Source organism: Aspergillus alliaceus (genome assembly GCF_009176365.1).
Source record: "Aspergillus alliaceus strain CBS 536.65 unplaced genomic scaffold BDW43scaffold_9, whole genome shotgun sequence".
NCBI lineage: Eukaryota > Fungi > Ascomycota > Eurotiomycetes > Eurotiales > Aspergillaceae > Aspergillus > Aspergillus alliaceus.
The window spans coordinates 415,263-667,302 of NW_022474692.1; the positions used below are offsets into that span (position 1 = coordinate 415,263).

At 48.1% G+C, this 252,040-nt stretch overlaps 89 protein-coding genes and 1 non-coding gene across 90 annotated transcripts in view; 39 read left to right on the plus strand and 51 right to left on the minus strand.

The window, feature by feature from the left end:
* Positions 1–679: 679 nt before the first annotated feature.
* Positions 680–2,661, minus strand: BDW43DRAFT_298356 (Zn(II)2Cys6 transcription factor; the record flags this gene model as incomplete). Its single annotated transcript, XM_032044541.1, has 3 exons — positions 680–1,553; positions 1,608–2,213; positions 2,264–2,661. The coding sequence occupies 3 exons, from the start codon at positions 2,659–2,661 to the stop codon at positions 680–682; spliced, it is 1,878 nt and encodes a 625-aa protein (XP_031903097.1).
* A 1,037-nt stretch (positions 2,662–3,698) lies between these two features.
* BDW43DRAFT_267983 (putative C6 transcription factor) lies at positions 3,699–7,397 on the plus strand. Its single transcript, XM_032041066.1, has 6 exons — positions 3,699–4,431; positions 4,506–5,004; positions 5,093–5,855; positions 5,909–7,127; positions 7,186–7,215; positions 7,277–7,397. Exons 1-4 carry the CDS (start codon positions 4,285–4,287, stop codon positions 6,969–6,971), a joined length of 2,472 nt encoding a protein of 823 aa, XP_031903098.1. The 5' UTR covers positions 3,699–4,284; the 3' UTR covers positions 6,972–7,127; positions 7,186–7,215; positions 7,277–7,397.
* A 634-nt stretch (positions 7,398–8,031) lies between these two features.
* On the plus strand, positions 8,032–10,392 carry BDW43DRAFT_298358 (uncharacterized protein; the record flags this gene model as incomplete). The annotated part of the gene is made up of 4 exons (XM_032044542.1): positions 8,032–8,683; positions 8,797–9,434; positions 9,486–9,543; positions 10,262–10,392. The coding sequence occupies 4 exons, from the start codon at positions 8,032–8,034 to the stop codon at positions 10,390–10,392; spliced, it is 1,479 nt and encodes a 492-aa protein (XP_031903099.1).
* A 2,181-nt stretch (positions 10,393–12,573) lies between these two features.
* On the plus strand, positions 12,574–14,289 carry BDW43DRAFT_323985 (major facilitator superfamily domain-containing protein; the record flags this gene model as incomplete). Its single annotated transcript, XM_032049857.1, has 5 exons — positions 12,574–12,821; positions 12,884–13,294; positions 13,346–13,393; positions 13,444–13,919; positions 14,015–14,289. 5 exons carry the CDS (start codon positions 12,574–12,576, stop codon positions 14,287–14,289), a joined length of 1,458 nt encoding a protein of 485 aa, XP_031903100.1.
* Positions 14,290–14,872: 583 nt separating this feature from the next.
* On the plus strand, positions 14,873–16,362 carry BDW43DRAFT_323986 (uncharacterized protein; the record flags this gene model as incomplete). Its single annotated transcript, XM_032049858.1, has 1 exon — positions 14,873–16,362. The coding sequence occupies exon 1, from the start codon at positions 14,923–14,925 to the stop codon at positions 16,360–16,362; it is 1,440 nt and encodes a 479-aa protein (XP_031903101.1). The 5' UTR covers positions 14,873–14,922.
* A 4,401-nt stretch (positions 16,363–20,763) lies between these two features.
* Positions 20,764–21,726, minus strand: BDW43DRAFT_308529 (uncharacterized protein; the record flags this gene model as incomplete). The annotated part of the gene is made up of 4 exons (XM_032046523.1): positions 20,764–20,906; positions 20,981–21,159; positions 21,185–21,511; positions 21,560–21,726. The coding sequence occupies 4 exons, from the start codon at positions 21,724–21,726 to the stop codon at positions 20,764–20,766; spliced, it is 816 nt and encodes a 271-aa protein (XP_031903102.1).
* Positions 21,727–22,988: 1,262 nt separating this feature from the next.
* On the plus strand, positions 22,989–24,056 carry BDW43DRAFT_308530 (uncharacterized protein; the record flags this gene model as incomplete). The annotated part of the gene is made up of 2 exons (XM_032046524.1): positions 22,989–23,729; positions 23,805–24,056. 2 exons carry the CDS (start codon positions 22,989–22,991, stop codon positions 24,054–24,056), a joined length of 993 nt encoding a protein of 330 aa, XP_031903103.1.
* A 242-nt stretch (positions 24,057–24,298) lies between these two features.
* BDW43DRAFT_267990 (translation initiation factor eIF2B subunit gamma) lies at positions 24,299–26,479 on the minus strand. The gene is made up of 7 exons (XM_032041067.1): positions 26,122–26,479; positions 26,000–26,054; positions 24,853–25,931; positions 24,725–24,801; positions 24,617–24,675; positions 24,519–24,559; positions 24,299–24,465 (listed from the first exon to the last, which is right to left on the minus strand). The coding sequence occupies exons 1-7, from the start codon at positions 26,245–26,247 to the stop codon at positions 24,352–24,354; spliced, it is 1,551 nt and encodes a 516-aa protein (XP_031903104.1). The 5' UTR covers positions 26,248–26,479; the 3' UTR covers positions 24,299–24,351.
* Positions 26,480–29,664: 3,185 nt separating this feature from the next.
* Positions 29,665–32,953, minus strand: BDW43DRAFT_308532 (uncharacterized protein; the record flags this gene model as incomplete). The annotated part of the gene is made up of 6 exons (XM_032046525.1): positions 29,665–30,141; positions 30,196–30,322; positions 30,392–30,588; positions 31,734–32,150; positions 32,199–32,515; positions 32,569–32,953. 6 exons carry the CDS (start codon positions 32,951–32,953, stop codon positions 29,665–29,667), a joined length of 1,920 nt encoding a protein of 639 aa, XP_031903105.1.
* Positions 32,954–38,726: 5,773 nt separating this feature from the next.
* On the minus strand, positions 38,727–39,853 carry BDW43DRAFT_308535 (terpene synthase family protein; the record flags this gene model as incomplete). The annotated part of the gene is made up of 3 exons (XM_032046526.1): positions 38,727–39,144; positions 39,231–39,504; positions 39,583–39,853. 3 exons carry the CDS (start codon positions 39,851–39,853, stop codon positions 38,727–38,729), a joined length of 963 nt encoding a protein of 320 aa, XP_031903106.1.
* A 183-nt stretch (positions 39,854–40,036) lies between these two features.
* On the plus strand, positions 40,037–42,080 carry BDW43DRAFT_251477 (cytochrome P450). Its single transcript, XM_032039815.1, has 3 exons — positions 40,037–40,460; positions 40,515–41,285; positions 41,363–42,080. The coding sequence occupies exons 1-3, from the start codon at positions 40,219–40,221 to the stop codon at positions 42,033–42,035; spliced, it is 1,686 nt and encodes a 561-aa protein (XP_031903107.1). The 5' UTR covers positions 40,037–40,218; the 3' UTR covers positions 42,036–42,080.
* Positions 42,080–43,314, minus strand: BDW43DRAFT_251456 (oxidoreductase, short-chain dehydrogenase/reductase family). The gene is made up of 2 exons (XM_032039814.1): positions 43,043–43,314; positions 42,080–42,972 (listed from the first exon to the last, which is right to left on the minus strand). Exons 1-2 carry the CDS (start codon positions 43,113–43,115, stop codon positions 42,125–42,127), a joined length of 921 nt encoding a protein of 306 aa, XP_031903108.1. The 5' UTR covers positions 43,116–43,314; the 3' UTR covers positions 42,080–42,124.
* Positions 43,315–43,554: 240 nt separating this feature from the next.
* BDW43DRAFT_308538 (uncharacterized protein) lies at positions 43,555–45,250 on the minus strand (the record flags this gene model as incomplete). The annotated part of the gene is made up of 5 exons (XM_032046527.1): positions 43,555–43,826; positions 43,881–44,092; positions 44,155–44,731; positions 44,770–45,009; positions 45,064–45,250. 5 exons carry the CDS (start codon positions 45,248–45,250, stop codon positions 43,555–43,557), a joined length of 1,488 nt encoding a protein of 495 aa, XP_031903109.1.
* A 330-nt stretch (positions 45,251–45,580) lies between these two features.
* On the minus strand, positions 45,581–45,907 carry BDW43DRAFT_308539 (cytochrome P450; the record flags this gene model as incomplete). Its single annotated transcript, XM_032046528.1, has 2 exons — positions 45,581–45,752; positions 45,807–45,907. 2 exons carry the CDS (start codon positions 45,905–45,907, stop codon positions 45,581–45,583), a joined length of 273 nt encoding a protein of 90 aa, XP_031903110.1.
* A 267-nt stretch (positions 45,908–46,174) lies between these two features.
* BDW43DRAFT_308540 (DUF4202 domain-containing protein) lies at positions 46,175–46,762 on the plus strand (the record flags this gene model as incomplete). The annotated part of the gene is made up of 1 exon (XM_032046529.1): positions 46,175–46,762. One exon carries the CDS (start codon positions 46,175–46,177, stop codon positions 46,760–46,762), a length of 588 nt encoding a protein of 195 aa, XP_031903111.1.
* Positions 46,763–46,776: 14 nt separating this feature from the next.
* BDW43DRAFT_268019 (VIT1/CCC1 transporter family protein) lies at positions 46,777–48,210 on the minus strand. The gene is made up of 3 exons (XM_032041068.1): positions 47,937–48,210; positions 47,551–47,875; positions 46,777–47,479 (listed from the first exon to the last, which is right to left on the minus strand). Exons 1-3 carry the CDS (start codon positions 48,001–48,003, stop codon positions 46,981–46,983), a joined length of 891 nt encoding a protein of 296 aa, XP_031903112.1. The 5' UTR covers positions 48,004–48,210; the 3' UTR covers positions 46,777–46,980.
* Positions 48,211–48,529: 319 nt separating this feature from the next.
* On the minus strand, positions 48,530–50,400 carry BDW43DRAFT_268021 (uncharacterized protein). The gene is made up of 3 exons (XM_032041069.1): positions 49,976–50,400; positions 49,651–49,894; positions 48,530–49,598 (listed from the first exon to the last, which is right to left on the minus strand). Exons 2-3 carry the CDS (start codon positions 49,764–49,766, stop codon positions 49,163–49,165), a joined length of 552 nt encoding a protein of 183 aa, XP_031903113.1. The 5' UTR covers positions 49,767–49,894; positions 49,976–50,400; the 3' UTR covers positions 48,530–49,162.
* A 3,090-nt stretch (positions 50,401–53,490) lies between these two features.
* BDW43DRAFT_268023 (uncharacterized protein) lies at positions 53,491–54,860 on the minus strand. The gene has a single exon (XM_032041070.1). The coding sequence runs from the start codon at positions 54,514–54,516 to the stop codon at positions 54,124–54,126; it is 393 nt and encodes a 130-aa protein (XP_031903114.1). The 5' UTR covers positions 54,517–54,860; the 3' UTR covers positions 53,491–54,123.
* Positions 54,861–55,165: 305 nt separating this feature from the next.
* BDW43DRAFT_251609 (guanine nucleotide exchange factor VPS9) lies at positions 55,166–58,174 on the minus strand. Its single transcript, XM_032039816.1, has 5 exons — positions 56,533–58,174; positions 56,404–56,481; positions 56,171–56,346; positions 55,473–56,113; positions 55,166–55,408 (listed from the first exon to the last, which is right to left on the minus strand). The coding sequence occupies exons 1-5, from the start codon at positions 57,914–57,916 to the stop codon at positions 55,363–55,365; spliced, it is 2,325 nt and encodes a 774-aa protein (XP_031903115.1). The 5' UTR covers positions 57,917–58,174; the 3' UTR covers positions 55,166–55,362.
* Position 58,175: 1 nt separating this feature from the next.
* On the plus strand, positions 58,176–60,555 carry BDW43DRAFT_251634 (asparagine synthetase domain-containing protein). The gene is made up of 2 exons (XM_032039817.1): positions 58,176–59,053; positions 59,107–60,555. The coding sequence occupies exons 1-2, from the start codon at positions 58,331–58,333 to the stop codon at positions 60,151–60,153; spliced, it is 1,770 nt and encodes a 589-aa protein (XP_031903116.1). The 5' UTR covers positions 58,176–58,330; the 3' UTR covers positions 60,154–60,555.
* Positions 60,556–61,209: 654 nt separating this feature from the next.
* Positions 61,210–62,534, minus strand: cpcA (amino acid starvation-responsive transcription factor GCN4). The gene is made up of 2 exons (XM_032039818.1): positions 62,129–62,534; positions 61,210–62,071 (listed from the first exon to the last, which is right to left on the minus strand). The coding sequence occupies exons 1-2, from the start codon at positions 62,151–62,153 to the stop codon at positions 61,353–61,355; spliced, it is 744 nt and encodes a 247-aa protein (XP_031903117.1). The 5' UTR covers positions 62,154–62,534; the 3' UTR covers positions 61,210–61,352.
* Positions 62,535–66,718: 4,184 nt separating this feature from the next.
* Positions 66,719–68,566, minus strand: BDW43DRAFT_308547 (uncharacterized protein; the record flags this gene model as incomplete). Its single annotated transcript, XM_032046530.1, has 5 exons — positions 66,719–67,398; positions 67,451–67,726; positions 67,780–67,981; positions 68,035–68,233; positions 68,295–68,566. The coding sequence occupies 5 exons, from the start codon at positions 68,564–68,566 to the stop codon at positions 66,719–66,721; spliced, it is 1,629 nt and encodes a 542-aa protein (XP_031903118.1).
* A 4,108-nt stretch (positions 68,567–72,674) lies between these two features.
* BDW43DRAFT_298372 (sulfate transporter family protein) lies at positions 72,675–76,163 on the minus strand (the record flags this gene model as incomplete). Its single annotated transcript, XM_032044543.1, has 6 exons — positions 72,675–72,699; positions 72,756–73,933; positions 73,983–74,216; positions 74,267–74,466; positions 74,514–75,857; positions 75,929–76,163. The coding sequence occupies 6 exons, from the start codon at positions 76,161–76,163 to the stop codon at positions 72,675–72,677; spliced, it is 3,216 nt and encodes a 1,071-aa protein (XP_031903119.1).
* Positions 76,164–76,688: 525 nt separating this feature from the next.
* Positions 76,689–77,639, plus strand: BDW43DRAFT_268038 (uncharacterized protein). Its single transcript, XM_032041071.1, has 2 exons — positions 76,689–76,820; positions 76,888–77,639. The coding sequence occupies exons 1-2, from the start codon at positions 76,752–76,754 to the stop codon at positions 77,224–77,226; spliced, it is 408 nt and encodes a 135-aa protein (XP_031903120.1). The 5' UTR covers positions 76,689–76,751; the 3' UTR covers positions 77,227–77,639.
* Positions 77,640–78,520: 881 nt separating this feature from the next.
* Positions 78,521–80,720, plus strand: BDW43DRAFT_252000 (uncharacterized protein). Its single transcript, XM_032039821.1, has 3 exons — positions 78,521–79,180; positions 79,234–79,545; positions 79,613–80,720. Exons 1-3 carry the CDS (start codon positions 78,781–78,783, stop codon positions 80,401–80,403), a joined length of 1,503 nt encoding a protein of 500 aa, XP_031903121.1. The 5' UTR covers positions 78,521–78,780; the 3' UTR covers positions 80,404–80,720.
* BDW43DRAFT_251923 (DNA replication protein PSF1) lies at positions 80,534–81,723 on the minus strand. Its single transcript, XM_032039820.1, has 3 exons — positions 81,478–81,723; positions 80,874–81,406; positions 80,534–80,758 (listed from the first exon to the last, which is right to left on the minus strand). Exons 1-3 carry the CDS (start codon positions 81,502–81,504, stop codon positions 80,665–80,667), a joined length of 654 nt encoding a protein of 217 aa, XP_031903122.1. The 5' UTR covers positions 81,505–81,723; the 3' UTR covers positions 80,534–80,664.
* Positions 81,724–84,394, minus strand: BDW43DRAFT_323994 (HMG-box domain-containing protein). Its single transcript, XM_032049859.1, has 4 exons — positions 83,964–84,394; positions 83,850–83,909; positions 82,613–83,779; positions 81,724–82,501 (listed from the first exon to the last, which is right to left on the minus strand). The coding sequence occupies exons 1-4, from the start codon at positions 84,114–84,116 to the stop codon at positions 82,406–82,408; spliced, it is 1,476 nt and encodes a 491-aa protein (XP_031903123.1). The 5' UTR covers positions 84,117–84,394; the 3' UTR covers positions 81,724–82,405.
* On the minus strand, positions 84,313–84,851 carry BDW43DRAFT_251920 (uncharacterized protein). Its single transcript, XM_032039819.1, has one exon. The coding sequence runs from the start codon at positions 84,777–84,779 to the stop codon at positions 84,510–84,512; it is 270 nt and encodes an 89-aa protein (XP_031903124.1). The 5' UTR covers positions 84,780–84,851; the 3' UTR covers positions 84,313–84,509.
* A 119-nt stretch (positions 84,852–84,970) lies between these two features.
* On the minus strand, positions 84,971–86,215 carry BDW43DRAFT_268050 (uncharacterized protein). The gene is made up of 2 exons (XM_032041072.1): positions 86,071–86,215; positions 84,971–86,013 (listed from the first exon to the last, which is right to left on the minus strand). The coding sequence occupies exon 2, from the start codon at positions 85,624–85,626 to the stop codon at positions 85,318–85,320; it is 309 nt and encodes a 102-aa protein (XP_031903125.1). The 5' UTR covers positions 85,627–86,013; positions 86,071–86,215; the 3' UTR covers positions 84,971–85,317.
* An 8,806-nt stretch (positions 86,216–95,021) lies between these two features.
* Positions 95,022–98,180, minus strand: BDW43DRAFT_252065 (putative PHD finger domain protein). Its single transcript, XM_032039823.1, has 5 exons — positions 97,782–98,180; positions 97,574–97,671; positions 97,289–97,508; positions 96,384–97,235; positions 95,022–96,328 (listed from the first exon to the last, which is right to left on the minus strand). Exons 1-5 carry the CDS (start codon positions 97,950–97,952, stop codon positions 95,144–95,146), a joined length of 2,526 nt encoding a protein of 841 aa, XP_031903126.1. The 5' UTR covers positions 97,953–98,180; the 3' UTR covers positions 95,022–95,143.
* A 766-nt stretch (positions 98,181–98,946) lies between these two features.
* Positions 98,947–100,344, minus strand: BDW43DRAFT_298377 (Rcd1-like cell differentiation family protein; the record flags this gene model as incomplete). The annotated part of the gene is made up of 4 exons (XM_032044544.1): positions 98,947–99,124; positions 99,201–99,576; positions 99,637–99,792; positions 99,867–100,344. The coding sequence occupies 4 exons, from the start codon at positions 100,342–100,344 to the stop codon at positions 98,947–98,949; spliced, it is 1,188 nt and encodes a 395-aa protein (XP_031903127.1).
* Positions 100,345–100,682: 338 nt separating this feature from the next.
* BDW43DRAFT_268067 (uncharacterized protein) lies at positions 100,683–101,471 on the minus strand. Its single transcript, XM_032041073.1, has one exon. It carries the CDS (start codon positions 101,144–101,146, stop codon positions 100,874–100,876), a length of 273 nt encoding a protein of 90 aa, XP_031903128.1. The 5' UTR covers positions 101,147–101,471; the 3' UTR covers positions 100,683–100,873.
* Positions 101,390–102,804, minus strand: BDW43DRAFT_252114 (uncharacterized protein). The gene has a single exon (XM_032039824.1). It carries the CDS (start codon positions 102,695–102,697, stop codon positions 101,633–101,635), a length of 1,065 nt encoding a protein of 354 aa, XP_031903129.1. The 5' UTR covers positions 102,698–102,804; the 3' UTR covers positions 101,390–101,632.
* Positions 102,805–103,525: 721 nt separating this feature from the next.
* BDW43DRAFT_268073 (uncharacterized protein) lies at positions 103,526–105,307 on the minus strand. The gene is made up of 2 exons (XM_032041074.1): positions 105,205–105,307; positions 103,526–105,092 (listed from the first exon to the last, which is right to left on the minus strand). Exon 2 carries the CDS (start codon positions 104,943–104,945, stop codon positions 104,199–104,201), a length of 747 nt encoding a protein of 248 aa, XP_031903130.1. The 5' UTR covers positions 104,946–105,092; positions 105,205–105,307; the 3' UTR covers positions 103,526–104,198.
* Positions 105,077–107,386, minus strand: BDW43DRAFT_324002 (kinase-like domain-containing protein; the record flags this gene model as incomplete). The annotated part of the gene is made up of 7 exons (XM_032049860.1): positions 105,077–105,415; positions 106,241–106,328; positions 106,528–106,694; positions 106,774–106,829; positions 106,927–107,047; positions 107,127–107,265; positions 107,322–107,386. The coding sequence occupies 7 exons, from the start codon at positions 107,384–107,386 to the stop codon at positions 105,215–105,217; spliced, it is 837 nt and encodes a 278-aa protein (XP_031903131.1). The 3' UTR covers positions 105,077–105,214.
* An 820-nt stretch (positions 107,387–108,206) lies between these two features.
* Positions 108,207–110,441, plus strand: BDW43DRAFT_298381 (uncharacterized protein; the record flags this gene model as incomplete). The annotated part of the gene is made up of 7 exons (XM_032044545.1): positions 108,207–108,221; positions 108,812–108,919; positions 109,045–109,455; positions 109,644–109,773; positions 109,811–109,940; positions 110,016–110,256; positions 110,295–110,441. The coding sequence occupies 7 exons, from the start codon at positions 108,207–108,209 to the stop codon at positions 110,439–110,441; spliced, it is 1,182 nt and encodes a 393-aa protein (XP_031903132.1).
* A 325-nt stretch (positions 110,442–110,766) lies between these two features.
* BDW43DRAFT_t55 lies at positions 110,767–110,837 on the plus strand. The gene has a single exon. It is a non-coding gene; the product is annotated as a tRNA-Gly (tRNA).
* A 35-nt stretch (positions 110,838–110,872) lies between these two features.
* On the plus strand, positions 110,873–112,467 carry BDW43DRAFT_268077 (isopenicillin N synthase family dioxygenase). Its single transcript, XM_032041075.1, has 3 exons — positions 110,873–111,514; positions 111,601–112,039; positions 112,098–112,467. The coding sequence occupies exons 1-3, from the start codon at positions 111,149–111,151 to the stop codon at positions 112,325–112,327; spliced, it is 1,035 nt and encodes a 344-aa protein (XP_031903133.1). The 5' UTR covers positions 110,873–111,148; the 3' UTR covers positions 112,328–112,467.
* A 123-nt stretch (positions 112,468–112,590) lies between these two features.
* Positions 112,591–113,869, plus strand: BDW43DRAFT_268079 (putative prefoldin subunit 1). Its single transcript, XM_032041076.1, has 3 exons — positions 112,591–112,837; positions 112,902–113,068; positions 113,164–113,869. Exons 1-3 carry the CDS (start codon positions 112,808–112,810, stop codon positions 113,330–113,332), a joined length of 366 nt encoding a protein of 121 aa, XP_031903134.1. The 5' UTR covers positions 112,591–112,807; the 3' UTR covers positions 113,333–113,869.
* A 1,685-nt stretch (positions 113,870–115,554) lies between these two features.
* Positions 115,555–117,728, plus strand: BDW43DRAFT_268080 (uncharacterized protein). Its single transcript, XM_032041077.1, has 2 exons — positions 115,555–117,522; positions 117,580–117,728. Exons 1-2 carry the CDS (start codon positions 116,032–116,034, stop codon positions 117,679–117,681), a joined length of 1,593 nt encoding a protein of 530 aa, XP_031903135.1. The 5' UTR covers positions 115,555–116,031; the 3' UTR covers positions 117,682–117,728.
* Positions 117,729–118,140: 412 nt separating this feature from the next.
* BDW43DRAFT_252203 (putative mitochondrial carrier protein) lies at positions 118,141–119,433 on the minus strand. Its single transcript, XM_032039825.1, has 2 exons — positions 119,257–119,433; positions 118,141–119,146 (listed from the first exon to the last, which is right to left on the minus strand). Exons 1-2 carry the CDS (start codon positions 119,312–119,314, stop codon positions 118,224–118,226), a joined length of 981 nt encoding a protein of 326 aa, XP_031903136.1. The 5' UTR covers positions 119,315–119,433; the 3' UTR covers positions 118,141–118,223.
* A 1,038-nt stretch (positions 119,434–120,471) lies between these two features.
* BDW43DRAFT_298384 (ceramidase) lies at positions 120,472–121,692 on the plus strand (the record flags this gene model as incomplete). Its single annotated transcript, XM_032044546.1, has 4 exons — positions 120,472–120,567; positions 120,640–120,799; positions 120,906–121,422; positions 121,509–121,692. The coding sequence occupies 4 exons, from the start codon at positions 120,472–120,474 to the stop codon at positions 121,690–121,692; spliced, it is 957 nt and encodes a 318-aa protein (XP_031903137.1).
* Positions 121,693–121,720: 28 nt separating this feature from the next.
* On the minus strand, positions 121,721–123,654 carry BDW43DRAFT_252233 (putative toxin biosynthesis protein). The gene is made up of 4 exons (XM_032039826.1): positions 123,270–123,654; positions 123,059–123,197; positions 122,867–122,975; positions 121,721–122,807 (listed from the first exon to the last, which is right to left on the minus strand). The coding sequence occupies exons 1-4, from the start codon at positions 123,474–123,476 to the stop codon at positions 121,934–121,936; spliced, it is 1,329 nt and encodes a 442-aa protein (XP_031903138.1). The 5' UTR covers positions 123,477–123,654; the 3' UTR covers positions 121,721–121,933.
* A 481-nt stretch (positions 123,655–124,135) lies between these two features.
* On the plus strand, positions 124,136–127,462 carry BDW43DRAFT_268092 (BRCT domain-containing protein). The gene is made up of 5 exons (XM_032041078.1): positions 124,136–124,290; positions 124,357–124,793; positions 124,858–126,238; positions 126,302–127,274; positions 127,336–127,462. Exons 1-4 carry the CDS (start codon positions 124,198–124,200, stop codon positions 126,947–126,949), a joined length of 2,559 nt encoding a protein of 852 aa, XP_031903139.1. The 5' UTR covers positions 124,136–124,197; the 3' UTR covers positions 126,950–127,274; positions 127,336–127,462.
* On the minus strand, positions 126,975–127,983 carry BDW43DRAFT_252258 (ESCRT-II subunit protein VPS25). The gene is made up of 4 exons (XM_032039827.1): positions 127,942–127,983; positions 127,461–127,877; positions 127,336–127,411; positions 126,975–127,274 (listed from the first exon to the last, which is right to left on the minus strand). The coding sequence occupies exons 2-4, from the start codon at positions 127,836–127,838 to the stop codon at positions 127,162–127,164; spliced, it is 567 nt and encodes a 188-aa protein (XP_031903140.1). The 5' UTR covers positions 127,839–127,877; positions 127,942–127,983; the 3' UTR covers positions 126,975–127,161.
* A 555-nt stretch (positions 127,984–128,538) lies between these two features.
* BDW43DRAFT_252282 (mitochondrial carrier domain-containing protein) lies at positions 128,539–130,188 on the plus strand. Its single transcript, XM_032039828.1, has 4 exons — positions 128,539–129,053; positions 129,117–129,536; positions 129,598–129,950; positions 130,006–130,188. The coding sequence occupies exons 1-4, from the start codon at positions 128,938–128,940 to the stop codon at positions 130,035–130,037; spliced, it is 921 nt and encodes a 306-aa protein (XP_031903141.1). The 5' UTR covers positions 128,539–128,937; the 3' UTR covers positions 130,038–130,188.
* A 1,198-nt stretch (positions 130,189–131,386) lies between these two features.
* trm8 (tRNA (guanine46-N7)-methyltransferase) lies at positions 131,387–132,714 on the plus strand. The gene is made up of 3 exons (XM_032039830.1): positions 131,387–131,623; positions 131,691–131,878; positions 131,982–132,714. Exons 1-3 carry the CDS (start codon positions 131,463–131,465, stop codon positions 132,617–132,619), a joined length of 987 nt encoding a protein of 328 aa, XP_031903142.1. The 5' UTR covers positions 131,387–131,462; the 3' UTR covers positions 132,620–132,714.
* Position 132,715: 1 nt separating this feature from the next.
* Positions 132,716–135,941, minus strand: BDW43DRAFT_252309 (LIM domain protein). Its single transcript, XM_032039829.1, has 3 exons — positions 135,497–135,941; positions 133,416–135,370; positions 132,716–133,351 (listed from the first exon to the last, which is right to left on the minus strand). Exons 1-3 carry the CDS (start codon positions 135,588–135,590, stop codon positions 133,031–133,033), a joined length of 2,370 nt encoding a protein of 789 aa, XP_031903143.1. The 5' UTR covers positions 135,591–135,941; the 3' UTR covers positions 132,716–133,030.
* A 614-nt stretch (positions 135,942–136,555) lies between these two features.
* BDW43DRAFT_252324 (MCT family MFS transporter) lies at positions 136,556–138,373 on the plus strand. The gene is made up of 2 exons (XM_032039832.1): positions 136,556–136,904; positions 136,963–138,373. The coding sequence occupies exons 1-2, from the start codon at positions 136,650–136,652 to the stop codon at positions 138,274–138,276; spliced, it is 1,569 nt and encodes a 522-aa protein (XP_031903144.1). The 5' UTR covers positions 136,556–136,649; the 3' UTR covers positions 138,277–138,373.
* A 1-nt stretch (position 138,374) lies between these two features.
* Positions 138,375–141,712, minus strand: BDW43DRAFT_252319 (exosome catalytic subunit DIS3). The gene is made up of 2 exons (XM_032039831.1): positions 141,433–141,712; positions 138,375–141,375 (listed from the first exon to the last, which is right to left on the minus strand). Exons 1-2 carry the CDS (start codon positions 141,626–141,628, stop codon positions 138,473–138,475), a joined length of 3,099 nt encoding a protein of 1,032 aa, XP_031903145.1. The 5' UTR covers positions 141,629–141,712; the 3' UTR covers positions 138,375–138,472.
* A 138-nt stretch (positions 141,713–141,850) lies between these two features.
* BDW43DRAFT_268122 (carbon-nitrogen hydrolase family protein) lies at positions 141,851–143,112 on the plus strand. Its single transcript, XM_032041079.1, has 5 exons — positions 141,851–141,936; positions 142,006–142,098; positions 142,149–142,432; positions 142,496–142,574; positions 142,645–143,112. Exons 1-5 carry the CDS (start codon positions 141,925–141,927, stop codon positions 142,999–143,001), a joined length of 825 nt encoding a protein of 274 aa, XP_031903146.1. The 5' UTR covers positions 141,851–141,924; the 3' UTR covers positions 143,002–143,112.
* BDW43DRAFT_268128 (uncharacterized protein) lies at positions 143,113–144,068 on the minus strand. Its single transcript, XM_032041080.1, has 2 exons — positions 143,576–144,068; positions 143,113–143,460 (listed from the first exon to the last, which is right to left on the minus strand). Exons 1-2 carry the CDS (start codon positions 143,833–143,835, stop codon positions 143,373–143,375), a joined length of 348 nt encoding a protein of 115 aa, XP_031903147.1. The 5' UTR covers positions 143,836–144,068; the 3' UTR covers positions 143,113–143,372.
* A 4,710-nt stretch (positions 144,069–148,778) lies between these two features.
* BDW43DRAFT_268132 (bifunctional ATP-dependent DNA helicase/ssDNA endodeoxyribonuclease DNA2) lies at positions 148,779–149,830 on the plus strand (the record flags this gene model as incomplete). Its single annotated transcript, XM_032041081.1, has 1 exon — positions 148,779–149,830. The coding sequence occupies one exon, from the start codon at positions 148,782–148,784 to the stop codon at positions 149,718–149,720; it is 939 nt and encodes a 312-aa protein (XP_031903148.1). The 3' UTR covers positions 149,721–149,830.
* Positions 149,831–149,848: 18 nt separating this feature from the next.
* BDW43DRAFT_268136 (ribonuclease P protein subunit p40) lies at positions 149,849–151,830 on the minus strand. Its single transcript, XM_032041082.1, has 8 exons — positions 151,790–151,830; positions 151,479–151,716; positions 151,264–151,408; positions 151,112–151,174; positions 150,948–151,049; positions 150,744–150,890; positions 150,345–150,681; positions 149,849–150,279 (listed from the first exon to the last, which is right to left on the minus strand). Exons 2-8 carry the CDS (start codon positions 151,620–151,622, stop codon positions 150,060–150,062), a joined length of 1,158 nt encoding a protein of 385 aa, XP_031903149.1. The 5' UTR covers positions 151,623–151,716; positions 151,790–151,830; the 3' UTR covers positions 149,849–150,059.
* A 491-nt stretch (positions 151,831–152,321) lies between these two features.
* On the plus strand, positions 152,322–153,939 carry BDW43DRAFT_268138 (WD repeat-containing protein). The gene is made up of 3 exons (XM_032041083.1): positions 152,322–152,669; positions 152,757–153,069; positions 153,148–153,939. The coding sequence occupies exons 1-3, from the start codon at positions 152,557–152,559 to the stop codon at positions 153,832–153,834; spliced, it is 1,113 nt and encodes a 370-aa protein (XP_031903150.1). The 5' UTR covers positions 152,322–152,556; the 3' UTR covers positions 153,835–153,939.
* Positions 153,940–154,211: 272 nt separating this feature from the next.
* Positions 154,212–158,097, minus strand: BDW43DRAFT_268140 (putative importin 11). Its single transcript, XM_032041084.1, has 7 exons — positions 157,724–158,097; positions 157,555–157,655; positions 157,355–157,492; positions 156,283–157,298; positions 155,756–156,228; positions 155,513–155,701; positions 154,212–155,454 (listed from the first exon to the last, which is right to left on the minus strand). The coding sequence occupies exons 1-7, from the start codon at positions 157,886–157,888 to the stop codon at positions 154,402–154,404; spliced, it is 3,135 nt and encodes a 1,044-aa protein (XP_031903151.1). The 5' UTR covers positions 157,889–158,097; the 3' UTR covers positions 154,212–154,401.
* A 473-nt stretch (positions 158,098–158,570) lies between these two features.
* On the plus strand, positions 158,571–159,051 carry BDW43DRAFT_308576 (uncharacterized protein; the record flags this gene model as incomplete). Its single annotated transcript, XM_032046531.1, has 3 exons — positions 158,571–158,667; positions 158,720–158,864; positions 158,919–159,051. 3 exons carry the CDS (start codon positions 158,571–158,573, stop codon positions 159,049–159,051), a joined length of 375 nt encoding a protein of 124 aa, XP_031903152.1.
* Positions 159,052–159,621: 570 nt separating this feature from the next.
* On the plus strand, positions 159,622–161,654 carry BDW43DRAFT_268144 (aldehyde dehydrogenase domain-containing protein). The gene is made up of 4 exons (XM_032041085.1): positions 159,622–159,960; positions 160,030–160,099; positions 160,171–160,604; positions 160,667–161,654. The coding sequence occupies exons 1-4, from the start codon at positions 159,886–159,888 to the stop codon at positions 161,549–161,551; spliced, it is 1,464 nt and encodes a 487-aa protein (XP_031903153.1). The 5' UTR covers positions 159,622–159,885; the 3' UTR covers positions 161,552–161,654.
* On the minus strand, positions 161,655–164,022 carry BDW43DRAFT_268147 (acid phosphatase PHOa). The gene is made up of 3 exons (XM_032041086.1): positions 163,186–164,022; positions 163,070–163,131; positions 161,655–163,011 (listed from the first exon to the last, which is right to left on the minus strand). Exons 1-3 carry the CDS (start codon positions 163,366–163,368, stop codon positions 161,922–161,924), a joined length of 1,335 nt encoding a protein of 444 aa, XP_031903154.1. The 5' UTR covers positions 163,369–164,022; the 3' UTR covers positions 161,655–161,921.
* A 1,051-nt stretch (positions 164,023–165,073) lies between these two features.
* On the plus strand, positions 165,074–166,792 carry BDW43DRAFT_268148 (pex2/pex10/pex12 family protein). The gene is made up of 3 exons (XM_032041087.1): positions 165,074–165,434; positions 165,499–165,762; positions 165,813–166,792. Exons 1-3 carry the CDS (start codon positions 165,126–165,128, stop codon positions 166,647–166,649), a joined length of 1,410 nt encoding a protein of 469 aa, XP_031903155.1. The 5' UTR covers positions 165,074–165,125; the 3' UTR covers positions 166,650–166,792.
* A 381-nt stretch (positions 166,793–167,173) lies between these two features.
* Positions 167,174–169,346, plus strand: ilv3B (putative mitochondrial dihydroxy acid dehydratase; the record flags this gene model as incomplete). The annotated part of the gene is made up of 3 exons (XM_032049861.1): positions 167,174–167,552; positions 167,620–167,833; positions 167,893–169,346. Exons 1-3 carry the CDS (start codon positions 167,394–167,396, stop codon positions 169,344–169,346), a joined length of 1,827 nt encoding a protein of 608 aa, XP_031903156.1. The 5' UTR covers positions 167,174–167,393.
* An 824-nt stretch (positions 169,347–170,170) lies between these two features.
* Positions 170,171–173,069, plus strand: BDW43DRAFT_252491 (RNA 5'-triphosphatase domain-containing protein). The gene is made up of 2 exons (XM_032039833.1): positions 170,171–171,047; positions 171,102–173,069. Exons 1-2 carry the CDS (start codon positions 170,603–170,605, stop codon positions 172,877–172,879), a joined length of 2,223 nt encoding a protein of 740 aa, XP_031903157.1. The 5' UTR covers positions 170,171–170,602; the 3' UTR covers positions 172,880–173,069.
* Positions 173,070–173,418: 349 nt separating this feature from the next.
* Positions 173,419–174,874, plus strand: BDW43DRAFT_268155 (40S ribosomal protein eS19). The gene is made up of 4 exons (XM_032041088.1): positions 173,419–173,556; positions 173,938–174,001; positions 174,064–174,124; positions 174,184–174,874. The coding sequence occupies exons 1-4, from the start codon at positions 173,527–173,529 to the stop codon at positions 174,470–174,472; spliced, it is 444 nt and encodes a 147-aa protein (XP_031903158.1). The 5' UTR covers positions 173,419–173,526; the 3' UTR covers positions 174,473–174,874.
* Positions 174,875–174,877: 3 nt separating this feature from the next.
* On the minus strand, positions 174,878–175,608 carry BDW43DRAFT_268157 (uncharacterized protein). The gene is made up of 3 exons (XM_032041089.1): positions 175,385–175,608; positions 175,067–175,284; positions 174,878–174,999 (listed from the first exon to the last, which is right to left on the minus strand). Exons 1-3 carry the CDS (start codon positions 175,563–175,565, stop codon positions 174,973–174,975), a joined length of 426 nt encoding a protein of 141 aa, XP_031903159.1. The 5' UTR covers positions 175,566–175,608; the 3' UTR covers positions 174,878–174,972.
* A 289-nt stretch (positions 175,609–175,897) lies between these two features.
* BDW43DRAFT_268160 (CAIB/BAIF family enzyme) lies at positions 175,898–178,184 on the minus strand. Its single transcript, XM_032041090.1, has 5 exons — positions 177,974–178,184; positions 177,443–177,802; positions 177,097–177,395; positions 176,524–177,024; positions 175,898–176,469 (listed from the first exon to the last, which is right to left on the minus strand). The coding sequence occupies exons 2-5, from the start codon at positions 177,798–177,800 to the stop codon at positions 175,939–175,941; spliced, it is 1,689 nt and encodes a 562-aa protein (XP_031903160.1). The 5' UTR covers positions 177,801–177,802; positions 177,974–178,184; the 3' UTR covers positions 175,898–175,938.
* Positions 178,185–179,020: 836 nt separating this feature from the next.
* Positions 179,021–180,332, minus strand: BDW43DRAFT_268164 (uncharacterized protein). The gene is made up of 4 exons (XM_032041091.1): positions 180,023–180,332; positions 179,785–179,913; positions 179,420–179,669; positions 179,021–179,328 (listed from the first exon to the last, which is right to left on the minus strand). The coding sequence occupies exons 1-3, from the start codon at positions 180,299–180,301 to the stop codon at positions 179,505–179,507; spliced, it is 573 nt and encodes a 190-aa protein (XP_031903161.1). The 5' UTR covers positions 180,302–180,332; the 3' UTR covers positions 179,021–179,328; positions 179,420–179,504.
* An 869-nt stretch (positions 180,333–181,201) lies between these two features.
* On the plus strand, positions 181,202–182,757 carry BDW43DRAFT_252703 (uncharacterized protein). The gene is made up of 2 exons (XM_032039836.1): positions 181,202–181,256; positions 181,469–182,757. The coding sequence occupies exon 2, from the start codon at positions 181,522–181,524 to the stop codon at positions 182,653–182,655; it is 1,134 nt and encodes a 377-aa protein (XP_031903162.1). The 5' UTR covers positions 181,202–181,256; positions 181,469–181,521; the 3' UTR covers positions 182,656–182,757.
* Positions 182,758–183,360: 603 nt separating this feature from the next.
* On the minus strand, positions 183,361–184,801 carry BDW43DRAFT_252687 (uncharacterized protein). Its single transcript, XM_032039835.1, has one exon. It carries the CDS (start codon positions 184,471–184,473, stop codon positions 183,661–183,663), a length of 813 nt encoding a protein of 270 aa, XP_031903163.1. The 5' UTR covers positions 184,474–184,801; the 3' UTR covers positions 183,361–183,660.
* On the minus strand, positions 184,701–185,922 carry BDW43DRAFT_252612 (putative mitochondrial ADP,ATP carrier protein (Ant)). The gene is made up of 2 exons (XM_032039834.1): positions 185,548–185,922; positions 184,701–185,491 (listed from the first exon to the last, which is right to left on the minus strand). Exons 1-2 carry the CDS (start codon positions 185,785–185,787, stop codon positions 184,928–184,930), a joined length of 804 nt encoding a protein of 267 aa, XP_031903164.1. The 5' UTR covers positions 185,788–185,922; the 3' UTR covers positions 184,701–184,927.
* Positions 185,923–188,282: 2,360 nt separating this feature from the next.
* BDW43DRAFT_268177 (KRI1 family protein) lies at positions 188,283–190,344 on the minus strand. The gene is made up of 2 exons (XM_032041092.1): positions 190,129–190,344; positions 188,283–190,066 (listed from the first exon to the last, which is right to left on the minus strand). The coding sequence occupies exons 1-2, from the start codon at positions 190,295–190,297 to the stop codon at positions 188,406–188,408; spliced, it is 1,830 nt and encodes a 609-aa protein (XP_031903165.1). The 5' UTR covers positions 190,298–190,344; the 3' UTR covers positions 188,283–188,405.
* Positions 190,345–190,545: 201 nt separating this feature from the next.
* BDW43DRAFT_252848 (putative transcription factor SipA3) lies at positions 190,546–195,338 on the plus strand. Its single transcript, XM_032039837.1, has 6 exons — positions 190,546–190,773; positions 190,844–191,207; positions 191,263–193,747; positions 193,801–193,887; positions 193,946–194,167; positions 194,218–195,338. Exons 1-6 carry the CDS (start codon positions 190,718–190,720, stop codon positions 195,192–195,194), a joined length of 4,191 nt encoding a protein of 1,396 aa, XP_031903166.1. The 5' UTR covers positions 190,546–190,717; the 3' UTR covers positions 195,195–195,338.
* Positions 195,338–196,479, minus strand: BDW43DRAFT_252864 (uncharacterized protein). The gene has a single exon (XM_032039838.1). It carries the CDS (start codon positions 196,115–196,117, stop codon positions 195,482–195,484), a length of 636 nt encoding a protein of 211 aa, XP_031903167.1. The 5' UTR covers positions 196,118–196,479; the 3' UTR covers positions 195,338–195,481.
* An 18-nt stretch (positions 196,480–196,497) lies between these two features.
* Positions 196,498–198,034, plus strand: BDW43DRAFT_268180 (UDP-galactose transporter HUT1). The gene is made up of 2 exons (XM_032041093.1): positions 196,498–196,865; positions 196,919–198,034. The coding sequence occupies exons 1-2, from the start codon at positions 196,639–196,641 to the stop codon at positions 197,982–197,984; spliced, it is 1,293 nt and encodes a 430-aa protein (XP_031903168.1). The 5' UTR covers positions 196,498–196,638; the 3' UTR covers positions 197,985–198,034.
* A 16-nt stretch (positions 198,035–198,050) lies between these two features.
* BDW43DRAFT_268182 (peptidylprolyl isomerase) lies at positions 198,051–198,953 on the minus strand. The gene is made up of 3 exons (XM_032041094.1): positions 198,684–198,953; positions 198,411–198,513; positions 198,051–198,280 (listed from the first exon to the last, which is right to left on the minus strand). Exons 1-3 carry the CDS (start codon positions 198,786–198,788, stop codon positions 198,126–198,128), a joined length of 363 nt encoding a protein of 120 aa, XP_031903169.1. The 5' UTR covers positions 198,789–198,953; the 3' UTR covers positions 198,051–198,125.
* A 130-nt stretch (positions 198,954–199,083) lies between these two features.
* BDW43DRAFT_252931 (uncharacterized protein) lies at positions 199,084–200,114 on the plus strand. Its single transcript, XM_032039839.1, has 2 exons — positions 199,084–199,366; positions 199,478–200,114. Exons 1-2 carry the CDS (start codon positions 199,262–199,264, stop codon positions 200,081–200,083), a joined length of 711 nt encoding a protein of 236 aa, XP_031903170.1. The 5' UTR covers positions 199,084–199,261; the 3' UTR covers positions 200,084–200,114.
* Positions 200,115–200,145: 31 nt separating this feature from the next.
* BDW43DRAFT_298414 (putative 3-oxo-5-alpha-steroid 4-dehydrogenase) lies at positions 200,146–201,307 on the minus strand (the record flags this gene model as incomplete). The annotated part of the gene is made up of 3 exons (XM_032044547.1): positions 200,146–200,546; positions 200,612–201,080; positions 201,209–201,307. 3 exons carry the CDS (start codon positions 201,305–201,307, stop codon positions 200,146–200,148), a joined length of 969 nt encoding a protein of 322 aa, XP_031903171.1.
* Positions 201,308–202,778: 1,471 nt separating this feature from the next.
* On the plus strand, positions 202,779–207,584 carry BDW43DRAFT_268189 (putative histone deacetylase complex subunit (Hos4)). Its single transcript, XM_032041095.1, has 2 exons — positions 202,779–206,923; positions 206,986–207,584. The coding sequence occupies exons 1-2, from the start codon at positions 203,438–203,440 to the stop codon at positions 207,214–207,216; spliced, it is 3,717 nt and encodes a 1,238-aa protein (XP_031903172.1). The 5' UTR covers positions 202,779–203,437; the 3' UTR covers positions 207,217–207,584.
* Positions 207,585–208,614, plus strand: BDW43DRAFT_268193 (40S ribosomal protein eS12). Its single transcript, XM_032041096.1, has 3 exons — positions 207,585–207,666; positions 207,873–208,197; positions 208,278–208,614. Exons 1-3 carry the CDS (start codon positions 207,664–207,666, stop codon positions 208,400–208,402), a joined length of 453 nt encoding a protein of 150 aa, XP_031903173.1. The 5' UTR covers positions 207,585–207,663; the 3' UTR covers positions 208,403–208,614.
* BDW43DRAFT_268195 (GID4/VID24 family protein) lies at positions 208,582–210,925 on the minus strand. The gene is made up of 2 exons (XM_032041097.1): positions 209,085–210,925; positions 208,582–209,026 (listed from the first exon to the last, which is right to left on the minus strand). Exons 1-2 carry the CDS (start codon positions 210,689–210,691, stop codon positions 208,834–208,836), a joined length of 1,800 nt encoding a protein of 599 aa, XP_031903174.1. The 5' UTR covers positions 210,692–210,925; the 3' UTR covers positions 208,582–208,833.
* A 583-nt stretch (positions 210,926–211,508) lies between these two features.
* On the minus strand, positions 211,509–211,829 carry BDW43DRAFT_268198 (uncharacterized protein). Its single transcript, XM_032041098.1, has 2 exons — positions 211,688–211,829; positions 211,509–211,633 (listed from the first exon to the last, which is right to left on the minus strand). The coding sequence occupies exons 1-2, from the start codon at positions 211,791–211,793 to the stop codon at positions 211,584–211,586; spliced, it is 156 nt and encodes a 51-aa protein (XP_031903175.1). The 5' UTR covers positions 211,794–211,829; the 3' UTR covers positions 211,509–211,583.
* Positions 211,830–211,849: 20 nt separating this feature from the next.
* Positions 211,850–213,314, plus strand: BDW43DRAFT_253225 (enolase C-terminal domain-like protein). The gene is made up of 2 exons (XM_032039840.1): positions 211,850–212,175; positions 212,225–213,314. Exons 1-2 carry the CDS (start codon positions 212,000–212,002, stop codon positions 213,198–213,200), a joined length of 1,152 nt encoding a protein of 383 aa, XP_031903176.1. The 5' UTR covers positions 211,850–211,999; the 3' UTR covers positions 213,201–213,314.
* BDW43DRAFT_324012 (uridine-cytidine N-ribohydrolase) lies at positions 213,315–214,819 on the minus strand (the record flags this gene model as incomplete). Its single annotated transcript, XM_032049862.1, has 4 exons — positions 213,315–213,974; positions 214,045–214,361; positions 214,442–214,656; positions 214,764–214,819. 4 exons carry the CDS (start codon positions 214,817–214,819, stop codon positions 213,429–213,431), a joined length of 1,134 nt encoding a protein of 377 aa, XP_031903177.1. The 3' UTR covers positions 213,315–213,428.
* A 358-nt stretch (positions 214,820–215,177) lies between these two features.
* BDW43DRAFT_308599 (PXA domain-containing protein) lies at positions 215,178–218,853 on the plus strand (the record flags this gene model as incomplete). Its single annotated transcript, XM_032046532.1, has 3 exons — positions 215,178–215,688; positions 215,767–216,574; positions 218,160–218,853. The coding sequence occupies 3 exons, from the start codon at positions 215,178–215,180 to the stop codon at positions 218,851–218,853; spliced, it is 2,013 nt and encodes a 670-aa protein (XP_031903178.1).
* A 10,607-nt stretch (positions 218,854–229,460) lies between these two features.
* BDW43DRAFT_253295 (GTP-binding protein RBG1) lies at positions 229,461–231,617 on the minus strand. The gene is made up of 10 exons (XM_032039842.1): positions 231,288–231,617; positions 231,174–231,194; positions 231,069–231,111; positions 230,935–231,012; positions 230,833–230,869; positions 230,709–230,779; positions 230,306–230,643; positions 229,878–230,234; positions 229,686–229,806; positions 229,461–229,623 (listed from the first exon to the last, which is right to left on the minus strand). The coding sequence occupies exons 1-10, from the start codon at positions 231,306–231,308 to the stop codon at positions 229,604–229,606; spliced, it is 1,107 nt and encodes a 368-aa protein (XP_031903179.1). The 5' UTR covers positions 231,309–231,617; the 3' UTR covers positions 229,461–229,603.
* A 103-nt stretch (positions 231,618–231,720) lies between these two features.
* BDW43DRAFT_253341 (putative cysteine dioxygenase Cdo1) lies at positions 231,721–233,103 on the plus strand. The gene is made up of 5 exons (XM_032039843.1): positions 231,721–232,178; positions 232,324–232,395; positions 232,482–232,619; positions 232,675–232,732; positions 232,821–233,103. Exons 1-5 carry the CDS (start codon positions 231,927–231,929, stop codon positions 232,952–232,954), a joined length of 654 nt encoding a protein of 217 aa, XP_031903180.1. The 5' UTR covers positions 231,721–231,926; the 3' UTR covers positions 232,955–233,103.
* A 296-nt stretch (positions 233,104–233,399) lies between these two features.
* Positions 233,400–241,054, minus strand: BDW43DRAFT_298423 (putative capsule-associated protein CAP1; the record flags this gene model as incomplete). Its single annotated transcript, XM_032044548.1, has 7 exons — positions 233,400–233,519; positions 233,569–234,241; positions 234,297–234,934; positions 235,002–235,589; positions 236,615–237,415; positions 237,473–237,951; positions 239,371–241,054. 7 exons carry the CDS (start codon positions 241,052–241,054, stop codon positions 233,400–233,402), a joined length of 4,983 nt encoding a protein of 1,660 aa, XP_031903181.1.
* A 2,572-nt stretch (positions 241,055–243,626) lies between these two features.
* On the minus strand, positions 243,627–244,950 carry BDW43DRAFT_268249 (putative metalloreductase Fre8; the record flags this gene model as incomplete). The annotated part of the gene is made up of 2 exons (XM_032041099.1): positions 244,541–244,950; positions 243,627–244,410 (listed from the first exon to the last, which is right to left on the minus strand). Coding segments are annotated over exons 1-2 (859 nt in total), but the record flags the coding sequence as incomplete, so codon positions are not given.
* A 119-nt stretch (positions 244,951–245,069) lies between these two features.
* On the minus strand, positions 245,070–248,208 carry BDW43DRAFT_268251 (protein phosphatase 2A structural subunit TPD3). Its single transcript, XM_032041100.1, has 10 exons — positions 247,982–248,208; positions 247,581–247,830; positions 247,400–247,505; positions 247,179–247,330; positions 246,635–247,126; positions 246,458–246,572; positions 246,261–246,405; positions 246,100–246,200; positions 245,714–246,051; positions 245,070–245,658 (listed from the first exon to the last, which is right to left on the minus strand). Exons 2-10 carry the CDS (start codon positions 247,641–247,643, stop codon positions 245,320–245,322), a joined length of 1,851 nt encoding a protein of 616 aa, XP_031903183.1. The 5' UTR covers positions 247,644–247,830; positions 247,982–248,208; the 3' UTR covers positions 245,070–245,319.
* A 134-nt stretch (positions 248,209–248,342) lies between these two features.
* BDW43DRAFT_268254 (phenylalanine--tRNA ligase subunit beta) lies at positions 248,343–251,134 on the plus strand. The gene is made up of 9 exons (XM_032041101.1): positions 248,343–248,564; positions 248,627–248,667; positions 248,727–248,746; positions 248,805–248,881; positions 248,946–249,075; positions 249,136–249,402; positions 249,456–249,697; positions 249,757–250,562; positions 250,622–251,134. The coding sequence occupies exons 1-9, from the start codon at positions 248,512–248,514 to the stop codon at positions 250,783–250,785; spliced, it is 1,800 nt and encodes a 599-aa protein (XP_031903184.1). The 5' UTR covers positions 248,343–248,511; the 3' UTR covers positions 250,786–251,134.
* The window catches only part of BDW43DRAFT_268258 (40S ribosomal protein uS3), a 1,524-nt gene continuing 592 nt past the window's right edge, over positions 251,109–252,040 (minus strand). Inside the window, exons 2-3 of the mRNA XM_032041102.1 lie at positions 251,843–252,040; positions 251,109–251,685 (exon numbers count right to left, since the gene is read on the minus strand). The exon at positions 251,843–252,040 is cut by the window's right edge and continues 116 nt beyond it. Of these exons, the coding sequence (XP_031903185.1) occupies positions 251,353–251,685; positions 251,843–252,040 (531 nt within the window). The 3' untranslated portion in view covers positions 251,109–251,352. The remainder of the gene's footprint in view (positions 251,686–251,842) is intronic.

Consider the following 252,040-nt stretch of genomic DNA (forward strand, 5'->3'; position numbering starts at 1 on the left):
CGAATTAGCATACCCGTGTAAACTCTCGGGGTACTGTGTCTACAGGAAAAGAACAGTGTACTAATAGTACCCTCGGTAAGGCAAAACAAGAATTTGCCCAAGGCTTCATAACTATAGCCATGCCTTATGTGTGGAGCACATCGGATCTATGGGTCTCACAGTAGAATTAGCACTTTGTACGGTAGACACTACCTGGGTAATTTGATTGATTGGGAATAGATTTCAGGGCACCCACCCACACCCTCACTCACTCACAAAAGAGACTGGGAGAAACGAGGAAAAGACAAATGGACTAAGGCGGGAGGAGACAACCATGAGGCCCATATATTCTTGACGTGGAAACATACCGCGACGGTACGCAGGTCAGCTGGGGTTTAGGAGCCCGAACTTCACACAAGGGCTAGTCCAGTTTCACCTGCTACAGCTTGCCAATTCTGTGGCCTTTAGTAACAAGTCGCTGGGGGTAAAAACAACAAGAAGAACGAAATAGAAACAAGAATGGTTATATTAATCTGGGGTTGCAATTCTGGTTCCGGCATTGGAGCTTCCACGATACGCAAAGGGCTCAACGCTAACTGGAATATAGGAAATCGCAATTTCAAAACCAACCCCGTCAAACCAGTAACCTTTATTCAGTGCTCAGTAGCTAACGGGGATGGTGTAAGTTTTGATTGGACCTTCACTGGGCATTATGATTAAAATGCCCAAGGTTAATGTCAGAGTATACAGTTCCCCCGCCTGGTAATATTGTGCATGGGCCAGCCATATAAGCCCCAGGGCCTGGATGGTAGGCAATCGGGGTGTTCACTAGTTGCTTCCAAACAGATGCTGCGTCCTGTTGAAATCCTTCGAGAAGACTGTTGAGTTCCCACTTTCCCGCACCATACTGCAGAATGGTGTCGATGTGATCAAGGCATTCAATAGCACGACCATGGCAGTCGACACCATTACAGACCTCCAACATGGGCGGTTTAGGAATGTCATGGAATAAGGAAGGAAGCGCAGGTACTGACGGGCTCAGGACGAGCTTATAATTGCGCCGTAGGATATCCACAAGCCGCCGGCTAACTTGATACATCCGTTGGATATCAAGAGATGATACCAGCGGCAGCCAAGTGCGCGTCTCCAAGATACGATGAAGCTCAGTAGTGTATTGTATGCTGCGATCAAACAGTAGAACAATCCCGTAATCGCATAGCCTAGAATATTCCTGCGTAGGTGAGAGTATCATAATTGTTGTATATAGCAGTTCTAGTTTATAGAGAACGGGGAAATAGTTCGGCACATTCTTGGGCGTATTATCGAACCATTCCCGAGCTCTCGAGCATAATACCCACGTCGACTCCGATGATAAGCCATTTGTACAGAAGTACTTCGCCTGATAGGATGAGGACAGAATCTCCCGAATTTCGACTATATCCCACGCAGGCTTGGAACTGTGCAAGAAAATATGACCTTTTCCTGTCATCGTAGTTCCCGATGTGGATGGCAAGGCGACATTGACAGAGTCATCTGATAAAGAGAAAGTCCTCTCTAAAGCAGTGCTCACACCCCTATCACGAAAAAGTTAACTACCTGAAGATTACTAATGGCAGTGAAGAACAAACCTGTCCAGACAATAAACACAGTGGAATACACGCCGGCGCATATCCAACTGTTCATCGGCCGGCAGGACCTCCGCAGGGGGGTCCTGATGTAAGCCTAAATCCACCAAAGCCCTGGCGGCCATTCCGATAAGGTACCACATGCGAAAATGTTTAGGGTCAAATAGAGAGTACTGAGCAAGCAGTAGTATGGCCTGGATGCCCAGAATGGATCCTGGACGGAGGACATCTTCGGCAGATGGCAAAGCCCCCGAAATTAAAGAGAGCGCCCTCTGATGACTACTATCGCCGGTTTGAAGCGACATCGATGCAGAAGCGATTGCTAACACCAAACGCAGAAACCAATGATCACTAGGCTTGGCAAAGCGTCCCCCGGCTTGGTAAACAGTGTCCACAGAGGTCCAGAAATTGGTCTCGCTAAAAAACGGCATTTGGGTGAACAAATTATCAAAGTAATGTTGCAGAAGTGGTGTGATCTCATGGCGTGCTGGCAGTGGCTGCGGTGATAGCTTCGGAATTGGCTCTGCAACTGAAAGAGATAAGAGTAGGTTCGCAAATGAGGTATCAGATTGAATCCCATGAAAGTCTCTAGAGGTAGCGTTGACGGAGCTAGTTATATCGTCAGCAAAGACATTTGTGGAGGAACAAGAACCACCGACAGAAAGCCAAAGTCACCAACCAAGTCATCAATATCAGACACCTCCTTTCGATGAGCCTGTCCGACAGTTCCTGCAGATGACATCGATGTTATTGAGCTCTCCCGGATGAAACCTGTTTCATCAACGGATAATGACTCTTTATGGCGACGGAGGTCTGCGATTCTCCGTTCAAGCCTTTCGCAGTAACCTTCTAGCGAAGCAACATAGCTCCTTTCTTTCCCTCTTGCAAATTCATCACTTGCACCAGAACAAGTACTCGCCTTCCCGACTCGCTCACAGGCGGAACAAGCAGGAAGCTTACCGTCACATTTGATCTTGGCTGTCCGACATCTCGAGCATGCTGCCACTGGCCGGCTGACCTTAAGCAATGGCTTATCCAGAAACGAAACACTAGACATCATCATGGTGCATATTACCTGATAGTCAAGTCAGCTATATCTCAACCTCCCAGCAGGTTGTATTCATTTTTGGCAACGCAGGTGCGATTACAATGTACGGTGGAAATGACTACCTACATGAATCAAGAACTAAGGGAAAGTCACAACTATAAAATCCATATACAGAGGGTATCTCATAAGTTATCTTCCATAAGCGGATCAGCATAAAGCGAATCTGCCATATGAAGACATCAGTCAAACAGTCTGAAACAAGGGGTATAGTGAATGTAGACTAGGCACAGCATACCTTATGCGGAGATGAGCCACCGACACAAGTGAAAAATAATAGGAAGTCGGTCGGCTCTAATTTTCAAATTGTCAAGTCAAAAAGCTTCTAAGGGTTAATAATGCATGTACGGAGTAGATGGAGGAGGAATGGGGGAGATCAATTGGAGGGGAGCATCAGGCAAGGCGGGTAGGTATTGTGGCCAACTGAAGGGTAACGTAAGGAGCAGTCACGTAACTAAATACAGTAAAATAGAGTATTGTTAGGTACGGGACCTTAGGTAATGGAAGATAAAAGTAAAGACGTTACTGGTAAAGCGATTAAACTACCATTGGCAAACTCCCCCTCTAACTTCTTAGTACTATTTTCACCCCACCTTTTCTTTTTTCCTCTCTTTTCCCCCACCAGACCAAGCAATGGAATATCCAACATACGATCTCGTAACGGAGGGATATCAGAGCTTCAACATGCCTTCTATCCCTATGAAGCATATTTTTCAAGAGAATCTATGCAAGTACTATACTCCATAAAATTTTTAAACCAGACATCTATTGCATTGCAGATTCCATTAAATCGAACGCCCAAATGCCGCATTCTTCAATCATGGTTGGGTTGTAACTCCGGATAGCTGAACTCCTTGTAATAATACAACAATAGATAAAGAATTACCGGTAATTGTGTGCTTTTTGCCGTTCCTGCTATCCGAATGGGAAAAAGAAAGGAAACCACAACAATGAAAGATATTGATTGACTTGATAATATAATCACTCTTCTCATTGAATGCATCCGCAAGCAATCATGCTAAATCTCTAAGCAAGCATTCCTCGTGTTCAGCGCCCTAAATTATTTTCTGGGTCCTTATTCCTTACTGGTCATTGTCGCGTTCCGTAGTCCGTCATTCATGAATCCATTTAGCGCGCTTGTCGATCAGAGCGGGACTGGACCGAGGTTTCGCCTCTCAGTCCACTACCTCCTAGCCTCCTATTAACAGCATGGGCCACTTTGGATTTTAAATCTGGATGGAGTAGCATATCAAACCGCAAACTAGCCAGAGGGGCGAATCAGAAAACTTTGGTCTTTCCGAATACCACGCCCTTCCAACGATACTGTCGCGTACACGCTCCCTCGCAGCTAGACCACGTTGGAACGGATCCTGAATATGTCGAACGACTTGTTTCCCCGGACCTTTTGCCTTTGTTTCACAAACTTTTGCGCTTCGAGATTGGTCTGAATTGTCCTGTCGCGTGCACAGACTCAGTCTCATGTGATCGCATGGAATGTTGGCTTCGATAGTCTTTACTCAATAGCAAGCAACCTCTGGTCGGCCTAGTTGGGGACTGTTCGGCCCGTTACCAACCATGGCGACACAGCTAAACCCGTCATATTCAAAGCCACAGTTCTCAAATCCCTGGAGGAGTCCCTCATCGAAAGCGTCCAGTCAATCTGATGATATTCCCGATGGTCGAATTGCACACACATTGACCGCCTGTACTAGGTGCAGACAAGTATGTTCACCTGTTCTCTCCCTCTCTCTCTTGCTCTATCTAAGGTAGGGATGGTCATACTAAGTCAAATGCAGCGTAAATCTAGGTGTGACCCCGGTATACCAAGATGCTCTCCTTGTGAACGCAGCAATGCAAAATGCGTGTACTTCGATTCCGCCCGAAAGTGTGCCATACCAAGGACATACATCGTTTCACTACGTGAGAAAGCTCGTATGTTGGAGAGGGAACTGGAACAAGCCGAAAAGGAATTCCAGCATGCAGCAGATGCAGAATTAATGGTTCGCGGAGCTGGTCGCATTCGATTCAAAGAAAATGACGAGGCAAGATTCTTAGGCCCTTCGAGTGGTATTGCGATTACTCGCCTGGTTATGGAGATGGCCAAACAGAATACGGACTCGAAGAGCATCAAAGACGTTGTGCCCGAATTGACGGCACAGGAAATTAAGCAAGCGTTTGAGCAAGAAAGTTCTAAACCAACTTCCAAAGTTTACCCTATAATTAGCTCGAACCCACAACCCAACCTCCCAGCGAAATATGTCACTTACAGACTTGTTGATGTGTTCGTGGTCAAAGGTATTACATTGTCCGCTAGACTTCTTTATTCCCTTCCCCGTTAACTTTCCTATACCAATTGCGTGGTTGCGCGCTGACACTCCCCTAGCGCAAGCGATGCTCCCAACACTACATGAGCCTACTTTCCGCCAGGAGGTTGAAGATGTATTCAATGGATCTAACGATCCCTGCAAGAATTTTCAGCTACGAATGGTGATTGCCATTAGTATGCAAAAGATGAGTACTGCTTACGCAGGATTGGCCGACAGTTATTACTTAGCCGCGCTACCCTTTCTAGAAGCATCTCTGAGACGAATGGATCTGAAAGCTTTGCAATGTCTTGTTTTGATAGGCCAGTATTCTTTATTAACGCCGACAAGAACCGCTGCGTACTGGGTTGTCGGAATAGCCGTCAAATTATGTCAAGACCTAGGCCTCACTGACGAAACTACAATTACGAAGTCGACTAGTGGGGAGATGTTGAATCCTTTGGAGATAGACATGCGAAGGAGGCTCTTTTGGATTGTCACTTCGATGGAATTTGGCCTATCTCATAGCCTAGGACGGCCTAGTTGCTATTCTGTCAGCCACGACCATATCAAGGTCAATTTTTTCGAGCAGATAGATGATAAGTTCATCACATCGGACGGAATCCTTCCAGGAGGAAAACCTATCTTACCCAAGTGTATTGCGATACATTTCTTTAAGATGCGGCTGCTACAGTTGGAGATCAGACGGGTTCTTTATCTGAATAAGCGGGATGCTCCTGTTGACGATCAAGATCCATGGTTCCAGCAAATGCTCAATAAACTTGATTATTGGGTAGCCTCGTGTCCCAAAAACGACGGTGGGAGCGGCTTGAGTGAAAAGTGGTAAGTATATTGTATCCTGGATTTTCTTAGCTCGTCTACTTATAATATCACAGGTTCCACGGCAGACGCAATACGATGATTGTCTTCATGTATCGGCCCTCTCCTCAGGTACCTGAGCCTTCGGTCAGCGCTGCGCAGAAATGCTATGAGGCGTCCGTGTTTAACGTGGCAATGCAAAGAGAGCAAATTGCGACTAAATCAGTCGATTTGACCTGGATCTTTACTCAATCCTTGTTCATGGCTCTGAATACTATCCTTTGGTCTCTATCATATCCAGAAATTCGAAGGGAGCATCCCATCGATGAAGTCAAACGCCATCTTGACGTAGCATTAGACGCTATCGTCCTTGCTGCAGAGAGGTGGCCGGGTGTTGCATCAGCCCTACTCCTATACAAGAGCCTCGTGGCGGCGTGTCTCAAAGCATACAATACCGATGAATCCTTCGTTGTCCAATCTCCGTCTAGCCACACAACACCAGCGTCCTCGCAGGATGTTGCGACGCCGCCATCTATCTCCAGCCCTGCAAGCACCACAGCGTCATTCCATTCGCAGAATGTGCGGGGGATCAACACCTCCATCCCGGACAGTTTGTCTTCTGGCACATTGTCAAGAGGCCACTCCGCAGATCCGGCGTTCCCATTCCCAACCACGTCGCCTTTATCGGAACCGCTGAAAGTGGCTTCATATCCGCTGTGGGACCATCAAGTCCAGCCACGGCAGCTTAACTCGAGCGCAACACCGACCCCATATACCGCCTCTTCATTCACCCCACCGACTGTCGCTTGTTCGGATGGACGGTTCGACCCGGCGACACCTTACAATCAGTTTCCCTCGATCGTTCCTGGTTTACAAGGATGGGATCCCGATTTTACGCTTGCCTCCACGACTGCGAGCCACCTTGCGTATGTGGAGGCGGCCGTTGATCCCATGGACTGGATGGACTCTATTGGGAATCAGTATTCTCAATATTTCAATGGAGCGTACCCTACTCCATCGTGGCGCGAGAGAACGCTTAGTCAGCAAGAGCAGATCGAACTGATGGCGAAGTTGGAAGAAAACATTCCCGATGTGTCGGCGCAACTTGTGCGGGAGTCTGCGACATTTTACCAGTCTTGATCTTTGGTTTGGGGTGCATTGTTCACCCTTGCTATCGCGAGAGTCCTTGTGGTTCTTTCAACGCAGCGATGTTTGTTTTGAATACGTGAATCTAGATATACCCATAGGCGATTATTCAAAAAAGGGTTATGAGATATGTGCACTCGGTGTTTGGAGCTAATTTTGGTTGGTTTTCGTCACCTAGGTGATATACTATTATGATAGGGAGGGATACAGGTCTACCGGACTACTTTTTTGGAGTCGCCCTTATGGCCATGAATCAGTTTAATATTTCCACGACGTGGGCAAAATCCGTCATGATATTACCTCTCACTTATCCGTAGATGAGGCGAATTAGGTGGGTGGATCACTGGCACTAGGCAGTGGCTGGGGTTTCTAAGTTTTGTAAGGAAATCACCCCCAAGATCTAGGTAGTGTGATCTCTCCATCTATATCTGCAAAAAAAAAAAAAAGAAAGAAAGAAAGAAAGAAAAGAAAGCCTTAATTTTGGCACAATGATTGGGACAGGGCAGAAAAAGGTGAAGAGAAAAAAGTGAATGGCATCATTGTGAAGTACAAAGCGTGGATTTCATACAATGCGCCACCAATGAACAATCGGAAAATTGTGGAAAGCGTACTGACGGGTTCTGTAACTTACAAGCGTTGAAAAAGGGCTAGATCACGTGCACTCCCGGCCTCTTGCCGTCATCCAACATCTCAAAGCCCATCCGTTTCTCCTCCAGTGCGGACCAAAGGGCCATCGCTCTCTCCACGATCGCCGACTTTCGCCTTCCACTCTTTTATTTTGCTCATCGAAATACTGACTCGATAGCAACCTAGTAGCGCTCAGAACTGGATCATTGGAATGTGTGGATATTAGACGGCTGTGGAACGTCCTGCTCGCCCGCCTGAGCGAATCTCGACCGGCGTGATTTCCAGCCCACCCCCTCATAGCCCTGGTCCACTTTGATCTGCCCTGAAGTCGAGAGTCTGCGATATAGTCCTCGTCTTGAGGCCGCAAGACTCAGAGCTGCTCAGGCTTTGATCAATCTTCTCTCACCGAACCTTCACTCGGGACTCCATGTCCGATCGCGCCTCCTCGGCGTCATTCCGACTAGGACCTCCTTCGCCATCGTCTCCAGCCGCTGGGTCTCTGAAAGCGGACCATCCTCCATATATCTCATCCGAACATACTCCGCAGACCCCGACATCTCCTCCGTTGATGTCGGTAAGCGCTCAGAGCTATGCCTCCAATTTCGCATCCTCGCAAACATCACCCGGTCAGGCAACGTTACAACCTGCAAACCTCTCCTCCCCGCCTTCTTCCGTGCCGATGTCTACCCAAGCCTCACAACAGCCAACAGTAGGTACAACGAATTCGTTTCCGACGCCAGCTAGCAGTGTGAGTGGCCACTTCACGGGGGCAACGCCTGTCGATGATAGCGAACATACAGAAAAGTCGTTTGGGCAGGAAATGGGAGCGATATCTACAGCAGACATGAATGCACCCATGCAACAAGCAGAGCACAGGCGAACAGATCATGAGCGGCAGTCGGAAGGGCCGAGAGCGCAAACCGGAGTCCGCGATTTTGGGAACATGGGCGGCCAGGACATGCTGGATCATGGCGGTGCCATGGATATCGATAAGGACATGGCGGCTCCATCTAACCATGACTCAGGTCTAGAATCGCTGCAGAAAGAGTTTACGTCGGCCTTTCATCTTTGCAAAAGTTGTAAGAGCTCCCCAATACCAATCCTTGGTGCGGCTGTTGCCGTTTCATAATGCACTCTGGTTCATTTCTTCTTGGATTGAGATTTGTTAACACTGTGCTATGAAAATATACAGCCCATATTGCGACTGGTCCGGACCCGTCCTATGATCTTGTCTCCTTATACGGGCTTGGTCCGGTTGCGAAATCGGTTGCAAGGATGGATCCAGTAACGGGGGAGAAGATCAACAGACTTAGGAAGTCCTACGAAGGGAAATTGAAGGGTCTAGGCCTAGCAGGGAGGAATAAACCTGTGAAACATGACCCAAATACTCCCGGCGGGCTGAGGCACATGACGTTGTGGCCGGAAGAAGAGTGGCAAAACCAGAAAGTGTTCGGGAAGGAAATCAAGGTTGCTGATATCGATTCCGCGCTGCATAATCTCCAGATGAAAGCCATGAAAATGGAGCCGGGCACAGTCCAGAACAACGATTACTGGGAAGATATCCTAGGTCACGAAAAGCAGTCGAAACATGCCAGCACTGGGGATATTAGCAAAAAGACCGCGACACCTTCCAACGGCACTCGAGCGCCTAGCCAACCGAATGGAACACCTACTACAGCCGAATCGGAACGGATCCGGCCCAGTCGGGGGCGTAAGAGGCATTATGATGACAACAGCTTTGTTGGTTACGGTGAAGGCTACGCAGATGACGATGATGATGGCGCATTCTATTCCAATAGCGAAGGGATTAGCAAGAAGAAACGGAAGAAGGTACGGGATCTGTTTCTAGAGTGATCTACCTTAATTAACATTGGCCCCAAGGATCATGTGTCGAAGATTGCAACTCCTCTACCCGAAAGAGGTGGAAGCTACGGGGTCGGTATGTATGGCATTGGGGCCAGATAACCGGTGAAAACTTGACAAACCAAAAGCAAGTTGCGCTTTGCCCTGCTTTTCCTTCCTTTTTCCCTTTCTCTTTTTTGATTTTGATTTGCTTTCCCCTTCCTTTTTATTCCGCATCTCTACGTGCATAGGTTTCAGGTTCAAAAATGGGGGCCAGGTCTTGGATCTACTGGTATGATATGATAGATCCGGCCGTGACAGTTGTCCTCACCTATTATTCTCCGTACATTTTTGCATCATGGTGCTGGATATACCCGGCTTTCTCAATTGGGTGGCGTTTCGGGGAGCAATAATCGTTCGGAACAGGTTTGTCATTTGCATCTCTTGGAAGGCAAGAGATCCACAGCTTAATGTTCATGTTCAAATGCGTTTGCTTGTTGACTATTTGATCTGATCCCGTTGGATTTCGCCTTGTTTCTTTTTCGTCTTTTGCCGATGGACTAAGGTTGTGATTTTTTCCGTCAGTCATATTAAAGATGGCATGGTTTGATATTCGCCTAGTGGGCGACAGAGTCCGACTGTATTTCTTTCGTCTGTTGAATCTTCGGACAGTGAATGTTTATTAGCAGTACAGGCAATAGGCATCGAGGATGCCGTGATATACTACTAGATGGGTAGGAATGATACCTATGAAACAGAATCGAATGTAGTTTACCACCTGAGCCCTTGTATAACTTCAGTTCTCGGTCCAACAGAGTCGCTTATAATGGTAATCCACCAATCAAGCTCCAAACCTCAATTACACTGCCGTCAAACCTCCCCATTGACACTCTTCACTTGGCGCAACTGGCGCTCGTCTCGACTCTCACTAGCAGGATCTAAATAAGCTGGCAACCCGCAAACCATCAGTTCATATATTCTCCCTACCATCGGTTTGACATAGTCGCATACTCACGCTTCTCACCAAAGACGGTTGTTCGGATCCCACGTCTATTTCCCTTATATCTGCCGGGAATCACTCGATGAACAGTACATCTATAATCAATAGCGTAAGCACCCTCCAACAGTGCCATCAACCCATCACGAGAGTTCATACCGATTATCCCACATAGCAACGCTCCCAACCGCCCACTTCCACCTTACATAGTGATCATCAGCGGCATGGATATGATGCGTCAGGAAATCCAAAAGCTTGTCTACAGTGCAGACTACGTCAGCATCCGTCGCAGTGTACAACCAACGAGCAAGTATTGGTCTTGAAAAAGGCAGAAATGTGTACCCGACTCTAATTTCTTGAGCTCTGCGAATCCGGTCACGAACCCGGTGTTCACGTTGAGGGCTTTCAATCCGGTGACGGGGTGCGTTCGGACGGCGGGGTGGTGGGTGTCGATGGGGGACCGGTTTGGACCGACGCCCCAGAGGTCCAGGATGGTGTCATCTGTTTTGGATCTTTGTTAGGACGATTTTGGTTGATTGTGGGTAGGGGGCGGACGGACATTGGAGTCTGGAAGTGTGGACGGCGTGGAGACTGTCGAGGAAAATCCTGTATGCTTTGCTGAGGGCATCGTACAGGCCGTATTGGGAGACCTGGTCGTTCTCTGGGTTAGGGTGAAGGGCTTAGAGTGGTCGTGGTGGTTCAATGAACGTACCCAGGCTGTGTCGCCTCCGACGTCTGGGTGTTCTTCCATTCGTAGGAGCGAGTATGATGGTGCTAAAAGGGGGGTCAGTACATGGTGCTTCAAGCATGCTAATAGGACAAGACGTACGATTAACCTCGAAGGAGGTATCTGCGTGGAATTCGCCGCTTGGCTTTTGCAGTGTTAATTGAGTTGTCTTGGATAAACGTTGCACGTGTGGTCTTACCCAGGGGGTGTAGTTGGCGATTTCGCGATGATCCTCACGGCTGCCGTGGATATTCACGAACTATCGAATTTATTAGAAAAGGCCGATCATATGGCTCACCCTGGCTCACTTTCTGATCCTGGGTTCTTGTTAGTCCTAAATGAAGTGCCCTATTTGGATACTATTTCGGTTCTTACCTTCTGCGCAGGATGCTTATCGAGGACCCCTGTACGAGGCAAATATCAGCAACGGAGAATCGTCACTGTCGGAACCCATTGCCTACCGTAATGCTGGAATAACTCCACCTGATTTTCCGTCGTCAAGCCCTGATCCCTGAAGAAAACCACTCCCCTCTCAGTCACCAAAAGAGCCAACTCATCCAGCTGTTGCTCATCCAGCTGGGACAGCTGCACATTTTCGAGGAGAGTGCCGATTGACTCGGTTAAATCTACGGGCTTTGCGACAGAAAATAGAGCCTTCTTTTCAGGGTCTGCAAAGAATGCCCGGTCTCTTGGCGGAATGAAGGCTTCACGGATGGGCTCCGGAGGGACATGCTGATTGATCTTGGGGTTGAAGCTGGGGTGGAGTGTGATAGGGAAACCCGAATCAGGGGAGATGTGCTTGCGTGATTCCAGGTGGGCCATGATTGGATAAACGGATGATGTTTAGGGCGGGGTAGTAATGGAACATTAGAGGTTTCAGCAGTGGGTTTATATTCTGGTTTGCATGGGGCTCATTCTATAAATGCTACAAAGGCGGGAGGAGAACACTTACTAAGAACGTTCAACAACCGATTTATAGCATTACATTCCTTATTTATACAGTTATCGCTAGAGATTTTACTTGACCAACCATGCTAGAATGGTAGCAATATCGACTTTCAATGGCACAATTGATAAATGCCACTAATAAATGGCGTCAATACCGCCGACCATGACATTAGCCCTAACATCCATGATCAACATCGTTGAAGCCGACCATTTTTACCCGAATGGGAAATTCCTTCCATCATCACTCTAGATATCTCTGGATTTATCGCAATGATACCATAGAGCTATGAGATCGCTCTATCATACCCCATTCACTCTCCGCAATTGGAGAGGTGTCGCCGTGACTTATGTCAGGCTTTGACTGTTGCTCAATTTAACCTCTATGTCGTTGCTGACTTCTCCGAAGCCCTAGCTTACCTGACTTTTACATCCGCGGTGTAGGGCAGGACCATACTATGAGCACATCAAAAGAATTTACCCAAAATGCAACTCGAGAACTGTCTGAAGGTGAAGAGGTTACCCTCAAGGGTCGTGACGGACCATGGATTCAATTCCTAACATGGGCGGGATGGTATACGAAGGACATGGACCATCTGGAGAAGCGACTGGTACTGAAATTGGACGTGTTAATCCTCACATTTGGCTGCCTTTCGTTCTTCACCAAATACCTAGACCAGCAAGCCATAACGAATGCCTACGTATCGTAAGCCAACAAGATAAAAAATATTTTCTGACAAATTGACAAAGGCTAACCCCAGAAAATAGAGGAATGAGAGAAGATGTTGGACTCGTCGGGAACGAGCTCAATTACATTACGGCCGTATTCTGGGCAGCATACTGCGCATCTATGATTCCGGCATGTTACTATCTGACCCGAAACCGAATCAATATTGTTCTGCCTACATTGGAAGCCGGATGGGGTCTGTTCACGTTCGGATGTGCATGGGCACAGAATCCGGGCACCATCTACGCGATGCGGGTTCTCATTGGAATCTGTGAATCGTGTTCCTTTACTGGTGTGATCTATGTCATTGGGTCCTGGTATAAACCTGAAGAAATCGGTCGCCGGGTATCTTTGTTTTTCATCGCATCGCCTTTGGGGACAATGTTCGCTGGTTATCTTCAGGCGGCGGCATATACAAACCTGGATAATGCGCATGGACTAGCGGGGTGGAGGTAACCATCTTTTTGATATAGCTGTAAGCATCAAGGCTAATAAGCTTACAGATGGCTCTTCATCGTCTGCACCATCATCACAATACCCATATGTATATTGTACGCCAGGCCTTACCAACTATCTCGAAGATAACACTAACCGTACACAGAGGATACATAGCTTTCCTTGATGTCCCCCACCGTACAAAACCACGCTTCTTAACCCAGAAAGAGCACGAACTTGCCAATTCTCGCTTGGTAGGCCTCACAGCCCCGAGCCAGATGAAAGTCTCCCGCGACATATTCAAGCGTGTTCTCGGCCGATGGCATTGGTATGTCTTCGTTACTCAATGGATACTCATTGACCAGAATTTCCTGGCTTCCTCCACACCTTTTAGTCTCTACCTCAAGGAAAAGTCAGATACTTATTCTGTCATGAGAATAAATACCCTTCCGACGATCGCAACGGCAGTTTCCATTGTGGCTGCCTTGATCGCTGGGACGGCGGTGGACAAGAAAAGGAATTTCTGGCTTCCTTCTGTTATCACTACAATCCCAGTTCTAGTGGGCCTCATCATGCTTGTTGTTTGGGATATAGGTGAGGCTGGGCGATTGGCGGGCTTTATTCTTACTGGAGCTGAGGGTGGTGAGTAACCGAATCCCCTTGCATATTCACACTCGCCTCCCTCTCGTTCCCTACTCATCTTTTTGCAATTCAATCGCTCTAATAAAATTATTTAGCAATGAGCCCTCTCACAATGAGCTGGGCAACAGTGACAATGGCCAACGATGCCGAGGAGCGTGCAGTCGTGACGGCCAGCATGAATGCTCTCGGTCAGGCCATGTCTGCGTGGACACAATTACTGCAGTATCCGGCCGTCGAAGCTCCGAACTTCAGAAGAGGATTTATTTCGAATCTAGCAACCACTGTGGCACAACTGGTGGTGGTTACGCTTATATTATTGCTCACTCGCTGGGATGCCCGGAGGACAAGAGGGTCAAGAGCTTCAATATGAGGCATTCATGCAAACTATCTGTAATACCTGTCTCATGAGATACTAGGCTCTCTGCATTATCCCCATTACACTAACTATGGCTTTGCCCTATTCAAAAGACACCTACACAAGCAAAAGAGAGAAAGAATGACGGTGTTTCGAAGCTTGGGTTCCGAGGTCTATGTGCGAGTAGGTAAGTAATACTTTATGTACACAACAGGAAAATAAATAATACGAATCCTTCCTCCCGTTAAATAAGCTAGCTAAACGCAATTGACCAGTCATATCTCCCAACTGTATGCTGAATTGCCGATATCAGTTCTCCTCCACATCTGCAATGCTCATACTAAGCGCGAATCACGTCAGGCTAACAACACACGGAAAGCCCCAATCACTTTGAAGACAGATATCTCAACAAATTGAGTAACAGCAATTCAATTATTTTAGTTCCAATGTCGAATATATGGGGTAACTTCACGCAAGGAACGGTGAGAACTAATGTGGTGGTGTCACTGGAGTATAAATAAAAACAATACAGCAGTTTGCGGATCAGTATATGATTACACTCTGCTTTAGTTCATTTTTATTATTAGGGAATTCTGAATTACATTCCTCTTATTGAACTTAAAAAAATATATATTGAATAGCTTCGCAATGAGTCCCCGATACAGCAGCGTAGCAGTCATTGGCACCGGTCCATCTGGTATCTCTGCCGTCAAGGCCTTGAACGATGAAAAGATCTTCGACGCAATCCGCGTTTTCGAACGACGAGATCTTGCCGGAGGGCTCTGGCACTACGATCCAGTCCCTGATCTCTTTCCCACATCTAGTGCCTCAAAAGTGAGACAAATCAAGATTCCCTCCAAGCTGCCAGCGTTTACACCCCCGGTACCCGAAGACACAACCGCGCGGACAGGCATCTACGACACCCTCGACAGCAATGTCGGCGCCGCAGCCATGGCTTTCACTCACACCTCGCTCCCGAAAATCAACTCCGCCCTATCAATTAGACAATATGGGAAGTCGAATCCCTCCCGTCCGTTCCGGGTCGTGTCTGCATATCTTGCAGACCTCCTCCAGGAATATCTCCATCTTGTCTCCTTCAACACAACAGTCGAGAAAGTTGAGAAGAACGGCGAAAAGTGGACCGTGACTCTTCGTAGATCAGGCCAGCTTCCCGACAATCAACCAGCAGAATACTGGTGGCAAGAACATTTCGACGCGGTGATAATCGCTTCGGGGCATTACAACGTCCCCTTCGTCCCTGAAATCGCAGGTCTAGACCAAGCGTCGAACACTCACCCAACAACATTCGAACATTCCAAGGCCTTCCGCGCAGCCGACGACTACGTCGACAAAACAGTCGTCGTAGTCGGAGGAAGCGTATCCGCCGCCGATCTGGTCGCAGATCTACACGCCATCGTCAAGGGACCCTTATACCTCTCCCAACGAGGCAAGAACGAAGCCATGCAAGCCGCCTGGGATCTCCCCAACGTCGAAGGAAAGCCAACAATCCAACGCATTGAGACAACAGGATCCGGGGTTAATGTGATTTTCGCCGACGGAAGCGTCGTCGAGAACGTGGATAAGGTCATCTTCGCCACAGGATTTCATCTCGCGTATCCCTTCCTTCGGCCCAATCCCACCACGCCCAACAATCGCGTAGCCGGCTTCTACCAGCATGTGTTCAAGATCGGGGATCCGTCGCTGGCGCTGGTGGGTCAGGTGCGCGCGGCGATTAGTTTCCGGGTTTATGAGTATCAGGCTGTCGCTGTGGCGCGGTATTTCGCTGGGCGGAATGCGAAGCCCTTGCCTAGTGCGCAGGTGCAGGATCTGTGGGAGATCGAGCGGTTGAAGTATAAGGGCCCAAGTTCTCTGTTTCATGAGATTAAGCCTGATTTTAAGGAGTATTTTGATTTCCTTCGTGATTTGGCGGGCCCCCCTGCGCCGGAGACGAGTGCTTACGAGCTGCCGCCGTGGGAGGACGAGTGGGCTGAGCAGGGATTCGGGGTCTTGGGCTTGAAGGACAAGTATTGGAAATCTTTGAAGGCTGCTGCTGTGGAGGCTGCAGGGCAAGCGAGGGCTAGATTATAAATAGTTAGTATAAATAGTGAAGCTGTATTGAACAAGGGTATGTAAGCATCTAACGTTATTAATGCGAAACTTAATTCTAGATCATGTTTCATATCAGGATTTATTGACACGTGTTTCATTGGTCGTCTTAATTTCGGGGGTCTTCCCCTTCTACGGAAGTAGTGTCAATCGTACGCCGCGAGCCACCGATGAGCCTTTCGTTCTGATCGCTTCTCGGAACCCAGTGATGAAGGATATACCCCTGAGACGAGATCAGATTGCCCGAGATCGGGAGATTTTCTGCTTTGAAATGGAGGCCGCCGGGACTGGTGGATCAGCTGCCATGTCTGATAAATTCGAGGCATTTGTGACTACTATGTTTCTCATAAACATAAGCAGTGGCAAGCTTACGCATTATTGACGGCGACAGCGTATGCAGAATTTCTATTATCCGTTGTTTCTGTGACTTGTAAGGGAACACAAATGCGCAGTATGTGATTCGCTCCGGTCTCTCTGATACCGGTCTGCTAACTCACTGATAGGGGCTGGATTTACTGAGAAGGAGAAAAAAGAAATGTTTGCGGAATCTCTTCGTCACCGATCCTACTGCAGACAAAAATGCGCTGAAGCGTAGGAAAGGAAGTCCTGCTCCCGGCACATGTGAGTGGTTCATCGAGAACAGCTGAACTGAAGAGATGGCTCTGTTTGCATGCAGAGGTTGCTGAGGGTACCTCGAACATTCTATGGCTCTACGGTAATCCAGGAACTGGGAAGTCAACTATGGCAATCACGATTGCAGAACGTCTATCATCTCAACCTACCTTTGCCGGGGCGAGCAAGATTCTCATCTACTCCTTTTGTGACTCTAGTTCTGTGACTCTAGCGCCGAGACTCGGCGAACTGTCAATGCTATATTACGGGGCCTCCTATTTCAGCTAGTCAAACAGCGCCCACAACGGATAAGGTTTATACTTCCTACATACAAAGAACGAGAACAGAGGGTATTTGATTCCTTTGACGGGCTGTGGATGATACTGATGTACATGGGGCATGATGCGGCAAATGGAGAAGTTTACTGTATAGTTGATGCCTTGGATGATGGTGACCCCGAATCTCAGGATATTCTATTGACTCAAACCAGTCAAACCTTCAGTAACAGTAATCTCAGGAGGGCGAGCCCAAGCATCCATTGCACATTGCAGCCAGAGGGGCATTCCGTGTTCCTAAAGCATTTCGCGTTGCTCGACGGATATTCCAGATTGGAATTCGCAGGTGCCACAAAGTATGTCACATCAAACGCTGCTAGGTTTCAATCGAGTAACGGAGTGGCACCATTGGAAGGAAGAATTAGTAGAAGGAGGAAAACTTGATATGATAGCTCTGTTCTTGGAGAATAGAGAGACAAGAATGGCGGTGACTGAGCGTATACTTATCGCTGCAGCAGATAATAAGCAGAGTAGTGAAAAGTCCTGGAACTACTCCTAAATCGACAAGAAGGAAAGCCTATCCAGATCACTCGGGACATGCTTATTGCTGCACTAGGCAACCGACAGAAAGGAGATCAAATATTGAAACTACTTCTGGATCTACAACAAACCTGTGTCCAGATTACCAAAGACATGGTTAATACTGCCGCTCGCCTTCGACTAATGGTGAAAAAAGAATGGAATTGCTTCTGACCCGCTGTAGACAACTGATCTATATCACCGCCAAAGCAGCGGTAAGACTCAGTCAAGGTTTTAATACGAACAAAATCAAGGTCCTTTTGAACTGGCAGGGAGCGCAGGTCCAGATGGCTGACAGTGGATGATCGCTGTAGCTGATAATCTGGCAGATGAAGAAGGCAAAATCCAGATCGCAAACACCATAGCTGCAGAGAGTGATAAAGAAATATAAACAGTACTGCTAGACCGACAAAGATACCCGATTGAGGTCACTGAAAATACGTTCAAAGCTGCGGCAAGAACACCTCACGACCATACAGAGGGTTGGAACAATTTCCAGGAATCACAGGCGAGGGGTTTGGTACCAATTCCATTGATCACGGACGAGGGCCCAGCGCACCCGAATACCGCTACGGTTTACTTCCATAAAAGAACAGTGAGGCTTCTTCTAGGTTGGGCTGACCATCGACACTGGAAATCTTTCAGAGACTTGGGCACCATGGCTAATGAGAACTTAATATTCCCCGCTGTTGCTCTTGGATCTCTTAAGGTGATGGAGCTGGAGGAGTTGAGAAAGGGGCACGAATTCTGCAACTTAGAGGAAAGGGAGGGATACATCCCTTTATCTTATGCCGCCCATCATGGTTATTATGATGTAGTCAAGATGCTGTTGGACAAAGGAGCTCTGCCTGATCCTCGCAGAAGCTCTGCGTGGCCGGCTTAGGCAATAGTCTCTAAACGTAGCCACAAAGATGCCTCCCTACTCATCTATCTTGCTCGTCGCAAGGTATTGGACTAATGGAGGGATGGAGACGTCAGACGCTCTTCTATAGGGTGATCAAACAACCAAGAATGATCAGAATAATGAACAAGAAAGTAGCAGAAACACGCCTAGACTGGTTTAAGGGTCGAGTCTAGTTCACTAAGAACGTAGCCGATCAAGTGGGAAAGAACTGATGGCTCTTCCTGTACTCCGTAGACGGTGGATGACAGATCACAGACAACATCAGTATGTCTCACGTTGTACTCTGATTTGACCCGATGAGGAAGCCAAGATGATAGACTAAAGTTTTGGTGGAGACATGACCACCTCATTCGCTGTGGCTTCGAGGTTTGACGCTGTCCAACCATACATCCAGCCCTAAAACATAATTCTGAGCCATGCAAGCCTAGAGAGCCTTCTTTTCCAAAGGACGGAGTATCCTACAGCATCTCCATGTTCCGATCCGTATCTGACTCTCCATCTCTGGTCCCTCTCTATTACCATCACCAGGCACATAAGCCGTTGGACCAAGATATCTTGCCAGAACACGCAGACTCACCACGTTAGAAAACACAGTCAACTCTCAGGCACGTGGGGCACAAAATGCCACCGATAATCCATCTAGTCCGACAGCAGAGGTACGATCACCTCGGGCCTTTCTGTAGATAAGGCCATTTGAGGCATGTTCATAGGTACCACAGGGGCTACACAACCTCGGTCAAGCATACTGGTCTCTCATCGACCCTCCCCTGACGGACAAAGGCAGAGATCAGTGCCTCCAACTGCGAAATAACTTTCACTTTCATTCGAACGTCGAGCTGGTTGTTTCCTCTCCCTTGTGTCATGCCGTACATTCGGCGCTGGAGGGCTTTCTTCCGGTTTTACAATTCCGACAAGGACAGAAATTAATCCTGCTTCCGGATCTACAAGAGATTAGCGATTTTCCATGCGATATAGGGTGTGACGTTGAGAATTTGAAAGAAAAGCTGGAGGGGTTGGATGTCTTGATTGTCTATAGCCATGTTGACGACTCATGGACTAGCAAAATGAGTCGATTCCTGGCCCTCATTCTGTACTTGATCAATTGCTTACTGTGTAGGAAATATAGTGGTTCACTAAGACTGACCGGGCCTTTTGCTATAGGATGGCAGATACAAACCTACGATCAAGGCGATTTGAGAGCGCTCCCATGCCGTCAGGCGTTGGTTGAGCAATAGGGAAGAGAAGGACATCGTTGTTGTCAGTCATGGTGAATTTTTACACTTCTTGACTAAGGATTAGGAAGATAGCTATATTGAGGAAGGTCTGTCCTGGTTCCACTTTCGTGGCAGGTGTGAAGGCTGACGTATTCTCGTGGGATAGCAACTGGCTGGACGAATGTAGAGTACCGCACGTATGAGCTCCAGATAAAGTGCAAATCTGACCTCGACGCTCCCTCCAGTTGCATCGGTAATATCTCAATGATTGAGACGGCCGAATCTCGTCAGTGACGTGGCAAGACAGGGCCAGTCCGGACATTGGAGGAGCAAGGGGAATTACATATCAAGGCACTGGAGGTATGGGAACAACAAGGGTACTTGCTGGGTGCGAATGATAGAGATAGATCCAATGGTGGGAGAAATCTCTGATTGAATATGCATCTGTGTATTTAAACCCCATTTAAGATTAGTATAGAAAGAATGCTCATAGCGTTGAACGGTGACTGCGTTTAAATGAAACTGCTGCCTATTCCAAGCCTGAAACTCCTCGCAACCTATCACTTGTCATCTCACCTTGACAAAATACCATTCTATATTATTTATACATTGTGTCAAAAGGCTCTGAGAGATGATCAAGGCAAGAGATAGGAAAGATGATATACAGGCTTTTGGGACAGGCCACAGCAAAGCTTGGGTTGAAAGCCGTGAGACAAAATTGACAGGTCTCTCAAAGGTATATCTGCATGCACGTTCAAGGGAACAATGTGTACACCCAGGCTGCAGTACTGTTCTTACGCTAGTCAAGAACTCGCGTGTAACGACCAGCAGCCCCAGCATCATCGGTGCTCATGGTAGTGACTGTTTCGCTGTTGGTCACTGTCTGAGAACCAAAGTCGAAGCAAGCCTTAAACCATTCTCGCTGCAGAACGCGTAGAGGGTCTTGGAGCCCATGTCGCAGAAGAGGCTCTCCCCAGCATGTGCGAAATCGGGTCCCGAGCAGGTATCTGACTCACCGAGACTTTTGGCCGAGTGGTGCTTTGAGTCGCTGATAATGAGGTCAGAATCTGCCCAGGCAGGACGGCGCTTTTGCTGACGGGCGCGAACAGGGGCGTCTCGCTTATTCTTTACGTAGTACTTGATCGTGTTAGGATCTTCCTCGTCTCGTACTCCGAAGTCAATTCCGTTACACTTCCTCTGTGGGTCAGTGCTGTTCTCACCCGGTCGATGGTTGATCACCGTCCGCATTGATCCAGAAGCAATTAGGTAGGTGATCCTGTTCACTATTGTTATACATGTTGCTGGCGAACCAGTTGGCGCCACATTCTTTACCATAGTCTCCAGAGACGGCATATTGATTACCACCCCGATCGTCGCTCCATGTAGTAGTCACCCAGGCAACGCAGATAGCATCACTGTTGGTAGAGAAGAGGGTGTATACACCCTGGCTACCGTGGTCTATTGATATTTCGCTAAGATTTCCATTGTTAACATGGTCAGGATCGGCCTTCATGCCCACAAAGCTTCCCAAATCGTTCCAGATTCGTCTAGTTCGGCCAGTTAGAATGAAGTATCTGGAATGAAAGTCCACGTACACGTCGGGGAGGTCACCCCCAGCATCTGTGGTGCCACCGGTCCCATCAAGGGTAACGGCAACCTTGATGATCGAGACTGAAGTTGAGCTTTCGCCGAAGTTATCAATGCCAAATCCGACAATGGTCAGGGCGCCTGAGATGACACCGATAGCATCAACCAGAGACATCGTGGTAGGCCAGATGAGGACAAAAGGATAGAGAACTTGGTCAATGCGAAGGGATTGCGAGTCCTGAATGCGAAAAGAGAACATTATGGTGCGGAATCGACTGGTCTTATATAGACGACGAGGTAGGATCGACCCTCCTTCCGTCTATCTCCTCGGTCATCTGTATACTGTCGCGATGCAACTAGATGCTCATTTGGCCCCCTTTCTGTCAATCCAAGAACGACCATAAAGTGAATGTCTTGGGGGCCAACGTATTTGACGTCATATTGTCCAAATTGTCTGTATGTTTCAAGCAACAGGAAATTGGACGCCCAGATACCATGCAACTAAGCAGTAAACACGAACTGCGATTCCGCTCTTGCGTTCTTGGCGACACTGAGAAGGATTCAACTGTCAGGTCTGGCATCTACATCATTCCGGCCGAATGGACCTAGCCTTTGGTGCCATGATATCGAACTGTGTTGTACATTAAACTGGGTTCGTTGCGGCCTCGCTCGGGAGCTTAACACAACAATTTACTACACAATCCAGCTTCTGATAGGCTCCAGTGGAGGGGTGTTCATTCAAGCTCCAACATTGGAATCAACTCTGGGGGTAGCAAACATCAGGTAGAATCCCCAGTGGATCCAGAGTCAGCAACAACCTGAAGACTCCATCCGGAGCGAACTGCAGTTTGCCGATTGCGTCTTCACTAACCGCTTTCTGACCATGTGATGGCCTTTTAAGAGCATCATGCCATAAATTTCTTGATTTAATGACTCGCTTCTCTATGAGAGCGGTGCGATCAGATATTCACTAGCTAGGGTGAATCAAGGAAGTCGCCTGAAGGAGCAAACCAGCCGAATCATGGAGACTGCGTTCGGCACTTGTGTTGTATCTAATACTCATTAGCGTACCTATATATCTTTAAGTGCCTGATCCGAACAATACCCGATGCTACGTATGAGGTCAGCCGAGGACGGTGAGACTCTGTCCGATTTGGCCTCCGCGGCACTCCGCCGCCATCCACTACCCGAACGGGTGCCGCCAAGATATTCCGCTGCAGCTAAGTATCTAGGGTAGAGATGGGGCCAAAATAACTGTTGCCCTTGATGTCATCTATGTGCCGGATCCTGGGTGTAGAAAGATGTTGTATATTAAAAGCAGCTAGCTAGTAGCGTGGTATATACAATCCTTCTAACATCAGAATCTACACCCATCTTTACCCTCCTGACATACACATAAACCCTACACTCAATTCCCTTCAATACCTTATAAGCATCATGGTCTACCTCAAACCCACCGCAGTTGCCCTATTTCTCGCCCTGGCCACCTCTACCCTTGCCGACGACAAGCTCCCAAACGACCTCGTAGGCTGCAACGAAGTCTCATGCACCAAGCACAACGCACATGACCGCTGCATCGTCGGCGACCACAGCTTTCTAGGCATCGGATTAGCCCGAATCCCAGATGTCCCCTCTTCCCTCGAGGGCCTATCCCTCATCAAAGGCGTCAACGTAACAACAGGTCTAAACGGTAAAGACAACGTCAAGCAAACCCGCCCCTTCAGATCAGTCTATTACCTCGGCGCCCCCTCAAAACTTAAAACCAAAGACCTAGCCGGCTGCGCCGTCATCTTCAACGACCCGCCATCCAAACGGTTTGACGGCCCCGAAGTCCACGGCCGAGACCCCAGCGGCGAAGACCGCAACAGTACCGACACCCGCGCGGCGCACGGGACCTGCCCAGATGTCATTGAGCAGAAATGCATCGACAAGCTCACGGAGCGCGCGAGCAACGGGGTCTATAATGGTAAGGGTGACGCCTGTGCAGCACTAGAGCGCGAGTTGAAGAAGAGGTCTTTCGACGAGTGTCATGATTTAGGGGGGAATGGGCGCGGGTTGGGAAATTTCACGGTGACCTCTTTTGGGAATTTAACGGCGGTCTCGAATTCCTCGTCGCCGTGCTGGCCTATTTTGCCTAAGTCGGATAATTTGGCGGAGATTACTGTTCAGACTGCCTTTGTATGTGCTATTTCGTGGATACGCTGTCGAATGACGTTTGTTCTGCTGTTGCTAACATTGCGTTCTGTGTTATAGGGGAACTATTCGGCCAATGCCCTCACTCAACAAGCTTATAAGGTCACGCCCGTATTGACTGTGTTCTATTCCGATGGCAATAGAAGCTTGGTGGATCGGGCCTCTTCTCAGATGACTTGTCTCAAGATCGTCACTGACGAAAATCCGAATGATGCTCCGGATGGATCTGACAGTTCGGCACCAGGGCTCAAGGGCAGCTGGTTTGTTGCTGGTATGGCTGTGCTTATGACGGTCATTCTTGCGGGGTTGTAGATACAAGAAGGGTTGTTCTCTTTCTCTTTCTCGATAGAACTTGCATAGTCTACATTGAGCGGAATAGTATACCATCAGTTATCGTTATCCCATATTGCTGGCGTCTGATCATAACCTTCCATAGTAATAGTAGCCCTGTCCCTGCAAAACAATCAGCTTCACAGATATGAGGCAATATTACAGTAACCCCCATAGGTAGATTAGAGACTTTCTTTTGAAGGATGTGGTAGAGGGTTCCCAGACTAGCTTCTGAGCCTCAAGATATCATTTTTATTGTGTTCATGTTCTCATCATTCTACATATCCATATCGTCCTCATCGACCTCATCGAGACCCTCAAAGCTCATAAATTGCTCATTCTTAGCGTCGGTGTCCTTCTCAACCACAACGCCATCTTGGACCTCACAGTCCTAGGAAATTTGGTCAGTAGTAGATCCAATTTCTTAGCATAATTCGCACGCACCTTAAGAACAGAATCTTGTCCGACCTGACTGTATCTACCGACTGAAGCCTTGTCAGTACCTCGACCACTGTTCTCTTTTAGGATTGTGAACGACTTACCGATACATCCTGTGAGAACACACTTTGGCCCGATGACCGCGTTGTCCATAATTACACATCTGGTTCAAGTTAGAGATTGAGCTGTTTTCGGATATAAATAGAGCTTACCTCGTCAAGCGAGCGCCGCTGCAAATTTTTGCATTAGACGAAACGCACGATTCTTTTATGACGCACCGTTCCTCCACCTTTCAAGACATTAGCTCACTGTGCGCCAAACGGAAGACTGGGTCTTTTACCGTCACGTTAGATCCTAGTAAACAATCGCCTTTCGTGACAATAGACTTCGCGGCAATTCCTTCAGGGGTAGCAATCTTCGAGGCATGGCTGAATGGCGAAGCAGCAGTACGGCCAACCTCTTCAATAGACTCGAGCTTGGCGAGACGCAATGACATCGCTAACACCAGGGCGGCACTGTCCACACGCCGAATCAATTGCTTAGACGGCTTCGTCATGTATGCTAAAATCGGCGGTACTTCCACTGAGGATTGGCCTTTGAGGGAAGACTTTGCGCTCCGGGCCTCGGAACCCTGGGAGTGGGTGGTGATCATGCCCTGAAGATCGATCTCGTCCTCCAATAAATCGCCGTCGTTGCTTCCATGTTCCTCTTGACTCTCATTCCGTCCGCCCAATATCTCATTCATTCCGAGCTTTTCACCTAGCCCACGCTGCCACTCCGCCTTCGCCCAATATCCAATCAAGTCTTCACTGACGGATTCGAACCGCTCCTGGTGCTGGGCAAATGATCGGACCCACTTCGGCAGAATGTATAGATGTGCGTCTCGGTAGCTGGTCAACATTTTGACCGAGGCATGCTTCTCAACCAATGTATGACGGAGCAAAAAGCTCTTATCGTTCTCTATCTGCTCTTTCAAGGTATCCATCGGCATGGACATAACTAGTTTTGAGAGCTCATATCGTGAGACGGCAGGAACCTTATCTTGCTCAAGAGAAGTAATCGTCATAAAATCTGTTGGCTCTTTCTTGATCTCGTCTTTAATGCCTTTTGCAGGATAGAACACGGATAAGCCTCCTTGAGCAGATGAGCCCAACTCGCCCTGTGAGACTAACCATGCCTCAAGTAAATGTTCGCCGGGGATATCGCACAATAAATCGCAGCTTAGGAGCAAGAAATTAGATTGTATGCAAGCTTGTACCTCTGGTAGACGAAGGAGTTCTGCTGTTCCTGTCGTCATTTTGAGATCCTTCGGGGCTATAACGGTGGGCGAGGGTGAAGGGAGCGAGGTAAGGAAAGGATTCTGTTGTAGGGCGGCCTTGAGAGAAGTAAGAGCGGAGGGAGGTGTAATCAATGTGATATCTGAACAGTGAGTAATTATTCAAAGACCGCAAAACACAATGGCCTGGAGGCGCGCTGCCTCTACTCACCGGTTATTCCTGCGCGCTTGCACCAATCCAACGGGTAGTACACCATCGGCCTTAACTGAACATCAATTGATCTTAGTGACTTCTTGTTATCGGAGCAGGCTCTGGCATTCACAAACACATACTGCGATAGGGATTAAACATTTTGGATTCTCTTCCGGATTAGAGGAAATTGTATTCAAGCTTTCACCGGGACCACAGAGAATCAGAGCTTGGAAGCCACTGCTTGGGACTGGCGTTGCATGGACCATTTTGCTCTTCGGGTTGTTTATATACACGAGCCCCGCGGGCAATGGTGGGGTGGAAAAATTAGGATAAATTCGGCCTAGGCAGCTCGGGGAAGGCGTTTCAGCGTGGCTTTCGTGGTCAGAAAAATATTGGCAGAGCTGTATGACAAGACACTGCAATTATCCGTGATTCTCTCGCCGCAGCAATGAGAATGTCGCCCGAGAAACGTGGCTTGTGATTCCGCTCGCGATAAACTGCGGAAGTTTTTCCCTTGAAAAAGCTGCACGTGACATGAGGTGAGTCAGGTCCCTGCAAAATAAAGCCTACAATCATATCACCCGACAGAGCTCACCGCCCTGGGATCCGCAGAAGGAAGCCATGTCTCAGCAATGATGCCTCAGGCTAAACATCCCGCGGTGGAAATATATGTACATACTCTGGAGTATACCAGGGCTGATATTCGTTTCTACCATATACTATATACAAGCCAACTGCGATAAAAGTTAGATGGGTAATATAGCACTTTCTAAAATAGTAATGTTTATTCTAGGGATGTGTTAGTTGGATGAGACGCTAAACCATAATAGGATGGTGATATACAGTGTATTGCTAATACTGTATATTGGCCGGCCTCTCGATGGCTTTGAAGCTTTTGAGCTTTCCTATTTAGGAAGGATCTTCTAGTATGTAGGATTATTTCCTGCGTGAGTGCCTGCCTGAGCAACTTGCTGCCAGAGGGCTTGTTCAGTCCGCTCAAAGCCTGAGATCCCTCGATTTCTAGAACCTCTAGGCCTCCCAGGCGCCCGTATAACCAGCGGTTCTAGTAGATGAGGCCATTCAATTGATAGATCTGGATCTAGAATAGATAGATCAATCGGTTCAGGCAGATCATCCCGTAATATTAGCCACTGAGAATGGAAGGTTGAGATAGGCAGCGACTCCCTAGATACGCGATAATGTAGGATGATATGAATATAAGGGACCCCTAATGTTTTAGTAGTAATTCCTGTACAATGTTCAATCAGGCTTTTCTGGGCCTATTGGTAGATAGTGCTTTTGTATGCTAAGCGCGATATTCAGCGCGTAGGTTGAAATATGATGAACAACGTTGTGAAATAGTGGTTCAGCCCGTAGATCACTAGATGCCTGAATACGCTCATCTGTAAGTGCTTGCTCAATCTGAAGGTGATGGTTGATGATCGTACGCTCAATTGATCTGACCATAACTAGTAGATCGCCTAAAGAGCTTTGGAGATCTCGTTTAATTCGCCAGTGAGATCCCTCACTACGAGATGTAGCTAGCTGAGGAATATACATAGGTGTTTGTATAGCAGCGGACAAGAGCCCTTTCTGTTTAATTATAAAGCCATTCAGATTCTATATAAAGTAAAAGCTGTTGTCAAGGGTATCTACTATTCAGGGTAGAGGGCCTATCAACTAGGTAAGGATACGTAAGCTAAAGGAAAGGGAAAGATCAAAAGCAGGCGGTAGATACTATTCAGACAGGAGACTGATTCTTGACCTTCTATTACTACTGACGATTTGCTAATTTATAGCTGGAAGGCTCTCCGCCTAAAGGATTCTGAATCCCCCTCGAAAACCAAACCGTCGTATGTCCTGATGTTCCTCATCGGTGGCCGATTGTCTATGCACCTGGGTCAGGGTATCTTGTACAGTCATCAGGCTCATCAGGCCGAATCGCTATACGATCTGAGACAGCTAGAGTCCCTTACAGGACAGGCTTATGCCAGGGTCTTCTAGAAGTATATAAACCAGTGAGTCCAGTGTCATATCTAAGCGGCATTTCTTGGACTACCTTCAGAGAATATATTAATAAATATCCTTAGCTATTAAAGTTATTATATTAATCCTTGTACACCGGTTTATTTTTGTTGTGATCTCAGGGGAAAGATGGGCTGAATGAGGCTGTATCAGCTATACGTACGTAGCCTACTGAGGACCGGATGCCATTCTGATAGATACTCAATTCTATGGACGACTGTATCAACTATCTTGAGCGCTTCTTCTTCTCTCTTGGCTACTAATAGGTAAAGCCTTCAGGGGCTAAAGGAGTTGGTGATCCGGCCAAGCCGCTAGGCGATCACGTGTATCCTATAGATTCATATCATACATAAAGAGCTTCTAAAATACAATACGCTAAGTATAATGTCCATATCTACAATGAATAAGAGGTATAATTGAGATACTGTCTCTAGAAGTGTCGAGTATTCTATACCCTCGAATGACACATATATTTAAGAGACTATTTATACAGCACGTAGGCTATTATTTATGTATACCTTCGACGTATAATCAGGGTATACCTACAACCCCGACAAGTATGAAAATAGATAATTGCATTATTTGTCCAGCAGTACAGTGATTCTCGAAATTGATCTGACCTACAAACACATATCAATTGTTTGTCGGCCCCACTGCCAAGACCTTAGTGCCCTTTAGTTATTGAGCTGTTTTTAGTACACTGTATATTATACTGTATCCACTACTTTGGATCTTACAGAACCTAACTAGTTAACTATTTCATGTGGTAGTTTAGTCAGCCAAGTCACCTGTCAAGCGGTCATCTAGTTCCTAATCAATCATACTAATCACAAATACAAAATGGGCAGAATTATAGTTCCCCGCACCCTCCTCCTTGCCCTTTCCCAATGTATAGCTCCCAAGGTCCCCTCGCATATTTTGAGCTGTGTGCTATGTAATAAGGGCGTCAGTAATCTAGGTCAACGTGTCCTTTTATCCAGTATCAGCTAATGAAGAACCGTCGGTTTTATGACACACCGAGCGCCTTGCCAATACAACCCTCTACAGCATATCACGAGGTCTATCAGGATCATTCTTTTCTTCTAAGGATGACTTATAGCCTTAAAGTTATTAGTCCTGATGATCAACCAATGGGACCGTAATTCGCAGTATACCCCAACACTAGGGTAAATTCGGCCGTACACGTTACACTGTATACCATAAGCCCTATGCCAGATCCTACCTCCCGCTAAACACAGCCTGATTATCTAGAAGGTAGAGTGGGTAGAGTAGACAGTGTAAAGGCGGTGGGTAGGTAGGCAGTGCGTGGCCTTAGTGATGATTGCCTAAAGCAGTGTCAGCATTGGTTGAAATTTACTCTCGCCATTGATATGTACATAAGGGATCAGGAATATCCCTAAGTTATAGAAAGGCTTTGCCGTGCTTTTATCCGGTGCTTAAAGCTCATGAGTTTCAACTTAGGAATTTGGAGAATATCCCATTGAACCAAGATGTATCTGAATAGCAACAGAGTATCAACGACAATAACAGTACATGCCAAAATGATACTTTTTGGACATTCCAACTGCTTAGGTTCGGTAAGGTACAGTATTAGAATAGGATAGGTAGATGGAGCTGTTGCGAGGGATGTGGGATTCCAAACTGTATGATATATGGAGTTAGAACCTGTCTTTTCCGTGTATATACATCAGGAGGTCATATGTCAACATATTCAACTCCTTGAACACAAACTGTGCTTCTTCACGGTCCAGTAACTCAGAATGGTCATAAAGCACTGCTATCACGGCATCCTTCAGTCCTCGATCAGTCTCTATTGTAGATGTGTAGGCCTGCTTTGCCGCCTCAAGGAAATCATTGACATCCCATTGCTCTCTAGCCGTTGCTTTAAACTTTTGAAGTGCAAGAGCCTTAAGGCTACTGATGAGATACTTTTCTCCAAGGCAGTAGACCTTAGCATGGATTGTTAAGGAGGAATGCGCCTGTGGTACCTCAAAGATCTCTAACCTAGGGTTCTGACTATCCATTCCATTTTCTTGTGAGAATACATTGTAATCGAGGTGGTAAAAGTAGTTAATCATGATATCAACGATTTGAGGATCATCTTCTTGAAGGCTTATTGTTCCCTCATGTCCCTCCTAATCAAAGAATGTTAAAACATAGCGGTGATAGATCTAGACAATTTTACCTACCTTAAAATCTCCGCGCAGGGCTGTACTAAAGAAGCTAGACCGGGGGCACACGATGGCCCTGTGTACACGATAATCCTTCTTGTTGGAGGAGATAGTGAGATCAGAATACTGTCCACTGGAGTAGAGCCTGGTCAGAATATCATTAGTATCTTAAGCGTTACCTAGGCAAATTAACAACACGGGGTAAGTGATCTACATTTTAAAGGAGTCCAATAATTCCCTCGAAGGTCCTTCCATACCGAACGAATCTTGAGGTGTTCCTCTAGTGGGTGTCTGCAGTGCCGTCTGGCTGTTCTGTGCTTCGGGGAAAAGTTCAGGGAAGGCACGCTGTGCGGAGTATGGATTGATGAAGATATTCTCGCTTAATAGAGATTTCAAGATTCCAACCAGGTGCTGATTCAAAATGAGAGCAATTGGGCTATACTCTTCAACAACAGCTCGAATCGCCTTTTGCTTCCGTATATTATACCTACCGCGGGAAGAAAATACCCGACGCCATTGAAGGTACACACTTTTCCTCTGCTCCTTAGAATACTCCATTCATGTACTCTGTATGATCCAATTCACAGTGTCACCACCTACAGCGGTTGTGACAGCGTGGCAGAGCATGGAGAGATCATGTGATTATAAGATCATTTGACCCGCAAACTCTCTTCGGCGAGCCGCTTAGCGACCAAGGAGCGTACTACTCACCACTCTCACTCCTCTCCATAGCCGTATTCTAATACTGCGTCTAATACTGCGTCTAATGGCCTAGATTGAGATGTTCTTCCATCCATTACAAGCTGACGCCACGCCATGGGTCCTATTTCGCGCCGTCGCGCGTAGCACTGACCAATGCTACTTACATGCACGAAGGACTTCCGGGGGTCCGCCATCACTGCAAGAATTTGATGATCATTTGTCTTGGCGGGAGAAACCCACACCGTTCATATCCTTCGGCAATTGGAGGCGGGCTATGGCGCAAAGGAGACATCTGGAAAATAAGGGGGCAAGGGATATTGTTGTGATTGCTGTTTGGACAAAGGGATTGGCAAGCGTGTACAGTGCAGAGGAGGTTGCATGTAGGCTTGGGTACTCTGACATAGGGCTAGATCCTAAAAGAATGCTACAGCCTCACCGTGATGAATACCTTGTTGAAGGCCGCATTCGGGCTGATGAATATCGTATTCTCGCTGTTTTCGAGGGTGGTGGGCCTGAACGTAATGTCGTTTTCGAATGCCCTTTTATTTATCAGGCATCCACGACAATTCCGAACGGATTTTTCCCTGGAGTAAGATCGAGCAACGCCCTGGAGGATATCGAAGACGAAATATACTATCATTCAGGAGTTCGCAACGATATGAAGCGGGATGTGCTTGTGCAAGCAATCACTGGATGGCATCAATTTTTTCCAATCATTCACTACGAGTTGCAGAATTAATGTGAAACAGTCTCATTTGTGGCTCACAAGTTGAAAGAAACAATCAAAAACAGATGACTTTATCTCGTTAGAAAACAGCCAATTGACTTATCCAGCCATCAAATCGTAATCTCACTATATCACCCAAATTGGTTGACCCATCTGCTTCCACCGTCACCTGTTCCAAGTCTCGAACAATCTTCTCTATATATTCGCCCGCGCCACTGAGTTTCAAAATATGTGCGATGGCACGGTGGATGCTGAGAAGCCGAGGAGATGGCAGATTAATCGTATCGTTAGGGCTCCGTGTTAAGGCGCGAGTGACAGGGAAGAAAGGGTCGCTTAGAAAACCGCTCTCGACGGAGTAAATCTTATATTCATGAGGTCTGTCCGTGGATTCAAAATATATTTGGAATTCACCAAAGAGCCGGTGGTTCTCAAGCGTTAATGTGAGAGCGTTGGATGGGCTGTCGATGTTGGGGCCATCAATGAGGTGAGTGATACCAGGGTCAAACATATCTAAAATCCGGAGTACACTCCTCTTTGAATCGGTCTTAAGCCCAGTTAGTGAAGTCCTAGACACGCGAGGGTATATCCATACCAGATCCCCATCTGCAGAAGCAACCTTTGTTAGGCAATGAGGCAGTATATGGGCGACTTCCAGATACTGGAAGTTATCACGTGGTTCGGTCTCGAGGAGCTTTCCATTGTCATCTTCACACTTTTCGTTGTTAGCAAGTCGTCTTCTAGCTTCGGTTATGTCAAATTTCCGAGATACAACGCATCGATGGCGATCGCGGATGAGGCAGTCGCGTCTCAAAAACGATATGCGCTGTTTGGTGCCAACGGCGGTCGATGCTTGTATTGCGGACAGGGTGGTAGGCGTTGGCTGCGGTGTCTTAACGGACGAGGCTCTGACTAGATCGCTTGAGTTAGAGAGTCATAGAAAGGAGGAGACATGACAAATATACGCGGAAGGAAGAACTGCGTAACCATGTAGTCTGCAAACGCTTCAAGAGCATTCATCACATCGCTTCGCGGAGCTGGCTCTCGAGAAACGATATCCTCGAAGTACGATAAGGCCAACGTAATGTTTGACGTTAGGTCAGTCAAGTTTTCATGAAGATATGTCAAAAAAAAAGATAAGAATGTGTCTTTTGCAATGATATGATCAAGCGTAGTGCATATTAATTTCGCAGGCTTATAGCCCCTTTCCGTTGCTCGGTCGAGTCCATAGTCCTTGATGAATATATCAAGGAGCCTCTTCGCGGAATAAGATTGTTGTGGAGTGAGTGAGAAGGGTTCTGAAAAATCCAGGACTCCCTCAAGCGATGATTGATGCCTGTGCGACGACATTGACGCCTGCAGAGACAGAGACCTGGAGGTTCACGGTTGATCGTGATATGCCACGTGATATTACATAACTATATGTCGGACTAATGAACGGGCCGCGACAACGTAGTTCCCTCTAAACCCCAACGTGGCTTCTCATGCTTCCTATCGCGGAGCCACGCTTAACGTCAAATAAAGATGCCAGCAAACCTGAAAGCCCCACAACTTGAAATGATTCATCATATGATTCAGAGTAAATCACTGAACAGGTCTGAAATCGCGTTTGCCGCTAACTGTAGCAAACAAGCCGTAACTTACATTCGTCGCAACCTGGAGGTGTTCGGAAATGTCAGAGCTCCCCGGAACGGCGTCGGACGCCCGCGTAGTATCACCCAGCCCATGCTTGAAGCCCTCTGTGAGCACTTGAAAGAAAAACCGACTCTATATCAGGATGAGATGGCAGTCTTTTTGTGGGATGAGTTTGGAAAGCATGTTACCGTACAGAGCATAAGCAGAGCACTAGCATCTGTGGGATGGTCGAAAAAGGCAGCTCGGCAGATCGCCAGGGAGCAAAATGTAGACCTACGAGATTACTACCTGCACCGCCTATCTCGTTATTCATCATATCAACTGGTCTACGTGGATGAGTCGGGTTGCGATAAGAGAGCAGGTTTTCGGCGAACCGGCTGGTCCCCTCTTGGTGTAACACCAGTCCAGATTTCCAAGTTTCACCGAGATCAACGCTATCAAATTTTGCCCGCCTATACTCAAAAGGGTGTCCTCTTGTCACGAGTGTTTCAGGGCTCAACTGATGCAGCCGTTTTTGAGGATTTCATCGAGCAACTTCTTCAGCACTGTAACAAATGGCCGGAACCAAAGTCCATAATTATTATGGACAATGCATCCTTTCACCGCACTAAGCGAATTGAACAAATGTGCCTAGATGCGGAAGTTGAAGTGATGTTTCTGCCCCCTTACTCCCCGGATTTAAACCCTATTGAGGAGTTCTTCGCTGAGCTGAAACAATTCATCAAGCGGAGGTGGATTGAGTATGAAGAAAACCCAGGTCAAGGTTTCAATGCGTTTCTCGAATGGTGTGTTAGTGCTGTTGGTTCCAGAGTACAGAGTGCCGAAGGCCACTTTCGGCATGCAGGTGTCATGATTGAAGAATATAAATAGCGTACTCCGAATGCATAAATCACATTAAGTACAAAAGCAGAGAAAGAGTCAAAACAAAACCAATTATTCACATGTCTTAGCAATAGACGATTTTCATCCATTCACATTACAATTATAGTTGTTTGCCCAGTATCTAATATCCTTGACGAATCGGCGCGCAATGCCCCATTTCACACCCCGATCCTTGAAATACCCAGGGTCATTCAGTTCATCAATCTGGTCCAGATCTAATCCATCATCTAGAGCCACGTCACACGCTTTTTGAAACTCCACTTTCCACGACTCATTCCCAACTTGTGATTGGTGCCAGTCACAATATGCTTGAACGTTGGCATCACGAAGGCCTGCTATATTAAGCCGCGAAGCCTTCGCTGAATAAGTAGACGTGCTCTCCGGGGCAGGTGGTGATGATGACATAGCCTGCTGCGGGGTCTGTGCTGGCAGGACATTGGTGATGGTGATTGGGGGGTATGTTGACTCTGATGTAACGCGATTATGATTCTTTTGCCCTTCAAGGCGCCGCCTCTCGGCCCTATAGATCTGTTCACGGATCATGCCAGGTACATCTTCATGGGACTCTAATCTCTTTCCACTTTTCACATATCTGACTAGGCTCAAAAGTTCATCTCTGTAGAGCTTATAGTGTTTTTTCCCGTAGGGGTCCTGCCAGCAGTGCGGCCCTAATTCACATGATCCAGGACAGCGCATTACCTCATAGACATGCTTCCAGGCCGCAGGTTCTCCAGTCAATGCCTCCTCTTCGTTGACCTCCCGGTCAAGATTTTGAAGCATGCCTTGAGTGGCAGAAGAAGTACCCCGCTTTTCAGTCGTTCTGTGTCTGGTTGTGGAGCCTTGGCTGTCTTCTACTACATAATTAAACGATATTATGAGTTTTATTCTCTTGCCAGCGAGAAAGTGATGACCCCAGTCAAGCAGGTGTTTCTCTATATCGGGCCAATCAATGTCAGTCTTGGGGAACTGCCGAGTAACTTTTTCGAGCCGAGGAACTGACACCACAACAGATGTGTCATCTGATGCAATATTTTTGTGGGGGTATTTCCGGCATAACTTTTCCCTTAACTTCGGCAGGAGGAAAAGCCTCCAATAGAATCCAGGGGCAAGAACCAGATCCTGTTCTGTATCTTCGACCACCGTCCTATTGTTGAGCTTAACTTTCCATTCGATCCAATAGTGAATACAGGTTGGTGGATTCTCGTCATACGCCCGCCCCTCGACCCAATCACCAAATTGTAGGAGCGGAAGCTTATCTGTTTGCGAGGCGCTCAGCTGGGAAGCGGAGTATTCGACAGGATTCGGAGGGTTGGAGTTAAGACTAAGGTGGGAAGGCGAGGAGGGCGAATAACCAAAGTTACCGGGGGTTGGTGCGTACTGTGGCGACTCGTTCCATTGCCACGGCATAACTTGGTACATACCATCATCATAATTAGGGCTGGACGAGTTTGACCTCATCTCTTCAAGCAGTACAGAGCTCCTGCGGTTAGTAATATTTGGTCAACTCTCGCCTTACACCCTACGCTGCCACGGCAGCTGTTGTTTGCCGGCAAACAACAGCCGCGGGCGAAGAACGGATATTTGGTAGATGCAACTATCCACAGTTGTCTTATATTGCCACATCAGACAATATAAGATGTACTACACGTCTATTGACGGTGATGCGTGGCGAAGCAGAGATATCCAGGATTCCTGAAAGGGAGGTTGATGCTATCCGCCCGGAACCAGGAACAGGCGGTTCCTTTGGGTCTCGTCAGATCACGGTGGTGGGGTTCCATGGTTTTCTATGGAGATCCGTGGTTGTGCACCATTTTTAGCCCTATGCAAGCTTACATAATTAACTATGTGAAGCATAAGTGACCCTACCATCTTCCTAATGGCCAAAAGCGAGGAGCTTTTACCCAGAAGACACCGGGCTCAGCCACTGCCGAGCGCACCAGGATGGAGATAGTTCTTTCTCCTGTCAATCTGCCGCCTCTAATTGTAGATCATTACATCAGTTGTTTGGAGTTATTCTTGAGCCACCTTGAAATGAGGTACTGTGTATATCACCCATATTGAGATTAGTAAGGCAGTTTAGTGAAAATACTGTACACATAAATCAAAAGATCTCTCTCTTTTTTTTTTTTATTTTTTATTTTTTATTTATATATATATATATATATAATATACTGTACAGTATCAAAGGAAAATTACAACTGCCCTCAGTTAAAGCAGTTCGCTCCAATAATATAATTGCGCTAAGTTCTTGGCAGGGGCGCCGACAAACAATTGATATGTGTTTGTAGGTCAGACCGATTTCGAGAATCACTGTATCGCTGTATTTTCGGATTCCGAAAATAACCAAGCGATCAAGAGATGGGACTAAGCCAGAAATGGAACATAATTCGTGTTCCCTGGATATCTCTTGCTCTCACAAGAGTTAGGAGCCAGCTTCAATCTGTTTTGGCCATATTTTTTCTACTAGGCATCGGCAACCCATCAAATAGTAAATAGGCTCTACATGTGTCGTTTTCCTTTCCGATTTACTAGGCAGCATGGCTTCGATAGACTTACACCTAGAATATGAGGACCTGTGAAAGCAACGCCGAAAATGACCGCTACTGAGGCCATAAACGGCCGCATTTCCACCTGTAAGTTCCCTCAGCGAGCCGCCGCTTTAGCACTCAAGCACGTGCTACACGCCACTGTTCTGCACCCGCCAAGCACTGTTTAGTCACCGTCCTGAGGTGCCAACCCTCAGCGAGCATCCGCTCCGTTTCAACTCACAACAAGAAGCGACGCCGACAATGGCCTCCTCTGCAGCCAGATCCAGCTCCCTCAAATTCAATGAGATTGCCCATGTACTGTATAAAATGGCATCTATCCTCACTCCTTCCTTCCCCCCCCCCCCCGGCACTTTTGGCATCTACCTGTCTGTATATAGCTAGTCTCAGGTACCTGCCAAATGCACTTTGTATTCTTAGAGTTACTCGCTCCTAAGTAGGAAGAATCTACTGGAATGATTGGCGACCCGCTGGGATATTAGTCTCTAGTGCCATGTAGCGCAAGCAAATACAAATACTCAGGTTTCGGGACCAGGTGGATAGAGTTCTAGCAAACCGGAGAAGTAAGCGGTAATCAAAGCTATAAGCGCAGATTGGACTACTGTTTAAAGAAGATACTCATCCTACCTGGCCTAAGAGGACATTAGCATTCGAAATTTAGACACAAGTGTGCCCATCGGCAGTACTGATGTCTGCGAAGGCGAAGGAGCCCGTGCTTCACACCCATAGCACTCATAGCCTTGCCCTCACAGCAGAGGTGCTGAGGGAGAGGGAAGAGCTTTATTCAACTCAACACTGGGCCATGAGTTACATTAGGACATCTCAACAGCTACCAATTATAACGGTCTTCTGGGTAACCAATCATAATTCGCTGTGGCCGAAGGAGGCGCTGGCCCTATTATAGATTCCTCAGCGCTGAGGGCAACATTATGACCACCTCGACCACTAGGATCTAAACGCCGTAGTCGTGGGTTTACCGCTGCGGGAGCGCAGGAGCCGCGGCCATAGTTACCTAGGACCATGCACTATTCAGGTTTGTAAAAAGTAAAGGGAATTACTTGTGGAGATGGACGTATAATAAACGCTATGCGCGTCAGTCTTCTCACTCGATGATTTCACCAGAGCAAGCTCTTTGAACAGCAGACATATCTTTCTCCAGTCCAAGTACCATCCTCAACTCCCAGCGCTTTTCCAGGTCCATTATTGCTTGCAAAAATCATGCTTGGATATGATGTGTGAGGTCCTAACATCCTCCAGCGGGACAGGTGTCCCTTACAGTTAAACACATCACCAGGATCATGCAATCCGGGGTCGTCGAGTTCGTCATGGGTAAAAACCGAAGACGGTTTTCAATACATGCCGCATTAGCTGGTGTTTTCCCAAAGGAGATATTTCAGCCTCCCATCAATGGGCAGATCAATGAAGTCGTCTTTGGTCGTTGCTGCGAATTCGTCTATTCTGGTGATTACTCCGTTCCGTTGCTAACTGCCTATCCGTGCGGGGATGATGGCGACCAAACCAGCGACAGCCAGGTGCTGTCTCGGGGATCTGCCAGACGATGGGATCCTATGAACCACCGAGGAAATCTTTTCCATCCCACAACACTACCCGATATATGTGCTTTCACAGCCGGTGTTGAATATCATGGTGACACTCTGCCAAGAACATGGGTCCGTGCGATTATTTAGAGGAGCAGTTCACCTGCCCCTCGGTGAGAATAAGAACAACTTCTTACCTGTTAACCCTATTCAGCAGTGTTCGACAGGTTATGAGCCCGGCTCGCTCACGAACACTCCAGAACTCCATTCTGAAAGGGGGGCCCATTTCACTTCTCTAAATTATTCGTGATTAGCTGAATCATTAACATTGCCTAGGGACAACGAACTTAAGTCGACATGAGGTGGACGGGAGGCTGAAGAAGAAATGATCAGATTGTCGATCATCCAGTGCCACAAACTGCGTTTACACCATAGAGGAATTCGCTTCGCTCGTATTGTACGCAGGACGACCTATAATGAAAGAAAAGGATTGGATCCCGAAATAGGAACAAAAGACACAATCTAGTCAACTACCACGCTATACCGCAACGTTGTCTGACTCCACAGCTCATTGCCACTCATCTGATATTCGAGTCCCTCTACGTACGCCGCCAGTCTAGGGGCTTCTAGACCCTCGGCACTCAGCCGTGCAACGAGCAACTGGTGGCGGAGCTCCCGTTCACGACACATAACGAAAAGGACCCGTTTTGCAGCCTCTGCAGTCACGTCTGCCTCCTGGGCCAGGATCTGCACCGAGGTGCAAAGCACCCCTCCTTCGCTATGGGCCGTCTTGGAGGTGTAGAGCTCCTTCTCATAGCTGTAGATGTCGTTCACAACGGAGAGATGTTTTGAGCAGTTGGCGTCGATCTCCCGCACGCGCTGAAGCTCGGAGGCAGACAGCTTGAGCCCCATGGAGAAGCGCATGAGAGCGGAAAGGAGCCTACAGAAATAGTTCAGATCGTCGTTTCGCACCAACGGAGGTCAAGTGCTGCGCATTCATCAAGGAGAGGCTCGACTCAGACATACTCTTTGCCCACATCACGCTCATGATACTCGAGGTAACCGCCCAACCCCATCGGCCGGGCTCGGGTGCGGTCTGTCTGTGCCCGCATGAACAGGAACACCGGCTCCAGGATCTCGTCTGCCATCACGCGATCGTGGACGCGCATGCTCTCCCACAGATCGTAGATGATGTATTCCACGGGAATGGACCGATCCGGAAGGACATCGCCGCGCGATATCGGGATGAGCTTCTCGTTGTACGCGGAACCTTCCTCGAACGACATATATTCCAGCAGATCTAGACACTGTCAGGGGGGTTCAGAAACTCGATGGTTGTGACAGAACTCCATCCAAGAACTGCGGAACTGCGTCTTACCATCAATCAAGAACAACACCGTCAGCAGACGGCAGGCAAAATGGATGCGGTCATCCAGCGCCTTCGGAAAGTACAAGCAGGTTACCCGCGAAAACCCTGCCGCTACAAACTTTTTGCGGGCCTTCTCATTGGGGAAGTTCCAGTGCTGGAGGAAGTAGTTGTCCACTTCCTTGGATACCTCCTCCACCAGCGGATGGCAGAGAGGTTGGAAAGTTGAGGGGGGTGGCTTGAGAGAGCTAGAGGCTCCATTCGTGCCATTAGGTTTCTTCATGTTTGAGGTGGATGTAATGGGATTCGCTTCTGGTTGTGTTTTAGTATGAGAAAGAGGGAACTGACTTGGAAGAAGCTGGCAGACTGAATGACATTCTACAGGGCGTTGAGGATCAATGCCAACTGACTGTATATCAGACCCAACGATCTGACATCCAAGACTCCGGAGAGATGCCCTTTTGGGATGTTTCGGACGGACCAGTTTAGTGTAAAGCCCGGTCTTATTCCGCAATAGGACAACAGCAGCAAGCTGACCAGCAAATGGACGAGACTTATCGACGAATCACTCCGACAGCCTTGCATAAATAGGCACATACATTTACAACAGGACTCACGACAGGCTGAAGCAATCATCAGGGACACGAAATGATCAGGGAAGTGTCAATGCTCGCGGCCAAGTCCATCCAGCAATACTGGTATGCGTACTTCGGTGCGCTCCTAGTGACCTCGCTCATTTGCAACTATCTCTTCACGACGGTGCAGTCAATCTACGCTTTACACAGCTCTCGAGTTGGACGCGCTCCTCCCATCCTGCCATATACCATCCCATTTCTGGGACACTCCTTTTCCTTTCTCCAAGACACAGGGGCCTTTGTGCACAGCGTGAGGTCTGCTCCCTCCACGCCCTTCCACATGGATCGCTGCTAAATCATCCACACCAGAAAACGATATGGCAATAGTCTCCCCGTCCAGGTCGTCTTGGGACCTATCCGCGGATATTTCGTGTCTGGCCCGGACGCCGTACGCACGCTGCTCCGAGCTCCCCGAAACCTATCTCCGAAGCCCTTCATTGCGTTGGCGATGGAGAATATGTTTGGCACTCCGAGCCATGCCATGCATCTTTATCGCAACGACAACTCAGGAATCGACCCTACTCCACTGCCGGGGACGCACGTTCCACCTGAGCAGAGGGTCTACTTCCACCAACACCAGTCCGCCCATCGGTTCCTGACGGGGCAGGCTTTGCGCCGAATGACCGAGCGGTTCATGCGTTTACTCAGTGAGGAGATCAACGATGATACCCGGATTGGCGGGGAATGGGTGCAGCTGCCGGATCTCATTTACTTCTGGAAGAGTCGCATCTTCCACGCGGCGGTCAAGGCGCTGTGTGGGCCCTACCTGCTGTCCCTGACCCCTTCATTTGAAGAGGACTTCTGGGAATACGTCGATGAGATGCCGACGCTGATGAAGAGCATGCCCCGCTGGATGGTGCCCAAGGCGTATGGCGCCCGCGACCGTGTCTTTGCAGCAGTGAAAACATGGCATCGCTTTGCCCGTGCGCATTCCGACTACCGCCAGAATAGCCCTGAAGACCCCGACTGGGATGGGTACTGGGGTTCTTCCTGGCTCAAGGTGCGACAGCAATTCGGCCGAGACACAGGGTGTATGGATGACGACGCGCTGGCAGCCGAAGACATTGCCCTACTGGTTGCGTAAGTCGAATGCGTCAAGAACCCCCTCGGAAAGACAGAATAGACTATCTAACTCGGAAATTTGGGAGCAATTATAGTGCCAATGCCAATGCCATTCTCAGTGCCGTCTGGCTCGCTCTGCATATCTACAGCGACGCGGACCTAAACCAGCGCCTGCAGCCCGAGTTCGACTGGGCCATCATCCACGATGCTGCACAAGATGGTCCGCTGCAATTCGATCTCACTAAATTGATCTCCTCCCCTCTCCTGCAGTCGGTTTACTCTGAAGTTCTCCGGATGCGCATCGCCCTCATTTTGAACCGGACTCCCACGCAGTCCGATGTCCGGTTGGGACCGTGGCAGCTAGACAAAAGCCGGTTTATTGTACTCTCAACCCAGGTTGCAGCTCACGACGAGGCGGTCTGGGGGCCAGACCGGACGCAAAAAGGCAAATACCCTTTGAGCCAGTTCTGGGCTGAGCGGTTCCTCGTGCCGAACGAAGACAGCCAGGGGGGCGTGACCTTCTCGCAGGATGGACTGTCCGGAGGGTTCATCCCCTTCGGAGGTGGCCCTTTTATGTGCCCTGGACGGCACTTTGCCAAACAGGAGATTATAGGAAGTATAGCTGTGTTCAAGGCATACTATGACGTAGAGATTGTGGACCGGCCGGCAGGATGGTTGCCCTCTGCCGACAAAAAATTCTATGGCGTCGGTGCCATGCCCCCCGGGGAGACCATTCCGTTCCGCATTCGGCGGAAGCAGAGCTGTTGACTTGTCAATCCATGATGGTGAGATAGGAGTTGGAAGGAACAAGATGGACGCATTGAATTCACTCCCTCGTCTGTAGAATAGAAACTGCACTAATGGACGTAGTCTGCCAACGCCTTGTCCGTCCACTCCCACAGCTGCTTCGCCAGCGCGTCATCTTTCGAGACCTTATCCAACTTGGACGACAGGATCCCGACGGGCTCGTAGAACTTCCCGTTCTTCAGGTTCTCCTTGGGCGTGGTGGAAGCCCACAGCTGGTTGTACGCGCCCTCCTCCGGTTTCATCAGCTTCCCCATATTCGTCACATAGACAAACGCGCGGTTCGCCCAGCCCAGATTCTCCACCAACCCTGTACCAACGACGCCGGGATGGACGGACACGGACGTGATGGACGGATAGCGACGGGCCAGCTCGCGCGCATACAGGATATTGGCCAACTTGCTCTGGCCGTAGCGGATCCAGCCCCCAAACGCACTGAAGTTTTGCTCACTCTTCAGGTCCGAGAAGACAATTCCTGCGCCCGGGTGCATGCGGAACCCCAACGAGGTGAGGATGACGACGCGCACATCGGCACCCGGGAGTGCGGCCGTCTGCTGCAGGAGCGGCAGACACTTCTGGATTAACAGCGCATGGCCCAGATGGTTCGTTCCGAATTGGACCTCGTAGCCGTCCTTCGTCTTGCCCGGCGGCACCGCCATGATCCCGGCATTGCACATGAGCAGGTCGAGGCGGGATTCCTGGGCCAGGATGGCCTCGGCCGCCTTCTTGACCGAGTCGAGGGAGGCCAGATCACAGGCCAGAAACGATACCTTGGTCCCTGATTTCTGCGCCTGTTGGATCATGGCGTCGGCACTCTTCGCATTCCGGCCGCTGATATAGATGTGCGCAGGAGAGTGCTTGGCGAGGTGGATGGCCGCTGCTGCTCCGAGACCGGCCGTTCCTAGGCGTTGTCAATAATCAAGCACCAATAAGGTACGAATACCTCCGGGTAAGATTCATAAGGGACAGACCGCCAGTGATCAGGATGACCTTGCCCAAGAGGTTGGGGATGTCCTTCTCCGGGGTGAACGAGACGCCAGCCATGATGCGTAGGATGAAGCTGCCTTGACAACAGCGAAATGGGGAGTGACGATTGTTGTAAAGTCGACAGATGATATGGAATTCAGGCCATTATTAGGGGAAATGAACACTCGCGATGCCGTCCTTTGTTCGCCGAAAGAGGAAAGTCACCGAACACTTGAGTTGTCCCGACCCCGATCGGCAGTCTACCAGGGGGTTTATGTTCATCCGCAGGCCGAGTAAGGCAATTTAAAGCGACATCTACCATATGAGTCAAGTCTAAGACGACAAAAAAAGCAAACAAGGATGTCCTGGACCCATGTAAGCACCAGGCGCCTCTATCACACTTTACTTGTATTGCTTTTCACGCTACCCCTAATCCGTGAAATTGTACTTCGCTAGTATCTGCGACACCCCATCATCATGGAACATACACTATATAATACATCCCGTATTTTCCCGCTCATTGGAGGAGAAATCCATGTGCTAGGAGGTTGTGGAACACGCCATCGCGATCGTATTCCCGCTGGATGGCTTGTAGGCGTTTCAGACGGCTTCCGTTGCCATAGCTGCGGAATGGCGTCTGTCCAACCCCTGCATCGTTGAGACACAGGAAAGAATGGACTAGACCCAGAGCTGCTGTCTGCTGCCTGATAGAATTGGCTGCGTTACGGGAGAAGTCGCGGACCGCGGCGTCATCCGCGGCGTTGAACCAGGTGCTGGACATGAGGCCGGCTGGGCGACTGAGTGAGCGGCTTGCAAAGGGTTCGTATTAAGGTCATGGCTTACCGATGAATGGAGCATCGTTGGGATCCAAATCCATGGCATCAACCCCCCAGAGCCTTGGCGGCTTCAATCCATGCTTTGGAGATGGGCTGGAAGCTGAAGCTGATCGACAGGTCAGTGACATGCTGTAGGGTCGCGCGTGCCTGATCAAAGACTGTGTGATTGACGATGCTAATGGCCCGCGGATCCGCCTTGAAGCTGATGGTCCAAAACTGCTGTCTATCAAGTGGCTCTGTATTAGCCGAGCCGGTCAATGCAAGCGCAACATGGCACGTACCGTTTATCTTTGGCGGCGTAGGCAGGGGTATTCAAAGCAGTAGGGAGATATGTCCATGGCCCAACACCAGATTCGTTCAAGAGAGTCGGTCCATCAATGGCAGTGAAATTTTTGAACGCCTTCGGTTCGTTAACGGCATCGGCGTAGAACTTCAGGCTGATCACTTCAGAGACTCCATCGGACGGAGTCAAGGCGATCATCGGCATGATGGCAGCCTTGACATCCTCAGCACCGCCGCCCGAGGCTAGATATGCGTTCAAGGCATCAAGCCAGGGTAGAGTGGACGCGGAGGTCCATATCTTGCCGCTATAGAAGGCGTCGCCCAAGGGTATGGTCTTCATGTCAAATCGAGTGACAATACCGAAGTAGTTGGAGCCACCCTTCAGAGCCCAGAAAAGGACCGGGTGGGATGCGGCATTGACCTGCACAATAGAGCTGTCTGGCAGCACAACTTCATATTGCACAACGGAATTGGCTCCCCAGCCAACCTGACTGCTGAAGTACCCAATGCCACCGCCGAGGAGCAGCCCTCCAACGCCCACCTGCCGTAACGACCCCCGTTGACGGCCCGGCCGTACTGCGCGACGTAGTCGAAGACATCCTACCAGATGTGACCCGGTCCGATTTGCACGACGGACAGATCCTCGCTAAGCTGTCGGTGTTTAAGGTCGTGCAGGGAAATCATTACACCGTGGTCAATAGATGCAGCTCCGGGGACAGGCATGTGTCCAGCACCGATTACCGAGAATGGGGCCCGCGTCATCTTGATGATCCGCAGCGCGTGGGAAACATCCTCGGCGTCCTGGGGCAGGAATACACATGACGGAGACAGCAAACAGGTCTGCGACCAGGGAACTGTAGACGATGTTAAGATGGCACCCCTGTCCTGGACCGGATGATGTCACTTACGATGACTTTGATTGGCATAGATCGCGGTATCAGAAGAGAAGAGGAGTGAGGGGAACGCAGAAGACAGCTGTCTACATGCAGCTGGACCCCCGGCCTGTGCCGCTGACTGGATATCAGCACCCTGGACGATCTCCGGAAACAGGGGAATAGCCAAGAAGGATAGCAAAGAATGATGATGCAGGTGCATGATCACTGAATTGCAGAATTAGATGAATAGAGACAGTGAATGGAGGATGAGATGATGTGAAATACAACTTGCTCATATACAACCTCTAGATATATAAATACATGGCGTCCCTTCATCTCCCATGCGAGCATGCCATGAAAAAATTGCAGGAATCTGCCTCGCTCGCTTACATTGCCTGATGTTGGAACGCCAGGCTGCATTTTTCGTGACCGGGGGGATACATTGGGCCGTCGCTCGTATTCTGTAATGGGAAATTGGGCGGATGATATATGTATTAGGAAAGAAACCGAGCCATATTTAGCAACAGCTGCCTGAAGGATCTGCTGCGAGCTACTGCGAGCCCTTGCTAAGCCTAGGGCGAAAAACTACATGAACTGGGGCCTTCCACCACATGATATGGCAATGCGAATCGTTTTCCCAGTCCAGATTCTGGTCCACGAGCTCCAGGTCATAGGTATAGAGGACCTTCGCCAGGATGGACGACATCTCCACGAATGCGAAGCTGGGAATAGTATTAGCATGTATCAAATATGAATCATTCAGAGTGACTACCCACTTACGACCAACACAGGCGCGTAGGCCTAGTGAAAACGGCTGACTGGCTTCCTTCACATCGGTACAGTTGGGGTCGATCCAACGTTCAGGTTTGAACTGCATGGGATCATGGAAGTATTTGGGATCGTGGGTGACCGTCCACGCGCTTGTATATACCTCGGTCTGGTTATAGCATCGTGAGCAAGTGGCAAAAACCAATCAAGTTCATGTGGGGCATCAAAGCTTAGATTTGACCAAATCTACTGCAGCGGGACCGAAAACCAACCAATCCCCAAAGACTCATTTCTTATCACTTCAGTTCAGTCCCATCAAACACTCCTTTCTTTACATTATCGCGTACTTACACCTACACAACCATTGGAACCCAAAATGGACAAATACACCAAAGCCGTCACCCTAATCGACGCCGCGCACGCCCAAGACCCCAAAATCATCACCCCTCCCAACGACCCCACCCCAATCCCCTATGAACTCCACTACGCCAACAAAATGACCAGATACCTCTCCCTCCGCTGCCCCTCCGCACCCGAAACCCTCCGTCTCGCCATCCGCGCCCAACACCTCAAGCGCTGGGAGATCCCACGGTCCTCGTACCCCATGACTAAACTCGGGTACCATTCCTGGCGTAGCAGCCTGCAGAAGCGGCAGGCAGAGATCGCGGAGGGAATGTGTTTGGAAGCCGGGTATTCGGTGGAGGACGCGGGGAGAGTTGCGGCGTTGATGCGCAAGGAGGGGTTGAAGAGTGATGCGGAGACGCAGGTGTTGGAGGATGTGGCTTGCTTGGTGTTTTTGGATGATCAGTTTGAGGAGTTTGAGAAGGGGTATGAGGAGGAGAAGGTGTTGGGGATTCTAAGAAAGACGTGGGCGAAGATGTCGGGGGAGGGGAGGGAGCTGGCATTAAAGATTGAGATGTCGGAGCGGGCGAGGGCGTTGGTTGGGAAGGCTTTAGAAGGTTAGATAGGGTGATCTTGTTTTGTCTATAATGGGATTCTTTTTTTTTTTTTTTTATTGTTTACCATGGGCTTTGTTGTGGACATGAAGATCATTAGTTTGTGGTATTAGTTCGTTATGAATCTATTCGATCCGAGTACCTTCGTTATGTTTTCCCATCCTGAACGCCTGTCGCTGTCTATCCTGTACATAGGAAAAAGAAATAAGTGAGATGTCCCAGACACTTAGGCTCCAAACAATCTCAACAGAGCAATAGCAGCTCCTGCCGCTACACCACCGACAAAACACATCTGCACTCCACCCTTGATGCCAGCAGCAATGTTATCTCTCCCCTTCCACCCACGCACCACACACGTCTTAACATATCCAAACGCCAACAGCGTAACCGCCATAACCCCAATACTATAGTAAAGGGCCACGATAACCCGATCGAAGATAAAATACGGGATAAGCGGAATAAACCCGCCGACAAAATACCCAAGCGCGAGCGTAATAGCCGAAGTCCAGGCCTGGTTACAATCCGGCTCGGACTCTTTATGATGAAAGGAGATGAGGAAGTCAAGGAGGCGGTCGTCAGAGGCGTGTAGGGAGGCATTAATCTGCGCGATAGCATCTTCGGGAAGAGCATAGGCGGAGAATATCTCGTGGACGATAGAAGAGGTTTCGGTAGGAGAGGTCTCGATGAGTTCTTTTGTTTCGCGGACTGTTGTTTCGTACGATTCTCTGTTTAGCGTCTCCGTTAGTATTTCGTTGTAGTATAGTCTAGTATATAGTTTAGGAAAGGTGAGCATTACGCTTCGCTCTTCGCCCCGACATATCCGCCCAGTCCCATTGATATCGCCCCGGCTGCAAGCTCGGCTAGTCCGCCCAGTACGACTACTTTTGTGTTTCCGAATGCAGAGAGACCTGCGCTAAGCGCAAATGGCACTGTCAGTCCGTCGGAGAGGCCTAGGATGGCGTCTGATACGATGCGGGGGTTGATGCGCGATCGTGAGCTGCTGGTGCTTCCTGATTCTGATGTGGGGGAGGGAGCGCGGAATGTACTGTAGGATCGTTGGGATTCGAGGTCATCTTGGTCGCTGTGTAGTGTTCTTTCATCTGCTGAGAGTAGGGGCTTTCCTGGTAGCTGTTAGTTTTATATTTCTTTTGTTATCCCTGTATTTGACTGTGCTGGGCGTACCGTATTTGCTGGTGGCACGCTGGTCTTTGCCCGGGAATAGGATTTGTTTGACGAAGAGGAGAGCCATGGCGAGTGATGGGTGGAAACAGTTGGATGGGAAGAAGGTAGAAGTGTCAGATGCTTTTTTTGTACTCGGAAATGTAAAATTAAATTTAATGTTGCATTAAAAAGGAAGAAAATAAGCAACAGTGGCAGTGACGTCAGATCAATGGCCCAATCTAGACTTTCCGCTATTTGCAAAGATTCAGCAACAGCTTGACGTCTTACGAAGAAGATGAATCGTTTGAATGGCAAAAACAGGTGGTCAAGAAATTTCCTTTCTCTCGCGTCTAGCTCTTCCATATTTATAACTATCCCTTAGTAGAAATCTTTCTCCGGAGTACATTCTTCTCGTTCAAAACACACGGATCCAGTTCCCCAGTATACCGACCAATCACATTCCCCCGAATAGTCAGCGCTCGAAGATCTTTTCTCTCACGTAGGTTGGACTGTGCGACGCCAGTCCATGATCGCGAATGGAATCATTCTGATTGGCGCGACCTCTTGGTTGATTACAATTAGAGGGGATGTGAGTGGTGGATGAATGGAGGAAGGTTCTCTGGCTGCAGACCACCGAGTCAGTCTATAGCCTATGAATGTCGGTTTGCCGTCGGACTCGGACTTATTATTCAATACACCGAGATGCGATCATTAGGCACACAGTAGTTCGCGGCCTCTTAGTCGACGTATCCCTGTCAAGCTTCGAAGGCACGTTTTGGTCGGACTTAACCAGACTCGGACAATTCGACCGGCTTCGGAGATATGTCCGAATCCAAGGATCTTTGCATCATTGAACAACTGTCAACTAGGCACACACTATTATTCAACAGCAACCTTTGATCAGACATAACTCTGTCGGATCCGAAAGCTTCTGGATTATTCGCGCTTACCAAGCTCAGTACGTTGTCGGAGACATTGCTTGAATATGCCGAAATTTAGGGATGATCGCAACTATTAAGCTCGGTCACGTTTAGTCAGAGCCCTAACATGACGTCGCCCTCTGCCGGTCGAACTACATGAGGTATCAGGAAGAATAATGATATCTCTAAAGAATGAAGGTCATGCCAATCCGACGTAAGAGTGCATTAATATATGACTATGGATGAGATATATGTCACAATATATTGATCATAAAGAATTATCTCCCTTTTATGGGGCGAGGCTGGTAAGAACAGATACAAAGCATCTCACAGCGCAATAGCAAGACCAAGGATACCAGCAGCACCGGCCAAGCCAGCCGCAATAGCACCGGTAGGAGCAGCACCAGCCTCCGAGGTAGAGGTTTTGGAGGCAGAGTCAGAACCACCGGTAGCAGTCGCCTTGGGTCCGCTAGTGACAGTGGAGTCACCAGTCTTCTGCGCACCAGTGGCCTTCGCATCGGTCTGGTACGCGGTCGAGATGTAGGTCTTGACATCACCAGGGAGGCTCTTGTACCAGTCGGGATAGTGGCCGGCACTGATCTCACTGAACATGGAAGAGCGAGAAGAAGGGTTGGAGAGACCCTCAAGGTAAGACGCGGGGACGGCGGTCATGATCACCGACATGATGGAGGGGGGAGGCGCCTTGAATGAGGGCATGTTGGTGGGCATGCTGAAGTCGGTGGGAATATCAGTTTGGGTAGCACTGTTGCGGGTTAGTGTCTGTTCTGGACATCTGATCGGACATCATCACTTACAGGCTGTCAAGCTGGTCAATGTAGGACTGGTAGCTGTCCGAGTCCGCTGGCTGGGCTTCAGGAGCAGCCAGGGCCGTGGCAGCCAGGAAAAGGAAGGGAAGAGTCTTGAAATGCATTGTTTCTAGGGTGCAAGGAGCGTTGAAAAAAAGGAAAATATATTATGAACAGTATCTTGCTTTGAGCAAAGAATAATGTATGTTCAATCAACTGGAATATATGAAAGGAGTGAATGAATTTTAAAAGCCTAAAGATCACCCTCTCAATAGTGAGTGTCCGATATGGCTTATATACCTATGGGGTATCATAGTGGGACTGTGGAACGCACGCTGCTGTGCAATTTCAGCCCTCATGTGGCTTTTCCAGAAGTAGTATCTCTCTCGCACTATGGGTCTCTAACGAGTGGTGATCAACACGATTCTAGGGACTACTGCTCGTGTTTAGACTCCAGATTATCATCGCTAATACCTGTCTCAATCCGAGCCCTCTAAATCTAGCAGAAGACTTTTCAAGGTGCGCGGCACAGGGACCAAAGAAAATCCGCCCAGGAGATGCTATTCCGCGGATCGATGCAGATCCACCGCCAAAAGGGGCTGGCGTAGTGGGATGAGGCTCAGTTTCTCGTATTAGGGAAATGAAGGTTCTAGGGTTTCGGATTTTCAGTGGACATATAAACTCTCGTCGAGACTAGCCCATTGGGACTAGATCGCATCAGGAGGAAACAAGAACATTGGGTCTATAGCTGTTCGCGTTAAACCCAATAGGAGGTAGAAAGAAAGTTGGGAGTCTCTCACATTTTATTTAGTAACAACCCCTAATTTTGTCGTGGTTTAATCACCACTTGGCAGAGTCGCGAGCCAATAGCACCATCGACTATGGAGAATACGAGGTACCACTCGGACCACACTTCAACTTTACTCTCTTTCTTCTCTTTACATACAGAAATGTTTTTTCAATTAAGATTATTAGAATAAACTTTCTCATTCGGTGGTGTGTCTCTGTTTTTCTTTTTTTACCCTACCCCCTTTCTTCTTGTCACTCATCTCATATGTTCTTCATCCATACTTCGTACTCCTTAGCACCAAAGGCTAACCCTCTAAATGCATAATAGGTACACACTACCACAGAAGGACTACGCGCACTAAGGTACCTATATGTGAGTGCTCTACCTGCAGTCTTCATCTAATATTCCAAAAAAAGGACAATGCCACCAGCACCAACCACAATTGTTACCCACATGCGGGGGGGGGGTTCAGTGTTGGGAGTATGTAAGCACCCGCATTTCCGCTCAACCCTATATACTACTGGTAGTACGGAGTAGTAAATCAAATCAGTGTAAGGACAATCGAGTGCCTTCGGATAAGTTTCTTTGATGGCTTGTAGCCCTTCGCTACGATTGATTCCACGTAAATCCCCCAATTCGTAGTAGGAAAACGCACCTTCTGATTCTCACCAACCTCGTCATCTTTTAGGATGTTGGTTATGGACAATATGCTATGGGTAGCTATTTTAGCAAAGCTATCTTTTACTTTATACAAGCTCGCAGGCAATCCGCCATAACGCAGTCGGGGATATATAAGTATCATACCAAGGAATCTTTCACCGGCCTAAAGTATAGCCACAAAGATGACAGGGCATTCCTCTACAGTAACATGGCGTGGGTTTACCAAATTCTACATTGGCTCCAGTTAGGTGGACACAATAGACCTCCAGAGTGACCGAATCTGTGGCGGATACGTCCCAACCTTTCACTAAACACATTATATAGCTGGGTGTTAGGTATAGACCGCCGCGTGAGGCTTGTCGAGTGTCAGTCGAACTTTTGAGTAAATTGACGACAAATCTGCTTATGAGGGTGGAACGAACATGAAGCTTCTGCAAGAGACGCCGAGACCGGTATATTGCCGACCTGACTACTACTACAGGAATGCTTAACAGACCTGATGATGCTCTCTCACAAAGCCCAGTTGCCTTTATTAGGTCCTTCAGCAGGGATCAACAGCATGCGAGCCAGTCTCACATTTAACGAATTATTAGCGCAGTTTAAATTGGCGAGTAATCGAGTCGACAAGCGCATTGGGTAAAGCTTATGAATGTATTCCGCGAGCATGTCTAAGACCTTATCTTGGGGTTTTACTTCGGGCTTATAATGTAATACAAAATTACATGTCTCTGAAGTATAATATCTTGTCTGACAGGTTCTGGACCCTGAAGAATCACTTGAAACAGGTGCACTCTCAACAATTAAATAACAGATCATCTAAAGGATGTACGTCCAAATGATCAGGTTAAGTAAACTTTTCGTTGTCCAATACCAAACTGCAGCTATGACGAGAGGGATTTCGGGGAGAGCAGCCGCATTTTTATAATCTGAAACCACCTTAAAGATGCACCGCCAGCGTTGAATGATATTAGCCCAGCGAGCCTTCTTAGATTCGATTGTGAGGCGGGTTGCTGGTTTGGTATCACAGAATATGGGCGATTGTACTAGTGATAATTACCCACAGGTACACAATATTGTAAAAGCCTCCCGTAGCATCGCGTTTAGCAGAGATGATGGTTTTACTTTAGGGCACGATCAGAAAGAAGAGAAGGGGCTTTTTTATCCGTACTGTTAACGAGGCACACATCTGGAGCTCTTGAATTTGTCGGTTCTTCGTGTTCCTGTTTTCATTGCATCCATAAATCCGGTTTAATCAAACAATTAAAGCCTGAAAGCCGAATGTCAGAATATACCGCTTTTCTCGTAAACCACCTGTACGCACCCCGCAAGTTTATATACGCAATTTTGAAACAACGCGGTCGAGAAGGGATTGAGATACTGTGTGTACACCACCAAGGCTATACTAAAGAAGAATTGTAATCCCAATCCTACAGCAGACTCGAATATTTTTAAGACAATTGGAAGCGCTCTTTTAGGTGCCAGCAGCAGATTACCGCACCCCTGCCTCTCCAGGCAGAACTGTTCAATGTGCCCCTGAGAACTTTTCATTGTATGGAAAACCGCATCTTGCCGATTTGCGTCGGATACCAGTTGTGGTGTTTATATCGAGTTTGCATCCTTTGAGCTTACGGCCTGAGGGGCACTGCCGGATTTAGTACAACTCTGACAATAATAGGTATAATCTCAGGAGGCCACTTACCGCATATTGATCCTTACACTTCGCGCCAAACTCACTTCTGTCAGGAAGCCAAACCCTTTTATATTCAATCCTTTTGCAGTCCTGCATCGACCTTTATAGCATAACTTTAGATAGTTAATGACCAATTGTGATCCTCTTGTGGTATGTTTGACTTACGCCACTGAGAGTTGTGACGTATGCCATCTGCGGCCCGGTACTTGATGGACTCCGCTACCGCTGCTGTTGCTGTTGCTGCTGTTGCCATGGTTGCCGCTGTTGCTGAGAAGGGTCTACCACTCGAGAAGGGGTTAACGCTGGTCCGGACACTTCTGTAGTCGGCTGCTTGTGAATGGTGGGTGATTCCACACTGGGATGCTTGGATTGCCTGGTTTTAGGGTTCACGTCACGTTTGGCTCTAGCAATGGCCACGACCCATCCCTTGGATTGGTATTAATATCGGCAGGTTTTGCGGCTACATGACTGACAGAAAGTAGGAGATGAATGACCACATAGTAGAAGAGGTTCTTCATGATAACGGTACGGAATAATTGAGTAAAGTGGAGATTTACTCGGTAGACCAAGTGCGGTAGTCAAAAAGGTCTTTATGTACGATACGCAGTATTAACGGACCCTTAATTAATTATGAGTTTCTTTGAAGGTGGATACTGGGCACAGCTTCTTTGTACCTTTTTGCCCGGTGGGCCATCGGGCACAGATTTTATTTGATTTTTTTCCTCAATTCCATGCGCATTGAAGATGATGGCTCTTTCTTTTAAGGGGTGTGTTTATTTCCTATATGTCAGACTAGGGATGATTGTGGGAGAAGATCTCGGTGCATGTTGTGTCTGGTTCCAAATTGTGGCCCATCAGCACACCCAAACGGGTCGGAAACTGCGCCTTTTGGACATCTATCCCACTCCCGACGACTGATAGAGAAAGCAAGCCGTGGAGGCTCAAGGGAGTAAACAAATGACATTGATTGACACATCAAGAAGTTTCCAGCAGAAAGTCAGCATGACAGTCTAAGGATTGTATTGAATACGCCCATGAAAATTACCTGGTATCGCAGGCACCTGAATAGGTGTTTTGCGAAATCATGTGGATGGTTGGATACTATATAGTGGTAATCAGGCTCGAGATTCCCACCTAAATATGCCTTCTTGATAGGTCTATAGGATCACCAACCTGATCGTTTTGACATCATATCTTATGATCATTCTATAGATGCGGGGCTCTTTTATATATACGGCTGGGATACTCGAACAACAACTGTGGCACTGTAACAGTCCAATATGCCTTCATAACTCCTATTCATAATAATATATACATCCATATATGCTTGTGATACAGTCGATTAAGCACCTCCTTCTCTCTTCGCATACTCCTCCTCCATCCTCTCTTCGTACAAGCGATCCGCCTCCTCCTTACTCAGAGGCGCCTCATTCGACGTAGAATAGCCGGGTGCCGTGACGGTATCACCGGATGCAGTCCCGAGGACGCGATCGCCGCCATTGTTTGTGGATGATAGGGTGTCAAGCGACGCCTGGCCAGCGGTGCTAGTGGTGGGTTTCGTTTGGTCTTGGTCGCTGTTGTAGACAGGGATAGGCATTTTGGTGATAATGATAAGTGTTGATTGATGATTAAAAAGGTTAAATAAAGTACGGGGGTAGGAGAAGAATGATGCTGGGTAAAAGGGAAGTGAAGATATTGATAGCTGAGGAAAGTTGGGTGGGGTGATGTTGTTCATATATTAAAGGTAAGATAGACGAACATTGTGGCAATAGCGCATGACGTCACCGATAAAGGGCGCCCAGGGGGAATGTCATGTGGGTACGACGATTAATAGTAAAAAGCCAAGAGCTACTTAAACCGGAGCTTCAATAGTTCTAAGACCGGGAATATGTCTACATGGTACCTCTTCTCCAACCTCAAGCATATATAGCCCAAGCACTGATGAAAAGGGGATCTCTCGATGAGAGAAGAGTGCCAAAGAATACGCCTGTCAATGACCCGAAGGCCGTTGAACGGATTGTTCCGCCGCGCTGTGCAATGCAGGGACCAATTCGTGGTGGACCGCCTTCTTGATCGCAGCCACCCAAACAAGGTAAGTATGAAGAAAAGAAAGAAAAAAAATTCCAAAAGATGGACGGGGGAGCAAGCCTTTAAAGGATGGGTGGAGTCACATGAAAACACGCTAGTGTAAGCGAGGCTGTGGTGCGTGATATGATTGGTCACCTGTGCAACGGAGTGTTGGACACCTCAGGTGTCTGTCTGTCCTGATCACATGTGCTGTTTGTTTTTTAGAGGTGATCCCGTAATATTGGTTCAATTTACAAGCACTGTCTTTAGCACATATCAACCTAAATTTATATGGAAATAATCTACTAGAACAATAATCTTCATAATAAATATATTGAAGCCACCGCTGTCTACAGCAAGTTATGACCATCCTTTAATACATGTAGGTGCCGTATTTGAGGCACGCAATAGGTACATGAACAGCTACTGCTACATAGTTATCATGAAGAAGAAAAGTGCAAGGGCAATGCACCACTCTAGTAATTATGCTACTACCGATTAGCCCCGCCCAAGTTCACTCGGCACTCAGAGCAAGACATGCGTCTACTGCTAGACCAACCCTGTAAGACTATGTAAGCTACCTTCTTTTCACATCTGGATTGGAGTAGTAGAAAAGAAACTTACCTCCCCTCCTTCATCTTAACAACATCATCAATCACGTCGCGGTCTAGGTTAGGGAACATGTTCGACAGTGTCTCTACAACAGTGTTGTGCTCAACACGATGTATCCTCCGTGCTTCCGCATCCTCAGCACTAGCCTGACGGGCAGCAGCATCCTGAGCATCATAAGCCCTCGTACGCCGTGGCTGCGATGGATTACGAGGCTTTTCGCCGGACGGTCGCTCCTCGCCACTATTACGAGGAGGCTGGTAAACATTCGGATTAAGCCGTGGCGAAGGGCTGACCGGCGAAGCCGTCGCTGGTTGCGCCTGCCGTTCTTCCGGAGAGTCTGGTTCGTCCGAGAAGATTCTCCCAATGGTAGATAGCGGCTTCTGGATAGTTCGCAAAAGCCCTGTTACTGGTGCTGAGTCTTCATCACTAGATTGCGTTGGCCCTTTCCGGCCCCGCGGCACATCTACCGAAGATCGTGGTGTAGATTGCGCCGGTTGGCTCGAACCCTCTGTCGACTTCGGCCCTAGCGTATCCGATTCGCGATTCTGTTGGGCGATAGCCGAGACGGCGGCTTCAACGTTTCGCTCAAACTCTTCGTCGTCCACAGTCAAGCTCGTACGGTCCAGCGTCTCAATGAAATGAATGGCTCCAGACTATATCTCGGTTAGTTACCCAAGCCAGTCAGCCAGATTGTGGATTGTATGCTTTACCAGAGAGGACAAGTAGTATCCAGCCTCGCCTCCAAGCTTATCTTGATTACGGAAGCGAAGGATATATTGAATGTTAGAGATCAAATGCTCCGGATTGGCATGCAGCACCACATAGATTAGAAGTGGCACAAATGAGTCGGCCGACGTATCGGATGACTTTGAATTCCTTAGTAGGCCTTGTAGTATTCTTAGTATTCCATGTCCATACCTATCATTACCAGGTAATCACTCACCGAAGATGACCTTACAGCAGTTCAGGATGCAGATAACCTTATCGCGGGGTGCCCGGTAGGTACCAATCTTCAAAAGTTCTATCATTAACGTCAGAAGTGCTTGAATAGCTAGGGCGAATATTCGCTTACCTTGTTGGGCAAGAGTTAAGAAGCGACGGCCATGCGAGCTCACTGGTGGTATGTCAAGATGTGACTCACGTACCCAACTATAGATCCGGATCTTCTGGGCCAGCACTTCATCTCGCTCAATATCTTCCTGGTGCTGGCCGCGTCTCCAAGGACCATGAAGTCTCTCCATTTCTCTTCGTTTACTCCGGCTTGTACTTCTTGGGATGGTGGGTGGGGAAGGAATGGCTGGAGAGAACGTTTGAGAATATAGCCTGTTCATGACGAGTTTCTCCATTCCTTCTTTGGCGTTATCGAACTCCCCGTCCGAAACGTCACGCCAAACTTCACACATTGCCATTTTATTGGTGATAAAAGCCAAGAAGTCACTGATGATCTTAACTTGCTCATGAACCATCCACTGCCGTTTTCCGAATTCATGGAGAAAAGAGCGTAGGAACTTGGCCACCGGGTCGGCAGTGCGATGTCGCAGCTGCTCTAGAAATCGATGAAAATCGAAAGGTTGATCAGGCTCTGGTTCTGGCGGGGGAGGTAAAGTGGAAGTGGAAGAGCGCCGTGTTAGTGCCGGCTCTTCTATAACAGATCTCCTTTGCCCGCTCTTAGAGTTTGATACTGGTTGTTTCTCGAAAGAAGAAGTTGTCGCTCCTGCTTGAACATTGGAAGCCTGAGAACTCTCTCCTGCCACCTTTGACTGATCAAGGCTTGATTGCCGAGGGGGGAAGTGGCTTTGGCCACCAAAGAATTGCTCGGCTAACTCCAGTCGAGGTGACATGATCTGCTCTTCACTTTCGCCACGCGCATGATCCTGGAACTGATCCATGATGCTTTGAATCTCCGATTGGGAAACGTCATCTCGGTCACCCCCGCCATTATCAACCTTCTTTCCTCGCTCAGGTACTTCCGGTAATTCCTTCTCAGTCCATTCCGAAGATGTCTTTGTTGGTGATTGTGAAGAAAGCGCGGCTCGAGGTTTTGAGTTGTTGAGGTATGCATCGTCTTTCTCCGGCGGGGGAGGGGGCCGATCGGAGTTTGGAGATGATACACGATCCGAAGTTGTTGTGGAAATCGACAATCCCTTTAACTGGCCGGAGAGCGAATCTTGCTGGACAGGTGTTGTACTCGGCGGTTCGACAGCTGAAGGTGTGGGTATTGATTGGGGGGGCCCTGTCGCTACGCCTTGTGGTGTATTCTGCATATCTTTTTCCATACCGCTCTGCTTCATATCCTTGGCCTCACTTGGAATAGGTCCATTCTGCAACTCTGCGACTGGCTCGGAACTCGCTGATGTTACCTGTTGTTCTAATAGTTGCCCCTCATCGTGAGAATTCGATGAGATATCCCCTTGTCCACTGGGAGCTGGGGAATCCGAGGGTCCTGTGGCAGACATATGCTACCCGCATACACACTAATAATTAAATAAGAGGAATCGCTGAAGTAACGGCAATTTAGAAAAGAGCATAGGGCATCATGAGAGAATCATCCAAATCGAGGCGGGCTTCTGGGATGTCAAGGATCAGGGTAACAGATGTCTAGATAGCGGGTGTAGCGGAACGCGGCGGAAATAGTCTTACAGCAGCCAGTGACGTTAAGAAGCCGATCCCGAAGGTGGATTTCCGAAGACGCACTTGTGGTAGTTGTCAGAATATCATCCCAAGTGTTGAGTGAGAGTATGAGTATAACATAACTGGACCCGCACGTCACCGCCGGGGTCTCGGTTCTCCCGATATCCGGCGCGATTTCATTCATTTCTACTTACTTCACCTGGACCTTCTATGAGAAACACAACCACCTCAATGCTACCATGTGTGGCATCTTTTTCTCCTTGAGCGCATCCCAGCCCGTGCTGCCTAACGAGGAGACTTGCTGTTTATTGCGCAAACGAGGTCCCGATAGTTTCCAAGTTCATCAAGTTCAGCGGAATGCCAACACAAACCAGACAAGGACCGTACGGACTTTCCTTACCTTTGTGTCGACAGTTCTGTCGATAAGAGGTGACCATATCGTCATCCAGCCTCTTGTGGACACCGTCACTCAATCTGTATTTTGCTGGAATGGTGATGCCTGGAAGGTAGCAGGGGAACCCATTCGAGGTAATGATACCCAACTGATCTTTAATTTACTACTGCAAGCTGTGAGGCCACCGTACGACTCAGAACCGTCAAATGCCATTGATGATGCAGGTTCTGTTCAGAGAATTATCGATGTTATCAGTAGCATCTCCGGGCCGTTTTCCTTTGTGTTCTATGATGCTGTAAATGCGAAACTGTACTTCAGCAGGGACTGTCTTGGGAGACGGTCCCTGCTTCAAGGCCTCGATGAAACCGGGGCTCTGAAGATCTGCAGTATCTGTGACGGGACATCTTCCACCCACTTCGAAGAAGTTGCCACAACGGGAGTGCACATGGTTGATTTGACACAAACTGTCTTTCAAGATTCGCCCACATCCGATATTAGTACTACTCATTTCAATCCTAGCAGCTTACAAACACTACCATGGGAGGACATAGATTCTCCTGGCCATCTGGTACGTGTGTCCTTCTGACCATCGTCTTAAGATCCAGACTCATAGAAGTGCAGAAAACCCCTATTCCTCCCATGAATAGGTCCATTCCGCAGGACATTCCCCCTCAACTAAGTGTTGAGTCTCCTTGTGTGAATGACCTTGAGCAAAGGCTGCGTACATCGCTTACACTCAGAGTTCATAATGTGCGAGAACCCCCTAGTTTCACTACGGAAAGCAATGCAAAGGTTGCCGTGCTGTTCTCTGGGGGCCTTGATTGTACTATACTCGCTCGACTTTCGCATGAACTTCTTCCGAGCGACGAGTCAATCGACTTGCTCAACGTCGCTTTCGAAAATCCACGTGTAGCAGCTGCAATGAGCAAAGAAGCGAAAACAGGCTTAGTGTATGAAAACTGTCCTGACCGCATCACTGGCCGCGCAGCATTTGCAGAACTTCGGACCGTCTGTCCCGACCGCAACTGGCGCTTTGTCGCAATCGATATACCTTACGTGGAGACGGTTGCACATCGTGACACGGTGAAACGTTTGATGAGACCGCACAATACCGAAATGGACTTATCTATTGCATGTGCATTGTACTTCGCCTCACGTGGACAAGGCCAAGCACTTGACAGCCAGCAAGGCTCCACCGAACCAAAACCATATACGACGCCGGCAAGAATACTCTTATCCGGCCTTGGAGCCGATGAGCTCTTTGCTGGATACGGGCGACATGGCATAGCCTACTTGCGCAGTGGGTTCGAGGGACTCATCGACGAGATTGACCTTGACGTCAGCCGTCTCGGGAAGCGCAACCTCGGCCGCGACAACCGAGTAATAGCACACTGGGGCCGCGAAGCTCGGTTCCCATATCTAGACGAAAACTTCGTCTCCTGGGCTGTGCAAGCCCCGGTCTGGGAGAAATGCGGATTCGGCCTCCCCGATCCCAACCCGGAGGGATCAAGCGCCGGCATCGACCCAGAAAAGAGAGCCCTCCGCCTAGTAGCCCTGAAACTAGGCATGTCGAACGTGGCGCGAGAAAAGAAACGCGCCATCCAATTCGGCTCTCGAACAGCAAAGATGGAAAAAGGTAGAGTAAAAGGCACCGATGCCCTCAGCTAAAAAAAACCTCTGCAACTTTCGACACTCCTTGTCCGTCCTCTCTCCCTTGAACAAAACATACAATCTCTCCCCCCAAACAACCACCAAAATTAAACCCAGCAGTGATGATAAACCCATGGATCAGATACTTCTGAGCCCATCCCCCACCTAGCCTCAAACCCCCTTTACTACCATTCATCCAGCATCGGGCGACATACGATTTCCTTTGATCGCAGACTACTCATCCAGCCCACCAGTTTCCGAACTCACACTCAGCCATTGTGCACAGAAAGACACCGCCATCTTATTATTGTTGTACCCTCTGCGCTGGCCGTCAGAGGGAGGGCTAGGGCAATAATGGGACTGGAAGGTTCTACCTGTGCTACATAAAATGGCAATGGGCGGGTTATGGGAACAGGTTTGTGGCTAGGGGGGGGTGTGTCTTGTGAATTAAAGGGATTGTGTGTCGGTTTGCTCTTTGTATGGCTCTGGATGGTAGATTCGAATGGATTTTGAAGGAAAGAGGGGTAGGACCGTGAAGTTTTAAAAGGCAAGTCTGAGCTGGGTTCTTGTTTCATATTCATATTCTACATAGATTATAGACGGGATTATCCTATGTAGATTTTCTTCTGCATTTCATATGTATATTTTCGAACGATAAGGAAACGGGTCTAAGAATTCTAGATGATCTATGTCAGGGTACGAAGAATTTACAAAAGGAAATTTTGATGAGCAATATTGATATATTCAGTAGACAATCTAATACACGGAACAGCACCTGCATTAAAGAATCCAATGAAGAGATCAAAACAGCCGAAGAAGAATTAGTAGCCACGAGTCAATCCTGCTGCACAGGAGACATCAGAACCGGCTATGTCGGAAAAAAAAAAAAACGAAACAGCAACCAAAGCCCGATAAGTAAACAGGGGCAATGAGCAAAACGTGTATAGCCAAAAGCGGCGAGAAGTAGAGATAAGACAAAGCAAGCGGTCGGAACGTGCGAGCACGAGACCATGTGGTAATTGACAATAGAAACTTTTAACCTGCCGGAAGTCACTAGACCAGCAGCCGGTTGAAAAGGCGCTGAGCGCTTCCAGCATCTGGGTTGACGAGAGGCTCGAAGCCCCCGCCCTCCGCAGAAACCCATTCAAAACAGAGCTAGCAGAAACGGCACGATACATCGCGTAGAAAAAAAAAAAAGAACCGGCTTTTAATATCCTTTAGACCTTGTTCTGAGCCAGGGCCTTCCAATACTGCTCATTTCGTTGAGACTCTTCGAGCATTTTCTCCAACTCATCGATCCGGCGCTGCATCTGGTCCTGACGCTCCAGCTTACGGGCACGCGACTTGCGAGCCGCCTCAGTGTTACGAGCGCGCTTCATGGCCACTGGATCACAGTTGTCATACTTGATCGGAGGCAGAGGCTTCCGTTGGCGCGCATTGACGCCAGCAACTGTGGAGGGCTTGGATACTGAGCGCGTGGAGGCGGGAGAGGGAGCACGGGACGATGTGGAACGGACGGCTGGGGATGTCGGGAAAGTGTCAGCCTTGGGCTGAGACAACGCCGCAGCGAGATCCAGGGTGGTGGAGTCCAGACCCAGGGAGAAGCCATCCTGAGAAGGGAAGAGAGAGTCCCATTCTTCGACTCCAGGACCCAGCTCCATGTCCGTAGCGAACATGGGGGATGTATCTTGGCTAAAGTATCCAGGAGACTCGAAGGAGGGGGTGCTCAGATCGGTGAAAGAGGCCGACGGCGGAGCGGACGCATCCACGAACAGATCCTTCGGCGAGACGGTCCCCGAGGGGATCTCCGCCAGAGAGTCAGGACCTGACATTACGCCGGCGGTCATCTGCTGAGGGGAGAGCATGGTCGGTTCCGTGGTCGGAACGAAGTCGTCTCCAAAGCGGTCCGACTGCAGATCAAAGAGATCAGGGAGATCTACCGGCACATTAATCAGTGCTCCTCGAGACTGATCGCAGCGCAGGGCAAGCTCACCTTGAGCAATATTGGGGGTAGACATTATGCGACGGTGATTAATCTGGCTTTGTTGCCGTTTCTGATAGGGGTAGTTGAGAGGACTGTTGAATAGGGGAACGGGCGGGCGATTGGAATAAGCAGAATTCGGAGCAGAATTCGGAGCAACGGACGCGGCTTGGTGACGCAAGAGGTGCTGCCTGGTGGAGGGACTAAACCGATGAGACGAAGACAGATGGAACCCGGTAGACTGCGAGGCAAGTCTGGTCAAACGAGGAACCTGTACTGGCGAGGCTGAGAGCTGCTGCTGCTGAAGTTGCTGCTGCAAGCTAAGAGGGGATCGTCGAGAAAGGCGCGCAAGGCGGACCAGAGATGGATGAGACGCGGGGTATCTAGGGGTTGTGTTCAAGGGTGCTGGAGCACGTGAATCCCTGGAGGGATATAGCACAAAGTCCTCTGGTAGGGAGCTGGCACTGTTGTTGTCGTTGGGATTCAGATTCTGAGCCGTGGGCTGCGAGGGCGGGGGTGGAGGGAGCCATTTTGACTGTTGGTTATCCGTGGTGAACGACGTAAAGTCGAACGTAGAAATGTTGTTGGGGGAAGAACTTGAGCTACCCGAGATGGTGCTAAAGTTCAGAGGTCCTGGGACAGGAGACTCTGAGGATTGAAAGGAAGATATATTGGTAAAAGACGAAGTCCGTTGAGGATCTATGATGTCTGTCTCACGAGAGAAAGACGGATTCTTTCCTTGGGAAAGATTTAGAAAGAGGCCATTTTGGAACGCTTCTTGATATTCTAGGTTTTGTTCAATGTATGGCTGTATGGTGACGACGTTGGCAGTATGGATGGGATATAATGAGGAAAAGAAGGATGTGGTTGGAAAGAAAGATGTTGGAGGGAAGAAAAAAAAATTGGAAAAGAGAGGCGCAAGGCAACGACGGGAAATCAGGCACTTCTTAAACGCAGTGTGTGCGCCCTTCTTCCGACAAGGGACCAATCGCCGTTGACTGGCGCCCCGCCTGTCGCTCTAACCTCATCGGAGATAGCCCCATAGTAGCCGCGGTCAGCATGTGTGAGTCATAGAGAGTGAGCCTCCCTGATTGGCCCGCAGGACTCCTGCAGTGGATGCCCGGTTGTCCCAGGCACCTGCGGTGCCTGGGGCCGGTACGAGGAAAATACCTGCTGGCCACGCAAAAAATGCACAGTAGGCGGAAGTCACTTGTAGGTTTCGCAGCGGGTACCGACCCTCGTAATCGGCTCAACTTCTCCACCGCTTCCTAAGTAGCAATTTCCTACTATATCAACCTAGTGCTACAATAGTCTAAGCGTCAAGTCGCAGGATGATGTGGATGATGAAACCGGTTCGCGTCCAGTCTTGCTTACATCCATTGTCCAATCAGCGTCTCCCCTAGGAGGCTAGGCATCGACGAGTTGATCTCGCATCCTTTCACAGCCTCTCTCCAAGTCTGTCTCGGGGTCTGCATTGGGATGCCGCCAGATGGAGACCATTCCTATTCAAATGGGCTGAGCCGCACTTGTTGCAGGTGCAGATGCCAGAAGTATATGAGCAGGTTTAGTGGAATTCTCTCTCACCATCTGAATGGTGAGTGAGGGGAGGGGATCTTGAGGGGATTAATAATGTACGTGGAGATCACTTTCCCTTTTTCTCTCCCCGCTGGTCGAAGGGCGTGAAACTCTATCAGGCCCCCCAATTCAGGCTTCCGTCTCAGCCTTTTTTTCTATTTCATTATGTTTTTATTTAGATTTTTTTTTCCCTAGCCTGTCCTTCCTCCTCCGTATTCCTCTTTGAGAATGCACGATCAGAGCCAAATAGTAATACACTCATCCGTCGACAAGAAATCCCCTATCATAAAAAGCCACACTAGCTAGAAATAGTCCCCATTCCACGAAAACGATCATCCCCGAAATTGGAGAAAAGTAAAAGCGACCCTCCCAATGTTTCGAGAAAAAGAAGAAAGCAAAAAAAAAAAAAAGAAAAGAAAAGAAAAATAAAAATAAAAAGGGAAAACCCCTCTAAAATCGCTTGTTCTGCAACGCCTCCAAAAATCAGCCCTAACCAGAATCTCGGAGTATCCCAATCTACTCCGAGCAAAAGCAAGGCAACCTAGTTGAGTTCACTGTTCACCGACGTTGCAATTCTAATAGATTAATTACTTCCCTCCGTATAATCCAATTTTAAATCATTCTGCTATTTACTACAAACGCCGAGAGAGAAGAGAAGGGGGGGTGGCTGACCTGACCATGTGTCGGGTCTCAGATAAGAATATTCAATATTTACGCTAAGTCGAGCCGAGTTACTCGCTCGTCGCGCCGAAGAGTTCGACTGTTTGGTACGGGATTTTTTTTTATGTCGGAAGGAGTCCGGGCGTATCCGCCGGACTAGCGAGAAATTTGCGGGTGTCTGGACTGGTTTTTGCTTGTGATTTTTAATCGATGCTAGAGGGGGGATGCGGTCATCATTGAGTGAATCTAACTCTTATTTCATGATAGATCTAGCATACTAGTAGTTAGTAAGCCCAGATATAGATGGAGCCTGGTCAGTCATCTGATGTAGCGGATCAGAAACTTGAAGATTCCAGGTCATGTGCTCCTTGCCTTATTATTGATATCAGTATTGAGTATTGCAATGTATTCGTGCCTCACTCATTGTAAATGTTGAATTTGTGTTTTGCGTTTGCGTATGGGTGGTAGGTATAACAAAGTGAACTTCGTATATATATATATACTGGATTTTATACTTCGAGATGTAGCAGCTATCTAATTAATATGTTTAAACATGGAGTCGAATTCATATCTGTAGGACCAATGTAGGTTGTACATAAATACTCATACTTGTACATCACCCATCATAAACGTCTTTGATATATCTCTCATCACTCCATTGCTCTCTATTCAACGACCTCTAGGCAACATCACATATACCCATAATACTTGGATATGAGACACTCTCTCAAAGACACAACAAAAAGACAAAAACGCCGTGTGGCCTAGTCCAAGGTTCTGGACACCTGTGCGATATATGTATATAGTCCAAGCCCCTGAGGGAGCCACTGACAACATACTACCTGCAGCACGTCTGCCCCCAAAATAGATCTGCAGATATCCGTGCTCGCTCGTCAGGTGCGTACATATAATGCGAACACGAGCCAAAAAGAATACGAAGTACCAGTCGTATTGTTGAATGTACTGAGGCGCAAGGTTAGACTTTCAGCCAACGTTGGTTTATGGTCAAGGGAAAAGCGAAGAATTCCTCTTATACGACTAGACACACTTCCCCTAAGAAAGATTCCTGGGTACTAAGTCGTATATACTGCTAGAGTACTATCTTATCTTAGACCGCAGCAGAGTTATATACAGCTAGCTCTACCGCAATACCCAGCAGCATATCATTGATTCGAATAGGGTAGAGTCAAGAGGCGTATATTTGTAACTAGTGGGCATTACCTCTGCGAAGATCATTGACAATTTGGTTCATAGTCATACAACATTGGGATCCTCAAGCTAATACTAAAAAGGCTCTACTCCGCAGGGAAGAGTGGAGGAGAGCATTGACTGCACCAAGGTACTCACCGTGCACGACACTATTGAAAGAACATGGACATGTTTGTAAGCTAACACTCAACTATGAAGGAGGTAATATAGGAAGCATGGGATCTATTGCGAAAGGGAACTAAGTCGGATTATTGGAATGTGGATCAGTTGCCTGAGGACCTTTGGAATGGACCAAGTCATCCATTCCAAGACACAGATTTACAGTGCCAAATACGGATGCTGACCCTAATGTTCAATAAATTAAGGTACACCCCGAATCCTAGTCTGCATTCTCATGTCAGGGTTAGTGAAAAGACGCAGATCCGTGGAATGGAGCTCGAATCGGAAGTGTTCCACGATCACCCACTCGCTGGACGCGGACCTGTTTGGGATGGCAAAGTGCTTAAACGATACGTAGATCAATTACAGGGAACAGCCGATACAAAGACAATTATGGATTCTATTAGCTATTACCTATGATGCTGTGAGCTTGTACATGACGCATGCACGCGCCATGTAACCAGCCGGGCCCATGTCATTAGACGATTCAGTCAATTGGCGCAATGCGAGTCAGCACTGGCACGGACCATCCTTCCTCCCTATAGGGTATCAAAGTACAAGCATCAAACGGTTAAGGCAAGCAGACTAAACCAACTAAGAAAAACACAAACAGCAGTGGTATCAATCTAGTTTGGACGGCGCACAACATGAACGCACGCAAGGCCAAATTAGGGATCCTCGCGGAAACGGATATCATAAAGGAATGGAATGTGACCCAGACGCGAAACGAACATCGGAGCCGGAAATGACCGCCAAAGCAGCAGAGGGTATCATTGACACTCAATTTGGCAAGATCCTCGCTGCGAAGCAAGGTACCAAAGCAGTGACACTGGAATCAACACAAAATGATAACAATCAACAATTACTAATAATTCGTTCTTTTCCTTTTTTGATTATGCGACTGGAAGTACTCATCGCTGGCGGGTAGGAACACTAAACATGTACTCCATACTGATCCCACCAGTTCTCATACTCAATGACACGTCCTGGAGGAGCACTTCATGCAGCAGCCTGGACGGGGGCGGAGGTGGAAGAGACGTTGGCGGGCTTAGCCTCCTCAGTGGTGGTGGAAGGCTCGGCGGGCTTAGACTCCTCAGCGGACTCGGGAACGGTGGCCTCCTTGGGGGCACCCTCAGCCTTGCCTTCGGTCTCAGTGGAAGCCTCCTTGGGCTCCGACTTCACAGCCTTGCTGGGCTTGCGGAAGAGACCGCCCAACTTGTTGGGCTTGGGCTTGGACTCGCCCTCGGCCTCGTTGTCAGAGTCGCCCTTCTTCTTGCCGAAGTTGCCGAAGAAAGAGGTGCGACGCTTGTCCTTGGGAGTCTCAGCGGCAGGGGAAGCGGGGGCAGCGACATCCTTAGCAGCCTCGGCCTCAGCGGGGGCAGTCACAGCCTCAGGCTCAATGGGCTTCACAGCAGCCTCCTCAACAGGGTTGTCGAGCTGAGGAGCAGTGCTGGCAACGGCGGAGGGCTCAGTAGGGGCGGTGGCCTCCTTTTCAGATTTCTCGTGAGAAGGGCTGGTGACCTTCTGGAAGAAGTTGCCGAAGCGGGAAGTGCGCTTGGCCTTCTTCTCCTCCTTCTTTTCCTCCTTCCTTTCTTCTTCCTTCTTCTCTTCCTTTTCCTCCTTGGGTTCGGTGGGCTCGGCAGGAGCAGCGGCGGCGGCGGCAGAAGCAGCAGCAGGAGCTTTAGTCAAGTTAGCTTGGGATAATCAAAGTCGCGTAACCCCGGTACTTACCCTCAGCAGCCTCGGCAACGGCGGGAGCTTCAGTGGCCTCGGGGGCGGCCTCAGCAGACTTAGACTCCTCGGTCTTGTCCGCTTCCTTCTTCTCCTCAGTCTCTTCCTTCTTGCCCAGGAGAGTTCCGAAAATGCTGGCGCGCTTGCGAGACTGGGAACGGCTCTTGGCCTTGTTGTCCTTGTTCTCCTCGGCGGGGGCAGCCTCCTCCTTGGCCTCTTCCTTGGCCTCAACGGGCTTCTCAGCGGCCTTCTTAGGCTCGGCGACGGCAGGTCCGCCTATTGGATATTAGACTCTTACAGTAGCCACCTTACGAATTATATATACTTACTCAGCTTCTCAAGCTCAGCCTTGTAGCCCTCGCTGGAGGTGATAGCCTCCTTCTCAGCCTTGGCATCGGCAATCTTGGCCTCAAGGGCAGCGACCCAGCTGTCACGCTCGGCGGTGCTAGCAGCCTGGAAGGTGTGCTTGTGGCCGTTCACCTTGAAGATGAACTCGCTGGAACCCTCCTTGGTGACATCCGTGACATCGGCCTGTTAAAAATGTCAGTATTCTACATCCCTTCTAGACCGAGTAATATACTGACCAGGCTGAAGATGCCGGTAGGAGTGTTCTTGTCCTCGGCGCGCTTGGTGAAGAACAGAAGACCCTTGCCGGTCTGGCTAGCCCAGGCAGCAATGGGGTTGGCAACAGCGGGCTTCTCGTTCTGGTGGAAAGCAGAGAGCTGTTTGGCCTCGACAGCGTCATCGCTGAAGTAGAAGAAGCGCTTGGAGAAGCGCAGACCCCTAGAGTGCACGTGGTTAGTTTACCTTGGATGGGAGATGCACTGTGACATGCGGCGCTTACTTGACGAGACCGGGGGCCTTGTGACCGAGCACGCCCTCTGATGCGGGGGTCACCTCTTCCTTAGCCTCCTCCTTGGGCTCTTCAGCAGGAGCCTTGTCCTTCTTGTCCTCGGTGGCAGTGGGAGTGGCCTCAGCGTTCTCAGTGGGGATTTCCTTGGGAGCCTCCGCAGCCGGGTTCTCAGTCGCGGTGGTCTCAACGGGAGTTTCAGCGGCAGGCGCAACGGCAGGAGCGGCGACAGGGGTCTCCTCAACAGGTTTCTGGACGTCAGACATGTCGTCGGTAATGATTAGGTGGTAATTATAATAGTAGAGATGAGATTAAAAGTTGTTAATGGAAGCTGCAGTAGCTTCGTAATAAAGAGTCCGGTCCTGTAGGGTATCTTAAGGGGTATCTCAACAGAAAACAAGAGCTATCAAAGCACGAGGCTTGAAGAGCTCGGGTATCACAATGAAGGGTAAAGGGTTTGGGGGAAGAAGAGAACAAAGTGGTTTGCTCTGGGATTAAGCGCAGAAGCAGAATGGAATGGAGAGAGAAGAGAGGAAGAAAAAGAAAGAGGAGAAGGAAAAAGGACAAAGAAGGAGAAGGGGCGAAAGGAGGGAGAAAATAATGAAAGGGTGTGGGCAGAATCCCCAGAAAGGGAAAGGAGCTGCAGGGCGGCCAACAAGGGAAAAAAAATACAGTACAGTCAAGAGAGTGAGAGAGAAGTAAAAGAAGTTGGTGGGGCTTTGAGTGTTTACACGGAGGAAGTAAAAAAGAAATATTAAAAAATAAAATATTTAATTTTGATTTGCTTCCACTTAATTTCTGTTTTCAATTCAGTAATAAATTTACTTTTTGTTCACTTCTCTTTCTTCCTTGTATCCAATGGTCTGTTCAGAATCAGGGGTTGCCCCATCGGATGCGATGTACTCGAGTATCAGGTGCTCTTCATCCGGACAACACTTCTGCAGGTGACGAGGAATGATGAAGAGGTACCATCGGTTGATTCCCGGGAAGCCCATCTCGGACTGAACAGCTTGATAGGTAGATCCAAGAATGAGTGACAAGTATACATATCTTGGTATCTCTCTTTTCTTGGGTGCAGTACTCCAAAAGTACAACGGAGTATGTGCGTCCTGAAGGTACTTCCTCCTATGATGGCAAATTTGCCGGTTTGAGTCTAGAATCAGAAACTAAATTCCGCCAAGTTGAAAAAATTTCTTAATGGGAGAATAAAGATAGACATGAACTAGCAACCCCCCTATAGTTCTGGAGGTCCAAAAAGGAGATGAGACTCGGGGACCTGAGCGACACTATGACAGCTAGCTTGAAGTGTAGAGTAGTAGCTTCTCCCCCTACCGGTCCTGCAGCTTAACGGGTAGTAGCCCTAATTAACTACCGATCGCTTCTTCTCATTCTCCCTCCAGAAGAAGTTGACGTGCGAAAATTTCTCCCATCTTAGTGCAAGTTCGTTCTGGAAAGAAAGGGAAAAGAACATCTTAACACCAACCATCGAACCATAACCCAAGGTCCAATGTTTTGGATCATGTCATCTGCTCACCGCGTTGTGGGACCTCCAGCCACCCATTCGGAAGTTGAACCATGGATAGAGTCTCCTTTCTAGATCAACCTGAGTGGGTTACTGGTGGTTGAACCGTGTTACTTTGAGTCATATGGTCCGTGTTTCTCTCATGATAGAGAGAGATACTTGAAAACAAAAGTAAGAAGAAAAAAAATTAGAAAAAGAAAAATACATCCTTCGGCCACAACACCCTCAACAAATAATTGCTTTTTGACTCCCATACCAATCAATACATTTGTGTCAATCGCACGACGGAAATTTATCCTGCCTTCCTTGATTTCAAGTATGTATGGGTAGTATGTACCTATTTTCCCCCCTGCAATGCAACGGTCCTATAAAAATCTCCCAACTTTACATCCCTGAATAAAACAAGAAAAAAAAAAAAATACAAAAAAGGACCAGACCACCACAGGTCATAGTCATACATAGACCTAAACAGGATCCACCAAATGATCTCGATTATCAGAAAATTTCCCACAAACAAGCTAACCAAGTAAACCAATTCCGCGTTCCACTTTAGTCGACTTAGCTTAGTTTAGCTTCCCAAAATTAACCTAATTATGTACCATCCCATCCTGACCCTAGTTCTGGTTTCCCGTGGACTGAAATGCCATGACGTTCATAATACATATACCTAATATGCTACCACCCAGCACTTACCAACCAACCAACCATGCGCCAGTTCAACCCTTAACCAGTGTTCATTCACCCTGAAGCGCCTAACCCGGAAGGAGGCAACACAGTTGAATTCAACATACTCAAAAGAAGACCTAGTAAAAGAAAGTATATTTGGCCACGCGACTCGACATCTCATCCCCAACCCCGTGACCGGATCGCATATCCAATGAAGAGAAAAGGACCCCCTCCTTCACCAGGTTTGACTGGTGATGGAACGATAAGAGGCTAAGTTGACGCCAATCGCAGAAGAATTGGAACCAGGTCCAATCCATTCGCAATGGAACTAAATACTAACACGGAGGACTCCTGTCCATCCAACCATTACATGTGGAGAGAAGCGAAAAGGAAGCCAAAGGAAGTTAAAAAAAGAAAAAGGGAAAAGGGAACAGATCCTCTTGAACGTAGAACCCCTATCACGGTATTCCTTTTTCAACTTTTATTTTTCCTTTTTATTTTCTTCCTTTTATTTTTATTTTATCTGTTTCTCGGGATTTAGTGTTTGGTCTAGTTTCTAGCGAGAGAAGAGAAAAACAAAAGAAGAAAAAAAACTGAAATTGGACGGCCGATGATTATTTACCTATAAATTAAAATCGACAGCCAGCTTTAGGAAAAAATGGTTCGTTAGCATCGTCTTGTAGGCGCTACGGTGGGTAACATAGTCAAGAACCCCCACTCGGTGCGGTACTATTGTCGCGCAGGAATGTTTGTCGCAGCCCTATCAATGCATTTTTCTTTTGGCTCCCTTCGGCTGGTGTCAAGCCATCCCTGCAGGAGGGAGGATCGATGTCGCTTTTCGCGAGAGGGGGAAACGCATAGTACGTAGTATGAGTTTGTCACTGATTTTCTTCAGCGACATACATATATACATGTACAATAGTCACATATGTAAGTTTTCCTCGTCGTTTGCCTTCACAAAATAACTAATAAATAAATAAGTACCTTACTTAAATTGAATTTTGTGGCGACCAGATAAAACCATCTATATTAAATAGAAAGGGAAAAAAAAAAAAAAAAAAAAAAAAAACTTTCTAACCCCCTACTCCCTTCAGAGTAGTACTACCCAAGCTCAGCTTCGAAGCTAAGAAGTCAAGGTACCTCTGGGTAACTTGGTACTTAGTAATAGGGAACTAAGTTAACTTAGTTTCCTACTAGTCTCATCCACTGCCCCCTTTTCTATTATGGACCGTTTCGAGCCCAACGGACGATACCAATCCAGCCAATCAGGCCACTGTCGATCTGATGATCGTTGTCCTTGGCCCGTGTCTATCCTGGTCCATTGAACAAGGACGAGGGTCGCTCATGTTCTCCCAGGTTCCGAACGTGTCTATGACCGTTGAAGGGAGTCGATGCCTGACCGGTGGATTAGTCGCGTTTCAGCTTGTATCAGACATTGATTGTTTGGAAATGAATCAAGTCTTGGGAGGTTTTTTTTTTTTTTTTTTTTTTCCTCTTTGGGTCGTTGGGTATATGGTTGTGGTTCTCTTAAGATTATGATAGTAAAGCATAGATGGGTGGGGGAAATGGCGTACTCCGCATGAGAACGGAGTCGAATTCATTAGGTATATGTGCTGTGCCTTTGTGATTCCGATATTGTCCGGAAGGTCGGCTTAGGTTATATCATAAATGGTCATCCTTATACCGATTTCCATAGAATCTGATATCAAGATTGCGCCATTCCCTATGTATTGCCTGTTCGGAATGCCTATCTTAGTAACTCCTTCTTTCCCTGCTAATAAAGACTTCCCCGCAGCCTGGATGGACCTCATTTCAGCCACTCAATGGTTTGAAACAAATCCAGAAGATTTTACACTATGGTTCTATCTATCCCTTACAGGTGGGCTCAACGCAGTGTCAGGTTTACGACCTGTCTAAAATTTGGGTGATCTGACACAATCATTAGCCGGTAGGTCTACGGAAGTCACGAGTTTGCCTTATCGTGTCAGCTATCATGTGCAGGCTGCATGATTTGCATCATCGCCAGAGGAGCACGTGTTCCGCAGTAGTCTTTGATTATGTATATCACATATGCAAAATGCTCAAATATAACGCTCAAAGTTTCACCAACCAGATGCTGTATAATGCCACAAATTTGTACACCTGACCTACCCAAGCATGCTCAGAGAAACAGTACGATGCCACCATTAAGCCGCCATAGTAAGAACATAACTAAACCCGGTTAGTGTTGCCGAAAACCAGTGCCGAATAAGGCGGAAATCACTTACGAAGTAATGCTATCCATGCGTTCAGTGGTCAGCTTCAGACTGACTGTCAGCAGTTCCCGGGCAATTTCGGGTTCTTGCTCCCTTAGATCTCGCCATTTGGCCGTAGACAAACACCATGCGACGCAGTCTTGCTCCGCCTTAACCGTTGCCGTTCGTCGGGTTTCGCTGAAGAATGGCAATTCTCCGCACGGCCGTCCGGCGACAATCAGCTCGAAATACCGCCCTTGCGGCAGCTCATATTCCGCACGCAGCATCCCGGATTCAAGCAAATAGAAGGCGTTGGGCACGTCGCCCTCTTGGAACAATACAGTGCCCGCTGCGTAGGTGTCACGGACAAAATAGGCACAGGCCCGGAACCAGAAATCCTCGTTCCGCAAAGTTAATCCTTGGAATGTCTGGAGTAAAAGGGGCAAAGGCTGTCGCATGGCAGCCCATGCTGCTGGGGCTACCACGGCTGTCTCATCTTCGCACAGAGTCGTAGTGGCTGCCTGCTGGAGATACCTATGACGAGGAGAGCTCACTATACTGTCATGGAGATGCTGTTGGCCTTGCGATCCGGGTACCTCTAGGAATGCCGAGGACATATCCTTTCTCTTGAGCAACGCTTCACGGTGGCTGTAGAAGACTTTTAGATAGTCATTCTCGCAGAACTCAAGCGCAGAGTTGAAGTCCTCGAAAATCTGCACGTCATTTTCGGACTCGAACAACCCCACATTCTGAAGGCTCCTGCCAACCTCCCCTTCCATATTCAATCCAGAAATAGTCATGAGCACGTTCCGCTTCCGCAGAATGCGATTGATACGTGTGAAGGCCTCGGCGGCAGAGAAATCAATGCCGTACACGCGCGAGAAATCCAGAATAATGAATCGAATAGGACGCTTGTTAAACGCTTCCTCTTCAATCAAACCCCGCATTGTATTCTCAACGTTAACAATGGTTCCGAAAAATAGATAACCCCCAAGTTTGATAATGAGTGTCTGTTGTCCTGCTTCTCTCAAGAACCGCTGTTGAATCGGAGGCCGGCGGACAGTTGAGCCAGCAGTCTTGCCGGAAAACGTCGCCCTAATCGCAGATTTGCGAGATGTCTGAACGACGAAACTCAGGCACGCTAGGATGATACCGACGAAAATGCCCACGACAAAGTCCCAAGCGCCCATGGTAACGACAATTATGACGACCTGCCAAGTTAGTTTACAGAACGGAATAGAAATTATAGATAGCGCCTACTGTTAGATATTCGTGTCTGTGCAATTTCCCCCAGGTATCAACTAGCGCTTCTTCCATCAATTCGATACCGAGTAAGAAAATGAGTGCTCCCACAACCATGACTGGAATGAAACCGACTATTACTGGCCCAACGAGGAGGATTCCCAGAGTAGCAGTAGCAAGCATGACACCTGCCAAGCGTGAATTTCCACCGCTGTCGATAAAAAGTAAACTGTTGGTGTATACAAGGTAATTCTATGGGGGTTAAGCATGTGATAAACACTGTAAAGGGGCAAAAAACATACCTGTATGCTGCCAACACATCCTGACAGAGCATTGGTCACTCCATGTGCCATAAGCTCACGGTCAACATTCAGATTATCTTCGCCAGTCGATATGCCCAACGCTGGAACGTTGATGGGAACGTGAAGGACCCCAAAGAATGTAAGCGCAAACATCGCCGGTATAGTATCAATAAAGGCAGCCCAGTCGACGGCAGCGAAGTCTGACATCGTCAGAAATACAGGATCAAATGGTTGTGGCCGTACTCACCATAAAGTGTATAGAAATGCCACCATGGGTTATTAGATGATGGCGCTTCGAACACCCACCCACTTTCCCGTAGAGTATCCATAGGCACACTGGCACTCAATTTGGCGATATAGAAAAGGATAGCAACGGCAATAAAGTAGCCACCAACCAGAAAATTAGACCGTACAAAACGCTTCAAAACAAGGAGACCGATTGCAAGTAGCAAGGGTATTATCCAAAGGGCAACAGTGTCTGAATGGAAAAGTTTCTCCAGAGTAGGGATGGTATATTCGAGCGATCCCGGTAGTCGAGCGGAAACCTCAACACCCGTCTGCAGGAGAAAGAACCCCACACCACCGATACACCCAATCAAGATATGTCTAGGGAAGAATCCAATGAGGGATCCTAATTTACAAGTTCCCATCAAGAAGAATACCAACCCGGTCAGGACAGAACTGACTGAAAATGCTAGGATTGTTGTTGCGATGACAGACCTTGGGTTATCCTGGCCCACACGTGCCAGGATTGTGAAGGCCATCTGATGGAAAAAGGGAACAACTTCGATCATCTCACTCCCAATCCCACCGCGGAAGATTGATCCCCCACATGAGAAGACCAGCTGGGCGATGATAGTACTAACGTAGAACATGGAAATGCCGTCGGACCCAAGATTAGAGAAAATTGGCTCCCCAAGTGGAAACAAAATCATTCCATAGGATAGAGCATCAAGGATGTTGAGCAAAAGGCCGAGGAATACCGAAGGCAGTAGACTAACAGGACGGACGACACCTTGTTCCCAGACTGCCCGCCCATTCCATGATTTTGGATGCACTAACCCTTGAAGGCAAACCGTACAACTCGAGAACGCTTGATGGAATGCACTCGGGTTGCGCTCCCTTATAGTCTCTTGACTCTCAACGTCCTCGGCAACCCCGTAACTACGGAGACGCTTTGTCTGCGGTGACTTGGGCAGTAGGGACGTCTGATCGGTAATAGGAGCTTCACGTATGTCGGACGACGCGCCTGAACTCCCCACGGAAGCTCCACATTCACCCAGTCCATTCTGGTCTATAGCGCTATTCCGACCATCGGCACCGTCCAGAGAGTCAGAAGGGTTGCGGATCATCTCCGTCAAGGCCGACGAACCAGCGGTAGGGCCGACGGAAGGTTCGGTGTCTAAAACTGGGACTACAGTATCGGTGGGCGACGAAGAGAGGTCTATATTTTGGATCGGGTGAAAGATATCGAGTGACGGTGGTAGCGTATTCCGTTCCTGGGGAAGTGAGCTTCCATTGAGGGACAAAGCATAAGATGCCAGTTCAGCGGTTTGCTCTCGAAGACCTTGAGACGAATAAGGAGCGGGATCTTTAAATCACCAGTCAATAACACTCTCCAATGGAGCCATTGTGGTTATGGGGAAGCTTCCTGTTTCACACCTGCTGTACTGTTGAACGATCGATGGTAGAAAGAACGACTTGGCGTTCTGTGGCTTGTCCCGCCAGATACAAGGGGCTCGATCCCCAAAGGTGTTCTCGGAGGACTACCATTATTGGCCTGCTCGACAGGGGCCTCAATCACATCTGGAGCCTCATCATCGACGAATAGAGAGCGGCGGAGAGGCAGTCCGGATACGCGAGAATCGCTCCGGCCTCGTGGGCGGAAGACACCCATCGTCGTCGTCAGAGTCGCGTAAGTGTCGTCAATGCAAGTGGGCTGAAACGATCGATACTCCTGTCAGACCAGGAATCCCCGCAGTCTTCGAAACCTTTTTCTTTGGTTGTGGGAGGGCGGGCCCAAACACTGGGTGAGGAGAAGAAGTGACCCTAGATGACGCAAGTGTCAATCAGACCACAGGCGCAATTGACATTGTTTAGGTTACCGGGGATGTGGGAAAAGTAAATGGAAGAAGACATCTGAAGAACAAAGTGTCATTCACCCACGAGTAGTAATAGATCCGAGGGGAAACATGGACAGGAACCCGGAGGGGTGGAACTTGGCTCTTGTTATCGGCATTGACTAAGAAAAGTTCTTATCACGGTGGACTTATCGCCGGGTCCATTTGGGGTTTAGCGTGGGAACTATCTGAGAAGGGGATAGTGCAATGGGGCCCTGATAGAACATTATGTAATGATTGGTGATAGCTGGCTGTCATCGATTGATTTATTTGGAGCTTTGATTCTTTTTCATATCTATCAATCGAAGAGTGAACCCAAGCTTCAGATAATGTGGAACCCAGGTTACATATGATAGGTTACCCCCATGGGTCTGTGCTTCTTTTCCTCCGAAGCTTCATGCATCTACCGACTTAGCTGCTCTCCATGCCCATCCGTTGAGTAACCAATTCCCTACCAATTACATGATTGATATGGCCCACTAACCATTGGCCAGCTTTTAGCTGCAGCATATTACGTTGACTTGCACTACTATCTTCTTGAGAATCAAGCTACGGCCGGGGAGCAAGCGATACTCTCCATCGACCATTCACCCCTTACCTCTAGGGTCCCAAGAAGCCTTCTTCCAAGTTGATTTACATCAATTGAATGTCGGTCCAATTTTCCAATGCATGTTGTATAAATATGTAATGGCCGTAATTTGCGTGCTCAGTTTCATTTCTGTTCACCGTGGCCAAGTTGAAAAGGCTGTGGTGCTTGAGCTAGCACTCCACCTCTATATCCCCAAGACAGGTGACCTGAGGGAGTGTTCGTCTAAAACACTGAACCCACAGATCCATTAGCTATCATGTCGAATCACCTTGGGGGCCATCTCCTCGCCACTTCAAATGTGAAGCTTGGCAGAAGGGAGCTCGAGCATCTATTGAACATGGTTCTGGAAATATCAACATATCACATGTAGATAACCAGCGCAAATCAGATAAGCTAGGGTAGTCTATGACTTGACATGGGACCGTTGCCTTCATCGTAAAGGTTACGAAGAGCATCGCGACAATCTAATCCGACTATCAAGTGATATAATTAGGCCCCGTACTTCCCTCGTTACGTTCTATTGCCAAATTAAGGATCTTGCAGGACCCCATGATTATATGGCAACGTTACTGCCCAGTGATCATTGGCTCTCAACTGCTATAGTTTACAAAGACATATCTTGAACCAGACTTGACCCAAACATCGGAGGTTAAAAGCCCTGATCTGTGCCAATGACTGATCTTACCTTCCCAGCCAAATAGCTTTATGACGATATTATCGGCTGCCGAAAGACGATGACAAGGATACTGGAGCTGTGACCCTGGCTAGCTCCTGGGTTCTATGGTGGTTGATACCAGTAGTAGACGCTTGGCTGTGTGAGGGACGCGTCGAATGAGATGGAAGGGAAGTATCTGATGAAGCAATCAACACGCATGGTACCGTTCAAACCAAACCATCTCTGGTATTCTGCCATCGGTTCGTAAACTGCTTTCTTCCGATAGGCAAGACCTTACTGCCTTCAGTTCGAAAAAGTTAGAATATTGATACATGACTTGTTCATATAATCTCGTTGAACTGTTCATAATCAAGAAGCTCCTTTTGCGGTCGGCCTGCTTCTCAGGTTGAATACTATCGTCTTGAACTAAGTCCTTTCGCTCAAACGACGCGTTCCTCATGATATGTTACAGCATAGCCAGAGTGTTCTGATAAGTGTGTAACCAATCAGGCATGGTATATTTTGACTTGTGCGGGTCTTATTCTAACCTTACTGAGACGCCTTCATAGGCTCTATACTCGTAGCCCCAGTGTTCGCTATTCGCCACATCGTCGTTGTAAGCGTAGTATTATCATCGCCGGCTACATCGAGATGCTTTTCACAGCGACCCATCTCAATTCCGCCTAGGACCATTGGCTTTTCAACAATCATGCAATGAGGATGACTGTTGGCCAGTGTCTGAAAATGGAAGTTTAGGGCAAGTGGGTCTCGGAGTTAAGAGCCGGAGAAAGAAGTGGATAAAGCCAACTACATTCAGTACTCAGTTCAATTCAGGGAAAATCAGTCGAACCAAGCTCTGAATCAATATTGCCGAATATTCCTCGATACCATAGCCATGGGGCCATATGGTCTCGCCCTTGTAGAACGTCTCACTGTTGCTTATCATCTCCACATTGAAGGTCCCCCGCAAAGGGCCGAATGAGTAATGAAAGACTCTTCACGGCCGATCCGAAGGGCCGAAGGCCGAACAAGGCGCATACTTATACATCACAGTTGATATACGATTGACCACCAATTGAATAGGATCATTGAAACCAACTTTTCAATACCGAGCGATCCACATTTGACACTCTCTAGGATAGAAACCAACATGGCCGGCTCAATCCTCCTAAAAAACGGCACACTTCTTCTCCACGACGCTAATGACGTTGTGCATGCATCGAAAGAAGATCTTCTTATCGAGAACTCGAAAATCACTAAAATCGCCCAAAACATCGACCCACCATCTGACACCAGGGTCATAGACTGCACGGACAAGATCGTTTCGCCGGGCTTCATCGACACCCACCACCATGTATGGCAGACCAGTCTCAAAGCCACGCACCCAAACCACACTCTCTTCGATTACTTCCCCACCGGTAACTTCGCCAGTTCATTCCTATCGGCCGACGACACCTTCTGGGGCCAACTGTCAGGCGCACTGGAATGTCTCGACAGCGGCACAACAACCGTAGTGGACCATGCCCACATCAACTACTCCCCAGAGCATTGTAAGCCACCCACCAACCCAACCAGATACACCACGACCCTAACACGAAAACAGCCAAAGAAGCCATCCGCGCAACCATCTCCTCCGGCATCAGGTCCATCTTTGCATACTGCCCCACCCCCCGGGTAGCGCAATGGACACCCACATTCGAGCTCTCACCAGACCTCCTCGCCCCATGGGTAATGGAAACGTTCGACCAACTGGCCATCCTGAATCCCTTCGGCCCTTCCGGCCGAGTCCGCCTCGGCTTCGCCTTCGACGGGCTCTACCTCCCCGGCGAAGTACTGAAGGAAGTCTACGGACGAGTCCGGCATGCAGGGGCGCAGCTAATCACATCGCATTCCGTCTACGGTGTCGCATTCGGAGGTACGTACCCCCAACCAACCCCCAACTCCAAAATACAATAGCATACTAAACACAACCCACAACCCAGCCCCAAACTCCCTATCAGCAGCGACTAACCTGGACGCCCACGACCTCCTCGGCCCGGACATCCTCCTCTCCCACAACACCAATCCCCAACCCGGCCACACGCAACTAATCCGCGCCAAAGGCGCTAAGATCTCCAGCACGCCTGTCACAGAGCTCCAAATGGGTCACGGTAACCCCATCTGCCTGGACCCCGACTACCAGTCTATCTCATCGCTAGGCATCGACTGCCACAGCGTCTGCACGGCGTACATCCCAACGCAGATGTCGACGGTGCTGCAGTGGGCGCGGGCGCGACGGCACGAGGAATTCGAAGCGCACAGCAAGTGGGCGAAGGATGTGGGGAGCAGCGTGAGTGATGTGTTTAATTTGGGGACGATCCAGGGCGCTCGATGTATCGGGATGGAGAGTGAGATTGGGAGCTTAGCGACGGGGAAGAAGGCAGATGTTGTGATTTATGATGGTAGTTCGCCGGGGATGCTGGTTGCTGCGGATCGGGATCCGGTTGCGGCGATTGTACTGCATAGCTCGATTCGGGATATCGAGACTGTTATTGTTGATGGGGTTGTGAGGAAGGAAGGGGGCAAGTTGAAGGATGTATTCGTGGTTCCGGATATTGAGGGTAAGGAGAAGAAGGGGGAGAGGGTACGGTGGGGAGAGGTGGCGAGGCGCGTTAGGGAATTGGGGGCGCTTATGGATGAAAAGAAGAAGGCGATGGTTGATGAGGAGGCGGCGAGGGTTGCTGTTATGAAGGGGTTTCATCTCAATGTCGCTGCTTGGGCTGATGAGATTTGATGTATGATATAGCACGGTCATAGTATGTAGCCATCACTTTGTTCAAAGTAAAAAATGATAATATTATACGTCTGTCAATACTTAAGACCTTGAAGTCCCAGGGCATCAGCAATAACTACTCCTTGAGCGTATGTTCAATCATAGAGAAACAGAAACAAACGTCGCACAACGCCCATATTTTAGTCTCTCTATCCAATGGGTATCACAAGCACAAAAACCGCACTTTTTCAAACCAAGCAGTCCAATAAAAGCAACATGCGCTTAACTCAACCTCTCTAGAAAACCCTGCGCAATCAATCGCTCCACATCCCCCTGCCTCACATACAACTGACTATTCTTCGTCAAATTGATAACCCTATCCAAAAGTTAGCACCAAACCACCAAACTACCACAACACCAACCACAACCCAAGAAACACACACACACACACACACACACACAAACAAGCACAAGAAAAGTAGTGAACGTACCCATACTCCGTCTGTATCTCCCCCGCATCCTTCAAAACCCTAACATCAATAAACAAATCCCTAGGTGGCTCCAAACCCCCGGTAAGATCCACATCCGTCCACTGCCCCTTATAAGCCGCCAACATATCACTATACTGACGAAAATACTCCTCCTCTTCCGGACTCAGCGAGCTATGGTTCCCGCTCTGTGAGCTCGCCACGTGCTGTCCGCTGCCGGGACCATCCTCGGCGGCGGGGGGAAGCTGCTGCTCGAGGACGTCGATGCCGGTCCAGCAGAGTTCCTCGAGTTTCTCGGTGCGCACGCGGTGGTAGGCGAGGAGGCAGCGTTTGTTGCGGCGCATGCAGAGGTGGTCGACGAGAAGGGCGCACGCGATTGCGGGTTGTTGGGAGGGGTTGAAGGAGCCTGAAAAGGGGGCGAGGAGGTGGTTGACGTCGCGGTCGAGGTCGCGGACTTCGCGGGCGACGGCGCGGACGAGTTCGGTTTGGTAGGGAGGAAGGTGGGCGAGCGATTGGGTGCGTTTGGCGTGTTGGACCTTGGGTTGTTTGTTAGTAGAGTAAAGGGGGGGAGGAGAGGAGAGGAGGATGTGTTGCGGGGGTGAGGTACGAGTTTGTTGCCGAGTTCGCCGTACATGGCGGTGGTCGTTTAGGGTGTCGTGAGGTTGTGAGATTGGTTATATGAGGTTATGTATGGTTGTAGATGATGCTGGTGGATGCTGGTTGTTGGTGGATGGGTGTCTTGGAGCGATGTACGGTTCACAATGGTCGTGGGGAGCGTAGGTTGTACACCGCGCGTATTTTGCCGATTTCGCGATTGAGGTAAGCTCTTCTCGTACGCTTTGGAGACTAAAGTATAAAATTGATGAGTAGAAAATGACAGCCCACTTGCGGCGTTATCTCCGACACGGGTCCACGTGATGCCTCTTTATTTCGCGTCCGCCAAGACTTTTCTCATCTATACAATTGCAATCGACATGAAGCATTCTTAAAGGAAAGATATTGAAATAGAGAAGGATGGCAATTGAGATGCTTTTGACGAGGCCTGTCATCGCCATAATACTTTGCTGTTGATATGAAAACTAAACGTTTGAATATCGCAAAACCTCTCTATATACCATCATTACTTATGATATGCTCTAATCGTTCGCTCCCAAGACACCTACGTACCCCTCTCCCTAGGCCAATCCTTGACGCGCATTTAAGCCCAAAAGAACCTGATCCCACTGGGATCACTCCACTAAAGCAATGCCAAGACAACGACCACTACGCATTCTCAGAAGCACGGATTGTATTTATGAGATGATGCATTGGTATCTCTGAATCACAAGTGTTGCCGCAACTCTAGGGAGTAAACGAATGACAAGAAGCTATCATACAAGCTCGGAACCCAACAGTTTGCCTCCCTTGGGAATCAATATCAGTAAGATTAAGAAAGTAGCTTAATAACAAACAAATGAAACCACCATCGCCCGGATCATTCAGATTTGTACGCCTCGAAACTCCGATATCACAAATGTTCAATTTCAAACAGGGGGTCAACCCGAGAACAAAAGACGACGTACATCTCCACCAAGAAGTTCGTTTAGCTCGTCGCTTTCGTCAAAGTCCATCACAGGTTTCAAAATAAATATCTGTCATCCCTAATAGGTAACCGGTTGAGTATTGATCCAATGTTCAAACTCTGTACTGGACGTATCCATATTCCCTTCATGGCCGGACTCCCATCCTTCGCGGCTATCCACCATCGGCTGCATACCTGGTGTGAAAGCCGCACCGGCTACATAAGGTACCGTGGCCGGCGGCAGCGAGGAGGCAGCAACGTAACCGGTGTTAGCATGCGACTCTTGCCACATAGGATGGTAGTGAGAGTTGCTGTAGGCCTGGTTTCCTCCGTTGGTATTCGAAGAGTTGCCCTGGAATCCGAGTAGTTGTGGGTCTAACTGTCCGTCGGCACCGGCTCCTGGCGCAGAGACAGAGGTCTGGGGCTGAAGAAGCTCATGATGAGCTGCCCCTGGTAGGCCAGCTAAGGCGGTTGAGGACGAATACTGAAGATCCTGCATGTCAACTCTGTTGAAGCGCATATCTTCTAAACGGGAGCCCATTAGACTATGATGGATTGACTGTTGGAGGTACTGGGTAGGCTCTGGAGGGGAGGGGGGCAGCATGCCAGGAGCCGGCCGGCCGGGATTGGTTGTCTGCCAGGAAGAACTGAGGTAACCAGCAGGCATACCGTGCTCCATGAAGCCCAGAGGAGTTGAGTCACGGCTGGCCCATCCGCTTTCCATCTCCGAAGTGCTCATGGTACGGGGCGTCTGGCCCAAGCCAGGACTGGAATCAGGTGTGTTATCCAGGCGGCTGTTGCGACGATCATCCCCCCTTCTATGATCTTTCTTTGGCGAGAACCTGTATCCGGGATGCGCCTTCACATGGTTCTTCTTTTCGATGTTTGCCAGGACTTCAAATTTATCCCGAATCTCTCTTGGCTCCATCTTCCAGCTGTGGCCAACAGCTACGGACACCACTTGGTGGTTGTTCTGTCCCAGCCACTTCTTGGTTCTCTCGGTGTATGCTGACCGGTAGAGCATGAAAGAATTCATGGGCCTAGCCACCTTGCCATTCCTTTTGGCGACCTCCTGGCGGCGGACCCCAATGGGTCGATGCACCCAACTTTCCATGTCTCTGATGGGAACATGTGTCAGATGCTTGGTCAATTCACTCAACGGGCCGGGTAATGAGGGGCCGTCTCTGGCGTGTAGTGTTTTAGTTTTACGACCTCCAGCTCCTCTCCCGCTCCTGGCCTTGGAGCGATTGGCAGGTTTCTGGGGCCATGTAGATGATGTCCGGTCTGGGCGATGACACTCATCCGAGGTGGATGGTGGTGTGTTGGCCTGCATATTGTGGGCTACCATCTGTGTCGGAATTAGCTCAAGAACAGATCGATTTCCAGTCATAAAGAGAAGGAATCAGTACAGTACTTACCGGCTGTTGCATGTAGCCGTTGGGAAGAAACCGCACGGGGTTCGACGACGACTCAAAAGCCTGGTTTAAGTCAGCGTGGCGGAACGAGCGGTCAGTCTAACTCCTGATGCTTACCACGGCCTGCTGTGTATGGTCCATGGGAATACCGGCTCCTAGTAGGCCGTCGTGTGCGTACAATGGGTGGATGATTCCGCAGCCTTCCCGGTGAGGTTCAGGAGTGGGATGCCCGTCTGAGTGAGGCGGAGAAGGCAGTTGGCCGCGAACCATGCTCGCTGTGACCACGCTGATGTTGTTTTTGAGGGCAGAGAAAAATGTTAATCCCTTAGACCTGAAACAGGAAAGATATGAAGCCACTTTGCGAGGGGAAGTCTACGACAGAACCAGATATCTCGTTCCTGGTCTGTCCGATGTTGGAATACTTTGGTCGTGAAGCTGTCTTCCAGACCAGTAGTGGGGTAGATGGGAAGCTGTTGGATACGAAAAGAACAGCCTCCTGAAGGAGGTTGCAAGAGTTATGGAAGGTTGAGAGCGTATTGAATGAATCAGTAGGGGAATTGGAGTTTCCTTGGCAGTATGCCCAGCATCTGAGGGGTGTCGCCGTTCAATGGACCGCAAGGGAGATCCTAAGGAGGACGAAAGCAAAGGGACAGCGCAGTCCTTTTATCGATCAACCAGTGGGGTCGGCTGTGGAAAGAAAAAGGGGGGAACGATCCAAGACAAAAGAACAGAATCGAGAGAGTAATGGAGGAAGAGGAGGGAGAGAAAGGTTATGTGAAGAGAGGACGCAAGAAGCCACCAAGGCAAGAGTGGATTGAATGCGATGATGGGCTTTACCGTATGAAGATCTGCAGAGGAGGACCGCACGATATAAGTAAAAGATAGGACGGGGTAAGAGCGGCAAGTTAAGGGAAAGATATCAGCAGGACGCATGATGTTGCAGAGAGCCGTTCTGGATGGTGGTCCCTGCTAACCATAGGTCATGACCGGCGGCTGAAACCCAAGGCAAGCTAAATTGGAAAAAATGAATAATTATAAATATAAAATAAAATAAAATAATAGTATGAACTAAGTAATAATAAAAAAACAAAAAAAAGACGCAGAATAGTTACTGTACGCGGTGGGCGGCCGCAGTGTTAGTCTAATTTTTCTTTTTTTCCCCCATTTTTATTTATTCTTTGATTATTATTGATTGAAATATTAATAAAATAGTATTTCTCACTCTCAATCTCCAGATTGCCCTCTTGGAGTGACGGTGCGGTCTTTGTTCCAGTATGTCGGGTCTGAGGAGACATAGGTGCAGGTGATTTGTTGATACATGGCTTTTTTTTGTTATTATTATTATTTCACATTTTCTTATTTTTTTTTCTTTACCCTGGCCTCTCTCTTTTCTTGATATTTTTTATTTACATTATTCTGCTGAAAGAAGAGTTTATTGGATCAAATTATCGATCATGTTGGTTCCTCACCCTCAAAAAAAGGATGGTTTCTTTTTTATGTGCACGTTTCTCTCACAGGTCTCCCCTTCTTTATATTGTCCCCTGAAAAAAAAGACACCAGTGTTTCCAAGACGGCCCCTTCTGCTCTTTGCTTCCTTTGTGCCAATTTCAGCATCCATGAAATTGTATCTGAGATCTTGCAATGGTTGAAAGAGATGTAGATGTTGCAGACTTGCCTTCCGGGTGCGGGTGAAGGGGACGTCGACCAGGGAGATTGTTTCAGAACTAGACAACGCATCTACTAGATGTAATAATAGCTGTGTGGAGGGTGGGCTGGCCATTAGAGTTTGCTGCCACTCCAACGTCCAGGCATTGTTGCACAGAAATCGTCTTTTTGCCCTTCAGAATCAGGATATTCATTACCTAACTATAGTCGTAAGATCCTCCTACAACCTCTCCTCTCTGCGCCGTACGCCGTTCTCGACGCTGCCTGTGATTCCGGAAATCTCCCCGAGCGATGGCTGCGGTCTAGGCAGCTAGGGTAGACCTATCAGCAGTATAGAGTCGGAGCCCGTAGGCGAGTGAATTGACCAACGGAATTGAATTGGTCCATGGCAGCACGGGAATTCGGTCAATTTGGAATACCCCAGTCGATGGGTGCCCTCGTCAAATCAGGAAAGCGAGAGATCCACTAGTTCCTCCTTCATGTTTATATCTCTCTGCTGTCTCTAATTTCACACTTGTCAGATTCTCCACTGGTAGGGATACGAAGAAATCTGACAGACCAGTCTGGAACTACTCCCGATCCTCTCAAAGGCATTCATTTTTGCCTCTCCTTCCCCGTTAGAACCTAGAGAGGGATAGAGAGTGTGTAAGAGGAAGTAGAGTATCAGAGGCCGATATAGGAGTTCCATGGAAGACCAATTTACCGAAAAAATATATACAGTAGCAACATGGGATAGTCCCTTCATCCCCATCTGGTAAAGGCAGCTCGTGGAAAGTAAATCGTGGGAATACAAACCACGGGACTCACGTAATCCTTCCCGCACGTTGTGTGTGTGTATCCACCAGAAGTAAATTTGTACAGAGGAGTCGTAGATAAGAGTGATGCAGTATTGGTTTCCCCACAGCATAACCAGTAGATCATCGCTAGTAAGAACCTTAGTTGACCGGACTTGCTATCACAGGGATGGGCATCGACGATGGGCACGGCTAGGGGAGAGCTTGATAGGGGAAAGATCTGTTGGGCGGGATCGGGTACTGGCAGTTCCATGTTTGAAGTGGTTCCAAACAGAACCAAACGGGGTTTACTGTCTGGTCTCTGTCTCTTGTCTCTCGTTTCTTACCTCTTGACGCTTTCTCCTCGAGGTAAGAATGAATCAGTGAAGGTGAATTATGGATATGTTATTTCCTGGGCTTATAGAAGAAAAAGATCTCCATCTCATTCTAAATACTCTACCTCTCTCTCGCTCGATGGGTCTCGATCTAGGAAATGGGCAGCTATAGTACTAACAAAAAGATGATATTGATACCTTGGTTGAGATCCCTGACACTGATTCAGCTCACTTTAGCTTAATTTAACTTCTTACCGATTTAGACCTGGTTGTCTGTGTGGTCGAGAATCGAAAACCCTTCCCCCCCCTCAACCCCCCAAATTGAGTTTCCAGTAGAAGTAATATGGAATGTAATGAAGCCTCGACGCTTGACGTACCTCAGGATGGGAAAAGTACGGGATAGTAGTATGATCACATAGAACAACAACAACGCCACACGATCGTTCATTGGACGTACCGTTGGCCGGGCTGAAGTATCCGGTTTCTTAAGACAAAGCAGATCATTGGAGCCTTCCACTAGCGCACTGTCGCATCCAAATCGCCCCACCGTGTACTAAATAGTAATTACACTTAGCGCGGGCCACTTATGTTACCATTTCCAGGTTAGCGTGGCCTTTATCTATGATCAACAGTCTGAGATTCCCCCTGAGGCTTGGGTCAGAGAGAAATGACAGCTTTCCACCCAGCTTGCATAGTATGTGCATATTCTTGGCCGTGAATGTTGGTTGGTTGCCATTTTCCCACCGTGGATGAATGAGGGAAAACGCCTCCATGGGCGTTCCTGACCTTTGGATACTTTTCGGTCACGTGTGGGCAGGGGTCAAGGGGCAAGGGCAAGTTCCCATGTTGGTGTTGGATCTAACTAATGATGATATTGCTTTTGATCCTTCGCGCTGGTAAATTGGGCCCAACCTCGATGAACAGTTGCCTGTGGCGAATGGAGTCATACAAGTGTCGTACCAATTTACAGAGTGATATTTCAATTACAACGCCCGCTAGTGCTCCCGCATGTACACATACACACACACACGTACACACACGCACTGTCTCTCTCTCTCTCTGTCGCGCGCCCCTTCGAGAATCTTTTCAGAGTGGTATGTCGGTCGCTATTTTTGACTACACCCATGCAGATAATACTGACCGTCCACTGCTAGATCCATCCGTAATTGAACTCCAATTCATAGAGATCCTGGCTGGATTCGAGCGAGGCGCAAAGTAACCAAACTTACTTGGTGCCCTACGATGATCTACCGCCGTCAGGCGGGAGGATTGACTTTGGCGGAGGGGAATGGCTTGCGCAGGAACTTCAGGGGCTCGAGTTGGTTTTCTTTGTTCCTCCGGTGTGATCTTATGGTCCGTCGAAGCCATAGAAGTCCAATGGAAGCCGTGTTGGCGTCCATGGAAACGTTGAATTACCTTATCGGTGTCGGTGAGTTCCTATAGTATATGCACGCAATCGAGCTTTGCGGACGGCTGCTGGGGTGGAATTACGATCCCAACGAGCCCACGATTTGAATCTATCCATTCCTAGCTCGATCATGGGCCCTCCCAGTGGCACTGCGGGTGCTTGATTATCAACCGGAGCAACACAACGTCGCCTCAAAAACGGGCTGCGTAACCCTGACCTATCACCTTCTCTGTCGCAATGATGTTACTTGCAGCTTTTCGAAATGACCGCAAAGGATTTACTGCAGGGATGCCCTGAAGCACTAACTCTTCTCCAGGAGAGCCGCCTCGGGGTCGATCTTCTGGAAAATTACCTGATTTGCGCCAAGAAACCAACCTTTCCGAATCCGTAGAGGCTTTATCTCGGGCCTTTCTCTCTGTCTCTCTTTCTTGTCCCTTGTTGGATTTTGTGCCCTGTCCAGAGTGGGCTAGGCTCGTGTTTCAAACGCCCCAGGACTGAACTTCGAGTCTGGTGACTGGGACCGAGGCTTACTATTTTCACTGACCTTGACGGCAGTGTTCCACTCAAAGATTAGAGGCCCTCTTAAGTTTCTGCGATATAACGTCTCGAGTTGCCGGATCCGGCGGGCGTTGTATCTAATAATATCCACGCTACTCTCTGCTTTCTGCATCTCTTTATCTGCCTCACGCATGTTTCATAACTTCTTCATGCGTGTTATTTATTGTCAGTTTATTTATGGACATGACAATAGCCAACAAAAAAGAACATGGAGCACGCGAGAATGTGAGAACATGGAGAGTTGAAAGAACCATGCGTGGTGGTGCGGGCGCGAATGGTAAGGCCGTTCTCGACGGTACGGTTACTGCCTCCGGACGTCAACCTCCCGTCCTCACCGTGGACTCTCAAATCCACGTGGGGATGTGGGAGAAATTAAAAGTACTCAGAGAGCAATGAGCACTCTCTGAGCAAGCTAGTGGCGCACTCTCTTTAGGAAATAATGACACATGGGATTGAAACCGTCAAATCTTCTCTCGCAACGATGGATCGACTGCTTCTTAGTGCCTCATCGGACTTGGGATGGAACTGGAGGGGCTCCCACTTGCGAGTCCGTACTTTCCCTCCCACGTCTCTCACACGGTGACTCAATTTCAGCCTGTTGGTTGGTAGAATCTGGCTCTGTCATTGGTGATCATCTCACGATGGAAAGTCATGCAACTGTCAAGATCCATCCCAGATTATAGAAACATATCTATAATTGCTGTGTCACCGGACAATACCACGACGTAGCTATACTGTCAACCCCTTTCCGAAGCTCGACAACGAAACGTGGTGCAAACATAAGGATTGTTGGTCAAATGTCCACGATACCTGCATTCGATGCACACTGCGCTAAACTCGGCTGCAGACCTCTGTATGTTGGAGGCTATTTCGAACGAGCTCTACCTAAGAGTTGGTGAGAGGACGCATAGTACCTAAACCACTTGAACGTGGGACAAGTAATAACCAAACCGGGAATCTGGCGGTGATTGGCTGATAGTGAACTTACACAGCAGGATAGGTGAGGTCGACGCGAACAGATTGGCTTCCGAGGCAAAGGATATTGGCCGACTCAGTTGAGTGAACTGATATGCAGTGCCACTTGTCAAGCAGGAAGTCGGGCGTCCCTGATAGTCTAACTCGAAATGTCGCACGGGAGAGAAAGGGTTTGGTTCGTAGGATCAACACCCCGCGCCCCCAAACTTCAGTAGTGATATGATATGTGGTTCCGCACGGCAGTGTCCAACAGCTTGACTTCTGCATGAGGTCACTGGTGCAAATGAGCATGCCTCGCGTGGGGCATTTTCCGACTAAACTTGGACCGTTAGGTATAGAGTCCGTGACGGAAAACAGGTATCCACGTTACTAGTCAAGCGCAGTCCGAACGCTAAGTTTGAAGGTGTAGTTATGATTAGACCGTCAAGTAACACAGAACATATACACCACAGTCCACGGGCCTCTACTCGGACATCATGTCGCACAGAGGGGAGCATTCATCAAGAGGATGTACCAATCCGTATAGTCTGGGGAATGTCTGAGTTGAGTTGACTGTCACCTGATTCGATACAGACACGCCCAGGCCAGTTATCCCTATATAGATCAGACCCTAATCAACAAAGTCTAGACCTAGCCAAAAGATGTGAGCACTGAGCACTGACGCAGGGATTGGCCCACGGTTGAACACTGGAACCGGCGGGTCTCATTCCCTGCTGGTATCCCCGATTACGGTCCACTTGCCCGAACTTTTTTGAGCCCTCTAGAGCGAGATACCCTATGGGACTCTAGGCAAGTAACCTCGACCTCAGGTGAGGTGGATTAGCTCTGATTAGGTAACATCCTTGTCGACCATATCGATCACCTGCCCTTGGAATCTCCATCGACAGTGGTTTGATTGGACTCCATGCACGATATAGCACGCCGATACGCTCTGTGAATGGCGAGCGCTTATCCCTTCCTGCTATTGGCCTGACTGTCGTCTACGGCGTTTACCGATTGGCCATTGGGCCTTTGACCACGGATCCACCGGTAGTACCGTCCTTGCTACTAGTATTGGATATGTTCAACCCAGTCGAAAGTATGAAAATAGAGTCCGTTCAACCAGAGTAGTACGTGTTTGAAAGCACCTCGCTCGCGGAATAGCGACTGTTCCAATATTTGCTGCCTACCCTAACTAGCATAGGAGGAGAAATCACCCCTCCTCCTCCCCGGCGAGTGTACTGTACGCAGGACCAAGGATGCTTCCAGTGGAAATTGACGCCTGGACCGGGACGGGCAGATAAGAAAGCCAAGCCCTGGAAAGATTGCTTCCTCTTGACTAGCTTTGCGTTGCTATCTGACCCCATGTGCTCCGCCGGCCATGCCCGGGGCCGGTTACATCGAACACATACCAAATCCCCACCCAGTACAAGTAGCTGACGCTATGTCTTGAGGCCTAGGAGAGGTCGGAGATGGGACTCTATTTGGTTCAATTTGCTTTCGCCTGTGCCCCGCGGCTATTGCGGAGAGTATTAGTCCAGCTCCCTCACAAACTGAGTATGCGATGTGCGGATCACAGCGGCAACCCTTTTTTTTTTCAAATTACAAGTTGTTCTCTACAGAGGGGCCATGGGAATATGTTGGTCAACAGTGCACAGTAGTTCCTAGGCAAGTAGCTTGTCAGGGCCATTAAGTTACCTGCATACCATTCTTTGTAAGAACCCAAGGCTTGAACTATTCCATTATAGCGAATGCTAATATGCCGGGAATTGGACTTCTAGATCAATAGCCATGTCAAGGAACTCATCTTGTCCCTACCTAGCTATAGGACGATAAACATATTAGTGTCATATAAATTACCATGGCCAACAATTACCCCTTTGAGCAGGACTTGAGAGAGACAGAGAGGGAGAAAAGCAACCAATGGGACCTATCCATTCAGGAATTGCAGGCCCTCACGACAAACGACCCCCTGAGTGGCCGGATCAAATCGGGTTCCATACTTTAAAATATCGACCTAGACCAATGACCAATCTCCAAAAAGAGCGGACCAAGCGGGTTCTGTCACCGATAATCGCGGGAACACTAAAATTAAATTAAGCAACGTGACAGCATCTGTGCCCCCGTTAAACGGTGTGAAAAAAAAAATAAATAAAAATAAACATGACAGCTCACCTGTCACGGGGCGCTGATTAGTCTCCCATATCTGGTACGATACCGTGTAATCGACATTTCCCACTTCATCAATAGTAAAACATAGTATATTGACTTCATGGGAGGGCTCCTCGTAACGGTGATCCATATACAAAGACAGGGAGAGAAGATGGAGGCTCCACTCCCCTCAACATCAGCTGGATATATGACGTTACCCAACCCAGTCGGAGTTCTAACTCCGGGAGAATAGAGTCAAGATACTCTTAAGACTTAGACATCCGGTGAAAACCTTAGACAGACTCAGGCCATCCGAAAGTAATCCTTATCCATATCGTGGCTCCTTACCCATACGGAAGTCCACCCGTGGTATTACGGGCTAACTTACTATAGGATTTAAAATACTTTTTTCCAGGATAGCCCAGTATACGTGCATCTCTTGCGTTTGATCTTGTTTTTCTACCTAATTTTTTTTTCTTTTTTTTCTTTTTTTTCTTTCCCTTTTTTTTTTTTTTTAAAAAAAAAAATCCCTCTGGTCTCTGTTCCCGCGCCCCTAGACGCTCTATACATCATCTCCCAACACTAGAAAAATCGATATATACATGTAGAAAGAAAGAAGAAAAGAAAACTCTATGAGAAGGATCACGCCAAGTCTTAAATTCTCTTCTTAAATGACAAGTCCGCGGAAATACTCTTCCTTAATTTTAAGTATCAAGGGCCAGAGATCTAACTGGTAGAAACTTTGCGATAGTCCAGATACGACGACTCACTGCATGTTAAAAAAAAATAAAAGCAAATCGAAGCTCCCCCACTTGAACTACGTAAGTGGCAATACATACTATACAGTCTACCAGGGGTGGTTCCTTAAGTCATCCGATATTTCGATCCCCGAACTCGGAACCAACAATTAGGCATCAAAGTCCCGAAGGATCGTGATCCATATCAGGAACGAGGGGCACGCTGCGATCAAGCATCGTAGTTCAAAAGTCCGATTGTAAATCTCATCCCCCATTGCTACTGTTCCCATGGAACATACACCCATAAATTGAGAAATAGTAGCCGAACACGCCCGTGAGCACGCCCCAAAAGTAGCCCTATAAAAAAAAAGAAACGCCATGAAGAAATAGAAACCTGAATATGAACATGAACATCGGGGTCGGCGAAAAAGATTTCCGATACCCGATCGTATCTACTAAGTAGCAGGAGTACTACCTCCTATACTATAACTACTACTACTATTACTACCCTGTACTTCTCGAATAATTAGAGTTCACAGCGCTGATTCAGTGGTTGCGTTCAAATACGGCCAATCGTGGTTGTTCCTGGTCTCCGGATTTGCCCTTTCCAGGTAAGCGTCTGGCTAATTCCAAATAGTACTAGTGAGGTAATGTACCCCAGCTCCACTAAGTAGTAGTTAAGTTAGTAGCAAAGTATGGATCCTCTTCTCCCTACTACTAGCCTCGAACTGTCACTGAGAGAACAACATGCTATACTGCCTATTAGATCCATACTTCCATTTTTCCTTTCCTACTAACTCTAGAAGTCTAGATAGACACCTCCTGGACAACTAGTAACCCACAACCCACCAAGACACCGAACACCCCAACCTCCACTGATCATCATGACCCGGACTCCCCTCCCCGTACGGAGTACTCCGTACATTGACATCTGTACCCTACCTTCGGTACTTAGTCTCCGTAGTCCAGGTCAGGTCATGCCATCTAACTACAATCTAGCATCTGGTTTCTCCTAAAGTATACAGCGTACTAAAGCCTGCAATGTACATACAATTCTGGGTCATACTCCGTCCCCGTCCCCATGATTGGGCAGCCCTAATGCAAGGATATCAGCTATTGTTCTCCGGGCCCCACTGGAGGGCAAAGGCTCCATGTTGCAAGGACTGGGGGAACTTTGGAAGTCTAAGTACTTAGGTACGGTACGCTTAGAGTCGGCGGTCCCTGACTCGTGTCATTATGTCTAGTGTTGTCTCCACGCGTGGTCTTTTTTTTTTTTTTTTTTAATCGATTATTAAGCTTTCGGGATTTGAACTGGGGGTTTCGGTCTATGGAATTTTTTTGGGTACGCACGGTACATACTTGCATGCATATGGTATTGCGATTGGGATTTGGATTTGGAAAAATGTCTTAATTGGGTTGTGTGGTTTTCGATTGTTGTTTGTTTTTCTCGTGTTTTTCACTTGGGAGACTGTTTTGTTGGGAGGTTTGTTTGAACGATGGAGAGATTGAGTCGATCCCTGTGTCCTATATCTATCTGTGTTTGCTAGGAGTGATCCATCTTGTTTGTATGTACATACATGCATGTTTGTTGATGCGGGCGTTCCGTTTGCATGCGCAACTATCCAATCCAATCTAAATCAATTCACGACAATCAATTGATTTCAACAGACAGGGCAGATCGGATCGGTAAGGCCCCGAGTATGTACATACGGAGCTGTGAACGAGCTTCGCAATCTCGATCCAGGAATATTCAAGGGGTTGGGATGCCTGATGCAAGGTGTGTATACTGGCGTATTAGAGGGCGGCATATGCCGGCGCTAAACATGGACATGGGTTATCACAATGTGATTGATACTTCACTTCCCATTCAAATTTTCTCCCCAATCTAAATCTACCTGGATCCTCGCTATTGTATCCCAATCAAGTCGGAAGCCAGTGTACAAAAGTTTTTTTTCTCTTTTCGTTCTTAGTATTCTACTAATCTATAGTAGTTCTAATATCGTCCAAATTATTTCTTCCCCGGAGAGATTTATCTGCCCATGTCCGCTCCCTTTTTTTCCCCTGAATAGAATCCATCCCTTCTATGAGCCTCACATAGCTAAACGCCCATCCATCCTCCCTATTGTATTCAAGAATAACTTTTTTTCAACAAAGAAAGGGATAGCTCCGTTTCCAACCCGTTATGCAAGTATTAAAACCTCCGTAGAAAGTGTAAAATAAATAGACCATCAACCCATGGAAGATGCAAACCAGGGGGGTCCAACTGAAGACGAGGAGGCGTAAATACCGTTCCAGGAAAATACAAAAAGATAAAGCAATCCTGAAGAACTCGTGGCGATCTCAAAGGTGTAAATGTCACGAGTAATGTCCTGCAGCATACTATCGATACAGTATATTCATGAATATTTTGTACGCTGTTGATGCTGACCTCATTTGCTGGGGATATATTATCCGGTCTCACGACATTCGCCATCACAGCAAAATACCTGCGCTGACCGTGTAACACTGCCCACCACGATCCAGTAGATTTCACAACCCAAAATCGACGTCAATCGATGTGACTGAGCCTTCCTCGGTCAACCTAGAAAGGGTATGTGTTAGATTTAGGAATCCAAAAATGGTCAATATACCTCAGCAATTAGGTCAATTCGAGAGTTAACAAGTTATTGCGAAGGTAGAGGAGCGTCTACACATAACGGCTAAATCCAATGCTCTATTACTCCTCCGTCTTCGGGCCGGGCGAGGATTGAAACGATGATTCAGGTCTTTGTGACAGTGCAGATGGCCCTAGAGGCGGGATGCGGTTTAGGGACGGAGACGACATCGCCGAATGTTGCCTGTTGGGAGCGTGAGACTGGGCATGAAGCATCATAGCATTTTCACGCTGTCTGCGCTCTTCTTGCTCTGGTGTCATACACTTTACTGGTGGTGGAATGGGCGCATCGGGAGAACTTCGCCCCATCAACTTGGGACTCGGCTCAAGTCTCTGGATGGGAGGTAAAACTGGTGCACCCGCTACACCCCCAGAAGTAACAGGGCGAGGTGATTGCTTAGTTGGACTGATGCCTGATAGCGCAACACCGCAATGCGAACTTTGCGGGGGCGACGACTGGCTAGCATTGGGTGTAGCTGCAAGGGACGGGTGCCCTCCATGGATCGAAGAGAAGGAAGCATAGTGTCCACTGTCCCGGCGCGGAGCCTGGTGTGGCCGGTAAGGCGTCCATGGGGCTGCGTTGTCTGATGATGGCACAGGGGGGAACCCAGCAAGGGGACCAACGTCGCGATTGCCCTGAGTAGGAGACATCGAGGGACGGTTCTGGATAGGCGAGGGAAGAGTTGGACTTTGAGTGGCGTGGGAGGATGACGGCCGTTGCGAGTGGAATGAATGGAAAGAGCCGCCGTTAAAGGAGACACGACCATTGGGTGGTAGGTGCATTGCTTGTTGGATTGATGGTAACTTCAGGGGTGCTTCCCTAGAGGGTGAATAACCATTGGCACCCTTAGATGGAGAGAAGAGAGCTCGAGGACTGCCGAAAGACGCGGCATGGGCAGACTGTGGCCGGCGCTCGGGTGACATAGGAATAGGCTGAGGTGCATTGCGAGGAGGCAGTGATTGTTGCGTTACAGGTTTAGATGGTAACCCGTTCAGCGGCAGTGTAAATGGCACAGAAGTGGCTGTGGCCTGGACGTCCTTGCTCTCCTGATCAGAAGACGGTGAAGAACCAACCCGGAACTTCAATGGCGGGATCTTTGGCATCATTGCCTCCTTTTCTCGCCGCGTACAATCTTTGCAGACGAAATGGAAATCTTCTCGCTCGGCTTCCTGCTGCCGAATCCCAAGACACTTGCTGTGCTGCCACACATTGCACTTCTCGCATGCAACGCTATGTGAGCCATCATCCTATCCAGGGTTAGCAAAGCTATCCTAGAACATATTACGGCGTAAAGTAGCATACCAGGTTTTCTCCATGCGTACCGCATCCCGAACAATCGAAGACCCATTCATCTTCCTGGGAAAGATCCTCCAGATTCTTCCTCTGCTTTTCCAGTTCAGATTTCAACTGTCTTTCGGAGATTCTGCTTTCACCCCGTTCGAGTTTCTTTTGCTCCTCTGCTATCCGCTCTAGCTCACTTTCGTGTAGGATGCGCTTGCGTTCCCGCTCCTTGATACGTTGTTCACGAGTCATGATGCGCGTCCGTCTGTCTGATTCCATCTTCTTTATTCTCTCTTCTTCTTTGAGAGCCGCCGCTAGCTCTTCCTCGCGCTTTTGTGCTGCTTCGGCAGCTTCCCGCTCTTGTCGCTCTTTTTCAGCCTTTCCGGCAATTCGGCTTGACCGTTTGGCACCAGCCAGCAGCTGCAAGTTCATGAGCTCCTTTTCACGCTTGGCCTTCTGTCGCTCCTGCGCCTCCTCTTCTTTCTCAATCACAGGCAGCACTTGCTCCTCAACGCGGTCCCTCAAGATCTTCTCGTCCGGGTCCTTCGATTTCCGAATTGAGTCCAGAAACTGCCGATAGTCTTCTAGTGTGATGGCAATGCATTCCCACTTCATTCTCTTGAAAGGATCTTCCGGAACATCTCCATTGATATCCTCATGGCCCCCATCCGAGGACTCCTCAGCCGCAGCCGCTTCCGAGACCTTTCTTCGTTTCGACGCTCTCACAGCGCGGGCGCTTTTTCTTTTTGTCTTCGACTTGGCAGCCTTCGGAGGGGGAAGGGGAATCGGAGGATCAGTGCGACGGTAAAGCCGGTTATCGTCCAGAATATAATAGTAGCGCCCTTCGCGATCATACCCTAATTCCTCAATGCGCTGGTAGGGTATCAGTAACATGTGAGGCACAATCCCGTTTCGAGCATACTCACCCATTGTGTTTGGTCCGCCTCCTTTTGCTCTGGCATCTTATCGCGGATGCGATCCGGATTCCAAAATGTCCATACGGTCAGCTGGTGAAGGACACGAAGCTTCAAGAATATGTCAAAATCGGAGAACCTGTTCGGAACCTCATCATAGCCGAACGGGTTAGGGAGATGAGGCGCTTTAGCATTGTACTGGCGTCGCGTGTATTCATCGAAGTTATCGAACCTGAAAGTAACGTCCTATGTGAGTACTTCACGTGGTGTAAAGGAGTAAGAGGTCCGTTCACGTACGTGAGACCCCGATGCGACGAAACCCATTTAAGCAAGCAGAGTCCAATTTCCAGAAGCTTTTCGGAAGAACCAGGTTTTAGGCATTCGTTCTCCAGATCCTGAGAGACAGCGCGAAGGGAAGATATTAGCTTCTACCGCACGCGACAAACAAAGTGAAGGAAGGAGGAAAGGGCTATTTTATAGATGCGAGCATGGAAGGAATGCATACTTCAATTCCAAAATCCTCATCAATCTTCATAGGTTTTCCAAACATGGCAATATACTGCATGAGGTTTGCAAACTCCCAGGAATTTCGCAGTCGGTGCAGCAAACCAGGCTCTTCAGGTGGCTGCTCCGGAGCAGTGTCCACCTCGGAACGGGTGCGCTTTCGCGATACCATGTCGGCGGTTCGAGCGCATGAACGGCGCCTTAGCGCAAGATCAAATACCAAAAACCACGGTTTCACAGCTCAGTGGTGTTTGTTTTCTGTGGGGACAAGAATCACGGTGTGTATACACGCGAGAAAAATTATAGGGGGGTTCAGGCTCAATCGGAACAAATTACTGAGAAGTAGTGGCGGAACACAGGGCGGGACTTGGGCGTGTCTGCGAGATTGGAGATGAGCTCACGGGGGCGCGTCGAGACCCTCGGCCCGTCAGGTGATTTTTAGCGAGCTCTCTGATAAAAGGGTCCTTTTATTTAATATGTTCGCCACGTAAGGAGCCTGGCTATTTACTTTACTGAAGCTCCCCTGCAATCAAACATCTTGCAACAATATAGACCAAATATATGCAAGGTAACCTTCTACCTGATTAATGGCAATAAGAATCAGAAAATAAAAACAAAAAAGAAGAAAAGAAAATAGCGAAAAGTGAACCATGCTTCAGGATTTGCAGACCAGAACATCACTCAACCGCCCGTACATACAATCCCAACGCATGAAACAAAACCTAGATTCTGGTATCTCGCTCAAAGAGAGTCTATCTCATTCAGATGGAAAATGAGGAAAGGGATCGTAGCAAAATGCACAGAAAAGATAGCGCCATCCATATCCACGCCACCGCACAAGCCTATATCATTATGACCGAAATGGGATAAAGGAGGAAAATCGCAGACCCATGAGGAAGACAAGAAAAAGAAAAAAAGCAAAAAAAAGGAAAAGAAGGAAAAAATAGCAAACTTTGTTACATAGTGGTCACAGAAAAATCCCCAACCCCCAATGTTCCGGTGCTCCTCTCCCAGTCTTTTTTCTTTCTTCTTGGTTATACCGTTATTTTTGCCATTTCACAAATTTGCGCCGTATGACCCAGATTCGCCTTAGACCGTCCCATGCATATCGTAAGGTTGTCAAATATACCAAGTAAATCAAAACGGAAGCAATGCTTTTCGACTTTTTACATAGCAACACCTGGGGCGCCGTCGGACACGTTATCGGAAAGGTTGATCAGAAGCTGTGCAAGACAACGTTTTGTGGCTGCATCATCGCGGAGGACAGAGGAGAAGGTGGCGTCTCGCAAAGGCTCGGGAAGGCACTGCCGCAAGGCCTCCCGCGCTCTGCTATTATCGCTCAGGCTGCAAATGGTCAGGAAACGCTCATAACTGCAAGGTATGGGCCGGTCAGGGGGCCAGACATGGCCTTGAAACTTACCGAAGGAAGCAGCGCACAACGTGCTTAAGAAGCCTTACGGTCTGCTGCTCCACGAGTTGAGTGACCATATTACTTAGAACCGTCCCCACAGCATAAAACCTTTCATATGTCGCACAGATATACGCAAGACCTATGTCATCTAGTAATATTTTTTGCACAATAAAGATAGCGACTGTTTTGCTCAGTTCGGAGCCCGTTTCCATGATACGGAGACAGAGCGGAATAATCTCGGTGGTGAGAAGGAAGTTGATGACATCCGAAGAGTCGTTCTTGACTAACGCTCCGATCACACCGAGAGAGGTGAGGCGAAGGTACTCGAACGGGCGAGATTTTGAGGTAGTGTTGAGAAAAGGATAGAGAAAAAGTGGAATATGAGCTGGAAGAGCATTTTCGGTCAGCCAGCAGGGAGTGGAGACAAAGACGGACTGTTACATACCGTTTAAAAATAGTGTACGAGTCTCATTGTGAGAGGCGACACATTGTAGCAGAGCCAGTGCGTTACAAACTCGATTTGAAGCCGCCGCAGTCAACTGAGAAGGGTTCAACAAGGGATATACAGAAATGATCTCCTGGAGCAGAGCAGTCATAACACCTGCGATAACAGTATTGTTAGTATCCAAGAGCCGACAAGTCGCACACTCAGAGTGGGGTCCGAAGAGTTCATACCGAATGAGTGCCAAATGACAAGCGCCAACTCAGGAACCTGCTCTCGCTTTTTACTTAGTTCCATGAGAGCAGCCTCTCTGCGATTCGGGTCAAGAAGCTCAGCAACCCAAATAAAAACCTTGCGGTTCTCATCACTGATCCCACCATCCATCACCGATACTGCGCCTGAGAGAGCGCCATCCCCACTCAACCCTCCAGCACCCGCACCCTGTGCTGGGTTTCCAGTACCAGGGTTGCCGGCCATAGCGATGCGATTATAGTGCTGTTGTTGAGCTGCGGCGGCAGCCGCGGCGGCGGCCTGCACTTGGGCATGCTGTTGGGCCACCAAGGAAGAATGCTGTTGCTGGGCCTGGTGCGGGTGGTGCTGGGCTTGATGGTGCTGTTGCTGCTGCTGTTGCTGCTGATGTTGCAGCCAGGATGGATCAGCAGGGTATTGATGCTGATGGGAGAAAACGTGTTGGGTCTGCGTCTGGAGCATGACGGGCTGGTGAAGGATCGGGGACTCGTAATCCTCAGGAGTGCAGTGGTGACACCTCGAGCGACCGGAGGCAGAGATACAAGGAATGAGACGTCGAGGGGAAAGGTTTTCGATGTCAGGAAATTGATCCCGAATTTAAATTCATGAATAACAAATTTCTGTAGTTGTTGTTTGCTTTGAGGGGTGAACGTAAGAGTGTGCGATTTGGCGTTGTTGAAGAATGAAGTGTGAGCGATGTGGATGGAGAAGTCGAGGAAGTTCCGGACTACGGGAGGCGGGGAGAACGCAAGTTCCGGCCGTGCATTAACTTGACTTAAAAACCCGGTGCGCGCGGCCCGCTTTCACCATATCTCAATTGAATCACTCGATCTTCTTCTCTCATTCTTGCCTTTCGAAGTCGTTTGGCCTTCATAGTGGCGTTCGGACCCTTTTCAAGACAATCTCACTTTTATAGGGCTTACTTTTCTTCGTTTTCGCTTCAAGTTAAGGTGAAACAGCCTACCTCTTATTGATCATCTTACTAGCCGCCTTACACGTTAACACGGATTGTCGCACGAGTTCTTCCGGCAGGTGCACGAGTATTATTGGTCTTGAGCAGTCGAATGACGAATGCGAGGTTGCCTCGAGACGTTGCTAGACTCGACAGTACTATTACTATACTACGCCACCATCCACAGTACAGGAAGTATATGCAATCCTCGACCCTCTTAAGTCTTTTTGTGTCAAAGGCCTGGACCTGCGTTTGTATCTTTTGGTCTGAGCTCAATATACTCCGACACCAGCGCCTCCATGCAATAGACATGTCCACATGATTTTAAGCAAGATTCTTTATTGCTCGGTATTTCTAGCTAGATGACACTAATTGTCACTGCGTTGTTTCGTATTTACATCGTTCTTTTTGTTAAACCCGTCAGATTATACCCGGAATGAGAAAGGGAAAAAAAGGTCATTATAACATGAAAAACATAGCTCGTCATCATACATACCAGTGTCCAAAAACAAATAAAAGTATCGCACTCGAGGCAGACCAAACATGGTGATACAAACAACATACAAAATGCCAACCAGCGCCATATATGCTCGACTAAAAATCAACCGTGGCGAAAAAAAAAAAAAAAAAAAAAAAAAATTTGGGATCATTAACGAAGTTGTGGTCTTGAAAATCTCGTTGATTCATTGTGTCATTTCATCAATCATGATCGTCCTGAGCGTGCGCGAGATCTCCTGGATTGCCTCGTGTCCCTCGTCCGCCGAGTATCTCTTGTCCGTCTATCCGAACTTGCACTACCTATAAAGCAGTCAGTAAGGACGGTGTAAGAGTCCGTGCAAAAAGAAGGAGACACATACTTGCGCTCGTGTAATAATCGGAGTAGTAGTATGAGCTCGGGTAAGTGTAGTCGCTCTTCTCGTCATCGCGGTCTCTGCGCCTCTTCAGTCCCAGACACAGAGCAAGCGCGCCCAACATAATCCCAAGTGTCGCCAAACCGCCCCATTTCTTCTTTTCTCTAGGGGCAGGCGCTGGCCCCGACGGACGGGAGCCAAACCAAGTACGCCGCTCGGGCGGCGGTGCACCGTGCGCATGATGGGAATACCGGTCTTCCACATATGTCGTTTCCTTTCTTCGCCTTCTCCCACCGAGACCCAGGCAGGCAAACAAGGCTTCTAGGGCACCGCGGCAACACAGGCAAGCACAAAGAAGCAGGAGAAGAAAGACACCAGCGATGGTTCCGATGACGATACCTGCGATTGCGCCACCACTTAGCCCTCCATTGTCTGGCGCCTTTTCTCCAATCAGTGTGGCACCATCGGTGCCAACAGGAGCGACAAAGCCCTGTGTAGTTGTCGCGGAAGCAGTCGCCGTGATAGTAGATGCACTTGTGCCTCGTACGGGAGGTGTAGCGGTAGCGGTGGCCCAGATTGAAGAGCTCCCGAGCACACATTGGTTGTTGGTACAGACATAGGCTGCACCACAGCAGGTCTTTCCGCAAATAGTTTCGCCAAGTTCGGCCTTGCAACTCCCTGAGCCGCCTCCAACGGCCGTCGTCTGTCCTACATAGCTGCTCCATGTAGAAGTAACTGTCGACACGTCTGTTTCCGTGGTGACGAAGGTTGTTGTAAAGTACTGCCAGCTGCCGCCGGAAGAGGCATCTGCACAGACTGCCTGACCATTACTACTGGTGCTGCACGTCTGGCCAGACGTGCAGCAGAGTTGGCCATAATACCCACAGGGATTTTCGCAGCGCTTTTCGAGGTTGGCTTCATCAAGTTCCAACGGGGAAGCAGAAGAGTGCTGGGCTTGCGCCAGTAGGGTCAGTATGGATACCACTGAATGTAGTATGCGAGAATTGTGCATAGTGAACGGAGATATCTATGATGGGGTTCACGAGCAGACTGTCAACCTTGATCTCCCTCTCCAGACCCGAGAACCACGAGCGATGTCAATACTGGCCACCCCGGAGTAAGTATGTATGGGTCAGTATCGATAAGAGCTTCATAAAACGAAGGATAACAACAATTCTTCAATCTTTGTAATCACGTCAGAAAGAATGTTCAAGCCTCACAAGCAGCTACAGTAGAAATTTGGAGAGAGGGAAAAAAAAGAAAAGAAAAAAAACAGAAAAGAGAATGAGGGGGTTAAGGATGAGGGGGGTAAGGTAATCCTGGTGAGGAAGAGACGGTAAGTGACCGTCAGCTTTGCTTTGAAGCCCTGTTTTCCCAGCCTCCCTGTATACTTCAGTACCCAACCCAACCACCAGGATTTTCTACACTAAACACAAGCAACAGCCAATCGCCTTGAAAAGAGATCTTAAGATTAAGGCTAAATCATTGATAGAGATTTTCTATTTTTTTTCCCCCTTCAATGTGAAAGAGGAGGTTGGGGAACCTTTTTTGGTCTTTGATCTTATCATCACATCGCATTGGATGCCCCTCGCTGGTGCTACAGTCTTGTAGCTGGAGAAACGAAATCAATCATTATCCTTGTGGACCACTTTTTGCCTTCCGTCCCTGACATCAGTTTCATACTAATTCCGCATTGTTACCAGCATACAGTACATACGATGAAACCTGGCCTCAATCCCCTGTTGAGTAATTCGAGTCGGTGTGCAAAAGAAGTTTCTTCCCCACTACCATTCGACAGATCTAGACTATAGTACCGAGCATAGATTCATACCTTAGGTATGGATTCCAGACGGGAACATTTCGTAACGAGCTAGAAGAGTAGATGACTCCATCTGTACCTGTGTGTTGTCCCGTCCCGCTTTAGTGTCTTGCCAACAAAGCGGATGAATCAGGCACAACGCACCCCCTTGGAAGGTTTATCTGATGCCGTCCACACTGGTCCAGACTAGCCTTTTTACTGGCCTAGTTTTACATGCATGGAATCAGCGCTCGCCGAGCGTACGTTAGACGTATCTTGAAGTGATGGGTGCTATTTATTCCACTGAAGCGGTGTGGTGGCTGCTCCTCCGTACCTTTGTACATGTTTCAGTACCTGGTACAAGACTTCATCCGGTTTCTTTCCGGTCATCGAACTATCCGAGTTGGGATCTTGTGTCCCCTAATCCTAGGTAGATATGTACATACACAGACGCCAAAGAACAGTAGATTTACATCTTAGCATAGCCCCCGAACATAACATCATTGAATCACCCTGTCATCCCTCCTGAAACCAAAGCATACCAGCTCATTCATGTAGCAGTGGGGCCTACATGCAGTATGTGCGCGAAAGTCATCCCGTTCGTTCAACTTCCAGGAGATCATTCTGTTGTAACATATAGAAGAAAAAGGAACAAAAAAATTTATTTTCGTATCGCATATCCACCATGAAGAAAACGTAATAGCGTCAACGTTGATCAGATAAACATACCAGCCACGCCAATGACCATGCCAAAGATGAGGTCCTCCAGGCTAGAGGTTCGTCCTGGGGGAGCCCCGTTCATGTCCCCGGTGCCAGTAGCATGCGTGTCGCAATATCCCAGATTGAGGCCATGGCAGGCGTCTAGGCTCAAGCTAGAACAGGTAGAAATAGCCCCAGCTGCTCCGCCGCCAGCGCGGGTTACCCCTCCACCTTCACCTGCCACGGTGACTGCGTAGCCTCCTCCGAGGCTTGAGAGACAGCCCGTATACTCACTTTGACACAAGGAGTAGTAAGAAGAGCATACAGCGGCGTTAGGGAACGTTGTCGGAACGTAGACAAACGGATAAGCGCCTGGCATTGTCGAGCCAGTAATAGTCGCGCCGTTTGGCCCCGAAGTGGTCAGAGAAGCTGTGGCGGTTCCCGGGAATCTAAAGCTGGTCGAGCTAGGAGAGCGATCTCCAGTGAGACTGCCTGTACATTTTGCTCCAGTCGGACAACAGGCGATATTGTCGGCGGCGTCGCGAGAACAGATGGAACCTTGTCTGCAGCAAACGTCGGATTTACCCATGTTGGTGCATGGGTCGTACCCAGCCGGACAGTTGTCAGCCCGCTTTAATATCCGTAGGATTTCATATGCTCTCTTGTTTGCTTCTGCGGCTTGTGGAGGAGAAAATGGTAGCGTCTCTATCGATATTACGGTCGAGGCAAAGAATGCGGCCGAGATCCACCCAGACACCTTCATTCTAGAGGCCAAGGGCTAGAGTCCGCCCACCAGATTGTATATCAAACCCCAATAGCGGTTTTGGGTTCGGGACTCAATCGGAATTCTTGATGGGGTGGTCAAATCGATTAATGTTGGGTGCTGTGTTGAATGCGACAGCAGAAAAGTCTATGCAGTGCGGTCAACAAACTACTCAAAGCGGCAAGTGTGTGTTAGTAGGCGGTTGTAGGACTCCGAGGCCAGGTCAACGAAATGGCAATAGTATGAGAGTACAACTTACCAGCTAACTTTCACTTCCAAATATCTTCGAGAATGGTCCACCACAGTACCGGTGACCGGAGGAGGGTGGATGATGTATTCTGCATCGGGCTGTGGGCTGTACAGTTAGGCGCAATCTCCACCAGGATCCCTGCCACAGCAACCGCGTGTCCACCATTGTCCAACCACCTGCTCCAACTATTAATATAGACCTTTGATGTCAACGTGCGTCGCTTTACGAAATACATTTACTGCAGCCTTAAAAATAAAATAAAAAAAGAGAAGGAGAAAGAAATGGAAAAGAAAAGTTACATCAGCAAGTAACATTGTTAGTCCAATGATTAACGAGTTGAAATCCCTCTCTTCTAAAACCTTAGACAATGTATGTTCACTTTTCCTTTTACTGGATTATTTCGAATACGTTTTTTCCCCCGCTCGTTCATTTCTGGGAAGCAATCGTAGCTACAGAAGGTACTATTGTTGGTCTAGTGACTGAAATTTATGCCTAATACGTTTCTGCTCATTCCAAATACGAACTGATATAAAGATTTATATCCAGAGCCTTCCCAGCAGGCGGCCCGGAAGGACCATGATTTTCCATCCAAACGCCACGCACAACAATGACATTCTCTCCGTAATCTAGACCACTTTAGAACTCCACATCGTGGTCCCATATGCGATCCGGCCTCCATCGGATCTTCCGTCTACTACAAACATGTTCGTCTTTTCGAACAAGATGGATCCCTCACAGTACTGCCGCTTTCACGAAGACAACACGTGAGTATGCACCTTGATCATACGCACGACAACTTGAAGGGCGGTGAATAGTCTCTACCTTTAAATCTCATACAGGTACTTTTTGCATTGCCCTTCTAGAACGTGCCCGAAATCCTGACTGCAATTTCGTACGGTGCTTGCCAATTCAGTGCAAGCGTGGCCAGGCTATACCGTCTGATAAAAGTGTGAGTATCTACACGATTGAAGCTAGAACAGTTCAATGCGAAACAGGGAAATCCGATTCACACTTCTATATAACGAAAAAAATTGTGGCGACATACGCTACTAAAAATTAATGTCGGAGGTGTAGCATTGCGCTGAACGAGTATTTCGCTTCCTGTCTGGCTTTCCACTATAACAGGTTCCTCTCTTGTCATATCCAGGTTTTGTCTTAGCCAATAGGGATAACTATCTAATGTTCCTTTGTGTGTGTCTCTATGCTGCTGCGCAGGAAATTCATCGCATATCTATGTTTGCCCTCACAAAGGCTGCTTGAATCGGAGCCAACACGTTCAATCACTAAAACTCCATACCGTTGGAAAGCAGAAATTCTTAGAGTTCGCTGTACTTATTCCATGAGCCTTCGGAGGGTACCGTGAAAGAGGGACATTCCAGAACCAATGTGCGTAGCTCTGGTATTGTGATCCTTTTGTTGGGATCGCATTCAAAGATACGGTTCAAGGCGGGAATAACCTCGTCGGATAGAGGTAGGATTGTCTTGAGGAAGTATGGGTCCTTCCGATAAATTCGGAAAGTGCTACTTATCATCAGCCGAAGCGCGCTTCCATAGATTGCGGCCACAAGTCAGGTTGACTAGAATAACACCTAGGCTCCAGTCATCACTAGGAGCCGATTCGTAGAATGATCCTTCTTCACTGTTTGTCTGTTAGCATTCTCTACAAGGCAATTAAGAGACGAGTTAGCATTGTGATGGCCATTTTCATTGAAGAGGCAAACAACAACTTACCTGGAAATATGTAAAAATAAGAGGCACGGCCAAAGTCTGACGAGCAGGTGTTGGTAGTAGCAAGACCAAAATCCATGTGTTTAACAGTTATCCCTTGATCTGTAACTAGACAGTTTTCGGGCTGAGATCGCGATGGTATACACCAAAATGGAATGGCAGAACTGAACAGCATCCAAGGTCTGGAGGAATACTCACTAAACCAAAGATTCAATGCCCACGTATATTTTCTTCACGACGATGTTATCAAATAAGTGACCTTCGGGACAAAGCTCCGTACCAATGAATGAACAATCGTCCGAACCTATTATTTTAATCAAAGAAACAACATTGGGGTGTTGTCTAGCTAAATGATTATCTCATTTTGCTGAAATGAGAGTTGGGGTGAATCTAGGCACCTCTTGTCGAGAGCTTTGATTGTATAGAGGTCATCAGTATAGATGTCTACCGCAGTAGTAATCATGCTTTACGTACCAAGACCCAAGATGTTGATCAGTATTAGTTGGTTGCCGATAAGCACACCCAGGCGGCTTTCCGGGATGCTAAGATCATCGCGAGGTTCTCCTTTTTCCGAGACTGTTACCTATTTAGTACTTTCCTCTGCAGCGACATCATCTTCATCAGTATCGACTCCAGTATGGGTTTGCTCTCGAATGCCTGGAAGTTTCTCAGACCAAGCTTCCCATAAGACACTATACTCTCCAATGATGACCGGTCTGAACTGTTGGATACAACTTCAGCCCGGCGAGATAGCGCACCGTCCAGTTTAAAGTCATCTTTACTGTCGGCGGATCGGAGTAGCGAGAAGCATAAAATGCACCGGAGATGATATGCGATATGCCCCTGGCTGGCATCCGAAGCCAGGCAGATGGGATAGTCGTGCTTATGTCTCTGTTGGCCCCGAGCGTCAGCAGTTACTCATAGATTGATGCTTCATGGGCCATCCAGTCGTTAAGGGTGTCGTATTGCTGGTCGGGCTCTCTGCAGCCTTCGAATGTGTAAACGTAAGGGCGTGGATTGCGGAATATATGTGTTCTAGATTAGGTAAATCTGCATATCACTGGCGGTAAAGGTGAATACTGACTCCCACGTTTTCTTAGTGCTGGTTTTACGCCGGCATATCATAAATCAGTATGAGCAATCGAATTCTTTGGCTTGAAGAGCAATCGTGGGTGGTGGCGGGATCGAAGCAGTATCACCTCCTTTCTCGGCTAAAACAAGAGATGTCCTCGTCGATATGATGGAAGAATCATCCCCTAAATTAATTTCAGTGGGGTTCTGCCATGTGGCCGTGGAAGGTATGGATGGCGCAGATCGAGGCCCAGAGGCAGTGGGACCACGCTTCATCTCAATAATATGATCCTGTTGGAGGTTCAACTTCCTTCTAGCTGGTTAGGAATATGTCTCATATTTATGCTTGCGTTTTCTCTAGTATCGAAATTTCTGCCTCCGGCGAGCACTCGAGGTGATGGTCGAATGATGCATATACGTCAATGAGGTTTACCCCAATCTCTGGATCCATTTAACTAAGATTCAGAGCCTTGGAAATACCAGTCTGCATCGCTGGGTTTTGGATTTTGAATGAAGGGTGGTAGAGCCTATCCATAGTCGTAGTGTTGTTCGTGAAACATGCTCTAGTAGGTGGTTCATCTCTGTATGAAGAGAAGTCTTCCTCTTCAGGGTCATCGTCGTGGATTAGCTCCTCAGTGCCCCATTTCTCATCCGAATTCTTTCTCTCCTCACTCAAAGCCTCTCGTACTGTGAGTTCGTCAATCTGGTAGCCTATAGAGAGCAGGCATCAACGCAAATTGTGACAATCTTTTATTAATTTTTCCTTGAGTCAGATCTCTATATCCCGCTTTGCGCCACACATTGAGAAGAGGGGTAGATCAATGACCTGATCCGCCAACCCAATTCAGCTCTCTTACAAGACCCCGAAATTGCTAATGCTGTCCATGGCTATCTGGGCGATGGGTATGTGCCATACCAACGAGCTGTAGCCCAGTGACAGCATATTCTGGTAGATCTGGCATCTAATCTCAATGGTATATCCTCTAAAGCGCAGGTACTCCCACATACCTGTCTCAGGCGAAATTCAAAGGCTTACCGTCTTTCTACCAGGGAAATCTGTTAGCGCTTATCCAGAAAGGCCCCATAGAGAATGGCCAATATGAATCCACGAAGAATATAATGTTCATCTTGCAAAAGAATAAGCTCGAAAAGCTGATCAGGTATCTAAATGAGACCACTGCTACACTGCGCAGAATCCGGGAGGCTAGCGTAGCAAAAGCAGATATTAGTGTCCAACCAACATCAAGGACTATTTCACGCCTGGCCTCGAGCCTCCATACTATTCGTATTTATGCAAGCACCTCATACTCAGCAGTCTCGGCTGGATATATGGTAAGCTGTCACCCACAACATGAGACGGGGTCCTTTCTTCATAGCCGGCCAGCGCTTCTGGAGAGGAAGAAACATGTTGGCCTCAAAAACGCATCTGTAGCGTTTACAGTGGAGTTTGCACCTAGCGAAGTCAAAAGCGTGTTGATAGCAGGCACAAAACGGACGTGAAAATGTAGGAGGATGAATTGGAAAGTTGCTATACAAGATGAGCTAGCCTAGCCATCGGGTGCCTATTTATGCTTTTCTCTTCACTCTATTCCTAAAGCTGACATGTACGTCCAATTATTAGCGTTAAGTCCAAAATGCAACAAACTAAGGTGGTTATCAATTTTCCAACTGAAAGACTTGATCCTCCGATGAAATTAGGCGACCTCTGTCTCTCAATAACCCAGGCGAGGGATCATAAAATCTTTCTCGACATATATCTTTCTCGGAGCGGAAGACTTTGTTACTATCATAGAACCCCATTGCGCAGCCCTTGAAGATGCTAATAATGAGAAAGGGAATACTATCTCACTAAAGCAAGTCCTTCAGAGCATGGGGCAACGGGATCAATCCTCACATATCCAGTGGACTCTCAACCAGCGCTTAGCTCTTTCATTTAACATCGCGTCGTCAATTATGCAGCTGCATGCCACTCTATGGATTTAGCTTCCGCTTACTGGAACAGCGCTATTTTTTACGCGCAGTGATAAGTCACTTATGCACAGAGGAGGAGACCAACATATGGATATGCCCCAGCCTTTTATCCGTCAGACATCTGATTACGGTGCTAAAGATTCAGCACCAGGTGTTTATAATCCGAAACGATCGATGCTTGAGCTTGGTATTAGACTTTTGGAATTATGGCACCCCAAAACATTCGAGACATATGCCGCTGAGGGAGGCTGGGATGTCCAAAGTGACTTCGGTAGTCGATATGATGTCGCAGTAAATGGCTTTACTTTAATATGGCCCATATTATCCAGCGTTATCTGGAGGTGGTTACGAGATGCGTTGAGTGTACGTTCGCGATAAGCTGTGCAACGCCTACTTGGGGTGATATTGCGTTCAGGAAATCTGTATGCGAATATATTTTGAAGCCACTTTTGGAGAACTGTCCCTCTAATTCCTGATGATTACCGAGAGAACACCTTTTGAGTTAGAATAGAGGCTGTACAGCTTTCTGAGACTTTTGCGTATGAAAGGTTGGATTAAAGAAACGACCTAATGGGTACATCTTCTATTGGGTATGGATGCCCAAGTAGCTGGGAACTGTACTTCATTCCGTAAGAGCCTTGAGTGATGTCGGAGAGACTGATATATGTACCATCTCGTTAAACTAGTTTCCACTACAGACAAGGCGTTTGTCCTGAGTTAATGGATTTTTCAGGGATGTGGAGGATATTTTTATAATAGTTCTGATATATAAAGGTGATAAGAACCATTATATTATATCAAGCATTAGTGGTGTAGCGGTAACATTGTTGCCTTCCAAGCAATAGCTCTGGGTTCGACTCCCAGCTAATGCATCTAGTTTTTTTTTTCTTTTTCACCTGGAGCCTCAGCTCGATAAGTTATCCCTTTTCTTTTCTTTTTCTTTTTATACCCAGAAAATAAAAAAAGATAGGTATCTGTGCACAAACCAGAGCATGCAACATAGTCTTCTAGGTCGCAGGATATAGGACATGTGACTGAGGGGAATGTCATCATGTTAACATCTACACTATTACAGTTTTTCACTATCTATAAACTGACCGCACCACAATTGTCCATCTACTGAAATTGGTGTAAATCAAAACTTAATTATTGCATATATTAAACCCACAGTTTTCAAGCCAATATGCCTGCACAAGATGGTTCAGCCTCTATGGCAATCCCGATAGTGGATTTCTCGTCTTGGAAGAACACCCAAGACCAAGGTGCCAGGTTACGAATGGCACAAGAACTTGTCAGAGCTTTCCAAACCGTGGGTTTTGTCTATATTATCAACCACTCCCTCCCGGAGTCTGTCCTGGATGAAGCATTCCATTGGACCAAGCGCCTTTTCAATCTCCCTGAAGAGGAGAAAATGAAAGCACCCCATCCAGAAGGTTGGGCGGTGCACCGGGGCTATTCATGGCCGGGATTGGAGAAAGTCTCCCAGACGATGCACAATGAAAGTGATGAGGAGACAAGAAGGAAGTTACGAGAGATACCAGACGTCAAAGTATGCTCAAACCCATCTAACAATGAATACCGTATTCATATGTTAAAGAAAGGAGAAGGCAAGAGCTGTATCTTATAGCATTATAGGAAGTATATGATATTGGGAGCGACGAGCACACTGATCAGCCTAACCAATGGATCCCCGACGAGACGCTCCCAGGCTTTAGGGCTTTTATGACTAAATTCTATTGGGAGTGCTGGGGCGTCGGTGAGGAGCTGTTCCGCGCTCTAGCCGTTGGGCTGGGTCTAGAGGACGAGTCTTACCTTGTCAAGAAACATTCGGGCCATGGCAATCAGCTACGTCTGTTACATTACTTGCCAGTCCCAGCTGAGGATCTTGAGAAAGAGCGGACAGCCCGGTGTCCAGCACATACTGACTGGAGCTCGCTGACCATGCTATTCCAAGACGATTGCGGGGGCCTGGAGGTTGAAGACGTCTCTCGGCCAGGTAAATTCGTCCCCGCAACCCCTATCAAGAATGCCATTGTGGTGAACGTTGGTGATCTTTTGCAGATGTGGAGTAATGGTTAGTATCCTTTTCCCTTTCATAGCTATCACGACTATGATAGATCTAATTCATATAGACCGACTCAAGTCCACAAACCATAGGGTCAGAATGCCCCCACTCGCTGATCGCTATGAGGGTCCAAATCGGATGACGCGCGAGCGGTTCTCGATTCCCTATTTCATATCTCCAGACCCGTCTTCTGTAATTGAATGCATTCCCTCGTGCATGAGCGAAGAAGAGCCCGCCAAGTACAAGCCAATTACACAGGCGGAGTATAACAAGATGCGAGCTTCTATGATGTACTGAATATATGCGAGTCGCGATCCCTCAGTACTGGACCACTATTTCTCTTTTCTTTTGTCCTTATCAAAAGATTACCAGTCAGTTCTGTTGACATAAGGGCATCAGTCATATTGTACATTCAGCAGCAGTTGCTTGGAAGTGTACGTAGCCAGTAAAATAACATTATCAATATAAGCCCTAAGCCCTACACGATATCCGTATTAGGCAATAAAACTCCCGCCGATCGGATAGCGGAGTCAAGCTCAACTTTAGCTCTGGCCGCCGATAAGTTCACCCCCAAGGCTCCAACATCTCTATACAACAACAAAGGTTCCAAACCCTCACCAAGCCGGCCAGAAACGTAACCTTCACACCTCACCGAATCTGCTAACGCCCAATAAACAACTATACCTACAATCAGACGTGTCCTAAACGTCCCGCGACCGCGCTTTACACCCCTCACCACACCCCTCATACCTAATACAACTCCTCCATCGCATCAAAATGTCTCTCCCCAACGAAGCTTTACAAAAGGTACATAATATACCCCGCTACACCAACCAACCAAATACCGAAGCTAACAACCAATTGAAACCAGCTCCTCAACGAACTCGAAAGCCGCATCATCACCTCGCAACAACAAATTGGCCTGACCAAGGCCCAAATGACTACAAAACAGAAAGCTATCAGATTGCTAGACTTGACGTCTAGTGAGATGAGCTCGTTGCCCAAGGATACGCGCATCTATGAGGGTGTAGGGAAGATGTGAGTGTTCACGATACCATACCTGCTTTTTGCTAGGACCCGGCATTGAAATCGAGAGACGTGGCGCTGACATTTTTTTCGCGATGCTATTATAGGTTTGTGGGCGTTCCGATGTCAACGGTTGATAAGCGACTTGTGGCTGAGAAGGCAGAGCTTAGGTCGGAGGTGTCGGGGCTGGAAAAGAAGTTGAGTTCGCTGGAGTTGACGCACAAGAATAGTATGGAGCATTATGAGCGGTTTGTGAAGTCTGGGGGTAAGGCTTGATCTGGGGGTGGGGTTGAGCTGGGATTTTGGCGCGGGTCCTGGCTTTGAGGTTATTTGATAATACACCCTGAATATGGGGATTGGTGGGATATAGGAAGAAGGGGGTTTGGGAACATGGAGCGCTTATTATCAGGGCCTGAGTGTGTTGTTCGACTTTAAGTACGAGGTATGCCGTTACACATGCTGTGATGCTGCTGTGCGGAAACCACTCAGCGCTTGGATATGCGAGAGTATTCAGGTAACGTACGGTGCTTTGGCTGTGATACATACTGGCTGGACCAGTCGCTGGCGTATCGGCTACTCCAATGCCTGGCGAGTGCTATTGGTTGGTTGTTGGTGTTGATCCAGGGAGTTAAAGCTTGGCCTACTACTAGTAGTATGTTCAAGTTCTTGTTTCATTGATTGCCCGCAGATGCGATCACCAGGATAAAAAACATTACACTACTCTAATCGATCTTTGTCTCGATTGTTCTTTTGTATCTTGTGTTGTATATGAGTTCCTGGGTTGGGGGAGTCTTCTTTCATCTGCCACTGAATGACCTTGAATTCGAATTTAATAACCGTAACGATGGGGCACTGAGCATTCGCACTAGAGGACATAAAAGTCATCTCACATATAGATACGACTGTTTGTAGAGAGAGACCCAGAAATACTATATACGTGATCCCCAAGTCACATGCACGACCACATCACAGGCCTTCTATCCCCATCATGTGATTAGCAAGATGACTTAAGATCCTCACCAAAAAAAAAGTCCGGTACTGGCATATCACGAAGTAAGTAAAGAAAGCCATGACTAGGATGATAGCATTCGGGATGTCCGCCGACACGTCCCATGGTATCTCAAGTGTCACCTCAGGAACTCTATCTGCAGGAGATATGCGGGCTGTACTGTACATCAACTGTCCTCGCATCTCGAGTATTTAGGGTTAGTTAAGACTCCTGCTAAAACTGAAAGAGAAATAAGCTTTTTTTCCCCTATCTCTTTCTAAAGAAGGAAGAGTAAGGGAAAAAAGAGAGAGAGAGTAAGAGGATATGGTACATGCATACGCACGGGGCTAGTCACATATAAACTCAATCAAAAACTCCGCATAGATGTACTGTAAGACAAATGACAGCCATTTAGCACATTCCAACTTAGAATAACACCAAAACATAAAATAAAGATCTCAAATACCTCTAGCTCCCCATGCTGTATGGCAGGTTTCTATATCAAGACAATGGTAGTAACCCCAGCTCTACCGATAAAAGCGTGACAAGGCTGCATTCATTCCGGACAGCATGATGGTGCTTGCGGGATGTACTGTACAATTTATACTGTAAATGCATCATGCAAAGCAAACAAAATAGTTATTATATATCTACATATTAGGTATAGTTATGCATACATACCTAAGCAGGTACAAGCCTACATCAGTAGGATATTAATCAACAGTGTCCAAGAATAAAGAAAACCCTAACGCCTACCCAATCCCCTCACTAGCACCAAAGAAGTACTTAAGTGACCCACCCACCCGATACAAGGCTGACTTTCTCGACGTCATGTGTATCAGGCAGCAAATCCAACAGATCAGCATGACTCCTCGAATTAAAGCAATGTGAAAGAAAGAGCGAAGGCAAACATAAATCTACAAACCACATCCATTTGTCACGCACGATAGTATCTATCAGGAGATCGATCGAAGATAAAATCGAGAATGAATGGATGATCAAAGTTAGCTCTGGCTCCGCGGGATTAACCGCCTTATTTTCCTTGGTTGAGGACCGTTGTAATCATTCGTTCCTGGTTATCTACATAGACTAGTTTGATAAGGCGTGTCAAAGGGACCACAGACCTTGTTTCACATAGCCGCTGGGCTGCAGAATTGCTGGTCAGGTTGCCTCAGGCTACGCTAGACTAACTTAGGGCTGTAGAAGAGCGCCGAGGGAAAGGCCACTGGGTATCATTGATAGTCTGGGTCAGGTAGGTAGGGGGAATTAACTAGAAGTAGTTGTCGTAGTAAAAGGCTTCAGATAATTTTGGCATTTCTATAGATATCTAGAAGTCCCAATCCTTCCGTTTCCCTTGAGGTTCAATACCAGTAGGTAACCAGTCAGTGGCCACCCGATGATAAATGATCGCCGCTCAGCCTGACGCCAAAAGCCCAAGACAGTCCAATGAGTGAATGATTCCTGCCCAGCAATACTAAATCACGACACAACTTAACTCAAGGAATCCTTTCTTGTCCCCCACTTTTCAGCTGGACCGCGTTTACGAGGCACGGGGGCTGGTCTCGTTTTCTTTCCTTTTTTTCCTCTCTTTTCCACTGAGGCTCTCCATATTTCTCGTCTCTTCTCGGCTTTGTTCTCTTACTTTTTAGAGCTTTGGGATCTTACCCCTCCTTGTTTCTTTTCTTTTTCTTTTTTTTCCCCCCCTTCCCTTGCTCTTTTTTTTTTCCCCTTTTCTCTTAGGGTTTCTCACACTATCGATTGTTTCCTTGGACCTTGTGTTTGCCAAGTGATATTCTACTGCTTCTTACACTACGTCACTTTCTTGTGTCTCCCCTGGAGTCAAAAATCACCCCGCTTCATCCCAGCTGTCATCTTAGTCTGAGAAAGAACAAACACAATCCCCCCAAATTGATTCCACCGAAACGAGAAAAAAGAAAGGAAGAAGAGGGTAACACAAACAAAGCACAAATACAATACTTCCCCCAAAATGCCACGCCACCACATCGTCCCCTGGACCGATTCCGAGTCCGACTACTCAGAATCGGACTATTCTATGGAAAACGGCCGCCGACGGACCTCCTTCAGGAGGCGCTCCGTCTCCCGTCATCGCTACGGCGATGATCGTCGCTTTAGCCCCGATCGCCGCTTCAACCCCGACCGCGCCAGTAACGCCTATCTCAGCCCCGTCGTGCAAGATGTGCACATCCACCGGTCCGCGTCCACGGGCGCCCGGCGACGACGGTCTCGCGAGCGTGCCCCGCAGCCCCCAGCTGTCATCGTCGACATCAAGAATGACTCGAGGAACAAGGGTTCCAACAGAAGTGCCAACAGGGCCCGCAAGGACCAGCACCAGGAGACGTACATTGACCCCTATGAGTCGGAGGACGAGACCCTCCTGCGGGCTCATCGACGGCCTCGGGCCAGCACCGCCAGTTCTCCGCGGGAGGCTTCGCCACGGCAGCAGCGGGATTATGAGCTGGTGATTGATCAACGGCTGCTGGAGAAGAATGATCATCGACAGGATCTGGAGCTGTTGAGACAGCAGCAGGAGATTGAGCGCTTAGAGCGTGAGTTGGCGCGTCATCGCCTTGAGGCTCGGGATGTACGAGACTCCCGCGAGGTTCGGATCATGAAGGAAGAAGAGGACTTGTACGAAGAGGAGATCAGCGAGCGACTAAGACGACTTGAGAGGTACGAGAAGAACCAGCGTCTAGAGGATGAACAGCGGCAAGCGGAGCATCGTTGGAAGCTGCGTCAATATGAGGAAGCCCAGCGCCATGCTAGGGAGGAAGACGGCGTTAAATCGAGATTGCGAGAGGAGAAGCTCAAAGAGCTACGGCACAAGATTGAGGAGGAGGAGGAGCAGCGAAAAGCGGAACATCGTTACAAGCTGCGCCAGTTCGAGGAAGCCCAACGCAGGGCCAGGGAGGATGAAGACGTCAAGTCAAAGCTCCGTGAGGAGAAGCTTAAGGACCTCCAGCGCAGAATAGACGAGGAAGAGGAGCGTGAGAAGCTCAAAGAGAAAATGCGCCAGGAGAAGCTCAAAGAACTTCAGCGCAAGATAGAGGAGGAGGAAGAGCGCGAGCGAATCAAGAAAGAGATCCGGGATGAGGAGGCGAGAGCTCTACTTGCGAAACAGGAAAAGGATCGTAAAGAAGCTATGATGAAAGCAGCAGCCATCGAAGAATGGAAGTTAAACGAGGAACGGCGAGCAAATGCCGAGAGACTGGCGGCGCAGAAACGCGATGAAGAATTTAGGAATCGACTGAGAGTTGAATTCGGGTATACGGAAGAAGAAATTGAGGAGATAATCACCAAGAAGAAGAAGGGAGAGAAAGAAAAGAACAAAGGGGAGGACAAGGAGAAGGAGAAGGAGAAGGAAAAGGAGAAAAAGAAGAAGGGAAAGGAAAAGAAGGAGGAGAAAGAGAGTGACAATGAAGAGGAGAGGGAAGAACATCGCCGGACGACCTGGATCAAGGTATGCCGCCGAACTGCGAATGCTTCCGTGTCGTACCCAACTAATATCATTGTTTAGGTCCACCGCAAACATCTCCTACCTGACACCCTGATGGCCTATCAATTGCCCTGGGACTGGGATGACGTGAGTACTCCGAAAACCTTGACCTTTCCGAGGTAAGCAATGCTGACTTACCGTCAACAGCGCGATAGCAACTACATTATCATCAAACAGTGGATCTCAGAAGACTTCCAGGAAGAGCTCTTCGATCACACGCGGCGACTTCGCGAGGGTAAACTCATTACCCAGACTTCCAACACCTTGACCGAGCTGAAGGTCAATGACAAGAAGAAAGATAAGCTGTATCTGGTACGGAAGAAGAGCCCCAGTAGGCGGGCATGGATCTTTACTTGATCAACTGATCGAATTGTTTTGTGAAACACAAATGATACCTCTTTCTGATTTTTTGCGGCTTTGGATTTGTCCATACCGGCATTTTTGGTTGTTCGTAAATTTGCTTCTATATTGGACCTGCGATGTTCCATGTTGATGTTCATTTTATTTTGTCGTGAGTTGGGATTCTGATGATATGATCGCACCTATATATGATACAATGATGATGATTGCCACGATATATACCCAAACTCCTTTATGATCCAAGCCAAACTCCCAAGCAAATGCCCAAGTAAAAAGAAGAAGCAGATTACTGGTTATACAAGCACTTAGTCTTTTGCTGCCCAGTGCTTCTCCGCGCGGAGAATCAACTCCTCATATACGGTCCAGGCGAGTGCTGAGCTTAGTGCCTTTCTGGCAATACGCAGCCCCAGGCCACCAAACAGACTCCGTACGCCATCTTCGTGAATCATCATCTTAACCGCTCGCATCATGTTTCCGTACTTGTTCGGCATAAGCTGCAGTCGAGTCTTGACCGCATCAAACGGGTTCGTAATCGCAGTAGCAAGACCAGCGGCTAAAGCTCCCGAGACAAAGTTAATTGACGAGGATGATTTTAGTGACTGGTCACCGGCTTTCGACTCAGCTAACGACGCTAAACGCCGCTTCAATTGCTCATAGAAAAGAACGTAGAGCCCTGCGTACGGAGCATCTCGTGCGGCGGTTGCCCCAAACCCAGCAAAGAGTCCTCGCACGCCTTCTGTGCGAAGGATATCACGCCCTGCGCTATACAGACTGCCATATGAGTAATAGCTCGACTCATAGCGTACTTTAAGCACGGTGACAGGCATCATCACGAATCCCGCCGCAACACGAGCGGCCGCCCCTGTGGCAAGATTGGCTGAGTTCGAGAGCTTTGGAAGAGCAGACGAAGACGGTGCGGCTTGGCCGTTTCCGTTAGTGCTAGATACAGCGATTGGGACTGCGGTATGCGCTAAAGCTTGTCGTAAGGCATTGAGGCTTGTGAAATATAGCGCTGAGCCGAAGCCTGTGCGGAGTGCTGAGGGAAGGGTTCCGCGCCATAGGCCGCGAATGGGATTCGGAGATGAGACGATGGCTTTTATGGTCGGTAGAAGAGCGGCATTCTGGGACTGTTGGACTCGGGTCTTGAGTAGATCTGCTGGCTGTAGGAGAATTGCAGAGCTGAGGCCGGAACAAAGGCCAGCGGCGAAATGGAAAGTAGTTTTTGACGCTACCCGCAGGTTAGCCAGGGCCAAATGGGTTTAGGAGCGACTTAAAAGGGAAAAAAATAATAATAGCAATTCCTCTGATGGGTAAAAAAAGTTCTGCAAAAGGACATACTTGTAGTGGCGGAAGTATTTTTCACCTGCGGCACTGCATAGGCAGGGCTGTTCGACATTGCGCGTATACTTACAGGCCCAACCTGAAAAGTTCGCGAGTGGAAGTTTATATGCGCTTAGAGAATTGATCAAAAAGCGAGTATCAGAGCCGATTTAATTCATCCGCAATGGACACCGCTATTTCGTATATGGCGAGTATCTTGCGAGAGACCGGAATACGGTCACAATCACGTAAGTAGCGACAGAGACGGCATCTCAAGAAAGGCGGAGAAAGATGGAAAACGAAGGATTGGACAGGTCAAACCTGAGATCTCCTCCTCAGATCAGGTACGATGTGAGGTTCCAGAAAGTATTTTTCCTCTCGAATAATCACGGATGGTGAAGTCATCATAGCTCCGTTCCGGTCGCATTGTGATTGGCCGGAGACAGCCACGGGCGGCCACACGCTGTGTACTTCCGGTACCTCCATACCGTATAAGTTTGGTGCGATGAAATGTACTGGTACAACATGGATACAATACAACAGCTTAGGTTATTCCAAACGGTATTTGCGTTCCTGGAACATGAGGTATTTCGTTGGTGTGTACTAACTAATCTCCTCCGCATGCAGTCAGCCACGAAACATTACGACTCCACCTATAAATGAGATGGCCTACCCATGGATGGACCGAGGTATACGTGCTGGTCCTGCCAATTGAAAGATAGTTTCCAGTTGACGAAACACAATTTTCAAACAGAGTCTGTGTCTTAATGACTTTTCACTGGATTTACCTTAATGAGATATCAAATAGCAAAACTTCGTTTACCGTCGCATAAACCTATAACTGCAGTTGTGTAAGTGAGTGTCAGCGGGTCGACCGCATGCATCCTCCCAAGGCAAAATTACAAGTGTGTATGGAATTCTCGGTAGTGTGCGGAGGTACAGGCTGACCAATCGGCTCTCTGAAAACCGGGATTGACAGCGATAGATGCTTACTTAGTACCATGTCGACGTCACGGGTTTGGATGAACCAAACGGGTGTTGAGTTAATTTAGAAAGGAACTCTTGCTGCGGGCGAACGCCAGTCGACGCCTCTTCCTTTGTACATCCCTTTTCTATTTCCTCCCTGCCTTGTACTCTACCTGAGATGCACTCTTTCTTATAACTCCTTTAATCTCCTGTCAGTACAGAGATTGGCAACTGTCCGCGACCAGCCGGAGTTTGTCTCTGCCCGCAATGCCTGTGTGGCCTGCCCTACCCTTCATTCCATATCCGCCTTCTAAGGCTGGGTATTGGAGCCCCGTCACGTCGACCTTGAATTGGTGTGAGGAGGTGCGCAACCCATTTTTTCATATATTTTCTATTTATATACCTTTTCCTCCCAACTAATAGCCTCTAACATAGGATTACTATGCGACTATCTACTCCGCCGAAATTGTCAACGCTCTCACAAACCTCTTGTTTATGTGGCTTGGTGTCAAAGGGCTCCGCAGCTGTAGGCGCCATGGACATGATACGATTTTTCAAGTGGCGTATTACGGTTATCTCGTGGTCGGAACGGGGAGTTTCTTGTTCCATTCGACTTTGAAATGCAAGTGATATATATCTATACCCATTCTGCGAGGGGCTATCTACGGCGTGGACTTGACTAACTGAAATTTCTTGTACAGACCCCATGCAGCTCATCGATGAACTTTCCATGATCTACACTACATGTTTGATGTGCTATGCGTCCTTCTCTTACTCGAGATCGACCAGCATCCGTATCTTCCTAGCCATTGCCCTGACCGGTCTGGCCGTCTTCATTACTCTGTATTACCACTACCTTCAGGACCCCGTATTTCACCAGAACGCATACGCTCTGTTGACCATTGTTGTCGTCCTGCGGAGTATGTATACCATGGAGGTAACCCTTCGTCCGAAATGGCGACACTCCACCGAGGGGGACCGGTTAGCGCGCGAAAGGCGCGGGCTGCCTGTTCTTTCCAAAGAACAACAGCACTACGAGAATGAGCGGGATGTGAGGATTCTGAAGACCATGTGGTTTATGGTTATATACGGGCTGAGCATGTTCCTTGGTGGCTTCTTTATCTGGAACTTGGATAACCACTTTTGCACTAAGATCCGCGGATGGCGCCGGGTAGTAGGGCTTCCGTGGGGTCTTTTCCTTGAAGGTCATGGGTGGTGGTATGCTCTCATTTATCTTTCATCCTTCTTGCTTTACTGCGGCTCATTGCCTTTAGAACGCTCGCTAACATTGTTCTGCTATTAAGGCACGTTATGACTGGCATTGGTGCATATCTCTATATAATCTGGGGCATTTGGCTACGTCACTGCTTGAACAAACGACAGGAGGAATATCGCTTGTGGTGGCCGCATTTTTGGAACTTCCCTGAAATCCTCCGTAGTAGCTTCAAAGACAAGAGAGAAAACGGCGCGGTCAAGAAATCGAACTAAACTAGTGCGGCTTCTTACTAATCCTATTTATATTCCAGCTACGTTTTGAGCGAGCGCCGTGGCCAGAAGGCGCGGTGGCCGAGCTGTTATCCTAGGATCGATGTTCTTTGATTATTCGTTATAGACATTAGTTTTAGCCTGACCAAGACCTTACCATAGAGGACAGCATGAGGTAAATGAAGATCGTATTATATCTCACAGTAACTTCTATAAGCGATATGTCGAATCTGCGGTTGTTCTATCATAGTTTTGGCTTGGAAGGACCCTTAGCCCTCACTGGGGCTGGGACGTGCTCCTTCCAGCGCGAATCAATCGTGATTTTCTCGAGTTTCGATTTTCGACTCCACTGCTCGCGGAAAGCCTGGTCTTCCTCTCGCCACCGCTGCAGTTCCTGACCCAACCATTTGCTGGCCGCTTCGCCGCATTGAGTGGGTGCTTCCTGAGCAAGAAGATGTCCGAATTCCTCAAGATAGACGTCGCGCACTCTACCAGCAGCTACCCCGCCGCTACCACCCACCCCTACACCGGTGTTGGCCAGCTTATCAGCCATCATCGCGGGATGACACATGTCGGATTTGCCGCCGAATATGTACAGAACGCTAGGTCGGAGGTGTGGGATTTCTCCGAATATACGCGATGGCTCAGGGCGGTAGAATGGAAAGGATCCCTCATGGTTGGGGTCGAGGTCGGGATGAGTCACTCGATTTAGCGGTACATCTTTGCCCGGGGGCCCATCGTAGTTGGGACGTGAGAAGGTGAACACTTCCTGGTGAAGGGGTGTTGTTAGGGTGACAGGTTGTTCGCCTTCCTTGGATGCTTCGTTGGGAAGTTGATGGACAGCTGTGGGAAGCTCCCGCAGGCCGTATTGAATCCAGAGGTCGAGAACGCGGGGGTCCCAGGCTTGGTAGAACGGACTTCGTTTAAAACTATCCGCAGCAGCCTTGCGGGAAGGCCAAAGGTCACGTCGATAAGTGGATAGTTGGGTGGTTTTGGTTATGACCATTTTTCCATTGTCGCTCGATAAGGGATCTAATTGTGTCGTTTGGCGTTGGATTACAGGATCTAGTAGAACAAGCGTATGGATGAGCCGAGGATGCATCAGGCATAGTTTCGCACTGTGGTGGTCGACGTTCGTCAGTGACCAACGCGGGGCTCTGGGTTGCAGAAGACTCACAGGTGTGCGCCGCCCATGCTATGACCTATTCCGACGATCGGACGAGGCATTTCCTTGCGCTTTACGTTGACGAGGTGAAGTAGGTCTCTCGGATGATCAAACCAGCTAGCTATTGGCGTCATGTGTCAGTCTTCAAAATACTTGCAGCCCGTCTTGACCGTAGCATCGAGTAGGGGCGACCAGGTTACGTACGGTCATTTCCTAAGAGACTCTCGTTGATTACATGGCTTTGCCCTTGATGCGCGACGTCTGTTATCCAAATACTTCGGATACGAAAGCCATTGTCCTTAGACCGGGCATGTAGTTCTTCCCAGAGTGGTTCATAGAGTTCCTGATAAAAAGGATTAGCTTACGGTTTCGTTACCAAATGAGCCCCAAACGCCTTGTTGATTGAACACCATACCTTAGGGAAACCATTGGCATGCGCTGCAAGAATAGTGACATCGCCCGGGCGGGGATTTAGGTTATCTAGAGGAATATACTGCTTCACGGCTAAATGTAATTCATCTTCCTGTTCGTTGGACATCGCCGCGGGATATTCCCGAATATGCTGACACTGGACCACATGGTCAACGATGCGAAAGGGGCTGGAATATGCGGGGGAAGGCATCGCATAGGTATAAATTTATTTTCAGATGTCTTGATCTAGGACAGAATCGGCCATCATGGGCCCGACTGGGGCTTTAAATGTGGAGGAGCTCGGGTTAGGTCTGGGGTAACGGAGCTACGTGCAAGACACTTTGCCGTGAACTGGGTCGCTGAGCCGAGGAACATCGCTGTGGTCAGATCACTGGTCCGAAAAGCGTTGCCGGGCATTCCTTTTCTTCCAATTTTGCATTATTATACACCGACAAAGCCTAAATTTTCCTGGGTATCAGCTGTCAAAATCCCTGAAAGTCCGGAAAATCTACCAATAATATTTTTAGGCCTCACTTCCAAGATATACGTGAAATCCAGTCATCCACGTGGTTCGGAAAACGTTGAGCATGTCATTATGGCTTAGATAGTATCACCACGACCGTCAATATCTATCACATAGCATGGCCACAGCTATACTGGACTGGCCATGGTCAAGGAAGACAAAGGAGGGAGTAGCTAGCGAGGTGTTGATGATGCATGCGTGACTTATAACCAAAGAAAGTAAACTCCTTTCCCGCACGTGATCAGGTGTCGTGCCGGCGCGTCGGCGCGTCGCATCGCATCGCATCATGTGTCAATCGCTGCCACAGTTCTCCCGCTGTCAGTCAGCTTTGTCGTAACCACCCCCTCTTTTGACCGTCATATTCCCTCATATTAAAAGAGGAAGGGAAAAAAAATCATTTATTCCCGCCATGGTGGACCGCCAGGGGGGGCTTCAGCTCTTCGATCAGTGCAAGATCTGTATAATATGCTCCAAGGACCTCAGTCCCGATACGGCGCAACAGGTAGGCACTGACTTATCTTTTCTTGACACTTGAAACACATTAGGCTCTTACACATTTACCCACTAGCTTGCGACAACTCTCGAGGAGCAGGGTGGTGAATCCGTCATCTATGAACCACCAGCCGCATTTCCACCATTACATGAATTTACCCATCTTATATCATCCACCATCGACTTCCCGACGTTCGATGCTGCCAATGACGCTTTGATCCCTGTTGTCAAACCAACATGGCTGCATGCCTGTATGAACAAAAGAAAACTAGCAAATCCGCGACAGTATAGCCCCGATCCCCGATTGTTCTTGAACGATGTTGTGGTTACTTGCGGTGATATCCCAGAAGGCGATAAGGATGCGATTATCGGCGGTGTACTGGCGAAAGGCGGACTCTACAGTCCTAGGATAACCCATCTGGTCTCTCACTTAGTCGACCTAACCACGGATTCCGATAAGTCTCAAGTTACACTTACCAAAAAGTTGAATGCGAAGATAGTACTTCCGCATTGGTAAGTCTTGTGTTTGTATGGTGGCGTAACATGGGAATATTTGGTTGACCGGTTATTGCGTCAGGTTTGATGACTGTCTAAAGCTTGGACGACGAATCGATGAGCGCCCATATACGCTGCCAAACCCGGAAATACTTCGTGCAGGTCCTGACGCTCCGATCCGCTCTACAGATAATCGAGACATCGCTGGAGCTTCTACAGCTGAGCCAACTTCACTACCGACACCTCGACCAAAGCTGGATGTGTTTGAAGGAAAGCAGGTCATGCTCTCCACAGATCTTGGAATTGGCTCGCATTTGCTAGACTCGATCACGCAGATTATCGAAGAAGGAGGAGGCACTGTCATATCTGACGTCTCCAGAGCAGACATTCTAGTATGCCGTTACAGAGAAGGCTTTGCGTACCGCATGGCGTCGAGACTGAATAAAGAGGTTGGAAACTTATCTTGGCTTTACCATTTGATAACATACAACACATGGACTTCTCCCCTTCGACGATTACTGCATTACCCTGTGTCACGCACCCCGATCCCAGGATTTGAGGGATTCAAAATCAGTCTGTCCAATTACGTCGGAGAAGCTAGGGCCTACTTGGAGAATTTGGTAGCGGCATCAGGCGCAGAATGCACCAAGACCTTGAAACAAGACAACACACATCTAGTGACCGCCCATGGAAACAGTGAAAAATGCTCCGCAGCAAGAGAATGGGGACTGCATGTGGTCAATCATTTGTGGCTCGAGGAGAGTTACGCAAAATGGAAGCTACAACCTGTCTCCGACCCCAGGTATACGCACTTTCCTCGGAGGACCAATCTAGGTGAAGTGGTCGGTCAAACACGGCTGGACAAGCCTGTTCTCGAAAGCCTTTTTTACCCGTCGGAACACAAATCCCACGCTCCCACAAGTCCACGTCGCGCTATGCAGAAAAAGGATCAGAACGCTGCAGTCGGTAAGGTAGCAGTTTCCGTGCAACCACCACCAGCGAAAGAGCTAGAAGAAGACGGGGACGTCTCTGAGGCTGGGAATGTAACTCCAGCAGGCAAGTCGCGGAAGCTCTCAGAACACAGGAAGCTACAAACGCCTGCACGTACCCGACTTACTTCGGAAGGCAAAGAAAACGATACCCCGTCGTCCACAAGCAGCCGGAAGTCCAAAGAAGCTGCAACTGCCCGTCTTCATGAGATTGCGCCGGATATTGCGTTGTACGAAAAGGAAAGGAAGCGTGTTGGTGGAGTGATTTACGGGGGCCGTAGAAAGACAGATGAGGACCGAATTACGTTGAATGGCAAGAAGCGAAGATCAATTGAACCCCAGGCTGAAAGTGATGAAGATGAAGCAACAGAGGCTAAGAGACAGAAAAAAGCAAAGCCTACAGTGACAATGCATCTATTGATTACGGGGTATCAGAAGTGGGTAGGGAACTTGAAGAAAGAAGATGCAGACAAGGTTTGTAAGCCCGATCTCATGTTACGAGCTCGTTTACCCGTAGCAGAAGCTAATAGAAGATAGCGACAACTTCGAGAACTTGGAATCCAGGTTGTCCAAGACGCCCGAAAGTGCTCTCACCTCGCTGCCCCGTCTATACTTCGAACCCCTAAATTCGTCAATGCACTCGCTTATAGCCCGATGATTATCAACATCGATTACATAACATCGTGCCTTAAAAAGAACGAGCTCTTAGATCCCGCCGAGTTCCTGCTGGAGGACGAAACTGCAGAGAAGCGATTCGGGTTCTCTTTAGAAGTGTCCACCAAAAACGCTGAGAAAAATAAGAACAAGCTTCTGCAAGGATATCAGATTTACTGTGTCGAGACTATCCGAGGGGGCTTCGAGGCCTTCAAATCCATTGTCGACACCAATGGAGGAAATTGTTCGCTCTTCCGCGGACGCGTCTCGTATCAGACACAGCGTGAAGAAAGCGAAGACGACAGCGCCGAGGATGATAACCGGGGCCGGAAAGAATTGTACCTTCTCAGCAGTGTAGCACCCGACCATCAAAGACTATGGCCGCGATTCCGCCAGATGGTTGAGGGCCTTGGCAAAACGCCGCGAATTGTGCGCGTGGATTGGCTTCTTGACATCGCCATGTCGCAAGAGCTGCGGGCAGCAGATGGGTACGAGCTCAGTGAAGACATGGCGGATAAGATGGAGGAGTAAGCCAGTGTCTAGGTGCGCGCTAGGGAGGTTGTAGTAGCCCGATTTTGCATCTGCTTTGGCCAGGCATATTTCTGGGCCTCTCGGGGTTCTTGACCTGCGAGATGATTCATCTGTGTATATTCTGGATCTTATCATGTAGAAGTTACTTGTCGCCTCCGAGCGATTTAATGAATAGCCATGGACTCAACTCCTGCGTTAGATAAATGCTTTCGTCAGAAGAACTTCACACCTTCCTGGCCCTCGTTTCCAAAAACCTGGGCCTTGCCTCGTTTCACAAGGACATTCAGCGACTTCATCATAACGTCTACATCCATCCCATGCCATTCTACAGAGCGTCAGCAAACCTCCATCCAAAATCAGCCAACGCCCTCCTGAACACGACATACCTTGAGACATCGTCGCCTCCCCTTCCACCAACTCATAAACCGTCAACACCACATTCTTCTGCCCCGTATTTTCAATCTACCAACCATCAGCATACAACTCCCCCAATTGAATGAGGGGAACATACCCAATCCGCGAGTATCCCCGCCCACTCCTCAGGTCTCCTCCACCAAATCCACGCAACCGTTTTATTCGCCCCATCCATCCACTCAGCCCTCCTACCCCCTCCCCCCTTCTCTTCGCTCTCCGCCATCCAGTCCAGGATATTCCGCGCCTCGGACAGCGGGATCCCTTTCCGCAGCGCGGCGTTATGGAAAAGCGGTGACTCAACGGCTTCGATTAGGGATAGACGGTAGGTTCGGTGGTGGCGACACCAGGATTGGATTAATGAGGACCATTTTTGGAGTTGAGAGAGTCGCGTTGTGCTGTTTGGTTGGGGGGTGAAGAATGGGGGGAAGGAGTAGGTTGGTGGGAATTGGAAGGGAGGAGTGTTGGATGTGGACATTTTTTTTCAGTATTTGTTTGGTTGTTTGTTTATTTAGGACTGGGGGATTCTGGGTTAGTATGAATTTTGTATATTTGTAAACTGGGTTTGGATGTTGACCTACAGAGAGGAGGGGTTGATAAGGTGGGGGAGTTGTTGGTGTTGGAGTAATTCCGCTCTTTGCTAGTTAGTAGTGGAGTTGGATGACAATGGTACCATGGTAGGGATTTATAGAGGTATAGAATGATTTAGATATTTATTATTAGGTACGGTGAAGGGCCAATCTTTGAATTTGGAACGAGTGGTAGTTGATTAAGAATTCCAAGTACCAAATAAATAGTGATGAAAGTAGATGAAGTCATTTCGAGAGGTGCGCACCAAGACTTTTAATGTGGCTGCGGCCCACCGCGATAGTGTTATTTATACACCTTGCTAGTATATAAAATCACTCCAAGGAGTGGGCCTGGCGCGGGAATTAAGGAGTTACTATATCTATTTTCATATTTATATAGAAAATATAATACTATATAGATAGTATATCTTTAGTTTAAAAAATAAAACTAGAATCATACCATCCGTCCAACGTGAGATAGGAATGGAATTAAATTTTGTACGGGGTAGAGATTTATCTCATTCTCAGCCTTAAGGTCCTCAGGCCCCACGACGTTCCGATATCAAACAGTCAGATGACTGCAAGTGCGGCGTCCATATTAAAAACATCGCAGCTTTCAATGTGGGGATATAAGACTGTATACCTTGTCAACTTATAGACCCCGATAAATTGGACTCTTCGTCGAGCATATTGTAAGTCTCGAAGAAGGTATCTCTTTCCTAAGAGGACACCACTTTCCAGGGTGATTCTACTCCCAGAAGTCTCGAGAGCAGATGATTCAATCGGATCGCCAAAGCAGTCTCCACGCCGTTCGGGCCAGCTGCTTACTTCGAATTGAGACCGTGGGGGCCAACAGGCCGAAAAGGTCTAGTGAATGATCCCGCCCCCATCCGTAAGTAGTAGACAGACTGTCAAGTCCTTGCTCTCAATTTTCTACTCTATTTTCTAAGCTTACCAACACATCTCGCCTCCCAACTTCACTCTATTTCCTTTCCATTTCCCGTCGCAATGGCTGCCTTGACTCAGGAGAAGAAGCCTGAGGGCCTTGACCTCTACTCCCGCTTCGCTTTTGCTGGTGCCGTGTGCTGTTCCGTTACTCACGGCACTTTCACTCCAGTCGATGTGTATGTTGTCCATCTGCTTCAGTTTCATTATCTAGCACTCACGATTTACTGACAGCCCCATAGCGTCAAAACCAGGATTCAACTCGACCCTACCACCTACAACCGCGGTATGATTGGCGGTTTCCGTCAAGTCATCCAAAATGAGGGCGCCAGTGCTCTCTTAACTGGCGCCGGCCCAACCTTTGCTGGTTACTTTATGCAGGGAGCCTTTAAATTCGGCGGCTATGAGTTTTTCAAGCAGCAATCGATCAACATCCTCGGTCTTGAAAGGGCCCGCCAGAACCGTACTGCCGTTTACTCTGTCTCCGCAGCCTCCGCTGAGTTCTTTGCCTCGATTGCTCTCTGCCCTCTTGAGGCTACCCGTATTCGTCTTGTCTCTGAGGCTGGCTTTGCCAACGGTCTGATTGGTGGTTTCGGCAAGATTCTCAAGAACGAGGGCATTGGTGCTTTCTACCGTGGTTTCGGTCCTATCCTCTTGAAGCAGTGCGTTGATCTTGATACCAAGCTCAATAAAACAAAAAGCAAAACTGATATGAACATGCAGGGTTCCCTACACGGTAACTAAGTTTGTTGTTTACGAAAAGGTCGCCGAAGCTACTTTCGCTCGCCTTGATAAGTCCAAGTTGTCGAGTGGTGCCCAGACCGGTGTCAACCTGGGGTCTGGTCTTATTGCTGGTTTCGCTGCTGCTATCGTCTCTCAACCCGCTGATACAATGCTGTCCAAGATTAACAAGACAAAAGGTCTACCTGGTGAGAGCACCTTCTCCCGTCTGATCAAGATTGCTGGAGAGCTGGGTATTCGCGGTTCCTTCGCTGGTCTTCCTACGCGTCTGTTCATGATCGGTGGTCTTACTGCCGGTCAATTCGCCATCTACGGTGATATCAAGAAGGCTCTTGGTATGTCTGCTTACTTTCTTGGCTCCCCTGACTAAGGCTGACTCTGTACCCTTAGGTGCCACCAATGGTGTTGAGATCGCCAAGTAAACAAAAGGAAAGTGCTTGATACAGAGATGGTCGTAACTAGATCTACGCACCTACTCAAAGTTAAGTTGGAGACGGTCCCCTTTGTTCACTGCAATTACCCTCTTTTGCCAAGAAGCGGTGCCCTGCAAACCATATTCCACTTTAGTACATAATCGCATCGGGCCGGCATAAACAGCTAAAAACTCTGGCGGCCGCTATCATACAGTTTTGGTGACTATAATAGATTGTGAATTCTAGCCTGCGCAATATGCTCTCCCCTACGATTGAACGCGCTGCTTTCGGGATTATTTCTGCTTCGTTACTATCTGCATTCTCCGTGTCTTATACTTCTAACCCGCGCAAGTGTCTGTTCGATGGCTCGTTCGTTTGTAATGCAGAGACATTGACGAATATAGATCCGTGCACAGCAAGGAAGATCGACCTTGGGCAACAAGCAAGTTGATATACTAGTCACTCTAGGTATCAAAGGGGCACTTGGCACGGTCATGCGTAGCAGGCTAGTACTATGCTTACGCGAGCAAGCATGGCCTGAAAGCTTCGCTCGTTTTGTGGAATCATTCATAAGTGATCGTTCCGCCAGGGTTCCAAAGAGCGCCGGCCTCGCTGATCCCGTTCTTACTTTACACAGATCTACCGCTCAGGGAACCCTGTAGGATAATTCGGCTACGCCAATAACGCGGACACCCTCTGGACCCTCGAAGAGACCACGCGCAAGGTATTGAAACACGTCAGAGAGCTCGTTGTCTGAGACACAGCGAGCAGAGCATGCTTCAACCCCGGCAAGACATAAGACACTTACTTCCCCCTAGGCACTGCCAAAATAAATCCGTCATGCACCACGGGCGGCGGAGAAACTCCTTTAAGATAGCTCGGAATCTGACTCGATAGCAAACTCAACTTAAAAATCCATGCCGAAAAATGGACGGCCGAAGCTCAGGCAGTTGCCTACCATCCAAAGAGACTAACGCATACTAAGCATGACCTTGGAGGAAAGGTCCTAATACGCCCATATATATAGGTGTAGAATGCCCTTGGTTAAAAGCAGCCAAGAATAGTTGGGTCTGTAGCCATACTGTAAAGCGTACCCTAGAGTGCTCTATAACAAGGTCTAGAAGATTTCTAGGCTACCTTACAGAAAATACTTTGACGGAAACCTCCTCTTTAAGGTTAATTAATCTAATTAGACAACTGAATTGTTTGAGAATATCTAAGAAAAAAACCTCAGTTATGTGAAATTCCTAGTATAGGAATGTAGATGATAAGGTTGACTTATCTCCGGAACCTTAACTCCAGCTCGAGATAAAATTCCGCACTTTACAGATCGCATCGCAATCAAACAGCACCTCCACCTCCACAACGCTTCATCAATCGTCTCCCTACAACCCTCTACCACCACTTACACTCACCCATACCATCCCACTCACAATGTCCGCACCACCACCCAAGCGCCAAAAGCGCGAACAATACATCAAAAGGGCAGCCGCAGCCGCCCGCAAAGAAACACCCGGCAATGTCAAACTGCCCCAGAAGAAATTCTACCGGCAGCGTGCGCACGCGAATCCCTTCTCAGACCATCAGTTGGACTAGTACGTAGCTCTACCACTCGCTACCACAGTTCCCTAGGGTCCATAACTTGCTAACTGAGCGAACTAGCCCCCTCAGCCCAGCCCACATGGACTGGTCATCGCATTACCCAGCATACGTCAACCCCGACCCGAAACAGATGAATCTAGCGGGCGCCCGGAAACTCCTGAAAGATGTCGAAGTCGTGGACATCGGATGCGGGTTTGGCGGTTTACTCGTCGGCCTCGCGCCATTGCTACCGGAAACCCTGATGCTTGGTACGTTTTCCCCGTGCAGTCCTCCATTCTATCTTCGCCAACTAGATAGAATATGGTAAATGCATGGGACTACAATTGACAAATTTTTTTCCTTCTAAAAAAGGCATGGAAATCCGCACCCAAGTAATGGAATATGTCCGCAACCGCGTCCAAGCCCTCCGCATCCAACAAAAGAAACTCCAAACCCCCGAATCCGCGGCTCCCTCTACCCCCACCGAACCAACGGCCGATGCAGAGGCAGAGGCAGCCTCTGGATCAGCCCCAACCCCCGACCCATCTGGCCTTGTCGCGGGCGGATACCAGAATATCAGCGCTTTGCGCAGCAACACGATGAAGTTCTTCCCGAATTTCTTCCGCAGACACCAATTATCGAAGATCTTTATTTGCTTTCCGGATCCGCACTTTAAGGCGAAGAAGCACAAGGCTCGGATTATTTCGGAGAATTTGAATGCCGAATATGCCTATGCATTGAGGCCTGGTGGGCTTTTGTATACGATTACGGATGTGGAGGAGTATCATCATTGGGTGCTGAGGCATTTCCGGGAGGAGGGGGAGCGGCAGGGGGTTGAGGGGGGAGTGAAGGATCTGTTTGAGCGGGTGTCTGAGGAGGAATTGGCTAATGATCCCTGTGTGGAGGTTATGAGGGAGGCGACGGAGGAAGGGAAAAAGGTTACTAGGAACAAGGGAAACAAGTATGTGGCTGTTTTCCGGCGCAAGGCTGATCCTGAATGGACTGCTTGATGTTACTATGTTATCTCTAGCCACGAACATAGATCTTTTGAAGCCATGATGTATGTATATTAGTTTCAGTTGCAAGATCCTATTGGCCCGAAAATCAATTAGAAGCGACCCCGGCCATACAAGACATAAGATAGTTCGGTGGCATCTAGAAAACAATAATTTGGCATAAGACCAACTGGAAGACACGACCTAAAGACGATACATATTCCCGCTTGCTACATATGCAGTAGTTAATGCGCCGTTGATAAACCTGATAAGAATGCAATGATATATCCAAAAAAGAAAACAGATGTGGAACTCTACTTCCAACAGTTACCTTAAACGTCGATAACAATTCGTTAAGCATGCATATCGTAACCACTAAGTAGTTCTGCGTCTTGGAGTTTTTTGTGCAATTGACTCCTATCGAATTCAAGGCGATGCCTTTAGTCGTATGCCCTCGCATCGTTCGCAGATAGGCAACTGGACCGGCCCACCAATGATACGGCCTTTTGCTGTTCTTTTGGGCTCGCCTTCTCGGACAAAGTATCGACCATCCGGTCCAAATCCAGCGCCGCATTCGTGACAGGAAAAACACTCATCATGCCACTGACCACCAACTGCCGAGATGACAACATCGTCTAGCACTGGTTTTTTACAGCCGGAGCATCGGGGAGCAGTGCGCCGGGAATGGCACTGAAGGCACCATGCAAACCCGTCCTTTTCTACAAACGGAGTTTCGTGATCAAAGGGCTGGGTAAACAGATGTTAGTTAGGTTCTTACACTTTGTGCTTAGGGCTCATAGATTGGGCGTACATCACCACATTCGGCACAGAAGAAGTGCCCGACATGCCATTCAGCGCCACACGCTACAACTACTTCGCCTTCTATTGGGGTTTTGCAGCTCTTGCATCTGGGGCTGAACATTTCATGGAAATCCAGATGGCAATAGAACCTCAGCAAGTGGGCCTCTTCATCATTTGAAACGGTTGCCAATCGTTCTTGGCGTTTAGCTTCCGGCTCTTGATAGAAGGCAACGCATTCGAGCGGTGTCTGGCAGTGGTGGCAGCTGAAACATTCGGGATGGAATCGTGACCCGGCAGCCGTGACAATCTTTCCAGAGATTGGAAGAGTGCAGGACTCGCACTTCGCCGTGGGAACACCAGCGCGACTGTAGGTTGATAGCCAACGGTTTTGCTTAACTGAGGACGGGGATTTCCTCTGAAATGGATTTGGGCGCCGGCTGCGGTTAGGCGAGGTTGAGAGAGAGGTGCTATCCTTATCGTCTTGCGTGGACGCTCTCATCTCAGAGATAGTAGGCGGCTTGTCATCTGGTAGGTTGATCACGGGGATAGAAGGAGATTCAGACACTTGAATTTCAGGAGCTGCGGCTGCTGGTGGAGGTGTTGGTGAAACTGATTCACGCGTTCCATCATTGCTTCCTTTCCCCAGAGATTGGGCCTCGGTGGGCTTCCAGGAGGGATCAAAGCTCACAATGGGTCGACCAACGCGATCACTTACAGCAGATGGCATGGGCAACTTTGTACTCCGATCTTTGAGTTTTTTACTTGTGGCTGCTCGAATATCGTCACTTCGGATTTCAAGTCCATCTTTTGTTGGGACGGCTTGTTCATTGTCCGCAATTGGCTGGGGAAGAGGGTCGTTTATCTTGTACTCGGGCTTTCTTGACTGAGTTGGAGGATGTTTGTGCAACTCAAAACGAGACAGCTTATCAACGAACGGAAGGCTGCTGAATCGGCCAGAGAGTGGCCGCGAGCCTCGAGGCAGGGAGTTACGCGGTTTAACTTTTAGGGCTGATGAATCAGATCTCGAAAAATCAGGACGATTATCTTTATCCGTTCGCTGAGGCTCCCCAGGCTCTTCATATATGCAGTCATTGGGGTTTCGGAAGACACCCTTAGACGAATCATTGCTGCCATACGCGAGGCCCAAGCCGTAGCCGCTGCTTGTTCTCTTTGACGGGCTTCCATCTTGGGGTAACGAAAAGTCAACCTTGAGGCTCTTTCGTAGTGTGTCATTCTTTCTAGGGCTAGAATTTTGCTCGTCCAAGGTAGGTTGCTGTTGCTCAGAATGTCTGCTGGGTGAATCTGGAAAGTGGTCTGACATTGGACGGTAACTATCCCGCTGGGGGCTTCTGGAAGCTAGGTTGCGAGTATGTAAAGTGCTGCTTCTCTCCGTTCTTGGACTGGACTTCTCTATATCAGGGTTGCGATATGGCGCATATGGATTTTTAAAGGCCAGCCCAGGATTTTGGTGCATCCAAACTAGTTCCGTGGCCTCATCCTGGGCAGCATGGTGAATGCGAATGTCATCTTGGATATCCATCTCCTGCAGTGCATCTCGCAAGGACCGGGCCTCCTCCCTTTCAAATCGACGTTGATGATTTTCACGATACGCTGTATTCGGAGACGGGGGGCTAGGGCGAGAGAAAGCTCGTGTTGGCGAGACGTTCTTTCGAACGGGCACCATTGTGGGCTCTTGCACCAGCGGTCTTCCAGTCGATCTCCCTACGGATCCTCGAGAGGAAGTAGGGCGATGGTTAGATAAGGAACTGGTGGCGCGGGGCCGTTCCTTATCGGCCGCTGAAGTGGTTGACGGCATCCTCGACGAGTAGGAAGACATTGCTGATGCCGCCCGTGGAGGTAGGTCTTCACGGGGATTAGGAATTGACTCAGATGGCTTCGCAGGGAGCGGCCGCGAACCGCCTGGACGTGTTGGTCGATTTGTCCGAAGGTCCTTAAGATAACTTGCTGCACCAGAGAAAACGATAGTCACATGTTAGTATCCAATAGATAAGTTCCAAGGCAACATTGATCACACCGTCAAAACCTTGCAGACTGAAGAATGTCATTACGCAGCTAATCATGTAGACTTACCGATCTGGTTATCGGACATATAAGATGGGCCGGGAGGAGAGACCTGGCGTTGGCCATCTTTGGTCTTGTTATGGTGCAGATACGGTCTATGCATGGTGTTTGGCCTAGAAGAATGTCTTTAGGGGAATGAGATTTTGGGAGACATCCGAATGAGTGAGTGATGCGTTGTTCGAGGACGCAGAGCTATGAAGTCAGTTCTCATATAATTGATCAGTGAGCCAATAATGTTCCAGAAGGTGGCTGGGGTGGGTAGGTTGGGCTAGCAAGATCTCTTCAGCCCCGCTGGGATGATTAGATTGAGTCTCATTGCAAAAGAGGTATGCTTAAATCTGTTAGTCTGGAAATTGAAGTTAATTGAATTAAACTGAATTGAATGCTTCTCCTGAAGGGTTAGTCCGACATGGCTATGAATCCAGGGCAATCAGTGACTGAAGGGGGAGCAAAGAAGAGAAACAACAATAACAAACCCTGATGCAAACTATCCAAACATCGGTTCACATGGTCGCAAAGGCAACGCGGGGGGATGCTTAGTCATCAGAGATTCAGTAAGTTACTCTTTCCTCAACCCTAAGCCCTGAGTGTCTACAGGTCGGGCATTATGTGCTGTCAAGTATGAGATTGAACATATACAGCAATCCAGGTGGTTCACTATATAATTAAAATCCTTGTGATACATCATTATCTCTACTCAACTTTATATAAATCTTTCAGCGTTGGAGCTAGACAGACCATTTCTTTGGTTAAATCTATACCCCAACTTTCTCCAGATTTCCCTCCGTCTCCAACTTCCAAGCTTTGCTCCACCGGCTACTCGGCACTATATCCGATCTCATTTAATTCAATCAGCCCAATGATGGTCTTTGGGACTGCCGGGCCCATTACCGTGGCCCAAGGATTCCTTGTCTGAAGGATGAGACTGACAGATTATCATAAGTGTTAGTCGTTGAATCCATGACACATCAGCTTCGGCCTTTATCAGCTTAACACCCCCCCTTTAATTTCCTTAGACTATTCCCACTTCCACCTCGTATTGTTCCTATCTCTTCGAGTGGACACTCTTGTTGAGGCTAGTAATGCCCTCCCATGTACGGTGTAACCAGCGAAACGAGAGAACAAATCATAAATACCCTTTTCATTGGCTTACGCCTTGCGAATGGCTGATAACACTCCTATTGATATAATCCGCTCGCGCGATTATGACCATGAGTTGGCCTCGCAGGACCCTCTGTATAAAGACAGTCAGCACCTAGGTCAAGACTCTTCATCTCAGCTAGAGCAGCAGCAAACTGCAGCCCCGGAAGTCCTAGAAGACAAATATCAACGTGATGTTCCCCCAGACGGTGGCTATGGATGGGTTTGTGTTGCTTGCGTCTTCTGGATCAATGCACATACATGGGGAATCAACAGTGTTAGTCTTCTAGAGTTAGTTATTCATAAAACCGCGGAGTACACTAACCGAAGCTTAGAGCTATGGAGTCTTTCTCTCTTATTACCTCTCGCATGATGTATTCCCAAATACCTCTGCACTCTCCTACGCCTTCACCGGCGGCCTGAGTATCTCCTGCGCCCTCTTGGTTGCTCCTTTAGCCACTCACCTCATTCATGTCTATGGGATCCGACTCGTCCTAAACATGGGCGTCTTCTTCGAGACCCTCTCATTAATTGGATCTTCCTTCGCCACCAAAAGATGGCACATCTTCCTAAGCCAAGGCGTCTGTTTCGGCTGGGGAATGGGTTTCCTCTTCGTTGGAAGCGTGGGCATAACCCCCCAATGGTTTCAGCGCCGAAGAAGTCTGGCGATGGGCATCAACGCCGCCGGGTCCGGTCTAGGCGGCCTAATCTATTCCCTGGCAGTAGGCGCCATGATCCCCCGTCTAGGACTCAGTTGGGCGTTCCGCATCCTCGGCATAATCGCCTGCGTGGTCAACCTCGTCTGCGCAAACCTTATAAAAGACCGCAACAAAAATGTCGGCAGCCGCCACAAAGCCTTCCACCTTCCCCTATTCAAGCGCCCCGAGTTCCTCCTCTTCCTCGGCTGGGGCGTGCTGAGCATGCTAGGCTACGTCGCCATCCTGTTCAGTGTAGCCAACTTTGCTCTCTCCGTCGGCCTGTCGTCCCACCAGGGTAGTATTGTGAGTGCTTTGTTGAATCTCGGCCAGGGCCTAGGGCGACCCTTCGTCGGCATGTTCAGTGATAAACTCGGTCGCATCAATATTGCGACTTTTCTTTCCTTCTGCTGTGGGCTGTTTTGTCTAGTTATTTGGATATTTGCGCGTAGCATGGGTGTTGTGTCCTTTTTTGCGGTTCTGGTTGGGACCGTGGCTGGTACGTACTGGGCGACTGTTACGCCTGTGCTTGCTGAGATTTTGGGGTTGAGGGACCTGCCTAGTGGTCTTAGTATTACATGGATTGTTCTGGTGGCTCCTACGACTGTTTCTGAGGCTATTGCGCTGGTCTTGAGGGACAATGAGTCCAAGGATTCGGTTTACTTGAGGGTTCAGATCTTCACGGGGTTTATGTACATTGGTGCGGCATTATGTTTGTGGGTGGTGAGAGGTTGGAAAGTGAGAGACATTGAACGGGAAACGCTACTAAAGTCGTCCGCTACCGTTGCCGTCAGCAATAACGCCGGTATTAAGGTGGAGTGTTCCCATGGGATCGAAGATGAGAACTATGGCCAGCCAGCAGTGGCATCTGCAACACCTAATCCTGTACCTGAGTTTAAGCTCTGGTCGCCAATTGCACTACTGCGTGGGATGGCTACACCGAAAAGAGTGTGACAGCATAGAAATCCGGGGCAAAAACAATTGGATAGAGATTATCCCAGTCTAATGAATGTAAATGCAAGAAGATATACATGGATCAGACAGTAATACATGACCTATTGATAATCACTAGACTCCAGATAATCTCATCTTATGACCAACACCAAAATACCATCATTAGACGTGCTTTTTCTTCTCTTTTTACTTGTTCTTAATCTTGAGCTCCCAATATCAATACCCTCACCCTTCTCTTTCCAGCACCCCGGCCACTTTCTTCCTTCACAGAGCTGACGTTGACCTTGACTCTCTGGAAAAGTCCAACACTCATACTTCGATCAGTGTGGCCTTTATCTGAGACCTGAAGAGTGTACTCCTCATTGTCAAATTCGCTCTCTCGACGTACCACTAGCTCTCGTCGTTCCTCGACAGAGCGCAGGGAGGCATCACCCTTGAGCACAAAGTCCTCCAGACGGACGACACCCTCGATGCCGAATCGCGGAACAAACACCACCACGCCGTTCTCAAAAACGCGCATGACGTAGCCATCTTCTTCGATGCCGCCGTCCACTCCGTCGGCGGATAACTTCTCACCGCGCGCTTTCAGTGCCTGGCCAACGTAATACTCGATGCTAGCTCGGCCAGCGTGTTGGGCATTGCGGTGACGGTGGTTGATGTTGCGGCAGATGTCCTCCAGGCGGTTGCGTGTCATGACACCCTCTACGACAGCACGACCGTCTTCACCTTCGTATCCAATGGCAGATGCAAGTTGTCGGTGGACCAACAAGTCTGCATATCGTCTAATAGGTGAGGTAAAATGGGTATAGATGGGAGAGGCTAAACCATAATGGCGGAATTCCGACTCAGCATGTGCACCTGCACAGAAATATTCTGCAGATGTCATACAACGAGTAGCGAGAATGCGGACAAGGGTGTTAAAAAAGGGGTTCTTAGCGTCAACGCATTGGTCTAGCGAGTCGGCGAGAGCGCGGGAGCTAGAAACATCAAGTCTCATATCCCGCTTCTTGGAAAGCTGGTTGATGAGTTCTTCAAAGTTCTGCGGCGGAGGGGTAGCATGTCGTCGTAGCATAGCGGTTTGAGAGAATGTGCTGTAGATTTTTGCTGCGACCGTGATATTAGCGTGAAGCATGAACTCTTCCACAAGACTGTTGGTCGAGAGCATAGCCTTTGTCTTGACATCCGTAAGTGGATCTCCAACCTCGTCATTATCAGTTTCGATACGGACTTCTGGCGAGGCGAGGTTCAGAGCACCTGCATCCATACGCTTTTGGCGGAGAATCTTAGAGAATCGAAGCAAAGTGCGCATGCTCTCTGTCAGTTCATCCTTCTTCGATGGATCGTCAATGCGCATCTGAGCCTGCTCGTAACTGAAGGCCTCACGAGAACGAATGACCGACTTTGTGAAGTCAGTGGAAACAACCTCTGCATTAGGGGTCATCTCCCACAAAACAGAGAAAGCATAGCGCTCCACATAAGGCTTGAGAGAGCAGAGATCGGTACCAAGCAAGTGCGGAAGCATATCAATACGCTTGTCGACCAAATATACTGTTGTTCCACGGACACTCGCCTCGAGGTCCATCGCATTGTTTGGCTTAACGAAATGCGATACATCCGCGATATGGACGCCCACTTCGAAGTTGCCATTGGGCAAAGGTCGTGCGTGTAGAGCATCATCAATATCCTGACAGCCTGGGGGGTCAATACTACAGATGAGAAGATCCCTGAGGTCTCTGCGGCCTTTCCAGCCGATGTCTTCCTTGCTAGCTGGGACTTTCCAGTCATGTCCCTCTGCGGGAAGGCAATCGAGAACGGTTTTCGGGAAGGGCTTATATTGTACATCATATTCAAGTAGCAGGGCTTCTGTCTCAGCTCCCTTTGTCTCAAGCTCTCCCAAAGACCGGATGAAGTGTCCTGTGGGATACCGAGAATCACGATCCCATGCATCAATTGTGACGAGGATTCGTTGACCCAGCAATTCGGAGGCTTGCCTGGTGCGGACCCTAATCTTAGGTACCCGCTTGTCCATAGGTAAAACGAAAACATTTTGCTGTCGTCGACCAGCGCTGGTTTGAGTGCCTGCCGATCCTGAGTCAACGTGCCCGACATACTGCCGCCAGTTTCGTTTAATCACGCCCACAACTTTAGCTGTCGGTTGAGGCCTTCCTTCCGTGCTCTTTCCATGCGCTTGCCTGACCTCCTCCTGCAATGCTTTGCGCTCCCTTTCTGTGACCACAGCTTCAACATCCTCAGCATCAGGGTTGTCATTCTTGGTTACCGCTTCTTCCTCGACAATCTTAGTTGAGGGAGATTTCCACTGATCCTTGGGAAGCACTTCTATCACAACAACATCTCCAGAGATGGCTCTGTTGCTGTTACCACGGCCCAGGATTAGAAGAGGCTTATCGAACGCTGCGACGTTGACGGAGCCTTCCAGATAGTTGTAAGGCGACACATTGAATACACCTTGGTGTAAGGTACCGGCTCTCAATTCTGTCATAATTTTGGACATGGTATAGTACTCTGGGTAGAAAAGCTCTCCACGTGCACCTTTAGTCTCTCTTTGCTCCCTTGACTCATTGATCATGTCGAGCAATCTGTTGGAATCCTCCAAGCCTGAAACGTAATCGCTTAATGAAAGAGCTATCACACCCTCGTCCTTCGCCTTGCGCAAGCTATCTTTGTCATCCGTGATAACGACGATAGCAGGTAATTCCTTCTCCTTCTTTCCCTTTTTCGCGGTGGCTCGCAAATGTTCTGTATACCATTTTGCTACAGCACGGACGGCACGATCATTCCTATCGTTGATTGATTCATTCGGCCCTCTGCGGACATGTGTCTCCATCCGGAACTCGTTGAAGAAAAGATAAAAACGTTTCTCATCGGTCTTAATCAAGGCAAGCAAGCGATTGTAGAGGGGTAGAGACTGGTTCTTGAGTTCCTCCAGAACGGTTTGAAGGATGACCACATCGTAGAATGCCCCGGTATGCTCAAATAAATCCATGCCATTCAGCAGCGCGTTTGTATCGGGGACGAGATAATGGCCGCGAGGAAAAGCCGTTGTGCCGGCGGGGTGCTCTGAAAGAACGAAAGGCGCAACTATGTCGCATTAGCCACTGAAACGCAGTAAGATCACGAAGAGTCAATCTCCCTTACTATTTCCATTTGCATCCGTTGGAGCAACCGTAGGACATATCAAGCATAACTTCGACGAGCAAGGAATGTCCTGCCTTAGGTAGAGCTCACGAACGATCTTTTGTACCTTTCCACTTTTTGTCGACCTAACGAAGATTTTGCTGGTGACATTTGCGGTCTGCGGGTCGGAGGAGAAATCTCTTCGTAAGCTCTTCATATTACCAACTATGTGACCTGACTTCTGATGAGCCAGGTATTTTTCCTATCACAAGCTGGTTTCCAAGATGCTGGTGTAGTCCGTGACGTTTGTTCAGATTTGGTTCCGCGTGCTGAAGCGGTAGTTGAGATGTCGTCCCAAAACGGGAAAGTCTCCCGATAGGTCACTGATTGTATTTATCAGCCCGATATCGTGCCTCACTAGCACTCACTACACCTTAAACCTCCATAGATAGGTCGCCCTCTATTTGATTTGATTTCGTTGAGATACAAAATATAAGTTTCAAATAAGCAGCAATGGTCATTGCAGTAAGCACCCCTTAGGGCAACAAGTGAAAGAAGAGGCACTCGAGCGAATAGTTCTTTACTAACTTCTAGGCCGTGGGGCAACTATGCTCGACCGCGAGCATGACTGCGAATTTGGCCCAGTGTCAAATACTGGTGCGCAAAGCAGTCGCGGCCGGGGCTAAAGTAAACTAAAATTCCAGCGTTTGGAGGATTTCCAACTAATATATGACCAGGCATTATTTCTTCCTGAAGCATCAGACTATATTGCGTCTTCACCAGCAGAGTCCGTCTCACTTGTGCGCTCAGTGCATGATAGCGAATTTGTATTAGGTCTACAGAAAGAGGCCCAGCAGTCGAGTTTGCACATAAATGTCGGCATTCATGAACCCGCCCCGGATGGCAGAGTCAAAAATACACTTGTCTGGATCAATGATAAGGGGATTATAACGCAACGCTATCAAAAAGTCCATTTATTTGATGTAGACATTAAAGGCGGCCCAGTACTTAAAGAAAGCGCGTAAGTTATCCCCGAACGTACGCACCGAGGTTTATAAGAGAGTTAATCCACTTTGATATCCAGGAGTGTCGAGAAAGGAATGGAAATTGTAACTCCATTTGATACTCCGGTTGGACGCGTTGGCTTAGCCATATGTTTCGATGTAGGTGGTCAAAGTGTCTGGATTAAGCGCCATTATAAAAAGCAGCCTCTCATATGTCTTCCTCCCATAGCTCCGTTTTCCTGAGATCAGTCTGGCGTTGAAACGACAAAATGCTCAGCTTATCGTCTATCCTTCGGCATTCACAATCCCCACAGGAAAGGCCCATTGGGAAACCCTATTACGAGCTAGAGCTATTGAAACCCAGTCATATGTGATAGCAGCAGCACAAGCGGGCCCCCACAATGAGAAGAGAAGAAGCTACGGTTATTCCATGATTGTGAACCCCTGGGGAGAGGTTGTAGCCCAACTTGGTGACGAATACACAGAGCCGCAAATCGCCATTGCGGATATAGATTTGAACCTTCTAGCGAAGGTCAGGAGAGAGATACCACTACTTAGAAGGACGGACATATATCCAGAAATATAACCGCCTAGGGGTTGGAGTAGTGGCTAGACGGCAAGGGCAGGGTAAATATCCTCTGTGTCTAGCTTACCGGTGAATCAAGTCAAAGGATGGAACTAGTCGATAGATAGAACACTTTTTGCACTTGGATGTTGCATTCCCTGGTTTCTGAACTCTCTAAAGCAATCGGTGAAAGCATCCCGGAATATACGTTGACAGAGTACAGCAGAATGTAAGAATAAAAAGGAATAAGGTGGAGAAAATAAAAAGACCTGTTTAGACCGGGCCTGCAAATCGTGTCTGGTGGCACAGGTACAACATCTCATCCGAAATTGTTTTCCATGTCCGACCGCTCTATGTACAATGTACAAGGAAATAACCGGACAAAAGTCCTTTTACTTCCTCTGAGCTTTTTCGGGATCCTCCAAGATACCCTCGGCTTCCAGCCTCCGTCGTGCCTCTTCAAGAGCCCATGTTTGTATCCTTTCCAAACGTCAGTTCTGCAAACAATCATTTGTTCTAGATAGATAGCATAATAACATCTGCTGGTTAAGGGGAGCTTGCTGAGAACAAGCTGGAGCGCAAGGGGTTGACGTACGAAGTGTCAGGCTTGTAGACATATGCGACACCGGCAACCAGCAAGCTGCCAATGAAACCGTAGTACCAGATGTTCTCCCAGCCTTCCTTCACATACTTCTGGCCTGGCTTGACACCGAAAAGCCACCCGGTTGGAGGGTCGTAGTGATCACCATGATCAGCGGCACGGAGGTTGGTACGAGTTGAGAAACCCTGGATGTTCTGGGATCTGCGGGGCAGGCAGCGGGCGCGGAGGCAAAGCGACAAAGGACGAGCAGACATTGTGGCTATAGAGAGAAGTCGAGAATATAGAAAATTCCTTGGTCCTTGAGGCAATCGATGATAAAAGATAGGCGTTGGCGGTTTGAGGCCCCTGTCAGATCTGAGAAGGCAGGGACAGTCGAGTGAGGACGTTAAATCCAATGATTCCTTCGACCAGCGATGATAATAATCGGTCCAATTGATCAATTCCTGATCCGACCGCTATCGTTGAAGGCGCAGGGGGCGTTAAGTTGGAGGGGTGACGGTTTGAACAGCGGTTGATGTTCAGAAGCCGCAAAAGGCCGATAGAGTCATTGCGCTAGTCTCGATCGGGTCAGTTCGCATACCGATATAATGCCTGCAATCCAAGGCATACGTTATGCCTAAGGCAGTAGTCCTGATGCGCGACGCGTTCTAGCGTTTCCCTTATTGCATCTGACTGGAGATTCGATGCATCAAGGCACAAATCTAGCCTGACTTTGATTGATGCATGTCACTTTCCTGAACACTTTCTCAAGAACCGGAAAATAACGATAGTTGTTTCTCTACTCGTTACCCATCACGTCTACTAATTGGTATATCTCCTCCGCAGACCAGACGCGCTTGTCATTACTAACTATATCCACTTAAGACTAGTCGAGATGCCCTGTTGCTCTCGTACAGAAGACGAGCAGCTTCAGCGATGAATTCCACTAATAAGAACTCCAATTCGTACCCTATCTCCTCAGATTCCCGCTCGAAGTTAAATGCTTTTCAGTATATCAGAGATGAGACAAGTATTGAGAAGTCTAAGAAATCGCCAACTAAATCGCCCCTCCAATCAGCGCATACGAATAAGGAAAATCAATATTCATGGTTGAATGGTGTGGCTAGGACAGAACAACCTGAGCTAAGCAGAGTAGAACCTTCAGGTGATATATCGGATTCGAAGGCAGCCAAGGAATGCCCTCAGACTCCCGGCAATAGGATTCCATTAGCGGACCTTATTAGCAATGCTGAAGATGCCATTAGCCAGGCCCCAGGGCAAGTGTTTACTCCTGAAGACTATGTCACTTGGCAGCATGTTCCTGTGAGCTCAAATCCGGACACGATGTCTCAGACACCAGCAACGCAAGACAGGAAACGCCGGCATATCTCGACCCCGACCAGCTCGCCCTTAGCGGAGAATTCAAAAGGCGCACACAAAGGGTCCTATGACATGCAGTCGTCGCTCCAAGGGCTTCTAAAGACTCCGCAAACCGATCTCGCAACGGAGCTATGGAACAACTATGTGGGCAAAATCACAGCTAACAACAATGGAACTCTGCCACAACCTCGCTTCACATACCTCCTATCCTCCTCTCCACAAACTCCAGCGCCGGCTAGGACAGGTCGCGATTCCTCTGGCTTAAGACGATCGAATAGCTGCAATGCCGAATGGCCCAGTTCTGAAGCGAAACGGAGAAAAGTTGAGGGCAAGAAAACTGATGCAGGCCGCAGTATCTTTTCTCGGACGAAAAGTAACGTCGTTGATTCTGGTGGTATCAATTCATCCAAGATCAATTTCCTCATGGAAAAAATTGAAAAAAGCCTCCGGAATGCTCCTAAGTCGCCGAAGCCTCGAGTCCCCGCATCTGATTCATCGCCTGTGCCTAGACGAAGAGGCGTCCAACAACGTCGGTCAGCATCTCCCATACAAGACAGGCCTTACCGTCATGCGTCGTTGGAAGCAAACCAAGGAAATAAAGCCGATGAGATAAGCCCGGAGTCCCAGGGTCAAAAGCAGAACTCTTCGTCTGAGTTTGGTGATGATGACTTTGATGAAGATTTTCTTGAACTTGCAGAAGCCTCTATGGACCCATTCGTTGAGCATGACAGAGAACCAGGAGCAGTTGATGCTAGAAGAAATATCGCACTCTTTCCAACTGATACTCACAACCCATTTCAGGAAAAGCAAAAGCCATATATTGATGCGGCGACTTCAAAACTAGAAGCAGCAGCTAACAACAAAAGCAGTTATACCCTCGATGCTGCTGAGTTTGATGACGACGAATTTGATGAGTTTTCGGATAATATTGATGATATCCTTGCTGAATGCGACGCGGCTCCAAGCACGAAGGTAGTGAGGCCCGTTTCACAGAATATTCTGGCCTTCAACCTATCTGGCTCAGGAAGTGGCGCTGCTAGTCCATCGATGGCAACAATGAAGCCAGCCCAAGTGAGCAGGCCGCAGGGAGAATCCTCTAGTGACGAATTTGACGATGATGAGTTTGACATGGAGGCCATCGAACAGACTATGACGCAGACAGGCGCAGATGGGTCCAACTATGTTTGTCATTCTTAGTGGGTATATTTACTAGGTATTTGCTAAGTAAATTATAAATAGAACTTTGGTCGACAGGCCATCAAGCGCTACATGATTGTTGCTATTACCGAGTCTACCTATACCACTGAAAAAGGACGCCTCCAACCAGAGAAGGTCTGCCGTCGCATATTTTTATAAGGCTGGCAGGTAAAAGCTAACAAAGTAAACAGGTGTTGTGTGTACAAGATGAAAGAACCAGCCAGAAGGGTTTCGTTATTCTACGGGAATCTTGGTTTGATAGCCCATGCTCCGAGGATTCATACATTCACTTAATAGGCGACTTAAATACAACCGGCCGTTGCATTGTCAATGATTCTTACAACATGATCATTCTTCACCCGGACTACCTGATTTCCGCAACAGTTGTCGCGGATTCGATTGGTTGCCAACGGCGAGCAGTCCTTCAGGATCGTATCAAAAACACTGGGGACATAGGTAAACCCCAAGTATTTGGGAATATCTTCCATGAGGTCTTCCAAGAAGCAATGAAAGCCAATCAATGGGAAATCGCTTCACTGAGGTCCTTAGTTGAAACTGTTGTTGTCAAGCATATTGAGGAACTGTACCTGATTCGCATGAGCATTCCGGAAGCTGTAGAATATGTGATGGGCAAAATTCCAGCTCTGAGAACTTGGGCGGACATTTTCCTCCAGGCAAAGCCAAGTGTGAGCCGAACCTACAACAATCTGCAACGGCCACTCATTAACATTCACAATAGGCGCAATCTCTTGTTGAAGATCGAAATAGTTCTAAGCTCCACTTGAGTATCAACAAGCTACTTGAAGTTGAAGAGCACATTTGGTCTCCAATGTATGGGCTAAAGGGTAACATCGACGCTACTGTACAAGTTTCCTGTCATGATGGCGAGATCGATAAGAATTTGGTCGTGCCTCTTGAGCTTAAGACAGGTAACAGAGACACAAACTATGCCCATAGAGCTCAAACAGCTCTTTACACCCTGTTGCTTTCTGATCGCTACGGTGAGCTTGGACCTTGCTACGGGCTCTTTGTGCTCATGCTGACCTGGCATGTTTTACCAGATGTGGATGTTACATTCGGTCTTCTCTACTACCTTGAGACGTCGAAAATCTTCCGAGTTCGCGGCATCCGTCATGAGCTCCTCCAGATGATTCAAGCGCGGAATCGAGTAGCTGGTTATATGTGCCGGAGGGCGCAATTGCCACCCATGATTAAAAAGCAAGCATTGTGCAATAGATGCTTCTCGAAGACACCTTGTTTTATCTATCACAAATTGGTTGATGATGGCGATGGCAAATCGAGTGGACTCGGCGACGAGTTCGTAAAGGCCATGGACCACTTGACGCTCAAGGATCGTGATTTCTTTCGGAAATGGGATGATCTGCTTACAAAGGAGGAGCAAAGTATGATGAGGTTTAAGCGGGAGCTTTGGACGCTTCTGAGCAGCGAACGCGAGGCGCTGGGCCGATGCTTCGGCAATATTGTCATCGAACCAGGATCAGCCTTTGAAGACACTGATGGGGTAAAGATAAATCGCTATCGTTATACCTTTGTCAAAAGACAACCAACAACCTCTTTCTCTTTTACCGAGTCCCAACTCACAGTTGGGGAGCCGATTGTGATCTCTGATGAAAAGGGCCACTTTGCCCTTGCAAATGGCTATGTCGTGCAAGTCAGTCCCAAACGGGTTTCTGTCGCCGTAGATCGACGACTACATAACGCCAGAACCAAGACCAAAGGCTTCGATGCCAAGACAAATCAATCTTTCAAGGGCATAATGGAAATCCCTGGTACCGATGCTACTTCATCGAACTCATTAGATGAATCAGAAGAAGAGATCATTTACAGACTGGATAAAGACGAGTTCAGTAACGGCTTGGCTATTGTTCGAGCAAACCTGGTTGCTATGATGGAAAGAGACCTATTCCAAGCCAAGAATCTTAGGAGACTGATTGTCGAAGGATTTGCTCCCACGTTCAAGCCCACATTGTCCACATACAAAATGTCAGACACCGACACGGCAAGCTTGAACGTTGATCAGAAACGAGCTATTGATAAAGTAATGAGTGCTCATGACTATGCCTTGGTATTGGGAATGCCGGGTACAGGGAAAACGACTACTATAGCCCACATCATTCGTGCCCTAGTAGCACAAGGGAAAAGTGTGCTTCTAACCTCATATACCCACACAGCAGTTGACAATATACTTTTGAAGATTCGAGATGACAATATCCGGATCTTACGGGTCGGGGCTGCAGCAAAAGTGCATCCTGAGGTTCAACTGTTTGCCGACCTCGCGGCGGTTCCCAAGAGCACAATTGAAGAACTGAAAACATCATACGAGGACTCGCAGGTTGTCGCAACAACCTGTCTCGGAATCGGCCACAGCGTTTTCAGTCAGCGCATATTTGATTATTGCATTGTTGATGAAGCCTCCCAGATCACCTTGCCGGTATGCTTAGGTCCAATTCGTATGGCAAGGACATTCATCCTTGTTGGCGATCACTACCAACTGCCACCTCTTGTGCAGAATAAAGAGGCTCAAGAAGGGGGCCTCGATGTTAGTCTCTTCAAACTACTTTCTGATTCCCACCCAACATCCGTCGTCAACCTCGAGCATCAGTACCGAATGTGCCAGGACATTATGCTTCTCTCAAACACCCTCATTTACTCCGGGCAACTCAAATGTGGAACCAAAGAGGTCGCAGCGCGTTTATTGGAGGTTCCCAATATTGGTGGTCTTAAACGTCTTCATACTAATCATTCTCAACAGGACACAAGGCAACGGCAGCTGTGTTTGGGCACAGGTCAGGGTCGCTGCTGGCTCCGCGACCTGGTCGACCCATCCGCCAAAACCCGCCTTGTCAACACAGATACTCTAGCCATACCGGCCTTAGATGTAGCACACGGATCGCGAATTGTCAACCCCACCGAGGCGACCCTCTGCGCCCAGCTCGTAGAAGCCTTCATCTCTTGTGGCATACCTGCACGAAATATTGGAGTCATCACATTCTATCGCAGCCAACTTTCGCTTCTAAAACAGAATTTGCGTCGTCACCTACCAGCTCTCGAGATGCACACCGCAGACAAATTCCAAGGCCGAGACAAAGAAGTCGTGATACTCAGCTGCGTACGGAGCAATTCGGAAAACCATGTCGGCGATCTTCTCCGTGACTGGAGACGCGTTAACGTTGCGTTCACCCGAGCACGAACAAAGCTTCTTATTGTTGGAAGCAAGAGCACCCTTCGTGACGGCAATGAGCTACTACGCAAATATGTGCAGCTAGTAGAAGAGCGAGGCTGGGTCTACAACCTACCCAAGGGCGCTATAGATGACCACGTCTTGGGAACTGACAACATTGTCCATACACAACCCCAATCACAAGAGAGGCCGACCCCCAGTCCGAAGAGAAATTCTATCTCTCAAAAAAAGGGCCGCAGCCCTCTAAGTCCGATACAACCCCGACAAACCCCCCAGGGGCTCAAAAAGCCAGCGAAGAAGGGAGCCAAGCTATTAAGTGGTAGCAAGGTCCTTGGAAATAGACCCGTGCTTCAGGATGTGGTGAACGACCTTATTGGATGATTATAGCCATTTATGACGTTATTGGATATGTTTCCACTATTTGTTATTATTGTTTTGCTGGAGTTCTTGTGTACTATGTGGCGGGATCAGGACCACGATTTGGAGGGATAGGAGCAGTTGGGACATCAATCTTGGACATTCATTGTACCAATTCATGGCTGTCTTTATATATGCCATCGGCAATTTTTCCAGTCTTGTTGAAGCCCAACTTAGTCTTTATAGCAAACGAGGCAAGACAGGTTATTGGCGCAACCATGTGGTAGCTACCTACTAGTGCATAGAATACCATGTGGATATATAACTGTATGCTTAGAGCAGTACGGGATATATGCTTCATTCCTAGAGAACCGAGGCACCAACGTGCTCCCAGCAAACACACGAGCGACCACTTTCAAATATAGTGTCAGAGGTCTTCTGCACATTATTATCAGCTCCATCCACAGAGGGCAGTGTTAGAACAGTATAGCCATCCTTCCCTTCTACAGCCTCCCTGCCCAGAGCGCTCGCGGAGAAAGCAAACCAGTTTAAGGCTTCGGAATCCTTCTGAGGGGTATCTCGTCTGAGAATGCGAGCAGTCAGCATACTTAACATCTAACGAACTAACAAGGGGTATCAGTATCATACAGTAGAGTGAGGAATAGCTCCATGATCCATTTCGGAGGGAGAAGACCATGCCATTTCAGGCTGACTATATCCGAAGGCTTCGCTTCGTCCACATCTGGCACACTGTAGCGGCAAAGGTACGGGTCTACATCGTCGCTTGCCAATACTCGTGGAGATCCGAGTGTTACCATCGCCAACCATTCGGAGATCTCATCGCAGTGGTCTCTCAATTCTTGTTCCAGTACTGTTTCGGTGGAGTCCAATCCTTTCAAGGTTGGAACGAGGACTTCCTGGTAAACAGTGCGCACTGGCTCGCAGTCAAGAATGTGTGGGTGGTTTCCTTTCAGGGAGGAATCGTCTAGTCATAAATTAGGATATGAATAACAACGGTGAGATTGAAAGAGTGGGAAGATCGTATACCGGGGGAAACACCATTCGATTCCGACGCCAGGTCATAGAAAAGCCACGCTAAAGAGTGGTCGAGAACATTCTTGAATGCCCAAGCTATTCTCTCAAAGCCTTTCTTGCCGTGAAGCATTGAGGGTAACCGCAGGTTGATTTCCACAACTGTTGCGACATGTGAGCATGTTGAACAAGGTTAGAAGAAATCGAATAGACACATACGATATCTTTCCTTGACATGTTTCCTGCCTCCACTGCGGATGGGCTTCCCTGTTAGACCTGTCCGTTCAAATATCTCTTTTCCAAGTTCTAGTTTCAGGATCCCTACGGGTAGGTTAGTCTGTAGCTGTCATCGGTTAGACACTGCGTTCAGAAGTATACCGTACCATCTCTGAGAGTATATACGTTATCCGAACCAGAGCGCCCCTCAGATATCATAAGAATATTTCCTGTAAAGTAGTTAGGACATGTCTCACCCGCAGTATCGATATGCATCTCAAAAAATCAAGGAGAACCAGTGTCACCAGGATCTATGTACCAGCTTTGATATAAGTATTGAAAAAGTCTCCTTCCAGTAGAGACGAAAGTGACATGAACACTCTAGCATATCGCAGCTTAGGAAGCTTTGTATCTAATGAATTCTGAATGATTCGGTAGGTTGCTTCTGGTAAAATAACTTCAACCTATTCATATCTGATCAACTAGAGAACTTATACAAGAGAGATTGTTAGAGAATGGAAAGGAGAAACATACGGTGTGCACAAACGGGTGCCCCCAAATGGCTGAAAAAGGCGGTTTTTTCATAGGCGGTTGTTTAGGATCAATGAAGGAGGGCAGCTGAGCCACTGTAGTGTAGCATTTTTCCCGCCTTGACGCGTCGTCTTCTAGATCAAACATGGTAGTTATATTCTTGGCTTATATGATGTATGTAGCCCTATATTCGGGGTATTTGATATCAAATCAATGGCACACTGTGGTTGGTTGGTGGAATCTGTTGAACGGCTGTTAATCTTAAGATCGATCACGAGGTATTCATTTCAGTTTTCAGATACGGATTTACCTACATTTGAGGAATTAAAGTTAAATTAATGAGAGAACATTCAGAGTTGTCGTGTTTGTAGTTCATGAGGAAAGCCTTGTCATTGGAAATTTGATCACTTTGGATGCGATGAGAAAGCGGGCGTCACTTGATTGGACAATGGACCCGTCATAAACCTACAGTATGCATTCCCATTAAGCTACGATCAATTGCGTTCAAACATGTTTATAGCGGTTTGATCAGAAGTTATTCCTCAAAGCAGATATTTTTTTCACATTTTCTTCTACTTTGCTCTTGGTTTAATGTTTCATCGAATTGGTTCATGCAACGACCATCGATGTCATCGGAATACATACCGAACAATAATTTAGTGATCGACCCTCCACGGTTCCCTATGGTATATATCTATGTATAGGTATATATGCCCTTTTTTAACTCTTGGAGCTTGTCACTCTGTATCGTCACTAACCAACATCAAGGATGCGCAAAACTGGCCATATATGATGTTCTGCCTGAGGCATTAAGGCACCGATCAGCTTGCCATGAATGATCGACCATCTGCCTTTCATTATCAGTACCGCCGCAACTTCAAAAGCTGATGCGAAACGAATATCCTCTCTACGCAATTAGTACTTTGTCTACTGTGGTCGCAAGTCCCGGGTAGATTCCCACTTCCCTTTCGCGAAAGTTCATTTTAACCCTGCCAACCACAGCCCCTCGGGGCATCAACGTGGGTTACTACTCCCGTCGCCGCCATCATCACTCCGCCAGCAGGAACAACGGCTACCAGCAATGGCACCTCCCCGCCGCAATCTACTACCCAAGGAGCGGTTTGCATTCTCATTCGGAAGCCTCAAAACTCAGAGCTATAATGATCCTATTGCGCGATCGCCCGGATCTCATACGTGTGTCTCCGTTGAAGAAAACTGTTGCAGCTGCACAACACCTCCAATGATATGTTCAAGCTGATAATAGTTGTTCTTTCTTCGCAGTATCCGAACGATAGCATGGAACCCTACTGGCCAGCTTATAGCTACAGGCTCAGCAGACCGTACCCTTCGAATTTGGAACCCTGAGCGCGCACAAGTCAAATACTCCACTGATCTCCGCGGCCACACCGCGGGGATCGAGAAAGTCTTATTTAACCCTGTTCGAGACTCGGAGCTCGCCAGCTGTTCGTCAGATGGTACTGTGCGCTTCTGGGATGTTCGCTCAAAGACGTGTGTGAGCCGACTAGATGTTGGCGGCGAGGCCTTTACCCTGTCTTGGTCGGCCGATGGGAGCACGATGGTTGTTGGCAGGAAGGTGAGCATAAGCTTCTTCAGACTATGAGGTCCGACAAGAAGCAAAACACGGACTGACTGGGGTATACTTAATCCCTAGGATGACACTTTGATACCCATATCCATCGAATCGCTATCTACCCCAACCGTCCTCGAAACCGGAATAACCAACACCTCATCCCAAAAGACAGGTCCAACCACCTACAAAGTGCTAGATTCCCACCCCCAGCCCGTTCAAACAAACGCAACCACCTTCTCTCATCACATCTCCATCCCAACCTCGCCTGACCTTCACCTTTTCGCAACTACTGGCGAAGGCACCGTCAAAGTCTTATCGTACCCATCCTTCGACGTCCTCCACACCCTTAATGCCCACACATCCGCTTGTCTATCTATTGCCTTCGCACCTACGGGACGTTATCTCGCCGTCGGAGGTAGTGATGCCCTTATCTCTCTCTGGGATACGACTGACTGGATTTGTCGACGCACCGTGTCTAGCAACAACGGCGGGGCCGTCCGCGGGGTGAGCTGGAGCTTCGACGGGAGATTCATCTGTGGTGCCTGTGATGAAGTAGGCTGCGGCGGCAATGGAATTGAGATCTTCCATGCCGAAACGGGCGAAAGCGTCTATACTGTCCCAACGGGCGGTGGGACGAATTCAGGCATTCCTGCCGTTGCATGGCATCCCTCGCGTTACTGGCTTGCATATTCGACTACGGCTGATGGCCCTGGAGGTGGCGGTGCTAGTGGGTTGAAGATCGTAGGAGCTGCCGGTGGAAGTCTCTGATGATTGTATGTTTGACGTGCTGTGCAATGAGCTATGCCCGGATGTTTGGTTCATCATGTTCCATAGAAAGGTTTGAATATTGCAGTCAACAACTAGAGGCCTTTTTGGCATGATTTATATACCCGTCACATTACTGCTCGACAATAAAAGAACTTGACTTGCGAGCCATGTCCAATGATCTGAGGTAGGTAAAATCATTAAAATTAGAATCATAACGTAGCACTCCAAGGGAAGTTGAACAAGATCCTGAATTCAGAAAGGAATTGCGGCTTTATTTATCTAATGGTAATACGCTTAAGGGAATATCACTAGAACTGATGCTGTATGCAATGCTTTCCCTTCCCTTCATGAACACCATAAGTCATTTCTGCAACGACATTTTAATATGCATCACAGGCCTATCACTCGGATAAACTTGTGCTAATTTGCCGACTGGAGTTATGATCATAAATCTCCTGCAAATAGCGGGGGCCGCGTGTATATGCAGGTGTAGTGTAGTATACTGTGGCAACAGACCATCTCGTAGGTGTCAAATAAGAAAATCAGGTTCAAGTTATCGGAGATATATCAGAAAAGTCCGAGAGCCCCAAACGCAGAAACGACATCACGATCAACGTCAAGAAGCCACTCTTCCTGAAACCGCTGTTCACCACCACATCCCACAATCAAAGAGCGCAGTCGATCCCGGATGAAATCGCGAATGTTAATCTTGTGAAGGACGTCTGAATTGTCCCAGTGACGCCGGCGCTCGTTCTCGGGCGGTTCGTGTTCGTCCCACTTGCCCGTCTCTGCAGCATTCCAGTATATCAGATGGTCGCCAGCACGCGGGTCGCCTTCGCTTTCGGTTCCTTCGGCGAGCTCGGTAACGATATCTGTCCATATGTTGAGATATGATTGGAGGTGCTTGAGTATGTACGATGGTGGTTGTGTGTCAGGGCCGTTCAGATTGAGCAATTGGGTAAGCGCAAGAGCATGGAGTTTCTTTTGTGTCACGCTGCCAATGTTGTCGTAGTGAAGGAACCATTCTGTAAGGATCCAGGTAAGGGCCTGCTCTTCAGATGTCCCTGTCGCGGCAGAAACGGCCGATGCGAAAATCTTTGGATGTGCCAGGGCTAAGCGGGCAAGGACGGAGAAGTAGTCCGTCTCAACGACGCCGTATACAGGTGTTTGTTTTCTATTGGGGCCGGTGGTTTGGCTGGCCTCGTGGGCGGAGTAGAGGCCTTCCAGGAGAGCTGGTAGGAAAGAACTATCGAGGAGCGATCGGGTAATGACATTGTATGAATTCTCGCTACCACCATCCACGGTCTCAGTGCCACGTATCATCAACTCGACTAGGCGTGGCACGACGCCGAGGCGCTGGCGTGTTGTAGATTTCAAAAGAGTCTCGAGGGAAGCGAGGAGAGGAAGTCGTACTCGGTCGCTCAGCACCTCTTGCGGTGCAAGATAGACATAAGATTCTGCAATTTGAAGGGCCTGCGGGACACTGTCGACGGCAGCTTCAAAAATGGGAAGAAGGGACGGGATTAAAGAGAGAATTTCTGGAGAAGCTGGTGCCGGTGTTTGCGTCAAAATAGCACCCCAAAGATCTAGTGCTTCGTCTAGTAGGTATATCAATGTCTCCTGTGCGACAATTAGCATACTTGCACGAACCATTTCACCAGGAGGAGGTGAGACATACAGAGTCAGGTTCCACTGAGTTTTGGATGAGAGGTAGTATGAGAGAATGGTATCGCACGGATTCTTGCTTAAGAGAGTTGATCAAGGATGACAATAAGGTAAGAATAGCCTGCTTCATGAGATGCTCCTCCCCAGAACCCTCCCATAGCGGGGGCAACAACGACAGGATCTGATCTGAAAACGGGGTAATCTAGGGAATCATTAGCATGCCTATCGAACTATGGCAAGGCAGGTAAATACATACATGATCTTCCATCTTGATTACAGCCATTCTGACTGTATCCAAAAGCCCCATCTTAGTTTCAGAGAGCTCAACCTCTTGAACCAAGGACATCAAATCTTGGAGGATGGAGGGAGCATAGGGCATAAATCCGGCGGGGGAGAACTCGAAAGGATCAAGCACGTGTTTTAATTGTCTTCCAGCTGTTATGCGGACCACCAAGTCATTCAACGGGTCTTGCTTGCTAAGAAGATGCTGGAAGATCTGATAAATGGCATCCTTGTTCAGCTCGCTCGACTTGACCGGGACCCACTGGCCCAAAAGGATTGTAATCCTCCGTCTTAAGAGATTATAGCCTTGCTCTTGAATCTGTACCTCCGGGACGAGAGTTGCCTCTAAGAATTTGTTGAAATCCAGATGCTGCTCCAGGCTTGCAGCCGCCAACCCAATCGCTGAGTATAGTGAATCTTTCAATAACACATCATGATTTTCAGGACCTGGATATATTTGTCAACGGATTTCAGCGACCCCTTAGGGCACCAGTTACTTACTTGCAAAGTTATAGAAGACGGTTAAGAGTCGAGGAATTAGCAGATCTCTGAAATGAATGACCAAGTCAAGGAAAAGCTTTTCCGAGCATGATCGAATAGAAAATTCCCAAGCGTCAGCAACATCCTCTTCTTTCCGTTCCCACTCTTCAGGCTCTTCCTCCCATTCTTGGAAATCGCTTTTTCTGAACTTGAAGAACTGTGTGACAAGCAATTCCATGACATTGACCACAAAGTCATGGGTAAACAGTTCGGACTTGATAAGCTCGATAGACTGTTTTTTCTCCTCCTTATCTTCGGGAGTTTGGTACTTGAAAGTTTGCGCAGGGTTAAATGCCATCTTAGAGCAAGCTCTTATCAGAAGGAGGGCTTTCAGTCCAGTTTTCTCCATCAGTGACTTTCCATCTTGTTCACCACCTTCACCCAGCTGCCCGTAGCTCTCCCCTAATTTAACCACTAGACTCCAATATGAGTGGACAAGGGGAATACTCTCCGGTAGCAATGCAAAAGAGGCAGCCCGGTCTTTGGCCATCTCGACATGGAGCTTTGATAACTGCAAAAGATGTTTCTCGATCGCCTTCTGCACATTTTCCGGTACACTGACAGAGCCGCTGACAAATTGAAGGAATCGACTGAAGTGAGAATGAGTCAGGAGCCAAAAGTCTTTAACTTCATTATGACGATTAGGGTGTTCGTATCCAGCAATCACAAGGCGACGAATGACCTTGAGAGATACTAGACTTTGTTCAAGGTTTTCCAACAATGTCCCTTCGTCAGTAACACCATGCTCTAAAAGCGAAGCCCACTTATTCACTTTATCCACATATATACTTCCCAGGAGATGAAATATCTCTGGAGAAATGGACTGAAGGTTGGCTCGTGTTCTTTGCAATCGGGCCGTTGATAGCTCCTTGATTATCTGCAGGATAATTATAAGAGTTCGGGGCAACTGCAGCGGGTTGGCGCCGGGCTGAGTCGAGGAACGTAGGAAGGCTATAAGTGAGGTGATTCCATCGGGCCTTAATATGACTGTTAGAAAGACCGTCGCTAAAGTCGACGTAATATGGGGGCACACCAATCTTGGGGAAACTCATAGCGCATGATTTTAGAAATCATTAATGCGTTATGCAAAGCTAGAAGGGCTGCAGGCTCCACAACGCCGGCATGAAGGGCTCTGTTCTTTATCTGCTCCTTTTCTTCCTTTTTGATGGCGCTAACAGTGTATCAGTAAGCTAGTTCTTCCAGGAGTCTTCAGTAACAATTGTACACGCATACTTTGTCGCGGTCTTTCGCCAATACTTATCGATGCCGTTCTTCAATTGAATGATGGAAAGATAACGGACTTCAATGGGCACGGAGTGGTCTAGGAAGACATCCTATAGGAAGAACTTCTTATTAGTTCAGGCAAAAGTTAAGAGTCACGAGTGGGGCGGCATGATATTACCTGAAGGAAGGTATAGTACTTCTCCTGTTTTTCCCAGTTCTGTAATTGTTGAGTTCCGGTCTGCACCTGCTGCTGCGTCGAGCTCGCGGCGAGAGCCAAGACATTGAGAACATTCTGTGGAGTCAAGGGGTTTGACTCCCCTTGCAACTCGACAACGTGAGCCATACTAAGGAATGGCTAAAGGCTTGGGTTGGAGGGGGAAGCTATAGATAGCTATCAGGCAATTGAGTCCAAACCCAATATCGGCCAAGACAGAAACCTGAAAGGCACTAAGACACCATAGAATGCGAGGCTGACTTGGTTCTTGAAATCGTATCTCTTGACCAATCTTAGAAGATCTTTATTGATGGAAGAAGTAACACGCAGAGAGCTCCGTTGTCTGTATACATTACTAGTTAGACCATATTCTTTGCTCCCCGCCTTAGCGGGATGCTCCGGGATATCGTTATTCCTTCCCGATTCAGCCCTAGGTCTGGACCCTGACGCTAGACTATAAGTGAACAGTGACTTAGGGCTATGTAATTGTTTGGCTGCGTGACATCATCACTGTGATCGAGAAGCATTCGCTTTGCCAGAATCTAAATCCCAAGTGGATCGATTACTCTGGCAAAGGGAACCATATTTTCCGGCAATATCTGGTTACATATTGGTGATGTATTCTGATGTAACTTCTCCAATGTTCCTGATGGGCTTTCAGTCATGGGTATATAGCTAGAAACGTCGCCGCTGTTGATGGAATCTGTGGCGTCTTTCTCATACAATCCAGAAAATAATACAAAACTCTTTTTGAAACAACCTTGAATCTATATTCAGATTACTTCTACAGCATATCCACATACGAGTCACAATGGCTGAGTCTGAGCATCTTCGTATGGCTGCTCGCGCCGAGCAGGATTTGAACACCTACCAAGCCAAACAGGGTCTTGGACCGAAGAGTGATTCTGGTATGTGGATTTTCTTCTCTTGTACTGAAGTTAGCGCTAAACAATGGCACAGTTCTTGAGTCCAACGTTGACGAAAGGGCTGACAAAAAGTTCCGTGAAGCAACGGGCATCAAAACCGGCCGAGAGGCAGGCGCAACGGGGAGCAATCGGAAACCCATTCCTGAAGACGAAGGAGGCACTCGAGACTCTCGTGGAAGGTAGGTTATATAATCATATCCCATACTATCGGATCATAAACTGACTAGGAGTAGACTGGCGCCCGCTGGCGACTATGAAGGTGTTGGAGGCCCTGAGGACAAAGTAAAACTTGAGTCTGAACGCCGTCCAGGTGACCAAGACACGCTCAATCTTCAAGATTTGAAGCGTCAAGGTCTTTCTCGGTAGATACATCATTGGTTTACGGAAAATCTCCTGAGAGGCCTCAGAGTATTTCCTGCATTACTGGACTTATTGTATATTATAACGTTGTTTTAATGATATGACGTGACCTTCTGAACTCCGCCTCATGTGTGTGTTAGGATCCAGTTAGCATTCCGTAGCATCTAAAGCACTCAGTCAAGCTCTTGTTATGATTGGAATTACTCTTAAAGGAATTAATTTTAGTAGATCACTTAGATTTTTGAGTGGATCAATTACTGACAGGCACCTGGTCGAAATAAGGACAGTCGTCTTTTGGATCTCACTCAGCACTATTATGATAACTAAAACCAAACCCACACCAACATCATCATTAGGCCAACTATCTGCTTAGAAAGCGTTCCAGTAGGTTTATCTGGAGCTTGGGACATGTTGGGTACTTGTTTTGAGCCGCTGTTGACTTCGGATTCCCGCCACTTTCGGAGGCATCACTCATTGGCCCCGTCGTGTTCCAATAAGCCCCTAGTAGGAGCCTAGGCTCACAACTCATCAGAATTCTTTTAGTCTAGTCTACAGTCGACTCCACAGAGCTGCGAAGAAAGCACTACTAATATTCTCATTCAACGAATTGCACTACCCCGCTTCTATACTAACCAATCCCTGTTCCTCGCACGGTGATTTTTAATGCCACTCGTATGATGATGCGTGCTATATGTCGGAGCCTGTTGTCGGACTTTATGTCCGGATCCGAGTCTTACTCTCTCTTGCTAGGCTTAGAGGACATATAAAGTCATCCTCCCCCTCCCTCCTGTACAGCTCGTTTTCTTCACTCAAAACTACATCCACGTCATATATACCAACATGTCGTCTACTACCGCTGACCAAGCAACTGCCTCCCAAAAGCCGTTAGAGACTCGACTTTTTATCAATGGCAAGGTAAGGCTGATCCCTGGCATTATGGCTGAGAGGCTTCATTTCTCATACGATTTCCTTCCATGCATGTAGTTCCAATCAGCTACGGATGGCAAAACGTTCAAGTTGATCAATCCGTACACGCGCGAACCAATTGCAGACAGTAAGTTGCTTCATCAACTGCCTATCCTGCAAGGTATAACTACCCATAGCACGCACTAACATTTCCCTTAGTCCACGAAGCAAACGAGCAAGACGTGGACAAGGCCGTGGCAGCCGCTAAAGCCGCTTTCCCTGCCTGGAGAGACCTCACACCAGATGCCAGGGGTGTCTACTTGCGCAAATTGTCAAATTTGATTCGCGAGAATACTCCCGAGCTCGCTCGCTTAGAGTCCATCTCCATGGGTAAGCCTGTATCCATCTTCTTTGATGCCGCATTAGCGGCAGACAATTTTGGCTACTTTGCAGAGACCGGCTGGCAAGCACAGGGAACTAGCAGCGTGAACACCCCTGGACATCTAAACATCTCACTTAAGCAGCCATACGGCGTCGTTGGTGCTATCATACCTTGGAATGCTCCGCTCATAATCTTCGCCTTCAAGACTGCCCCTGCTTTGGCTGCCGGAAACACCGTGGTGCTCAAGAGCAGCGAGAAGGCACCATTAACCGTAAGCCTCGGCAATTCACCTCTCCCTCCATATATCCTCGCTAATGACACGCTCGGGGACAGTCTGCCTTCATGGCCAAATTGATTACGGAAGCCGGTTTCCCACCCGGCGTCATCAACATCCTCTCTGGCTTGGGAACACCAGCCGGAAGCGCCCTAGCGTCCCACATGGACGTACGCTGTCTCAGCTTCACCGGCTCCTCCGCCACCGGGCGAAAGATCCAAATCGCAGCAGCTAAATCCAACATGAAAGTGGTCCACATGGAACTAGGCGGCAAATCCCCCGCAATCATCTTCGAAGATGCGGATATCGAAAAAGCAGCCGAGAAGACGCAGTTCAGCATCCAGCTCGGGAGCGGACAGACCTGCGTCGCGAACTCCCGCATCTACGTACAGGAGTCTGTTGCAGATAAATTCTTGGCAGTCTTCAAGGAGAAGTTCGGTGCGGCTCGCATCGGCAATCCACTAGATCCGACGACGACTCACGGGCCGCAGGCGGACAACATCCAGTACGAACGAGTGAAGTCATATCTGGAAATTGGCGAGAAGGAGGCGAAGCTCACAATGGGAGGCGACGCCGGAAATGGCTTCATTAAGCCGACCGTTTTTGAGAACGTCCCTGAGGACTCCCGGCTCATGAAAGAGGAGGTCTTTGGACCTGTTGTGGCGATTAATACGTTCAAGACAGAGGAGGAGGCGATTGAACGGGCTAATAACTCCGAGTTCGGGCTTTATGCCTCTGTTTTCACGAAGGATATCGATCGTGCGGTGAGGCTATCAAAGCTCCTCGAAGCTGGTACCGTCGGTGTTAACTGCACGAGCCCCACTATTGTGAAGGATATGCCGTTTGGCGGATACAAACAGAGTGGCATAGGTCGAGAGGGTATATTGGAAGGCTTGGATAACTTCCTTCAAACAAAGGCTGTTTTGATCAGTACAAGTTCTTAGTAGGTACATCTGCTATTGTTTTTGTTACTTTTGGATATGGAGCCTATATAGTAAAGCTCATGGCATTTATATACATATCCATATACACACGGTCATACCTCTCTAATGTTTGCCGCCATTACGTAGTATTGAATCAACCAATCCACACATTAGGTGAACTCCCAGCGAAGACATGTCGAAAGCTACGAAGAAAAGGCAAAAGTGTACATAAATAGCAAACCTCCATAATTACTAACCTAAAATTTTATGCTCACGACATTACTCGTGAAGTCATTATGAACACTCTTTTTCTTGCAACATAGAACATTCAAGGCAGGCCTATAGGCAGCTTTAGAACACATATATAGAGATATATCGCATAACAATGCCATTAGAAAAGGGCAAGGAACAGGCCCATCAGCAAACCGGAAACAGACCCGACAGTAGGCGAAACGAAGGGGACAGCAGTGTTGGGGGTAGGGATCGATGAGGAAGAAGACCCCTTGTTGCTAGTGCTCTTCTTAGTCGCGGTGACCTTGACGTTGTACCCGCTCTTCGTATCGTATGGGAAGGGGCTCGTATAGTTGTATGTCGCAGTGGTTCCCTTGTAGGTCTCCTTGACGATGTTCAAAATTCCATGGCCAGCTGAACAGTTGCCACTTGTCAAGGCGTTAGGCCACACCGGTGAGAATTTAGAATACTCGCCAGCGGACATCGGGCCAGGGTATGTCTCATTGAGTCGAAGGTTGGTAGTATCAACATCATAGTTGACGTAGCCGGTCTTATTAGCCACAATCTCAAGGATATTGGCACCACAATCCCACCGACCCAGAGATGGCAGACCCCAGTTTGCCGACAGAGAAGCGATGATCGAATAGTGAGTATAGAACGTATCATCTGTGGTACCCTTAAGGTGGTCAGGAATGGCACCACCCAAGAGGATGCTAAAGATCCTGTTTGTCTTGCTGTAGGTATCGTCTTCATCAAAAGTGAGGAGAAGCAAAGTGTTTTCCATGAAATAGGAGTTGTCGAGCAACTGCGAGACCCAGCTACGTTCCCACTTGGCGGCGAAGGTAATGTTGGTATCGTGCGCATCGTTGGTCATGTTGGGGGTAATGAAAGCATACTGAGGGAGCTTCTTATCGGCCAGATCGTCCTCAAAGCTAGTGAAGTTCTTGATCTGGCGTAGACGAGTGCTGTTCTTAGTGACCGAGTCAAACAACACCAACGGGTTGTGCTTTCGCACATAATCATTGGCATTAGTTTTTTGGTTGGAGAAGTTGTATCCCTGGAAGCCAGGGTAAGGAATATGTTCCTGATACTCTCCCCAGGCAATATGCTTCGTGTCGAATAAGTCGGCGATGGTCGAGACATTGGCCGGGATCTGGTTGAAATTATCGTTGTCCATGCCAAACGTGTCTCCTCCGGCAGAAGCGCAGTAGTTTGGCTCAGAGGGATGGGTAACTGCATAGAAGTTGTTGCTTGGACGATCAGTAAGAACTTTCGATAATTGAGACAACTCTAGTCAAGGCACCTTACAGGGTGATACCCTGCGTGGCCAACCATTTCATATTCGCATCTGCGGCTGCATCCTCGAAGTCCTTTGAGATGTGTGTTAGAGAATGGGAATCCTAAGCGCAGGGTGTGCCTCTCACGATGTTCTCCAACCAAACTTGATAGAATTTGTCGAAGGCCAAGCCAGTCACATTAGATACAGGAGAGTATGGCTCGGTGGTAGCCGCAGCGCTTTGGATATCCGAGAGAGAAGGCTCGCTCTCCTTCGCGGTTTGGGCATAGGCCAAGGAGGCCGTGACCAAGCCTGTAATGAAGGACTTCATCTTTCGGATTTAAAAGTGTCTCTTCTTGTCGAAAGATCGTCCCTGGCCCAGATACAGAAGGAAAGATGGAAAGAATGATCAGCAAAGAGAGTGCGATCACCTGTCTTTATAGGTAAGAGCGAGGAAATCTCCACTGCATGGCACCATGTGCCATACGCATGAGGTCGGTAGGGCGTATGCAAAGATAGTAGTTCAATATATTGCGCTACTGTCAGGTTGTATCCACTGAGACCGTTGGATGTCGAGTGTTCGGAATCACGAGGCCAGAGAAGTTTGTCTCATTCGATAATTGTCATCTCGGCTAATTGAAGCGCAGGCAACAGCTGAATCGCTTAGTATTTCTTTTGAAAAAACTAGGCTCAGATTGGCTACCGGAGGGGACAGCCCTGGGAACCAAGGAGAAAGAAACCCCTTGCAGTTCAAACACAAATTCATACATAATTTAGAGACCCGTTCCTCGGTGGGGCATGGAATCAGGTCTGGGCGAATGCTTATCCACGGCCTCGGTGGGGCCAAAAGTCCGGAGGTCCTTTAGACCCCACGTGCGCCATCTTCTGGTCGACGACGAAAAGCGACAATTTGCTCGAACCTCAGTACCCTTGTACGTGGGAGTGGAGAAGTAAGTGCATCTAGGATAAGAAGGTAGTATCAAATCAATTCGTTAGCCATCTTGTCCGGTTCAGTCGGAATGGACGTAACCCTCCCCCCAAGGTTAGAGATGTAAGTGTTATCACCAAAATACCGCATGATCAACTATAGGTTATTCTTCTGGTCATTCACTCTTCACGGGGAATACATGCGCTAGCATTGTTAATATCTAATCGATAATTATGACATATAAGTTGAAATATGTGGCTGACAGCCGCAGCCGACATGCCTGATAAGATTATTAGTAAAGTCTTGGTATGCTGGGCAGCCCTCTTAATGTTCCTATACAAATCAATCATCATGGCTATTTTGCTGGGCTTGTCTCATTGTTTTCCCTTCTAGGTTGAATTGCACGTGGCCTGTGGTCTTTCTTATGGTAGCATATTTAAACAGAGGCGGTACGGAAAGGTCAGTCCAATATTATATACACACCGGCCTAGTAAATGGCTGTCTATGATATCCTTGTTTCTTTACTATGGCAGAACGGTATAAATTACCGGGTAAAGCCCTACGTATAGTGATGACCCATCTCCGAGTGATCCTTAAACACTTATCTTCTTACCCTCATCGACTCTAGAATGATGGGCCTGAATAAAGACGTCTCCTAGTACAAAGCAGTACTCCGTGCAGTGAGTGGCACTTTTTAGCAGCTACCGTGATCACATAAGGTAGAAATATCATAGCTCAGCATATATTCTGAACTAATTCAGCTATATAGAAAGCTAAACATAATTTTAAACTCAACTGGTTTTGGAATATTTATAAACACAAAGTAATTTAAGAGTTCCACGCCTTGATCCGTTCAATTAGCCATGTGCAGGATCTTCAATATATAAATTCAATATCCCGGGCCGAAGCCTCTTTCCCTTTTAATGGATATATAAGCAACAATCTCAACCAATCATACAATGGCATTTGATTGTACGTATATCTTCCTGTTCTCATCACGGCCGCGCACGATCACGTGGTACATTTCGACCTCGGCAGATCGAAGTCCGATCTGGGGAATCGACCGACCGCATTAGCCTCCGCAACCGCGGCCGTTACCCTCCAAGTCGTTGACTTCCTTTGCGACACGGTTCATACTGACGAAGCATCATGATTGTACAATGAGCTCGACAAACTTTGCTGCAGCTCAGGAGCGGGTTCTGGAACGTCGCCGTCTCCGCGAAGCCGAAGCTCGCGCCAGATTTACGGAACAGCAGCGGGCGTCTCCAGTCAATCATCCCGCATTCCAAAGGCTCCCATATCCTTTTAATAGAATACCTACTTCGGGTCTCTCTTTATGGAATACGATAAAAGGCCGTGATGGTAATAGACCTGCCTTCCGTGTGGGGCAGGTTGATGCCGAACTTTTGGATGAGGAATTACTTGGATTACTGAAAGGCCAAGTCGGGAATGCTTTGAAATATTTCGGGGTAGGCCTCTATCATCGCTATAAATGTACGTTGGATGGTATCGGTTAACTTTCTATTATTCTAGCCCCAAGCTCGAGAGGATTGGTCTCATGAAGTTCAGTTTGCTCTACGTGCAATCTTGTTTAAGCTCTCGATATGGGATCATGACGCATCCTACGGCGCGGCCTTACAGAACCTGAAGTATGTAGACACTCGTAGCAAGGGACCAATTCATTCAGCTCCAACGAGGTGGCAAAAGTCTTTGTATGGCCTTCTCACAGTTGGAGGTCGCTACGCCTGGGAAAAATGGGAGGGCTGGTTAATTAACCAAGAGGGCGGCCATGAAGAGGTGAGTGCTGATAGTGGCACTTCAGTTACACATTATGCTCACGTCAATAGCCATCGCGGGAAGTGCGGATGCTAGCTCGTATGACGGACCTCGTTACCACGACACACTCGATCGCAGCTTTTATTTCCTTCCTTGTATTCTTAGCCAACGGCCGATACCGAACGTTAGTTGACCGTATCCTCCGCATACGCCTTACTCCTCCTTCTGCACAGGCAAGCCGCGAAGTATCTTTCGAATACTTGAATCGACAACTTGTGTGGCACGCATTTACCGAATTCCTTCTTTTTCTCCTGCCACTTGTTGGGATCAGTAGGTGGCGACGATGGATATCCCGGGCGTGGCGGAAAACAATTTCTAGCCTCAAATCTAGCGATGGGGACTACGAGGAGACTGAGAAGCAAGGAGAGTTAGCTTTCCTTCCTGAAAGAACCTGTGCCATATGTTATAAAGCGAGCAATCCAGAGTCTGCAACAGAAAGTGAAGTGATTGCTGCGTCGGCTGCCTCTGGAGGAATCCTAGGATCAGCCCAGATGGACATCACAAACCCTTACGAGGCAATGCCTTGTGGCTGCGTATACTGCTTTGTCTGTCTGGTGCAGAAAGTGGAGGGAGAAGAAGGAGAGGGTTGGGTCTGTCTCCGCTGCGGCGAGATTATCAAGAAATGCAAACCCTGGCACGGTGATGTTCTTGAAGAGGCTCGCCCCCAATCAAGCTCAGGGAAAATTGTTGGCTTTGCTGTAGATCATGATGCTGGCATCAACGACGATAAGTTAGAGAAGGGGGCGGATGACTCGGTTGAGAAATCCAGCTTACTGCAAGATTCAATGTCAGATGAAGCAGTACAGCACTCCAGCCAGTGGTCTACGATTGATCGGGAAGCCGAATAATAGGGATGGTGTGGGTAACACACATTAGGATGAGGAGGCAGGATAACAGATGCCAATCATTCCATCCTTATGCATAATCTACGTGGCTACTTATATTTATTATTAGAAGTCAGCTTTCATCGAAGGTACCCCTCCTTTTCTTACATGGAATCTAGCCAGGATTTGTTATGAGTACACGTATCCACAAAAACTCTTATGTTTCTGACGGCATTTTCCGGGATTTCGGGATAATCAATGCTGTGGCTTATTTAAAATCAAGTGTGGAAGTATGTACAACAGTCTTTCCACTGAATTGGGAATCGTCAATAGATATTTTTATACCTAAGAGCGAAAGTGTACTAGTAGGACTCCGTACATAGTTAGTGTATATACATCCAGCAGTCAGCAATCCACCATCGCCAATAATAAAATCAAGCGTTCCCCACTTCCTACCCGAGACCTTCATCAAATCATCGCCTTCAATTATGAATACACCCAGAAACTACAACTAATAGGATCAATTCCGATTATCCAACAACCCCCGCAACGGACATGTCGCCGATGTTCTTCACGGAGGGCACGTCCCGTCAACTCCGAGTTATCGGATGAGGGGGCTTACTCCCACCACACAGTAACCTATCGTTTTTCTCTACATTTTACATAAAGCCGTAGCATCTATCTCTACCTTTCCTTTGGGACATAGGACCATTGAACAGTCTTGAAGTCTTCAACTGTATTCTCCACCGGAGCTGTTCAGCGCGCACCATGGATCCCTCCAACCCCGCGGTCTCCTCAACCTTTGGGGAAGCCAAATACATCGAGTTCCCTTGTCTTCCGGAGGGTACAAAGCATGAGGATGGAACGCTTGCGCTGAATCGTTACTCTTCAACTATTACCAGAGGCCATGATTTCCCTGGCGCTAAGGTTGGTGTTTACCTTCGAAACTCCGTCGGTCGTTGTTTGATTTGGACTGTGCTGACAGCTTCACTAGGCAATGCTCTATGCTGCAGGTGTTCCCGATCAAAATGCTATGGCAAAGAGTCCTCAGGTAGGTATTGCGTCTGTTTGGTGGGAAGGAAATCCGTGTAACATGCACCTGCTGGATATGGGCAAGACAGTGAAGAAGTCGGTCGAGGGTCAGGGTATGATTGGATGGCAGTATAACACTATTGGAGTTTCAGATGCGATCACCATGGGTAGTGAAGGTAAGTGACATAGGAGAAATTCTGAACCTTTATTGGAGAGGCATTTGACAGTGCAACAGGCATGAGATTCTCCCTTCAGACGCGTGAAATCATTGCAGATAGCGTTGAGTCAGTCACCTGTGCTCAGTACCACGACGCCTGCATTGCCATCCCTGGATGTGACAAGAACATGCCAGGAGTGGTGATGGGTATGGCCAGACATAACCGGCCATCTATCATGATCTACGGAGGGACGATCCAAATTGGATACTCAGACCTTCTACGAAAGCCAATCAGCGTCTCAAGTTGCTTCGAAGCCGCTGGTGCCTATGCATATGATACTTTGCGTCAACCAGACGATGGTGGAGACACCAGCAAGACCAAGGATGAGATCATGGATGATCTTGAGAGACATGCCTGTCCCAGCGCGGGCGCATGCGGGGGTATGTTTACTGCGAATACAATGGCCACAGCTATTGAATCGATGGGTTTGTCGCTACCTGGGTCTTCTTCCACCCCCGCCACATCCCCGTCAAAAATGCGGGAGTGTGTTAAGGTAGCAGAAGCGATCAGAGTTTGTATGGAGAAGAACATAAGGCCCCGTGATCTCTTGACTAAGCGATCTTTCGAAAATGCCCTCGTTATCACGATGGCTCTTGGAGGAAGCACCAATGGTGTGCTCCACTTCCTTGCCATGGCTCGAACGGCCGGCGTGGAACTTACTCTGGATGACATTCAGAGGGTCAGCAATAAGATTCCATTCATTGCCAACCTTGCCCCGAGTGGAAAATACTACATGGCGGACTTGTATGATATTGGAGGTGTTCCGTCTGTCCAGAAGCTGTTGATTGCAGCGGGCTTGCTCGACGGTGATATTCCGACGGTTACCGGAAAGTCTCTGGCAGAAAACGTGGCATCCTTCCCATCTTTGCCGGATGACCAAGTTATCATTCGTCCTCTAGACAATCCTATTAAAGCAACCGGTCACCTTCAGATCCTTCGCGGAAACTTAGCTCCCGGAGGAGCTGTGGCTAAGATCACCGGCAAGGAAGGTACCCGATTCACAGGAAAGGCACGGGTGTTTGATAAGGAACACCAGCTTAACGATGCCCTTAATCATGGTAAAATCCCCCGGGACGAGAATCTGGTCATCATCGTCCGCTATGAAGGCCCTAAGGGTGGACCTGGAATGCCGGAGCAGCTCAAGGCTAGTGCAGCACTGATGGGAGCTAAGCTTACCAATGTGGCACTGATTACCGATGGAAGATATTCAGGGGCAAGTCATGGGTTCATTGTAGGCCATATTGTACCCGAAGCTGCGGTAGGAGGACCAATCGCCGTTGTCCGTGATGGAGATGTGATCACCATCAATGCTGAAACCAATAAAATCAGCATGGATGTTTCGGATGAAGAGATTCAACAACGACTGAAGGAGTGGCAGCCACCAGCACCACATGTCACACGAGGTGTGTTGGCCAAATATGCACGGCTGGTTGGGGACGCTTCACACGGCGCAATGACGGACCTCTTCTAGGACTTTTCTTTCTATATACATATTACTTGGCAATAAATACTATAATTAAGTTTTTGTTTTGTACAACTGCTTTCTTGAGCTGAATATGTTGTGATCCACTTGGGTATCAATCAGATACATGCATAGGCACCCTATCATATGACACACACACACGCATACATACATACACACACATCAAAGAGCTCATAACTGGATATGGCACCAATTATTCACAAAGAGGAGGATTTATTTCAGTTGTTTATGGGCATCAATGACGTGCCTTGCTTAGCTGAGCCACGAGATGCACGCTGACGCCATAAGTGGCCAGCGACGGATGACTCATCCTCGCCGATCCTCCACGCTGCTCCTTCCGAGCCTGTGACAGGCCGGCAGTGTGTTTTTCGCGCCAACATTGGGAGCTCAGGACCAGTTCTTCAGCAAAGAATCGCTTCCCATGTTTTGACCCTTGACCAGAGGGAGCTACATCGCACGGGGCCGGACCCTTTTCACATTCCTTTCTTCAAGTGAGACGCTCAAGTTGTTTGTCACACAAAGTACCCGCTTGTACTTTATCTCCGTACGAATTCTTTTCTCAGGTATCCTTAGTTCTGGCTAACGATTCGCTCCATTGATCGTAGCAAATATCCCACGTTTCCCCCCATCTCCTGGAACGTACCATAAATTCGTGTGACCTGTATCTGGAGCTCCTTTCGTGTCGTCTCTCCCGGGATAGAGTCAACTCGTCATTGGGACTCCCTCTGAGAAACAATAGTCGCTCCTTTCTTGGCTTTGCCTCAAACTGTGGATCTTCCAGATTTCCCCGGAGCGCCCAAATATACCGTGAAGACCAACGTGGTGGATGCTCATCATTTATTGGTCCAATTACTCGCTGGGGGCGCACTTTAGATACAAACTAAGAACGTCGGGTCGCGGTCTCTCCTTACATCAGAGGAACTTCTGAGGGATCTAAAACGTAATTTGGACTTGTCTCACCATCCTAAACTGCGAATTGCTTGGATTGACCCGCTCATTTGCCTCACTTTTGAGCTAAACCAATCTTCCCACCAAAGAGGTTCCGCCGTTCCATCTCGTGTAGATTTCGACGTGCATTCCAGAACACACATCCACCGTACACTGGAGAAGGATCGTCCGGGTGAGCTGTTTGGCGCTAGACACCGTGGCTTGAGAAACGGTGAACGAATGACTACTCTGTCCAGAAAGGGGGAGCTGTTCAATTGGGCTGGATCGGCATCGTTATAAGTTCAAACCTTGTCGCAATGGGGCCGACTGATTCGCCAGCACTTCCCATTACTTCTCGTCTCGGTGTATCGGACCTTGGTGTTGTCATACGTTTCTGGGACTCTATCTACTCCATTTTTACCAACTCGGGTGCTTTCCTTTCTTTCACACGCCTTTCTCAAAGCTTTGGCTGTGATGGAGCCCTGAATTCAACCAAAGCCTTGTTTCTGAGTACCTGTTTTATCATCATGGCTGGTTGCGGGGTCTTGTCTGTGATTCTGCGGCGCAAGGCCTCTAGACGGGCTTTGGGGAAGAAGCGTTATCGCCGTGCCAGACGACGAAATATCTCCAAGACTTCTGCAGGAACCATTACCTCGTCTGATGATGAAGGATATGATAGCAGTGGCTCGTTACGGCATGGCACAGTCAGCGGATTGTCAGGGGAGAAGGCGGAGCCTCAGCACCGCGAGCAGCCAGACGACGGTTTGCGCACCCCTAGCTCTACCTTGCGATTAAACAATTCTGACAGTCAAATAGCGCAAAGCACAGACCCGGGCCTCCTCAAGAAACATTCGACCTATGTCTCCTATACTACATCTGTTGCGACATATCCGTCCGTGAGGACATTTTATAGGCCGCATCCACAAAAGGACAAGTTGCCGATAAAACCATCTCCAATCCCGCTGTTTGTCTTCGTGCATGGGCTGGGTGGATCCCTGGCCCAATTCAATCATCTGCTGACAAGCTTGTCTAATGTCGGACCGTGCTTTGGGATAGATCTCCCGGGCTGCGGATTATCGAGTTTTGAGCCTACCTCCTGGGATGCATATACGGTCGAGGCACTTGCAGAATTGCTTGCCACGGCTATCGAAGAACACCGTGACAAGGAAGCAGGCCAGGGAATAGTTTTAATTGGCCACAGTTTGGGCTGTTCCCTTTCAGCGATGTTGGCGTCTTCCACCTCTCTTATAGGACCCGGCCTGAAAGAGCACATTCTTGGGCTCATTGCTGTCTGCCCTCGAGCATCTCCCCCGTCTTCCAAGGAAGTGACGTCCTTCCGGCGTCTGCTCCATATTCCAGGCCCTGTTTTTGATCTCTGGCGCTACTGGGATCGACGAGGCGGGCTGACGAGCGCTAGTGTCAATCGACTCGTTGGCGCAGATGCTGATCCCGATACAAGAGGTCTCCAAGTGCGGTACAACAAGCAGAGCAAAACCCCTGTGTGGAGACGCATGGCTTGGGGCACTCTTCCTACATACAACAATGTCGACGGAAAGCCTGTCGGAGGTATTCCAGGAGAGGAGATCTGGGTGGGAGTGAGGACACCAGTTTTACTTGTGGCCGGCGAATCTGATACAGTAACGAAGCCCGTCGAACTGCAAAAGATTCTCAAGTTCTTCGGGGACAAAAGCTCAACGATCGAAAAGGGTAGCCATGGTAGCAGAACTATCCCTGATGCTTCTCGAGTTGGTAACCAAACACCTGCGCCCTATAGTCGCTTGGCGAACGAAGAAGAGTTCGGTGTTGAGCCTCAAGTGGATGAGAAGAACTTGCAATCTGGTTCAGAGAAATCAGTTCAAGCTAAACGCTCCGTCAAAACAGTCATTCTGCCAGCTCCAGCTTCCCATGCTCTACTTTACGATCGCGCGACATATCGCACCCTAGCTGGCATCATCCAAGACTTCCTTCAGCAGCATGTTGATAACCGACTGAGTCTCGGGTGGCAGTTGCAATATCTTAATACGTCAGGCAAGTGGGACGTCAAGAACCTGGTCAAGTGGAAGAAAGTCACCCCTGTTTCAGAGCGCATGTCCGACACATTTGTCGCGCTCAAAATGTTACGAGAGGTTGATGAGGAGCATAATCCAGTGCTTTTCTCGCAGGCGTACCGTGACCAAATTTATGCAGTCATTGATATTAGCTACGAAAACCCGGTCTACAACCCGGCCTCGTTGGAAAAGGGGGGCATCCACTACCACAAGCATCCTACCGTGTCGAAGATCCCACCAACACCAGATGAGACTCGGGATTTTATTGCCTTAGTTGACAGGCTTCAGAATGAGATCACCGAGAAAATGAAGAAGTCTGGCAACAACCAGACTCCGCGTCCTGTAGTTGGAGTGCACTGCCATTACGGGTATAATAGGACCGGCTTCTTGATTGTCTGCTATTTGATCGAACGTTGTGGTTTCAGCGTACAAGAAGCCATTGACGAGTTTGAAAGTCGTCGCCCACCAGGCATTCGACATGGACACTTTATTGATACACTGTTTGTGCGATACTGTGTTGGGCTTAAGAGAGCACCGACTCTTTAAAAGATAGATTGGTCTTCCTTTCCGTCTTTCTACTATTTGCCTTCCCCCTTTTCTTATCCCTCTCGCTTATTTTCACTATTGTTATTGTTTTCTTCTCTCTTCGTTTGCTTGGGTTATACGGCGTTTAGCTGGAGTGGCTTGGGACGGTGTAATGATGAGTTATGACAACTACGTATTTGATAGACTGTACAGTAGCTCGTGATAATAATAAATACCCTTTCTTTCATTGCCGTACCTATATTCTGTATAACCGACCATCCCTGTTCTTAAACACGGCCACGCACCGAATAGAGTAGTTGTGGAAGAATGCTTAGCAGGTTCCCCTTGTTTCCCTTTCTACAAGCTCACCAACGGCCAGCCTAGAAGATAGAAGTGACTAGCTTAGCCGCTCCCGTTTTACGAACCACCAATCTGCAAGGAAAGTCACACCTGAGGCACACATTTTTAGGGTTACGCTAATCCCGATACGGGTCACGCCAGCTTAGTCACCCACAAACCCACAACGAGAAACCGCGTGATTGTCCGTCCGAAATTTCGAGGTTTGATCTGACCGACCGACTCTCCAACGACGACAACGACCCATCCTCTCACCTCGCCCCCCTTTCCAGTTCACCTTCGATTCCCGCTCGAGGTACAAAGTCGCAAAAATGGGTGGTGTCACCGTTCGCGATGTGGACGTAAGTTGTCCTGTTCCCCCTGCACCTACACCTATGTGTTCCTGAAGTCGATATGGCAACCGGTATCTGGAAGAGGGGGAAACGGACGAAGGACAAGTGTTACGAGTTCAGGGCTGTGGGACAGAAATCTTGGGGTATTCTGGATAAGCTGGGATATTGTGGACAATCGTTTACGTGAACGGCAACGATATGTCTCAATCGAATCGCAAAGCATCGATTGATGGGATCTGCGATTGGGATGTGTAGGACATATAGCGCCACCGATATACGCATCAAATTACGAGTTTCAGATATCCGAAAACTGCAAGAGGATCTTCAGGAACACAAATTACTGCATTGGATGAAGTAAAGAACATATACTGACGAATTTTTGGACTACAGGCGCAGAAGTTCATTGCTGCTTACTCTGCGTTCTTGAAGCGTCAGGGCAAGCTCCCCATCCCTGGTTCGTAACCTTGTTTTAACTGGAATGATTGACGGCCGATCGGAAACTGATATTATGTGCAGGCTGGGTTGACACTGTCAAGACCTCTTGCTCCAACGAGCTCCCTCCCCAGGACGCTGACTGGTACGACTGAACCAACAACTCGTTCTCTCATACGCTCCGACATCTCTGACAATTACTAGGTACTACGTTCGTGCCGCTGCCGTCGCCCGTCACATCTACCTCCGCAAGACCGTTGGTGTTGGCCGCCTCCGCAAGGTCCACGGCTCCGTCAAGAACCGTGGCTCCCGCCCCAACCACCACGTCGATGCCTCCGGCTCCGTTGACCGCAAGGTCATCCAGTCCCTCGAGAAGATCGGTGTCCTCGAGCACGACGAGGACAAGGGTGGCCGTCGCATTACCCAGTCCGGCCAGCGTGATCTTGACCGTATCGCCAAGACCACCGTTGACGATGAGGAGGACGAGGAGTAAATTAGTCTCCGATTAAAATAATGAAAAAGTCCTGATGTGTTCCGCCTTGCCTCTTTTTCCTTATTTTTTTCCCTCTCGCTTTTAAGCCTCCGAGAGAAAAATCGGGTGAAAAACGGTCGAGTACGCTTCGTCGGCATGGATCGAGTGGGATTGATGGCTATGGACTCAGGGAGAGGAATGAAGTTTCTTTATTGTTGCATATTACAATGTTCAATTTCCTGATGACTCGGGGGCCTACTACGGAGAATCTACCAACCTTTGACTACCCAAAGACATCCCATCTCTCTGCTTGTTTCACAACATATTACCTCGTCCTCAGCCGACTCGACAGCATCTCCTGTTTCCCCCAGATCCAAAATAGAGAGCACGTGTGATATCAACTTGATGGATTCAAGTATTGGCATACGGGAGCGTAAGCGTAGGTTATATAAAAACAACCGTAGATATGTACAAACTACCACTCAAGCCCTAGTCTATCGATCGATCGATGGATCTACACCTTATCTCCCCGACTGCGCCGTAGGATCCTACAATTTCTCAAGTCATCAGCCGCCGCTCCCCCTCACAACAAGAAGAGAGATATCAAAAACTCACCAAGTAAACCTGATAAAACCTCATCTTCACCTCCTTCTCATCAAAAACCACCCGTCCAGCCCACGGCACCTCAATCTCATTCTCCGCATCCGCCTTAAGCACATACCTCACCGTCCCATAAAGCATCAACTCCCTGTCTCCCCCAAAATAAACCCGCGTCGGAAAATGCTTCCTCGACTTCACATGCGTCCAGAGCCCGTGTCGCAGATTAAGGATTTCTACACATGTTACACATACATTATTAGTCTATGTCGCTGAACATCCCCACATCCGTATACTGTACTTGTAGATAGATCCTGGGGGCGTCAGTTACCATACCTTTAGATCCGTTTGCGACCTTCGACCCCATGATTAATGTGGCATCTTCTGTGAAACTCTGGACGTATTTTTCGTGCAGGAACTCGGTGTCGCTGGTTTTATAGAAGGATTCTAGGAAGGAGATCAGGGAGTCGCTGTTGGGCGGGGAGAGGATGGGATTTATGGTGAGATTGTAGGACATTTTGTTGGTGGGTTGGGGGTTTTTGTAGTTAGATGGAGATAATTGGGGATATTTATGGGATTTGTCTATAGAGTAGTAGATAGTTATGTTTTAGCTACGATGTTTATATGCTTTGGTTGGTGATGTCAAGTTAGCGGTTGTTTCGGGCCGATGAAGGTAGGGCTTTCCGATCGGTATCCGATGGTCTGGTTTTAAGAGGTGTGGGTGTGGGTGTGGGATTTGGGGGACTAGAAGTTTGGGTGGGAATTTGAGGGTAGGTGTGGTATTTAATTGTTGCTAGTTTAACTAGTTTTTTTGTTTTCTTGTGGACGGTGTTTTGCGGTGAGATAGTTGTGATTTACAAATTGTATGAGCTATATACGAACTAGGCCGATTAAGCCTTGTAGTCTTCTTCAGAGACCTTGAAGTCCTCCCAGCTCGCCCGGTCGGTACCGTTGGGTCGAGACGCCCTGTCAAACTTGTTCTCAACGCCTTCAATTTCACAAACTGGTCGGACAACTTCAATATCCGCGTTGTATGCCTTGGAGTACCATTTCTCTGTGAGTGCGTCTTGCTCGTTGTCATAGAGATGAGGGAATCGAGCCTGCATAATCTTCAAGACAGTCGATGAGATACGGTCCACACTATCACAGTGTCTCAATTTGAAGAATTCTTGGGGCAGTGCAGCTCGCATTTTGTCCTGTTCCTCCTCGGGGTACATTCCAACAGCAAAAAGCAGCAAATCATAGTGCATCAGAGACGCTTTACCATGGTAGGAGCCGCCATTCTTCGCTCGATGGTAGAGGCCGGTCAATGCTGCAATGGCACCCATGCAGCCTGTGCCATAATCTGAGATGGGGAAGGGAGGAACCACAGGGCTCGAGAGACCCATGAACTGTCCCTGTGCCCATGCAATGCCGGTAACCTGCAGTGTCTGTGTAAGCATTTTTACAAGTATAATGAATTTGGGTCTACCTACGCAGTCCGCAATCTGTTGCCAACCTGCGCGCCCAGCCCATTCTCCCTCATATCCGAAGCAGTTCTCATTTACGTATACGATCCCTTTTCCACGTTTCTCTGCCAATGAGGCAAGAGCGTCAGGACCATAGCCCAGTTTCTCAATAGCACCTGGGCGATATCCGTCGACGACGACATCTGCATCGGCCAAAAGCATTTCAAACTGACGTCTTCCTTCCTCCGTTTTTAGGTTCAAATCAGCAGCATGTTTGCCCATATTACCATCCACCTGGAAGAATGGCACATCTGAGAGGCTCGGGCTAGTGATTTTCAAGACATCTGCTCCGTACTCGGTCAAGATCCGTGCAACAGTAGGGCCGGCGATAATGCGACAGAGCTCCAGGACTCTAATTCCTTCGAGGATCTTCTTGCTCCCATTGCGACTAGCAGGAAAGGCTGTGGGAGGTATATCACCACCCAGACGGGACACTTTCCACGGGGGTTGTTGGACGTTGAGTTCACCCTAAACACACGCGATTAGCATCATTGGTACATAGAACGATAAGCATAAATGAGCAAAGAGAGTGTTGCATACATGTGGAGTTTTAAGAAAATCTTCGTATTTAAATGCCGTCACACCAGCCTGTCTTCTCTCCTTGTTCATTGCTTCCAATTCTTCGGCTGTGTATTTCTGCACGTGGCTCTCGATAACTTTGATAATTTCTTCATAATCCGTCAAATCTGGACGGTGTCCATCCAGTCCTATCATGTTTAAGGTCGTCGTAGCCTCGAGGGAGCCATGAATATGGAAGAATTCGCCCTCTTTCTTGGTCCTGTATAGATTCGCAGACATCCGGCGGTAGCCATTAGACTGCGCAGCAAGAAAGTCGGTATCTAAGCTAGTCAGTTAATACTTCTACACAGAGTTAGATCTTCCCAACCTTTCAACTTCTTTTTGACCTCCGGGTCTAGCTTGGACAGTCCGTCGACCTTAGCCATGTATGCCTGGCAACCAAATGCTGTAGCTCGCTCAAGGTTGACCTTCACATTCCGTTTTTGAGATCCGTAGCGTAAATTTGCGATAGCAGCTGCCACTGACCCTTCGACTCCTTTCAGGGCAGCCAGTGTTTCTGTCTCCTTAAAAGGGATTGGGAAGTAGACCTCATCGTAAGCGGAGTTGAATGACACTGCATCTTTGTTTCTCACCACCTCTGAGGGAAGATTGAGACGTTCGGCTTGATCACAAAGGAAAGAAAAGATGCGCCCTGTCTCAAGGACAGGTGAATACATACTCCCCATGCCTGGTTTGCTAATAGTTAATGGGAAGGAGTTCGCAAAGAGGAAAGACGGAGCTTCGACTCAAAAAGCCTACGCAAAATTATAGAAGACTAGATATATATAGTACTTTATTGGCAAGGATTTATAACCAACCCACGGTAGAGGGGATGCGGAGAATATTATATATGACTTACTTTTTTCGCCTTTCGGAAGATAGGTTCTGGTCGTGGGCGTTCTTCAGGTCAATTCCGAGGCGACGTCCGATGGCTGTATATGTGGCAGATCGGCACCTGCAAGACATGTTGCGGGACACCTACCTTGCCAGTTAGAGGCAAACAACAATGAAAATGGCCTAGAGTCATTTATGTAGAATGAGACCAACCCCGCAAAGAAAGTTGATATCCGAAAGATGCGGTGGGTCTGGAGTTCCTTTCGGATGTGAGGCGATAAGATCGGAACCCGATACATAACTAGATAACGCGCTGATATAAGCATAGTTGCCCAAGGCACAGTTTCTCAGGGTATAGAAACAATCACCCTAGTTCAATAAACATCGATTATGATGTACCTCCTGATGAACGAGGTAAACATATGTCTCTTCAGGCACTGGGTTACCTTTGCAAAGGATGGAGACCCATTACGAAAAAGCGTAATATTCTCTGTATCTCTACTTGGCATGTAGAAAATATATATATTTGCAACAATAGTGGAGGTATGAGCAGATATCTTTAGATAGAATATATCCTTTTTCTTGGAGAGTTTCAATGATCATCTAAGGGAACAAAGAGGGATAACTAGCTGTGACTAATTGCTAGTAACGTTAGTCATACCGTTGGCCTTCGTAATCGTTGTCCTGGGCCCATCATACGCTGGAGTTCTAGAGGAATGTTTCGATCGAGCCCTTAACAGATATGTGGCGTCGCTGAGACCATCCGCCAAATGACCTGTCTGGAAGACAGCAACCCAAAGGTTTCTTGATTATAGGCAGACTGAGCAGGTCTGCGAAATGTCTGCGTTTACCTGATCAAGAGAGATGTTTAGGACGATCTTCTACATGGGCTTTTCTCTATTTCTGTTGATGTGTATAATAGTAGTAAATATAGTACCAGCCTAGACCATGGTCCTGCCAATTGGTAGTTTCGGTTGGACGGCCGAACGTGCCTGGTATCACCCCAGTTAATATCATTTGGAAAACCACATACGTAAGGCAAATATAGAAAGTAATGTATTGTCAAAGACTTCATGAATTTGCAGAGTGGGTCCAATACACTAGAAACCTATGATTTGCTCGAGTGAAACGGAAATGCTGTGGAAGCAAAGGGGATCACAGACTGGATTTCAATGAAAACCTATTGTGTAAGATTCAACCAAGATATTGTCTGCAGCCCTAAGTTCCATCTCCGACCTGCGTTGGGTTCCGGCCTCCGCGGGTTTGCGAATAATCAGGCCAGATGCTTTTCAATTCGACTTAAACGAACAGTCTTAGTGCTTCAATGAAGTCCAACATCGCTGCAGGATAGAATAGCCGGTCTCCGTGCCTGATTACTAACTGATCAATGAGAGGTTAGCCCTAAGTGCGCATACATACATACATGGCCCCCCACCACAAAACACCCCACCCCCACACTTCAATGGCTTACAATTTTGCTGACGATTTGTATGTGCTATGTCAGATACTCTAACCAGCTCCAACTTGCTATATACTTAATGGGGGGATTTAACCCCTCAAAACCCCCAGGTTATGAGGGGAAGGGCCGAATAGCCGCGGAAAAAGGTCGGCAATGATGCCTTTATGGAGGAAAAAGGGCGTGACGACATAAGCTGAGATCCTTCAAGACCCCACCTCGAAATCAAGATGGCGCAGTAGATCCTGGAAATTACATCCGGGCCCTGGAAGAAAATTAGTACAGATACATACGTACATACATTACCGGTGAACGGAGATCCAAGTTGCATTCATCCGTCAATCAATCCAATGAACGATTAGATCATTTAAATGGCTCACCCTCTCAAATTGCAGTGCCTGGACAAGGTTTCCCGCATACTGCAACTGGCAAAGCGTTCTGTTACATTCTCTGGAGCAAATTAGAGTAGACACCAAGATCACATTCGTTGCATGACCACGATCTTCTTGCTGCTGCAGACTTAGTGTGTGCAGTAAGAAGGAGGGGTGGTGAAAAAGAGGAAAAGGCAAAAGAAAAAAAGAAGCCAACCAGTCAACGGTTTTAGACATGAACACCCACGTGTGACAATCCAGGAAAGTTATCGGGTGCCGCGAATCGAATAGGGTTCCGCTCTGCTTTCCTCATGCGACCAAACTTCGTGCACGAGCAGGAGGTATGCATCTTGATATGCTCGTCGATCCGGTATCCGAGGGTTAGAATCGAGTGGAGCGCATTCGGTGTTCCAAGGACACTTGGAATTTTGTATAGAGTCTTGGAGACTACGACATCGTCATACTTTTCAATTGTGTCACTTTTTTCTTTTTTCCTTTTTTGATGGTATCCTTGGAAGTGGAGCATTGAATGGAGTATGAATTATTCTCAGGTATTAGAGATGACGTGGTATACAACCACGGAGTACTTAGATGTATTTAAATGTATGTACCGGATACTTTGCACAAAGAGTACAGAGTACCTTGTTAGTTTCTATTAGGTTGTTTTTTTACTTTTTCTTATTCTTGTATGTGTGTGAGAATTGAGGTTTGAACAAGAAACTGGAGAGATAAGCCGGTCATGGTGTGTAAAATACCATACAGCAGGGCACGATACTACGGAGAAGTCTGGGTTGCTCCGGACGGTCCCGGCGCTGTCTGAGGCGGGCCCAAGGAGTGTCAGCCAATCAACAGGCCCACGCGATACGATAGACGGCTCCTGTTCGTACGGCGCCATGTATTCAATGTTACCGCTATAGTATGGGGACTATGGAGGTAGAAGAAAGATAAGAAGGTCGCACTGGCCTACAAGATGTACAGTACATTTTAAACCATGTACTCCGTACTTTCCCCCCTCTCCCCTTTACTCCGTACCTCCCTTTTTCCACCCCATAATAGGAGTAAGGATCCGGAAGTTCAAGGTATTACTCATACCGTACCTTCTTTGCCTGCTGATCATCCGGCAGTCACTCTTGTGGCCGCCTGACTTGACATTCCATCCACGACTGCTGCTATTATTATTTTTATTATTATTCGTACTATTATTCCTGACGGGCTGCTCCTTACTTTCCCCCCTCCTTCTTTCTCTCTTTCTCTCTCCCTTCATCACACTTGTCCTCTCCTCTCTAGGATCAAACCACCACCAAGGATCAGATACCATTCTACGTGTTGGTTTTTCTACTTCGTTCCTGAACTCTTCGGTTCCGACGGTCGCGTACCTTAAAGAAGACTATCTGAACTAGCGCGTCGCATCGCATCTGCCCTGACGTATCATATCATTGCTACATCTCTACTTCTGCGGTCAAGTCTTCACCCAGTGTGCCGTAAGTCTCCTACTTTACTTTCCAACTTCCTCTTTCCTCTCGTCTTTGTTCCAACATTTTGGTCTTCTACTTTTCCATGGTTTCCCGTTGTACATACTCTGTACATAAGCACAGCCCAGTTTTTTAGGTATCCAGTCAGCATCTCTTCCATTCTTTGCCCCCGTCGTGTCTTCTGGTTGGTGGATTTGTTCGTCTGACTCATGTGATAACAGATTAGCCACCACAACTTCCAAACTAAATAATAATATTCATCATTCTTCCCATCATGGCTGCTCAAACAACTACCTCTAGCATTGCGATGGCGCTTGCTGGCAAGACGGCCTCTGTTGATATTCCCAAACCTCGTTCTGGCTTCACCTCTGGTGGCCGCGATTCCTCTCGCTCGGGACATCCTACCATGTTACCGACTCCCCCCAACTCCATCTCTCCGAATCTTGCCCCCCAGGCCTTCAAGGGCCAGGATGTGAGACAGCCCGCATCTCCTCCTTTTGCCACATCACACGTTGATTCCGATATTGATTTGGGCGACGCCGATGCAACCAGCCAGAATCAGCATCATTCGGACGCTCGTGATCTTGAAAGCGCCGGGGCAATAACCCCTGGCATGCTCGCCAAGTATCACCTACCGGAGATCTTGCTGCAGCACGGTCCCCTTGCTATTCGCCATGTCATGGGCTACCTAACCACTTCTGTGCCGGGATTCTCCCGAATCCCCCCTGCTAAAGCCCGACGACTGGTCGTTGCGGCCTTGGAGGGTAGAGGCAATGATGAGAGGAATGGTGGCCCTGCAAATGACGTTATCTTCGAGAAAGTTGGATGGGGTCGTTGGGACGCACAACGTCGTGGCGAACCCTCGCGGGATGTGCAGCAGCAGAACTTGTCGCCACCATCCAGCTTCTCGAATTCGTTCTCCCAACGAGGCATACAGATTCCTGCGAAGAGAGGCAGTCTGCAGCCATATGGATCCAGTTTAACGGGCGACTCGGCTGTCTTCTCCTTTACAGAGATGGATTATGGTGGGCCTATCTCGGAGCATGAAGCGGATAAGATGTCTCTCGATGGGAACGAGCATGAATACTGTTCATCTTCTGAGGCCCCGGAAGATGAGGTCCAGGATGAGGATTGGGGTGAAGAGGATGTCACCGACGAAGAGGATTGGGCACAAATAGGCGCTGCAGCGCTTCGTGCGCGGTCTTTGAACGGCGGAGGTGGTTTCGTCAACGGACACCATTCGTCGCCTCAACTGCGAGGTGGTGGGCCTGCAGCATCCTCGTTAGCGAAATCTGCGCCGCGCAAGCCCCCTATTCAGCAGCTTGGTTTCTCCCTCCCAGAAGGCATGGTAGGGGATACCCAAGAGCGCGCCGCAGTGGAGGCTCTTCTGCGTCTTGGTTCTATGTAATGTGAATGGACGGGCGTTTTGGAAGGACCGGTCAGATTATGGCCCATTGCGTTCATACTTCAGAGCTCCGTGGCTGGTCCATGACTCCAGCATATTTTTTTACGTTCTACGACTCTTGCCCTTCAAAGGGACGTGCCAGCAGGCTCGACCGGTTCGACGTGCTGGCTATGATGCATTGGGACTTGGAATTGAACTGGCGTTCATATGGTATTTTCTTATAAAAACTTTGCAGCGGAGACTGCAAGTTATTGCATTATGCCTACATGGCATTCATTCATTCCTCTTTTTTTTTTTTGTTCAATTGTGGGTTTTGCAGTGACTTCGATTAATATCCTGCTACCCTTTGTTCATTGCATATGCCTAGATGATCGGGCGAACATCTCTGCTCTCTGCTTTGCATTATAACATACCGAGTTGTATCATCTCAACTTATTGTCCATATATGATTCTGGGCAGGTACCGAAATTACTGATGGCATCATCCAAGACTGGGGGCAAGCCCTGCGGTGATGGAAATATTAAATAGAGTTAATCAAGGTCTGCCTTCAACGGCGACAAGTCATATATAAGAGAGCTTGTTATCCTCATCACTCCACAATTCCAGGTAGATAAACCCGATATCAGATCATCGGATGAACGTGTGAGTGTTGCTCCACATCTCCACCGACCCTATATTATTGGCTACGTGATATAGATCCTGCCCCTTAACACCATAGCTCTATTATTGATCCTAGTAACCATTGCATGCCTAGAACACAAGAATAAACTAATATAAGCAACCAATAATCTCAACGCACAAGTCACAGTAAAGCAAAGAACTACATCCATCCCAACCAATCCCATCAAAGCAACAGTACTAGCACTGGGTCCAGAGATTTATTTCCAAACAAACCAAATAAAACACCCATCCCGATTAATGGCCAGAATTTCCACAGTAAGGATCCCCCACCCCCGGATTACTACTAGTAGATCATCCTCATCCCCACAAGTACACGATCACCGCAACCTACTTATCATGAGCATCATTAATCCTCCTCCAAACCTCCGCCTCCACCTCCGCCAACTTATTCCCCGCGCTCCAGAGCCACGCCTTCGCATTGTCCAGGAACCCTGGTTCACCCGTCGATCCCGCTGTATTGGTCGTTGCAAAGTGGAGTGGTAGCTGGGACGAAGGCCCCGAGATAGATGTACTGGTTGTACTAGTGGGCGGTTGGTAGAGGGAGGCGTAGGGAGTCGTTGTTGAATTCGGGACGTGCGATTGGTGGTGGTGGCGTTGGGTTAGATGGGATGGGGAGGAGGAGCTGTAGCCGTAGCCGTATCTGGGGGTGGTTGGGTTGGTGTTGGACGAGGAGGGAGTAGTAGTGATAGTACTAGGAGGAAGAGTGGTAGGGTTAGGTTGGGTACTTGCCGCGATTGGTGATTGTGCTTGTTGGGTGTCGGCTGGTTTGGGGGTTGGAGGGTTTGAGGGAGAGGAGTCTTTTGATTGTTGAGTTTCTGGTGGAGGAGGATGTGGTTGAGCGCCGGGTTGAGGGGGTGGAGGTAAGGTATTAGTAGTTGTGGTCGCGGCGTTAGTTGTGGTGGCCGGTTCTGGGGGTTGGTGTATAGGTGCTGCTGGGGGATCGGTTGGTGCTGGGACTGGGTGTAAAGGCAGACTGGCCGGTTGGGCTGTGGCGTAGATTGGGGAGTAAGGTGGTGCGGTCGATGTTGCTGAGGTGGTTGGTGGTTCACCGTCGTCTTGCTTGGAGGTTGGAACTGGAGATGAGGTTGAGGAGGATGAAGTGCCAGGGTTATCCCCAGCTGTGGTTGGGGATGTGGTCATTATTGAAACTGTAGGGGATAGTTAATATATCGCAAATTACAGCATGTTTGAAGAGGACTAGAGCAAGAAGCTATCACAAGGGAGCTAGAGAACTATTCAATTGTAGCTCCATGCAGTAGACGTCATAGGAAGGAGGGCCCACGTGAGGTAGCTGTCATGTGATGGTAACTGACCGCCTTACAGAATTTTCAATCGCTCAGGGTGGCCGAAAATACAGCCTACGGAAATCGCATAATATACTGTGGAATAAGCATATTTAGAAGAAAAGGAAATAAAATAAACTTGCAGACAGTAAAATACAACTGGTACAAGGGAATATCACACTGCTCTATGCTCAAGAGTACACAGTTCCTTGACGCATATCTCTAATTTTCAGCATCTGGCAGTTACGCCAGATCCCCCCCTTTTCCCCACTGAATTCACATCCAAAAACGAATTGAACTTAATCAATCGCTTAGCCGGAGCCACCCTTGAACTTCTTTCCGAAGAGGATGAGCTGGACCTGGTCGTAGATGGACAGGACACCAGCACCAGCAACACCACGGAGGATGTTAGCACCAGCACCCTTGAAGAGAGACTTGACACCCTCCTTGGCGACAATCTGGCGGAAAGCATCGAAGGAAGAGTTGTACTTGACGGCCTCACCGGAGGTCATCATCATACGACGACGAACGGTGTCAAGAGGGTAAGAAGCGATACCAGCACCAGTGGTGACAGTCCAGCCGAGAAGGAAGGAAGCAAGGAAGTTACCCTCAAGAGGACCAACCAGAACAACAGGCTTGATGGAGTCGTACATTCCGAAGTACAGACCACGGTAGACAACAATTCCAAGAACAGAGGGACCGAAACCACGGTAGAGACCGGCAATACCATCAGAAGCAAGAGTCTTCTTGTAGACGTCAACGAGACCGTTGAACTGACGGTCACCACCGCCCTTGGCGGACTTGGCGTCGTTGGCAAGACGGGTACGGGCATAGTCGAGAGAGTAGACGAAGAGGAGGGAAGTGGCACCAGCAGCCTAATATCAATTGTTAGCTATCGCTCATTTCGCACGCGGTCTTAAGGGATACATACACCACCGGAGGCAAGGTTACCCATCATCCACTTGGCGTATCCATCACGCTCCTTCTTGTAGGCGAACATGGACTTGTAGGTGTCACGGAAGGCAAAGTTAAGAGCCTGGGTGGGGAAGTAACGGATGACGTTGGCAGTGTTACCACGCCAGAGAGAGACAACACCCTCGGAGGCGGCGGTACGCTTGAAGCAGTCGGTGATACCGTTGTACTTGCGGTCAAGACGACCAGCGCGGATCATCTCATCCTGGTTCTGGATGAGGAGCTTGATACGCTCAATAGGGGCAGCAGCAGTCTTGGAGACGGCAGCGGAAACACCACCCACTGTTGAAATCAGTTAGTACGTGTTGACTTCGGGATTAGGGATCCTCTGATCTCTTTTTTGATGGGAATTGGTCGATTCGCCTCTGGCTGATCGATCAAGGGGTGTTCAGAAAAAACATACTCAGGAAGTCGACAACGAATCCCTGTTGTGAAAAATTCTGTCAGCGAGCAATCCCAAGAACAATGGCATGTTCTTCCCGTCAAATCTTCGGCATCTCATATTCCCACATGGCTGCGATGGTCGATTCAATGCAGCAAGTGCAGTACGATCCATTGAGACCTGGAAGCGCGAGATACGGAGATTTGACAAGCAGAACGGCGTGATGGTAGTAACTTACGGGCATGCCGAAAACGGACTTGTCGCCCTGGTTAACGTCACCCTGGGCCATGATGACGGTCGTGAATAACAAAAATTAAACACAAAAGAGAGGAGATGGAAAGAGAGTGTCAAGGAAACAGGACACTTTCACAGGGGATGAAAGAAGGAAGAGAAGAAAGGAAGGGGAAGGGAGGAAAAAATAGCGAGGGAAGACTCTTGTAAGCGGGAAGAAGCGAGCGGAGACGCTAAGACCGCTTTTGGATTCTCTGGCCAATTTCGCTGTGGCAGCGACCGGCAGTCCAGGGAGAAAAAAAAAAAAAAACTGGAACCGGCGCTAATGCTGGCCCAGGCAACCAGAGCCGATATCTCCCGATCGCTCCAGAAACCATTCCGACTGGTTCTGTAATTCTCAATACCGCCGAAATGAGACCAAAAAAAGAAAAGGAAAAAAATCCTGACGATTTAGTTTCCATACTCCGTAGCTATCTGGAACTATTTGGTCCTTTCTTTTTATATATTCATATGTTGAAGAAATCGTATTTCTATAATTATATCCTTTGTCTCAAGGAGGGGATATCAGTTTTTGGTTATTTTCGGATGCATACCGATTAGGGTGTCTGATACTGTACGGTGAGAAGGTTCCATATTCCCTGGGAAACTTTTTTTCTCTTGCTTCTTCCCATTTCCCCGTCCTGAGTGAACCAACAAACAATTAGAGCCTCTCCGCTCCCACGCTCACAACACAGACACTCTCACCCACACCCACACGGGGAAATCCCCTTCTTTCCTTTGGTCCCGAGTATCCGATGGCAAATTAAAAATTTAAGCGGCATGATTAGGTCTTTTGACTGAGTTATATTTTCGCCATACACCATAGGAAACTAGACTAGCCAATTTAAAGACGATCACTGGATCTCGATGTACCAAAGAACCGTACGGGATTGGTAATTGTGTATCTGCAGCTTCGGAGTAGACTTGATCGTGTGCGTCGCCGGCTATCGGTTGCCATGGCGTTCATACACCGTTTGAATAGCACTAGACATCTTGAATAATACTCCGGACTAGTTGTATTCATTCCATTTCTCCTATTTGCTGTCTGTTCAAGCTTCGATATCTTTGATATCAGCCTCTCTGGCTGGCAGGGCTGACCATGGCTAAATCCCTCATTTTCAGTTATATATTATCCTTAGTTTACTTCCAAGGTTTCTCATGTGTCCTCCGTACTGTACCTCAAACTACCTCGGATATTATTAGGTATTATTGATACATACGTGTCCATGAAAATTCCACCTTCAAGCTTTCGGACCTGTCAATACGAGAGGTGAAATTTTTTTATTCCCTTACTCTTCTACTCCCTCTCTACACCGTACCATGATCAATTGATTCATTATTAGACTTCAATATTAGATACCCATTATGTCCAAAGACACGACGTCAAAGATAATGCGACAGAGCCAGATACGGACGGTTCCATGCGGATCCACACGGCTTCCCTTCAAAAAAATTCTTTTTGGCCATTCCTTTTTAATGACAGGGCAACAAAGCTAGTGTAAAACTTCTCAACCCGTTGAAACGGAGACCCACCGAACATGGGGTTCCGCCTTTGGTTATGAATGCTCACTCATAGCAGGAACAGCAGCATCAACAACAATATTGGCCATCCTGCTTATAATATTGACTGGCTAAGCAAGGCAAGTAGGGGTTGAGCCCCCAGGTCTAAGGAATCGGTTTCCTCCGTCAAGGAATAGAACTTGCCACTTCCTTTCCGATTCTAGACTCAGGAAAATCCTTCATTCTGCCCGATTGCCACCTCTCGGATACTACTTGGTAAACGCTCGGTATTCCGGCGGTCGAGAGCCAAATGCTACAGCTTCAATCGGATACAGAGTAGGCAATGGATTTGGATATACCTACTAGTATATACACGCGAAGAATTAAACTTGTTGGTCGTAGTTCAATAATCACTGTTAATAGAGAAATGCCATACGGAGTAATACTGGTCTCTTCGCAGAACTAGATGAATTTACATATCGAATGGAGGGCCATTCACGTGCAAACTTTCTACTTTTGGTATATTCATGATTTCCGATTCTTTTTGATAAAGCCCACAGGTACAGAAAAGTAACTCCAAATAATGAAAGGGTTTAACGGTTCCGGATGCAGATGGAACTCCAATGCCAGTAGTAAATATAAGCAAAGCTTGCTCTCAGGCACTTTTAGTGCTTCTTCGACCTCTTTCTCTTCTTCCTTTTCGGTTCTCCTTCCCGGATATCGACCTCCCCGGCATCAGTGCCATCTTCTTTCCCACGAGCCGTTCTTTCACCACCAAAGACAAACTCTGGGCCTTCTTCGTTGCCAAATGTATCCTTACGCCACTGCCTCAACCGAGCTTTCTTGCCTAATTTCTTCTGATCACGGCGCTTCTTTTCAGGGTCACGGAATGAAGCAAGTTTCTTCAATCCAGCATACTCATTGAGCTGCGAATCATCGGCCATCAAGATGTCTCGTGCGGTCAGGCCAAAGCTATTGGGAGATGTTTCACGGTAACGGAACTCTCCCTTATGCTTCTTAGATGCACCAGGGAGGAGGTCAATTTCCAGGTCCAGGTTGCGATCCAGTGCCTCTTCAATACGCATTCGATCCTTGCGAGCTTCACGCTTCTGATCCCGCCTCTCCTGTGCTTTGCTCTTCTTGTTCTTGGATGCGTTCTCATCGCCCTCGACGTCGTCCACATCATCCATCTCAACATCGGACTGCTGGACGTCGAGGTTCTCTTCCTCGTCAAAGTCGGGTACTAGATCCTTGATATCGATATCATCATCCCATGTGGGCTTCTTTGGGTGTCTTTTGCCCTCACCCTCCCCGGCATAATATTCTTCACCAAAACGCTTCTGCATCTCCTTTTCCCAATTTTTGTCATCCCAGGAATCATCCAAGAACTTGGCCCATTCTTCGTCAGTAAATTTAGATGCATGAAAGCCAGCGACTTCCTTGATCTGGTTGACCTTCTCTTGAAGCTCTTCCATCTTTAGTTTCCGTAGTCGGTTCTTTTCCGTTTCACGCTGCTTCTTTTCCTCTTCCTTCTTCAATCGCTCCGCCTCTCTTTGCTTCTTCCTACTGCTCTTCTCATCTCTGCGGACTGATTGTTGATTTGTGGCATCACGAGCATGTGTAATCAACGCTGCGTTCATCTTGCTAGGATCTTCAAAGCGGAAGTTGTATGCTTCTTCGAATACCTCTGCCCGCCGATCATCATCTTCATCATCAGACTCGAGAGGTTGGAAATCTGCCTTGCCAGCAGGTATCCATGCTCGCGATGACAGAAAGTTGGAAAGGAAAGTTTCTGGATCCTTGTCTGCGTTCTCAATGTCCAGCTTGACGTCTTTTTTAGAGGCCGGTAGAGTCTCGGGGGCTGATTTGGCAACGAGAAATTCTTCATCGCCGTCACTCTCCTTGTCAGCTGATGAATCTCCCTGGTCGGCAGCCGCATGCATTTCCTTGACGATGGCATTCTTCAAGTCCTCTTGTTCCTGCGCATATGTCTTTGGAGCTTCGGAAGTATCATCCTCCGCCAAGTTGGCACCGCTTAATAGGTTCTCTCGATGGTAATCTTTGAGGGTCATTGGTTTCTGCTTCTTTTCAGAGGTCGTTGGCTGGCCGTTTTCATCGACCTGGCTGTAGAAATTTACTTCCTTGTCATACAGACGCGGATCCTTCGATCTGATCGCCTTGATGGTCGCCATAATTTCCGCATCAAGCGCTTCGGTAGCCAATTCTCCGTCATCGTCCTCTTCTTCAGAAGTCGAGTCGTCCGAATCGCCAGACTCATCGTCGCCACGTTTCCCAAAGGCAGAGCCTTTGCCTAATTTTGATTCCACTGTAGACATTCTCCGAGTTAGCTTATCTCAGTACATAGGATTTCAAGCTATATGAGCATACATTTTTGTACTTCCTCTCTCTTCTTGTTGTATTCAAACCGACGGGCATACTCTTCATTCACTTTGAAGGTGTCTGCATTGTTGACTGGGACTCCGCCGGACTCGTCTCCAGAATCGCTGGAGCTGTCATCATCGAAAAGCTTCCGCGACCTTTTCGCAGGTGGCTCCATCCTTGCGTCCAGTAAGCACTGATAAAATTAAGGGCAATGCACTTGGGAAACACGCTGGTTCAACAAAGCCCGCATGCGCCCGAAAAAAAAAGTGAATAGCGGGCGGCAGAAAAGCCACCAAATCTCACCGCCTTAATATATGAGATCCACTATGCCTGAGGATCTAGGCTGCAAAACAAGTCACTGACGTAGCCAATTAAATCATTCGTGCGCCTGGGCAATCCCCGAATGGAGTCGACGGAGGAGGCGCTCGCTCCAAGCTCCCGGACTATATGATCTCTACTTCCTTCTCTGACCCATACCCCTATTTGTTTCGAATGCCCCTTATATTATTAAATTGACTGATTGGGGCACCATTGTTTGTGTGTCCTCATCGCTACCTTTCCTCGCGTCAAGTGTATGGCCGGCGATATACACTAGATGTCGACCCAGCAACAAAGCCCTGTGCCCCAGGTCGGGAAGCTCGTCAGCGTCGTGTGAGTTGTCTGGGCAATGCGTTTCCACAGATATAAGAGATAATGAATTATACTGACAGTATCGATAAAGCCCGGTTGGCTTAAAGGAGGCCGCTCTCGACTCGCCGACATTCCGTGCCACCGCACTACACTTTTCCGACCAAATTGAGTATCTTGAAAGATGGCTTGATGGCTACGCGAAGGCTGCTTCAAAGCTCTCTACAGAGCTAGCAGCCATGGAGGGCATAGTCAGCACCTTTCTGTCGTATTCTACACATCCCCTCGCCGTCTCAGAAGCGGCTCTCGACCATGATTATACGTTGTTGTCAATGAAGAGGTGCGGCGACAGCTCGAAGGATTTGTGGAGTGGATTGGTATCCACTTCAAAGAAGATTGAGATATTGGTTGCAGAACCTATCAGAGTCTTTATTCAGGATGATTTGCGCAACTTCAAGGTAACAATATCACATACGAACAGCCTCAGATAATCAGTATTTAACCCCGCCATAGGAGACCCGCCGAGTGCTCGATCAGACACAAAAACATTATGACAACCTTCTATCCAGATATTCGGCGCAATCCAAGTCGAAGGAACCCTCATCTCTGAGAGAAGATGCCTTTCAACTTCATGAGGCTCGCAAAGCTTATATCAAGGCGTCGATGGATTTTTCCGTGCAAGCTCCCCAGGTGCGGAATGGCCTTGACCGGCTCTTAATCGGCGTGTCCTTTGATCAATGGCGAGAGTTTAGGACATTCCACCTAATAAACGGCGCAAGCCTTGCCAAGTTCGCTCATGAGATGGATAGGATAAAAGGCTGGGTTCTTGAAATGGATGCAAGTGAAAGGTCTTCAAAGCGCGAGCTACTTTCCGCAAGGAAAGAGATTGAAGAAGTGGCGGAGACAGTGGCTAGGCCGTCTCGTGAACTTGACGACTATTCTATATCCACTGTCCCTTATCTTGGGTCTCGTCCACTATCAAATCTCAGCATGACAAAAGAAGCGAGACCTGAAAAACAGGGGTGGGTGTACCTGCGAACTCTTTATGGCAAGCCTACACGGACCACTTGGGTTAGGCGCTGGATCTTCTTAAAGAATGGCATCTTTGGTTGTCTTGTGCAGGGTCCGCGAACTGGAGGCGTTGAAGAAAGCGAAAGAATAGGTGTTCTACTCTGCAGTGTCCGAGCGGCATTCCAAGAAGAACGGCGGTTTTGTTTTGAGGTGAAGACAAAAAGCAGCAGTGTGATGCTCCAGGCAGAGACTCAAAGGGAACTGATGGAGTGGATTTCTGCTTTCGAGGCTGCTAAACGGAAAGCCCTGGAAAACCCAGCCAGCACCGACCTTTCGGTTTCCGGCAAAGTTACTGTCCAAGATCCAGCTTTCGCAATTTCCCAGCCTCCAGCTCCCGAGTTCACTGCTGAACCAGCGGATTCTCTAACGCCCCACTCGAGCGATGAACAGCATTCATCAGATCGCAGTGGGATGCTTCCTCTCCCAGAACGAGACCCAGGCTCTCTTCGCAACAGCAGCGATATCACCCGGCGGCTCACTGGTCTTGAACCTGAAAATTCCCCCAGAGAACACACAAATCGAATTATTCAGAAATTGGATCTCCACCGCAAACTAAACAACAATGTTCAACCGTCTACCTCCATACCGGGTGCGAGCGGTGGAATAGCCAGCCTTATCTCTGCTAGTCATAATACGCTCGTTTCCGGTACCGCGCTACCTTCTAGTGTAGCAGATAACGACGCGAGTAGAGGGCGCAGTATGTCCAACCGTTTTGACCCTCCCACAACCCTCGCACCCCCAACTCTAGCAAATCCCCCTGCTCCTACAAGTATGAGCAAGGCAGCTGTTATTGTGAGCAATGAACGAGGAATCGGGCTGGGGCATACTGATAAGACTGGCGGCATGCCTAGTGGTATGATGGCAAACTTATGGGGTAGCTCTAATTGGAGTTTCGTAAACAGGATTGAACTTGAACACCGTGGACTTTCCGACGCAGAGCAAGATGCAAACTCTCAACAACAGCCGTCCTCGTTGATGAATGGCTCATCGAAACAAGTTTTATCATCAGAAGCGAATACTCCTAGTGGCTCTATGGCGGCTAAGCAACAGAAGTCTGGACCCCGCCACAGACAGACTGTTAGCCTGGACGGGAATAATGCCACCCAAGTGCAGCGAGCAATTTTGGGTGTTACGCACGAGTATCCGAGCTACTATCCGCAGCAGCTCAAGATCCAAGACGCCCAATTCAGATTGCTTTTCCCAAACGTTAAGAGGGAGGAGCCTTTGGTTATGGTGTTTCGAGCTACATATGCTATGAATGATCATCAAGAATTTCCTGGCAGAGCTTATGTTACTACCCGTGACTTGTACTTCTATAGCCACTACTTTGGGCTCGTACTGACAACAAGTGTCTCGTTGGAGAGCATCAAAGAGGTGACGGCCGCTGCTGGACGAGACTCCGATTTTCTGTTCTTCCACACCGTTCCAAAGCCTGGCGAAGATACCCCTGGTCGGATTACGGTGAAGACTTTCCTTGAGCCATTGAAGCTTCTCCAGAGGCGCCTCAATTTCTTAATCGACGATGCGACCGCAGTCGAGCCTCTGGGGCTCGAAGCAATCTTTAGCGCTCTAAATAAAATGGAATCAGATGCGACAACACGAACTCCTAGCCTCGATAGCTGGGAGGACGTGGGCATGGACGAAAGGTTTTCTGGAGAAGATGCTGCAATCCAAGGGTCACGGAAGGATATTCGGCCGGCCCTCTACATTGAGAAAGGTTTAGATATGCATTCGAGGAAGGGTAGCAATGGCAAGGATGTGATGAAGTTCCGATTACCAACACAGCCCGTCCAGTACGTTCCTCAAGGGAACCTTCATCTTGCAGCAGAGAAGGTATTTGATCTCAGCCCTAAGGCGGTTTTCCATATCCTATTCGGCGACAAAAGTGCTGTCTGGCAGCTCCTTTTGCACCAAAGAAGGGCACAAGGTAAGCTATAATATTCCATATAGAATATTAGGGCTATGCTGACTCGTCGGAAGATGTTAAACAAGGACCTTGGACTCGCAACGAATCTAACCATTTGAGGCGGGATTTCAAATACCAGATCGAGACGACAAATATATTGGGTATGTACCTCGGCCTTATAAAATGTATAGAACTACCTCTTAACAGGATGTCTACTAGGACATACACAAGGCCAGGACATATCCGACTATCAGATGATAGACGTCCTTAATGACCACCTGTGCTATGTGATAACGGATAAAAGGACTCCCTGGCATCTTCCATTCAAGCGCTCGTTCAGGCTAGTCAGTAAGATTGTGATCACCTTCGCCGCGAAGGGTAAGAGTAAGCTTGCTGTCTATACAAAGGTGGAGTGGTTGTGGTCTCCCTATGGCATTCAAAGTGAGCATTTCAGAAGCTGGTCCTTATACATCATTGCTAATGATCACCAGGTGTTATTGACAAACAGGCAAATGGCGACCTAGAGCAAGATGCTTTGGATCTTGTTGATCTTGTGAGCGAGCAGGTGCGCAGGCTTGGCGCACATAGCCGAACCAAGAAAGCCATTACCATCTTCGGTCAAGTCGGCCGCCAGAACACCGTATCGCAGTTAGGCGAATTGGATTTAAAGATAGAGATTCGAAACCCTCGTACTCAAAGGACGTTAGTTCAGCTTTTATTTGAGACGTTCGTCAGCTTCCTCGAGAGCGCTATTTCATCCGTGATGCTTTGGACATTTGCCTTCTTCCGCTGGGTCTGGAAGACTGCAAACGCAAATCTAATTATTCTCGCCTTATTAATATCAAGCATGCTGATTAATGGTTTCTATACCTCACGCGACGCCTATGATTGGTGGTATGAAAGGAAAGCCGAGAATTTCATGGCTCGTCTGGGAATCCATCCAGACCATGTCATGAGCAAAGCTATTTACATGAGAGATATCGATGAAGTGATTGCAAATTCAACCCTCGGGCAATCGAGCGACAATGTAAGCGACTGCTTCGCCACCTTCCATCAGCAAACAATACGGAACGTTGGAACCCCGTTGTCCATTAGCACATCTGGCCCGAGAGATTCGGCGACGAAGAGCGCAGCCAGACGGCTGCAGCAAACCCGTGAGCGTCTGGCTATGTATCGACATGACCTCGTGGTAGGCCTCCGCGTTCTGAACAGCATTGAAAGAGAGGTTCTTCAGAACGAATGGGAGCGCTGGCTCCGACAAGAACTGAGACGTTGCCACCAAATCGAAGCCCTACTTGTAAAGAGTGATGACGGTGACGAGGTTGCCGTGCAGGTGGATCGGGCGGGCCAAAGCGCGTTCGCTGAGTTATCAGACGACGTCAAGGAATGGTACGAAAGGTATTGTACTAGCTGCAGTCAAGAGCAAGAGCTAGTGGAAGGAAATCACCGTGTATATGGCAGCTCATAAGCAGGCGCCAGAGAATTGTGGGTCATTTTGTGTATTCCGGGTCCTCTGATATTTTTTGACGATACCCTATTGCAATTAACGGGTCTGGTTTTAAACTCGTGAATGAGTTCGACGGCAACCCCATGTTTTAGCGCTTGAATGTATAGCTCAAATTGTATAGCATATCAAAGAGAATGACCATGACCTCTCATGTCGTACGATATTCTTAGCCCGATCCGATATCGCCGCGCTTGTTATATATCTTGGAGCCGCATACCGTCGTCATATACGTGCAAAGGAAGGGGTTTTTAATTTTGGCGAGGCTTCACAGCGCCCTCTTGGACAATATAGTAGACCACAGTCCCATCACCGCCCATCCCCCTATCCACCATTGCAAGGAGGAGCCTCTTTCCACCCCACTCCTTTGTCAGACGCGCCTTGTTCCTATACTCATAATATTCCGCCAACTTGGCTGCCTTTTCTCCACCGGCCCCCTCATTCATCGAAACCTCCACGGCCTGGATCTCTGCCTCATCAGGAAGCGAATCAAACACAGCCGCCATCTTGCGCAAACTCCAAAGTTGGTTCTTTATGGTTGGAAGAACAAACAGGCGCTCCAACTCAACGTCTTCTGCCCGGAGTCCTCGCTCTAATAGATATAATTGCTCGTCTGGGTGTGTATAGACTCGATGCGGAGGTATACCGGAGATTAAGTAGGGCGTAGTCGATTGGTCACCTGAAGATGTTGGTGCCGATCCTGCTGCTGGAGAGGAGGCATTGAGATTATGGACTTGGACCGATGTCCATAGGTGCTGGTGTTGGAGGTTATGGAGGATTTGGATTGTGCTTGCGGAGAGGGGATCGGAGGATGCAGAGGTGGATATGAGGGTGGTGAGAGCTGAGGGGTCTGGTGCTCTAGTTGAAGTGGACTTTGTTGATGTCATATTGTCTTTTTGTTTCTTTCTTTCTAGTCTTCGGTTCGTTGTATCTTTCTTTCTCGATCTGTCGATGCTCTCTTTTTTTTCGACCCTTCGTTCACTTATTGCGCCTGTGGAGTGCGGAATGCGGGATCTGTGCTAGTAGACTTCGGTTCAAGGACCGACTTCAGCTACTTTAGTTGGCTAGAAATTGGGTAAAAGAAACTGCAAGGTAAAATTCAGCATCCGGTCCTTGTACCGAGTATCTCTAACGGTGGAGGAAGAGTTTCCCTTGAAGTGGGGAATTTAAATAAATGAAAATCCGATTTAATTATTCACGAAATTAAGTTAGCGTTCCTCTTTTTTGGGAAAAAGAAGAACACATGGCATCATCGCTGCCCTTTATTTCTGGCCAGCTCCTGCTCCTTTCTTTTATGTCTCATGCTTATTCTCCTTACACTCTCATAAAGTATTTCCTTTCATTACCTATTTGAACTTTTAATTGTCTTTGTCCCTCGTTTGAACTTGTTCTGCTATAGCTTATTTCCATGGCACGCCAAAAGCAGGCAACGCCCTTGCAACGGGCGACTTCCTCTGAATTAATGCACATGCCCCCGGAGGGATCTGCTTCACAAACAAAGCAACAGAATGGCAGCGCGAAGGAACCCGTCGCCAATGGCAATGCGTCCAAGCAACAAGCGGCGCATGGAGCTGCTTTAGAGACTCCAGGTTTGACGCAACTTGCGATTTGTGTCCTGGGAATCTATGCGTCGTTGTAAGCGATCTAGTCGCCTTGGGTACTTTGAAAGCAACTAACAGTCGTGCAAGTCTCTCTTGGGGTGTCCTTCAAGAAGCAATCACTACGGTCTCATACCCCGTCCATCCTCCAACCGCAGCTGAACCAGAACCTCCTACCGAGCGCTTCACCTATTCGATTGTCCTGAACACGATTCAGTCCTCATTTGCTGCTATCACTGGCTTCCTGTACCTTCTTTTCTCTACGCCATCTGGCCAGAAGGTTCCATCTATCTTTCCGACCAGAAACATATTGTTCCCCTTGCTCCTCGTCAGCATTTCCTCGTCGCTCGCATCGCCATTTGGATACGCCAGTCTGTCGCATATCGACTATCTGACCTTCATCCTTGCGAAATCATGCAAGCTGCTTCCTGTGATGTTTCTGCATCTGACGATTTTCCGGAAAAGGTATCCCTTGTATAAATACGGTGTCGTTCTTCTCGTCACCCTCGGTGTCGCAACTTTCACCCTCCACCACCCAGGCACAAGCAAGAAGGTCGCTGCATCAGCCGTGAAGAACCAGTCGGGCTCGTCCATGTGGGGAATCTTCCTCCTTTCTATCAATCTTCTCTTGGATGGCCTCACGAACACTACTCAAGACCATGTCTTCAGCTCCCCACAAACCTACACGCGCTTCACGGGTCCGCAGATGATGGTGGCCCAGAATGTTCTCTCTACTTTCCTGACCACCACGTATCTCCTCGTGATGCCCCATCTGTCGTCCACCGGCATTTTGCATGCTATTCTTCCCGTTCCCATCCCCCCGTCTACTGAGACAGAATTAACGTCCGCCATTTCCTTCCTCTCTAGGCACCCGGAGGCTCTGAAGCATGTATTGGGCTTCGCAGCTTGCGGTGCAGTTGGGCAGCTGTTCATCTTCTATACCCTCTCCCGCTTCTCGTCTCTGCTCCTGGTGACTGTGACTGTTACACGGAAGATGCTGACCATGCTCCTGAGTGTCTTCTGGTTCGGCCACTCCTTATCTGCCGGACAGTGGCTAGGTGTGGGCCTTGTCTTCGGCGGTATCGGCGCAGAAGCACTGGTACAGAGACAGGAGAAGAAAGCGAAGGAGCGGGCGAAGGCCGCAAAACGCCAGTAGAACGTTGTGTAGCTCATGTATATAGACTTGTTTTGATAATTACATCTCGGTTTTTGATATGGTATTATTTCATTTGACAACGTCCATCCCTCTCCATGACATGGAAGAAGTTATAGATGCATAACAGGGAAAACGAGGGGACTACTTCCTCCCCTCGACCATAATAATATGGTATCCGAAGCCAGTCCTCACCTCCACGTACTTGGGATTGCCCGTGGTACTGGGCTCCAGTTCATATGCCGCCTTCTCGAAAGACCCATCAAGGCTTCCCCGGACTTTCCAGCCAAGAGAACCACCTACGCGAACCCATCAATACATAGAATTATCCCTGTCTGCCAAATCCAAGAAGAAGAACAAGAAGAGGAGAGAGGGAGGTAAAATAATAAAAATAAGAAACAGAGAATAGAGAATAGAAATACCACATACCCTGTCTAGCCTTATCCTCCGAAAACTCCCTGGCAACCTCATCAAACTTAGCCCCATTGCGTAGCTTCTCCAACGCTTCCTCCTTCTTCGAGAACTTCTCGCACTGCAATAAACCGACCAGAATTAGATAAAAAATCTCATATTTAAATCATTCAACACCAAATCTACACGTAATCGAATCACCCCCGTTTTATATGTATCAGGCTCCCCCCCAAAACCAAACACCCACAAGAAATGAAGAAACGTGGGTGGAAAGAATAAGTAGATACATACAAGAATATGCCGCACGTTAATCGACGTAGCCGGTTTTAAGCCCTTACTCCCCTTCTCATCACCTCCCTTGGCCTTCTTGTCGCCACCTTTGTTCTTGGGCGCCATGATTGCGGGGATGTTGTTTTTAGTATGTGGTTTTGGGTTTTGGGTTTTGGGGGGTTTTTATTTTTTTAAATTATTTTGTTTGTTTTGGAAATTTTCGAGAAGGGTGTCCTTATCTTGGTCTTTATGTTTCTTTTTTGCCTTTTCCAAGATCTGGGTTGGCGAAGGCTCGGTCGAGATCGATATGGGCGAATTAATTTGATCTTCAGTTTTGGTGTTGAGGTGAGAGGTGGGGCGTTTGGTGGGGTGGGTGCCTGAGGCCGACTGGGGTATTTACTTAAAACTACATATGTGGTTGGTGACGACATGACTTTTATAATTTTCCAAAGCTTTACTTTCTGTGCCGTCTTAAGGTTCTCTTTGTTTTGGGTTTGATTTGATGGGTGGGGGAGGGCTCCTAGCTCATCGCTTGGAAAGGGTTGAGAGAGGCGGGATTTCCTTGGTTTTATCGCTTTTTATCTGAAAGGGAGTTCCAGATGAGTGCAGATCTTGAGACGGCACGGGTCAAGTCGTTGCCTGATGATGCGTTCTACGTAGCGGATTTCATCACGGAAGAGGAGGAAGAATTGCTGTTACAGAAGGTACATGTACTCCACTCATTTACCGTCTACGATGATTTCAATCATGGCCATATACAGAGCATAGCCCATTGATAGGACTTGGATACTGATTGGTGTGATAATACGTGACAGATCACCACAGCCCCTCTGCCCCGCTGGACTCACCTGTCCCACCGTCGTCTCCAAACCTGGCCTTCTGCCCTCTCCAACGCTAACACTCTCATCTCCTCTCCTCTTCCACCCTGGCTCGTCTCACCTGTCATCCCTCGTTTTGAGTCGCTAGGTGTCTTTGCTGATGCCCCGCACCGCGCCCCGAATCATGTACTAGTGAACGAGTACCATCCGGGACAAGGTATTTTGCCGCATGAAGACGGACCAGCGTATCATCCTATGGTTGCCACGGTGAGCTTGGGTGCGCCAATTGTGCTAGATCTATACCAGAAGGGCCAGGGTCGAGATGATGAGGGTTGTAGGCTGCTGCATCGGGTTTTGCAAGAGCGACGAAGTTTGCTGGTTACGACCAAGAAGATCTACACTGACTATTTGCATGGAATCGCGGAGACAACGAAGGATGAAGAGCTAGGCCCCGACTCTATATGTAACTGGGATTTGTTGCGGGAGCAGGATCGATACCGATGCGGATGGGTTGAAAGGGAAACTAGGATTAGTTTGACGTATCGGGATGTGCTCAAAGTCGCGAAGGTGGGAAGTACGATGAAATTCCTGAGTGGGCGGTGATATTACCCGTACTTCCGGCTTCCAGTGATGAGAGACTCCATAGGTGTATCAATGCTACATCATTAGTATACCCAAGGGATCATGTTCCACCTTTCCCGCACCGAGTTTTCGCCGAACTTTTGCATATACCAGCGTTTGGTAACCGCTGCAGTGACGCCTAGGTTGACTGCGACAAAGACGGCAGCGGATAAAACCGTCTTGTTGATCAGCTCTCCTCGGGGCGCGGCGAGCAGAGCCAATGATAGGTAGATCGCACATTCAGCCGTGTAGTGCGGACATACGATTCTTCGGAACAGGGGGTGAGAAGGAAGGGTGTACTTCGTGAGAGAGAACAGATAATGGTGGGCGTCATGTTGCAGGCCAGATGCAAACAGAAAGATTGGCAGACAGAGAAATGTACGCAGGCTTGGAGCGATGTTCACAGTTACATCGTCGAGGCTCAATTTATGGGACAACAACGATTCTGTGATTTGGAGCCGGTCGAGATTAGCGGGCCAGAAATCGGGATCCATCACGGGAACTACGTACCTGTCCCCTCAATCCACAGTGCGATCGAGATTGCTAGATAGAAGGCAATCCCCACCAGCCAGTGCGCAAACCACATCTGGGACGAAGAGGGCTTGGAAAAGGCGAAGCACTCATGTAACCGTCTCACCCCCTGGACGAGCATCAACAGCCAGCACAGCATAATCTGGTTGATTGACATCGTCCTCTGCAGGTGTTCCGGGTGTATTCTCGTCGCGATGGCCTGGAATGCCTGTCCATGGTACAGGAGCTGAGCGCCCCAGAAAACGGAGGATAATACCGAGACAACGTAGAATTGCGTGAAATAGCTGTGGGGGACTTTCAAGGAGGCCAGATAGTCGAGAATGTGAGATAACGGAGAGCTGCTCGAAAGCTCAGAGGGGGTAGAATCCGACTCGAAACTCACGGTTGCACGAGCGCCATAAGGGACGAAGCGCGATCGAAGGGAATCTAACAGGCTGACCGACAGGATCTGTGGAGTTTAGTTCTGAAGCCATTTTAGAAAGAAAAAGAAATAATAACGTAGAAAACAATAAATGTAGACTGATGCCATATAATGCTCGGCGTTCCACCACTACGTCATTGTCAACAAGTCCATACCGTACACGATGCAAAGAGAAAGAAGGCTCGCAGGGCATCTACCGCGTCCAAGTGCGCAATAGCTAGCGCCCTGTCGACGAGACGGGGAAGCACATCCATCATTAACGAATTCTGTCCCAACGTGGTTGGAGTGAAAGGAAACGGCAGATTGGGGGAGGTGATTGATTGATGATTCAGGACAGCGCAACCACTCTGAGGGATGTTTTGCTGGGAATTCATTGTTACGCGATTCTAGGACGGATCCCGCAGGTGAAACCTCGTATTCGCAATACTTGATGGTCCCTGTTCTGTCATGGCCATGAGACACGTTCGACTGCTGTTTGTGGAGAACAAAAACCACCGAGACTCCACAGGCCAAGGCAAGATGAGCAGTCATAAAATCATAAACAAACCCCCAAACCAAGTAATAATCGGCATCCTCTGGGTCCCACCGAGGTCTCGTGAGTCGTGAGAAGCCAGAGGAGATAGCACTAAATGTCGCCTCTTTGTTTTGGTATGAAGTAACGTCGACTAAACTAATAGTAGGTAGGCAGTAAAATAAAAGTAAACAAATGCATTTTGCACCAACATTTTCTCTCCTGCATCTGTCCCATTCTTCCCCCCTTTAAATCAGTCAAAATCGAATTAGATCAACTACCAAAGTTAAATCAGAAATGTTACTAACGAAAAAAAGGAAGGTAAAAAGAAGAAGTAATAAAGTAGAAGAGAAAGGAATGACTACGGAACAGACAAGATACCACCACACATTACATTGGTACATTCCTCAATACCACCAGTACCCCCCTTCTCCTTTTAAGGCCGATCCGACGATGGGTCCAATAATCCATGCAGACGCCAACCAGAGAAGGGGGCGACATGGGGCCATAGCCTGGCCCAAATGCGTTATTATGATTGGTCAGGAATAAGCAGATCGCTGCGACTAACGTGGGTCTGCCAAATTGAGAGAAAAGCCGTCTAGGCCGAAACCGGCTGGAAGCGGGTTACCCTCAGGACGGTCATTGGCTTGACCAGGACAAATTGACGCCTAGGGTAGTCTGATAGCCTACGCAGCTCCCAGGGATTCCTCTGGAGTCCAGCACTTCTCACCTCCGTTCCAAAAGTGCAGGTTTCAGAGGCACCCTAAAAAACAAGAGAAAATTAATTCATTCAGACGCCACCCTTTTTTTTTTTTGACCGCCCCCGCCCGCCTTTGGGCCTTCGCGCAGGTTGAGACTCAGCCTTTCACATTGCCCCCTGTACCTCCGTTGCGGCTGCATCTGTATTACGTATTTATTGTTGTTCGGATGCAGAAGAGGGGGTGGAAGAATTGTGGGTTTTAATAGGGTTGATTCATTATTGTAGGTACCCCATTGCCACAAAGATAAGAGAGAGGAAGGAAAAAGGAAAAGGAAAAAGAAAAAGAACTGGTGTTATGTGATCACGAAAAGTACCTCATCATGCTCCAAAGTGGGTAAAATCAAGATGGGCTTGTTTCTCATACGGTATCATACCATCACTACTTATTAGTAGATAGTAACTACGACCTACTAGTTACTACCCAAAGTCTTATCTTTAGTTAGCCCGAAAAAAAGCATACATAGGTTGCTTCTGTTTCCTTGGTGGTCGAAAAAACAAGACCCCGGCTGGTAAGTTTCCCGGGGCAATAATTACCATTACCACCAACCCGCTTCTGGACGACTACTGCTGCTGCTTTGCTTCTACTTCCCAAATTACTACCATGAAATTTCCCTAAACCCAACTGAGTGGTCGGCTGTTTCAACGCAACTCTTCGACTCTTCTCTCTCTTTCTTCCTCTCTTCAATCCCCTCCCCCGATCTCTTGCTCTCCCACCTTAAACCTCGAAATTTATCTTTTTCTCTTATTTCTCGACTGATCTCTTCTTTCTCTTTTTTTTTTTTTTCCCTTCTAAATCTTATTTTATCTCTCCCTCCTCTTCCTTGCCCCTCCGTCCGTCTCCCGCAAGATTGAACTCTCGAGTAATTTAAGCTACTCGCTCTCGTCACCTACTGCTCCCATCCTATCCCGACTTACGGTACTTTTCCCTTCATTCGCCGAGAATCATCACTTTCGCTGTCTTCGAAGAACCGACCCAACGAACGAATTCTTACCGTCTAGCGTGGTCGAGCACCAGCTTCCGCGCATACTTGCTGGTGTCTGACCACGAGTCTTTCTTTCGCCACGGCCCCCGAAAATGACGAGCGGAACCCCCAGAAATCGAGTGCCACCGCTATGAGTGATGTTGATGCTGTCTCCTCCTTGCCAGCTGCCCTGGATGCCGGACACAGTGCTCTTGCGGTCAAGGTGAACCACCGATCTCCTTCAGGTCTACGGTCTCCTAAGAGGTCTTCTCCATTTCCTGCTCGTAGAGGAGAGGACGATCGCGGAAAAGAGGTTGTTCCTGTTGCTGGGGTGAGCGAAGGGCCACCAAGCCCCAAGGCTGACTCGGAGGCAGAAACTATAATCCAATCGGGCCGAGAGTCTCTGTCACCAGAAAAGAGACGGAAGTACATACAGCATGAACCGAAACGACGTGATGATGATGACCATGTTGATGCCGCAGAAAGTGACCTTCCTCCTAATGACCTGCAGGTGAGAAAGAGAAAGTTGATGGATAGCGATTCTTCCGATGGACGCGATCGTGATCCACGTTCTTTGAGCCCAAGGAGAAGGATAGTGTCTCCGCTGTCGATTGTCAAAGTTGAGAAGCCCGAGGACTCGCAATCTTTTTCCACTAGAACTGAACTTTCGACTACCTCCGCACCCAGAACCTCGAGGAAGCGTAGCTTCAGCGAGACGATTGACGGTGAGGGGGACGCCGGCCGTCCTGCTCGCCCGATTGCAGCGTCTCGTGACCAGCGGAAGGATTTGAACAGCATAACATTCCCTCGACCCGTGTCAACGGATCGGTCAGCCTCACCAGTCCGGTCTGTGCACAAACGAACTGCGTCAGGTCCTCAGATTGGAGATGTGCAACGGAAGAAGAAGGCGCCAACGCCACTTATTACTGGATATCCACGGCAAAGTTCGGAAGACCGACAGTCCGTGTCATCATCTACAAGTGGATCACCATTACCTTCTGCGCACCTTCGGAAACTTGGCTCAGTGGATGGTGCTTCAGCTTCCCCTGCTAGGCCAATGGGCCATAAGAAACAGCGCGATCAGAATGGCCGGACACGCCTTGCACGTGCTTGTGCAGCTCAAGAATTGGAGACCGCCATCGCCAGACATGCCGACCGTCCAGAGGACTTGAATGTTGCCGACAATGCCGGTAATACCCCCCTGCAGATTGCGTCTCTGGAAGGATGCGCGCCTATTGTTAAATTCCTTTTGGATTCTGGCTGTGAGATCGACACTAAGAACATTGACAAAGACACGCCATTGATTGATGCGGTGGAAAACGGCCATTTGGACGTCGTCAAGCTTTTGTTGGAAGCCGGCGCCAATCCGCGTATTGTCAATGCTGAGGGTGACGAACCGTATGACCTGGTACCTTCCGACAGTGAAGATTACGAGGAGATTCGACGAGTACTAGCACATGCGAAAGCCAACCCAAGACCCAGTCGTCGTTCTGAAGAGAGAGCTGGTTCTGAAAACAAAGAGACATCGTCCCGACGGGTTTCAGCTGAAAGTGTGCGTGAATCGCCTCCAGCGAATAGACAACGTAGTCCGCCATTCGCTACCACAACAAAGCGCAAAACTGTCCGAAGTGAGGCTACGCGAAACGATCTCTTGTGGACAACGGCGACTCCAGAGAATTTACAAGCTTTTGCTGCCAAAGGAGATATCGTGGGAGTTGCCAATATTCTCAATGTGGGGCAGAAGGCTGATCCCGAGTCTATGATTGCAGCTGCTAAAGGTGGCCACGACGAGGTGATTTCACTTTTGCTCGGTATGGGGGACGCAGCTCCTGACCCCGACCCGGTGCAGGGTGGCTCTCAGAAACCTGGTTTTAACACACCCATGCTAGCTGCAATTGGCCGGGGCAACCTTGCTGTTATCAGAATTTTACTTAATCAACCGGAATTCAACCCCACGCGTCGTCTCTACAGAGATCGGACTTATTTCGAACTTTCTCGGGAACGCCGAGCGGAAAACTGGGAGGACGAGTACGACCTTCTTCGAGATGCGTATGACAATTACGTCAGGACCAAGAAGTCCCGCAAGCAGGACGTTTCCTCGCCACGTAGAGCGCGCGACAAGGATAAGGAAAACAAGCGGCCTGGACGCAGAGATTCGCCTTCTCCTGCAGGCCGGCCCAGGAAGCCCAATGGAAGTCCAAGCTACAGAGATCTTGCGTCTAAGGATGTAGCCTCGTTAAAAGAAAAGAGGCGTGACAATATAGCTTACGTGAAGGAGAAGTCTAGTGTTCCACGTCCGAGGCCTGCTCATAGTGCAGGCACAGAACCCGATATCTCTCGTCCGGATTCAAGAGTGAAGCAACCTCTTTCGTCGAAAGATGGGGAGTCTAGCGCCGCTAGCCGTGGAGAAGAGGCTCCTAAGCGGAGACGATTGATTGCCGGGCGACCTCCGCAAGATCGGAGGAGGCCAAGTTTGCATTCATCCGATTCCTTATCTAGCCGAGATGAAAGCTCCAAAATCCGTGTTGATCATTCTGAGTCTGCCATGAAATCCGGACCGCTACCCTTGAAGCGTGGACGTAGCAGTGCGAGTCCCGAACGCGGTCGTCCTGCGGAGCCCGATCGACAAACTCGTGATATTATTCAGAAGAAAAGGCGGGTTTTGTCAGAAGACGGAACACCGAATATCACCAACGGAGGCCTCAAAAAGGACCAGGCACTTGCAGTTGGGGATGCTAAACCTCGCCGGAAGGATGATGATGATCATCCAGAGCCCAAGCTAGATCCAATTCGTCGGCCCGAAGGCCAATCACACAAAGCTGCAGAACGAAAGTCAGTGAAGGAGGAACAGGAAAGGCATGATACCAATGGTCTAGACGACATCCCTATGAACGACGATACAGAACAAGCGGAGGCGGAGGCGGAGGCGGAGGTTCGTCGACAAAAGGAGGCCTGGAAGGCTAAGCAAGAACGCCTGGCGGAAGAAGCTCGCCTCGCTGCGGAAGCAGAAAAAGCTCGGCGGGAAAAGGAAGAGGAAGAACGTGCTGCTCATGCAGCTCGCCGCCTTGCTGAGGAAAAGGAAAGAGCTGCAGAGGAAGAGCGCAAACGCAAGGAGGCAGAACAAAGGCGCATCAAACAGGCGGAAGATGAGCGTCTGAAGCGACTCGAACAAGAGAGGTTACGCCTTGCAAAAGCACGCAGGGAGCAGGAAGAGCAAGAGCAAAGACGACGAGATGCCTTGCCAAATCGTCTACGCATTGCAGCTAATCTAGTTGGGTCCAACGACCCACAGGCGAAGAACCATCTATGGCTGAAGAAGTTCATGCCTGTTGTTACTGCCGAGACTCGGCAACTCGACCCTTCCTGTGCTCCGGACGTCGCCGTGGAGAAATGGGTACCTAACTACCTAGTTGCGCCGCTGCTAGCGACTAATGATCTTCAGCTCGCACAATATTCAAGCTGGGAGAAGCGCCATGCAACACCAACACAGCGGATGAATCTCTGGCGTGTTACGCGGAGGATGCTTGTTCAGGCGGATGATGCGGAATTTATGAACTCATCCTTTGGACAAGTCATGCAGAAGGATAGCGAAACACGACCAAAATACTTCGATATGGAACATGTATTTTGGGTGAAGGTACGTTGTTTCCCGTTTGCTTTGTTGTCAGTGTGGAGGAGCGGTTACTGACTTACACATAGCTCTCCGACTTTATGGACCTTGTTCCCCATATCCCTCATCTGCATGGTCTCGATCTCCAGTTTCTGAAGATGCATATTGATCAGGAGCCTGCGGCGCCGCTCGCGTTCAATTTCCCACAGGCCAATGGGCACATATCCGGGCCTTCCCATGTTGAGGATACAGCTGGGCTTCCCAATGGAGTGAAAGGCCTCACTAACGGCTATGGTCACCGACCAAGTACATATGTCTAATGTCTTTTTCTTTTTCAATGTTCTAAGAATATTGTCCGGCGGATTATGAGGACAGCCTGTACAGGTGGAAGGTTTCCTTGATGTATGACTATGATACCTTGTTGATGTGTGATGTCTGTCGATAGGACTTGGATAGACAATGGAATGACCAGCGGTCATCGATTCTCACCCTGTAACGAATAATATATGGAGTAACGATAAAGATACCCCCTCATTGTAGTGCCCGGCTTGAGGGTCACGTGAAAACTGGATGGCATCTCATGTACCTTAACCGTTCATGGAATTATCGATAAGGATGTTGATTACGTAAGACGACAATAGGGCACACGGTCCCAATTTAGGCGAGAAACCTCATCGTCGATTCCACACTCCGTCTACTAGACTACTCCAACACATCAATCTCACTCTTTGAGGATAATCCGACAAGGAGAACACCATACAGACAAAATGGTACGTGATCCCTCCCACTCGATCATCAGCCTTTATCACAAACCACCCAATTCCACCCCCAAGCACCACAGCTCTTTCGATTAAAAAAAAAAAAACGTGTTGCAATAGCCAACGCAATGCGACAACAACCCATCACAACCACCCAACCCCAAAATCACCCAAAAAATGACCTTTTTCCAAAACTAACCACTCCTTGAATTAAATAGTCGGACGGAGAAGAGACTGTTTCCAACCCCGTTGCCGCCGCCGATGAGGTCGAGGTCAGCGCCGACGCCGGCGCCGGTGGCCAGATGTCGGTCCTCGATGCCCTCAAGGGTGTCCTCCGCATCTCCCTGATCCACGACGGTCTTGCCCGTGGTCTCCGTGAGGCCGCTAAGGCTCTTGATCGTCGCCAGGCTCACATGTGTGTCCTCAACGAGGGCTGTGAGGAGGAGGCCTACAAGAAGCTTGTCATCGCCCTGTGCTCCGAGCACAAGATCCCTCTCATCAAGGTTCCTGATGGAAAGATGCTTGGTGAATGGGTTGGTCTTTGTATGTGGTTGCACCTCTCTGGTTCTCGATTTGGTTGATTGGGAGGTTTGTGGCTAATTAGAGTTTCTTTTTGTGTGCAGGCCAGCTTGACCGTGAGGGTAACGCTCGCAAGGTCGTTAACTGCTCTTGCGTCGTTGTTAAGGACTGGGGTGAGGAGTCCCAGGAGCGCTCTGTCCTCCTTAACTACTTCCAGACTGAGCAGTAGATTTGGTCTTCTGTGGGAGTAGGGATTGTGGGTTCATGATGGGTTGGGTGATCTATTGATGGGATGGTTGTAAGGGAATTTCTTTGATTTTTTTTGGAGAGTTCCCCTATCTTTATGGCAGTTCTGTCGGTTGGGTTTTCTTCCCCGTTCGTGGACCATGGTTCATTTTTTTTCTCTAGTATAGGCTTAATGGCATATACGATTCAAGGAAACTCTTTTTCTCAGATGTCTGTATTTTGTAGACTTGTTGATATGTAAATTTGTAAGGTACAGCTGAGCTATAAACTCTTGAGATATATGGGCGAGGGCAAGGAAATGTACTATTGACAAGGAACTGGTCAAGCTGGGATGCGGAAAGGAAATGACTCGCTATGCGAATTGCTAGAAGACCTTGACCCTGACGCCAAACCGATATGATATAAACGGAAAGATTATCGGAAACTGTACGATGGCCGAGCCATCCGTTTACTTTCAGGTTTTAATGATAGTTGCTGGTACGGTGAACTTCCCGGATCATAGTATAGCCCCTCAATATGGCCGCTTTCACGATGCAGGGAGATGTAATAGAAACCAGAAATTGTGAGTCCTTGTCGTGAATCGGTGGGCGTGATGAAACAGCGTTCTATATCAGTGTTAGCAATGCTGTAGGGGGCCAGAAGGGAGCTAGAGCAGCAACTTGCCTTTCCATCTCATCAAGATCCACCCTTTAGATAGTTCCTCTGTTATCCACTTTCGACTCACGAGATTCCGCGTCATAGCTTCGTCTGATAGGTTCTTGAACGGCTGCAATTCACGCCAATATGTACAATCGATCTCGGCATCGGCTTTGAAATTCTTCGTCTCAAGTGTGTGCGTATTGAAATCGATGATCTCTCCTTCTAGGAATGTAACTATGTGAGCATCGTGGGATGGCGACGTCTTGTCGGGAATGTTGTATGCTTCCATGGTGCCCGAGAGGGTCATTTCTTCTAGATTAATTTCATGAATAGTGACCTTGACGGGCCAATTCTCGTCTCTACCGGTGCCTAAGTTATATATATTGTTGGCCATGTACCGTCGACCGCTGGTTGTGTGCACGGGAATGCGACTGCCGCTTTGTTCACTGCCGTTGACAACCAAGGGGTCATGGGACGATGGCGGACTCGGCACTGGCTGCGCAGAGAGGGGATTGGCATTACTGGCAGCCCTCTGGGAACCCAAGAAAACTATCCCAGGCTGGAGCCAGGAACATACTGGCGGTGGCGCAATCGAGGCTGTATCGAGAATGAAATCATCCTCATCCCAGGGCAGGAAATCCAACTGAACGAATCCCCCCGCGGCCGCCGAAGTCAGGCTTTCTTCAAAAGAATTTGAATACCGTAAACGATCAAGATATTTGATTGTTTCCTTCAACCGGGGGCTAGGGGGGTTATCCATATGTAACTGTCGATGGGCGTTGATCCGGGCGCGGAGTTCATTGTGTGTCAGAAGTCGATGCGGTTCACCACGGCTACTAGGGAGAAATCGATACGCTCGCGATGTAGATGCGGCACCCAATCGTTCTCGGCTCTCCTCTGAATCCTGGCTAGTTCTTTCACGGTCCAAAAGATAATTATGCAACGTCCGTGTCCGGGAAAACCGCGGTTGGCGTCGTACCGTCTGCAGCAGTGCTTCTGTCGTCGACAATGGAGAGTAGTCACTTGGACGTTGGGGGTTGGTTTCCGGAGGCGTTCCTAAGAAGGCATGTGGATCTCGACCGCTGGGGTCGCGGCGCATATGACGTCTGGGCTGGTTGCGATCTGATAGCCGGCCAAACCAGGAGGAGATGGTGTTGTTGTCCTGGACTGGCCCATAGGCTAAGTCATTATCCTCTTCCTCATCGTCGTCATCGGAGGCAGGTGCCCATCCGTAGAGCGAACGAGGATTAGAGATGCGACCTTCATAGTTAGGCATATTGTTGCTATTATTGCTGTTGTTGAAGGATCCACGCGGACGGCGCACGATAGGGATGCGACGGTTGATCTCGACTGACATGCGCAAAGCCGTAGGATCATCCACATCCATGGGATCAACCTCGAGCTCTGGCAAGGTTTGTTGTTGTTGTCGACGACGACGTTGGCGGCTGAGGGACGAAGAGGAATCGGGTGGGGAGCGTACACGAGATCGCAGAAAGCTCACGTTGTCGTCATGAGCATTATCGGCCACAGAAGTTGGGAGAGATGGAACAGGAATGGAGACGACGCTGAGTTGTTGAAGCGAGGAAGCGGTAGGAGGAGAATGAGAATGAGGGGTATCTTGCTGTGAAGACATGAGTTAGTTGAAAGGAGAGATGATATGGTAGTATCAGTTTCAAGTAAAGCACAGACAATCACGTTATCGGGAACCAGATCTCCATCGTCCCATCTTCTGTATTATTTTTTGGAATACGCCCTTGTGTTAGAGCGAGAAATAGATGCGTGGAGTTCCCCAACACCGTCAAAGCGAGAGAAAAATTAAAGAAAAAGATCAGAGAGAAACCTACCAAAGGCGTGTTGGCCGGCGGCATGTCTGTCCGAAGGCGGTTGGGTGGCGGGCGCAGTCCGCCGAACGATATGTCCAAGATCTGCAGATAGAGGGAAAGGGGCAAACATAGAACCTAGTAAGTGTCTACTCAGTGTGATGGAGATGGCGGGAAAACATCTAGAATAGTGATAAGACAATGAAGGTGGAAAACGATGAACGCAGTGGAGAAATCCAACAAGATGCAGAAGAAGATCAAGTGAATGAAGTTGGAGGTTCGAAAATCACCCGAAAATCTCCATTGGGATTGCCTATTCGGGCGAAGTATCAGGGAACGTGATTCCATTTGAGCCCTATCTTTATGTATTCACCTCTTGGATCCACTTTTTGCACGAACAGATGTCATTCTCTGTCTCACTATTGTTGTTTGCCGTCTATGTACGTCCCTTACCGACTATGTCTTGCTTTGGATGATTCCACCTCTCGGATTCTAGAATCCTTCTCCAGCGCTGCCACAACACTAGATATGCCCTGTACAACCAAGTACTAGCAATCGACTCTTCTGCGGGTTTTTTCACATACGGTTTCTCCAATCTTAAATAGGAAGGCCTTCTCATGCCCTTCCGAGGGCCTACGCATGCAATCTATAACCTTACATACAAAACTAATCGGAACCGAACCCTCAAGAACGAAAAACTGCCCTTTACATAAACCAAACCACACACTCATGTACCAATTTGCAATCGGAGCCATGTAGGCTATTGACCTTTGAGACTCCCTATTAAGCACCAGCCAACAGTCCCTTAGCATCTTTATAGCCCACAAAATGTTCCATCATTCGGTTAGACGATGCGGAGAATCTCCGAGACGTTATAGTCCCCCCACGTGGGATAACATTGAATGGATATTCCATGAATCATGTTCTTTTCTTTTCAACAAACCCCCCCCCTTTTCCCCCTTTCTTGATTGCAGTTTCTCTCTTTTTCCAGTTTCTTTTCTCACAGAGTTATACAACCTCTAAATTCTAAACCCATTGATCATTCTTGTGGTCTTGGCCGAACATTTGAGTTCCCCACGTTATCTTCCCCAATTTCCCCCGCCATCAAGAATCTAGTCACCATGGCCAAGATCAAGACCATTGAATATTTCCGTGTCCTCCCCAGATGGCTCTTCGTCAAAGTTGTAGATGAGGATGGGAACTACGGCTGGGGCGAAAGTACCCTGGAAGGTCACACAGAGGCTGTCGAAGGAACACTCAATGCGCTGTGCAAACGCTTCATAGGTTACGAAGCCGAGTAAGTCCTCAAGTGGTACAAATATCAATGGCAAAGATTGACAAATCAGTGATATTGAGCATATCTGGCAGATGGCCTGGCGTCTCGGCTTCTACCGCGGCGGCCCCGTCTTCATGTCCGCAATTTCTGGTATAGACATCGCCCTCTGGGATCTCAAGGGCCGCAGACTCGATGTCCCCATCCATCAACTCATCGGAGGAAAGGTTCGCAACAAGCTCTCCGTCTACGCCTGGATCGGCGGAGACCGGCCCGGTGAGGTCGAAGCAGCTGGCAAAGCCCGCCTGGCACAGGGATTCAAAGCGATCAAGATGAACGCCACAGAGGACGTGAACTGGCTGGATTCGCCGCGCGTACTGGAGTCGAGCGTTGAGCGTCTGAAGGCAGTCAAGGCGCTGGGCCTCGACGCCGCGCTGGACTTCCATGGGCGTCTACACAAGCCCATGGCGAAACAGCTGGCTAAGGCGCTCGAACCACACAAGCCCCTTTTTCTGGAGGAGCCCCTGCTCTCTGAGCACCCAGAGAGCATTAAGCAGTTATCTGATCTGGTGTCGTGTCCTATTGCGTTGGGTGAGCGTCTTTACAACCGCTGGGACGTCAAGCGTTTTCTGGAGGATGGTAGTGTCGATGTCCTCCAGCCTGATATTAGCCACTGCGGGGGTATCTCTGAGATACGACGCATTGCTTCCATGGCTGAAACTTATGATGTTGCTATCGCGCCCCATTGTCCTCTTGGTCCCATTGCATTGGCTGCTTGTATGCAGGTTGATCTTGCTACTCCTAACTTCGTCATTCAGGAGATGAGCTTGGGGATTCATTATAATACTGAAGCCGGTGACTACGATATCACGAGCTATGTCAAGGATGCTAGTGTTTTCGATGTCAAGGATGGCTATGTTGATGCTCTCACTGCGCCGGGGCTCGGTATTGAGGTCGATGAGGAGACTGTCCGGCGTGTGGCGCAGAACTCCGAGCCCTGGCAGCCGAAGGAATTCTTTGGTCCAGACGGAGGCATCCGGGAATGGTAATGTATTCTCACTCTGGAATGGTTATATGGCACTTTTTCTTGCATAGCGGTACGGGTATAGACGGGCTGGGAATGATTGTACGCCAGGGCAATTATTTATTAAGTCATTGAATGTGCAAATAAGTATAAGTGTTTAGGTTTCTAAGTAACTAAGCAAGCTCACGTAGCTAGTCTATATCAAATCAATAAATAGTCTAGGCCCAAGTAATCCAATTCTATCGTCTATAGATCACGCCAGCTTCCGTGCCACATTGCACTCATCCGCCCGTCTGAGGCAGTCGAAAATCATATCCCAAAACGCATCCAGATCTACTCCCCGAGGAATAGCAACTCCACAAGTGCCAGGAAAAACCTTTGATCGACCCAGCTCGCCGACTAGCTCGACGTCAGTTCCATGGAGACCATCGGTGACGACATTAACATTAAACCGTTCTCCATTCCGATCATCGAACTTCAAGACTTGGCCCGGATGCCGTTTCGCATACACCGGGTTGAGAGTAGATAGGATCACCGCTACTGCAAGAGGATCATGCAGGGGAGGCCCGCTGGTCAAGCCAAAAACATTCTCGTAAGTCGATGCAAAGAACACAAGAAGGTCGAATAGCATCTGCCGGAGGACTGTTGGAGGCACGGAGGTGTCGTCGCCTCCATGCAAGACGCGGCTCTGCACAGTGCGCGAAGCGAGGACTTGGTGCGTCAAGTCAAGTGTGATCAAAGTTGTCTTACATGCAAGAACCGGGTTACTGAAGATAGACTGGGATGCCTCAGGATCACACTGTAGTGGGATTAGCAGGAGAGCTCAATGGCGGTATTGAAAGGAAGACTGCAAGAACAGCTGTACGTACGTAAATGTTGAATTCTGCCAAAGGTGTAACATTCCCAATTCTCGACTCTTCGCCATCGAGTCGACTCATTGGTGCATCTGTAAAGCCCCCACCAACTCCTCCACCCATGATGCTCAGACCTTGAATGTGCTCTGCCACTTCAGGGAATGTCGCGAAGAGCAATGCTACATTGGTCAAGGTTCCAGTTGCTACAACCCAAGGAGTCCCTTTTGGTTGTGCTAGAAGGGCATCGCGCATTGCCAGAATCGGGTTCTTATCTGTAACTGGGGGCCTTGTAGCCTTCGGGAGAAGTTCAGTGCCGTCGATACCAGAATCGCCTGATAGAAGGGCATGAGATCATTGCCGTTTCTGAAACTTGGGGGTTTTGACAGTTTAAATAAGAAAGAACGAGGCATACCGTGGATATTCGGAGCATGGATTGCAGGCCTACAGAAAGGCTTGCTATGACCCGGGTATACCGGAATATCTGGTCGCCCAATGGCTTCCAATATCCTTGTAGCATTGTTGGTCGTGTTCTCCAAAGAAGCATTGCCGTGAACTGTGGTGATGCCCAATAAATCCAAGGAGGGATGATGGACCGCAAGGAGAATAGCAAAAGCATCCTGTATATAACTTAATGCTCCGTCCTATTCAGAAAGTGTATTATACTCACATCGTGGCCTGAGAACAGTTAGCATTACTAACTAGAGTGAAGATAGCTTATATGCTGAGGAAACTACCAACCGGGGTCACAATCTAGCCACAGGGGAACATGGGCATCTAGTGACGAGTGCATTGTGGTGTTCTATGGATAGTACAATGGATATTGAATGGGTTATTCAGGAGGTCGTTCTTGGTTTCTTGTTCAGTTGGCTGACCCATGGATAACAATGGCGGGGAACCAACTGATAAGGCCTTATCTCAATCTGAAGCCCTAAGCCCTGGAATGGGGCCCAAACAGGAATCTCCGCCTGGAGCAACAGCGTCATCGCAGCTTCCCCGGAAACTTCCCGCGAACTTATTGACATTGTATACCCCCTTGCCTACATCGCCAACTTGCTTCGATGTGACATCCCACTTTCGCTATCCTGTCAACACGTCAATTTTCTTTTCTCTTTCTGGAATCTATTTATAGACACTCACTCTGGAATGAAATGAGCGGCGAGCCTTCTCGTCCGGGGCTCCATCCGCTTTCGCATCTCAAAGCTGGGGCGACAATCTCCAGCTCAAAGTCAACAGCTTCGGCAAATTTGCAGCCATCTTCGCAAGCTTCACATCGTCCTCGGCTACAGAAGACCTCTAGCCGTGATAGCCAGGTTGATGCGACGGGCGACAAGGCTACCGACGCCTTAATCCGACGCGTCTTATGTCCCCAGACGGGTAATTATGGAAGTGCATCAACACTACAGTCCCCAGAGGAGCTGTTGCCCCCGCTCACAAGCTCGAACGAAGTAGACCGTCAGCTATATGCCTTGGTTGCCATTATTGTCAAAGAATTTGTCCTTTCCTGGTATTCGAAATTTACTTCGGATCAGATCCTCGTCAACGAAGTGGTCCAGGTGATAGCGCATTGTACGCGCACCGTGGAACAGAGACTGCGAGATGCTGATGTTTCACAACTAATTTTGGACGAGATACCAGCTTTAGTTGAAGGGCATATTATCTGTGAGACTGAGGCCCAACACTCTTTCTGCCCTCTTCGGGCGGCCGAGCCGTATCGTTACTGACTAGTCTTGGAATCAGCGTACAGACTAGCTAGGGAACAGTCTCAGTTATCCGGACTTACGCCTTCTATTCGCGAAATTTATCATAGTCTAAATCCTCATCCGAGCCTTTTCCCAATCCCAAACCCGACGGATACCCACACCGTCACCCAGCAAGCCGACCATGAAGCTAGATATCGACAACTATTGGCGAGCGGAGTGTTGGCTGTGCTCCTGCCAACGGAGGACCTAGAAAATGCCTGCTTGCGGACAATACTTTGTGATATCTTGGCAGACCTGATTATTGGAAATCAAGTTAGTGGGAGGATGTGTGAAGGGTGGTTTTTGTGGGAGAGTGTCACAAAAATCCTTGACGTAGTGGGAAGCCGGCCGAGTCATGAGATTGATGCAACAATTGCAGTACCACATGAGCAGAGTCAGTTACAGAAGTTTGGTTTGCTATCCCCCAAGGAAGACTTCCAGAAATGTCATTCGTCGTCTAATGTACAATTACGAGTCCCGGATTGGGTGTGGAATATCCTTCAGCTTGGCTATCTAGCCTACGTGACCTTACGTTTCATCGTGACGGGCATTTTTCGCGTTGCATTCACCCCAGTGACCTCATCCTCGCCTTCTCCATCTGCCACCGGCCACGCAACCGAGGCACCGGCTTCATGCAACCCTCCTTTGAAGCGTCCTGTCCTCGACTATCGACTATACGGCATGCTTTCGCAGTTACTAGATATTCCCCGGCGGATGCCGTGGTTGGGAGGGCTGCTGGCACTCTTCCAATACTTGATCTTGGCAGGCCCGGGCCAGTTAGGTGACACTGATAGTGTTCTTGATAGGTGAGTCGCACGTTTACTTTGAGAATCATTCCTTTTCTTTTTCTTTCTATTTTACCCCGCGGTAGTCCCCCGCGCTGTTTATCACTGGTTGGTTAATCAGATGAGACGGAGAAACTTTGGGTGTGGGAACTTCAGCTGTGGAGAAGCGGTACGGTTCGATATCCGAACTATGATCGACGCTGGTACTGGAAAAGTACCCTTTCCTGTCAGGGCATCTCAGACGAGTCATTGGAAGACGGCCGAGAAGCCAGCGGGACGGCGATGCAACAGATGCTCATTGCTCGCATGCTGCAACGATCACTTGATCTGGGTGTGGATGCACAGGCCATCCTTCGCTGCCCCGGTTATCGAGCCTGATTCGCCGAATGGCCCATGTACAGCCGTATTGTCATTACCATATGTGACCGGCGCCTACTGGTAACTTACCGTGTTCGTATTGACGTTACCGCCGAGTTACTCCTCGACGAATGGGCCTATGATTATCATAGTGTGTGATGCTATTATTATAATAATATAATGATGATAGTCGTCATACTCTTCGCCCCTTTTTTCGTCTGTACTCACTACGGTCGGAAACTTTGGGGTCGACTGGTCACTCCCTGCCCGACATTGGCTGGAGCTTCGGCCATTCCGAAGAGAACCTGAACGTGTCTGTCCCCCTGTCAATCAACTCAGAATGGGCTGGCCCGTCCCTTTCCGTCCCGCTCGACTCCATTCTCCGTGCAACTCCGGCATTCTGGAAACATAATCGACCGAACAATGACACAGAAAGAGAAACAAAAAAAGAAACAGAGAAAGAGAAAGACGTCATGGGCAGACATTTCCATGTCTTTTAACATGCTTGACAATGCCATTGGTTTTGTACTTCCCAAACCAATGACATGAGAAAGCAACCTATCCTTAACCTGAAAAGTGGGCGCATTCAGTTCGTCGCTCATAAATCAATGCTAAGAAATGATACATAAAATTAATCATGGCGATCATCCTAAGATTGGTTGAGAAAACAGCCATGCGACTTTTAAGGAATTTTATGGATAGGGTGAGGTTCGCTTCCCTCCCTATTATTGAGCCAATCAGCGAAATACCTCGCGGGAGGGAATTCTGAATTTGAATCCAGGCCGCGGTCACCGGCGTCCAGACGGTTTCATGAAACCTATGGTATGGCTCGGAAAGAATGCCTTCTCTTGGGGATGCGCGCGAGATGACGAGTGGGAGTCTCGCCGCTTTTCCACTTGTCGTCATCTTCAGCATTGGGCCCTTGTTAATCGCACCAATAGATGGCCCAAGCTCCTCACATTGGCCAAGCCGATCGCATTAGTTCTCCACCCGGCCAGCCCTCCTGTCTTTGTTTGACTTTTTCTCAATGAATTACCCTCATTTTGTGTTACACAACTTCCTTTCTAGGAAAAGGACCTCGATGTTCTGAACCGCTTCTCCACAGTCTGGGGTTCGACCGCCTACCATGCCGGACCTTCCTCCGTCTGCCTGTGTTGCGCAATCTGACTGTTGCTGATTTCCTGTCTCCTATTTGGAGTGTCTGGCTAACCCCGGTCGAAAAATTTTTTCTTTTGGTTGACTCCACTAGGTTCCTTCACGAGACCATTCAGAATCATGTCTTGACCCCCACCTTATTGCCCAATTTGCTTCGCGCGTCCAGGGCGGCACTCTTCCCTTCGAATTCCCGCCCAATTCTGGCGGCCACGGCGAATCAAGATAGCGCTCAGGCTCCGCATTTGCCCGTACAACCGCCAGCGTCCCCTACGGAAACGAGCTCGGCTAGCGAGGCCGCTGGCGCAAGTAACGCCAGCAGTAGAGTCTCAACGACGAGTATCTCCGCGACTGCGCCTCCCTTATCGCCGGACCAGCGCCCTTCCGCGGCCGAAATCGCTGCCATCAAGCGAAGGTGCGCAGTGAGCATACTGTCATTGGTCCCTCGTCCTGTTGCGCGGCGCTTCTTGGGCGCTCCAGCGAGAATGATTATTGGACAGCCGCCCCCTGAGTGCCAAGAAGATCTCAGGGCTCCCAATGAACAGCATCAACCGTCGGAAACAGTTTGTGCCTTATCACCTGATCTATTGTCGGACGATGATCTAGAAGGATCTCTTCTCCTCGCGACGATAGAGAATGATATTCTGGATCTATTCGCCGATGAATATTGCAACAAACATTTAATTTACTCGATCATTGAAACGGTTCTGGCGAAGCTCCTCCCTGAGCTGGCAGAGCGCAGCATCACGGAATTGATGGAAGATAGGGGCGTGTCTTTAGACAGCGACTGAGACACTTATAACGACAGACATAATAACAAGGCAGACAGTACTATAGTATAAGGGCCTTCTCACTGATAATGACCATAATTTAATGATACCCTGTCCCCTTGGGCAGAAGTATAAGAAACCATAGATCAATAGTATGGGAGACAGGCGCTGCCTCAGCTAAATGAGTAGTCTTGTTGCGCAACAGAACATAATATTTTTGATACGTTGATAACCTTATCAAACCTGGCTAGGGGGTTCAGGCCTCTAGTCGGTACCCATGGATCTTGTTCGGTTCATGCATTTTCGTTCCCCTCGGGTCCAAAATGTGACCTGCAAACCCCTGTCCATGTCCCGTCGCATTGAGAATATCGTGCACAGAACCGGGTACACCACAAATGTGTGCGATTCAATGGTCAGGGGTCAACGGACGGAATAACCGCAAGGTAATACGTAAGAAATTATTACAATGGAATCAACGGTATGCAGTAAGAATTAAGGAGGTGAGCCAGGAAGAGGTAAAAGAATATTTGAAATTAAAAAGAAAATAGAAAAAAAAAAAAGGGCCTGCAGAACAATTAACAGGTGACATTGGCTCACAGCGGGGTTCGAGATTAAGGCAGGTTAAGTGAGGCACCCAAGGCAGAGAGCCCAATGAGGTGTAAATTAACCCGTTAACCCATGCAAGCCCCAATTTTTGTCGCCAGGGACAAGGCACAGTGCGTCAATTGGAAGAAATATACAAGGAATTAAATGAAGAAAAAAATGACGCAGAAATGCGGTGTGAGATATTAACAATCACAGGACCTTGGAAGTCAGATGAAATAACCAAAAAATAAAAATAAAAATAAACAAAGATAAAAATAAATGAAATAAATCAACACCAGGAAAATGATGACCCCAGTTTTGCATGTCATCATTCCGTTCCGCCCGAAAACCCTAAATGCCGATGAATGTGGTGATAATGGTCCCATGTAGTTTCGCGTGAGCGATCCAATGTAAATAATGTTTGTCTCGTCCGAAGAGCATCACAATAGGAAAAAAAGATCAAGAAGGGGAAATAGAATGCAAAGAATCAGAAGGCGGAAAAGAAGGAAAAGAAATTTCGAAACTCATTAAGCTCATACACCACAAAAACGGACTCCACAGATGGACTGTGAGCCATGTCATACCGTCCACCATGATCGGTATCAGTGATTGAATACATTCGGGGTTGCCCTCTTCACATGTGTATCACCTGATTTCGTTTTTCCTCACGAACCTCAGAAACTATTGTGTTGGCTTAATGAAACAGGGAATCATGGAGCATAGCATACGAATGCAATATGTCGAATTCAGAAGGCCACCCAGAAAATCAAGAATTGAAGGAAACATGCTTCATCAAATGGAAAGAAAGCGAAAAGTATAGGGTAAAGCAAAGGGAAGCAAATCAGAATCGTCTGTAGTTGGTCGACTGCCAGAACAAAGGTTATACAACCAATTGCAGTTCGCATGATGGTAAGGGCTGACCTCAAGAGATGTGGCTCTGGAGGATATTAACCAAGGCTGCGAATGCTTCGTTTTTTATGTAGATGGGGTCCATCTTCGTGCTCGTCAATACGAGTGAGCCCTCCAGGCAGTGTGGTCTGTTGGGATTTTGCGAGTTCTAACCTCTCCATCAGCTTTCCGATAGTCACGTACTCCTGTGCCCCCAGACCCGCAGGTTGATGCTCAAAGTAGTTCATCACTAACTCTAGCGCCCTCCGAGCTTCATCCTGGGTGGGAGAACCAGGAGAGCTTACAGGCGAAACCGTAGCTGATTTTGGAAACAACGGCGGATAAATGGATTTCGCCTTTATTTCTGGATTGCTGCGGTTGCGCTTGATTGTGCTAGAAGATGTATCAAGGCTAGGAATAGCTTTTGGGTTGTGATCGTCCGCAAGGGGCGACTCTTGTAGAACGGGTTGAAGGCCAGTCGGTGATAGATGTTCAGGATGTTCATCAGGCGACATCACAATGGGGTCAACGCCGATGAATGGAAACGTTTGGCTTCGTGGCCTATTAGGATTGCAGTCCGTCGACGAGTTGCGCGATTGACTAGCGGGGGTAAAAGGGCTGTCCGTCACTATTGTAGATGTAGGACTGGTCACACCCGCAGAAATGGAAGATGTATCAATGGAGATAGTGCTTTTAGTGTGCGTACTTTGATAGTCTCCCAGAAGGTCAGATAAACTATCAGGCCTGAAATGCTCTTGGCTTTGGGTAGGTGACAGAGGTGATGGTGTTGCAAATCCCGTGGGAGAGATTGGCGAAAGGACGCTGGGCGATTGAATGGCAGATGCTAACGCGGAGTTGATGCTTAGACGCGTAGGGCTATCCGAATCGCTCTTGGCGCTGAAAGAGCTCTTTCGGGATTTTAAGCCCATCAAGTTATTTTTGTGCTTGAACTTTTCCAGCCAGCTATTGCTTAGCACTTTATCTTTGCCATCGGGACTACCACAGGTGTTGGCAAAGAACAGAGCCTTTTCCCTAATTATCTCATCACTGAGAGAATAGCCGTGACGTTGGTAGTTTCGCACCCAATTTGACAAAGCCTTTTCTATATCAGGGACTCTTCCCTTGGCTCGTTTGATGGGGGAGCGAGTCCCATCATCGGGATTAAGATACTTATCTTTCTGGCGGAGCACTTTTGACACAGTACTTGGAAGGGCGTAAAAACACGTTAGAAGATTACTCCATATGCAATGACAGGGAAGAAGATGTGAGAAATTACCTTCGTTCCACTCCAAATATCGCTGTCGATGGTTTGTCAGTCGGTGTGATCTAGAACAGAAAACTGGGCTGGAAACTTTACCTCCAATATCTGTTTGCTTGGCAGTCTTGTTCTCTTCATGATACTGGCACATTCGTCGGCGGTCATCATCAGTAAGTGTCCTTCGCGGCGTCGAATTGCTAGTTGATGACTTGCGCGGTGGCGGAGGCGGTGGGGGCGGAGGTGGTGGATTATGTATGACTGGCGATACAGCAGGTGGTATAGGAATAGGAGGTACACTTCCCTCTGGAAACGGATGCTGCGCAGGGTGAGTCGCCATCATACTGGGCCACGTATTCGATGGCAAGGTCAATGGAAGTGATGCGTATGGGGGCGGTACAGTCACCCCGTACGCTGTCTCCAAAGGCAGCATGCCGTATCCAAATCCATGGTAATCAAGAGGTGGTGATTGTTGGGAAGGGCTAAACCCGCCCATATCCAACCAAGGCGACTGCGCATAATCGTTATCTGGCCCAGGAGTGTCCTCTGTATCCATAGTGGCAGAGGCGAGGAATATCATGAGAGGACAATGCAGAGAGGGGGGCAAAGGCAGTAGAAAACTATAAAGGAGGTGGATTGTCGATTCCAACCAGGCCGCCAACAGATATAAAGGTGCTGGAAAGATTCGGTCAATGAGCAGAAAAAAAAGCGAGGCGAGCTATCTAAGAAAGTTGAACTCTCTCTAAAGCCAAGAAGAGTATAGACGAAAATGCATGTTCAGCACAAAGAGTATGCAATTACACAAGCAGGTAGTTGTAGTAATAGAAGATATGTGCCGAATTGAAGAAGCAACAATGCGGTTCCCGTGAGGGAAGACTCCGTTCAGCGCCTGGATGCCTGATAGCTCACCCGAGTCACCCACAGCTGTCTGTGTGCGCACAACCAGAAGAAGCATGCAGGCTATATTTTCTCTTTTGTACAGGGAAGAGAGGAATGAACGGAGGGGCAATGGCGGGTGCGCTGCGTGCGGGTAAGGCAAAAAGGCATAAAACGGAGTTAAACAGGGGACAGACCGGGGACACAGGCCCAGGGACGATCAGGGAAGAAGTAGCGAGTAGTAAATAAGGATCATGGAGGAGGAGGAGACAGTGAAGATAGATGTAGACTCCGTACTGACGATGTATGGATTGCTTCGGATGGAGGAATGAATGTACTTCAATCTGGGCATTCTGGTTGGTTGTCACTGCCTTTCTAGTCCCAGCCAGTCGTACCTGATTCGGTGGTCTTGCATTCGACAGGACCATCTTTGGCACTGCCTATTGTGCCTGTCAAGTGAAAACAAAAATCAGAAATTTCCGTCATAAAATGATTATTATAATAACAATATTAATTTCTTTTTTATTTTATTTTAGTATTATAATAAAGTAATAATGGCAAGGGTAATAATCATTTCCTAGACACGAAGAGCGACGGGACAGGCTCAGATAGCGTACCACACGAGAAAAGAACCTGACTCCGCGTGGCGATTGGGCAGCGCTCAGAAAGTAAAAAATGAAAATATTAATACCCATTGGAAATGGTGGGGAAATGCGCCCCTGATTGGTTGCCGTCTAGATGAGAAGAACAGGGGTGTCGTTCAAACCAAAATACCGCTAGTGGGTAATCCCTCGTACGACACCCCGTCAGGGTACCGTACGGAACCTGACAATGTTTCCTGCTAGATGGCTAACGCGGTTAGGGATAGTGAAAGTCATGCTCTATGTGAGCTTGACTTGATGTTCTGATAAATGGATTTTGCACTGCGGAAATTTTCATGATGTTACACCAAAAGTTTAGATACATGGAGAAATCTGGTATCTGGAACACTGCTTACTACTATGTATAAGATTTAGTGGGAGGAATTGCGTATCCGATCTAGAAGGTGAAGCAAAAATGCCAGAAGGAAGAAAAAAAAAAAACACAAAACAAAACAAAACTAAAAGGACAAAATAATAGAGGTTAAAAAAAGCAATATCCATTCTAGGAAATGAGAATGAAAGAAAGAAAAAGAAAAAATATGAAAGGACGCAGTGATCATTTTTTTCCCTCTCTTTTTTGCTTTTTGTTCGCTCCTTCGGGGTTCCTGTCATTGATTCTCTCCGTCCCGTTAGACAGAATTCTTCGAGCCGGGCGATCCTGTAGCACCTCGCAGGAGAAACCTCAGTGGGCAAACCGCCGTTTACTAGCAGAGGCGATCGTCCTCACGACGAAAATCATATACGGAACTTGGAAGTAAGAGTTTCCTCTCAGCAAGCCAAGATCATACTCACGGACGGGGAACGGATCGATAAACCGCTGAACCTAAATGCCCGCATGACATACTTTATAGATAAAGCGAAGATTTCCGACTAGACTGGCTACCGAGAATCATCTGAAAAAGGCCCAACGGCTTTATTTCTCTCTCTCTTTTCCATCACAAGCTCCGTAGTGAGAAATGAACATCTTCATTGTTTGGTACTGAGCTGACCCCACGTCTCTTCGATCATTTCTATAGTGCCAGCCACATGTGAGAACTCAAATCATAGTAAACATTTAGTTTGAGTTACTCAAAAGAAGAAAAGAAGTGGGGAGGAATAGACAAACAGTGGGGTGCAAAATGACCAGCGATTTTATCACCAAAAGCTGGACTATGGATTGGCGTTGAAACAGAGGCAGAACTTTTCGTTCCGAATCTGCGATGATGAAGCCTCATTTGGCTGATCATTGAACAATTCGAAGAAGCGGTTTTGGGGGTGTCAACTTTGGGGGGAAGACACCATGCTGCTTTAGGAATGCTCCCCTTCACGAAAGCAAGAAGAGAGTGTGAGAGTGAGAGAGAAAGCAAGATTCGCAGACTTGCTCATTAGGGCCAAGTACCAGGACCTCACTAATCCGAATATTCAACCAGTGGTAAGGAGCGCAAGGACGATCTGCACAGTACTTTGTCACAAGAAAAACGTCAGGAGATGGCCGCCGACCAATGAAGAGTCATAGAGTGATTTCCAATTTATTTTCTTGTTACATGGGCTGACCATAGGCTGAAAGGAGTGTTCGTCCTATCATAGTAAGCAGCAGCGGCATGGTTCGGGGCTTCGGTTCCTCTCGCACTTACTTACCTTACCACGGTACGCTCTAAGCATGATAGCATGAGGTCCAAGGAGCTAGGACCCCACGGGGCCCGCAGCGGTCCACTCCGGCCCGGCAACCTAAGCAATGCAAATCTTGGGTCAAGATAGAGGGAGAGGAAAACACCCCAAATTGGACAGGCCAAGGACAAAAGGAGAAGAGTGGAGCGAGTACTAAGTAACATTAGGGGAATCGCAACTATGGAGTAACAAAGTTTTGACAAGATGAAAGAAAGAATTTAGCCGATAACAAGCTGACCAAATAGATTGATTAATTGTCATATATGTGGAAAGGTTAGCTCGAGATATGCAGATAATGATCGGATGTTATTATTCGGGGGCAGAACTTACCCTAATTATTATACAGTTTAGCCCCTTGGTTCCATTAGGTTCAACACCCCCCAGCGTTACTGGCTCGCCAGACCGGGACTGAATCAGTCTATTAACTGCCACAACACCCAAAAGGCACGTTCTTGGATTGTACTGCATCGTCTGACTGGTGGCCTTCTAGCGGTAAGTAGGTGCATCATTGTGGTACATGGTTGAGTATGTGCGCTTGAAATGCGACCCAGATATACTGTACGGGATGCGGCGTGCATTAATGCATTATACAGCCTTACTAGGGCTAGCCATATGAGGGAGATAATATTGTACGCAGTACCGTATAATTATATACTAAGGCTGCACGAAATGGTAGTCGACCTGTCTCAGATACTTATCCTAAGTAGTTGAGAGTACCGGACGGGGAGAGCGGAAAACGTGATCGGTGCTGCACTAAGTATTTCATCTCCAATCCATCCGCCCCGCTTGTTCGGATAACCACGAGGGCTGTCCAGACTAAGTTATTGTATGTAATACAGTGTCAGATTAGCAGCTCAGACCAGTGCATCCTCAACTTTGGAATGTTTTGTTTTCGGATCCACTCCTTCGCTATGGATCTTTAGAATTGAACAATGAACAATGAACTTAACTTAGAGACAAAGAAGAGGAAAAGGATACTAGGCCCGGTCTATGTCTCCATGATTTACCTAAAGGTGGAACTATACTATAGATAATAAAAGAAAAAGAAAAAGAGCAGAAAAAACCTCTAGCTGTGGGAGAAGAATCCATGATTTGAGTCACCATCGCCAGACTAAAGACATAACTACGGCTGTCGCAGTCTTCCAATCGGTCTGCCCCTTCTCAGCGCTGGGAGGTTGGAGAACCAATGGCCAACAGAAAATCACTACCCTATGCAGGAAAGAGTTAGTTTGGGAAGTCGAGACCATGGGTTGGTGTCGACGCCATTGCTTCTAGTGTACTCCGTAAGCAAGGAGAATCGCCCCTCCTTTATTTCCTTTTTCTCGCCGCTTTTTATTTTAATATTTTTCTTTTTCCCCTGTTCAAAGGATATTGAGATCAGTCAAAAAGCCGCCTTGGAAGGGACCCGAAATTATAAATTGAAATTTGGTTACTAATAACAAAAATTATTGCATATGGATCAATAACAATCCGGTCGAGACTGACTGAAACTAGAACAAAAGGGCCAAAAAAGCCCGAGTGGTGCGACATCAGACACCCTTGCCCTAACCGAGAGTGTCATGATAGCCTTACCGTTTTATAAGTGCCAATAATAGATATCTGTCAGGTACGAAGGGAAGTGCAGCTCGTTTAGATATCAGCAGTGGACATGTCATGTCAAGGTACCCCGAAATATGTACATGTGTACGGCAAAGTACACTATACTCAGGTGCACCATACCCCAGACGTTTGGATAGCGGTACATGGTACGTGAGGCCTGAACATGCAGGAATTATGGAGATCTAATACACCGGTAAGGCCTTCGTCGGAATATGTCCGAGCTCACATATTCATAGACCCAAGAGAAAAAGACATCAGTGAAAGCTGAGGGAGTTGGTCCGATCAGGCCAGGTATCGTATAGACGGCCTGGGCAACATCCACCTCGATAGCGCGATATGAGCAGTAACCAGATCTGAGTGGTGTGGGGTTGGACGAGCGTTTTCCTGGACCCCTATGAAGGTAGGATGAAGCTATGTATGTAAGTCGAGAAATGAGGTAGTGATATGAATTGCAGTTCGTAATCATGGTCTCTTGAGGCCAACTAATTGGATTTCCTGTTTCAAGATTGTTACGGATGAGTATCTACCATCCTTTGGGAGCGTTCATTGTCTGTCACCGTTACAACTCATTGATCGCAACCAGTGGCTGTCATGTGGCTGCCTCGAAGGATCCGCGATACCCATGCTAAAAATGATACAAGAAAGAAATTCGAGGGGGGGGTAGAGAAAAGGAACGAAAGAAGATCCCGAGTACTGATCCGTCACCGACAGTTAGGATTCTGAAAGCCACCAGAAGGAAGGAAGAGACGTATGCAGCCTCCACTTCCTCGCATGTTACTGACAGAATGATGGGAAAAAGCACGGATCTTCAGTCATCTGACAGGCAGATTCTCATCTCAATCTTCATCTCAGACAAACACCTATAGCATAAGGCATTCTCAGACAGAGTAAGTACGGAGTAGTAACTTTGTCTACCCGTTGAGGCTGTGCATTAGCAGCATTGGAAAATATTAGATCTCAGGGCAAAACCCGAGTCATACTACCAATCACGAGTGCCTATCAGAAGTAATACACTATCGTTGCAGGCTTTTTTATCTTCGCTGATCATAATTGCCTGTGTGCTCATCCCCACATGGCTCCTGTGGTCCAAATTAGACCTTCGGTGATCATTTTGATCTAATATTTTCTTTTCCTCTTAGCCATTCTTCCCTTTTGAGAAAAATCGTGACAATCATTAATAATGATTATATTATTGTTCTAACAATCCTCATCAGCCCCTCGCCACTCAGAGATCCCCGCAGTGTTTAATAGCGCGGCAAACCAGATATAAAGCCAACCTCTTAATTACCCTGAATCAGGACGAACACAGCCTTGTACGACACAAATATTAAATTGCATACATCAAGGACCCAAGGAGGAGATACCCCAAATCAGTATAGTTCAGCGAACAGAAGATACAACGTTGTAGAGCTTTCCCATTCCTGCGCAGACCGCTTTTCCAAGGAAATGTCACTGACAGTTAAATATAGACAGGGATGCCCGTTAAATATGTATGTAGGGTACTATACTCCGAGGAAAAAGGTCACAGCGTACATTATCAATTACAACTGGTAGGACAGATGATTGGTGGTGTCCGCCATGAATTTTCTTTTATTTCCTTCCTAGTTTCTTCCCCTCCTTTTTTTATTTTCATTTTTATTATCTTTTATACATATTTGTTTATTTATTTTCTTTAATTTTTGGCACATTTTCTACGAGGGTTGGTAGTAAGAGGTAGGTAGTATCCATGGATCTGTCGGCGGAGCCCACAAGAAGTAACATATTTAAAACCTAAAATCAGTAGCGGATTTTACCAGCGACCATTGATGGTTTGTGTATACATGTATGTACTACTACTCCCATATAAAGGCACAAGTGCCGAGTGCAATCAGCGAAATGGAAGGGAGAGATACCAAAAAAAAGGTAATATATTCAAATCCCAATCCCAAATCAGAACTAAGACCTGACCACCACATTTAAATCTGCTGTAGATACAGAACCAAGTACTCAGTGGTACACTAGTAGGAGTCCCGTAAGACCTATAGTATTACGGCTACCCCTCTGGCGTCGTGACCCGTCAATACCTGTATTAATCTACTAGGTCGAATCAGATAATTAGAAAAATACTCAGGACCAGTAAAGAAAAAGGGATGCATAATCCATGCCGCCCGTGAGCAGAGCAACCCCGGACCCTGCACCTGCAGGCGCATGATTAGTCGCAGAAATATACACTGACACTCGGGCCTGGCCTATCCCATCGGTCTTCATGGCGGCACTTCATTGCCGACTGGCTTTCATACTTCAGGGCATAGGTCCGGGTTGCAGCCCTTTCTTCGTTATCATGCCATCCGGAAATAAATGCATTGATCGCACTGGGTTAGACGACGAGGGAGTTTTCCTTCTCCGCATGAATGCGACCTCGAGTCTCCAACAGCAGGGTCCTGATGCTCCATCCGGGAAGCATGGAAGGCATGGCATGTAGGTACCCAAGCTTCATACGAGTGGGTCAACTTCACCTAGCAGGTAAGGTAGCAGCAATATATCGGTCAATGCTCCAGATACCGCAATCAGGTGACATCATATGGCTGAATTGATCCTAAACGGGAATCTCCAAGAGTCATGGAGGTCCTCAGAAGAAAGGTGTAGTAATTTTCTTTTTCGCGATGTCCGCGTAAACCAGAGGACAGTGCTACAGTCGGCTTTCTTGGAAGCAAAAGAACCGGATGGAGCTTTCTCAACTCTGACAATAGTTCTTTCTAATTTCGTCGCTACTAACTTTTTAGTAGTCTAAGCCATGAGTTCTAGACCGACCGTCGGGAGAAAAGTATGTAAGTGGTCGCTTTCAACAAAGAAAAAAGGAGAGAAAAAAATGCACAAAATGCACAAAATGAAAAAGATGAAATCGTTCGTACTGTGACAACCAAAAACCCTATTCCAGATTCTCAGCGTTAACATTCTGTCTCTCCTCGTCCCCCTTAAACAGGATTGCACGAAAAAAAGACCGTGCATCACCATGAGTAGCAGCGCCAAATGGACTATCTCATGATTCAGTCATCTATTCCAAACGAGTGATCGTGCACATTCAGGTGATAGTCGGCAGAGCGCTGCCCGTGCGCGAACCATCCTCTCCCCCAATCAAACGTTCTATGGCATCTCGCGGAAGCTGTTCCAAGGGCTGGGCCTCTTGGACATGGATACTTAGCGAAACACTTCTACCACAACCCGTTTATCTTCTCGTGACGATTCGCCACCGAGTTCTCCGCTTTTACGCGTCTCAAGAACCTTGATTGATTGAAGCTGTTTACCGCTTCACAATGGTCACTGCAGTCACCGCGTTAGCTTGGAAGCTCCTTATGATGTTCAGGGGTTGGTGGTTTACGGACCAATATCCTCATCGGCGAGCTCGTGCGTCAGACCCACACGCTGCGGCTGGTGCTTAACGGAGCGACCATAGACAATAGCTTGCTTGAACTGGTCCTTGATCGTTCGGTGAATCGCGTTACACTGGATACGGGTCAGGAAACTAACTGTCTTGCGCTTTTTGCTTTTGCAAGGTGGGGGGGGGGAATACATACGAAATCCTCAACAGTGCATGCATTGGCTCTCAGCACAACAGGAGCAGTGTAATCGGGTGCCTTGCCCTTGGGCTTAGTGTAAATTCGTTTGAGGCTGAGCTTGTCCCACATCATCTCCAGCAGTTCATCAACATTCCAGCCATGCTCGGAACTGATGGGGCAGGCGTTGGGAATACGGTAAAGAAGGTCCAGCTCCTCGATTGTGATAGCATCAATCTTGTTCAGAGCATATACGACGGGAATGTAAGCCCGACTCTTTGCCTCAAGGACATCAATAATGTCGTCGATTGTCGCATCACATCTGATAGAGATATCTGCAGACGAGATCCTGTATTCGCTCATGACAGCTTTAATTTCCTAGAAGCAGCAATTAGTATTATACGTCAGTGATGGCTTCTTTTCAAACCGTGGACGTGATAGGAACCTACATCGTGGTCAATATGCGTCAATGGAACAGTGCTAGTAATCGCAAGACCACCCTTGTCCTTCTTCTTGAAGACGATATTAGGAGGCTTCTTATTGATTCTGATTCCGAAACCTTCCAATTCATTTTCAATGACCTTCTTATCGACAAGCGGCTTGTTGACATCAAGCACAATGAAAATAAGGTTGCAAGTCTTCGCCACAGCAATAACCTGTCGACCACGACCTTTGCCGTCTTTGGCACCTTGAATAATACCAGGAAGATCCAGAATCTGAATCTTAGCACCGTTGTACAAAACCTGTCCAGGCACGGTTGTCAGGGTTGTGAACTCGTAGGCCGCAGCTGTGACAGGGGTGAAAAGAAATCATCAGTACTTAGCATTACTGAATCAAACCAACCGCACATACCTTCGGAGTGTTGGCCTGTTAACCTGCTCATCAAGGTACTCTTTCCAACGGAAGGAAAACCAATGAAACCACTGTTCCGAGTCAGTATCATCGTCACTCTGGTAGGGTCGTCTCCAACACATACACACTAGCGACACCGGTACGAGCAACATCGAAACCAGCTGATTTCCCCCGAATTAACCAAGTGCTCCATATCGGATAGACACATGACACCAAAAGTACTTACCACCGCCGCCACCACCGCCACCGCCGGTTGGGGTCAAAAGTTCACGCTTCAGCTTTGCAAGCTTAGCTTTCAATTGCCCTACAAGACCCGTCAGTCCCTATGCGAACCCATCTAGCATTTGTCCTTGCGCATACCAATATGGAAGGCCGTAGCCTTATTCTTCTGCGTCCGGGCCATCTGAATTATCGGTCAGTCCGGTACCCTGGCGGCGAGTATCGCATATAATCTTTGACACGAACCTCATCTTCGATTTGCTTGATCTACATTGACGCATGACTAGTCAGTATCATATTCTGTAATTGTCCGAAGAACAGTGCTAATTGATTTTAAAGAGACTATGGGCAGGATCCAACCTTCTCAACTGTGGTCGACATTTTGGCGGGTTGATACAAGTTTTACCCCTCGCACAAGGCACAATATATCCAAATACAATAAAAAATAAACCACAAAAAGACCGTGCTCTAATACACGTCCTAGCTTCTATCCCGCGCTGTGGTGAAGCTCTAAGGTGATCGTAACCTCGTTTTGCACTGGTGTTTTGCGGAGACTTCAATCTTTGAAAGTGTGGCCGCCACTTCATTCGCCCGTTTGTCAGGCGGAGAAGAACGAGGCGATCACTGACTGATCACATGGCGGGACTTTTAGCCTCAGGCAGAAACATGGCGTCCACGCTTATCGTCGGGTGGCAAGAGCAAACAAAGTATGTTCCTGCTTGGGACATAGCTTTGGATCATTGATTGAAAGAGGGTCTATTATTGTTGTTCTATATACCTGGCATTGGAAGATACTGATTTCCTTGGTTTTATCCATAGTTATTCCCCGTGCAACCTTTCTTTGATTGTGACTATAAGTCCTCTTTCTTTTAGAAGCATTCTTCAAAGACCTCATCCCCAACCAGTTGCTATACTTACCAAACCACACACTCTCACCAATAACCCGACAAACAAACGCCACATACAAACTAAGCTATAGGGGCTAAAAGAAGAAGAAAAATGCCCTACCTCCAACACATCCCAGAAAACAACCAACCAAGCAACACCTTCGAACAACTAGTACAGGACCTTAGTGCAGCCCTGGGTCCGAGCTCGGGCCTGGACTCCGATGATGTCGACCCGTTCGAGATCCGCCGTCTGATGGAACGATATATCTCCAATCCCGATGAATGGGAGCCGTTCGCCCTACCCGATCTCAACAAGACCTACACGAGGAATCTGATCGACAAAGGCAACGGGAAGAGCAATCTGGTGAGTAATGTTTCCCTCCTTCTCCCTCCGAGGAAACAGGTCTATGCAAAGTTTCATGTATAGATCAGTCACATGCAACCCCCTCATGCATAACGACGAAAATGGGTATCCGCTCACGTGCTGATATACTTCTATTTCTACCCAGCTTATCCTAGTCTGGAGCCCCGGAAAGGGAAGCGCGATCCATGATCATGCGAAGGCGCATTGTGTTATGAAGGTATTGGTTCCCCCTTATTACTCTTCCCTATCTTTGCATAGGGCCGTGGGTGTTAGGTGCCGTGGGTAAGCTAATCCACCGCACAGGTCCTAAAAGGCTCTCTCCGCGAGACGCGATATTCATGGCCCAATCAACATAAACTCGAGCTTGGGCAGGCGTCTCCGTTGCAGTTTATGCAGGAAACAACCTACACCAAGAACCAGGTTACGTATATGTCTGACGAGGTTTGTCCATATTATTGTATTCTAATGCATGGGTTTTAAAGCTAATAGTGACCAGCTGGGCCTGCATAAAATATCTAACACGGATCCGGACAATGTTGCCGTTTCCTTGCATCGTAGGTGTTTGTTTGCTTTACTTCCCTTTTTTTGGTCTTTTGCTGGGATACAAGTGAATGCGTGTGCTTTTACTGATTGGTTGTTTAGTTTATACGCCGCCTAATGCTGCCGCGTATGGTTTCAGCGTTTTTGATGAGAGGACGGGGAAGGCGAGCCATATCAAACAGACTAACTACTACTCTATTAGAGGCGAGCGGTGCTCGGCTTTGCGAACACAGTAATATGTGGCTCCTGGGGTTCTGTTTGTTGTTTGTTATTATTTATTCTTTTCGTTCTTTTTGTACTATAGTCTAGTAAATACCCCGCTTAGCATAGTCGTGCTTTTGAGTATCTCATTCTTATACCCTTTAGGATGCTAATTGCAGAATACAAAAATGAATATGAGGTTTCCATTCGATTGTTTGCAGCTAATGCGGACAATAATCATGCTAAGCTACGCAATCGCTTGTTATTGCTAGCCAACGCGTGCTTGCTTACCTAAATCAAAAATGCTTAACAGAAAAGTAGGTAACCCAATCTTCATACACGCTGCACAAAAAGGGGAATGCATATGGAAAACATACTGTACAGCCGGGATATACAGTGGAAGTAGCAAATGAATGCAATAGAGAGGAGGCACCCAAGAAAAGAAGACAGAGAAGTGAGGGAAGGAGTCAACTTTGTTCCCTACGGATCCCTACGCTTGCGCTCCGTCGCAGCTCTCGCAATCCGCTCGAGAAGTAGATCCGGATTTTCCAGAACTTCAGAGCGGAGCCGCTGAAGTTCTTCGAGGCCTATTGACGGGTTCTGTGAAGTACCAGTATAAGTATGCCACTCGAAGGATATGTAAAAACACATCAGCCGTGACACCCACCCATTCTTCTTGGTTTGGTACGCCCTCGGCGATGGGTAGCTGTCCCGAGGTGGATCCCTCGCCTAGGAAGTCAGAAGAAGGTAGTAGTCTCCTGATAGGTGCTGGAGTTACGGGAAGACTGGGCCGTTCTTGTTCGCTGGGGAAGTCGGTTAATCGCATACTGGGTTCTGGGCCAGGTGTTCTCTGGTCCGAGAGGCCATCCCCGCCTCGGATTACCTGAACTTTGGCCCTTCGGGATTGTTGGATAGATTGGATGTATCTTTGTATTTCTGGAACATCATCCCAGGCGTTTGACCTGGAGTAGCTGTCCCATGACTCGGATGGCTTGTCGGATGTCCAAGATGATATGTATTCCATAAGCTGCGTGGGCGTTTCCTTTGCTGAGTCTGTGGAGGCTATGGGGCCAGGCAAAGAAATCGAGCTCTGGTCATCATCCAGGAAAACCCGAGTTGGCTTGGGGGCATGAATTTCCCAGGGAAATATCTGGCTGATTCTCTCTGGTTCTGGTTTGGCGCTGGGTATCTCATAGTACATGTTCTTAGGGGCTTCTGGGTAAAATGGAGGGGGCTTGAAAAGTTCCTTGTCCTCTGACATGGTATATGTCTTTGTCTCCAGAGCAATACCCTCAGGCTTAGTATTTAGAGGTGGGGGTTCCCTAGGTAGAATAAGCTTCGGCTATTCTTCATACATTGTTTGTCAACGTGACTCACCGAGCTGGGTCCCACTGTGTCCGGGGAGCTTCAAACGTCTGGGTTTCAGGGCTTAGTGGGAGTGCATGTGACTGTTCAATAGCTTCATGCAGCGGTTCCCCAGGGTGTTGGTAAACTGGGGAGCATTCGACATCTGAAGGAGCTGCTGAGATATCTGGCGTACTGATTTGTACCCCGAAAGGCTGTTCAGCATAGACGTTAGTTGGTTCCTCGTCAGGATCTCGCTGAATGTACGTTGAGATATGCTCTTCTCCACGGACATATTGCGGGACAACACTTAACACCGGTACTTGCACGCTCCGGTTACCGTCAGGTTCCTTCTGGCCAGACAGCTCTGCCATGGCTGGTATTACTACAGGCCCAGGCGTAATTTCTGCTCCCTGGAAAGACTGTGCTTGAGAAGGCTCACGCGTACTTGACCCGTCATCCTTAGGCAACTCATGTGACACGGACGGATACTCGAATGATATTCCTGTGTGTATGCCCAATGGTTGCTCGTAAGGAATCTGCGGTGCCTGCTTTTGCGAGGTAGAGTAAGAGGATTGCGTAGGTAATGACACTGGTAAGGATTCTTCCCGATGGCCTTGAAAGTCACTCTGCGGCGCGACAGGTGCATTGCTCCAATTGTTCGCGGGTCTCTAAAATGCCATCAGACCAGCTTCACCACAGCCCATAACTAATCCCTCAGGGGAAGGGGACGCTTACAGTAGTGGCGTGACGGTAATGCCTATCGTAAATAGCCCACCACCTTCCCAATAACTGGTTGTATGGCGATTCAGTCGGGGACACCTGCCTTGGCATATTCCACGGCTTCTGAGCTCCGATGAAATGAACCAGATTGATTGTACTCTGGAAATGTTTGTAGGCAGGAATGTATTGATAGTTTGCGCTGGGTGTGCAGTTGTACGTGAAACTCAGCCTATGCCAGTCTCGAAAATGCATGTTTAGCAGCCCTTGATCTGCGCCGTCAAAGCTAATGCCTCTCTCAGCGAGCGCTTTAAGAGCAAAATAATCTTGCAAATTGGGTTGAAGAACCATTACACCACTGTTGAAGCAATCCGGCCAGCCCACATCTGGAGCTGCCGCAAAGTCTACCTCTAAAGTCAAGAGCTCATCAGGGGCCCTGACAGCCACAACATCGCAATCGATATACACTATCCGCTTGAATTGCGTTTGCTTCCAAAGCTCAATCTTGGTAAATGTAGCTATGAGGTCCGGACGCTCCATAAGCCAGAGATTCGCCGGTGTGCTATTCGTGGTTGGATGGACGGGGATGAGCTCATCGTATACAGTCTAGATGGCCCCAGTCAACACATTGGCAGCAGAAACTTGGTGTCTGAGCAAAGGAACAGAAGTCATACCTGAAGCTCCCGAATTGTGGCTGGCTGTAGGGTATCAGGTGTATAGAGAGCAGCCAGTTTAGCTTTCGTCCCATTGTCGCGTAAAGAATGAGCGAGTACGACAGCGCCTGGGGTCAATTAATAAATCGATTATACGGGGCAAAAGCACAGTCGCCGAGAGATCATAATTTTACCGGGAAGATAGTGATCGCTCAACAGAAGCTGCGATTGACGTTAGAGGCGACAGCTCCTTGAGTATAAGAAAGAGGTACGAACGTACAGTGCAATAAACGGCACCCTCTTCGTTAGCCATCCCGTCGATAATTGAAAGGTTGTTTCAGGTGGAAAACTAGTAGAGATAAATAAGTCAAGCAGCAAACGCAGGTTTGTGTTATTAATTTATGAGCCCCCTCTTAGGCAGGTGACGTTAGGGGTATCTAACCCCGCCCACCGAAATACGCCAACAGGAGAGACCTTTGTATGATGATGAATCGGATGTGGGTTTTTGCAGGAACGGCATCCCGTCAGCAGCGATTATAATTGTTCCATTGTGACCAATGGATAAAGGTATAAAAACGAGTAGTTAGATGTTAGAGCTGTATAACGCACTCCCGATCTGTTGTTTGAATTCTTTTTTCTGAATAAAATCAGACAATGAGGGGAAAGCGGAGATGCTCCAAAATAATAATAAGCTGGAGGCTGGAAGTGAATGATCGAAAGGAATGGTCGAGAACCCCGTGCCACGGGCGCTCAGATCCCGTGTTTTGATTACTAGGAATGTAGTTTGCAGGGTCGAATTATAATTATATCCCAACAAACCCTCGGTATTTCCACCATAAACAGACTTATTTGTTACTTACTCCCTGAGCGTCTACCTAGTAACACAAAGGAGAAGGAAGGCGCAAACACACAGCAAACATCGAATGCGATTAATGCCCCGGTCCCAAGTCAAGGGGGAGGCCCGCCTCACTTCCGAACCGTTACTACAGCGTCCGGGTAATCTCTCTGAATGGCAGCTCCGATATCCTCTGTTTCACCCTTTGCAGCCCATTCAACTGCTCTCCTCAATGCAGCACGGCTCTCACGTTCCAGTGGAGTGAAGTGCCCAGACCGGGGGAGCTCAACAACTTGACTATTACGGACAAGATAATCCGAGAACCCATTCAAGCACAATTGTGGATCCAAAGCGATATCTGCTTTGCCCCAAATAATGGTCGAATTAGCTTTCAGGACACCGGTCGGTCCATCATCAAACAGTCCGGCCCCGCTACTAGCTCGATGGAGCTCATTTCCTCCCGAGATGCTGTGCAGATCGGCAATTGTCTCGATAGATTTCTGCCAGCGCGAGGTAGCCGCCTTTTCCCGGTAGTAACGGGCCATATGCTGGAAATTGGAAAGGGCGCGCTCCTTTGCCACCGAAGCAGGGTATCCCTCGCCATGGGGCGTGTGCGTCTTGCACTCCTCAACCGACGGGCCCAAGGTGCTTGCCATACATTCAGCAGCATCTTCAAGGGTGAATGGCGAGTTCCCATAAGACCTTTTATGGGCCAGTTTTAAGAAAGAGTAGTTGCCACCCGTGCCAAGGTACTCAACGAAGGGCATGGGAAGTTGCATAACAAAGATGTACCCCGAAAGACCCAACTGACGTAAGACCGGCTTTAATGATTTGACTGCCTTGAAAATTGTCGAGCGGAACTTAATTGGGGAACGCAGGGACGTTTTGAACATTTTGAGCGACGAAGATAGTGATCGACGAACGTTGGAGGCAACCATGCTAGGCTGCAGATCATGTTAGTCTCACGGTAAGTCTTAATATCGTTCAACAGATACGCATACCATGGGTCCGTTACTCAAGATAAATCGATCCGCCAACTGAGGAGCCTCAGCGGCAAGACGCATGGAAAGCACGCAACCCCAATCATGTCCGACAATAACCGTCCTTCTTTGACGTATGCCGGCTTCGTTATCAATTCCGTACTTAGCCCTGATGGCGATGACAAATCCTGCCAGGCTCTCCATCACGTTCGTGCCCGAGTATTCCTCAAGGCTATCACTACCACCGTAGCCGGGTAAGTCAACAGCAACCAGGGTGGCCGCCTCCTGTAAAGTTTCTGACTTTAGGAGATATCTCCACACTGCCCAACTATCAGGGAAGCCATGAATAAAGATAATCAATGGTTTTTTGGTATTGGAGGCTGCAGGTGCTCCGGGTACCTCGCTGCAAACATAATGAAACTTGAAGCCGTTCCGTAAGGTAATAAAATGGTGAGAAAGGCCGGCGTAAGTCTTCGAGACGTTCCAGAAGCGGTCACGAGCTAGTAGATGGATTCGCAAGTTAGTTAAAGTCGTGCTTTAATGGGCGATACAATCGACTTCAAAAGACATGCGGCGAACAAAGTGCCGGTACATACCCAGCTCCAGCTCCAGGTTCTCTTTCTCAGTCGACTTTCTAAAAAAGTACCCTTTCTGTATAGCAGTAAATCCATAGAGAATCAGAGTAAAGAGCCCGTAGGCAAAAACCGCAACAGGCCTCAATATGCGGAACAATGGATTCGCCATGTTGGGTATATTTCTTACACAAAGGCAAGAATCTGACGTTCAGGGTCAATGGGACAAACAACAACAACAACAACAAACTTCGGTCCTACGCTCAGAAGGTCAAATGTCTTTAGAAGAGGTACTCTTATAAATGGAGACTCTGTGCATTGTGAAGCTCAGAATAATTTCTGAAAAGATGGGAGTAGTTTTCCGCCACCTCTGGGTAGCTCTCTATATATTAGCTTTGTGGCTTGCCGGACGGGAGGCTTACACTTAGTGGTTGGACTTGGTGGAGCCCACCCAGCGCATGTGATTCTAATACCTGGCCTGACTGTTCAGGCAGGCTCCCCTACCTAATTCCTGCAAGACTACTAGTTACTAGTGTCTTTCTCTTGAATACGGGCTCAGATAACTGTGAACTGTATTTAAAGCCTATCTAATTTCATTTACAGATGGTTGACTGACATCATAGGCGCTGTTAAAGCGCTGCATAACTACTTCTCCCCACAAAAACTAGATCTCTAACCCTGTATGTTGGAATGTGCTTTTGCTTGGAAAATATATCGGAACGTGCATTGATACTCAATTATTGGACACATCTACGGTACTTCTTCAGTCCATGTGCACGTTCGGTAGCTCCAGGGCTGCATGGAGACTCATTTCTGTTGCCATGGCGATAGGAACGGGAAATAATCTTCTCAAGATAGCCCATCAAAATGTCGTGATAGTAGATATCATCTTTTGAAAGAGAGAGTAAAAAAAAAGTGAATAAGTGAATAAGTGAAAAAAAAGCCAGGTTCACTCCTATTAAATCCATCCATACAAATTCGAAAATAATGTAGACATGGGTATTGTACAAGGCATCAAGTAGTCGTAAGCATAAGCCAGAAAGAGGGAAAGAAAAAATTGAAAAAAGTAAAGACAAAACAGAAAAGCAGACCGAGAGAGCCATACATACGTTAGTGACATACATGATGAAAAAAGATTGACCTAGAGGGAAAAACCCAGGTTTTCCCTATTGTCGTCAACCAGACGCCCGTATCTATCCAGCCAAGGTTAGCAATTGTCTAATCAAGCGGGGATAAGAACTCACTCTAGCATGAGCCTAAAAAGCCAGACCTCCAGATCGTCACTGCGCAAGGATTTTTGCGCCCAATCCCGACCCTGTTGAGCTAATCGTGGTGCTGCGGTCTTACCCTCGTCTTCTGAGACAAGATATCTCATAGTTTCCACATATTCATCTCCTGTCAAGCTCAAGGGGATGTAATGGACCCATGGTTTGAGCCATTCATCATGCCATTCACGAAAGATAGCAATTTTGAAAACCAAACTTTTGCTGCGCAGAAAGGCATAAAAACGACCGCTAAAAGCATTCCCATCAATATCCACCAAATACTTGTACGCCCAAGCATGCTGCTGATCGGTTGGCTCAGCCACAGAAAAATATTCTTGTTGGGCGGCACAATCGGTTGGGTCGCATTGGCCAATGTAGGTAAATTTGACATCGTATTGGTCTCGGTAAGGATTGCGGTTGACTTCTTTCGGCTCCCAGTGACCGTGACCATTTTTGGATAGAACTTTAGCAGTGCTAGGACTGTTGATGTTGCTGACGAATCTTTGTCGATGCTGCCGACGCCAACCGCCTGCTCGCGAGAACCCTCCGGTTGTCGAGCCCCTCCAGTATAGTTTGTCCATTTTTGTGTCCCAATCGTGATCTTTTTTCTCTTCATACGGTACCTTATCAGCCCAATACCATGGGCTTGGGTAGATGATGTCCTGAAAGCTTGAGATCTTGCTCTGAGAGAAGACCGGGAACAAATCATGTACCACATCGAATGCGTTGGCTCTGTCGAAAAATCCATATTTATATTGAAGGGAAGGCGTGTTACATATATCAGAAAAAGCGGTCGTATTGTAGATGAACCCGAATTCACCATACGCGTAGGCGTCGAGTTTGTCTGGCTCGCTCTCGTTAAGGGATCGCGAAGGGCTATCTAGCGGACAGGAAGCCCGAGAGCTTGTCCAGGTAGGTTGATGTGCGAACCGATTGAAGCGTGTAGTGCGCACTTCGTCGATACGGTCACCCTTGTTTAAGTCGGCCGGCTTTCCCGACCATTTGTTCACCAGTGATTGCTTCTGGAAAGCCTTCGGAATCGCGTGATCTTTGGCAAAGTTAACCATCCTTTGGAGATCGTCGCCCGGAACAATGACTCGGGGTTCGTCATGAGTATTAAAGACCAGATCCATGTCAGGCAAGTATTCAACAAAGCCTTTCATCATATCAACTGTCGCCTCTCGCTGCCATTGGTGTCCTTCGCCGCCTCCCTCGGCGAGTGTTACCTCGCCATCTCTAATGAGAACTCCGATCACAGCGTTGTCGTAGCCCAAGGCCTCGTGGGCTCTTTCCCGTACTGTTTTAGGCTTCAGAGCCCAGAATGGCAGCAGAGAATGGTAGATTGTGTCGTATTCGTCGATTAATTGGACTCCTTTAGCTTGAGCAAACTGGAACCATTTATCGAAATGAGGAGGAGGATGCATATTATATCGGCGACGATACTCGCTAACTGCATCGGCTAATGTTTTCGACTGTCGAGACCGCAATTGGTGGAATCCTTGCTCCGCATTTTGAATGAGGCTGGCCACGGGGTGAACATCTTTTGGATGGAATCCTTGGCGACTCTTTGAGGATTGTGTGGATACGATAGGGTTTGGAAAAGCAGCCGAAGAAGAGTGCGTGTAAGACAATGGTGAAGGGCTCGCCTCTAATGGCGCATTGGTGACGATTGAGGGCGGGGAGAACTGGGTGTCTCTAAGTAGGACAAGGGAGATGCACACCAAGACGACTGTTACCAAGGAGATTATCAGGCGTTGGCGTCGCATTCTGCCACGAAAGGAAGTCTTCTATACATGAAATCAAATGAGGGGACACATTGACACAGTTTGTCTAAAGAAAGGACAAGGTCAATGCCTGTTGCCTGTTGTATGAAAAAAAGGGAAGGCAAAGAAGGGGTGTTCAAAGATATGGTACCGTACCGATAACCCTTTGTTCAACCCTTCCCTTAGTCAACAAACAAAAACAGAAACCCCACATGTATGATTTAATGTGATGAGCGCCAAGAAGTGGCTCTCTACTAGTACTCCACAGGTCTAGATTCATAGCCTGGAGAAGTGCAACTCAACCTTATTTAAATCACGACAATGCATTACGACTAGTAGATCATATACAAGTTTTGATTATAAGGTTGTAAACCAGGGAATCTGGTGGTTTCTTCATGATAGCCGGTCGTCTTGCATTATGCTGTGTCTTGAGGTAGACTATACACGATTTTGTCCTATTTACTAGATAATCAAGGGTTTTTTTTCCCCTTCCTGTTGGCCCGTACTACCTTAACACCTCCATATTATTCATAACCTTTCTGTTTTAGGCCGGGCTTAGCGTCACTTTTGGCTCAGTTGGGCGCGTGTGGCAAAGGTAGTAAATTAAATGAGCGATCCCGGCATTGTATACTCCGTTAGACAATCGACTTTTCAATTACTCTCGTAGGTACACGGTATCTCCTCAGTAGTAGACGAAACGTAGGGTTTTGGTCACCCGTAACAGCTTCAAGCCACCCAATTTCCCCCTCAAGCTCAGATTCAACCTTGCCCAGATACTTAAATGTAGCCCTTCTTGTCCCTGAACTAACCAAGCAGTCTAGCATATAATTTTTGGTCTCAACGGACAAGCGTCCATTACTCAAGGCTAAGGCTGTCGAATGTTAGCGGGAAAAAATCCTGGAATACAAATTCAATAGCGAGACGTATTTTAAAAACCGTATACAATCGGACAGAAGAACTTTCCTATGTCCAAATCTTTCTTTATAGGGATCCTTCTCATCTAAGTATACCCTGGCAAAAAAAGAATATATTTATCGCACATTCAAAGAAAATTATCGCAGAGTAATAAGAATCTGTTAAACGAGAGGCCCTTATACCGTTGCCCCTGAGGAATTCTTTGTTTTCCCACTCGACCAAAACCAACATTGGCTGAATGTTTAACTTTGCACTTCGATATACTCAACAGGCCTTTCTTTTCTATCAATTGTAAAGGCATCTAGGGTACGCTACCGATCTCATTAGCTATTGTATCAAAATACTTATGCTCGTTATAGTAAGAGTTGTAATTTCCCGTAGAACTCAAGGCTCTAGATTAAATATATATTTCCGAGTTCTTTAGAGAGATAATCTATAGTCTTTAGTTTTTTTTTTGCCGTTATTAGGTGGGAGAATACTTTACGGCTTCTGACCGGAAAAACAATACCCGATATGAACCATACGGAATGGTTAATAGTCTTAACAAGATCACCCGTTTTACTAGACATTAGCTCTTTGTCTAAGTATATATTAGTCTGGCGTACCCTTGCCTTCGCTGTGAGAGGGCCGCTAGGTCAGCGGGCGGTTTCCCCTACTCCGGAAGTACTTTGGTCTACTTCTACCTCTCTCTCAATATCTAGCTGGCTCCACCCATAGTCTGACTTTGGATATGGCTCCTCGTCCGGGGCTTCAGCAGCGCCGCTTATGACAGAGCCCTGGTAAATTCATTGTATTCAAAGCAAGTCGATAGAAGGAAGTGGCAGAGGCTCAGGGTCTTCCGTCTTGGACAGTAGTATATATCCAGAGCAAGTAACTTCTTTTGTCGTGTAGTTACGGAGAGTTGTGTTCTTTGGGCCTCAATCAGTAGTTCGTGACATGGTAAGAGGAGAGTCAGGAGTATGTCTCTAGAGTATGTCGACGACATGAAAAGCCAGAAGAATCGGACTTTTAGGGTCCTCTCGTCATTGCTGATTTTGAGAGGCTTAAGAGCAAAACACACTCGGTCCCAGAGTCCATGCGCACTAGACCATAGTGTTATCAAGTTGTAGCACTTCTCCGCTCTATCTGGTCCCAGTACCGTCTTCTTCTACTCGACCAACTCGTCCCTGCTTATATAATATCCTTGTTGTGGCCCAGACAGTTATGTTCCAGCTCCTTTGAGTAGTTCGATTGCCCCAGAGCATATGGGAAGTTGGGCGACTTCAGTAGACATCCCAAGCTTGGTAATCATCAAACACATATCTCCTTGCCTCGTTCTCAGACTACCGGCATTTAGCATTAGATCGGTAAGGATGTTCCTAGGGTGAACTTACAAGACTCCTTGCCACACCCATGAATTCTACGTAGCTGAGAATCCAGACTTGCCCTTATTAGAAACAATATATTCTTTAGCCCAACTATAGTAGTCATTTGTTCAGACAAGAGTATTGTTCGCAGATTGAAAGATATCCTCGACGAAAAGATGAACCCCCAAATCGCCAACCTGCACCATGAATCCACCTTAGAACATTGGATATAATAGCACCCTTTAACAGCCCTACAAGCCTAGTCGTACATATAACACCAGATGAAATATTCGTCCCAAAAATCACGACCTTGAATACAATCTACCATGGCATCGATCCTGTCGACGGAGTCTTCACCAAACGGCAAGATGCTGCATTTCTTCACCAGCAATGTATCATTAGCTTGTCGCTCGTGGAGTTCTCTACATTCCACTATACAACTGCGTCTGTAGAACCACTACGGGCGAATAGGCTGCAGTCTATTCTATACATTAAACTATTCTAGGCATCCAAGCCGTATAAGCGCGAAATAATCAGAGTGCCCCTATCTCAAGCCCCAGCCGCATACGGAGTTAACCACAGAAGCCGCCAATGCCTCAATGATGAAGACCCGTGCTTGAGCAACATGATAATACGCAGCAACGCATAGCAGTACTACCAACGATATGTGTCCATAATAGAATGCCTCTCTCCTAGCCTTAGGGGAAGACGTCGGCCACAACTGCACCCAAAAGGCAGCACGCAAGGGCCGAACAAAGAGAAGGATCATGATTAACAGGGTCAAGCCACCAAATCCCCACTGAACGTCCGTGTCTTGAAGACGTTTCGTGAGCAAGGAACTAAAGTCCGGGTGGCTGGACTGTGCAAAAAAGTTCAGATACAGTGCGGCATGCCCAGCTAGCAAGGGTGACAAAACCACTCTGCCGAAAAGGCGGTGATACGGAGTCAGTGCTGGTTGCATGGTAGATGTCAAGATAGACATCGTGGACGGTGATGCTGGATTTGAGGTGTCGAGATATAGGGGAGGAGATATGAGAACTTGGAATGGTAGCTGAGAAAGAGCTACATGTGCCAGAGCTTTGGTAAGATGGAGATAGTCTGTACGTATGACAATTAGCTTGAGTTTTATCTTTCAAATGGACCAGGTCTGCAACGGTACGAATAATCATATTCGAGACAGGAAAGAAATAAAGAAGGCATTTAGGCAGAGGTTGAGAATTTGGCTTACCATTTCCGGAATTCCATATAGAGAGGCTTAACAGCCACCCTAGCCAAATAATACAAATAGCATACTGCCTTCGTGTCTCTGTCCAGGTGGTAAAGGGCGGCAGATCCCACCATGATCTTTGCCTACGACGGACTCGGGAGTCATTTGATTTCTCCGCCACTCGGAAATATTCGTTGTATAATCGGACAAGCAGAACAACAAGTAAGAAGGAGCATTGTGCATAACATCCGCGAAGATTTAAGAGTTCGCGACGATGCTGCTGCTCTGTTGGAGAGACAGAAACAAAATGCCAAGGCCACGATAATGACATTGGAGCAAGCCTCTCAACGCCAAATAGAGCTGACAAAAGAATACAAGGTACAAATAGAATTGGCAGTAATCTATCCACGAAAATGAGATTCAGGAGCGAGGGTAGACATGGATAGTACCACTAGTCCAAATGGCTTATTTATGCTGCGCTTACTACTGGCCAACACCGAAAATCACATGATTTAGCTTTTACTTCATGCATGCCGACAAATGACAGATAGACCGAGTGCCTAGGTTTTAAGTGGTTTTTGCACGATTATTCATAGTGGACCAAAGATATAGAAATAAAAAAGAGACTCTACATTGAAAACGCCATGGGCCATTTCATGCCAGTCAGATGCTCTGACTATTTCTAAGTTAACAAAATGACAGTCCTCCCAAAAGTAGTGTGAGTGCCGGTGTATCATTTCCCACTCGCACTGAAAGGCCTTCTTACAGCGTGTGAGCATCTATCTAGCTAGATCTTCAGCTTATGGTGAAGTCTGCATGATCTCGTCATTACCGCCCGTAGCAGTTGTTGCAAAGTACCTGACATCCACATCCTCATCTGCTTGAAGCTTCTCCAAGCTGGGAATAATTCTCTGCTGAATAAGGTCCTGACTCCGCGGCGATGGCGTTGCGGACTTTCCGGCCTTTTCCACGCCAGCCAAAGTCCCCTCCGCCGGCAGGCGTCGCAATGTGTCGATCAACACAGCATAGGACTTAGCAACATTAAACCGAATGTTTGGGATTTCGTCCGTGACCAGTCTATCCAGGATGGGGAGAATCGAGTTCTCAATGATATCTAGAGAGACGACAGGTGCGAGTGTCTAGAGAGCGTGTTAGCCTGTGTTATTCTCTTTGGGGAATATATCATTGACGCACAGAGATGGCAAAGCACGTTGTCATTCTATACAGATAATTGGGGTGCTGTCCCATGGCCATGACCTTGGGGATAATAGAGCCCTTGGCCCAGTCAACCCCAAAGACCTCTGTGAGCTTTCTCAAGTTCTGCGTGGCGGCCTCTCTGATAGAGAAGACGGTATCACCAAGCCAGCTCATACAGAGATCGCTGAGTTGCTCGTCGAAGAACTTGACGCCCAACTGGCTGGCAAGAAGGGGAATATATTCGATGATAGCAAGGCGGACACGCCATTGCTTATCTTCTGCCAATTGCACGATAGCGGGAAGAAGTGACTGAGACAGCAGCTCAATCCCAATAACTGTGGCATGTTAGATGATACGACTATATCGTCAGATTCAGTGCTTACCCTTGTTGACCAACTCCAACTTTGAGATAATGTGCAGACGGACATCAGGGAACTCGTCTTTAAGCATTTGGAGGAACATAGGAAGAAGATGAGCGATAGTCCTAGGCGAGAGCTATTAGTGTCTCTAGTTCATTATATCTAGATGAGTTGGCTGTACTAACTCTTCCTTTCCAAGAATCGGGGCAAGCCCGCTAATCTGTGTGCCCAAAGCGGCACGCACGTGCTGAGATGGGTCCGAAACAAGATCTTCCACGCTAGTCATTATTTCATTAAGCAGCGTCTCGCGGTCAATCAAGCTGCAGAAACCTATTCTCAAGTTAGACCATTGGCAATATCTGATAAGCCGCGGAGAAAATACCGGGAATCTGGCCAGCGATCGCAGTACGGACTTCAGCCTCCGTATCCTTCAAGAGCTTAACGAATGAGGGTACCATGTCCCGAGTGATGACTTCTTCGTGAACGGCTTTGGCGATCTAGCAAAATGGGGTTAGAACAAATCAAAGCAGGAATGAACGATCGATGTTCAAAGATGTACCTTTTCGTATCTGTCGGCAACCATGTATCTGACTCTCCAGCTCTTATCCTCAAAGAGGTTCCGTAAGGATGTCAACAGGACACCATGGCTAGGCTGCTGCTCCTTGGGGATCTCTTCGGCGATCGCAATGAGAATATCCACTGTAAGCAAGCGTACACTGTCCTGGTCATCGCTGGCCAAGTATTGGAATAAGGGTATCATTTCTTCGATGACAACTGGAGTCTTCATTTCCTTGACGAACTTCGCCAGATTATTGGCTGCCTGTCTTCTTACCATGGGTGTGTCATCATGTACCAGACCCCCGAAATATTGCCGGAGACTCTGCTGCAATCCTTGACCAGACTTCCTGTATGGGATACAATAAAGGCCGGTTGCAGAGACTTTTGAGGTGAACCAGTCGGCTTTTGACAGGCGTAGGACCATAGGAATGAAATGTTCTTCAATCTGCTTCTCCGACAACTGCTCGCCAATCTTGTTGAGAGATTCAACAGCCTGGTGTACTGTAAGTACAGGATAAACGACTATTATGTTTGTTGTTTCCTACCTTCTCTCTGACCAAAGGTTCCTCAATAGCCGCCAGGTTCTCCAGGGGGGAAAGAAGAACATGCCCATACTCTGGGCCACCGACATATTCTACGAAGTTGCCTAGTTCTTCGCTCAGTGCAGTCAAGACTTCATCTTCATCCTCAACAGAATCTGTGATGGCATATGTTAGGTGTGCCATGTCTTTGTAGTTGATCCACTGGTATTGATTTGGAAACTAACCGTCAAGGAAAGGAATGAGTTCCTCCCGGGTCCTCTCGGCCCCTAAGGCCAACGCAATGGTGGAAACACGGTGTATAGCATTGAGGCGGATGAGGACATCGTCATGCTAAAAGTACCGGGTGTTAGATCGGTCGACGGTTATCTGTAAGGGGCACCGCGCCATGAGGGCGGAGTACCATACCTTCAACTCGTCAATAAGAACGGCGATAGGGTAGAGCTCGTCGTTTTCACCCTGACCCTCCATGGCGAATTTATTGTATGTATATTTTAAGATATCGAACAAAGGAGACGATTAGAGAGGCGAGGACGTGACAGGTCCAAGTCCTCACTCAGACCACAGATCGATTCGATATCACGCGAACGCGGCGATAATTATGAAGGGGAGGAAAGGTTCTAAGAAGGGAATATAAAGTGACGACAATGTGCAGAGCCTGCTCAAATGCGGATTAGCTTGACTTGTCGGGGAGAGTAGCGGTGATATAGGAAGGGATAAGTGGTTTGCAAGAACCCCCCGGAGCGAGAGGTTTCGTGGGGTTTGGGCCGCCGCAGGACAAGTGAGCAATAATAGCAGCAGTAGCATACCTCGACAATTGGACTAGCACCGAGCGAACAATCGTCGGACGTTAGTGGATCATAAGATATTAAATTGTTCTGGAATCAAAAAAGATGGAGAATGGAAAAAGGTGGGAATAGATTTGAAGGAGATTGCGAGTGGAGGGGAAGCTTTTGTTCTGGAGGAATATTGTGAAGGTTGACGGTCTGCTGGTCACAGTTGACTTTGGAAAGCATGGACTTGTGGCTGGTGCAAGATGTCGTCGCAGTAAGTAATAGTATGCCGTAACCGCAGGGAGGGGTGAAATTCGGGTGGCGGTGCAATAAGATGTGGCTTGTTCCGCCCGTCTTGAGGGTCAAGCCCCAAGTTACAAAAGTGTCACGGACTCATGACTCCTCCACCAGTGGCATAGTCTCACCGGAATTCCAGAACCCCGCACACGGAAACCGACTTTTGGGCAGATTCACCGAGTTACCTTCTCTGCATGGAAGGCTTGTTGAATCCCTTCTAGTCCCGATCTTTTCTTGACCCTTGAATCGCAAATACCCAACCCCTCACCATGCCCACCATCTCGGTCGACAAGGCCGCACTCTTCAAGGAGCTCGGACGGGAGTACGAACAGATCCTTTCAATTCATTTATTTCAATTTCTAATGGTGCCCTTCTTCTCTTCAGGTATACCACTGAGGAATTTGATGAGCTCTGTTTCGAATTCGGTATGTCGGAATTGTACGAGTGGTTTTTTAGCGGGGCTCGCGCTGACCGGTTCAAATAGGTATCGAACTCGATGAAGATGTAACTTTTCCTGCCTCTATCTCCCATCGCAATATGAACACTAAGCGGAATCTTGTAGACAACAGACTCGGAGCGACCAATCGTGAATGGACAGCAGGAGCCTCCTCAGCTCAAGATCGAGATCCCGGCTAACCGGTACGCACACTGAACCCCACGCGGCTGATACATGGCATTGGCATATATTCTGAGACAATCGCAGATATGACTTGCTTTGCTTCGAGGGGATTGCCCTCATGCTTAATATCTTTTTGGGCCGGAAGCCTCTGCCCAACTACAAACTAGTTGAGCCCACCAGCGGTGAGCTGCAGAAAATCATTGTCAAGGAGGATGTAAGTGGCTTCTAGAAGAAGCGCTTATGCGATGAATCCATGCTAAAGGAATTGGTGAAGACTATGAAAATCCGACCTCTGGTCTCTGGCGCTATCCTACGGAATATCAAATTCGACCAAGCTCGCTATGAATCCTTCATCGCCCTGCAAGACAAGCTCCACCAGAATCTTGCAAGGCAAAGAACTCTCGTTTCGATCGGTACTCACGACTTGGATACGATACAAGGACCTTTCACCTACGAAGCCTTGCCGCCTAAAGATATTAAATTTATCCCATTGAACCAGACCCAGGAAATGAACGGGGAGGAGTTGATGAACTTCTACGAGGTATGGCTATGTATAGCATGGTAAGCTGCAATGGATGCTTACTTCTATAGCAGAAAGACAAGCACTTGGGCAAATTCCTTCACATTATCCGCGACTCACCTGTCTACCCCGTCATCTATGATTCGAAGCGGACAGTTTGCTCCCTGCCTCCCATAATCAACGGTGACCACTCCAAGATCACCTTGGATACTAAGAATGTTTTCATCGAGATCACTGCTCTTGATAAGACGAAGGTCGAGATCGTCAACAAGATCATGGTTTCGATGTTCTCCCAATATACTTCGGAGCCCTTCACGTAAGATTCCCCACTCCTTTCATCCTCCAGTCGTGATAGTCTAACTTGTCTTCCCGTAGAATCGAGCCAGTGCAGATTGTCTCGGACCACAACGGCGAGACTAGAATCACGCCGGATATCGCTCCTCGCACAACCCAGGCAGAAGTTTCTTATATCAACGAGTGCTGTGGCTTGGAGCTCTCTGCGGAGGAAATTTCGAAGATCCTCACCAAGATGGCCTATAGCGCTAGGCCCTCGGCAACACCCGGCTTGATTGATGTAGACGTTCCCCCAACTCGCGCTGATGTTCTGCATCAGGCAGACATTATGGAGGATGTCGCTATTGCTTACGGTTTCAACAATCTGCCACGGTCCTTCCCAAGCAAGTCTGGCACCATTGCTCAGCCCCTACCAATTAACAAGCTCACCGACATTGTCCGAACGGAGGCTGCAATGGCAGGCTGGTCTGAGGTATTGCCTCTTATCCTCTGCTCCCATGACGAGAACTTCGCCTGGCTCAACCGCAAAGATGATGGCAATACTGCCGTTAAGCTGGCCAACCCCAAGACATTGGAATTCCAAGTCGTCCGCACAAGTCTTCTGCCTGGTCTCCTGAAGACTATCCGTGAAAACAAGCACCACACGGTCCCCATGAAGATCTTCGAAGTCAGCGATGTGGCGTTCAAGGACCTTTCCCTCGAGCGTAAGAGCCGTAACGAGAGACACTTTGCCGCTGCTTGGTACGGCAAGAACAGTGGATTCGAGGTCGTCCACGGTCTTCTGGACCGCGTTATGTCCATGCTCAAGAGCGCTTTCATCACAGGCGAGGAGGGTCTCGAAAACCCCGATATGAGCGACTCTCAGTACTGGATTGAGGAGCTTGACGGTAAGTTTCAGCTCTCATTGCCACTATATGTATACGTGCATCCGCTAACAGGAATCCAGAGCCAACCTACTTCCCTGGTCACGCTGCCTCCGTCCACGTGCGCATCGGCGGAAAAGAGCACGTCATTGGTGCTTTCGGTATCCTGCATCCTACAGTATTGGAGAAGTACGAGCTGAAATATCCCGTCAGCACTCTGGAGCTCAACATCGAGGCTTTCCTATAAGCCATGGTATTAGATCTCGGAAGGAGTGCGTAGATTTTGGATGTCTCATGGTTCAGATATATGTTTAGAGATAGCTGATGTCATGAATGAGCATTATAAAACGAAATAAAAGTGAAATTAAGATACAAGTGCTATTATCAATACTATGTCAAAAGCAAATCCATGTCTTGTAATCAAGAGGCTAAGGCGTCGGTTGATACTGCAATGCCGTGACACTGCGGGACTACACAATGATTAGATAAATAACCGCAAGCGCTTTCACTCTAAACTGCTACAAGATTTGATTACGTCTGTCCCAGGAGACTTAGATTCGTGTCACATAATGAACCGTTAAAGCTTTTTTATTTGCCCCTAGTTTCGTATCGGACATTATCTTTTCCTACCTAGATGTTTCACTAGGGGTTCAGGAACAGAGCTGTGGGACGGGAAGACGCCTTTCCTAGCTTGCTAGCGAAGGAAGATAACCAAATGGAAGATCATGTAGTTGTTTATTTGCGTCAGGTAATGATATCAGGTAGGACGACAGGAACGAAGAAAAAAGAGCAGTGGCTAAGAAAATGAAACCAATTACTCCTGCTGGAAAGTCTCCGCACCAGCACCCTCCTGGCCCTCGGCGGCCTGCTGCTCGGCCAGGCGCTGCTGCTCAGCAGCCTGCTGGGCGGCGATGGCCTTGGCACCGTAGTCCTGGCTCATGGGCTGGAGAACGGGCTGCTCCTCCTTGGGCTCAATGATGGTGACGGAGTCGGGGAGAGTCTTCTGAGGGCCGGCCTTGCCCTCGGGGTCGGAGCCGCGCATGATCTTAACCTTGATACCAAGGACACCCTGGCGGAGAAGAACGTGACGGGTAGCGCTGTCGATGAACTCCTTGGCAGGCTGACCGGAGTGGATCATGAATCCGTCCTATATCCCGAATATGTCAGCTAATTCCGTTCATCTTTCTTCATGGCTACCACGTCCAAAACAAATTCCTTCTTTTTTTCCCTCCACTGCGTGGTTCACGGTGCCCTCCTCTTACTCTACACAACCACAATTCCTTAGGATATGCGAAAGAACGTACAGTGAACTTCATAGACTTGGCACGGGCAGCACGGAGCTTTCCGGAAACGACAACCTCGCAACCCTTGGCACCGCTCTCCATGATGAAACGGAGAACACCGTAGCAAGCACGACGGACGGCAAGACCGTTGAGGAGCTTGTAGCGGAGGGACTCGCACTGAGCGACGGCGGAGAGACCGCGGTTCTGGACCTTGGCGGC

Coding starts and splice junctions, on each gene's coding strand:
- BDW43DRAFT_267983 (XM_032041066.1), top strand. CDS start 4,285: ATGGCGACACAGCTAAACCCGTCATATTCAAAGCCACAGTTCTCAAAT. Junction 4,432..4,505: donor CCTGTACTAGGTGCAGACAA/GTATGTTCACCT, acceptor AGTCAAATGCAG/CGTAAATCTAGGTGTGACCC. Junction 5,856..5,908: donor AGCGGCTTGAGTGAAAAGTG/GTAAGTATATTG, acceptor ATAATATCACAG/GTTCCACGGCAGACGCAATA.
- BDW43DRAFT_267990 (XM_032041067.1), bottom strand. CDS start 26,247: ATGGTCCATGCAACGCCAGTCCCAAGCAGTGGCTTCCAAGCTCTGATT. Junction 24,676..24,724: donor AGCGGCGCTCGCTTGACGAG/GTAAGCTCTATT, acceptor AACTTGAACCAG/ATGTGTAATTATGGACAACG. Junction 24,466..24,518: donor GACAAGATTCTGTTCTTAAG/GTGCGTGCGAAT, acceptor CAAATTTCCTAG/GACTGTGAGGTCCAAGATGG.
- BDW43DRAFT_251477 (XM_032039815.1), top strand. CDS start 40,219: ATGATCAGGGAAGTGTCAATGCTCGCGGCCAAGTCCATCCAGCAATAC. Junction 40,461..40,514: donor GCCTTTGTGCACAGCGTGAG/GTCTGCTCCCTC, acceptor CATCCACACCAG/AAAACGATATGGCAATAGTC. Junction 41,286..41,362: donor GACATTGCCCTACTGGTTGC/GTAAGTCGAATG, acceptor GAGCAATTATAG/TGCCAATGCCAATGCCATTC.
- BDW43DRAFT_251456 (XM_032039814.1), bottom strand. CDS start 43,115: ATGGCTGGCGTCTCGTTCACCCCGGAGAAGGACATCCCCAACCTCTTG. Junction 42,973..43,042: donor GGTCATCCTGATCACTGGCG/GTCTGTCCCTTA, acceptor GACAACGCCTAG/GAACGGCCGGTCTCGGAGCA.
- BDW43DRAFT_268019 (XM_032041068.1), bottom strand. CDS start 48,003: ATGGCTCTCCTCTTCGTCAAACAAATCCTATTCCCGGGCAAAGACCAG. Junction 47,876..47,936: donor GCGTGCCACCAGCAAATACG/GTACGCCCAGCA, acceptor AACAGCTACCAG/GAAAGCCCCTACTCTCAGCA. Junction 47,480..47,550: donor GTCGGGGCGAAGAGCGAAGC/GTAATGCTCACC, acceptor GACGCTAAACAG/AGAATCGTACGAAACAACAG.
- BDW43DRAFT_268021 (XM_032041069.1), bottom strand. CDS start 49,766: ATGCATTTCAAGACTCTTCCCTTCCTTTTCCTGGCTGCCACGGCCCTG. Junction 49,599..49,650: donor ATTGACCAGCTTGACAGCCT/GTAAGTGATGAT, acceptor AACCCGCAACAG/TGCTACCCAAACTGATATTC.
- BDW43DRAFT_268023 (XM_032041070.1), bottom strand. CDS start 54,516: ATGAACAACATCACCCCACCCAACTTTCCTCAGCTATCAATATCTTCA.
- BDW43DRAFT_251609 (XM_032039816.1), bottom strand. CDS start 57,916: ATGTCTGCCACAGGACCCTCGGATTCCCCAGCTCCCAGTGGACAAGGG. Junction 56,482..56,532: donor CTTAACTCTTGCCCAACAAG/GTAAGCGAATAT, acceptor CGTTAATGATAG/AACTTTTGAAGATTGGTACC. Junction 56,347..56,403: donor CTGCTGTAAGGTCATCTTCG/GTGAGTGATTAC, acceptor GAATACTACAAG/GCCTACTAAGGAATTCAAAG.
- BDW43DRAFT_251634 (XM_032039817.1), top strand. CDS start 58,331: ATGTGTGGCATCTTTTTCTCCTTGAGCGCATCCCAGCCCGTGCTGCCT. Junction 59,054..59,106: donor TAGATTCTCCTGGCCATCTG/GTACGTGTGTCC, acceptor ATAGAAGTGCAG/AAAACCCCTATTCCTCCCAT.
- cpcA (XM_032039818.1), bottom strand. CDS start 62,153: ATGTCTACCCCCAATATTGCTCAAG. Junction 62,072..62,128: donor TACCCCCAATATTGCTCAAG/GTGAGCTTGCCC, acceptor ATGTGCCGGTAG/ATCTCCCTGATCTCTTTGAT.
- BDW43DRAFT_268038 (XM_032041071.1), top strand. CDS start 76,752: ATGGGTCTGTGCTTCTTTTCCTCCGAAGCTTCATGCATCTACCGACTT. Junction 76,821..76,887: donor GCTGCTCTCCATGCCCATCC/GTTGAGTAACCA, acceptor GCCAGCTTTTAG/CTGCAGCATATTACGTTGAC.
- BDW43DRAFT_252000 (XM_032039821.1), top strand. CDS start 78,781: ATGGCCGGCTCAATCCTCCTAAAAAACGGCACACTTCTTCTCCACGAC. Junction 79,181..79,233: donor CAACTACTCCCCAGAGCATT/GTAAGCCACCCA, acceptor ACACGAAAACAG/CCAAAGAAGCCATCCGCGCA. Junction 79,546..79,612: donor CTACGGTGTCGCATTCGGAG/GTACGTACCCCC, acceptor CCCACAACCCAG/CCCCAAACTCCCTATCAGCA.
- BDW43DRAFT_251923 (XM_032039820.1), bottom strand. CDS start 81,504: ATGTACGGCGAACTCGGCAACAAACTC. Junction 81,407..81,477: donor GCGAACTCGGCAACAAACTC/GTACCTCACCCC, acceptor AAACAACCCAAG/GTCCAACACGCCAAACGCAC. Junction 80,759..80,873: donor GAGATACAGACGGAGTATGG/GTACGTTCACTA, acceptor ACTTTTGGATAG/GGTTATCAATTTGACGAAGA.
- BDW43DRAFT_323994 (XM_032049859.1), bottom strand. CDS start 84,116: ATGGTTCGCGGCCAACTGCCTTCTCCGCCTCACTCAGACGGGCATCCC. Junction 83,910..83,963: donor ACCATACACAGCAGGCCGTG/GTAAGCATCAGG, acceptor GACTTAAACCAG/GCTTTTGAGTCGTCGTCGAA. Junction 82,502..82,612: donor CACCAGGTATGCAGCCGATG/GTGGATAGCCGC, acceptor TAGGGATGACAG/ATATTTATTTTGAAACCTGT.
- BDW43DRAFT_251920 (XM_032039819.1), bottom strand. CDS start 84,779: ATGCGTCCTGCTGATATCTTTCCCTTAACTTGCCGCTCTTACCCCGTC.
- BDW43DRAFT_268050 (XM_032041072.1), bottom strand. CDS start 85,626: ATGGCCAGCCCACCCTCCACACAGCTATTATTACATCTAGTAGATGCG.
- BDW43DRAFT_252065 (XM_032039823.1), bottom strand. CDS start 97,952: ATGGTATCGCGAAAGCGCACCCGTTCCGAGGTGGACACTGCTCCGGAG. Junction 97,672..97,781: donor ATGAGGATTTTGGAATTGAA/GTATGCATTCCT, acceptor GCTGTCTCTCAG/GATCTGGAGAACGAATGCCT. Junction 96,329..96,383: donor GTACGCATGGAGAAAACCTG/GTATGCTACTTT, acceptor AACCCTGGATAG/GATGATGGCTCACATAGCGT.
- BDW43DRAFT_268067 (XM_032041073.1), bottom strand. CDS start 101,146: ATGTCTATTGCATGGAGGCGCTGGTGTCGGAGTATATTGAGCTCAGAC.
- BDW43DRAFT_252114 (XM_032039824.1), bottom strand. CDS start 102,697: ATGCACAATTCTCGCATACTACATTCAGTGGTATCCATACTGACCCTA.
- BDW43DRAFT_268073 (XM_032041074.1), bottom strand. CDS start 104,945: ATGAAGGTGTCTGGGTGGATCTCGGCCGCATTCTTTGCCTCGACCGTA.
- BDW43DRAFT_268077 (XM_032041075.1), top strand. CDS start 111,149: ATGCCTGCACAAGATGGTTCAGCCTCTATGGCAATCCCGATAGTGGAT. Junction 111,515..111,600: donor GAGAGATACCAGACGTCAAA/GTATGCTCAAAC, acceptor ATAGCATTATAG/GAAGTATATGATATTGGGAG. Junction 112,040..112,097: donor TTTGCAGATGTGGAGTAATG/GTTAGTATCCTT, acceptor TAATTCATATAG/ACCGACTCAAGTCCACAAAC.
- BDW43DRAFT_268079 (XM_032041076.1), top strand. CDS start 112,808: ATGTCTCTCCCCAACGAAGCTTTACAAAAG. Junction 112,838..112,901: donor CCAACGAAGCTTTACAAAAG/GTACATAATATA, acceptor AATTGAAACCAG/CTCCTCAACGAACTCGAAAG. Junction 113,069..113,163: donor TATGAGGGTGTAGGGAAGAT/GTGAGTGTTCAC, acceptor ATGCTATTATAG/GTTTGTGGGCGTTCCGATGT.
- BDW43DRAFT_268080 (XM_032041077.1), top strand. CDS start 116,032: ATGCCACGCCACCACATCGTCCCCTGGACCGATTCCGAGTCCGACTAC. Junction 117,523..117,579: donor GCCGGACGACCTGGATCAAG/GTATGCCGCCGA, acceptor ATCATTGTTTAG/GTCCACCGCAAACATCTCCT.
- BDW43DRAFT_252203 (XM_032039825.1), bottom strand. CDS start 119,314: ATGTCGAACAGCCCTGCCTATGCAGTGCCGCAGGTGAAAAATACTTCC. Junction 119,147..119,256: donor AAATACTTCCGCCACTACAA/GTATGTCCTTTT, acceptor ACCTGCGGGTAG/CGTCAAAAACTACTTTCCAT.
- BDW43DRAFT_252233 (XM_032039826.1), bottom strand. CDS start 123,476: ATGCCTTCCCCCGCATATTCCAGCCCCTTTCGCATCGTTGACCATGTG. Junction 123,198..123,269: donor ATGCCAATGGTTTCCCTAAG/GTATGGTGTTCA, acceptor CCTTTTTATCAG/GAACTCTATGAACCACTCTG. Junction 122,808..122,866: donor AGCATGGGCGGCGCACACCT/GTGAGTCTTCTG, acceptor CGACCACCACAG/TGCGAAACTATGCCTGATGC.
- BDW43DRAFT_268092 (XM_032041078.1), top strand. CDS start 124,198: ATGGTGGACCGCCAGGGGGGGCTTCAGCTCTTCGATCAGTGCAAGATC. Junction 124,291..124,356: donor GTCCCGATACGGCGCAACAG/GTAGGCACTGAC, acceptor TTTACCCACTAG/CTTGCGACAACTCTCGAGGA. Junction 124,794..124,857: donor AAGATAGTACTTCCGCATTG/GTAAGTCTTGTG, acceptor TTATTGCGTCAG/GTTTGATGACTGTCTAAAGC.
- BDW43DRAFT_252258 (XM_032039827.1), bottom strand. CDS start 127,838: ATGTCCACATCCAACACTCCTCCCTTCCAATTCCCACCAACCTACTCC. Junction 127,412..127,460: donor CGGGGATACTCGCGGATTGG/GTATGTTCCCCT, acceptor GATGGTTGGTAG/ATTGAAAATACGGGGCAGAA. Junction 127,275..127,335: donor GGAGGCGACGATGTCTCAAG/GTATGTCGTGTT, acceptor GACGCTCTGTAG/AATGGCATGGGATGGATGTA.
- BDW43DRAFT_252282 (XM_032039828.1), top strand. CDS start 128,938: ATGGCTGCCTTGACTCAGGAGAAGAAGCCTGAGGGCCTTGACCTCTAC. Junction 129,054..129,116: donor ACTTTCACTCCAGTCGATGT/GTATGTTGTCCA, acceptor ACAGCCCCATAG/CGTCAAAACCAGGATTCAAC. Junction 129,537..129,597: donor GGTCCTATCCTCTTGAAGCA/GTGCGTTGATCT, acceptor ATGAACATGCAG/GGTTCCCTACACGGTAACTA.
- trm8 (XM_032039830.1), top strand. CDS start 131,463: ATGTCCGCACCACCACCCAAGCGCCAAAAGCGCGAACAATACATCAAA. Junction 131,624..131,690: donor TCAGACCATCAGTTGGACTA/GTACGTAGCTCT, acceptor TGAGCGAACTAG/CCCCCTCAGCCCAGCCCACA. Junction 131,879..131,981: donor ACCGGAAACCCTGATGCTTG/GTACGTTTTCCC, acceptor CTTCTAAAAAAG/GCATGGAAATCCGCACCCAA.
- BDW43DRAFT_252309 (XM_032039829.1), bottom strand. CDS start 135,590: ATGCATAGACCGTATCTGCACCATAACAAGACCAAAGATGGCCAACGC. Junction 135,371..135,496: donor TATGTCCGATAACCAGATCG/GTAAGTCTACAT, acceptor TCTCTGGTGCAG/CAAGTTATCTTAAGGACCTT. Junction 133,352..133,415: donor TCTGTGCCGAATGTGGTGAT/GTACGCCCAATC, acceptor CTGTTTACCCAG/CCCTTTGATCACGAAACTCC.
- BDW43DRAFT_252324 (XM_032039832.1), top strand. CDS start 136,650: ATGGCTGATAACACTCCTATTGATATAATCCGCTCGCGCGATTATGAC. Junction 136,905..136,962: donor ATACATGGGGAATCAACAGT/GTTAGTCTTCTA, acceptor ACCGAAGCTTAG/AGCTATGGAGTCTTTCTCTC.
- BDW43DRAFT_252319 (XM_032039831.1), bottom strand. CDS start 141,628: ATGAAGAGCTTACGAAGAGATTTCTCCTCCGACCCGCAGACCGCAAAT. Junction 141,376..141,432: donor AACGGATGCAAATGGAAATA/GTAAGGGAGATT, acceptor AATGCGACATAG/TTGCGCCTTTCGTTCTTTCA.
- BDW43DRAFT_268122 (XM_032041079.1), top strand. Junction 142,433..142,495: donor CCAGTACTTAAAGAAAGCGC/GTAAGTTATCCC, acceptor TTTGATATCCAG/GAGTGTCGAGAAAGGAATGG. Junction 142,575..142,644: donor GCTTAGCCATATGTTTCGAT/GTAGGTGGTCAA, acceptor TTCCTCCCATAG/CTCCGTTTTCCTGAGATCAG.
- BDW43DRAFT_268128 (XM_032041080.1), bottom strand. CDS start 143,835: ATGTCTGCTCGTCCTTTGTCGCTTTGCCTCCGCGCCCGCTGCCTGCCC. Junction 143,461..143,575: donor GTCTACAAGCCTGACACTTC/GTACGTCAACCC, acceptor ACGTTTGGAAAG/GATACAAACATGGGCTCTTG.
- BDW43DRAFT_268136 (XM_032041082.1), bottom strand. CDS start 151,622: ATGTTTGATCTAGAAGACGACGCGTCAAGGCGGGAAAAATGCTACACT. Junction 151,175..151,263: donor CAATACTTATATCAAAGCTG/GTACATAGATCC, acceptor ACTACTTTACAG/GAAATATTCTTATGATATCT. Junction 150,280..150,344: donor GAGCTATTCCTCACTCTACT/GTATGATACTGA, acceptor TCGCATTCTCAG/ACGAGATACCCCTCAGAAGG.
- BDW43DRAFT_268138 (XM_032041083.1), top strand. CDS start 152,557: ATGGCACCTCCCCGCCGCAATCTACTACCCAAGGAGCGGTTTGCATTC. Junction 152,670..152,756: donor CGATCGCCCGGATCTCATAC/GTGTGTCTCCGT, acceptor CTTTCTTCGCAG/TATCCGAACGATAGCATGGA. Junction 153,070..153,147: donor CGATGGTTGTTGGCAGGAAG/GTGAGCATAAGC, acceptor CTTAATCCCTAG/GATGACACTTTGATACCCAT.
- BDW43DRAFT_268140 (XM_032041084.1), bottom strand. CDS start 157,888: ATGGCTCACGTTGTCGAGTTGCAAGGGGAGTCAAACCCCTTGACTCCA. Junction 157,493..157,554: donor TGGCGAAAGACCGCGACAAA/GTATGCGTGTAC, acceptor ATACACTGTTAG/CGCCATCAAAAAGGAAGAAA. Junction 155,702..155,755: donor TAATCAAGATGGAAGATCAT/GTATGTATTTAC, acceptor ATGATTCCCTAG/ATTACCCCGTTTTCAGATCA.
- BDW43DRAFT_268144 (XM_032041085.1), top strand. CDS start 159,886: ATGTCGTCTACTACCGCTGACCAAGCAACTGCCTCCCAAAAGCCGTTA. Junction 159,961..160,029: donor GACTTTTTATCAATGGCAAG/GTAAGGCTGATC, acceptor CCATGCATGTAG/TTCCAATCAGCTACGGATGG. Junction 160,100..160,170: donor GCGCGAACCAATTGCAGACA/GTAAGTTGCTTC, acceptor CATTTCCCTTAG/TCCACGAAGCAAACGAGCAA.
- BDW43DRAFT_268147 (XM_032041086.1), bottom strand. CDS start 163,368: ATGAAGTCCTTCATTACAGGCTTGGTCACGGCCTCCTTGGCCTATGCC. Junction 163,132..163,185: donor AAGTTTGGTTGGAGAACATC/GTGAGAGGCACA, acceptor CACATCTCAAAG/GACTTCGAGGATGCAGCCGC. Junction 163,012..163,069: donor GCCACGCAGGGTATCACCCT/GTAAGGTGCCTT, acceptor TGATCGTCCAAG/CAACAACTTCTATGCAGTTA.
- BDW43DRAFT_268148 (XM_032041087.1), top strand. CDS start 165,126: ATGAGCTCGACAAACTTTGCTGCAGCTCAGGAGCGGGTTCTGGAACGT. Junction 165,435..165,498: donor ATGCTTTGAAATATTTCGGG/GTAGGCCTCTAT, acceptor CTATTATTCTAG/CCCCAAGCTCGAGAGGATTG. Junction 165,763..165,812: donor AAGAGGGCGGCCATGAAGAG/GTGAGTGCTGAT, acceptor TCACGTCAATAG/CCATCGCGGGAAGTGCGGAT.
- BDW43DRAFT_252491 (XM_032039833.1), top strand. CDS start 170,603: ATGGGGCCGACTGATTCGCCAGCACTTCCCATTACTTCTCGTCTCGGT. Junction 171,048..171,101: donor CCGCGAGCAGCCAGACGACG/GTTTGCGCACCC, acceptor ACAGTCAAATAG/CGCAAAGCACAGACCCGGGC.
- BDW43DRAFT_268155 (XM_032041088.1), top strand. CDS start 173,527: ATGGGTGGTGTCACCGTTCGCGATGTGGAC. Junction 174,002..174,063: donor GGGCAAGCTCCCCATCCCTG/GTTCGTAACCTT, acceptor TATTATGTGCAG/GCTGGGTTGACACTGTCAAG. Junction 174,125..174,183: donor CCTCCCCAGGACGCTGACTG/GTACGACTGAAC, acceptor GACAATTACTAG/GTACTACGTTCGTGCCGCTG.
- BDW43DRAFT_268157 (XM_032041089.1), bottom strand. CDS start 175,565: ATGTCCTACAATCTCACCATAAATCCCATCCTCTCCCCGCCCAACAGC. Junction 175,285..175,384: donor GGTCGCAAACGGATCTAAAG/GTATGGTAACTG, acceptor TAACATGTGTAG/AAATCCTTAATCTGCGACAC. Junction 175,000..175,066: donor GGTTTTATCAGGTTTACTTG/GTGAGTTTTTGA, acceptor GAGAAATTGTAG/GATCCTACGGCGCAGTCGGG.
- BDW43DRAFT_268160 (XM_032041090.1), bottom strand. CDS start 177,800: ATGGGGAGTATGTATTCACCTGTCCTTGAGACAGGGCGCATCTTTTCT. Junction 177,025..177,096: donor ATTTTCTTAAAACTCCACAT/GTATGCAACACT, acceptor GCGTGTGTTTAG/GGTGAACTCAACGTCCAACA. Junction 176,470..176,523: donor GGCAACAGATTGCGGACTGC/GTAGGTAGACCC, acceptor CAGACACTGCAG/GTTACCGGCATTGCATGGGC.
- BDW43DRAFT_268164 (XM_032041091.1), bottom strand. CDS start 180,301: ATGCTCCACTTCCAAGGATACCATCAAAAAAGGAAAAAAGAAAAAAGT. Junction 179,914..180,022: donor ACTTTCCTGGATTGTCACAC/GTGGGTGTTCAT, acceptor AGTCTGCAGCAG/CAAGAAGATCGTGGTCATGC. Junction 179,670..179,784: donor AGGCACTGCAATTTGAGAGG/GTGAGCCATTTA, acceptor ATTTTCTTCCAG/GGCCCGGATGTAATTTCCAG.
- BDW43DRAFT_252703 (XM_032039836.1), top strand. CDS start 181,522: ATGGCTGCTCAAACAACTACCTCTAGCATTGCGATGGCGCTTGCTGGC.
- BDW43DRAFT_252687 (XM_032039835.1), bottom strand. CDS start 184,473: ATGACCACATCCCCAACCACAGCTGGGGATAACCCTGGCACTTCATCC.
- BDW43DRAFT_252612 (XM_032039834.1), bottom strand. CDS start 185,787: ATGATCCGCGCTGGTCGTCTTGACCGCAAGTACAACGGTATCACCGAC. Junction 185,492..185,547: donor GTAACCTTGCCTCCGGTGGT/GTATGTATCCCT, acceptor AATTGATATTAG/GCTGCTGGTGCCACTTCCCT.
- BDW43DRAFT_268177 (XM_032041092.1), bottom strand. CDS start 190,297: ATGGAGCCACCTGCGAAAAGGTCGCGGAAGCTTTTCGATGATGACAGC. Junction 190,067..190,128: donor GAGAGAGGAAGTACAAAAAT/GTATGCTCATAT, acceptor GAATGTCTACAG/TGGAATCAAAATTAGGCAAA.
- BDW43DRAFT_252848 (XM_032039837.1), top strand. CDS start 190,718: ATGTCGACCCAGCAACAAAGCCCTGTGCCCCAGGTCGGGAAGCTCGTC. Junction 190,774..190,843: donor GGGAAGCTCGTCAGCGTCGT/GTGAGTTGTCTG, acceptor GTATCGATAAAG/CCCGGTTGGCTTAAAGGAGG. Junction 193,888..193,945: donor CGAGACGACAAATATATTGG/GTATGTACCTCG, acceptor GATGTCTACTAG/GACATACACAAGGCCAGGAC.
- BDW43DRAFT_252864 (XM_032039838.1), bottom strand. CDS start 196,117: ATGACATCAACAAAGTCCACTTCAACTAGAGCACCAGACCCCTCAGCT.
- BDW43DRAFT_268180 (XM_032041093.1), top strand. CDS start 196,639: ATGGCACGCCAAAAGCAGGCAACGCCCTTGCAACGGGCGACTTCCTCT. Junction 196,866..196,918: donor CTGGGAATCTATGCGTCGTT/GTAAGCGATCTA, acceptor CAGTCGTGCAAG/TCTCTCTTGGGGTGTCCTTC.
- BDW43DRAFT_268182 (XM_032041094.1), bottom strand. CDS start 198,788: ATGGCGCCCAAGAACAAAGGTGGCGACAAGAAGGCCAAGGGAGGTGAT. Junction 198,514..198,683: donor TTAACGTGCGGCATATTCTT/GTATGTATCTAC, acceptor GGTTTATTGCAG/TGCGAGAAGTTCTCGAAGAA. Junction 198,281..198,410: donor GGAGGATAAGGCTAGACAGG/GTATGTGGTATT, acceptor GGGTTCGCGTAG/GTGGTTCTCTTGGCTGGAAA.
- BDW43DRAFT_252931 (XM_032039839.1), top strand. CDS start 199,262: ATGAGTGCAGATCTTGAGACGGCACGGGTCAAGTCGTTGCCTGATGAT. Junction 199,367..199,477: donor AAGAATTGCTGTTACAGAAG/GTACATGTACTC, acceptor AATACGTGACAG/ATCACCACAGCCCCTCTGCC.
- BDW43DRAFT_268189 (XM_032041095.1), top strand. CDS start 203,438: ATGAGTGATGTTGATGCTGTCTCCTCCTTGCCAGCTGCCCTGGATGCC. Junction 206,924..206,985: donor AACATGTATTTTGGGTGAAG/GTACGTTGTTTC, acceptor ACTTACACATAG/CTCTCCGACTTTATGGACCT.
- BDW43DRAFT_268193 (XM_032041096.1), top strand. Junction 208,198..208,277: donor TGGTGAATGGGTTGGTCTTT/GTATGTGGTTGC, acceptor TTTTGTGTGCAG/GCCAGCTTGACCGTGAGGGT.
- BDW43DRAFT_268195 (XM_032041097.1), bottom strand. CDS start 210,691: ATGTCTTCACAGCAAGATACCCCTCATTCTCATTCTCCTCCTACCGCT. Junction 209,027..209,084: donor TGGATCTTGATGAGATGGAA/AGGCAAGTTGCT, acceptor TAACACTGATAT/AGAACGCTGTTTCATCACGC.
- BDW43DRAFT_268198 (XM_032041098.1), bottom strand. CDS start 211,793: ATGGAATATCCATTCAATGTTATCCCACGTGGGGGGACTATAACGTCT. Junction 211,634..211,687: donor TTTTGTGGGCTATAAAGATG/CTAAGGGACTGT, acceptor TCAATAGCCTAC/ATGGCTCCGATTGCAAATTG.
- BDW43DRAFT_253225 (XM_032039840.1), top strand. CDS start 212,000: ATGGCCAAGATCAAGACCATTGAATATTTCCGTGTCCTCCCCAGATGG. Junction 212,176..212,224: donor TTCATAGGTTACGAAGCCGA/GTAAGTCCTCAA, acceptor TTGACAAATCAG/TGATATTGAGCATATCTGGC.
- BDW43DRAFT_253295 (XM_032039842.1), bottom strand. CDS start 231,308: ATGTCGACCACAGTTGAGAAG. Junction 230,644..230,708: donor AACAGGCCAACACTCCGAAG/GTATGTGCGGTT, acceptor CCCCTGTCACAG/CTGCGGCCTACGAGTTCACA. Junction 230,235..230,305: donor TGACGCATATTGACCACGAT/GTAGGTTCCTAT, acceptor TGCTGCTTCTAG/GAAATTAAAGCTGTCATGAG.
- BDW43DRAFT_253341 (XM_032039843.1), top strand. CDS start 231,927: ATGCCCTACCTCCAACACATCCCAGAAAACAACCAACCAAGCAACACC. Junction 232,179..232,323: donor GCAACGGGAAGAGCAATCTG/GTGAGTAATGTT, acceptor ATTTCTACCCAG/CTTATCCTAGTCTGGAGCCC. Junction 232,396..232,481: donor AGGCGCATTGTGTTATGAAG/GTATTGGTTCCC, acceptor TCCACCGCACAG/GTCCTAAAAGGCTCTCTCCG.
- BDW43DRAFT_268251 (XM_032041100.1), bottom strand. CDS start 247,643: ATGGAGGGTCAGGGTGAAAACGACGAGCTCTACCCTATCGCCGTTCTT. Junction 247,331..247,399: donor ACTCATTCCTTTCCTTGACG/GTTAGTTTCCAA, acceptor ATGCCATCACAG/ATTCTGTTGAGGATGAAGAT. Junction 246,201..246,260: donor CCGATTCTTGGAAAGGAAGA/GTTAGTACAGCC, acceptor GCTCTCGCCTAG/GACTATCGCTCATCTTCTTC.
- BDW43DRAFT_268254 (XM_032041101.1), top strand. CDS start 248,512: ATGCCCACCATCTCGGTCGACAAGGCCGCACTCTTCAAGGAGCTCGGA. Junction 248,565..248,626: donor TTCAAGGAGCTCGGACGGGA/GTACGAACAGAT, acceptor TCTTCTCTTCAG/GTATACCACTGAGGAATTTG. Junction 249,698..249,756: donor TATACTTCGGAGCCCTTCAC/GTAAGATTCCCC, acceptor GTCTTCCCGTAG/AATCGAGCCAGTGCAGATTG.